This window comes from Bos indicus x Bos taurus, chromosome 14 (genome assembly GCF_003369695.1).
Source record: "Bos indicus x Bos taurus breed Angus x Brahman F1 hybrid chromosome 14, Bos_hybrid_MaternalHap_v2.0, whole genome shotgun sequence".
In the NCBI taxonomy this organism is placed as follows: domain Eukaryota; kingdom Metazoa; phylum Chordata; class Mammalia; order Artiodactyla; family Bovidae; genus Bos; species Bos indicus x Bos taurus.
The window spans coordinates 7,016,913-7,304,465 of NC_040089.1; the positions used below are offsets into that span (position 1 = coordinate 7,016,913).

General features: G+C 47.7%; 2 protein-coding genes and 1 long non-coding RNA gene across 5 annotated transcripts; 1 reads left to right on the forward strand and 2 right to left on the reverse strand.

Moving 5' to 3' along the window:
- Window positions 1-23,423: 23,423 nt before the first annotated feature.
- On the reverse strand, window positions 23,424-27,403 carry LOC113904085. The gene is made up of 2 exons (XM_027560782.1): window positions 26,791-27,403; window positions 23,424-26,000 (listed from the first exon to the last, which is right to left on the reverse strand). Exons 1-2 carry the CDS (start codon window positions 27,078-27,080, stop codon window positions 25,811-25,813), a joined length of 480 nt encoding a protein of 159 aa, XP_027416583.1. The 5' UTR covers window positions 27,081-27,403; the 3' UTR covers window positions 23,424-25,810.
- Window positions 25,809-187,411, forward strand: ZFAT (zinc finger and AT-hook domain containing). Of its 3 annotated transcripts, none has more exons than XM_027560778.1 (17): window positions 25,809-26,139; window positions 43,349-43,525; window positions 68,292-68,528; window positions 83,200-83,388; window positions 85,611-85,761; window positions 90,856-92,306; window positions 93,129-93,361; window positions 96,443-96,544; window positions 110,912-110,999; window positions 111,920-112,069; window positions 113,675-113,848; window positions 127,348-127,436; window positions 149,211-149,349; window positions 159,321-159,439; window positions 165,820-165,946; window positions 168,722-168,852; window positions 185,931-187,411. In XM_027560778.1, the coding sequence occupies exons 1-17, from the start codon at window positions 25,965-25,967 to the stop codon at window positions 186,168-186,170; spliced, it is 3,972 nt and encodes a 1,323-aa protein (XP_027416579.1). In that variant the 5' UTR covers window positions 25,809-25,964; the 3' UTR covers window positions 186,171-187,411. The 3 variants fall into 3 exon arrangements, with proteins under 3 accessions (XP_027416579.1, XP_027416580.1, XP_027416581.1); XM_027560779.1 differs by lacking the exons at window positions 96,443-96,544; window positions 185,931-187,411 and adding exons at window positions 174,095-174,233; window positions 174,334-175,388; XM_027560780.1 differs by lacking the exon at window positions 96,443-96,544.
- Window positions 144,546-159,369, reverse strand: LOC113904086. The gene is made up of 2 exons (XR_003514403.1): window positions 159,303-159,369; window positions 144,546-145,048 (listed from the first exon to the last, which is right to left on the reverse strand). It is a non-coding gene; the product is annotated as an uncharacterized LOC113904086 (long non-coding RNA).
- Window positions 187,412-287,553: the final 100,142 nt, after the last annotated feature.

The window sequence follows — 287,553 nt, forward strand, 5'->3', positions numbered from 1 at the left end:
TGAGCCACCAGGGCCTCGGCCAATAGCCAGCAAGAAAAAGGGAATCTCAGCCAAACAGTCATGAGTAAAGAATTCTGCCAACACCAGTGAGCTTAGCATAAGACCCCCAAGTCTCAGATGGGACCCTAACCCAGATGACACCTTGATTGTAACCTGGTGAAACCCTGACCTGAGAACCCACGGAACCCATGTCCAGACTTCTGACCCATGGAAGGTGTGAAATAACATGTGTACAGCTTTAATTTTGTCTAAACTTGTGGTAATATGTTTTGCAAGAACTACATGCAATAGAAAATGTGTGCAAGAGTGAGAAACCCATTTGGCCCATCCCTGTCATTTTCTCTTTAGAGCCTGCATTCTCTGTGGCAACACAATAAAAAACCAATGCCCTTCTTTTTTAAATTATTTTGGGCTGCGCTGGGTCTTCACTGCTGCTCAGGCTTTCTCGAGTTGCAGTGTGCTGGCTTCTCATTGCAGTGGCTCCTCCTGTAGCAGAGCACGGGTTCTAGGCTCATGGGTTTCAGGAGTTGTGGCACGCAGACTCGGTAGTGGCAGCTTGTGAGCTCCAGAGCTCAGCCTCAGTAGCTGTGGTGCACAGGCCCATTTGCTCTATGGCATGTGGGATCTTCCTGAACCAGGGATTGAATCCATGGCTCAGGTGGATTCGTCACTACTGAGCTGCCAGGGAAGCACCCCCGCCACCACCCCCCCAACCCCGAAACCAATGTCCTTCTCAGCTCAGAAGAGAAAGTCTGAATTCTGGCAGGCCCAGGTGGAGATGTATCTCCCCAGGTGCCTGATGAGTAGAAAAAAGCTGGTTGTAAGTTCTACTGTCTTCACCATCCTGGGGAGGCCAAGAAAGAGAAGCAGGCTCTGAGGTCCAGTCCCACATCCCTGCCTATGAGTCTAGATATGAAATCTTCTGGGCCTTATGCTAAGAAGAGCAATCCAGGCTGGATATGGCTTTAGAAAGCATCTGCCTAGGGATGGTAACCAGATTCCAGTAAATGTTTCCATCACCAGGAAGAGTGTGAATGGTGAGAACAGAAGATGTGGGCAAGAATCTTGGAAAACACCTCCATTTAAGAAGCAGACAGAAAACAGCAGACTGGCAAAGTTGACTGGGGTGGAGCCGTACGCCCGAGATGGGGAGGGTGTGATGTCACAAAGCCAAGGAACAGAGGAGAGGAAAGAGCAGAGTCACCAACCACGGCGGAGAGGCAAGGTCGATGCAGATCTGGGAAGGGCTTATTCACTTTCAGGTCGATGAGGTTGCTGGAGCTCTTGACCAGAGCAGTTGCAGAGGAGCCCTGGGGCAGGGGCCAGAAGGAAGTGATTTGAAGGGTTCACTGGTGGTAGAGTGGATGGGAGTCCACCCACCAGTGTAGGGGACATGAGTTCAATCCCTGGTCCGGGAAGATCCCACATGCCTCAGAGTCACTAAGCCAGTAAGCCCAGGCATCACGATGATTGAAGCCTGTGCTCCTAGAGCCCCCGCTCTGCAACAAGAGAAGCCAGCACCGCGAGAAGCCAGCGCACGGCTGGAGGAGAGCAGTCCCTGCTCTCCGCGACGAGAGAACACCTGTTCACAACTACGAAGACCCAGCACAACCAAACAAAAAAATTTTTCCAATTAAAAAAGTTCAAAAATAGGTAAAAATAAATAAAGCTTAAATTAGGGACTTCCCTGGCAGTCCAGTGGTTAAGAATCCACCTTCTAATGCCGAGGACAGAGGTTTGATACCCGGTCAGGGAACTAAGATCCCACATGCAATTAAGCCCAGTGAGACTGCAAGCAGCTGAGAGAAGCCTGAGAGTGTCACAACTGATACTAGATGCAACTATATCATAGCTAAAATGTAAAAATATGAAAAAAGCTGAAATTACATTTAAAGAAAATGCAATTTGGGGGACTTCCCTGGTGGTGCAGTGGCTCAGACTGTATGTTCCCGAGGCAGGGGGCCCATGTTCCATCCCTGGGCAGGGAACTAGATCCCACAGGCCACAGCTAAGACCTGGGGTAGCCAAATAAATTAATTAAAAAAAAAAAGAAATTAAAAAATACAATTCGGAGTAAAGATAGAGGATCATTCTTTCAAGAACTTTGTGTGGCATGGGAAGAGACAGGAGTAGGAGGCTGGTGAGAGATTATGTGTCGAGGGGAAAGAACTTGGTTTGAATTCTTTGGGGAAGGAGTTGATATGGATGGGGGAGACCTTCCACCATGAAGGACTTTTGTTCCCTAAGCCCAGGTCTTCTACAATATCTCCAAGCTTTTTGAGATGATAGGGGAGAATTTGGGATTGGTAAAGAAATAGGTAGGCTTTCCATTGTTTCTAGAGAGCCACATTTCTGTTCTTGTAAAGACTTGATTTGTAAGACAGTAGAGTTGCTTTTAATTCCTCAGGAAAAAAAAAAAATACCTGGGTGGCAACCTGAATGAAATCAAGGTGCTTACCCACTCATCCAACTACATTATGTGAAATTTGCTTCTTCGTATCAGAGAGGTCTTCAACTAAGAGGGAAATCAAAGGGAAAAAATCGAACGTATTTTTCTCTTATGTTTTTAGAAACTTCCTCGAGCACCTACCGTACGTACAGCCCTGACTCTGTTGGTGGCTGTGGTGAGGGAGCGGCAGAGAAAGGCTGTGCATCCAGTTTAATAATTTTCCAGCCTGTTCTCAGAAACATTTTCAAAGCTGTGCTCACCGGTTGGCTCTGGGAGATTAGGTGCTATCAGCCCTTGCCTCTGATGTCTGGTACTCAGTCTTCTAGACATTATGGGCTTCCCACATGGCTCAGTGGTAAAGAATCGCCTGTCAATGCAGGAGACACAGATTCAACCCCTGGGTCAGGAAGATCCCCTGGAGGAGGAAATGGCAACCCACTCCAGTATTTTGCCTGGAAAATCCCATGGACAGGGGAATCTGGCGGGCTACAGTCCACGGGGTTGCAGTCGGACGTGACCGAGCATGCACGCACACACACTTCTAGACATTGCTCCACTAATTGGCTCCTCCTGGAGCTGCTTGCTTGGCTGTGCCAAGGGTGATTACCAGGCTCGGCTGATGTGGCTCCCAGCCCTCCTGAGGGGCAGCATGTGAGCTGGAGCCCTTGGAAACCTGGGGGCCAGAGGGGGTCCTGCCAAAGGCCAGAGCACCCCATGGTTCCGGAAGCCTGAGGCTAAATTCCGTGTGAGGGGCCTTTGTGCTTTATTTCTTCTCTGGGTTGACCTATCCTGGGAAAGACTTGGGACAAAGCACCGTTGTTAGCTTGTAGACACAAGAAACAGAAACACCATGGTTAAGAAAGGAACCGGGCATTCTAAACTTGGGCTTCTCGATGAGCTGTAATAAAGGTTCATTTTGTTCAATTTCTTGATGCAGACTAAGGCTTACTCTCACTTCCTGTCATTGGACCCGTAACACATTGTTTGTGGACCTGCCCTGGATCAAAGACCGGGCTTTGGTCAATTTTTTCTTTTAATAAAGATGCTGAATCGGATGCCTTACTTGTGTCTCGAAATTAGGGGTGGTCAACTAGGCTTCCCTTCAGAGACCCAAGAGCTCAGGTCAGAGGTTTCATTCCAGAGACTCTGTCTCCCCCTTCTTCCAGGTGGGTTTCCCAAGAAACAGGTTCCCAGACAAGGATTTGAGTGCTGGGGAACTATTGGTAAGTGACCGTAGAAAGTATTGTTAGGTTATTGGACAGTGAGGGGCTTCCCTGGTGGTCCAGTGGTTAAGACTCTGCCTACTAATGTAGGGAACACGGGTTTGATCCCTGGTCCGGGAGGCTCCCACGTGCCATGAGGCAGCTAGGCCGGAGCATCAGAACTACTAATCCTGTGTTTTAGAGACTGTGCTCCTTAGCAAGAAACGCCACTGCAATGAGAAGCCATGCACAGCAAGGAAGAGCAGCCCTCTAGTTCCTCGCAATTAGAGAAAACCCTCGAGCAGCAACAAAGACCCATATATTTATTGTTTTTATACACTTGTTAATGATAATAAATCAATAATTTATTAATTTATAAATAAACTATAAAATAAATAAATAAAAGAAAAATATTTAAAAAAGGATATGTTGAAAAAGAGAGAGATTGGGAAAGTGAAATGATGCAAGGAAGGAGTCACTAACAGGCGACATGATAAACAAGTCATCAAGGAGGCTTGTTCTGGGGAAAGTTCTGAAATCAGGGGACACGCACCTCAAAGTTGGCCTGCTCAGGGCACAAGGTTTGGTGCTGATGCAACACTGCCTTGCATAGGTTGAGAGCTGCTGGGGAAGGTGATTATCCCTCCTCACTTCCTGCCCGCAGGCTCCAGTGGGCAGAGAGAGCCTCCAGGCATGGATATGCGGGAGCTGTGGCTGGAACAGCGGGACAAGGGCAGGGAGTCAGCAGCCTCTGCTACACGTGCAGCCTCTATCCTCAGTCCCATCACACCTGCATCTTTCTTTTGCTCAGTGCCCATCACATTGTATGTAGTTACCTATTTCCTTGTTTCTTTCTTAACATCTAGGACAAAGAGTCGGACACGACTGAGCGACTGAACTGAACTGACTGAGGACCTAGATTGTGAGCTCCCTTAAGGCAGAGGCTGTTGCCTGATCTCTGAACCTCATTGTAGGGTGTGGTCTCTAGTACCCAGAAGATGAAGAATGCATGACTCTGACCCTCAAGAACTCCAGGGTGGGAATGCTCTTATCCCCGTTTTACAACTGAAGAAACCCAGGCTCTGAGGGCTGTCTCCTGCACTAGATTATGTAAGTAACCAGTAGTGGACTCAGACCTCCCAGTTCCAAAATCAGATTCTTCTCCTCTAATTACAGCTATCTAGAAATTTTCATCTCCATTCCTTACCCCATCTGCACACACTGTTGACTTCCATCTGTACATACTTGATACCTTTTTTTGAAACTAGGCACGGCTTTCTTAACAGAAGAGAAGCTATTTTTGACCTAAGCCGTTTTGTGATGTAAGCCTGGCCACAAAGCTTGTGCTGGAATGGGTCTCAGTAATTAATGATCTGAAGGGAACAACAGAATGCAGGAACTAACCATTGTCACCGGGCCAGAGAAGTAACAATAGCAAAGATAAAGTATCAGTTGTGAAGACTCTCAGTCTGTCTCAGTAGTAAAGATCAGCCAGAATCGCTCAACCACCAGATCAACTGGAACCTAAGAGATGCTGATGTTGACTTTTTCTGACCCTCAAGAGTCCGGTCAACTAAAGCTCCGACTGTCAACCGCCCAAGCCCCTTTGCGAACATGCAGATACCCTTAGCTTAAAACTCCCCCGATGATTCAACTGTTTGGAGCTGCTGAATCGGGGGAGTTTTAAAGTCCCCTGTATTTTAGGTTCCCCTGTATTGTCCTTACTCGCTGCAAGTAGTAAACCATTCCTTATGCTATGCTTGGGCTCGGCTGTGTCTTTTAGCTCGACACCCAACAAGAAGTGAACCCAGTTTTGGGGTAACAAGAGTATTCTTTCAAAAAATTTTTAAAGTATTTATTTATTGCTGGCTGCTCTGGGTCTTCGTTGCTGCACACGGGGTTTCTCTAGTTGGAGAGAGTGGAGGCTGCTCTCTGGTTGCAGAGCTCGAGCTCTAGGCACACGGGCTTAGTTGCCCCGTGGCATCTGGAGCAGGAGTCTAAGCCGTGTCCCCTGCACTGCAGGGAGGACTCTTAACCACTGGATCACCAGGGAAGCCCAATGAGAGTATTCTTTGTTTTTCTTTTCTTTCTTGTTTTTTTCCTGGAAATTTTATTATGTGTTGTAAAACAATGACAATAAATATTTTATAAGATAATCAACATATTAATAAATCATCTTGTGACTCCTAAATTTTCCTATGTGAACCCATGTATCTTTTTTTCAGGGGGGGGAGGCCTGGGGTTTTATACTTTTTTGAACTTTTTCTTCTGTATTGGGGTATAGATCAGATCAGATCAGTCGCTCAGTCGTGTCTGATTCTTTGCGATCCCATGAATCGCAGCACACCAGGCCTCCCTGTCCATCACCAACTCCCAGAGTTCACTCAGACTCACATCCTTCGAGTCAGTATTGTGATAGTTTCAGGTAAGCAGTGAAGGGACTAAGCCATATATGTATATGTATGGCCATCAAGAATATTCTGATAGATACTTACAAGTTGCAAACTTGGCTGGGATCTATGGAGTTGTCCATCCTGAGGCTGTGCAGAATGGCCCTTGATGGACTTCACAATCTACAGGAAAGGGTGGTGCCTTCAGTTGTGGCTCCCTCAAGCCCACCGAGAACTATCACCAGAGTCATACCCACCCTGTGTCTCCTGAAGGGGTTACTGGTTTCAGCGACTCTTAGCAGGCTCAGCTGTGCCTGTCCCCTTGGCTGTTTTCCTCGAAGGGCTTCTGAGGCTTGCTTCTGAGCTTAGGCCCTGTGCCTGGTCCTACCACTGTGTCCATCCCTCTGCTGTCCTGCTGTTGCCAAGTTCAAGACTGCTCTGCTCACTGCACGACAGGCCAGGTAAGTCAGGAGACAAGGTGTTGAGGTGAAGAATGATGACTTTATCTGGAAAGTCGGCAGACTGAAAAGATGGCAGACTAATATCTCAAAATAACCATCTTATCAGGGTCTGGATGCCAGTTTCTTTTATAGAACGAAGGTGGTGAGGAAATCTATTAGTCTTTCAAGTTTCTCCTTGCAAGACTTAACTCCATAACTCTGCCCTGGCTTGGGGGTGGGAGTGTTTCTTCTTTCTTGAAGCCATTCCCAGGTGGACAGGGTCTGGATGTTTCCCTGAACAGAGGCACTTTGGTTTAACATTCAGGCAGAGGGTCAGGGTTCCCCCAGGCAGGCCATTCTGTATAGACAGTATCCTTTTAGTGAATACAAGCAACAGGAAGCAAGCATTAAAGTAAAAGGAACAGATCCAACATGGGGTCAGCTTTTGTTCTTCCCTGGAACCCTGCCACACTGGGCTTCTGCGAATTCCTCAACCAGTGTCTCAATGTCCCCACCCAGGGCTTTTGCACAGGCTGTTCCCTCTGTCTGGAATGCAATCCTCTTAAAAGTGAAAGTGTTCGCTGCTCAGTGGAGTCTGACTCTTTGCGACCCCATGAACTGTAGCCTGCCAGGTGCCTCTGTCCATGAAATTCTCCAGGCAAGATTACCAGAGTGGATTGTATTTCATTTCCTTCTCCAGGGGATCTTCCTGACCCAGGGATCAAACCCTGGTCTCCCGCATTGCAGGCAGTTTCTGTCCTGTTGCTTCTGCCTAATTCCTTCCCCTCTTCCTTGTCTTCCTCTCCCTCCTCCCCCTCACTCATCAGCTCAGGTATCTTCCTGAGGGAAGAACTCTTGCTCAGCCTCCCTGTCTCCCCCACCCCAAACACCCAAATGAGCTCCCGTACCCCTACCTGGAAATATTAATATATTACTTGCCTCTTAGCCATTATTCCAGGGTAAAAGCAGACACTCTTGGGCTTCCTTAGTGGTTTAGCGGTAAAGAGTCCGCTTTACACAGATTCCGTCTCTGGTCTGGGATGATCTCATGGGCTGTGGAGCAACTAAGCCCAGGCACCACAAATACTGAAGCCTGCGTGCCTAGAGCCCAGGCTCTGCAAGAGAAGCCACAGCAATGAGAGGCCTGAGCACCACAACTAGAGAGCAGTCCCCGCTCACTGAGACTAGAGAAAAACCCCGCGCAGCAACAAAGACCCTGCACAGCCATAAATAATTTTTTTTCTAAAATGGACCCGATTTATTGGCATCATTTGTGGGCAGGACAACTTCCTCTTTTAGGGTCTAAATTCCCTGAGAAGAAGGAACAGTGTCTGGGTTTCGCTCAGCACTTCATCTCCAGCAGAGCTGGTGCTCAGATATTTGAAATGCATGAATGGATTAATGATCAAATTAAAAGCTAATCCTCACCAGATCCTCCCAAGAGAACTATTATTAATCTCATTTTATAGATAAGGAGACAGAAACTCAGAAGGCTTGGGTTTGTCCAAGTCCAAATAGCTTTTCAGCATGACTGCTCAGCATTTGGATTGACAGCTGCCTGGTTTCAACACCTTGGGGACCTTGGGGAAGGAGGCTCGGTGGAGTCATCTAGGGAAATATGAGTTCTACCTGTTTATTTTCTTTGTCGATGCTCCTGAAATGATCCTATCTCTGTGTTGATGAGAAACTGAGATACAAGCAGCACTAGACAGGAGAAATGGAGACCGTGACAAACTGATGCTCAGCCTTGGACTGTCATGGGAATGAATGAAGTAGGGTGCCAGGCATTTATGCTAACAGTTCTCCCAAGAGACCTGAAGAGCAACTCAATGCAGAGTGATTTCCTTGCACAAAAATTGGTGAAAGTTTGGAGACTTCCCTGGAGGTCCAGTGGTTAAGCTTTCGCCTTCAAGTACAGGAGGTACTGGTCCCTGCATCCACCACCCATCACCTCTGGTGGATCAGCTGCCGCCTTCCCAGGCCCATTCTGACTGGAAACTAAAATGAACTAAACAGCCCCAGCCCTTCACTATTCCGCTCAGGTTTATCTCCACCTCCACCCCTGCCCGAGCTGCGCAGTCCCAACTTGCATACACAAAAACATGCCTGAAGGTAAGGGCTAAAAACCACCTGCCAGAAATGAGACTGTTTCCTTAACGATTCGTTACTTTGTAGACAAGATCTTTGACACTGCTTTGCCCCCAGAGTTTGTATCTGTTTAACTTTGTTTATCCCCAAGGACAGAACACAAAGAGCCCCAGCTTGAGTCTGAAGACTTGTCCCTATTTGTCTGCTTTTTTTTTTTTTTAAGTACTTATTTAATTGATTTATTTGACTGCACCAGGTCTTATTTGCAGGACGTGGGACCTAGTTCCCTGATCAGGGATCGAACCTGGGCTCTCTGCATCAGGAGCATGGAGTCTTAGCCACTCAACCACCGGATAAGTCCCAACAAAATGCCGCTTTTGACCCGCTTACTATGAGTGTCTCTGCTTTCAGTGCCTCATTCCACTGATCTTCATGGAATAAAAATTACAGAAAGATCAATAGAACTATTGATCAAATAGTTCTAAAGATCAATAGAACTATTTTTAAATTTAAGAAGTTCTAACAGCAAAACTTTTTTTTTGTCTTTTAAGTGATACCTTTTATTTAGTTGAGCTTCCCTCATAGCTCAGTTGGTAAAGAATCTGTCTACAATGCAGGAGACCACGGTTAGATTCCCGGGCCAGGAAGATCCACTGGAGAAAGGATAGGCTGGCTACCCACTCTAGTATTCTTGGGCTTCCTTTGTGGCTCAGCTGGTAAAGAATCTGCCTGCAATGTGGGAGACCTGGGTTCTATCGCTGGGTTGGGAAGACCCCTTGGAGAAGGGAAAGGCTACCCACTCCAGTATTCTGGCCTGGAGAATTCCATGGACTGTAAAGTTCATGGGGTCGCAAAGAGTCGGACATGACTGAGTGACTTTCACTGATAGTTAATTATTTTTTATTTTGTGGCCTTACTCCCCAGCATATGGGATCTTAGTTCCTTGACCAAGGGTCAAACCCAAGAGCCCTGCATTAGAAGAACAGAGCCTTAACCTCTGGACCATCAGGGAAGTCCCACAAGTATTGTCTTACAGGGGTACTCTTTGTGGGTACAACAGCTTGTGTTGGACGTTTCAAGGGACCTGGAGGCCAGCGAGGGCCAATCCAGCTCTTGGAGCGGTGGCAACGCCATCACTCTTAAATAATCACTTGAGTCCACCTGCAGCAAATTTCGTAGAACAAAGACGTCTACTCTGTTGAAATCGAGTTCAGATGGCAGACAGGGCAGCCTTGTCCTGCCCTGAAATGTTCATACGCAGTCCTTAAAACTTCTGATGTGTGAACGTGTCTGCTTTTGCACAAGAACAGCGGTCATGAGGGTCGTATATAACTCGTGAGAAAGGACCCATTAGTGCTGGAAAAAACATATAAGCAAAGGCACCTGCAGTAGGTGGCCAGGGTGTGGTCATTTTAAATTCTCAACCCACACCCCTCTTCTCTCCCTACCTGACCGGTTCCCATTTATTATGATTACTTTAAATTTGCTTGGCTATGCCACATGGCATGTGGATCCTGGTTCCCCCACCAGGGATTGAAACCACGCCCCTTGCATTGCAAGTGGAGTCTTTACCACTGGATTGCTAGGGAAGTCCTCTGTTCCCACTTTAATAACTGGGGCTCTGTGGGCATGGTCTTCTCTCAGCCCCATGACCCTGTTAATGAGCTTCAGTTCTAACATCTGGGGTCAACAGAGCCCTGGTCCTGGCTCCTCGGTCTGTGTCTCAACTGCCTGAGGCTCCAACTTCCAACTAAAACTGGAGGCTGGACCTTATCCATCTCTGCCCACCGCCTTGGAGCCAGTGCCCCACCTCCTGAATGGTTATAAAGTGCATGAATCAGGGACAGACTTAGAGTTGGCACTCAATATCATTTGCCATTTTTTTACTTTTTAAAAATTCTGACTCATGTTCTATTTTGCATGACCCTGAAACCAGTGAAAAACATGTTTCACCCTCTTGGGATCATGAGGTCAGCTTTAACGGTAATGGCATGACATGTCATAGTCATTCATATGCATTTAATCTCTATTTCAGGCCTCATGAGGGGTTTATTGATCTTATTTTAGAGCAAATGAACAAAGCCCCACACTCTCAGGTTGCTGTGATCCCTCAGTATTTCATGTGCAGATTAGGGCACCAGAAGAAACCCCTTAATAAGTAAAAAGATAATAAAATATGAAAAACACACAAACACAAAAAAGTCAATGAGAACTCCTGTGATAATGGTAACACTAAATAGTCAAGCGTTGTTAAAGATCACAACTTTGGGACTTGCCTGGTGGCCGAGTGGTTAAGATTTTCCCTTCCAATGCAGCGGGGTACAAGTTTGATCGCTGGCTGGGGAGCTAAGATTCCACATGCCTTGGGCCCAGAAAATCAAAGACACAAAGCAGAAGCAATATTGTAAAAATTCAAAAAGACTTTAAAAATGGTCCATATCAGGGCTTCCCTGCTGGCTCAGGGGTAAAGAATCTGCCTGCCAATGCAGGAGATGTGGGTTTGATCCCTGGGTCAGGAAGATCCCACATACTGCAGAGCAACTAAGCCTCTGTGGCCCAGCTATTGAGCTGGTGTTCTAGAGCCTGGGAGCCACAATTGCTGAAGCCCACCTGTGCCCTAAAGCCCTTGCTCTGCCAGAGAAGCCCGAGGACCACGACTAGAGAGGAGCCCCCAGTCGCCTCAGCTGGAGAAAAGCCTGTGCTCACAGTGAAGACCCTGCACAGCCAAAAACAAACAAACAAATAAATAAAACGTGATATATTAAATAAATGGCCCACATAAAAAAAAATTCTTTTAAAAAATGAAAAAAGATCACAATATTTGCTTTATTTTGAATTTTAGTAACTTAAGTATTTTAGTAAATTAAGTGTTTTAGTCTTCCCTGTAGTCCGAACAGTAAAGAATCTACCTGCAATGCAGGAGACCAGTGTTCGATCCCTGGGTTGGGAAGATACTCTGGAGAAGGAAATGGAAACCAACCCCAGTATTCTTGCCTGGAGAATCCGAGGGACAGAGGAGCCTGGGGGCTACAGGCCATCGGGTCGCAAAGAGTCAGACAAGACTGAGCGACTAACATTACTATTACCTATTTACTGGATTGGACACAGGATCAGCTACACCCTCTGTCCGTTCAGTGCTCATCTCAAAGCTGCTTCTCCCTCTGCTTATGCTCTTGGGAGAAAGCATAGGTTTTTTGGTTGTCCCTCCGGCAACGGGTCTCAGAAACACTTTAAGGCTCGGATAAAAGCCGGGGAGCCTTTCCCTAGGAAAAGGAATGCCCCTACTGATGGAATCTTGTGTATAATTTCAGGATGTTCATGTCCCTGAAGCATGGACAAAGACTGCTCTGAAATCTTTCTAGCACCAACATTGGAAGATGACAAAGAAGTTGATATATGGAGAAGCACAAATTGGAGAGCCGACCCTCATAAATCATAGAAGAGGAACAGGTGACAAGCACGCATGTACCACGTGGCTTCACTTCCACCAGCCCGTGCCAGCACGGGACAAGCGGCCGGTGTGGCTCACCCGCCCCCTGGCGAGCTGCTGACACAGTGGGAAGGACAAGGCTACAGCCAGGGAGGCAGGAGCAGGCTGAGCTGATCTGATAAGAGGATTAAGTTTCGGCACCCCTCCCACCAGCCCTAATGCCCTCAGACTAAGCAGCTGCCCCAGCTCGGCTCTTTCTTGGATGGAAAATGTCTCTCTCCTGGGGCAGTTGCTGCGTGCCCACTTCCAGAGCCACCAGCCATTCCCGAACACACGGTGTTCTGTACACTTTTGCCCAGGCTGTGCTCTCTGTGGGCGATGCCTCGCCCTCCCGTCAAGTACAGGCTTGCTCTTCGAGGCCGGCTCAGGTTTCACCTCTGAGCAGTTGCCCTGGTTCCAGCTATGGGCTCAGCAGCTCTGTCCTGAACTCTCCTGGCCCCACGCCCACCCCGCTCTCCCTGCGCTCACTACCCCGTCCATGTGCAACTCCTCCTGCAGTTATTCTTTCATATGATTATCTTCCTGATCAATAGGATGAGTATCCTGAGGACCAGGACCAGCTTCCTACACAGCCACTGGCACTGAACAGTTACTTATAAACATGTCTGGCTGGGACTTCCCTGGTGCTCCAGGGGTTAGGACTCTGAGCTTCCAGTCCCGAGTGCCGGGGTTCGATCCCTCATTGAGGAGCTGAGATCCTGCAAGCTGTGTGGCCAAAAAAAATTCTTATAAGTTTCTGGGATACTACCACTGATAAATAAATGGCCAACTTATGAAAAGAAAGTGACCAGGGGCTTCCCTGGTGACTCAGTAGTAAAGAATTCGCCTGCAAATGCAGGAGACCTGCATTTGACCCCTGATCTGGGAAGATCCCACATGGCACGGAGCAACTAAACCTGTGTGCCACAATAAGAGAAGCCCCTGCAATGAGAAGCTTGCACACCACAGCTAGAGGGTAGCCCCTCTTCTCTGCAACCAGAGAAAAAGCCTGGGCAGCAACAAAGACCCAGAACAGCCAAAAATAAAACTATGTATACAAAAAGAAAACAACCAACATGATACAGGATACATGCAGGAGACAGACACCCTGGAGAAGCATCAAGTTCATGAAAGTTTCTTTCCTAAAAGTAAAGACTACTAATCACAAAGGTGTATAAGAGCAGCCTGAAGCAGAAGGAGCCGAGTGATACATGAGCAGCTCAAAGCGGACACAGGCAGTGCAGCTGGCAGGCCAGAGGCTCAGAGCCTGGAGCCTGGACCCTTCCAGCATCTTTTCAGAAACCCTAAAGGGCCTCCTGGAGTAAGAAGGCCTTCTCCACGCTCTGCACCCTGTGAAAATTTTTGTGCAGGGATCTCGTTTTCCTAGTGCCTCTCACAGACCTTCTGTGTATCAGGCCTACAAGCTTTTGTTTTCTTTTAATTAAATCCCTGGGCCTTAACACTGAACTGAAAGGGTCTGGGAGGAGCGGTGTGGTAGGAGGACGAAGCTGATCCAGCACATGAGCAGACCTGAACAGACGGGAAGGGATGCTCCATCAGCAGGAAACGGTCCTCAGAACAAGTCACATCAGAAACGGGTGATGCAAAGATGAACCGCCAGTGATGAGACACACACGGCAACAGAGGGGTCTGATGGGGGAACTTCAGAGGGACAATCAAGAGCCGGAGCGCCAGGCTTCCCTGGTGGTCCAGTGGATGAGAATCTGTCTACCAATGCAGGAGACATGGGTTCTATCCCTGGCCCTGGAAGATTCCACATGCCTCAGAGCAACTAAGCCCATGCACCACAACCACTGAGCCTGGGAGTCTCAACTGCTGAAGCCGCTGCAGTAAGAAGCCTGCGCACCACAACTAGAGCGTCATCGCTGCTCACCGCAACTGGAGAAAATCCCTTGCAACAAAGAAGACCCAGTGCAGCCACAAACAAATAAGAGAGACGTAGCCCCACCTCCGCCTCTGAGCAATCCCCTCCAGCACTTCCGACACTGCCCTCTGCATCCTCAGTTCCCCTGGTCACTGGGCTAGTCCAGAGTCTGCACATATATTTACCTACAGAGCACTCTCTTAGAGTGCATCGTATACAGTTAAGCCCAACAGGTCCAGCAGATAAAGGAGAAGCGGCAGTGAGGGGCGCAGAGCCCTATCCCCCGCCCCAACTTTGTCTCCTCCCCAGACCTGATAGTGACAGCCCACCAGGCGCCCCCGTCCCTGGGATTCTCCAGGCAAGACTACTGGAGTGGGTTGCCGTTGCCTTCTCCTGTCCTAGTAGAGGGAGCCCCAAAGGAGAAGCTGTGCCTCTTCCATGGGATTGATTGTTGCTGGAGTCTGGCAGACCTAGGAATGCAGCAGGCTCTGTGTTCACAGACCAGGTTTTCCCAGGGAAGCCAGAAATCCAGATTTTTCCATGAATTCACCAAAGTTTTTTTTTTTTTTTAAATTAATAGACTATTTTCTAGAGCAGCTTTAGATTACAAAAAAAAAAAAAAGCATGGAAAGTACAGGGAGTTCACATATACTCTCTACCTGACACTCACTCCAGTTTCTCGACTTATTAACATCTTGCATTGGTGTGGTACATTGGTTGCAACTGATGAATCAATATTGATGCATTAAGTGTTATACATTCTATGAATCTAAAAACTTTTGTATTTATTTATTTTTGGATGCACTGAGTCTTCATTGATTTTTTTTTTTTTTTTTGGCGTGGACTTTCTCAGGTTTTCTTTAGTTTCAGCAAGCAGGGACTACTGTAGTTGTGGTGTCTGGACTTCTCATTGTGGTGGCTTCTCTTGCTGCAGAGCGTGGACTCAGTAGTTGTGGGACACGGCCCCAGTTGCCCCGCGGTATGTGGGATCTTCCCGGACCAGGGATAGAAGCCGACTCCCCTGCTTTGGCAGGCAGATTCTTATCCACTGCACCACAAGGGAAGTCCCAATTCTATGGGTTTTGACAAACGTACGGTGACATGTATCTGCCCACGCAGCATCAGACAGAATTTCTTCACCGCCCTCAAGCAGTGTTGGAGGCAGGGGTTCGGGGAGACGGGGCGAGTCATCTCAGAAGTGGAAGCCATGAGATAGAAATGGCTCCTGAAGGAAGGACGGCTTCCAGTTGCCAGTTTGGTTTCTGGTTTCAGGTTCAAGCTCGCTCAGCTTGAGAGGAGCCCCTCCAAGGTCAGCGTGCCTGCCTCCTCCAGTATCCACCTTGTTCTCATGCCTTCCTCTTTCTCCCTCACTCCCACGCACTCTGCTTGCTTCGAGAGAGAAAGCACGGTGAAAATGCCAGGGGAGATCTGGTCTATGTACTCCCTCCCGGCTGTGACTGTGGCCAGGGTTTGCCCAGAAGCAGCCAGCATAGCCATCCCCTAATAGGCCTGGCTGCCCACAGTCAAAACCAGTGATAACTGGATAATATTTCTTAACATAGGGCTTACAGTTTACTTTTATGCTCATACAATGCTCGTATAAGGAGAACCATGTTTGCATTTAAACCCGAGGAGCAGTTGAAGAACAGGGGGTCAGAAATCAGACAGTCCAGGGCTCAGATGACATTTCTGGTGCCTCTAACTAGCTAAATAAAAACCCTCTCTGGGCCCCAGTGTTCTCCACTTCAAAAATGAGCCCAATAATTCCTTCTCTGAGAGTTATTAGGAAGATTGAATATTATAGGTGGCTTGCACACAGAAGTGTTCAATCCTTGTCTGCTCTTTACTGGGAGCTGGAGACCTGGATTTCAGTTCCAGCTTTGTTATCATCCAACTTTGTGACCAGGGATTAGTCATAAATCAGATATACAAGCCAACAGTTGCCCTGCTCCTATTTATTTTTAAACTTTTTATTGAAAACCTTTTTTTTTTAAATTAAAAATTGAAGTACAGTTGCTGTATATTATGAATCACAGGTATACAATATAGTGAGTCACTATAAGTCACTATAAGCTTTTTAAAGCTTATACTCAATTTATAGTTAATTGTGAAATATTGGCTATATTCCCTGTGTTGTACAATATATCCTTGTGTGTGCTCAGTTGGTCAGTTGTGTCCAATTCTTTGCGATCCCACGGACAGAAGCCCACGATGCTCCTCTGTCCATGGAATTTTCCAAGCAAGAATTCTAGAGTGGGTTGCCATTTCCTCCTCCTGGATATCTTCCAGACCGAAGGATTGAACCTGTATCTCTAGTGTCTCCTGCATTCACAGGCACTTTCTTTACCACTGTGCCACATGGGAATCCTTGTAGCTCAGTTTATACCTAATAGTTTGTATCTCTTACTTCCCTACTTCTATTTTGCCCTTCTCTCTCCCCAGTGGTAACCACTAGTTTCTTCTCTATTTCTATGAGTTTGCTTATTTGTTATATTCACTAGTTTGTTGCATTTTTTAGATTCCACATGTAAGTGATATCATAAAGTATTTGTCTTTCTCTGACATATTTCACTTAGCATAATGCCCTCCAACTCAATCTACGTTGCTGCAAATGGCAAAACTTCATTTCTTTTTATGACTGAGTAGTATTCCATTGTGTGTATTTGTGTGTGTGTATACATACGTACATATATGTGTGTGTGTGTATTTATATACACACATACACAGATATATAAGTTCACTTCAGTCACTCAATCATGTCTGACTCTTTGCAATCCCATGGACTGCAGCACTCCAGGCTTCCCTATCCATCACCAACTCCCAGAGCTTGCTCAAACTCATGTCCATTGAGTTGGTGATGCCATCCAACTATCTCATCCTCTGTCATCCCCCTTTCCTCCTGTCTTCAATCTTTTCAAGCATCAGGGTCTTTTCTAATGAGTCAGTTCTTCACATCAGGTGGCTAAAGTATTGGAGTTTCAGCTCAGTATCAGTCCTTCCAATGAAAATATATATGTATGTATGTATGTGTGTATATATATATATATATATATATATATATATGCTCTTTACCATCTGAGCCATCAGGGATAGTTAAATACACATATACCACATCTTTATCCATTCATCTGTTGGTGGACACTTAGGTTGCTTCCATATCTTGGGTATTGTAAATAATGCTGCTATAACAATTGTGATGCATGCATCTTTTCTAGTCAGGGAGAAATCTTTTTTTTTAATTGAAAATATTTTTATGTACACGCAGAGAGTACACATCAGGGAGTTCCCTGGTGGTCTAGTGGTTGGGATTCAGCACTTTCACTGCCATGGGCCAGGTTTAATCCCTGGTTGGGGAACTGAGATCCCACGAGCCTCCCCAGCATAGCCAAAAATAAAGGCAGTACATGAACATTGCGCATAACTCTGCACATTGATGAATTTTGAAAAGCTGAAGACTCTACGTACTCAGAGCCCAGATGGGAAAAAGTATCCTGAGAGCCGCCTCATCCCCCCGTCCATAGGCTCTACCTGTAAGGGCACAGCTACCATCCTGACCTCCAACACCCTCCACAGTGGCTCTGCCTGTGCTTGGACCTCATAAAACTGGCATCACAAAGAACATGCTCTTGGGTCTGACCTATCTTGCCCAATACGATGTTTGTGAGATTCATCCATATTGTTGGATATGGCTGTGAATTGTCCATTTTTACTACTGTTTTGTAACATTGGCATTCTAGGGCTGGCGGCCCAAATTCAGCCTTCCATCTGGTTTCATAAAGTTTTTTTTTTAAAGCACAGCCATGCCGGTTCAGTTCTGTACATGTCTAGGGCTGCCTTCTACACTGTACAACAGCGACAAGAGCTGAGAAGACCATATGGTCCACAAAGCTGGAGATGCTATCTGCCTCTTTACCAAAAGGTTTTTGACTTCTATATAGTATTCCATCATGTGAATATACTGAAATTCATTTGCTCATTTTACTGTTAATGGGCAGTTTTGTAGTTTCCAAGTTGGGGCTCTTAAGAGTGATGTGCAAAGAACTTGTATGTCTTTTGGTGAAACAAGCAGGTGCATTTCTATTGTGTCTGTTCCTGGGGGTGAACGTGTTAGATTACAGGGCAGATGTAAGTTTATCCTTGTCAAAAGCCATCAACCAGTTTTCCAAAGTGGTTGTGCCATGACTTGTCCCACGAGCAGTATTTGAGAGCTCCAGCTGCTGCTCCATGTCCTGTCCCACTGGTATTCTCTGTCTTTAGCATTTTCCCCGCCTCTGTTTTGATTCTTCTCTTTATAAGTTATTTCTCAGTTTCATGGCTGGGCATTTACAGGGTTAAGAGCATTCACCACGTCTAGTGGCGACTGTTTCATCTTTGGACACTTTATTCTCTTTCTCCTTACTTTCTTGTTTTTGGCCATGCCATACAGCATGCAGGATCTTAGTTCCCCGACCAGAAATTGAACCCATACAACCACTGAATCACCAGGGAAGTCCCTACACTTTGTTTTCTTAAGAAGCTCTTCTTCATAGAGTCTCCTTTTGGATATTAAAAATCAACACTCATGTCCCCACTGAATGTAGTCTTCTCCAGAGAGGAACACTAAACATCTCCAGCTTCTTAAAAGTGGCATGTAACACATGGTTTGCATGCTTTCACAATCCTGGTTGCCTGGTGAACAATAGGCTTAGCATCTCTGGGCCTCAGTTTACCCATCTGAAAATAAGGAGGTTTGATGTAAAGATCTTTAAAGTCATTTTAACCCCAACATTCTGTGTTAAGTTGGGAGCCCTCACAGAGATGCCTACATGCGTGTCTGAACACGGAACTCCTGTCCCCAGATATTCCTGTTAATGTTTATCTGCTGACAGTAGAAAGTGGAGACATTTATTCATTCCATTTCTCTTCCTTCCGACAAATAGACGATAGTTTCTGAGAGCCAAGGATGTCCCAGGTGAGGCAGAAGGTGCTCAGGAAAGTAAGACTGATCTAGGTTTCTCCTGGTAGACACACAGCTTCAGCAGGAGGGCGAGGTGGACTGCGGACCTGGGGGACCCAGTATGGTCCACGGAATGCATTTTAAGACAGTAAGATGGTGGATTCATTTTGATATATGGCAAAACCAATACAATATTGTAAAGTTAAAAAAAACAAAAGACAGTAAGAGTCCTGGGAAATGTCGGCTCTGATGAACGTCACTCGAGGCTGGAAGGTGACTGGGGGGAGGGAGGTGCTGATGGTTATCTGAGTCTGCTCCCTGGAGGAGGTGGCCTGAGGCACTGCTCCCTCTAGAGACCAGGGAATGCTGGTTTCACCCTCACTCTTCTCAGGATTCATTTTGTTTGCAGCAAATGACTCCCAGGCCAGACTGCTCTTGGCTTCCTCCCTGACATCAGCGTCAGTGGTGTGTAAGGACCAAAGAACCAGTCAGCAAGCCTGGATGGCAGGCCCCTCTGATATTCAAATTTTGCAGAGACCAGCATAATTTAACTGACCCAAACAGTGCCAAAATGTGAAGGCAGGGTGGAGAAAATGAAAATACGAATCCCTAGGCTTTTGAGATATCAAATTCCATAGAGTCTCACAGGATCACTGCTTTGAATTTTTAAAAGAAAACCTAGCTGGTGTGTGTAAATTCATTTAAGGCCCACAATTTAAGCCCATGCAGTGGAGATAATCAGCCTTGTTTTCTGAACGGGGAAACTGAGACACTGTTTTAGAACTTGCCCAGGGCACCAGATTGTAAGGGTGAAGCCTAGTTGTCTTGCTTTACAGGCATTGCTCTTTATCACGATCCTTTAACAAGCACAGCGGCAGGGCTTCATGCTTGCAAGGAAACCTTCACTAGCAAGTCAGGACTAGAGGCTTGGCAGCTTGGCTAACTGGTGTTGGAGTGGTGAGTTGATGAAATCCCACTTAATCTAACTCTCCCCAGTTTTACTGATGGGCCCATGAATGGGGGTCTCAGGGTCACAGAGCTCAGTAGTGTCAATTATACCATCAATAATAGCGACATAAAAAAAAAAAAAATCACTCCACCAGGCCAAGGAAGTTCCTGGAGGGAAGCTGGGTGCTGTCACTGGGAGAAGGCGGACCAGGAGAATGAACATTCACCGCAGACTGGGGGTAATTCGCCCAAGGCCACACAGGCAACAAATGGCAGAATCAACCCCGAAATCAAATCCATCTTATGTCGAAACTCAAGGTTAAAAATACATCCCTTGTTTATACCAAATCCTGAATGACCAAATCTTCTCTTCTATTCAGCCAAGCACATGGTCGGCTGGTTCTTTAGAAAATAAATTACTGGGTACCCTTCTTTAAAAAGTAATTAATTTGCTTTTCTGGTCTTAGCATGTGGCTTGTGGGATCTTATTTCCCCAACCAGGTATGAAACCCTGGACCCCTGGCATTGGAAGCACAGAGTTCTAATCACTAGACTTCCAGGGAATTCCCCTGAGTACACGTTTATGACTTTTTCCCTGTGGGTTCATGATGGAATGAGTGGTCGTTGTTATTGTTGAGTCCCTTAGTCCTGTCGGAGGACTCTGTGACCCCATGGTCAGAGGAGCCCGACAGGGAAAATCCATGGGATTTTCCACAAAAGAATATTGGAGTGGGTTGTCATTTCCTTCTCCAGGAAGGAGTGGTAGATTATATTAATGGTTCCGTCTCTTCACTCTACCCTAAGGAGACACTCTTTGTCCTGGGAATTTCTCTTCTTTTACCAAAAAGGTGAGTACATTTTTCTTCTTGTTGATTCTGAGTTTGGTCATGTAACTTGCACTGGTCAGTGCGCTGGTAGAAGAGACTTGAAAAAGCACTTGACATTTCTACTTGCCCTTTTTGGTTCCTGCCATCCCATGAGCAGGGCATCCCTAGGCTACCTTGCTGTCCCAGAAGGAAGCTGGAAGCCACAGAAAGCAGAGACGCTGCAGTCCTTAGGTCAGCAGACTTCCCAGCCAACTTGCACACAAAGGTTCTCCCCAGTGTTCATCCCTTGATCCATCCTCCATCCCTCCAACCCTCTCCCTTCCTTCAATAACTGTTTACTGGGCCTCCGGGTTGGGTCTGGCACTCTTGTAGTGTCTGGCTGCTGCTAAGTCTCGTCAGTCATGTCCGACTCTGTGCAACCCCACAGATGGCAGCCCACCAGGCTCCTCTGTCCCTGGGATTCTCCAGGCAAGAACACTGGAGTGGGTTGCCATCGCCTTCTCTAGTCTCTGGCAGCCCTCCTGTTTTACCCTCCTTGCTGCTGGGATCCAAGGCCACTCCTCCCTTTTTAAAATTTAATTTTTTTTACATTGCCCAGTTACTACCCCTTGTGGTTGCTTTATAGAATATTTATTGCAGTTATAAATCTATTAACTTTTCCTCGGTAAACTATTTAAACACAGCTGATAAATTTAAAATTTTTTGAATCAAATTTCCTTAAACATTTATCCACTGAGTCAAATTGCCCTGTTTCACTATGAGTCTAACATAACTTCTGAATGTTTCAACCACCTTAACAACACAAAAGTTTTTACTGTAGCAATACTTAAACTTATTTGTAAAAATCAGAACTATTGATTGGACCAATGTGTTAGCTTACAGAAGATACATTTTGTAGTTCTCCAGGACTGCAAGATCAGATACAAGATAGAAAGATTATCTCCTTCCCAGGAACATGGAAATCACAGCCTCTGGGTAAATGATTGATGGATTCTTAGTGGGAACATTGAATCCTTCCAGGTGACTCACATAGCAGCAGGTATTTGCCGGTTGGGATGCCCTCCGACCAGGTTCAACGGCTAAGTCAACAGGACTCACAAGTAAGTTCTTGCAATCTCCATGTCCATTGAATTTTGAGTACATGATGTTTTGCCTCAGTTTACAATTAACTTGATTATGCCTCATTAGCATTCATTATAATCAGCAGGACCATAGCGCAGCTTAATCCATCAACCATTCTGCAAGGACATCTGGCTAATTCATTAACTCACAGCACCAATTATGAACACTCCTTCTACCCGGTTATTTTGGAGGCTGCTGGTCTTGACCTGCCCTTCCTGGTTTTGGTATAGTTCTTACTCTTTCTGGAAATCTTTGACTTATAGTAAAGTTATCTGTTCTTTTCAACTTACATAGATACACTGTTTCCCAAACAGATATACTGAACTTCAAGTAAGAAATAAGAGTCCCATATATGCCAAACTTACCTACTTACTAAAATGCTGTTTCTATACTTTCTTTGAGTTATAACTAGCTTTGCCATTACATATAATATTAACTTTTCCTTTTTGATCGCTAAGGACTCATGGCTTTTCACAGACTCAACTTGTTCTTGTAAATCAGCAACTGTAGACCTAGTTGCTCTTTGTTGTATCTAAGTTGTTACAACCTGACCTGGGGACCCTCTTTCCTCTTCACCTGATTCCCTTGTCCTTTCAGCAACAGCTCAGCACTTTTGGCAGCAGCCCGGTTTTCTGGCAATAGTAAGATGTCTCAGGCCATGGCAATTTCTTTTTGCTCCCAGACGTGAACTTGGGTTCTCTGAAGGAGCCCTGGCTACTGCTAACGAAAAATGCTATTAAGATCACTACGTGTGTGCTGAGGGTACATGATGTGTGTGCTGGTGATGAGACGGCACCCTATGGCCGCTGAAAAGAACGAACGAGAAAAGACGTTGCTTCCTAAGGTCATAATTATGTTCTCAAATTGCTCAAATCATTTGAATATTACATCTTTTTTATATACAATTTTAAATGGATTCTTCCCTACAACATGTCTATTCAGATTTTTAACACTTCACTCAGACTGTGATTACCTCAATCTCTGATTTTTAGCACTGTGCCTCCAGGTCCATTATTTTGTGGCCCCTCTTACGTATCCTTTATCAAAATTTGCATTCAAGAAAACATAAAATTATGTATACAAATTATTCTGGCTTCATGTAAATGCATGTTTGTCATATAGCTATTAGATATAATTATAAAACTATTGACACAAATGTATTCAATTATGTTAATTTATTATTGCATAATGAAATGTCATTACATGTAATACATTTCTGGCACAAATTCACTCCTGTGCCTGTCTTGAGAGGCTGAAGAGGCCACCAGACGGCAAGCTGGGAGGCTCACGCCCTCTAGGAACTGTCGCTGAAGCAGGATGCTATTATTTAGACAATTTAGAGCAATTTATATTTACTTCTATTAATGTGCCTTCACTAATTGAAGGCATTCTGGGACAGTACGCAAATGGAGAGTATAAAGATGTTTGCTGACTGAATACATGCCAGTCACTCAGCAGGGCCATGGGTGGACTCATCTCTCCATTTGCAAATCTGGTCCCGTAGAAAGGGACTGTCTCTTGGTCATTTCTGTATTGACTGTGGCCAGTAATGATAGGGGCTTAGTGATTCTTCTTTGAACAGAGAAGAAGGAAAATACCATGAGAATAACAGAGAAAATCATAGCTGTCCAAATCATTAATTCAGGAATATCATTCACAATCCACTATTTTTTTAAAAATTTGACTTTATTAATATTCTGAGGCAACTGGGTTTGAGACAAATTTTAAATTGCTTCATTTCCAAAATTCATTTTGGTCACAACATCCAGGAGTAACCCGTCGGTTAATCAATAACATTTAAATACTGTTGTTAGAAAGGCAACCCAGCACAAAACCAATACTGTCAGCAATCAGAACAACTCTAATTTCCTGACGGAAATTGATTCACAGCAAAATAGTGGTTATTGCAAATATTTATCCGTCTGAAAGGGAACACTCATCCGTGCAGCTTTTTGAGCAGTTCATTTGCAAATCAAAGACTGTGATGAGTTCCACTCAGCCATCTATCTTGAGACTTGGAAGCACTGTGGGAGGCGGTGGGTGTGTAGCAATAACCCCAGGATTGCCTTGAAGTGGCCCTTTTGGGGATGGGTGGGTAGTGTGGACATATCCCACATGCGATGTGGGGAAAGTACTGGGCATGGAGACCAGGTCTACACCTGGGTTGTCACTGACCTGCTGTATGAGGTCAGAAAGCCACCTAACCTCTCTGCACACTTTTCTCTTCTTGCAAAGAAGGATATTCTTATTTGTCCAATTTAGCCCTCCTATTGTTGTGAAAAGGAAGGGGTGGGGGGAGGGATACCTCTTAAGTTATATTTAATGGACTGGGTAAATTTGGGGTCTTATAATCTTGAGTCTCTATTTTCCAAGAACAGGGTTAAGGAGCAAGACAAGGTTTCCAATAAATCCAAGCATCATCCTCCAGCTCAATGCTCTGTGCTGCTGTTCAGTCGCCGTGTCGCAGCCAATGCTTCGCGACCCCATGGACTGCGGCACGCCAGGGAACTGTCGCTCACCATCTCCCAGAGTTGTGGGATGTTCGTGGGAGTTTTACTAACTATAAAACAAGTGCCAATGAGAACAAATGTGTTCACTGAGTAACAGTGCAGTAGGAGCTGGAAACAAAGATAAAACAATCTGCGTGGCTTCTGTGCTCAAGAAGTTCATAGTCTAGATGCGTTGGGAGGGGGCTGTGTAAACAGATAAATGCAGTGGGCTTGGGATGGTGCAGGCCCGAAGTGTGAGCAGGAGTGTGGGAACAGTCATGAGCTGAAAGAGAATTCCTTAAACTGAGCCGCAAAAGAGGGGAAGTTATTTCAGGAAAAGGCTTACAACAGGCAAAGATTAGTATTTCAGAAGAACCAGAAAAACAAATCAGTATTTCCCAAATTTTTCACTTCAAGTTCACTTTCACATTTATCTCTGTTACCACATAAAACCATTTTAAGTCGACTAATTTTAGAAAATGTAAACAAGTTGGATTTAAAAAGAAAACTTTACACGATTACTACCAAAAATTACATTATTTGCTATAAACAGAAGCAAACCTTTAAAATAAAAGCAACAGGAACTCATTAATTTAATAAATCACTGTCAAGCTGTTCCTAGTTTTGGTGGCCAAAGGGGAGACCAGGATGAAACCAGGATAAATTAATGTCAGACAGTTAATAAATCCTATGGAGAAAACAGAGTGACTTAGGAAGGTTCCTTTGGATGGGGTGGCCCGGCAGGGCCCGCTACAGTATGTCATTTGAGCAGATATCTGAAGAAAGTGGTAGACCGAAAAGGAAAAGGAGGTCATTACAACTCAAGCAGATGCTGTGGCTTGCAGAAAGAAGGCTGCGAGCCAGATTCACGGAGAGGGGTAAGTGATGGGGTGGCGGGCTCACAGCCAGCCGACACTTTCTGCAAGATAGTCTAGAGCGTGGAGAGGCAGGCGCTCGGTCGAGGGGGTTCCAGCTGCTGAATTCTATCTGTAAGACTAAATCTAAGCTGAAGCTCCAATCCTTTGGCCACCTGATGCGAAGAACTGACTCACTGGAAAAGACCCTGATGCTGGGAAAGACTGAAGGCAGGAGAAGAAGGGGACAAGAGAGGATGAGATGGTTTGGATGGCATCGCCGACTCGATGGACAGGAGTTTGCGTAAACTCCGGGAGTTGGTGATGGACAGGGAGGTCTGACGCGCTGCAGTGCAGAGTCGGACACGACTGAGCGACTGAACTGAACTGATTCCTAGCGGAAAGCATCTGCAAACAGTGCAACCTTGGATAGAGAGTGAGCGAGGCCGGCTGTGACCGCCCCGACTGACAATTTAGTAAATAAATGAAAGCCAAGAAAAGTCAAGTCGCTGAGAACTGGGACAAGAAAGCGGAAACTCTCCTTCTTCGTCCAGCCCGGTGCGGTCCAAGGATGGGGCTGGCAGGCAGACGCCGGCTCCGGGCAGAGCAGGGTAGACTCGCGCTTCTGCAGTCCTCACTCCCGGCCTCCCGTGAGCCCCTTTTCGGGAGAGGCTCAAAACGCGGAGCCGGCAAATCCGCGGAACCGGATGGCTAAGCCGGGATATGGAGTCGGCGCACGCGCAGTGGCCCGACCGAGCCCGGCCGCTCTCGCCGCTGGGGGGGAGGGTCATCCGAGCCTGACGTCCGCGACGCCGACGTCAGCGCCCCGGGAAGAGGAGGGCGAAGACTCCATCCGCCATGTTGGATGCCGCAGATTCGCCATAACCGCGCCGGCTCTTTTCTTAAAAAAATAAAAATAAAAAGCGAAGCATCAGTGGGGCGCCCCGCCTTCTCGGTCGGCGCGGGAGGGGGCCCGGAAGAGCCCGACGCTTTTTTTTCCCTCCGCGGCAGGGGCGTTGCCATGGAGACGCGGGCGGCAGGTGAGCCGGGCTGGGGGTTGGGGTGGGGATGGGGTGGGGGTGGGGCGCAGCGCGGCGCGCGGGAAGCCGTTGCGAGCTCGGAGTCGGGAAGGAGCGCGCGGGCCGCTGGGCGGCGGAGGGATCTACGGCCCCGGGCGGAGAGCGGACGTAGCGGCGTCCTTCGACGGCACGTTCGGTCGCTGGCAGTATCCCGCCGCCTCGGGTTTTTATTGAGAAAAAAAGTAACGAGGATGCTAGCGGAAGAACGAGCGAGGGAAGGCAGTGCGCGCGCGCGTGCGCGGAGCCGTTTCCAGGGCAACGGGTGGGGCTGGGGCGCGCGCCAGCGACCGAGCGCAGGCGTGCCGGCGGGCGGGATGTTCGAATCCCCGCGCCGCCGACTCTTTGGCCGCTCTGCCTCCTTCTTGCCTGCCCTCAGTTTCCTCCTCCGTGAATTGGGTAGCTCCTTCAGACCCACGTTCCTTAGGCAGGGTGTGTTGAAGGGACAAGGTTCCACCGAGCTGCTGAAGGAAACTTTCTTTGTGTCTTGAAGAGGGAACCATAAACGCCAGAGATTATTAGCATTCTGGCTGCCGGTAACCCTGTAACATCCTGTGATAAACTGTAATTTATCCTCTATCTGCCGTCTAGCCCTGCGGGCCCCTTGGTCCTCACCCGTTAAAGTTAAGCTGAAATGCCACCTCCTCCAGGCAGCCGTCCGTCTCTGGCTTCCGGGCGGGGGGAGGCAGCCTTTCTGCCCTTGGACGCAAGAGCAGGATGGATCTTCTGAACACCTGGCCCGAGCCCCTTGACGCTGAGCTTGGGGCTCCTTCCTGCGTGATTAACAAGAAGCGTCTGCACTGGGGCACTGACCTCGCGCTTCCTGCCTCTCTGTTTCTACCAACAGTTCTAATTTGTATGTCTTTTACTGACGAGGAACAAAAGTTCAGAGAGGTCAACTTCATACAGTTTGGAAATGGCAGAACTGAGGCTTTAAAAATCAACTTCCTCCAGCTTGGGATGAAATCCAGACTTCGGGGTGCCTGCCCGGCTTGTACTTCTGGCTCCTGGAAGCTCAAGTGCCTGGCCTCCAGTGGGTGCTGTAGGGTACCTTTATCGAAGGGAAGAGTGAATATCTGGCTGCACTGACCACCTCCTGCCCCTTCCAGACTGGTTCCCTAGCAGAGCCCAGTGACTTGAGGAATAATTGATATAAGTTTGGTGTCATATGGTGACTCGGACTGGAAAGAATCTGCCTACAGTGCGGGAGACCCGGGTTCGATTCCTGAGTCGGGAAGATCCCCTGGAGAAGGGAATGGCAACCCACTCCAGTATTCTTGCCTGGAAAATCCCATGGATGGAGGAGCCTGGTGGGCTACAGTCCATGGGGTCCCTAATAGTTGGACATGACTAAGCAATTAACACCGAGTGTCATAGGGCATACCATCAACAATGGCCCCTCCAACATCAACTGCTGAGTCTATAAGCATGTTGAAGCAGTTACACTGAGTGTCCCCCATACTGAGGGTTGCAGAAGGCATTTGAGCTTATGTATGGTATTTGGTGCCCAGACGCCAGGGGCACGTTTCATGGATTCTTCACTTGAAGCATCTCTATATGCCAGGCAGGGATGAGTAAAGAGCCCTTGGACCCTTGGTTCTGCCCTCATACTATTGTGTCAGATTCCGACAAGGAGAGCCAGTACAGTAAAGTGTGTGTGTGTGTGTGTGTGTGTGTGTGTGTGTGTGCGCGTGTGCGATGATGAAGCAGACCCAGATCCCCAGGAGCTGTGAACTATGCCTGGCATGCTTTCTGACAATAATGATGTTACCGAATCCAAAACCCGTACTGCTTGCCACACGATGGGTCAATAAATCGAGAGATGAATCACTGGGGCAAGGAACAGTGAGTTTATTTGGAAAGCCAGCAGCTGGAGAAGATGATGGACCAGTGTCCCAAAGCACAGTTGTACCTGAGTTAGAATTCAGGCTTCTTTTATAATAAAAGGGGAGAGGGGAAGTGGTTGGTTGGTACAAACTTCTCGGTGTCTGAATCCTTAGTTCTTGTACCTGCGCTCCTAGGTCTGGTTACAATGTTCCTATAAACCTCCAAGACAAACATTATTCTCTGTTCTGCAAGTTTTTATCTGTATGAATGGAAAAGTGTTGTACTTTAAAGGTCAGAGCCTTGAGAAGGGGCCATTCTGTATATTTCAGGCTGTAGGCAAGGGTTTCTTGACTGGTAGCAAAAACAATAGAATACAAAGGTTAAAGTAGAAGAAACAGATCAGATGTGGAGTCAGACTTGATCTTCCCTACTGAACTGTCTTTGTTTGGTGCTTCCCTTCTCCAAAGTATAGATACATGGCATGCACTGCCCACTTCTCTTCTGGAGTTTACCTAACAGTTTCTAAAAACAATCCTGGACATTGTTGTAGTTGCCTTGACTTTTCAGCTATAAGTGACACAGATCATGTTTTAGAATATATTGCTGTTAACTTGGCATCTCTAATTCCTGAAGAGAGTCTCCTGTTTCGCTTGGTTGTTGGGTTACGGCAGGAGAGTCAGTACAATAAGTGATAAGGTGGAGTCGTGTTTGGCCTCTAAGGTGCAGCTTCTAGGTGGTGAGCCTGCCGTGATGGTCACCACCTTGAACTGGAGATCTGCCTGCTACCACACTGCTCCCTTCTCAGTGCATTTACCTTGTAGAACAATGATTCCTGTGTTACCTTACAATTTACCCAACAACTTGTCAAAGACAGCTATCCTTCAGTAGAATTAAGTGTCTGCCTAAGGCAAGGGCAGTCAGGAATTAGATATATTAAAAAGACTCTCCCATAATTGCATTTCCTTTTATAGACAGTTTCGTGCAGGCTGCTTCTGCAAACCTCCCCTGCGAGAGGAGCCAGTTTAATTATGTAGAAGGGATTTAGCCTGGAGTTAAGTTTTCTTTTTGTTCTCAACTGTTTATCCTGTTAAACTTTCACTGTCTTTGCAGTTTCTCAAGGGCAGGTGTCAACTTTAAGGGCAGGAACAGCCTGGAGGGTGGAATGAACACGTGCTCTGGGGCCTGGGATCTGCTCTCACCAGATTCCTGCAGGAGATGTCCTGGGCCGGTGCCCTGGAGGCTGGTGGTCCTGCTCCTCATCCCTTTCACCCAGACCCAGTCTGTCTGCCCTGCAGCCTAATGCTTTGTCACCTGCTTGCTTCTTGAAAACATTTGTGATTGGAAAAGTGTGACAGATGTTGACTGATTTTTTTTTTAAAGAAAAAAAAATCTGAGAGTGAAGCAAATAGTCATATTAAAAACTTATTACAGGTTTGAAGTTACAGTCTTTTTTTTTTTTTTTAAGTGGAGTCACCTTAAAAAAATTTATTTTCCTTTGTTTGACTGTGTTGGGTCTTAGTTGTGGCATGCGCGATTTTCAACCTTCCCTGTGGCACGTGGGCTCTTAGTTGTGACATGTGAGATCTAGTTCCCTGACCAGAGCTCCGACTTGGGCCTCTGCTGGGAGCACAGCTTATAAGCAGATTATAGCGGCTTCCCCGATAGCTCAGTTGGTAAAGAATCCACCTGCAATGCAGGAGACCCCGGTTTGATTCCTGGGTTGGCAAGATCTGCTGGAGAAGGGATAGGCTACTCACTCCAGTATTCTTGGGCTTCCATTGTGGCTCAGCTGGTAAAGAATCCACCTGTAGTGTGTGAGACCTGGGTTCGAGCCCTGGGATGGGAAGATCCCCTGGAGAAGGGGAAGGCTACCCACTCCAGTATCCTGACCTGGAGAATTCCGTGGACTGGGTCACAAAGACTTGGACACGACTGAGTGACTTTCACAAGCAGATCATGCTTGGCATATTAATAGAAAAAAAAAAAATGGGGTTACAGACTTTTCTGCTTCTAAATCATGTAACAAATGGAGCTGCGAATTGCTTAACTCTGGAATCCAGCACCTTTGTGCCCCCTCTGGGTCAGGACCAAGGCAGGATGGAACGGTGGGCACCAGCTTCAGAGGCAGCTGCTGGCCTTGTTGGAGTGTAGGGGGTTGAGGGGACCAGATCAGTTATGGCATCTGGAGCCAAGGAACAGGGGGTTTTGGGAGTAGCATTCTGGAAAATGGGGGTCTTGGATGTCCTGGCAACTTGGAAGGGTTGGTAAGTCAGCCCCAGGACTCCCTGTAGGGCCCTGGCTGGCTTCCTTATTTCTGTTGAATGTTTTCTTCCCATCTCTGCCAGCAGGACTCTTCTTCAGGGGCCACCACCACTGCCTTGCCCTGTAGGGTCCACCCTCCCTCCCTCTCTCCTTCCCTCCCTTCTTTCTTCTAAGCGGCTTCCCTGGTTCACCCAGATGTTTGTGTGAAACTTTGTGCGGGGAAGCGAGAATGCAGAGTCAGATGTGACTCACCGACTCCTCTTGAGGGTCTCATGCAGTCCCAGGAGTGGAAAACGGATCCTTTGGGAGATGGTGCCAGACGTCATGATGGAACTAAGCCCCGAGAATTGAGGGTTTGAGGGGTGGGGTGCAGCTCCCCCTAGCCCAGCCACTTAGTCAACCTTGGTCCTTTTGTTGAAAAAATATGTGGGTACATTTCTGAGCCCTTAGGTCTATTCCATTGATCTGTTTATCCTCCATCCGCATCGCACTGTCTGAATTACTGTAGTTTTCTAGTCATTTTTGAGCTTATAAAGAATAAACAGGAGGGCGTTCTTTGGAGGGGCAGAAATGCAGGCAGGAGCGAGACCCGGTAACAGGCACTGTCGTGGTGCAGCGGTGGCCGTGGGAATGGGGGTTGGGGCAGGTTTAGAGACGTGAGGCAGAGGAAAGCCCCGTGGGACTAGGCGGATCGGGCTTTAACTTAGAGACCAGCTAGTCTTCGTCTGTGTTTGTTTTTAGGGGAAAGAGCAGTGATGAACCGAACTGGCACAGGGACACGAAACTTCGCAGGCTCCGTACACACGGCCAGGGTCCATCATTTCCAGGAGGGCCACACGGCCACACTTCCCCTCACTGGGCAGGAGTCAGGCTTGCACACACGGCCAGGGTCCATCATTTCCAGGAGGGCCACATGGCCACACTTCCCGTCACTCGGCAGGAGTCAGGCTCGCACACACGGCTAGGGCCCATCATTTCCAGGAGGGCCACACGGCCACACTTCCCGTCACTGGTCAGGAGTCAGAGGACCAGTGAAGTTGCGGGTTTGGGGGTCTGGGTTGGCCTGCGGCTGGCCCACCCTGAGCCGCCCCTTCTCCCCCAGCCCTGGATCTTGGGTGTTTCTCTAGGAAGCAGGAGCTGAGCCTTGGTTAACGATCTTCTCAGGGATTCTAAGGTGAACATTCTGGAAATGTTCTAGTCCTTCTGACAAAGGAAATGCAGCATTTCTGTTTACAAATAAATATGTTTGTTAGCCTCATTGATCTCTTTAGGCTTTTTTTTTTTCTCTTTAAGCTTTTAACTGTGAATTAAGTGATATTGATGGTTTTGGAGTTTATAATCTTTTAGAGGAGACAGAGGTTAAACAAACACACCACCAAATACATGATTACAAATTGGGGAAATTGCTTCAAAGTGGAGGGTGGTGGGGGAGTGGGCAAGAGAAAGTAACGGAGACCTAATTTGTATTGAAGGGGGTTTCAGAAAAGTCTCTCTGAGAAACTGAAGTTAAAGCTAAACCTAGGTTCTGGATTTTTTTTTTTTTTTTTTTAAAGTTTGGTGATCAGAAAGCAGCCCTCTCCACTTTGCAGAATTTCTTTTATGATTAAAAAATTTTTTTATATTGGACTGTTGTTGATTTACAATATTGTGTTAGTTTTAGGTATACAGCAAAGTGATTTAGTTGTACATGTCTATTCTCTTTTAACTTCTTTTTCCACTCAGGTTATTACAGAATACTGAGCAGAGTTCCCTGTGCTATACAGTAGGTCCTTGTTTGATTATCTGTTTTAAACATAGGGTGTGTACATGTCAATCCCAAACTCCCAATTTATTCCCTTTTCCCTTTAGTAACCATAAGGCGGTTCTCTAGGTGTGTAAGTCTGTTTTGTAAATAAGTTCATGTGTATTCCCCCCCCCCCCGCCCCCGCCTGCATCGCTATCATGTGATATTTGTCTTTTTCTGTCTGACTTACCTCACTTAGTGTGATCATCTTCAGAATTTCAGGCAGCTCAGAACTAGCTCACGGCCGGAGTTCTCCTTTGCCCTCTGTCGCCGCCTAGGGGTCATGTGTGGGAAAGGCCCTGCTGCAGGAGCTCAGGAGACACCTTTGTCTACCCAGGTGGCAGCTGCCAATGCAGATGTCAGGCACGACTGAGGGACTGGGGTGCTGGGCCTACAGGGGAGGAGACCCAGGGGCCACTGGGTAGCCTGATCAGATGCAGTGGGAGGGACTGGTCTTGCCAGGGTCACCCCGAGGCTGCACTAGCTGGAGCTGGATCAGGGAGAAGGACGGGCTGCCTGAACTTCAAAAGTTCCCTGCCTCGTAAACAGAGAGGTTGTAGTTGTTCAGTCGCCCAGTCGTGTCCGACTCTTTGTGACCCCATGGACTGTAGCACGCCAGGCTTCCCGATCCTTCACCAACTCCTGGAGTTTACTCAAACTCATGTCTATTGAGTTGGTGATGCCATCCAACCATCTCATCCTCTGTTGTCCCCTTCTCCTCCTGCCCTCAATCTTTCCCAGCATCAGGGTCTTTTCCAATGAGTCAGTTCTTCCCATCAGGTGGCCACAGTATTGGAGCTTCAGCTTCGGCATCAGTCCTTCCAATGAACATTCAGGGTTGATTTCCTTTAGGATAGACTGGTTGGATCTTCTTGCTGTCCAAGGGACTCTTAAGAGTCTTCTCCATCACCACAGTTTGAAGGCATCAGTTCTTTGGTGCTCAGCTTTCTTTATTGTCCAGCTCTCACATCCGTACATGACTACTGGAAAAACCATGGCTTTGACTAGATGGACCTTTGTTTGCAAAGTAATGTCTCTGCTTTTTAATATGCTTTTTGGTCATTGCTTTTCTTCTGAGGAGCAAGTGTCTTTTAATTTCATGGCTGCAGTCACCATATGCAGTGATTTTGGAGCCCAAGAAAATAAAGCCTGTGGCTGTTTCCATTGTGTCCCCATCTTTTTGCCATGAAGTGATGGGACAGGAGACAGTGAGGTAGCTGCTCAACTAATAAGGGGAGTGTAGGGCACTGGCGGGAAGACTGGACTCTATCTCTTCTAAAGCAGGAGTCTATGAATTTGGGCCACAAACAAAACCACAGTCACTTTAAATTGTTTTCATGAACAAAATAGAATTATTTACTTATGATTCTGGAGTTTGTATCTTACTCATTTTAAAATGTGCTTAGCATACATAGTATGTGGTACATCTTAGGCATTCATTAAATGTTGAATTGTGTGACTAAGTTGAAAATTTCTTTTTTCCCCAGTATAAAACTGAATGACCCAGGGATGTGGAGAGTACACCTGATGCTTACTTCCTGTGTTAGTTACCAGGAAGAAGGAACCAGATGATTCTGGTGGCCTGGAGCTGGGTGGCTGGTGGGGTTTGGAAAATTCGTTTCCTTGTGGCTCTTGCTTAAATTTAAAGGTCTGCTCTGGAATTTGAACAGACTTTAGACACATCTGAGTATTAGAAGGCAGTTCTTTCTTCTGGAATTAATTGTTGAGTTCAAAATGCTTTTTAACTGAGATCAATCACAGGCTTTCATGATAAGTAGAGCAGGTATTTCAGATTCGCCATTGAATTTGTGTGTTTCCCACAGTTCCTGTCGGGCTGTTATTTTATCTCCTTTGATTATGACCTCAGGAGCCCAGAGCAGACAGCCAGCTTCTAGATGATAATAAATGAAATGTCCCCGTCCTCAGCCTCTTTGTTTTTTTTTCACTGGAGGCTGGTTGCTTTACAATGTTGCTGGTTTCTGCTGTGCAGCAGCGTGACTCAGGCGTAAGCGTACATGCCCATGCCGCCGCTCCAGGCCACCCCAGAGCGCCGGTCCAGCTCCCTGTGCTCTGCAGCAGCTCCTGCCCGCCGGCGGTTCCACTCCTGCTGGGGTCTGTATCAGTGCTCCTTGGTCAGTTCATCCCGCCTCTCCTTCCCCTGCCACATCCGTAACTGCCTGTTTCTCAACAGCGTGGACAGGAGTTCTGGTCGACATGGTCTAAGCTTCCTAATTCCTTGTCTCCATTTTCCTAAGTCTGTGGGTCCCCAAAGATTTTGGGGTGCTGGAGGCCCTCTCCCGTCCCACTGGCTGCCAGGGAGTGGGCGCTGCAAACCACATTTGTCTAATCTGCAGTGAAAAAGCTGCCGGTGTCCTGGAGAGAACGTGAGACTAGATTTGTGTTCTAGTCCAGACTGTCACGTGCTTGTAAGTGGAAAATACACACCAGATTGTGAATATTTAGTACAGCAACCACAATAAAAAAAGAATGTTGAACTCTCTCATCCGTTTCTAATCTCATGGATTACAAGGGAAAGAATAATATTTGGATATACTGGGGTAACAAAGCGTAGTATTAGAATTAATTTTCCTTGTTTCATTTTAATGCGGCTGCTTGAAAAATTTGAAATCACACCAGTGGTCCTGTTTCTGTGGATGGCGCCGGCCTGGCCGGGGGCGTTGGGCCTCTTGAGCCCTGGTGGTCTAAATGGCAGCCCTCACAGAGCCGCACGTGAGTGTGTTTCTGCACGAGAGGCAGTGTCCGTGGGCAAGCGCTCACACCGGCCATCTGCACGTTGGGGAACGGTGTGTGTGCTGAGCCACGCCCCCTAGCGGGTGGCTGTGTGTGCAAGCCCGTTTCCCTGCCCGTCCCAGTCCTGGGCACCTGTGTCGCGTGGAGCAGCCCTGTGCCCAGTATTGCCTCCGCGCGATTGACCCCTGCCCCCACCGTCCTCGTGAGGTCAGCAGGGCGGCTGCAGTGGTCTCCGTGGGTTTCCAGCCACGGACGTGTGGGTTCGTCAAGGGAGAGGCCCCTCCAGACACGCAGAAGTAGCCACGGTGGGGTCTGAGCCCGAAGCCTCCGTCCCGAGGCCCAGTGCTGAAGCCAGCGCCAGGCGGCCCATCACCTTCCAAAGTTAAGACTGATGGTGCCCCTCCCACCACACACAAAGGAACCCAAATAAACTAAAACAACGAAACCCCCAGACCAGAAACTCAGAGGCCTGGTGGCGGCGGCCATGGGCATTGCTAAAACGGGAGAGCACTTTGCACATCTTGTTTATCCCGTGGAAATGACCCCGGCGATGTGGTGGTCAGCCTGGGAGTTCTGGGGCCACCTCGGTGACTTGCGTAAGGGAAGTGGTGATGTCAGGGGTCCCCGTGGGGGCTCCCACCTCCTTGGAGCCTCCCCCACATCTGCTGGGGCGGGCATAGCGCTGCCACTTAGAGAACTGGGTGATGGGGATGTGGTTCCTGTTTACATCAAATTATTTATGGTGCTTTCCCACGGAAAGGGCCCCAGGGCTGCTCTTCAGCTCTGATTATGGTAAATACGAGTAGACTCTATTGCCCAGGGCTCTCACTTTGAGAGTGCTTAAAAATAACTTAAAAAAAAATTATGCCAAGTTTCAACGTGGAAGAAATGCGTATGCATAAAATTATAATGCCACTGTTTGGCCCAGGCTTAATTATAGCTGATACTGAGCATTTCTCATTTTATTTCGTTAATCCAGTTTCAACAAAGGAACACCCAGGGGCTTTCTCCTTTGCATCTAATAGAAATGTTAACTTTGTGGGGCTATGGAAGTTGGCGTGCTCATCAGCATTTCATGAGCTGAATGGTAATAATACCACAAATGAGGGCATGCATTTATTGGAACTTCCGCCCACTGAGTTTCAGAGCTGGGGGCCGGGTATGTTGGAGGTGGAGGTGGCAGGCGGGAGGGCAGGTGCCTTTTGGGCCCCTCCGGGCGTGGGAGCAGCGGGCGCTGGCTGGGGCTGCTGGCACACCCTGGGTTCCGTCCAGGCGGCTCTGTCCGTCTGTCTGTAAATTAGCCTCTGGGTGAGGCTCAGAGAGCAGGTTCCGTTCTAAGCCATTCGAAGGCCACTTCTCACTGGGGCCTCGAGAGGCTCACAGACTTACGCAGACTCCTCCGCCACCATGGAGGCGGGGCGCGGGGGACCCAGGTCCTGACTCAGGTGGGCGCCCTTCCTGCTGCTTTGTTTGCAGCGGTGCCTCAGAAGGGTCGGTCAGCGAGCTGGGAGCGCCCTGCCGATCCAGCAGACGCCCAGCAGGTGTGGGCGTGGAGGCCCAGGAGGCCGGGTCCGCGTGCCTGGGCGCAGGGCTGCGGGGCGGGTTCACGGCCGGATCTGGGCTTCTCAGCCCACTGTGTGCTCACCGCTGTTGGTGACCTCGGAGTCCCCTCGAAGTGGGGAGAGCCGCCCCTCCCTCACTGGATTAATGTGAAAATGAAGTGGGTGGCGGACCAAGGATGGCATCTGGTGGAGTTAAGACTCAGGGAATGTTCACTGTATTTTCATGAGGGTCTGCCTGCCCCGTCTTGGGAGTGGCTTCATCCCAGGAATGGGGGTGTAGTGCTCAGACTGGTCACCAGAGGGTGCTGCTGGCGCGTGTATGATGTGCACTCTGGCCTGAAGGCCCGGGTTTACTCTGTGTGCTGGTAACCTTTTTTTTGCCAAGGAAAGCTGGTCCGCTGTATGTGGTGGTTCTCTGTTCCCTGCTTCATACCTGCTGCCAAGCTGTGTGGAGGCATGTTTATTAAATGTGTGTTCTGGTGGGTTGGTGGCCCTGCATCTGGCATTCTCATTTCCTGAAGGGAGTTGCTGTTGTAAATTGCATAAAATAAACACACAGAGAGTAAAGTTCCCTTTTTGGTGTAGCTCCTCTTAGTTGTGATTAATTGTTAGAAATATCTCTGTAGCCACAAAGCTGGGTATAGGGTGGGGCCCAAGGCTTCTTGTGTTCTTCACATGGTCCTACTGGTTCCGACCTGTGTTTCTACCTGATTTTTTTAAGTTCCTTATACGTGGACCGAGTAGTTTTGAAAACATATAGGCCTGAACTTGATCTGCCGGGGCAGGTTACAGCTGCTTCATCTGTAACATGGGAGAGTAATACCTTTGTGGCCAGCTCCTTAGGGCCGCTGTGTACAGCTGTGCAGGTTGCACACTGCACAAGAGCAGCATGTCTAAGGGCATCATCTCACGCCATGGATTTGTGTATTCATTATGACAGTTTTCTGCAAGTGGTAGTAAAGTATCTTGTTCTCACAAAATCAACATGTTATGACCACTTTCTGATAGGGGGAGCTAATGTCTTTAGGAAATGGCGCCCTTTTTCCTTTCTCACAGAGGTGCCTTGCAGGCTGGCAGCCACCCTGCTCGTCAGGGTGAGAGGTGACAGGGAATGTGGCCCTCAGGGAAGGTTTGCCGCTTCCCTTGAAAGCAGAGTTTGAAGTGCTGTCATGGAGGTGAGCCCAGAGGCAGGGCCCCTAGGCAAGTGTGTGTGTTGGGGGTGCCAAGTAGGGACACGGGGCCTTCCAGGGGAAGAGCAGGGGTTGTTGGGAGTCCAGCCTCCCAGGCTCTTAGCCCATGCTGCGTCTCCATCAGAACCTGGGAATGTCTCTGTGTTTCACTATTGAAAGACTCACATTTTAACATCTCTAACATCTGGAGATGTCTTACAGTTGATGTGATAAGACTCCTGCATGCCTTAATTTATTTGGTAGCATTTTAATCTTCTTTTAGTCATATTGTAAAGTATCCATGCATCTGAAGATAGATGCTGTCTAAGATTTGAGGAAATAGGATAATGAAACCCATTTCACGGGAGTGTCGTGCAGATTAGACACGCCTGGCCTGAGCCTTGCGTGCTGCCAGCTCATGGTGGGGGTGTGATTGATTTAAACTTCCGACTCTTCTCCTGCTTCCTCTTTGAATTCCTTTATTTTGGTTACAGCGAGTTCTCAGAAAGTGCGATGGTGATGATGATGTTATATTAAGCATATCCACAGCTCGTTAAAAGTTGTGCGAAACAGACTAAATGGAAGGAAAGTATTTTGATCAAGCCCGGGCCCCCTTTCCTGAAGATAAAGGGAAAGAGTATTTTCGATTGCAGTAAGCTGCACAGTGTGAGGGTTTACTCCCGCCTTGGGTGTAACAGCAGTCTGGCTGCGTGTTACTAAAGTGTTTCCACTCCTGTTGGGATGCTGCCAGCCTGTAAGAGTTTAATAACTTAAGGGCAAGTGAACAACAGGAAGACAAAACCTAACTCCAAAGGAATCTGCCATCCGACTTTTTTCATGAGGTCGGCAGTTTAATAGGATCTTAGCTTAGTCTGTTGAACTCTATTTAAAGTTGATCAATCCAAGTAAAAGACAGTTAAAAAGCAGAGGATGGCATACTAATCGAGGAGAGGAAGGAAGAGAGCTTTGTTTTTACACTATAGTTTTTAAATAGAGAAATCTCATAGTCTGGTAATGAGCATTCTGTCTCCTTATGGTCATCAATAAATATTTGGGCTATTTGTAGTCATCAGCTCACCTGACATTTATCGAGCACCTACTGTGTTCCTAGCGGCAGCCAGGCTGAGAGGAGGATGGCTAATGTTGGGTCTGGCGGGGCTCCGGCGGCAGGTGGTGTGGGGGGTGGTGTGGGGGGTCCTGGGGCCAATCCCCTTCTCCTCCCGGAGGTGGGCAGGGGCCTGGACTGAGCCCTGCTGCCCCCCGGGAGCTGCCTCACTCCAGCCCTGTGGGACGCAAAGACCTCTCAGATGTGGGGCCGCTGCTAATGCCGCTTCTGTTAGACAACATCCTTTGAGTTTATGCTCAGGGTCCCTGTCTGTGACACGCGATGTCCCCTCTCACTTCTCTGTGGGGAGCCCAGCACTGGGGGGTGGAGGGAGGGAAGAGGCCTCAGGGTGCTGGGAGCCCTGGGGGAACTTTGGGGACGTGTAAGTGGGGTGCCCCTGCCTCTTTCCCTCCCAGACTCACAGCAGAAGCTCCGTGCTCCGGGATGCTATCCTTCCCAGGGGCTGGTCAGCTGTTGTCTCTACCCCGCACGCTTCTGTGTTATCCGACTGTTCGACAGCTTCGCCCTGTGGCTCCTGTAATAATTAATAACAGTGATTTTAAACGGGGGCGCCGAGGGCCGGGAGACCTGGAACACCTGCATCCTGCTCTGCTCTTCCCATCCCAACAGGAGATGCCCTTACATAGGACAACAGCAAAATTCTCCTTGACCGTGGGCTGGGCTGGATGTGCTGGGAGCTGGCCGGAGCCCGAAACTTCAGCTCAAGGCTGGACTAACCTTCGCTGGTTTCCTCGGGGGCCCGAGATGTGGGGAGGGGTTCCTCAGGAGCAAGCCAGCTCCAGCCGCCTGATTCCAAAGGGGCTGCCTGATTGCAAAGGCGGGGGTGGGGGGCCCAGCCAGCCCACACCTGTGACCCATCAGCGCCCAGGGGCGCTCCCCAGGGTCCCAGCCACCCTCCCTGGACTGCAGGCCCGTCCAGGTCGTGGCCTTCCTCTGGGAGGAGTGGACAGAGGCACTCGCTTACTTGTCTCTGGTGCCCCAGGCAGGGTGAGCAAGTTCAGAGGTCACAGGCAGGACCCAGCTCTTCCTGGCTGGGAGTGTTTGCAAATCAGGGTTCAGAAATGAGGACTTGTTGATGTGGTTATTTTAAGATTTTCCATTTTAACAGTACAGAGTAGCTGGTTACAAACTGGCAAAAAAAATCACAGAAATTGAGTGCTCAAGCTCCAGACTTCTGTGACTTTCCTTGTGCTGAACACGCCGTTTCCCCTCCCGAGTCCTTTTGATAAGGATGAGTGCACAGTAATTGAACCTAAAAATGTAGCCAAATTATAGCATCTTCATCAGAATTAGATGACAACATAATTATGCTTGTATTTCAGGGTATAAGACCTTTTTTTTCCCTCTATGCGTCTACTATGAAAAAATGAGAAGAGCAGCTTTGTTGTTATTTGGGTAGATGAACAGTTCTTCATGTCCTGGGGCCGCAGCCCGATGTGCCCATTCCCCGTGTTTCCGCGTCTTGTCTGCGCTGTGGTTTGAGCATGTCCCTGCAGGGTGCACGGCCTCCTTCCGAGTCAGAGGCCTGGGGCATGTTACAGACGCCATTCCAGCGGGGACACCGCGGATGGGGCGGCACTCATGACAGCAGAGACGAGCTCATCCACCTGCACGGCTCTGGGGGCCGTGTGGTCCGGCCGGCTGTTGTGTAGCCGTGCTCCCATCAGTGCTGACCCGGGAGGCCGTGTGGTCCCGCCGACTGTTGTGTAGCTGTGCTCCCATCAGTGCTGACCCTGTTGTGTAGCCGTGTTCTCATCAGTGGTGACCCTGTTGTGTCACTGTCTTCCCATCAGTGCTGACCCCGGGAGGCCATGTGGTACATTGTAGAGCTTGGGGCTGCTGCTGCTGCTGCTGCTAAGTTGCTTCAGTCGTGTCCGACTCTGTACGACCCCATAGATGGCAGCCCACCAGGCTCCTCCGTCCCTGGGATTCTCTAGGCAAGAACACTGGAGTGGGTTGCCATTTCCTTCTCCAATGCATGAAAGTGAAAAGTGAAAGTGGAGTCTCTCAGTCATGTCTGACTCTTTGCGACTCCATGGACTGAAACCTACCAGGCTCCTCCGTCCATGGATTTTCCAGGCAAGAGTGCTGGAGTGGGGTGCCATCGCCTTCTCTAGGTCAAGCTGGGTGCCCCCTGAGGCCAGCCTTTCTGAGCCCCAGGCCTGCAACTGTAGCTGAGAGCTCAGGGAGCACGCAAGGTCATGTTGTGGGCGGGTCCTGGAGCCAGTCTGGAGCCCTTGGGCACCCGAGGGCCCTTCCCAGGTCCGCTTTCAAGATCCTTTCAGTGCCTCCTCTGGGAAGCCTTCCTAGCACTTTAGCCCAGGATCTCTGCCTTCCCTCTGCCCAGCGTGTCTGCTGTTTACAGCAGCGTCTCGGCTCAGACGTCCCTTGAACAGCTACCCCGGGCAGGCTGGAGGAGGCAGCCTTGGACAGGAGGCTGCCCTGCCTGAGCCACTCAGCGCTCATCACTTGTTGCCACAGCCTGAATGCTGTGTGTACCCGTCACCTTGCTTCTCAACCTTCCTGATTTTTAAACTCATGTAAACAGGAGATTCAAGAGACTCGGGTTCTGTCCCTGGGTCGGGAAGATCCCCTGGAGGAGGAAATGGCAACCCACTCCAGCATTCTTGCCTGGAGAATCCCACGGACAGAGGAGCCTGGTGGGCTGTAGTCCATGGGGATCGCAAACAGCTGGACATGACTGAGAACGCACACATAGACTCATTGTAGGAAATCCAGAAGTGACTATAAGAAAAGAGTCCAGCAGGCAGGATCCTTTCTGCCTGGCCATCTGTTCTTCCGTCCATCACCCGTAAATCTGTCTCTCCCTTAGGAACAAAGTCACGCACCTGTCGAGCTGTGGTGCATCCCACTCTGTAGAAGTGAATGTTCATCCTGAGCATTTTCTGTGTCGTCCAGGATTCTTCCCCCTTTGGTTCTCAGCGGCTTGTGGGACTGCTCTGGGGGACGTGTCCTGGCATGCCCGCTGTGGAGCACGCAGATGGTTTCTGGGACTTGTCATCCTGAATGACCTCTGTGTTGAGCATCTCTGCGCAGAGTCCTTGTTTGCATTTTGGACGATTATGAAGCCAGATATCAAGAAGTAGGACCACTGCTCAGAAGTCATGAGCGAGTGTCTTCGGGGCTCTTGGCCCCTTGGTTGGTGGCAGGCGTGTCTCTGTCAGCATTCAGGGCCCGGGTCCTGCAGGGGGGTGCCAGGCCAGCCGCCTGACGCCGCGGCTTCCCTGGCCTCAGCGCAGGTGTGGGCTGCCTCCCCACCTCTGTCTCCATTCCATGCTGCAGCCTCTCCTCTGTGACAGTCGTCCTGGGTCGGGTATCCTTGTCTCTGCCAGCATCCTGGGGACTCCAGACCCAGCACTGGACCCATGGTGGGCATTTGGGAAGTGTGCCGAATGACACAGATGGCCATGGCCAGGAGGCATCCCGGGCCGCCCAGGCCTTCGGGCTGTGGGGGATCCTGGGCAGTGGGTTAGTTAACAGGCGGTGCCATCGCTTGGTCACGTGCAGATGTACAAGTAGTCTTATCTGTGTGGTCTCCAGACAGTGCTTGGTGTGCCTGGGGACTAAGGGGCCCTCACAGGAGCCCTGTGGTCCCCCAAAGTGCTGCTGTTACCTGTCTTAGAATTCCCTTTTCTCCTGAAAGCATAGCAGGAATCAAGAGTAAGTCCAGGCTACTTGGGTAATAGTTGCAGTGAAAACTCTACGATGCGGTTGTTCTGGGCGGGTCTGTCTCCCCAGTGGGCTGGTGGCTCGTCTGTGGAGGACCCCACGCCCAGTTCATCTGAGTCCCGGATGCCTGACGTGGGGGCCACCCCGTGGCCACTGCTCCACAGACGCTGAAATGACCAAGAAAGCACTTGGTATGTGGTTTGGGGATTATGTTCCTCTCTGGAGTGATTTTCACTTCAGACTCGGTTGACTACAGGGAAAAGTGTTTTAGCTTTAACTTGGAGGCAGCTCAGCTCACGGTCTGCAGCCAGAGTTCATGTCAGCAGGCGGCAGAGTCCAGGCTTTGACCTGGGCAGGTTGCTTCTTCTCACAGCCTCAGTGTCCTCAGCTGTGGAATAGGGATGACAACCCCCTTTGCCTAAATCGTAGGGGTCATTGTGGGGTCAGCAAGACACTCAGTGAAAATGACATGGCCTCTTATGACGAAAGGCATCTATCACTGAAATCTCTTCTTGTTTTGGAAGCATTTCGGGTTCCTTAGGAACGAAGCATTTCTTGGAAAAAATAAAATATCGATTGGTGGTATTCACGAGAGACTTTCATTGATGAAGCAATGTTCTGCTTTGTTAAATTTCCATTTCGTGTGTTATTTGGTGAAGAATTCTCGTAGGTCATTACCCTGCCTGCTTATTGGTGGAAAAGCCCTTTCTTTGAAGGCAAGAGAGGGACTTGGTTTCTGGGACCCAGGCGCCTCCTGGGCACCACCCTCACTGTGGCAGCGCCGTGCCAGCCCACTGCCTCGTGAAATTCCAAAGAAAGAATTTTCTGGCAGCCGGGGCTGCATAAAGCAAGCAGTGAGCTGCCTGGCCAGACGCAGCCTGTGGGAGGCTGGCCATCGCTCAGATGAGCAGCCTTCAGTATTTTTTCTTTGGCAGTTGGACGCAACCACTGTTTTTTGTGAAGATGAAATGACATATTTTGCTTTTGTTTCTTTTCCTTACAGAAAACCCAGCCATCTTCATGTGTAAATGTTGTAACCTTTTCTCACCAAGTCAGTCGGAACTCCTCTCCCACGTTTCTGAGAAGCACGCAGAGGAAGGGGTTAATGCGGATGAAATCATCATTCCCCTCAGGCCTCTGAGTACCCCTGAGCCCACCAACCCAGGCAAACCCGGAGATGGTAAGGGGGCTGGGGTGCTGGGCGAGGGTGCCTGTAGGTGGCAGTGCTGCTTATTTGCTTTCAAATACTTTGCTTCTAGGGCTTCCCTGGTGGACTAGTGATAAAGAACCCGCCTGCCAATGCAGGAGACGAGGGTTTGATCCCTGGGTCGGGAAGATCCCCTGGAGAAGGAAATGGCAACCCACTCCAGTAGTCTTGCCTGGACAATGCCATGGACAGAGGAGCCTGGCGGGCTACCGTCCATGGGGTCGCAAAAGAGTTGTGCAGGCTGGAGTGACAACAGGAACAAGAACAACAGCTTTGATGCTGTTTCTGTCTGGCAGGTGTAGGGCCTCAGAGGAATCCAAGTTTCCAACCAGAAGCCACAATAATTTAGATCTTCTCAAATAGGATTGTGTCTCTGAATTCCCTGTACCCAGTGTTTATGGGTGCTTCTCCAGTGTCTGGTCGGTATATGGAGGGATGAATGAATGACTGAATGAAAGGAGTCAACACCATCCCAACAGGGCAAAAAGCACAAGCTTGTTGTCAGAGAAGTGTGGGTTTAACCCAGTTCCAGCACCAGCTCCTGTATTACCTGAAGCAGGTGATGTTTTCTCTGAGCCTCACCCTGCTCACCTGAAAAATTAAAACAGATCAGCCTGTTTCAAGGGGGGGCTGTGAGGATGAGGTCAGAGATAGGGCATAGCACCACGGGTGATGCCTGGTACAGGGAGGACAAAAGGGAACCATCACGATAACATACGTCATGAGTGAATAAGTATAGATAATCTTAGAAACATGTGGATGGCCCATGTGTACCTGGAGCAAGGATTCCCGTCGCAGAATCCTTCAGGTTCACAGTCCGTGTCGGACGTGAAATACACTGGTTTGCAGTGTCCAGACACCTCCCACTGAATGGCATCAGAGGCAGCAGGTGGCTGGATTGGAAGAACCGTCCAGGCACTGTAATTAGGTCCCTGCAGACAAAGAAAATGTATAGTATGGGAGGAACAGCTGCAGGCCAGAGTCAGAAAAAGCCCCCATAAAACTCTTTTTCCGTGACGAAAGAGGATGGCCAGTCCCCTGTGCCTAAGCTCAGTCTGTGGCAGTAGACTTCTCATCGCAGGATTCGTTAGTTACAGTAATAATCCAATTGCTCTTTCCTGGGAATATTCAGGCTGGCATCTCGGAACGGGCTGGCTTATTGATCATCCGTCTGACACCGTTAACAAGGAGAGACTCTAGACACAAAGTGTTTTGGTTAATGAGTCCCTCTGGCCATTCCCAGGGTGCTCAGAGAAGCTTGCCTGACAGAGGATTGAGTTGTCGGGAAGTTAGGAGAAGTTCTATTTAACTCTTAGTGGCATGAGGAGAAACTGAGAGAAGCCAGCGTCTGAAACTCCTAATGGCAAGTGAGGAGGGCCAGGAGGTGTCTGCGTCGCCGTCACTGATCTGGGTGGTGTGTCCGGGGCGTTCCTCCTCCCCTCCCGCCAGCCCGGGAGACAGGGCTGACCTCTACCCGCCAGAGGAAGCTGGAGTGAGGGGGCAGGTTACACATGATTGCTTTGGGGAGGAAGAGCATGGGGGTGGGGGAAGGTCTGTGTCAGACACTGAGCATCTGCCCCTTGACCTGATGAAAGGATGGGCAGACAATCCGAGTAGACCTAATGGCCATCAGGTATGTAAAAAAGTGCTCAACATCACTAATCACTGGGGAAATGCAAGTCAACACCACTGTGAGCTGTCGCCCACCTCCCAGTTGTGAGAATGGCTGTCATGAAAATGAAAAGAGGTAACAAGTGTCGATGAGGGTGTGGAGAACAGGGACCCCTCCTGCCCTATTGGTGGGAATGTGAATAGGCGCAGTCATTGTGGAAGGCAGTAGGGCAGGTCCTTAAACAACTAAAAATTGCACCACCACATGATCCGGCGATCCCACTGCTGGGCCTGTGTTCAAAGGAAACAAAGTCAGGATCTTAAAGAGATAGCCCCGTCCCATGCCCACTGCAGTGTTAAATCTCCGCTTATCTTTGGTTTCACTTCCCATGCTTTCTCTTACTCTTGGTCAACCGTAGTCTAGAAATCGTAAATGGGAAAATTCCAGAAATAAAAATCACATCAGTTTTAAATTGCACGCTCTTCTGAGTAGCGTGATGGGCTCTTTCCTTCCTGAGGCCCTCACCCGCTGACATGACATCATCCTGAGGTCCCCACCCACTGACATGACATCATCCTGAGGTCCCCACCCACTGACATGACATCATCCTGAGGTCCCCACCCACTGACATGACATCATCCTGAGGCCCCACCCACTGACATGAGATCATCTAGAGGTCCCCACCCACTGACATGACACCATTTGAGGGTCCCACCCACCAACGTGACATCATCCTGAGGTCCCCACCCACTGACAATGGCATCATCATGAGGCCCCACCTACCGACATGACATCATCTGATCCTGACATCCACCCAGGATCACCTGGAGCAGGTGACCCTCTCTCTGACACATGGTCAGAAGGTTATAGCAGCCTCACTCCATCACAGTGCCTACACCATTCACTTAGGCATTTCTCATCTCACATCATAAGAAGAAGGGTGAAGTGGGACTCCTAAGGCAGTCCAGTGGTTAAGACACCATGCTGCCACTGTTGGGGGCGCAGGTCCAATCCCTGGCTGGGGAACTAAGATCGTGTATCCTGCAAGCCAGGCGGTGTAGCCAAAAAGGAAAAAAAAGGAAGGGTGAATATAGTAAGATGATGGCAAGAGTGAATGTTGACATTCTAGGAATCAGCGAGCTCAAATGGACTGGAATGGGTGAATTTAACTCAGATGACCATTATATCTACTACTGCGGGCAGGAATCCCTCAGAAGAAATGAAGTAGCCATCATGGTCAACAAAAGAGCCCTTAATACAGTACTTGGATGCAATCTCAAAAACGACAGAATGATCTCTGTTCGTTTCCAAGGCAAACTATTCAATATCACAGTAATCCAAGTCTATGCCCCAACCAGTAACACTGAAGAAGCTGAAGTTGAATGGTTCTATGAAGACCTACAAGACCTTTTAGAACTAACATCCAAAAAAGATGTCCTTTTCATTATAGGGGACTGGAATGCAAAAGTAGGAGGTCAAGAAACACCTGGAGTAACAGGCAAATTTGGCCTTGGAATACGGAATAAAGTAGGGCAAAGACTAATAGAGTTTTGCCAAGAAAATGCATTGATCATAGCAAACACCCTCTTCCAACAACACAAGAGAATACTCTACACATGGACATCACCAGATGGTCAACACCAAAATCAGATTGATTAAGTTCTTTGCAGCCAAAGATGGAGAAGCTCTATACAGTCAGCAAAAACAAGACCGGGAGCTAACTGTGGCTCAGATCATGAACTCCTTATTACCAAATTCAGACTTAAATTGAAGAAAGTAGGGAAAACCACTAGACCATTCAGGTATGACCTAAATAAAATTCCTTGTGATTAAACAGTGGAAGTGAGAAATAGATTTCAGGGCCTAGATCTGATAGATAGAGTGCCTGATGAACTATGGAATGAGGTTTGTGACATTGTACAGGAGACAGGGATCAAGACCATCCCTATGGAAAAGAAATGCAAAAAAGCAAAATGGCTGTCTGGGGAGGCCTTACAAATAGCTGTGAAAAGAAGAGAAGCGAAAAGCAAAGGAGAAAAGAAAAGATATAAGCATCTGAATGCAGAGTTCCAAAGGATAGCAAGAAGAGATAAGAAAGCCTTCTTCAGCGATCAGTGCAAAGAAATAGAGGAAAACAACAGAATGGGAAAGACTAGAGATCTCTTCAAGAAAGTTAGAGATACTAAGGGAACATTTCATGCAAAGATGGGCTCGATAAAGGACAGAAATGGTATGGACCTAACAGAAGCAGAAGATATTAAGAAGAGATGGCAAGAATACACAGAAGAACTGTACAAAAAAGATCTTCACGACCCAGATAATCACGATGGTATGATCACTGACCTAGAGCCAGACATCCTGGAATGTGAAGTCAAGTGGGCCTTAGAAAGCATCACTACGAACAAAGCTAGTGGAGGTGATGGAATTCCAGTTGGGCTATTTCAAATCCTGAAAGATGAAGCTGTGAAAGTGCTACACTCAATATGCCAGCAAATTTGGAAAACTCAGCAGTGGCCACAGGACTGGAAAAGGTCAGTTTTCATTCCAATCCCAAAGAAAGGCAATGCCAAAGAATGCTCAAACTACCACACAATTGCACTCATCTTACATGCTAGTAAAGTAATGCTGAAAATTCTCCAAGCCAGGCTTCAGCAATACGTGAACCGTGAACTTCCAGATGTTCAAGCTGGTTTTAGAAAAGGCAGAGGAACCAGAGATTAAATTGCCAACATCCGCTGGATCATGGAAAAAGCAAGAGAGTTCCAGAAAAACATCTATTTCTGCTTTATTGACTATGCCAAAACCTTTGACTATGTGGATCACAATAAACTGTGGAACATTCTGAAAGAGATGGGAATACCAGAGCACCTGACCTGCCTCTTGAGAAATCTGTATGCAGGTCAGGAAGCAACAGTTAGAACTTTTTCCAAATAGGAAATGGAGTATGCCAAGGCTGTATATTGTCACCCTGCTTATTTAACTTATATGCAGAGTACATCATGAGAAATGCTGGACTGGAAGAAGCACAAGCTGGAATCAGGATTGCCGGGAGAAATATCAATAAGCTCAGATATGCAGATGACACCACCATTATGGCAGAAAGTGAAGAGGAACTCAAAAGCCTCTTGATGAAAGTGAAAGTGGAGAGTGAAAAAGTTGGCTTAAAGCTCAGCATTCAGAAAATGAAGATCATGGCATCCAGTCCCATCACTTCATGGGAAATAGATGGGGAAACAGTGGAAACAGTGGCAGACTTTATTTTTTTGCTTTCCAAAATCACTACAGATGGTGACTGCAGCCATGAAATTAGAAGATGCTTACTCCTTGGAAGGAAAGTTATGACCAACCTAGATAACATATTGAAAAGCAGAGACATTACTTTGCCAACAAAGGTCTGTCTAGTCAAGGCTATGGTTTTTCCTGTGGTCATGTATGGATGTGAGAGTTGGACTGTGAAGAAGGCTGAGCACCGAAGAATTGATGCTTTTAAACTGTGGTGTTGGAGAAGACTCTTGAGAGTCCCTTGGACTGCAAGGAGATCCAACCAGTCCATTCTGAAGATCAGCCCTGGGATTTCTTTGGAAGGACTGATGCTAAAGCTGAAACTCCAGTACTTTGGCCACCTCATGCGAAGAGTTAACTCATTGGAGAAGAGTCTGATGCTGGGAGGGATTGGGGGCAGGAGGAGAAGGGGACAACAGAGGATGAGATGGCTGGATGGCATCACTGACTCGATGGACCTGAGTCTCAGTGAACTCCGGGAGTTGGTGATGGACAGGGAGGCATGATGTGCTGCGATTCATGGGATCGCAAGGAGTTGGACACGACTGAGCGACTGAACTGAACTGAACTGAACTGAAGATGTTTTGAGAGAGACTACATTTACATTTATTATATTATTATAATTGCTCATCACCCTCAAGATGATGTCATGTCAGTGGGTGGGGACCTCAGGATGATGTCATGTCGGTGGGTGGGGGCCTCAGGAAGGAATTTTATTATTAGTTATTATTAGTCTCTCACTGTCTGATAAATTTAACTGTTTCTTTGATATGTATGTATAGGCGGAAACATAGTACTTACAGGGTTCACTACTTACAGGGTACTTACAGGGTTCAAACCACAGTTTGTGGTTTCCGGCTCCCACTGGGGCTCTTGGAAAGTGTCCCCTGTGGATAAGGAGAGACCCCTGTGTTCACAGTAGGCGAGGTACGAAAACAGCCTCAGTGTTCATCGGCAGATGACCGGATGCAGGAAATAAGATGCACACGTGGCCGTGCACACGCAGTCGGGACGATTATGCAGCTGTGGGAAAGGACGCCTTGCCATTTGCTGTGTGGATGAAAGTGGGGGACGGCGTGCTAAGTGAAACAAGCCAGGCACGGACAGATCCTGTACGACCTCACTTATCCGTGGAGTCGACAGCAGCCGCATCCATGGACCAGGCGGTAGCGCAGTGGTTGCCTGGGGGTGGGGGAGATGGGGGGCTGCTGGTCAAAGTGCACGAGCTTTCCTGTTGGATCTAGGGATCTGACAGCCAGCGCGGCGGGTCTAGCTGACAGCACTGAATTGTGCACTTGAGGTTTGCCGAGAGAGCAGATCTTAACTATTCTCGCCCGCATGCACAGAACGGTCTCTGGAAGGTGGTAGTTGTGTGCATGGGCTTGATGTGGTGAGCACATCACAGTGTATACGAATATTAAACCATCTCATACACCTTAAGAACCCACACTGTACAACCTAAATATATACAGTTTTTGTTTGACAGTGATGCCTCAATAAATCTGGGGGGGGGAAGAAATCTGCCTGATGTCAGGGCTCAAAGCTCAGCCCCCCGCCCTGTGCCCCCAGGTCTGGGAGTGAGCAAGGCTCCCTCATCCTGACCCGTCAGGAGCCCTGCCTTCACCACGGCCACCTCCCTGCTGAGCGGTTGAGGGGCCTCAGCTTCCCAAAGAGTGTAGCTTCACGGGCAGATGGAACCATGGCTTTAGTCAAGGACTTAAAATGTGTGTGTCCCTGCCTCAACGTCTATAAACTCAGAAAAACAGATAATCTCTTTTTGTAAAATTCCTGTGGCAGATGGTTGTCATACAGATTAACATGCAAAGAACTCAGAAAGGCTGTTAAGAAAGCTCTTCATTCTATTTTTATTCAACTTTGCTTATTAAGAGTTCTCCTCCTAGGGACTTCCCTGGCCGTCCAGTGGTTAAGATTCCTTGTTCCCAACATGGGGGACCCGGGTTCAATCTTTGGTCGGGGAACTAAGATCCCACATGCTGTGCAGCCACATTAAAAGGTTTTTCCTCCTCCTGAAATGAAATGTGAGTAAGAGATATATTAATTTGAATTTTTCATTTCATTTCTAAACAATAAAGGAATAAGTCATAATAAAGCAGGTGGGCTGAAGTCCATGGGGTCCCTAAGAGTCGGAGACGACTGAGCGACTTCACTTTCACCTTTCACTTTCATGCATTGGAGAAGGAAATGGCAACCCACTCCAGTGTTCTTGCCTGGAGAATCCCAGGGACGGGGGAGCCTGGTGGGCTGCCGTCTATGGGGTCGCACAGAGTCGGACACGACTGAAGCAACTTAGCAGCAGCAGCAGCAGCAGAATGCACATGGATATATACATGTCAGTGTTGGAAGGTACACGTGTTCTGACTTTTACACCTTCCCTCCTCACCAGTGTTTGTGAGAGGTGTCCCTATGGGCCGTCCTGAATGCCTCCCTCCTCCTGGGAATGCGTGCCCTGGCCCAGGTGGGGTGGGAGGCCCTCCTCGGGGCTCCTACAGCCCCCGGGCCCCCCCACGCCTCAGTCTTTCCTGTCCTGTGCTTGCAGGGCACATCGGAGAGGGGCCTTGGGCTGTCCCAGGTCCTGCGCGGGCCCTGACACGGCACTGATGGGAAGAAACAGTCGCCTGTGTTGTTGGTTATTTTCCTCCCAGCAGCCTTGCTGCCCCTCTGTCTCACGGAGCGTGTGTTCCGTTGCGCCTGTCACCCCTCATTCAGGAAGCCCTAGTGGCTAGCCTTCATCCAAACCTCTCCGACCTGGAAACCCTTCTGACCGGCACGAGCCCCCTTACATTCTCTGTGGCGTCGCGGGTGGCGTGAGGGCTGCGTTGGGGCCCGTTCCTCCTCCTCCTCTGGTACTTCAGGCCCCCAAGAGCCGTGAAGATTCTCTAGACCCCAGACCTTTCTCCTTAGAGCCGCACAGGAACCCATTCCCATAAAGCTCCCCTGCACTCCTGCAGGCACACCCCGGGGCTTTTCCTGGGCCCTGAACCCACCATGTGGGTAAAGCTGTCAAAGCAATCACGCCGTTATACTTTTATTTTCAATTAAAGAAGTAATAACACTTTGCTGGAAAAATGTTAAAACAATATACAGTGAGGAAGGTACATCTCCTTAACCATCCCTCCGAGATCCTAGAAATACTAAAACTGAATCCAGCCTCTGAACCCCGACATGGAACTAAATCTCAGGGACAGAGTTTTGGGTGGAGTAAGAAAGAGCAGCTTTATTGCATTGCCAGGCAAAGGGGACACAGCAGGCTAGTGCACTGAGCATTCAGTGTCTTGACCTTAAAGGGGTGTTGAATTCTGTAGCAGTGGTTCAAAAAGGACGTCAGCAGCTCGTGACATTCTTTTGACTGGTTGGTGGATGGCATCCATTGCCGAGGTCCAGCCCCGGCTGATGCAGGGTATTCGAAGGGGAGACGGCGTTGGCGACTATTTACATATTCATCAAAGATATAAAGAGTAATAGAATGAGGATAGCTCAGTAGGAAAATTCAGTGGAGAAAAGAGGCTGAGTAGCTTGGTTTACGCGGGAAATCAATATAACCTGTGATACCAGGTTAGCTCTGACCACGGAGGCCGCAGGCGCCCTCTCGAATAGCGGAAGGTACCCCACCTTAGACACCTTCTCGAGTGGGTTTTAGAAGCCCAGGCAAATAAATGGTCACAGAGGACCTCCACGCTCCAGATGGAGACTCAGCTGGAAATTGAGGAGAAAAATGACATGGGGAGACCAAGCTTTGGCAAGCAAGGCCCGTAGCTTTATTTTCAACAGGGGCTTTTATACCCTAAGTTACACATAGAAGATAATAGGGGATGCAGAGTCAGCAGTCTTTGATCCTTATCAAAAACCAGGGTTTCTTTCCTGCAAATTTATTGTATACAAATGGTTTAGGTGATTTACATCATCTTCTGGCCAGAAGGCCTATTAACATTTTATGATTCTTGACAAAGACTTATTTTCTCTAAGAGTAATTATTTTAAGGTTTGGCGCCATCTTCCGAAGATGTTAGATAAAATTGTATTCCTATAGGGCGGATGTGTAATGGGTTTACAACAAAGGAAAGAATTTATTACCTTAAGGGTCTAAAGTTGCTAACACCAAGGCCACTACTTATTTTTTCTACATACCAACTATATTAATTAATACACATTCAAGGATACAATACAGGGGATGTGAAAACTTGGCAACAAGCATTGGCTCATCAATGAAATACTTTACTAGTTTTATTCTGACAGTTTCTAACTCTCTGAGAGGCTCCAAGCTATTTGAATATCTTAAGCTTCCTGTGCCTCTCGAGGCTGGGAGACTGTAAACAATCGTATGCGTAGCTGTAGGAGTCCGGGTAAACTTGTCAAGCGAGTTAGAGAGCTATCTGAGGGGTTTGGATTTAAACACTCCTAATTGCCCAGGAAATTTATTAATTGGAGCTGTAAGTTAACTCTTTGACAGAGAGAGCGAGATGGTGGTGGGGGACAGCCCCCAGTAAAGTCAGAGGTGAGAGCACAAAGCAATAAAGTAGGCAGACTCTGGTTTTGGGGGTAGATGCTCGAGAATATCCAGGGGGACTCCTGAGGCTCGATCCTGCCTTTGCGTATGCCGAGCCTCCTTCCTCATGACCTTTGTCACGCGTGGAATGCCTCACCGGCTCCCGGCAGTCCATGTCATCATGCTTATGACTCCAGCCCGCCTGGGGTCCGCAGTGCTTGTGGGCAGCGTACCATTCACTCCTCTCACCTGGTAGGAATGTTAGTGTCTGCAAAACAGCTCAGAGACGCTGCTGTGGCGCTGTGCACCCCTTGAATGGGAGCCAGGAGCCTGCAGGAAGGCGGCACTGTCGCTTCTTTTGACTGTTCCTCCCTATTCTGTGCACCTCCTTCCTTCCCTGATTAGCAGATAGCTGTCTGAACCTGCCTGATGGAACTCAGGGAAGGTCATGGAACGAAGCCCATTTCCTATAATGAAGAAGAGAGGAAGACAGAAAGACGTTTGTGCCCAGAAGCCCCACAGGTCCTGCTCAGTTTCAGTATCACTGCTAACAATTAAGTGTGTTCCTAGACATTTCTATATGCATATGTAAGCAGATAAACTCTCTGTTGTCTTGTTATTTAGCAACACAACTGTCAGCACTGTATGAATAGCCTGCCACTTCACTACCAACACGTCTCCAAATTCTTTTTATTGTCTGTATTTCATTCTATGGGTAATTCTTAATTTATATAACCTTTTTTTTTTCCTGATGGTATTTATCTTCTCCCCAGCTTTGTGTCATTATAAACAAGGTCACAGATAAGGTTTACATAAAATCATCATTTTAAAGTATATAATTCAGTGGTTATTAGTATATTTACACTGTAATGCAACCATCACAGCCACCCAAGAAACCCTGTACCCATTAAGAAGTTGCTCCCATGGTTTGCCATTTCCTTCTCCAGGGGATCTTCCTGACCCAGAGATCAGACCCATATCTCCTGCTTTGACGGGTATATGCTCTACCACTGAGCAACCTAGGAAGCCCCACCAGGGGCTGGAGTAGGGGCCAATGGAGAATGACCATTAGTAAATACGGGTTTTCTTTGGTGATGATGAAAATATTCTAAAGCCAGACAGTGGTGGTAGTTGGACAACTCTGCAAATGTATAAAAATCACTGAATTGGACACTTTTAAATTTAAGGATGAATTTTATGGTAGGTGGTACCTACCAAATTTTATGGTATGAATTTTACATCTCTGTAAAGGTACTATTACCAAAAAAAAAGTCACTCTCAGTTTTCCTTTCTTCTATACCTTGGCAACCATTAATGAACTTTTTTTCTCTTTGGTTTTGCTTTTTTTATAATTTTATATGAATGGAGTCATATCATATGTAGTCGTTTGTGCCTGGCTTCTTTCATTGAGCATGTTTCCAGGTGGTAGTCTGTATCAGTACTTCATTTTTTTTTTTTTTAAATGGCTGAATAACCTTTCATTGTATGGATTGGCCACATTTTTTCAGCTCATTGATTTGTTGACAAACCCTTGGGTTATTTCTTCTTTCTGACGATCATGAGTCATGCTTCTGTAAACACTTTGTAGGAGCATTTGTGTAGACGGAGAAGTATTTGTGTAGAAGCATTTGTATAGATACAGATTTTTCTTAAGTCTGTACCTCAGAGTGAAATTGTTGGATAATAGGCTAGTTCTGTGTTTCACTTTTCGAGAAGAGGACTGCAAAACTGTTTTCCAACCAGATGAAGCCCTGGACCCATTCCTGTTGTCTGTTCCTGTTAATATATGAGGGGTTCGATTTCTCCGCAGCGTCCCCAGCACTTGTTAGTTTTCCTGTGTTTGATGCTAGCCATCCTTGTGGGTCTGGGCTACTATCACATGGTGGTTCTGATTTGCATTTTCTTGATAATTAATGATAGTGAGCACTTAGGTCTTTGGGGTATATGTTTCATTTCTGTATTCTATTTCATTGTTTCACTCCCGTCTTTGTAATTTCTGTTCTCCGCTTGCGTTGCATCTAGTTTGCTTCTAGTTTTTCAGTTGGCAGAGTAGGCTACTGATCTCCTTTCTTCTTTATTTAACATTTACAGCTTTAAATTGGCCTCTAAGCACTGCTTTTGCTGCATCTCATTAGTTTTGGTCTGTTGCGTTTCTCTGCTTTTCCATCTCAATGAATTTTCTAATTTCCCTTATGATTTCTTTTTTGACTCATTATTTATTTAGGAGTGCCATTTAATTTCCATTTACTTCTGAATTCCCCAAATTTCGTTCTGCTCTTTATTTCTTTTTCTTTTTCTAAAAAATTATTTATTTATTTATTTATTTAGGGCTGCCCTGGGTCTTCACTGCTGCACGCAGGGGCTGCTCTCTAGCTGCGGTACTCGGGCTTCTCAGTGTGGTGGCTTCTCTTATTGCAGAGCACAGGCTGTAGGGTGCACGGCCTTCCGTAGTTCCGGTGCATGGGCTTAGTTGTCCTGCGACATGTAGAATCTTCCCGGACCAGGGATCAAACCTGTGTCCCCTGCACTGGCAGGCAGACTCCCAACCACTGGACCACCAGGGAGGTCTTTTTCTGTATTTCTAATTTCAGTCCTTATAAACTTATTGAGAATTGACTTATGGCCAATCCTTGTGGTCTAACCTGGAGAATGTTCCTTGTGCGCTTGAGAAGAACTTGTATCCTGTTCTTGATGGGTAGGCATGTCGTATATGTATGTGTTAGGTTTCGTTGGTTTATAGTATCGTCATGTCTTCTATTTCCTTGCTGGTGCCCAGATTTTATAATTGAGGAACATGTGTTTCAGAGAGTAGAGGAGTTAAAACAGCATATTCAAGGTCATCTGGTTCAAGGGTCCCCAACCTCAGGGTCTGATGCCTGATGATCTGAGGTGAGGCTGATGTAATAGCAATAGAAATAAAGTGCATGATAAATGTAATGAGCTTGAATCATCCCCAGACCATTCCCCCTCTCCCCTCTGGACCCTAGTTTGTGGAAAAATTGTTTTCTGCAAAACCACTCCCTTGTGCCAAAAAGGTTGGGAACTGCTGCTCTATTAAGTTGGAGAGTGAGATCTGGGTACGCACGCTTGCATGTTTGTTGGGCTGCACCGCACAGACCTGCAAGCCCTGTACTCACCCAGCTTCCAGATCCAAGAAAGAGCCTAGAGTCAGCAATAGAGGCGTTGGTGGTTTAATGGATGGGGTTTACACGTCTGAAGCAGGGCCCTGGAGCGACACGTCCCTGTGTGTGGCGGACAGCGGGCAGGACTTGGGGGCAGTCTTCACTTCTGAGGGGAAGGGAGATGTCCAGTAGTAGGGCAGTTGATGTCGGTGGACTCATTAGTTGCTGCAGAAACTGGTAGAGGGGCACGCCCCTCACCGCTCCACTAAAAAGCTCTCATTAGCTGGGGTGGGTATAGATGAGGGTCACTCACATCAGGAGGGCGTAGATGAAGCCGCCCTCTTGGGCAGGGGATGGACAGAGAGCAAGGGAGCAGCCACCTGGAGAGGCCTGGCCATGCACTGCCCCACTCCGCACCCCGAGCGACCCTCACAGTCCTGGCAGTCCGTCTTCTGCGATATTCCTGGGGTCAGGTATGCTGGGGGCACTGCACCCAGACACCACAAACCCAGTGCAGGCAGCTGCAGCCAGGGCGTCGAGAGGAAGGCGTCTAGTATGCTAAGGACAGCCCTTTGTCATGGTGTGGGCAGATTCTGGAGCCGGGTGCTTACAAGGTCAATGGCTGCCACGCCCTGGCCGTTATAGGGAAAGTCCAGCCACCCCTGGTTGTCTCACACCCCCAGAGCCACCCCCTCGGGGAGGGGAGGCCCAGTTTTAATGGAAGCATTCTGGTGGCCTCGCCAGGAGTCAGCAGTCAGAGGACAGGCTGCCAGCCCGTGTTGTGTTGGGTGCCGTTAGAGGTGACCCCTTAGGTCTTTCCAAACAGAAAACAGTTAATCCCATTTCACTCCAGACAGCCCAGCCCGGGGAACTCACAGGCGGTCAGCCATATGGTGACCCTTACCAACGGGGTCCTTCTGACGTACTGGCCCGTGGGACAGGAAGGTGGAGGGTCTTTCCGCACCATGGCCATAGTCTCCACGTTGGCACAGTAGCTGGTTGACTCTTCATGGGAGCCCAGAGGAGGCGGATGGTTGTGTCTCACTGGAGACGCAGCAGTTAGACTCATTTCACAGGGAGGCGGGATGCTGCTCTGTCCTTAGACTTCCTCCCTCAGACTAGGGACGAAATGTAAGATACCCGATAAGTACAGCACAGGGGAGAGTGTGACCATTAAGCCAACACAAGCAGTGACCCCAGCTGAGGCAATACCACCTGTAACTTTTGAACCCACCTGCCAACACAGGAGACCTAAGAGACGCAGGTTTGATCCCTGGGTTGGGAAGATCCCTTGGAGGGGGAAGTGGTTACCCACTCTAGTATTCTTGACTGGAGAACCCCATGGACAGAGGAGCCTGGTGGGTTATGGTCCATAGTGTTGCAAAGAGTTGAATATGACTGAAGCGACTTAGCACACAGTTTGCAGTATAGTTCAGAAAACCCTGAAGTAATATAAGAACACATCTAAAACCCCGTATACAACGGCCACCAATTTTTACCTTGGATATCTGAACTATGCTGCTTCATTTTGGCTTTCAAATGCATTTCCCTTCCTCAGTGGCCAAAGTGAGTGTGCAGTATGTGTCTGAAAGGCCACAAAGCAGGCTGCTCTGGTCCGTGAAGACGAAGTTAAACCATATATACGCCAGAATGACTTCCTCATGCCTCAGTACATGCAAATTTTCCATTGTTTCCCCTTTTGATCGTAGATCTTCCAGTAGAAAGCACTGATGATCAAAAATATTTGTCCTGTGATGCTCGGGTGCTAGCTCCCACCCCTGGTTCAGATCAGGTCTCCTGGGTCTAGGCCTCCTTTATATTCACCTGGTCATTCATGCTGGGGAAAAGCTAACCAGGTGTCGCGAGCAGGCTCAGAGGCATGTTATTGGGGAGACACTTCTTTATAGGCTCTACGTCGTATCCTTATACCCAACTGTCACTGTGCATGTGCCTTTAGCAGCAGACTTGAAGCAGCAGTGTTACACGTCGTGAGCAGTCATACCCTGTGACAATTTCACTAGATAATTTTCTCTCCATCCCCAGGTGGCTCAGCGGTAAAGAATCCGCCTGCCAATGCAGGAGACGTGGCTTCGATCCCTGGGTCGGGAAGATCCCCTGGAGTAGGAAATGTCAGCCCACTCCAGCACTTCTGCCTGGGGAGTCCCATGGACAGAGAAGCCTGGGGGACTACAGTCCAGGGGGTCACAAAGAGTCGGACACGACTGAGCGACTAAACAAAACAGCATCATGGCAAAAGCACGGCTAACACAGTAACTTTCACAAATACAGACCTCAGCTAGCAAAATTAGAATTCAGTGTCCACTGAAATATAACACTGTTCTGTCTAAAATGATCCTCGTCTCCACCAAGCACAGCCAATTAAAACCAATCCATTTGCAAAATAAATCTGGTCAGTTGCCCACATAGGCTCCTCCAAACTGATTGAGGGGGGAACGAAATCCTCAAGAGTTCTTATTCCCAAGACATGGTTATTGCTAGAGTTTATCTAAAAGCTCTTTTTTTCTCTTTTACTTTTAGAGATCACAAAAGGCTAACATTCCAGAGAGTCCAGGTAGATAATTTTCATTTCGAAGGCACAATACCAGTCCCTCCTAGAAAGCTGCCTTGGGTGCTGTGTGCTCAGTCCATTTCCTCCTAGAAAGCTGCCTTGGGTGCTGTGTGCCCAGTCACATCAGCCCCTTTGCGACCAGGGATCAGGAAGTGAACCCACATCTCCTGCATTGGCAGGCAAATTCTTTACCACTGGGCCACCTGGGAAGCCCAGAATGCTGTTGATAGCTTAACCAACGACAAAAGGCTCACTGTGATACAAGAGCAGAACTGTGAAGAGGCCACTGTTCTCCAGAGCACTTGGCAGCCCCCATTCAGCAAGATCAACCTCCCTGGGATTTCCCTGTAACTTCGGAGTGCCGCACCCCCGCTCCCTGCCCCCCACCATGTTAACAGACAGGCCCCCAGACTTTCCATATCCCATCCTATATTTCCTGACATCTTGACATCTCAGTGCTCACAGGAGTCTCCTCAGTCTCCTGGCCACTCCGCTGATGGTTGGGCTGCACCTGCTTGACCCAAGCACAAGCGCAAGACCCAAGGAAGAGCCTGGTGTCAGCAACAGAGACATCGGTGGCTTAACGGATGGGGGGCTCACACACAGAAGCCGAGTCCTGGAGCAACACCCCACCATGTGCAGCGGACGGTGGGCCGGGCATGGGGGCGGCCTGTGCTCCCCAGGGGCAGGGGGTGTTGTCAGTAGCAGGGGAATCAGCGTCAGGTGGGCTCATTAGTTACCAGGGAAACCAGTTAGAGGCACGCCCCTCACCACCCCTTGGATGAGCTATCATTAGCTGAGGCCTGGGGCAAGTACTGGGCTGGCCCAGAAGTTCACTGTTACGGAAAAGCCCGGATGAACTTTTTGGCCAGCCCAATACAAACAAGGGTCACTCCTGTTGGGAGGGTGTAGACGCAGCAGCCTGGTTGGGCAGGGGATGGACAGGGAGCAGGGGAACAGCCATCCTGAGAGGCCTGACCGCGGTGTTCCTGTGGCGCTCGGGGCATAATCAGGTTCTTACCACTAAACTTCTTTTAGAAGTTATTTTCCTTCATTTACTAATTTACTTTTGACTTAAATTCTTCTTGCATACATTTTCTGTGTGTGTGTGTGTGTGTGTATGAGAGAGAGAGAGTATATACTGAAAAGTTAGTTGCCTGTGTAATTTAAAAAAGTATTTCTTAAGATTCTAATTAGATTTAGACTATTAACATGAGAACATTTCTTCAAAAGTCTTTAATTAAGAGCCCCGAGTCCTTCCTTCTCTCTTTGTCCAAGCCCATAAAATTTGAGACTTCCAGAATCTCAGTTTCCTCTCTAATGATTTTCATTCAGGTTTAACCTTCACAATTCATTTTAAGTTGAAAGATGCTGGAAACGGTTTAATTAAACCTCTAACTGTGTAGTAATTGATTTATGATTTTGGCCTCCCTTTATAACATGAAGCTTCCTAAGTCCTCTGGTTTATTTTATAGCCTTTTAATCTCTTTTGCTCATGTTGGAAGTGGTCTGCAAAAGAACTTTTCATTTTTTTCTCCCTTCTTCCTAATCAAATCTCTGGCTCTGCTCCAAGAAAAAAATTCCCTAATGGACCAAGTTTATTCTTCCTCTTCTGTGTTTGTATGAGTATATAAAAGAATGTGTGCGTGTGAATGTGTGGTTGTATCTGTGAGTGTGTGTGGCGGTGAGTGTGTGTGTGATGGGTGAGTGTGTGTGTGCGTGATGGGTGAGTGTGTGTATGATGGGTTGAGTGTGTATGTGTGATGGTTGACTATGTGTGTGATGGGTTGCATGTGTATGTGATGAGTATGTGTGTATGTGATGGATGAGTGTGGGTCTGATGGGAGTGTGTGTGTGTCATGGGTGAGTGTGTGTGATGAGATGTATGTATATGATGGATGGGTGTGTGTGATAGGTGAGTGTGGGTCTGATTGAAGTGTGTGAATGTGGGTCTGATGAGAGTGTATGTGTGATGGGTAGGTGTGTGTGAATTTGTGTGTGTGTGTGTGAGATGGGTGTGTGTGATGGGTGAGTGTGTGTGATGGGTGCCAGGTCTAATGGGAGTGCTGTGAGATGGGTGAGTGTGTGTGATGGGTGAGTGTGTATGTGATGGGTGGGTGCAGGTCTGAAGGGAGTGTGTGTGTAATGGGTGAGTGTGTGAGATGGGGGAATGTGTGTGATGGGTGAGTGTGTATGTGATGGGTAGGTGCAGGTCTGATGGGAGTGTGTGTGTGATGAGAGTGTGTGTGTGTGATGGGTGAGTACAGATCTAATGGGAGTGTTGTGAGATGAATGAGTGTGTGTGATGGGTGAGTGTGTATGTGATGGGTGGGTGCAGATCTGATGGGAGTGTGTGTAATGGGTGAGTGTATGTGATGAGTGTGTGTGTGTGAGATGGGTGAATGTGTATGTGATGGGTAGGTACAAGTCTGATGGGAGTGTGTGTAATGAGTGTGTGTGTGTGTGAGAGGTGGGTGAGTGTGTGTGATGGGTCAGTGTGTATGTGATGGGTGGGAGCAGGTCTGATGGGAGTGTGTGTATGATGGGAGTGTGTGTGTGTGATGGGTGAGTACGAGTCTGATGGGAGTGTGTGTATGACGGGTGAGTGTGTGTGATGGGTGAGTACAGGTCTGATGCGAGTGTTGTGAGATGGGTGAGTATGTGTGATGGGTGAGTGTGTATGATGGGTGGCAGCAGGTCTGATGGGAGTGTGTGTGTAATGGGTGAGTGTGTGTGTGTGAGATGGGTGAGTGTGTGTGATGGGTCAGTGTGTATGTGATGGATGGGAGCAGGTCTGATGGGAGTGTGTGTGTGATGGGTGAGTACAGGTCTGATGGGAGTGTGTGTGTGATGAGTGACTGTGTGTGTGATGGGTGAGTACAGGTCTGATGCGAGTGTTGTGAGATGGGTGAGTGTGTGAGATGGGTGAGTGTGTGTGATGGGTGAGTGTGTATGTGATGGGTGGGAGCAGGTCTGATGGGAGTGTGTGTGTGACGGGTGAGTGTGTGTGATGGGTGAGTACAGGTCTGATGCGAGTGTTGTGAGTTGGGTGAGTGTGTGTGTGCACGCTTGTTCATCCTGGTGGAGGTGGGGACGCTGGGCTTACCCTGGGAGGGATTTGCGTGGGTCTCCTGAGAGCTGGGTTCCGGTTCTCCCGTCACTCCCCCTTTCGAATGTTTAACAGGACCTCATCTCGCTTTCCTCTCTTCCTCCCCCCACCCCCATTTCTTGATCTGTCCCATAACTGCCTCTGCTGTATCCCTGGGCGCTGGCACCGTTCACTGTCTCTTTGCTGCTGCCTGGGCTCCTGGGGATTGCGCGTCAGAGAGGCTGACTGTCAGGCCTGGCAGAGTTAATGCTCCACAATTTTCCTAAATTCTTGAACTGGTGTGACTATAGATGGAGCTGCAGAGCAGGAGCTGGAGGCCTGGCTTTATCCTTGTTTTTAGGCAGAGCGGAATTTGTACTCCCTAGTTCTGTACTGGCCTTTTCGGTGTGTGAGATGTTTTAAAATGAAGAAATCGAGGAGAAAGTGCCTTAATGAACAAGAATGTGTGTACGTCGAGAAATCGCACGATCTCACAGTGGACAGGCTGGGAGGGTAATAGTGTCTTCAGAGACGGCCCAAGTCAGCATATTCATGATTGGAACCAGAGTAAGGAACCCTTGCCGTTTATCCTTCACTTCTTAAGTGCTCTGCTCGGCATTTTAATGGGTTGCTTTTTATTTAATAGTGACTTTTTACAAAATAGCGGTTTTGTGTTTATTTTTTGTGTTAGGCACTGAGTCTGGGGGGTCAGTTTCTTCCCTGGTGGTCTGGTGGCTAAGACTCCACACTCCCAATGCAGGGGGCCTTGGGTTCAATCCCTGGTCAGGGAACTAGATTCCGCATGCCGCAACTAAAGATTCCACGTGCTTCAGCTAAGACCTGGCACAGCCAAATAAATAAAATAAAGTCAAGTATTAAAATAAAAGGTATACAGTCTTTATTAAAAAGAGAGAGGAGCTGAGGCTGGTGGATTTGAACCAGGTTGGCTTAACTCCCGGCCACTGTTCTCAGCAGTGCGGGTCTTGGTTTCATTCCCGCGTCCAGAATGGACCCAAGGGCCATGTGGCTCAGCAGAAAAACCCGGGCTGGGAAGAAGGAACCCGTGTCCCAGCCTTGCCCAGTTCAGTGGCAAGTTCTGGAAAACGTGCCAAGTCCCTCGAAACTTTGGGTCCTTGATTTCTTCTCCCATTGAGAAGTTACATTTGCTGCATCTATCTCAAGGTTTTTATGAAGATAGAATGAGATAATAGCTGGGAAAGTACCTCACAGACTTGAGTGATGTACAAATAAAGGGCTTATGTTATTAGATTTTTGATAATGTCGAGATTTTTTTTCATAGTGCTCACGTTGTCTTTTGATTAAATTTAAACAATGCCAGCTGGTTCTCTCTGTCCCTGGCTAGTTCGGGCCTTGGATCTGCAAGGGTGATTTTCTGACCGTGAGGAAGTTATCCCCAGACTGGATCTGAGATGGACTCGAGGTGCACCATGGCTCACCTCTTCCTTTCTGCTGGAAACTTGGGACATAGGAAATGACTTGTTTTCTAACTGCTTCCTTTCCTGTTAGGAAATGACTTTGTTCAGTAGCTCAGTTGTATCCAACTCTTTTCAACCCCACGGACTGCAGCACACCAGGCTTCCCTGTCTGTTGCGGTCCTTTAATGGACTGGAACCTGGTGGTCCGGAGTCGACGATAAGAAAGTGAGAGAGAGAGAGAGGGAGAGAGAGGGAGGCAGAGAGAGCGCTTTGTCCGCGCGCCGCCGTCCGGCCCGGGACTCTGCCACTTAAATTTAAAAAAAAAAAAAAAAAAGAAAGTGAGAGAGAAAGAGAGAGAGAGAAAGAAAGACATGGGGACCCAAGCTCTGATAGAGCAAGGGTACTTTATTAGCAGAAGTGTAGACTTATATATCTTTAGTAAGATGATTACTCAGCTATTACACAGGATGAAATTTTATTGATAGCCACAATATGGATAGTCTAATACATACAAGGTCGCTGACACTGAAAAGAGTCACTGCATGTCTCATCTTATGACCTCAGTCCTGAGAACTGCATGCAGCTCTACTTGTTCTTGGAATAGGAACTGATAAGGAACAGAGAATCCTTGAGAGATAGAAAACAGCACGCAGGAATCCTCCTGTTAAATGCTCCCTGACACCCATCTCACTATCTCCTAGAGTTTGCTGAAACTCACATCCATTGAGTTGATTGTGGTCCCTAACCATCTCATACTCTGCCTTCCCCTTCTCCTCCTGCCTTCAGTCTTTCCCAGCATCAGGGTCTTTTCCAGTGAGTCAGTTCTTCGCATCAGGTGGGCAAAGTATTGGAGCTTCAACTTCAGCATCAGTCCTTCCAGTGAATATTCAGGGTTGATTTCCTTTAGAATGGGACTGTCATCCAAGGGACTCTCAAGAGTCTTCTCCAACACCACAGTTCAAAAGCATCAATTCTTCGGTGCTCAGCCTTCTTTATGGTCCAACGCTCACATCCGTTACATGACTACTGGAAAAACCATAGTTTTGACAACGTGCATTTCTTGTATGGAGTGTGCACTGTGCCTCCAGCACTGCCCCAGATCCTGTGGGACTTGAAGCTGAAAAGGCAGCTCACACCTCAGGGTGTGTGATCAATGGTGGGGGAAGGGAAGCACAGTCAGGAAACGGTGTGGGAGAGTTTGTACATGCGTGTGCCTCACACGGCAACTGGGGGATGAACCATCTCACAGAGGATGTACTGGGATTTGAACGGGGCCTGAAGTGTTAGGGTTTGCAACAGGATTTGGATTCTGATCAGGATGCAAGAGGGGGAGCAGTACAGGGAAGTAAAACGAGACAGGCGCCATCTCCACATATTTAGGGAGGCTTTGGACGTGGCCCCGAGTGAGTGGGTGGTGGGGGGAGAGAGGGAGCAAGCGTAGTGCTGTGTGTGTGTTTGCACACGCACTTGTGTGCATGTGCAGGGTTGAACTATGTGCTGAGGGGCCTGAAAAGCCACGTCTGAGAGTCATGGGGCAAACTGCTCAAGGACCATGGAAAGTTCTATCGCAAGGGGGCAGCAGTGAGACAAGGGATGGCGGGCAGCTGAGATGGTGGGCGGGGGTCTGGGTGCACCGCGAGGGGGTTTATCGGGCAGACATCTTTAGGACAAAGTCCACAGAGTTCGGTGGCACCTGAGTGCAGGGCTTCAGGGAGGAGGACGAGGAACTGACGCTTCCTCCGTTGAGATGCCATCACAGCGTGTGCTGGTAGAGGTGCCAGAGTCTTCCTTGCCCAGTTCCAGGATTCTCCACTGGAGAATTTGTACTACGTGGGTAGCTGATGGCAGCAGCTCGTTTTCGGTGCTTAAATTTTCCAAGTTCATTTATGAAAATTTCATTTTTAGCTGGCTAATTGGTCTTGAGGATCTGAATTATGGATGTGGTCAGATGTGAGATTCACTTTGTCACCATCATGTTAGAGGTTTCCCAAAGCTTTTGGGGTCGATTTTATGTTTACTCCTTGACAGCAGATTGCACCCTGCTAGTTGAGTTCATTCACCAAGATTTGCGGGGCGCCTGCTGGGTGGGACACCGGATCAGTGCTGGGGGATGCAGACCACTCTCGGGTCTGGTTGGCCGGGCTGCGGTACCACTGCACTGGGAGGGGGTGGCACCCATGGGTGGTGCGGCTGCAAGTGCTCTGCACAGCTCCATGGAGCAGACTCTGGGTATCCTGCAGCGATGAGTGCTGAACCTGAAGCTGAGACAGAGAAGCTCCCGCAAGGCTTCTACATCTGCTCAAGATTGCTGATGCCGGTGGTACAGTGGATAGGAATCTGCCTGCCATTGCAGGGGACACAGGTTCGATCCCTGATCTGGGAAGATCCCACATGGCATGGAACAAGTAAAGCCCATGAGCCATGAGCCCTGAGCCCGAGCTCCAGAGATGTGAGCTGCAGCTCCTGAAGCCAGCGTGCCTAGAGCCTGTGCTCTGCAACGAGAGAAGCCACCACCACGAGAGGCCTGTGCAGCCCAACACTGGCCTCAACCGGAGAAAACTGCAGCAATGAGGACCCAGCACAACCAGGAAACAGGGTTGCGGGCACCTTGCAAATCTGGGGTTCCCAGGGCCTCCCACACTTTTTCAGTTAGGTGCAAATTTGGGGGACCCAAAGGACTCCCTCAGGTTCACTAGTCTTCTAGAATGACTCACAGAACTCAGGAAAGCTCTGTACTTGGAAGGCAGTTCTAAACAAAAAGGGTGCAGGTCAGAGCAGGCCAAAGGCTGTGATGCCAGCATGCGGTTGGGGGCCCGGGGGTTCCAGACACGGGGCCTTCGGTCCTCCTGCACCCCCCATGGTGTCCTGGATGCCGCTGTCTTCTTGCAGCTACGTTACACAACAGGACTTAGGAGTGTTTCCAGCCAGGGACACTCACCCAAGTCCTTGGTGTCCAGAGTTTTTATGGAGTTTGATGATGCCCACCTGTGTGACTGGCCCCCCGTCTCCAGCTCCCCCAGGAGGTCAGACTGTGTTCAGAGGTCAGATCTGACCTCACCTGTCACAGAGCCCCAAAAACAAACCCCCGTGTAGACAGTCCCGCAGCCAAGCCCCCAGGTACACGGGCACTGCGGTCAGCCTGGGCCTTCCTGGGGCCTGGGGGCCACCCATGTGGCCAAGGGCAGAGGCCGGACCTCTGCACGGATGAAGCCCCCTCTCCACTGCACAGCTGCATCCTCAGGACACGTCAGAGGAGGACCTCTGTCTGCAGGGCAGGGCGTGGGGCAGTAAGCTGTCCTGTAACACATTTCCCGAGCTCGGCGGATGTGACATGCGGTGGGCGGTTTACAGCCTCTCCACTCATTCTGCTCCTCCAGCTATTAACTGCTGCTTCAGTGAGCTGCTGTTGTAAAGAATAATCAGGAGGAGAGTTTTAATGGCTCTGAAGTGAGCGGTTTGTCCTTACTTTGCACGTTTCTCTCTTCACCTCCCTCCCCAGCCTCCCGTACACAGTGGCTGGGCCTCCTGTCCCTACAGCTGTCATTCTCCTGCTAAGATCTCGGGGCCGACAGGGGAGCCTGTTCCCCAACAAGCCCAGCGAGATGGAGGCAAGCAGTGACGGTGTATCAGTTGGCTGCCCCGGCCATGGAAGGCTCTGGCTTGGAGCTCTAGGTCAAGGAGGACCTGCCTTGGCCCTGCAGCTCAGTGGAAACCCTGCTCCTGCAAGAGCTCCCCTGTCTCAGTCCCCCTCTCTTGAGTTCCTGGGGACCCCACGTCTGAGCAGGCGCCTCCATCAGAGCCCACATTGTCTCTCTGCACTTCCCCTGCAGAGCCTTCCTGCCCTCCTCTCCTGCCCCTGTGGCTTCTCTGTCTGATTTGGGAGCCCAGGTGACCCCCTTAAAGGGTCCTCACAGTGACAGCAGGGGGCACTGTGGGTGATGCTTTCTTGGGCACAACCACAGGGAGAGCAGGAGGGACCCTGAACACATCATAACTGCATAGATGACCCTTCCCCCAAGATGGTGCTAGAACCTAGGACCCTTCCTCTGCCCTGATGTTCAGGTGCAAAGACGGCTGGCTGCTGATATGCCATGCCTTAGCCAGACAGATGGCTCTCCAGCGATGGCAGGGCAGCCAGGCTGTGCCGGTCAGGGCACCCCTCAAATTGCATCACCTAAGACAGCACTCCACCTGCCTACAACGGCAGGAGGCCCCCTCAGCCCGTTCACCCGTCTTAATTCCCACCTTCCTTTGGAGATGAATGCCTTAAAAATGAATGCTAATTAAGAAGAGATAAGAGGTGAAAAATGATTTGAAACTTGCTCCAAAGCAGCTCTGATGATGACATTTAAATCCTCTGGCCTCCAGGAAACTTGAAAAATATTGTCTCTAGCCCTATAATCTTTGGCTTTAGATTGCAATTATTTTTGTCTCTTTTCCATCAGAACAATTTGGATCTAATAATCATGATGGCTTAAGTAGTCGGAATAGTTGTATAACTCATTAAGAGCGTGAAAAGCTAAGCAGCCTTTGAGAACCCTTTGCAGAGACAGTCCTTAGCAAGTTTCTGAGAACTAGTTTTCAGTGGAAATGGTGGTTTCTAAGGAGCCTGGTTTGTGAACTGGAGCTAACAGTCACAGCTTAAAACCCTCCCCACTTTATGGAAGAGGCACAGTGCACAGGTTCTGATAAATTAATATTTGTAAATCACATGATTACAGAATTGACTGTGTAATAGCGCAGAGATGTTAGCACTAAGTGATTGTCTGCAGCTGCTCATTTCTGGAACTCCTTCAAGCTTTCCTTTTTTTAATAAAATGTGGGAAGCAAAAGTGTTAGTTGCTCAGTCCTGTTCGACTCTTGGCGACCCCATGGACTGTAGCCGGGCCAGGCATCCCTGTCCATGGAATTCTCCAGGCAAGAATGCTGGGGTGGTGGGTAGCCATCCCCTTCTCCAGGGGATTTTCCCACGTTGGGGGTGGAACCTAGGCCTCCTGCACTGCAGGTGGATTCTGTACCATGTGAGCTCCCCGTGGAAACAGACATATTTCCACGCTTGGAAACCGAGCGCATGGCCCACCCTGTCGCCTTCTGTGACCCCACGGTGCCCTCTGGTTTCCTCCGCAGAGTTTTCAGTCATGAAGAGGAAGAGAGGCAGGCCCAAGGGGTCCACGAAGAAGCCCAGCCCCGAGGAGGAGCTGGCGGAGCGCAGTGCCCTGCCAGGCGTGGATGGCGTGCGGGCCCCCGAGGAAGGGAGCAGCCTGGAGTGCAGCAAGTGCTGCCGCAAGTTCTCCAACCCGCGCCAGCTCCGCAAGCACATCTGCATCATCGTGCTGAACCTGGGCGAGGCGGAGGGGGACGCAGGTAAGAGCGCACCCCAGCAGGGGGCGCCCACGGCTCGCACCCCCTCTTTTTAAACCAGCTGTCTCATTTGAAATTTTTTTTTTAAGATTTAAAAAATAATTTTATTTACTCCTTTATTTATGGCCGTGCTGGGTCTGCATTGCTGCACAGGCTTTTCTCTAGCTGTGGAGAGCAGGGGCCACTCTCTAGTTGGGGTACAGGGGGTGCTTCTCATTGCGGTGGGGGGCTTCTCTTGTTCCGGAGCCGTGTTGTCGGGCCCAGTGAGCAGAAAGGCTGAGGTTAGAATGCTTGAGCCCGTTTGAGTGACCTTGACGGCCTCCACTGTGGCTGGCGCTCTTGAAGAACATACAGGATACCAGGTGCTGCCTTCAGGTAAGAGCTTGGCAAGGCTTCGGCTCTAAAGCAGCTTCTAAGAGAGGCTGATGAGAGTGTGCGCGTGAGCGGTAAAGTCTTCCAGACACCTGTCTAGGAGGAGTGAAACAGCAAGGGCCTCTGCTGTGGGCTCTGTTGTCCTCGTTTGATTCTTGCAACCAGTTTCGAAGTTTTCAAAATATGTCTCAGAATGTAGAAAGTTCTTACTGTTTTGTGCCAGGCTAAGTACTTTACCCCTAGAGTAGGAAATGGCAACCCACTCCAGTATTCTTGCCTGGAGAATCTCATGGACAGAGGAGCCTGGCAGGCTGCTGTCCATGGAGTCGCAAAGAGTAGGACACTCCTGAGCGACTGAGCACATGCGCACATCACATGGGCTCTGGTTCAGGATGTGGGCTTTGGACTTTGGCTGCCTGGATTTGAATCGCAGCTCCAGTGCTTAGTAACTTTATTCTCCTTTAGTTTCCTCCTCTGTAAAATGGGAATAAAAACACCACTAGCTAATTTGGTTGCTTGGAGGATTCAGTGAGACAGGACTTTCTGCAGTGCTTAGAAGAGCACCTGCCGTTTCAAAGCTCCCCGTATGTGTTAGCGGTCACTGTCCTTCATAGCCCTGTGGACACAGTGCTGCTGCTGTCCTTCCTGTGTCACAGGCAAGAGCATTTAGACACTAAGAAGTGAAGCGGTTTATCCAGGGTCTTTTAGTTAGAAAGGGATCCTCCTGGCCTTTGAACCCAGACTGTCTGACTCTGAACCCCAGTTCTTCAGTCCTAGAAACACCTCCCAACAGTGAAGCAAGGCCCTTGGTTTATAAAATCCTAGCACGTTAATGCTGGGAAAGATTGAAGGCTTGAGGAGAAGGGGACAACAGAGGATGAGATATTTGGATGACATCACCAACTCGATGGACATGAGTTTGAGCAAGCTCCGGGAGTTGGTGATGGACAGGGAGGCCTGGTGTGCTGCAGTCCATGGGGTTGCAAAGAGTGAGCGACTGAACTGAACTAAATTGAGCACATTATTGAGGGAATGCACCACCTAATGGGTCCCCCAGGTGGCGCTAGGGGTAAAGAAGTCTGCCAAGGCATGAGACTTGGGTTTGATCCCTGGATCAGGAGGATCTCCTGGAGGAAGGCATGGCAACCCACTCTAGTATTCTTGCCTGGAGAATCCCGTGGATAGAGGAGCCTGGCGGGCTACAGTCCATGGGGTCCCAGAGAGTCGGAAACGACTGAAGCGACTTAGCATGCTCACACTCACCACCTAAGATTCATCAGACATTGAGTTGGTGGCCAAGGCTGATTGCCAACACCTGTGCCAGTTGTAGAACCCATAAAGTGCTCTTGCCTTTAAAGAACTGCTCTCAGGGTGACCACATGAACTCTTACTAGGCTGCAGGGGCTGTTGCAAATAACAGACAAGGATTCAGGCGAGATGAGGCAGTGGGGTGGCAGCCGTCCTAAGACAGAGTATGAGTGTCCGCCATGTGGGAAGTGGAGGCGGGGAGCCCTGTGGTTTTCGGGGAAGCAGTGTCTTGCTTCAGAGCCTCAGGTGCTTTGGCAGACACACAGAAATTCAGCAGTGAGATGGCCCGGGGAGGGAGGGGCAGGAGCTCACGGCACTGTACCTGCGGCGCCGGTCCCCAGCGCGCTTGTTCCTGCTGGACGTGGTTGTGGAGGGGCTCCCCATCCTGCCACCTCACCGAGCTGCCCCCCGTGGCCCTCTGAGTGTGTCTCACGCTCACACACATGCACCCCGCCCCCGCGTTTCCTGCACTGACCCTTGGTGGTCGTCACGGCATAGTCAGAGGGGCCAGCTCTAGCCCCTGTTGAGGATCTGTTCTGATTTGGAGCCTCCCCATGGCTGCCTTATCCTGTCAGCCCCCTCTGGGAGACCCCTGGGCTTTCTGCACAGCCGTGGTTAGAGATCGGGGAATTTCCCTCTTTGGTGACGCCGGACATTCCGGCTCCCTCCTCCCAGGCCTAGGATTAACTGAGAGGCTCAGTCCTGTCCATGGGGGTCCCCTCCTCCCTGCCCCCCAGGCTGTGCTGCCCCGGGGTTTCTTCCTGAGACCCACTCTGGTGTCTCCCCTACACAGCAGAGTGCAGGCTCTTCACCTGGGTGTTCACAGGTTTTGCAGAAAGTGTCTTTCCTGGAGCTCTGTGGCATCATTTTTCCATGTAATATGATAAGTTTCCCGTTGTTCGTGCCAACCGTGGTGCGTCTAATGAAAGTTAGGTTGTTTCCTTGTTTTTTTTTTTTTGCTGTTATAAATATTACTTGAATAAATATTCCCTTATGTACATGTGTGCATTTGTATATGTGTATATATGTGTATGTTATTTTTATAGGGTAAATTCCTGAAAGTGTATTACATTTCTGGGCCAGAAAGTGTATTACATTTTGCCAGTTTCCCTCCTAGAAAGCACAGGCCAGTTGAGGTTCCAAGTGTCCAAAAGTACCAATTGGGTGTTATCATTTGTTTCCTTTTTTAATACCTGTAATGATATAAAAAATACTAAGAAGAAAGTAAAAATAGTGCACAATTTCACTGCCTAGGTATAATTTCTATTACACTGTATATAAGAGTGAAGAGAGACCTACATTCTATGTATGTTCACATACATTTTTCAGTAATTGAGGTCATACATAATGTTCTGTGTTCTTTTTTCATGCAGTTAATGGAGCGGATAAATTTTTCATGTCAGGTATTTTTTCTTCAACACGCTGTTTGTAGCACTTTCTGTGTTGCAGACATTGTTCTCAGTGCTTGCACACTCTTCTCTCATTTCCTTCTCACAGCGGCACTGAGGACACTATTATCACGCCCACTTTATAGACAGGAAACTGAGGCAGAGCCGTCGGGAGTCTGCCAACATCACACAGCCCGTAAGGGCCGGAGCTGTACTCTGAACTCACACAGTCTGGCTGTAGGGTCTGTGCTTTTGATTGCGATGCTCTGCTTTCTGATGAAAGAGTCAGTAAATGGAGATTTTCGTTATTTTTAAAGGCCGCACAGCATTTCACTGTGTGTGTGAGCCTTAAGTTTTCCTTCATCGGTCTCCAGTTGATCGACATTGAATACTGTTTAAAATTTTTCTCCCTGATTAAAAAACAGAAAACAAAAAAAACTACTCAGGTGTATAATCTTGAGCCTACCATTTTATTCTATTATTATTATATTTTGTACTTGTGCCTTTGTTACCTTAGGTAAATATCTAGTAATGTAATTCCCAGACTAATAGAGCATCTTTTAGGTCACATATCATATGATTCCATGTATATTCAGAACAGATAAATCCATAGAGACAGAGGACAGTTGGTAATTACCAGGGGTCGGAGGAGAGGGGAGGATGGGGAGAAACTGTTTAATGAGTTTTATTTTGAATGATAGGAAAGATTTTGTATCTAGATAAAGGTGGTGGTTTCATAGCATTATGGATTCTGTAAATGCCACTGGGCTGTTTGTTCTGAAATGGTTAATCTTATGTGCTGTGAATTTTATCTGCCTGGTCACTAGTGGACGATGTTGTTGCAGATATTCAGGTTTTTGTCTTATGTGTAATTTGGGGCATTCCTTGCTCATGCTCTTTACTTACTACACTTTTGGATTGCCAGATACTCTGAAGATATTTTCCAGTTTTATCATTTGTCTTTTCATGTGCAGAATTGCTTTTTCTTTCCTTTTGCATTTTACTGAAGTTTTAAATATCAGCATTTGTCACTACTGTCAAATTTCATGCCCTTCTTATCGTAGCTTAGGACACTTATCTATATACCCCAAATAATAAAAAGCAACCTTCTATATATTCCTCTGTTATTTGTATGGTTTCATTCTTTATCTGTATTTTTGATCCCTCTGGAAATTGTGTTTTTGTGAAAGTTGTGAAGTAAGGCAGTCATACATATTTGATCAGTAAATATGGGCAAAGGAATGTTCTTCATTAAATGCAGTTTGCAGATAAACTGTTTCAAATCATAGGGTCCACAGAGAATAAGGGTCTGATTCCAAGTCAACCCTTGAAAAAGTAAAAAACTTCATATTTTGAAAACAATTAGTGGGATAACAGGGAGTTGCAAAGATGGTACAGAGAGGTCTCAGACCCTTTACCCTGCTCTCCCCCGTGGTGATGTTTTGCGGAGCTGTTGCGCGGTGTCAGGGTCAGGAACCCTGACAGTGAGATACTGTGTGCGTAGTTCATCACTCATCACCGTTCATCACACGTGTAGGGTTGTGTAGCCACCACAGCAGTCAGGAAGCAGGACTGCCCGTCACCATGAGGGCTCCCCGTGATCCACTTCACAGTCACCCTCCCCACAGCCACTGATCTCCGACCCAGTGATTTTGTCATGTCGAGAATGTTACATCAGCCAAGTCACACTATGTGTGATCTTTTAAGATTGGTTTAGAAACCCCCTTTTCAAACCTGTTTCATAACTTTATACTTGGGGAAGTTGACGTGCAGAGAGACGGTTCTCTGAGAGTCGCACAGCTGCCTGGAGGTGGGCTGGGCACCAGCCGTGACTCCCCGCTGCTCCCCTGCAGACGGCTCAGCTCTACCGTGTTCGCGCCTTAAAACCAGTCTTCTTTCTTCTTTGTGGATGTTGATTTTGTTCATTTCAATGTACCACTCTCAGCTTTTTCTCTAACCTCATGCGAAAGGCAAGTTCCACCCTGTGCAGTCCCCACCTTTATTTTCTATTCTGTAATTAATTAGGCAGTCTCTTCAGCAGCGGCAGACAGGCATCGTCCTTCCTAATATGATTATCAGCTTCCTCCAGTGCTAAGCTGCATAGAAAGTGGCCTCATAGTCCATTGATTTGAATGACCTAAGTGGACTCTAACAAATACCAAATGGAAAGGTGGAAGCTCCCGGTGTTTTTCCCTTTCTGGCCACTGCTGAAGCCTCTAAAATATGCAGAAATGACCTAACGCCCGGCCGCCTAGTGGCTGACATACCCATGGTGATTGCTCCACGTTCCTCAGTTTGCCAAACACAATATTACAATTTAGAAAATTCTTGCATAATTGTTTTAATACATGCTCGGTAAAGAGCAGTTTAGTGACATTTCAAACAGTTGACCTTGACTCTTTGGCTTGTTAAAGCAATTAGAAGAAAACAAAATAAGCTTTTTCCCTACACTGAACCATAGCAAGTTAAAATAACAATTTTGTTATGTATTCAACATTTATTTACTTCATTCTGCATCTGAATAGTAAAAGAAACCAGGCAAAGACATTTTTTTTTTTTGCCTAATGCCATTATGTGGAACAGCTGGTGTTTTTGGAAAATGTTTTACAGCCTACAGAAATCAATGTGTCAAGTTTATAAAAGTGACTTCTGAACCTTTCTAAGCTTGTTATTTCTGGGGTCATTTTATGCAAGGAGAGCTGCAAAAATTTGCTTTATACTTGTTAAATCCTCCCTAAAGAAGACAAGGCATTTATTCTAAGATCTTACCTAAGATACACCTGCAATCTTTGTGAGGATTTCACACAACAGTATTTCAGGTGTCTTCTACTATCTTTGTGTTAGCAAAAGTGCTGACTTGATCAGTAGCTGCGTAGGCTGAAAACTGCTTTTCAAGAGTCAGGTTTGGAAGTCTGCAGGTGGAAAGGCAGAGTGGTGTCAGTCCTCTGAGTGTGCCCTTTTCTCCATGGAAAGATGTGGAATGGAATGGTCTGTTTCCTCTTGCTGCTTTGCGAACCCTCGCTTCACCTCTGCTCATCAGGGAAACGCAGAGTGCAGCGGCCTCCGGCTGTACGTGGTCCGAGGCGTGCTTGGGAATGTGGGACTTGGGGACAGTTAGCGTCACCTTTCTGTGGCAGCCCTGCCCCCCCTACCTCCGCTTGCCCCACTTTGCTCCCATCTCTCCAGCTGCCCTGTGAGGTCGAGTTCTGCTGTTAAGCCCTTCAGTATGGCGGGTGCTGCTGGTGTGTTCCAGGTTACATCCTTCAACCAGCCTCCCCCATTGCAGTGGGCTCACAGATCCGGCTTTCCTTCTCATTCTGCTGCAGACCCCCAGGAGGCTCTGCTCACCCAGGGATCAGGCGGGGAGAACGGCCACTGCCCTGAGCGTGTCTGGTCACTGGGCGGTGGGGAGGAGGGCCCGAGGCTTACAGTTGGCCCAGAAGTGGCCTCTGTCATTCCTACCCACGCAGTTCATTGGCCAGAACTGGCCTCACGGTCCCACCGAACTTCAAGGGGTCGTGGAGTGCGACCCTCTCTGTGCCTGGGGTGGGCCAGGACTGGACATGTTGGGTGGCTGTCACTAGTGGCAACTGCATGACTCCTGCCATTTCTGTGGATTCGCCCACAGCTGTGGTCTGGGGACCGGCATGTGTCCTCCTTGCCCCAACCCTGTCCTGAGCTCAAAGCCTGCGTCTCGGTCTGGGGTCCCAGAGGCTCCATATAAATGTCCTCCCCCATCCCCGCACACAGCCTCTGTCCTGGTGACTGGCCACCCCATCCAGGTGTCTCATCCAGAAGTTTCTCCCTCACCTGTCATGTCCAGCCACTTGCTGGACTTTGCCCGCTAAATGTTACTTTGATTCTGCTCTGCATCTCCACTGCCATTCTTGTGGGTCAGGTAACTGTCACAGGCAGACCTCAGATACAGGCGAAAAGAATGGCAGCAGGAACCTGAGATGTGAGGACCAGGGTAGAAAGAAGAAAGAAGTGCCCACAGAGTCAGAAGCTGAGCGGGAGCCCGTGTGACGGCTGGACAGTCAGCAGCAACGAGCCTGGGGCCTCCACCATGTCACCTGACCTGCTCTGCACACTTCCCTCCTTCGCTGGCGCTGAATCTGAGTCCTTGGAGCTAGAATCTGAGTCCTCCTGGAGTCCTCCTCCTGCTCACCCCCAGCCTGCTGGCCGCCTCGGCCCTGTGCCCTGCTTCCCACAACTCTGGTGCCCGCGGTCTCCTTTCTGGCCGTCCTCCCTGCCCCTGGTCTGGCCTTCTCATCTCTCCTGTGGACTCTCTGCATGGTGGACTGGCCACTCCACTTCTGGACTTGCTTCCCATAAGCCCGCCTTTCACAGAATGACGTCACACGCAATGGTGACATGTACATGCCTGCTGAGCCTTCTCTCCCCCTTGTGGAGAGATCACCCCCTTATCATGGGACACTGTCTGCTTTCTAACCCCTACTTGTCCCATGGAGCCGTCTCTTCTCAAAAAAACTACCCTCCACCCTCTAAGGCAGCCCCCCCAGCTCCGTCTCATCCTTGAGACTGGCACGGTGCCCCAGTGCAGGCAGCCTTGGTAAGCTTTCCCTGAAGAAAATCAACTGCACGTGACCATTATCTCTGTAATAGCTTCTGAGACTTGGAATAAAATTCAGATACGTGATACCGGGCTCTGTCGTCAGAGTTGCCTAGGGAAGGAATGGAGTGTGAGATCCATAGCCTTGAGCCCCGGGAGCCCTGACAGGCCCTGCGTGAGCTGACTGGGTGTGGAGCAGGCTGCGAAGTCTGGCAGGCATTTGTTTACCTGCTTCCAGGATTCTAGAGGCAAGCGGGTCCAGAGCTTCCCATAGGTCTGTGGAATCCCAGGCCCAGGTCCGCGGGGCCCCGGTGGTGATGCCGCCTCGTCTTCCCCTGAGCACACCAGTGTCAGCTATCGTCAGGGCGCTGAGTGTCCACTCTCACCCCCATGCTGGGAGCCGGGGTGGGGCTGTCCCCTCCTCGTTAGATGAAGAAACAGGTTCTGCCAGATGGAGGAAGCTGCCTGAGGGCCAGCTCGTAATTACACGAACCCTGGTCCCTTTGATTTCCGAGCTCCAGTTTCTGTCACTGGCATCCACCCATCTTCCAATCGAGAGTCACCTGAATTAAACCCCAGGCCCTTTGGTCACTGAGTGTCCTGACGTGAGACCTGGACACGGAGCTGGCCCTGTGCGCCTATGCTGTCTGCCGCAGACTTGCGTGACTCTTGGGGAACCAGAGGGCACTGATGACCCTTTTTCATGGAGGGGAGTGGGGACCAGGAGAGAAGAGAAACTACCTAAATTCCCAAGCAGGACTTTCAGTTGGGACTTTTATTTTTAAATATTTTTGGCCATGCCATGTGGGATCTTAGTTCCCCAACCAGGGGTCGAACCCACGCCCCCTGCATTGGAAGCTCGGAATCTGAACCACTGGATCGCCAGGGAAGTCCTACGCTGGGACTCTGAGAGGAGGCCCTTCCTGTCCAGCGTCTTGGAGGCCGGCTGGGGGCTGGGCGGGAGGCAGCCCCGTTGCATCATGCTGTCAGCGGTTCTGGGGCTGCCTGCATCCCGCCTGGAGGGACGTGATGGGGTGGGGGGGGGGTGGAGGGCTGGAGCCGGTGACACAGCGGGCCTTTACTCCAAGTGACGGCTCTTCAGACGAGTGGCAGAGATGCGTTATGACCCTCGTCTTGAAAAGGAGTCTCTTTGACCATCACAGCCTGACTGCTGAGAAGTGCTGCAGGGAAGGGCCCGCGGCCCAGGGCCCAGCAGCCTTTAAAGCTGGACTCGCTGCCGCGACTGGTGCTTCCCAGCTGCCGAGGAGCCGGCTGGAGCTGAGGGCTCGGGAGGTCCCCGCGGAGGCCAGCTCTCTCCTCTGTTTCCCCCTTACGGGGCCTGTGCTGTGGCGGCTGGGCCCTAAGCCAGACTTTGGGGATCAAAGCGAGTAAGATGAGTCTGTTCCCTGGAGCAGCTGAGCCTGGGGGGACGAGGACCAAATAGATACAGGATGATGCGGGGGTCAGCCCGGTGCAGGGGGTGCACGGCGGGACCACACTGTGATGGGAACATCCTGGAGGGCTCCCTGGATACAGGGCCGTGAATGCCTCGTCCAGGGCTGCCGTGGGGTCAGGGGCGGGACAGCATTTCCCTCGTGATGGTTCCTGTGAAAGCCTGCAGGTGCTGAGGGATCGGGTGAGGAAGGCGGGCTGGTTCACTGCGGTGGGTGTGTGGCGAGAACAGGGTCAGGAGGAGGCGGGCTGCCAGGTGCTCTGCATGTGCTCACACGTCGTGGACCCCTCTGTGGGGACACGGTGCTCAGAGCCGGTGCTCACCTGGCCTCCCCTTGGATCCAGAGAGACAGGAAGACACAAGAAAGCCCGAGGGCAAGACGGAAGGCAAGAGGGATGCATATTCAGCAGATTTGATAGAATAATCATGGGCTAATAAGTTCCTTAAACTGCTGCATTAGCAGCCTGGAATGAATCGGTGGCAGAGTCCCAGAGTATAATCCCTTATCAGTCTGCTGTTCTGACAACTGTTCTGGGCTTTTTTTTTTTTATTAATGTGGCTGATAACACTTGACTCTTTGGGGAGTTCTGAGATTTAATTAGTTCTGGGGCAATTTGGAACAGGTACTTTAGAATATTAGCGCTGTTGTTAATTATAAATGAGTGCACATGAACTAATTTCTACAAATGTATGACTGCCCGTACCGTTAACTCTTCATCGGCCCACTACCAGGTCAGCTTGCCTTGCCTGGATGCTATTACGTGTCGGGGACCCTGAGAGGTTCCCAGAGGGAGTTAGAGGGTGAACACAGACACAGATCACCCCCCACCTGCTGAGAGTGTGGGGTTTGGCAAGTGGAGTAACATCCCTCCGAGAGAAGCTCCTCTAGGACAGGAGGGGGTGCTGAGTGAGGAGCAGGGGCATTCTGAGATCAAAGGAGCTTAGTTGAGAGCTTTGTATCAGATAAGCTTCATTTTCTTAGTAAAGTCAGACAGGCTCATCCAAGTTAAGGGAGGGGGTGTGTGTGTGTGTGTGTGTATGCACGCTTCTGTTCCACCCCAGCCCCTCGTGATCACCCACTTGTGCCCTCACCCACAAAAGGCCCACCTGCAGACCCTCACCCAGGTGGATAACACCTCCTTGGAACCCTACATCCTACCAAACTCACTGTGTGACCAGAACTAACTCATTCACTCTCCCCCAAACCTCCCTCCCTCCCAGCTGCTGGTGACTCCACTGGCCAAACCCTGTGGGAAGCCAGGAGCAGTGGAGCCCCCGTGGGACCCATTACAGGTTAGCCTCCAGGAGCTGGTGGAGGAAGATGAGGGTCGGCCTGGAGGGACAAGCGGGAACTTTGTGGAACATGGGGACCGTGGATTTTTTGCTCATTACCCTTCAGATGGGGCCCATGCCTGGTCTCTGCTCCTGAAGCTGCGCCGCCTCCGTCTGAAATCTGGACACCTCCCTGCATGCGAGGACCCTGGGCACTGTCATAAGAGTGGGGTCTCTGCACCATCCTGGGAACTGCTGGGAACTCCTGCTTCCATGCTGCGGCGTCAGCAGTTTTTAAACGCCATCTTCTCAAAAGGAGATGAAATATAAAGAATTAGGTCAATGTGCTGGGGTTGAAGAGCAATGATGCACAAATGTCAAGAAATTGAACGTTGTCTTTCCCGAACGTCAGCGACTCCATGGAACATGCTGGCTAGGAGTGCAGCCCTCCCTGCGCCTCTCCTGTTCACACAGACCCAACAGAACCTCCCGGAAGCTGTGGTCCCAGCCCAGCCCCGAGCCACACAAGTGTGTCTTCAGGCATGACGTCACCACCCGAGACGTGCCACCGGGGGAGCGACAGCATGACTCCCCACGTGACAGAGGGCTCTGCGACCTTCCCAGGCCTGAGCCTCACAACCACTCACTTTGTGGATTCGGATCCTGGGTTCAGAGAGTTCCGAGCTGGTCCAGCTGGAAGGCAGAGGCTGGAGTGTAGCTCATACACCCCACAACTCTACGCCGTGGCTCAGAGTGGTGACTGCGCTGCAGGTGGTATCAGACACTGTCCCTCCTACGTCCTCATCCACTCCTTTTAAAGCTGTTTCCAGGGCTCTTGGAGGCACCTGTGGCTGAGGATTGGAGGGCTGGGAGTACCGGTGGTGGTTGGCGGGGTGGCTGGTCTGGACCCCACCCACTGTAACCAGAGAAAGGGGAAAGAAGGAAAGAAAGAAAGAAAGAAACAGAAGTCGCTCAGTCGTGTCCGACTCTTTGTGACCCCATGGACTGTAGCCCACCAGGCTCCTCCGTCCATGGGATTTTCCAGGCAGGAGTACTGGAGTGGGGTGCCATTTCCTTCTCCAGGGGATCTTCCCTACCCAGGGATGGAACCCGGGTCTCCTGCATCGTAGACAGACGCTTTACCATCTGAGCCACCAGGGAAGACCCAATCTACTTTAACCAGAGAAGCCACGCCTTTTTATTAGGTATATTGAAATTGCTTAAAGAACTCACTCAGAATGTCCTGCTGCTAAAAAAAAAAAAAAAAAAAAATGTTGAAAAGCGCATCCTGGTGCAGCAAGGGTCATGACTGGATTCGTCGGTGACGCGGCGCGGTGTGAAGTTTGACAGAGGAGGGCACTTCACCCAAGCACCTTGTGTTCTGAAAAGCACCCTCGTTAGAGCCTTTTGACTGTGCTGGGTCTTCATTGCTGCAAGGGCTTTTCTCTAGTTGCAGCAAGTGGAGGCCACTCTCTGGTTGCAGTGCATGGACTTTTCATCACCGGGGCTTCTCTAGTGGCAGAGCACAGGCTCAGGAGTTGTGGCGCACGAGTTTAGTTGCTGTGAGGCACGTGGGGTCTTCGGGGATCAGGGATTGAACCCGTGTCTCCTGCCCTGGCAGGCGGATTCTTTACCACTGAGCCGCCAGGGAGGCCCAAGCAGTTCTCTTTAAAAAAAAAAGAAATCAGACTTGTTTATCTTCCAAATGCTTGTGCTCTTTCACTGGGCACAGGTACAATGAGAAATGTTTAAATTACCTTCTGATACATTATGTAATCGACTTACTATGTTTTAGCTGTATTGTCTGTCTTTTCCCACCAGCACATAAACTCCAGGAGGCAGGGGTCTCTTGTCTTGTGCCCTGCACTGTCCCAAATGCTTAGAACAGGGCCTGGCATTCTGCACGTATCTTTTTAATGACCTGTGGCCAGTAAAGAACAAATACATTCTGCAGTGCTGGGGTAATTTCCAAGTAAATATTTCTTTCTTTTGTGTGGAAATGATGTTTTGTTTGAAGATGGACCTTGAGAAAAATTGGAAATAGGAGAACAAAGGGGAAAAAAAAGCTTGCAAAGAGAATGTTTTATTAAGTACGAGAGGATCATTGTTGAACTTGGTGATAGAGAAATTCTGTTTCAGAAGAGCCGTACTTGACATGAGTACTTCATCAGATGGAGGAAAGGGTCATCACGAGCAAACAGGCAGAGGAACTGGAGAGGTGGGCGTGGAGTCAGGCCCAAGGTGGACCTGGCGTTTCTGCGCCACACGCAGGAGGCGTCCTACAGATACAAGTGAGCGTGGCCACAGAGCCTGCGGGTTAACTTGTCTCGGGTTCCAGCAGGGTCGGGTCTCCCTGACCCTCCACCCTCTTTCTCCTGCAGCTCCACTACCCTGTCGGAAGGGTCTCAGAATTGAGAGATGCAGGGCTTGTCTGATTGGACGCCCCACCCCGCCCGCTGCTGTGTGGTTCAGTTTTTCCCAGGGCATCACGATTGCTGTGTGAAGCCCCTCGAAACCCTCCTGAGAAATGCGTCTCTGAAGCCACCCTTCCCTCGTTGGGATGGCTTGGCTTGTGTGCGTGCTCAGTCACTTCAGTTGTGTCCCACCCTTTGTGACCCCATGGACTGTAGCCCGCCAGGCTCCTCTGTCCGTGGGGATTCTCCAGGCAAGAATACTGGAGTGTGTTGCCATGCCCTCGTCCGGGGGATCTTCCCGACCCAGGGATCGAACCCGGGTCTCCTGCGTCTGCTGCACCGTGGGTGGATTCTTTATCTACTGAGCCACCTGGGAGGCCTGGGTGGCTCCAACTGCTAGACGTTTCTTCCTCTGGCAAAGTCTGTTGCTGATCTCTACCCATCGGTCCATTGCTTCATGAGCAGAGCAGGTGTGTGTTGTAAAGTTAGGTCCTCAGGCTCAGTAAAAAGAAGACACAGCCCCAAGCTCCCAGAGGTCACAGCGTGGATGAGGCCTCTCGACAGATGACAGCAGAGCAGTGTGGGGAGTCCCCCTGTTGATACGTTGACACCGTGGCGTGTGTGTGTCCTGTGATCCGGCCCTGACTGGGGCTGGGGCTGTGCTGTGTCCCCACCGTCCCCCCAGCCAGCCTCACTCACTCACGCTCCTGTGTGGTCTCCACCGGCATTGGAGTTCACCCCCCACCCCGCTCATCAAAGGACGGCTCCCCGCGTCCTGTGGGCATTCGAGGCCCTGGATTTCACTCCCTCCCCTGGTTCTGTTCCTCCCTGCCGGCTTCTTCAAGTTTGCCCCACAGGGTACCCAGCTAAGCGTTCTTCCTCGTCTTCACGCCCCTTCCTTAGCACCGAGCCCACCACTGCTACCCACACCACCGTCTCCTGTGCCCTCCGCCCCCCACACCTCCTCCGCCCCTGTTCCTGCAGCCCCGACCACAGCTTCACAAATGCTTGCTGTTTACACTGGCTGAAGGGCTGCCCGCCCAGAGTGGCTTGTCTGACCCCTCGGGTAGAATCTTCTGTCCCTCCCCTCGGTCATCCGAGACCCCTTCTTGCTTCAGTGGGCGCGCAGCAGACTGCCCTGTCCGTCTCTCCCACCAGACGGCAGGGCTTTCGAGGGTGGGCTCTGGGTCTGTGCCCCGTCAGCCTTGGCGTCCACCACGCCTGGCACACGGAAGGCACCTAGAAACTGGATGCTGAGCATGTGAATGCCTTCTTCTTAGGCTGTCTAAAGAAGACCACCGTGTCTTCCCCGCAGTGTTGTTGGCTGATGACTCTGAGGTCCGGTGGGCTTCCTGAGAGCAAGGTGAGGGCCTGTGCCTGCTGTGTCCACAGCGGGCGCTCAGTGCCCACGTGGGGGCCTGTGCCGGGGGAACGGTGTTTACTGAGTCAAAGGCGAGACTGAGGAGGCGGAGTGACCCCGAAGTGACACAGTGTCCACTTCTCTGGGGACCAGCGTTCTTTTATAACTGCATTTCTTGGCTGCGCTGGGCCTTCATTGCTTGTGCCCTTTCTCTAGTTGTGGAGACCGGGGCTACTCTTCAGCTGCAGTGCGCGGCTTCTCACAGGTTCCAGGTGTGCAGGCTCAGGTATGGTGCACGGGCTTAGTTGCCCCGAGGCCTGTGGAATCTTCCCCGGCCAGGGATGGAACCTGTGCCTCCTGCACTGGGCAGGCAGATTCCTATCCACTGAACCCCCGGGAAGTCCAGGGACCAGTGTTTCTACCACACAGGTGTATCCCCTTTACTGTCAGCCCATAAAAAGGGTTCCGCGCGCTCCCCGACTCCATCACTGGTATAAAAAGGGTATTTTATACATCCTGGTATTTGCTTCTTAGGTAACGAATCTGACCTTGAACTGGAGAAGAAGTATAAGGAAGACGATCGAGAAAAGGCCCCAAAGAGGCCGCGGGCGCAGAGAGCGGAGAAAATCCAGAAGGTCTGCTCGGGAAAGGAGGCCCCGCAGATGTCTGGGGCCAAGAAGCCCATTATCAGCGTGGTGTTAACAGCACACGAGGCGATTCCAGGTGCGCATGGCGGCGGGAGGGGGTGGCAGGAACGTCTGGCGGGGGTTGTGATCACTGCGGCGCTCTCCGTGGAGTTACCTGGTGACCTGGGGCTGTGGCTGATCATCCGTGGCCCTGGGCCATGGTGGATCACCGTGTCCAGAGGTCAGGGTGCGAGGGCTGCTCCCACTGCCGCTGCCCACAGCCTGTGCGGCCGTGACCTGTGTTCGCATGTGAGCGGCTGCTAAAAGGAGCAGTGGGCCTGGATAGCGGTTCTTTCCTTGGGGCCCCCCAGGTCCCCCAAGACCCTCTCCGGGATGTCTTTGCTCCTTCTTCCTGCCCGGGCTGGAGTATAAGACTACTCACAGCAGAGGGTGCCAAAACCCTCCCCATAACTTCTTTGAAATTCTTTTTTTTTTTGCATTTTTTTAGTAGGTTCATTATTTATTTTATAATACTAGAGATTTCTATCTCCTTTTCTTTTCACATAAAATAGCCAGTGGATATATTACCCCCTTTTAAAAAGGCCTCTTCCAGGAAAAGATACCTTAGACAAAGAACAGTTTAGGATAGTAGATGCTAAAGTATAATAATGTTTCCGCCCCCGCCATGCGTTTGGGGTGACAGCTGTCAGATAAAATTTTAAAAAATCAAGTTTAGGATTTTGAGGTCAGCTAGAGCCTGGCATCGGAGAAGGCAATGGCACCCCACTCCAGTACTCTTGCCTGGAAAATCCCATGGATGGAGGAGCCTGGTAGGCTGCAGTCCATGGGGTCGCTGAGGATCGGACACGACTGAGCGACTTCACTTTCACTTTTCACTTTCATGCATTGGAGAGGGAAATGGCAACCCACTCCAGTCTTCTTGCCTGGAGAATCCCAGGGATGGCAGTGAGCTGCCGTCTGTGGCGTCACACAGAGTCGGACACGACTGAAACGACTTAGCAGCAGCAGCAGCAGCAGCAGCAGAGCCTGCAGTGCTGCAGTCCCTGGGGTCGCAAAGAGTAGGCCACAACTGAGCAACTGAACTGAACTGAGAGCCTTTTAAAGCATCTGTTCTCAATGCTAATGGTAACTGACTATGCAAAATGAAAACGCTAAATAAATACCTCTTTATATTATATACATAAAATATTTATATTTTATATCCCGTAACGTGTCACAGAAAACCCCGAACGAGCTTTTTGGCCAACCCAGTACTTCACTATAGGGTGAGGTGCTTAGTAGAGAAAAAAGCCACATAAGATTATGCGACATGAAGTGGTTTCACCGTCCTTTAGACAAGTGTTATTCGGGGAAATGAAAACCCCAGGAGAGAGGTTCCTGTGTTAGCCATCTTGAGAGAAAGTTTCTATAATGATTTCTTAAAAAAGGATGGTAGTGTTTGAGATTTCTGTAAGTGGAGGGTGAAAAATATAATGAATTTGCTTTACTATTCATGTGCACACACACTTCTATGAACCGTCTTTGATGGTTTCACATCGTAGACTTGAACAAGTAAAGGTGACCTCTGAGTTTTCCGCTTCAGACCGTTCACTTCACAGGGTGGACGCAGGGGCCCGGAGGGTGGGAGGCTGATGTCCTGTTTGGGACCTGACCCCGGACAGCAGAGATTACTGCCCACCGTTGAGTCCACTGCTGCTTTCTGTCTTGAAGCTGTTTGATGTTTACTCAGAGTTTAACACATGAGGAGCTGTATGAAATCTTGCAGGGAGGCATATATGTATATGTGTATCTGTCTTGTGTTTTGGTTTTTCAATAAAGAAAATAGAAAGTTGCACAGTCTCGTCCGACTCTTTGTGATCCCATGGACTGTAGCCTGCCTGGTTCCTGTGTCCATGGGATTCTGTAGACAAGAATACTGGAGTGGGTTGCCATTTCCTTCACCAGGAGATCTTCCCGACTCAGGGAGCGAACCCAGGTCTCCTGCACTGCAGGCAGATTCTTTACCAACTAAGCCACTAGGGAAGCCCTTTTAATAAAGAGATCAAGTGAACATGTATCTCACAAGAAGGTTTTGATAGATTATTGGATAACTCCCCCGAAACACACACACACACACACACACACCCCAACACACACACAAGTTAGATGTGTGAGCTGAAGGAGCACTAGCCCCTGCACGGGTGCCACGCAGTGAAGAAACACGCTTCCCAGGCTGTGCTCCCTGCACTGGGGTGGGGGTGGGAATCAGGGACCTCGAGGTGCCTCTTTCTTTCTCACCGACTTGTGCCTCTCTCTCAGGCGCTACCAAGATTGTTCCAGTGGAGGCCGGGCCCCCGGAAACAGGAGCCACAGACCCCGAGGCCACAGCAGCTGACCTGGCACCCCGGAGAGGGTACCAGGAGTACGCCATCCAGCAGACAGCCTACGAGCAGCCCATGAAGTCCAGCAGGTAAAGCACCTTCTGTTGTGTGTGACCCCAGCCCCCACCTCAGAGGGTGGGAGAGTAGAATGTGCACTTACCAGGACTCTGCTGGCTAAGCTATAGGTAAGGCGTTCTGGTTTCTTGACTTGAACCTAAGAACCAGCCCCTCCATGATGGCCTCGTGGTGTGCTGGCTGAGCCCAAGCAGCCTCTGTGGGATGCGAGGCAGACCAGCTGGCTTGGGAAACTCAGCGCCAGTTGGCTTAATGAAGGTGGAGCATTTTACTCAAGGCAAACGTATGCTTCACCTGAATAAAAAGTGGTGTGAACAAGGCCTTACTTAGTAAGCCTACTGGTTTTCATAGCTGCACAATTTATAATGGAAAAGGAGATCTTTATTTCCCCCTTAGTTTCGTAAGTAACACAAGCGTCCTGTAGAAACTTCTAGAGTCTTTATAACGCACAGCTGCTGTAACCATCTCGCCTCTTCTGGTTGAGGTTACCTCTACAGACAGCTTGGTTCACAGGCCACCATAATTTTTTCACAATGCTTCCCTGGTGGCTCAGAGGGTAAAGCATCTGCCTACAATGTGGGAGACCCGGGTTTGATCCCTGGGTTGGAAAGATCCCCTGGAGAAGGAAATGGCAACCCACTCCAGTACTCTTGCCTGGAAAATTCCATGGACCGAGAAACCTGGTGGGCTACAGTCCACGGGGTCACAAAGAGTCAGACGTGACTGAACGACTTCACTTCACTTACTTACTTACTTTTTTGTTACTTTTTTCCTAACACAAAACACCAAAGGCACTGTTATCAACCTATTTTTTTTTAAACTTACCATGTTTAACTTTTCCTTTTCAGAAAATAATGTTTTTAAAGTGCGTTTGCTGTTGTGTGGATTCTCTAGTTTACCAGAGTCAGTTTTTGCTTGGCAGGCAATGCTGTGCTCAAGGCTTTGGTCCCTCCTCCTTTCAGTACTTCTTCAGGACTTCTTCTGGGATGAATTGCTAGAATTGACATTGCTGTCTTTTTTTGAAAAAGATATTTATTTGACTGCAGCTGGTCTTAGTTGCTACATGTGGGATCTAGTTACCTGACCAGGGATCAAACCCCGGCCCCCTGCATTCTAAGATAACCACCTGAAGTCTTAGCCACTGGATCACTGGGAAGGTCCCTGAAATTGCTGTCTTAAAGGATATGAGTGTTAGGACTTTAACCTATGTTGAAAACTGCCCTCCAGACACACTGGGTGAACTGATGCCTGACCCCTACACCTTCCCTGTGGTCACAGTCTTGGCCATGGTACGTACCTGCTGACGTGGATCAGCAAACTCCCATCGCCCGAGCTCTGCACACATTTTCCAGGTTGAGAGGAAAGACAAAGAAGATGCCAGACAGGGGGTTCCCTGTTTCCTGAAAAGGGGAAAGAAGGCATTCTGGATGAGAGTGTGAGACTTAGTGCCAGTCCTGGGTTGGTTCTAGACCCTTCTGCGTGTGCTCAGTCGCTTCAGTTGTGTTTGACTCTCTGTGACCCCATGGCCTGTAGCACTCCTCTGTCTATGGGATTCTTCAGGCAAGAATACTGGTGAGGGTTGCCATGCGCTTCTCCAGGGGATTGTCCCAACCCAGGGATCAAACTGGCGTCTCCTGCATTGGCAGGCGGATTCGTGACCACTGAGCCTCCTGGGAAGCCCCTAGATCCTTCTACTGGACTTCAGTTCAACAGCTCAGACACCTGCTATGTTCCAGGCACTGTGGGGGTGGGGCGGGGAGGAAGATTAGGACAGACTGGAGGCTTCTGCTCTGCTGGGACTGGACACAAGTGATTTTGCCTCTGAGCCTCTCAGCACCATACATGAGACTGTCTAATAGAACCTGACTCAGTTTAGTGGTGGGATTAAATGATCACATCTTTGCAAAGTGGTCTTGTTAAATTATAACGTTGTGTTATCTGGGGTGTCTTATTAATTTCTAGCCTCAGTCCTCTCTTCTTGCAAATGTGAGCAACTGAATGTATCAGTGAAGTTGTAAAAATATGGACTCCTGTGGCAAAACTGAGATACAATTAATTTTGAAGACCACCCTTGTCTCAACACAGCTTGATTTGTAGACTCTTCATAATATTTCAAAAGTCTGTTGGGGAGAGTTTCAAAACTCCATGCTTATCTGGTTACAGGTAAATGTACTCAATATTTAATCAGTAGATGGAGGCTGTATTCCTGTTGTCAAGCATTCTATTAATATTTTATAATCTAAATTATAAAATAGTTATGAAAGAGGCTTTTTATATGATGAAAGTCAGGAAAACTGTAAGGAAAAAAAATCAGTCGTAACCTCACTCCCCTAAGATAACCACCGTTAATATTTTTAATGTATTTCCTTTCAGTCTTTTTTCAGCCCATATATTTTATAAAACTGAGTTTATAATATTTTATATGCAATTTTGTATCCTGCTTTTAATACTTACCCACATTATATTTACTTTCCTTTGTTACTCAAATTATTCGCAAACTGTGCCTTGTAGTGACATGCGGTAATATCATGAGGCTATCCTGTGACCCCTACTCAGCTCTCCACACTGTAGCCAGTGCACTTTTTATAAAAATGCCCATTTGGTTGTAGCTTTTAAGGCTTCACATTGTTGTTAGGAGAACTAAGCCTATAAGGCCATGTCTCCCTCTGGTTCTCTGTGCTCCAGCATCTGCTCCAGCCATCTGGGTCCTTTTAAAAATTTTTTTATTTATTTTTAATAGAAGGATAATTGCTTTAGAATATTGCTTTGGTTTCTGCCATACACCCACATAGGACTTCCCTGTAGCTCAAACGGTAAAGAAACTGCCTGAAATGTAGGAAACCTGGGTTCAATCCCTGGGTCAGGAAGATCCTCTGGAGAAGGGAATGGCAACCCACTCCAGTATTCTTGCTTGGAGAATCACACAGACAGAGAAGACTGGAGGGCTACAGTTCGTGGGGTGGCAGAGTTGGACACGACTGAGCGACTAACACTTACTTATACATCAACGTGAATTAGTCATAGGTATACATATGTCCCCTCCCTCTTGCACACCCCTCCCACCTCCCACACTTTCCCACCCCTCTAGGTTGTTACAGGGCCCTGGTTTGAGCTCCCTGAGTCATACAGCAAATTCCGCTGACCATCTGTTTTACATATAATAGTGGATACGCGTCCATGCCACTCTCTCTATTCCTCTCACCCTCTCCTTCCTCCCCACCACTTGTGTCTGAAAGTCTGTTCCTGGGTCTTTTTTTTTTTGAAGCTGCATCATGTGGCATTTGAGATCTTAGTTTCCCAGCCCGTGATGGAACCCTTGCCTCCTGCAGTGGACGCCCGGAGTCTTAACCACTGTACCTCCAGGATGCTTTGTTTCCCTGACCTCTCCCGACATCTTCCTCTTTCTGGATGCCACCCTTCCGCCTCCCATACCCGGACTTGGTTAATTCCTGTTTATACTTCAGCTGCCTGCTCAAATGTCCCATCTCAGGGCGGCCTGCCCTGTCCCCTGGACAGCTCGGTCCTCCTTGGCCTGGGCTCCCAGAGCATCCTGTCTTTCTCCACCACAGCAGGGAGCTGGTCCTGTTTGCTCATTTGTATGGTTATCAGACTGGCCAGTGCTTCCTCTAGAAGGTGGGCTCCGAGAGAGCGTGGCGCGTGTTTGTTTTTGTCCCCATTGTGTCCCCAGTGCCTGGGACACTTTTTCAAATGAATGAAAGAATGAGTGAAAAAAATGTGCAAATTAGTTCCCTATGTTGGAGCCTTCAAGCAGCTTTCCACTCCTAACTATTGTGAAAAATGGCACAGTGAGCACCTTCACTCGCATTTTGTATTCTTTCTGTTGATAGATTCCTAGCAGATAGAGTCCAGTGGATAATTGGATCAAGGGGTCTGATCTTTTAAAACTCTGCTTGAATGCTTGCAAGCAGTGTGTGAGAGTGCCTCTTGAACTGAATAAGGGGACATTTGGGGTGAGATAATGTGATAGGAATCACACGACATCACAGCTCAGCAAGTCAACCCACAGACGCAGGCTCACACTTGGGAGCCCAGCACGGGTGGCCTGGCCACTTCTTCTGACTCATCCCCCTTGGTGAGGGCCAGCACTGAGGGCCTGACCAGGCATCCGTGTAATAATCGAAAGAAATCAGAGCCAGAGATTCTCCTAAGACCATTTAGACCTTGCATTTAGAGAAGGAAATGCCCGTGATTTGTTTATTTAATTAACACTATGAACCCAGAGTTTCTTCCACTAAGTAAAATGATCACCTTCTGGATATCTCTGTCCTTTGAGAAATATCCAGATTTGCTTCCTTAAATTTGCCTTGGGTTTAGCATGCAGGCATAGTACCTACTTTCAGATCTGAATGTCTTATTTACAGCAGGAGACTGGTACCCTCTGGTGTTTACAGGCTGCAGTCTGTTTAAATATTTTCTGTTTAAAACATAGAGGAACCTGTGTTGGTCTAACATAGTCGTATGGTTAGTTCCATAAATAGACTTGACAGTTACAATGCCAGTTTTCTAAGTTGCTGCAGTCCTGTCCTACTCTTTGCGACCCTATATGTAGCCCGCCAGGCTCCTCTGTCCATGGGATTCTCCAGGCAAGAACACTGGAGGGGGTTGCCAGTGCCCTCCTCCAGGGGATCTTCCCAACCCAAGGATCAAACCTGTGTCACCTGCACTGGCAGACGGGTTCTTTACCACTGAGCCACCAGGGAAGCCATACAGTTAACCGTGGGTACAGCTTAATGGTGTCTGATTAACAGGACTAAATGATCGTTGGTATTTCTGAGGATCTGCCTGGAGAACCTGGGCAGAGTCCTGAGGCAGCAGTTTGGAGGAGAAAAAGCCTCACCCACCCCCTGGGCTCACCAGTCAACTCCTGTCCCTGGTACAAGGTGCAGCCCTTTGGTGACTATCATTTGTGGATTGCAGATCGTCCAGCCTTGCTTGTTGATGAATGAATGCCTCCCCCATCCTCAGCCACAGTGTCCACTAGCTCACCTTTAAGCCTTGGGTGTTTTGGCACCTAGAAGGAAGGTGGGTGGGAGGCATGGGGAAGGTGCAGGGTCTCCACCCATAACCGTGCTGCCCTCTGTTCCCAGGCTCGGGCCCACCCAGCTCAAGATCTTCACCTGTGAGTACTGCAACAAGGTCTTCAAGTTCAAGCACTCACTGCAGGCCCACCTGCGGATCCACACCAAGGAGAAGCCCTACAAGTGCTCCCAGTGCAGCTACGCCAGCGCCATCAAGGCCAACCTCAACGTGCACCTGCGCAAGCACACGGGCGAGAAGTTCGCGTGCGACTGCTGCTCCTTCACCTGCCTGAGCAAGGGCCACCTCAAGGTGCACGTGGAGCGCGTGCACAAGAAGATCAAGCAGCACTGCCGCTTCTGCAAGAAGAAGTACTCGGACGTCAAGAACCTCATCAAGCATATCCGCGACGCGCACGACCCGCAGGATAAGCCGGTGCAGGAGGCCCTGGATGAGCTGTGCCTGATGACGAGGGAGGGCAAACGGCAGCTGCTCTACGACTGCCACATCTGTGAGCGCAAGTTCAAGAACGAGCTGGACCGCGACCGTCACATGCTGGTCCACGGTGATAAGTGGCCCTTCGCCTGCGAGCTCTGTGGCCATGGCGCCACCAAGTACCAGGCGCTGGAGCTGCACGTCCGGAAGCACCCGTTCGTGTACGTGTGCGCCCTGTGCCCCAAGAAGTTCGTCAGCTCCATCCGCCTGCGTGCGCACATCAAGGAGGCTCACGGGGCCGCCCAGGAGACTCTCGTCTTCACCAGCTCCATCAACCAAAGCTTCTGCCTCCTGGAGCCCGGCGGGGACATCCAGCAGGAGGCCCTGGGTGGGCAGCTGCAACTGGCAGAAGAGGAGTTCGTGTTCCAGGGGGTAAACGTGCCCAAGGAGGCAGCCAGCCCCGGACAGGCACGGCCCGCAGTGGAGCCCAGGGCCCCTGCGGAGGTGCCCGCCTCGCCGGTGTGCTTGGCCGCTGCCCAGCCCAATGGCACCGCCCCGGCCCCTCCACCCAGTGAGCTGGCAGCCTCCGCCATGTCCCCGGACCTCCGTCCGCACGCGGGGCTTTCCAGTGAGTTCTTGATGAAGAGCGATCCCCCCACAGCTGAGGCTCCCGCTGCTACTCCCGAGAAGACCGGTGACACCCAGCAGGGAGGCGCTGCCCCAATTCAGGGCCAGGACGTGGCACCTCTGCTGTCCAAGGCCAAAGGCATTGAAGCAAACTCCGAGGCTCCGGGCGCCAAGAGCCCTCCAGCCGAGGGGCAGAAAGTGGCAGCCTTCTCATGCGATGGCCCAGATCCCAGCAGAGGCCTCAGGTCCAACCCAGCTCAGGCCTCAGACCCTCCCCCGGGAGCTGGTGGGAGGGAGGCGGCCCTGTGCCAGCCTGCCTCTTGCACGCCCGCCCCCGAGCACCGGGCCGGTCTCACTGCCTTCATGAAGATCCTGGACAGTTTGCAGAAGAGGCGGATGAACACCGGCCTGTGTGAGAGGATCCGGAAGGTGTACGGGGACCTGGAGTGTGAATACTGTGGTAAGGGGTGGGGCCGGGCACGAGGCTGGGGGCTGTCTTCCCCGCAGCCCATCCGGCCACCTGGCTGCGGGTCCACCTCCTGTTTGAGTTGAGCTCGTGTCTCTTTGCAAAGAACACCTTCTAAGTGAGCTCGCCGTCCTGGGTAGATAGCAATGGCGCCACCATGGTGCAGTAGCCTGTGAAGTCTGTGAAGGCAGCTAGGATGCTGGGACAGCCAAACCCGCTGGCTTGGCCAGGCCTGCGAGGCGGAGGTTTATCCTATGGCCCCCGCCTGAGCTTTAGCCAAGAGGTACCTTTCTTCTGTCGCATGAGAAGTTTAAAAGTCCAGCTTTAGTAAGTTGTGGCCGTTGCCTAGGTGGGCAGAGAGATGTTAACGGGAGTGACTGCAGCTCTTTGTAGGGAGACGCTGAGTGCATCCCTCGCAGCTCGCGGTGGAAGCCTGGCCTTGGGGTCTCCTGAGAGCGGGCAGGACCCATGGGAGATGGCCCAGGTGCCCGCGGAGCTTAGAGCCTGGTGATGTCACCCATGTGCGTAAACATACGTGGTACCATAACTGGTCCTCGGTAAGCGCTCCTTTACTCCTCCCAGCACTGATGTCATGCAGAAGGAGTAGCAGCACCCTTAATTTTTGCCACCTGCCACCTTTGAAAAGTCATTTCCAGACAGAGATGTGGTGCAAAGTGTGAAGGGTGACCCGGACAAGCACGAAAGGGAAAGGAAGATAGTTCTTAAAAAATAAAATAATACTAATACTAATTAAAAAAAAGATCAAATTCAGGATAAAAGAAACTTCCTTGTTCTCATGTGAAAATATTTTTTTAGGCAAACTTTTTTGGTACCAAGTGCATTTTGACATGCATGTCCGCACCCACACCCGGGAACATCTGTATTATTGCTCCCAGTGTCACTATTCTTCCATCACCAAAAACTGCCTTAAACGCCATGTAATTCAGAAACACAGTAACATCTTGCTGAAGTGTCCCACTGACGGCTGTGACTACTCGACTCCAGATAAATATAAGCTGCAGGCACATCTTAAAGTCCACACTGAGCTGGTAAGTAGCCCGCCCTAGTGGCAGCCCCATCTCCCCTGGGTGCTCCCCGCTTGCTCTCGGCGATGTGCACGGAGGTGCCCCTGCTCCTTCGGGAGCCCGGTGTGTGAGCATCCACCCCAGAGAACGGAGAGGCCCTTCTCACGACACAGGCCCTTCATGCTAACAGAGGCCTTCCTTCACCCCAGGGCTCTTCTCACAGGGAGAGCCTCGCGTCTGTTGGGAAGATGATCCCATTGAAAACATTGGCTTCCTCTGCAGATTTTTCAGCATCAGAGAAAGCCTATAGAAGAAAGATCTACAGAACAGAAATAAAGCAAAGGTTTCTTAAATCAGGGGTCCCCCTCCCCCCACGCCCCCAGGCCATGGACCTGTAGCAGTCCATGGCCTGTTAGGAACTGGGCTGCACAGCAGGAGGCGAGAGGCGGGCCAGGGAGCCAAGCTTCATCTGTGCTTCCAGCCGCTCCCCCTCGCTCACATGACCGCCTGAGCTCCACCTCCTGTCAGAGTAGCGGTGGCATAGTAAACATGATATGCTTGGACCATCCCGAGACCATCCCCTCCTCAGCTCCTGTCCGTGGAAACTTTGTTTTCCATGAAACCCATCCCTGGTCCCCAAATGGTTGGGGAACCGCTCTCTTAAATGACGGTTTAAAGGACCGTTAATAACAGGGCCAATAATACTAATAGCCACCACTAAAAACTGTTGAGAGGTTAAGTTAGATGATGCCTGCCGAGCGCTAGACACACTGTTTGAGTCATAGTAAGAGCGCAGTCAACATTGAAGATCACTGATGATATTATCGCGTTATTCCTTGGAGACCCTGCGAAAGAATGTCTGTAAAGCATTTTTTTTAAAGTGATATGTTAATTCAAGGTGCTGTTAAATAGTCTCATGGTGGTAAAAGTTGTCTGATTCTCCGGTGAGTGATCCTGTGACACAGTGAGTGAGTGTTTATTTTGCCATATGCTCCTCTACCCTGAGAGCGTGATTCGAGACTCTTCAAGTGGTAAAGGAGGCGCACCTGTCCTAGGCGTGCTTCTGCTCTGACCGCGTTCCTTTCTCTGCGCAGAACAAGGCTTCAGAAGCTTGATCTGACACCTCCATTTCCTGGCCTGAAATCACTAACACTCGGGAAGTGCATTACCAAGGGAAAGTCAGGGTGTTTTGGGTTTAGTGGGTATAAAGAGCACATGCTTTGAGGTTGGATAACTGGATTCAGATATTGTCTCCAGTAATCACACAGGCTGTATGACACTGGACAAATTGCTTGTCCTCTCTGAGACTCAGTAGCCTTCTGTGAAATATGTATTAAAAAGCATATTGACTTTTTATACACACAGTATATGCACAGACATACCCACACATGCATTATGCACACCCACTCACGTGTGCACACGTGTATCACACACACCTCTATATGCAAAATATACATGTACACATACGTATGTCTTTGTATCTGTACGTAGGTCTCTTGGATTATCGGGCCGTTAAATGGATCGCTCTGAATAAAGAACTTGGCTCAGTGCTTGTACAGGCACTTCCCTGTAGCTGCTTCCCTCCATCTCCTCCCTCCCATCAGTGATCAGGCAGCGTGACTCAGAGTCAAGGATGTATTGCCATCAAGGAAACATGGGGGCCTGGTCAAGGAAGTTAGTCAATGACATTTCTGAACCCATTGTTTTTTTAACAGCACTGGGCAAATGCTGTGAAAGGGAAACTTGAGAAAACCAAGTTTGGTTCTAGCATGTTAATGTTCAGACCCCATAGCCACCTCTGTGATCTTGGGCAAATTGCTTAGCATCACTGACCCTTAGTATTCTCCTCTGTAAAATGGAGGTATGGTACTTTCTTTGACTTCTCAGGATAGTGAAGATTAAGCTAGAAAATAAATGTGGAACACCCAGGTCAGTGTTTTTTCAGCCCCCAGGTCATGATCCATTAGAGGATTGTGAAGTTAGTTCAGTGGATTACAACTCAGTTCAGATCAATCATGTCCATCTCTTTGTGACCCCATGGACTGCAGCATGCCAGGCTTCTCTGTCCATCACCAACTCTGGAGCTTGTTCAAACTCATGTCCATTGTGTCGGTGATACCATCCAACCATCTCATCCTTTGTTGTCCCCTTCTCGGCCCGCCTTCAATCTTTCCCAGCATCAGGTCTTTTCAAATGAGTCAGTTCTTCGCACCAGGTGGCCAAAGTATTGGAGCTTCAGCTTCAGCATCAGTCCTTCCAATGAACATTCAGGATTCATTTCCTTTAGGATGGACTGGTTTGATCTTGCAGTCCAAGGGACTCTCAAGAGTCTTCTCCAACACCACAGTTCAAAAACATAAATTCTTTGGTGCTCAGCTTTCTTTATAGTCTGACTTTTATACCCATACATGATCACTGGAAAAACCATAGCTTTGACTAGACAGATCATTGTTGGCAAAGTAACATCTCTGCTTTTTAATATGCTGTCTAGGTTGGTCATAGCTTTTCTTCCAAGGAGTAAACGTCTTTTAATTTCATGGCTGCAGTCACCATCTGCAAGGATTTTGGAGCCCCCCAAAATGTCACTGTTTCCATTGTTTCCCCATCTATTTGCCATGAAGTGATGGGACTGGATGCCATGATCTTAGTTTTTTGAATGTAGTGTATTTTAAAAATGAAATAGAATGAAGTAGAATTTAATCAGCACTCTTTACCCATAACAAGGTAATAGGTATTGTTTTCTGAGACCTTTAGTTCCATGTTTCAGTGTGTTTATATGCCAGTGTGTGTGCACGTATGTTCTTCGTGGTAATGTCAAAAGGGTGACCTCCTTTGTAGGTCCCATTAGATGAGTTTGCAAGTCATTAACCCCGATGATGTAATTTATGACATTCTGAATCAGCAATACTCAGGGGTAATTGTTATGAATGATATTCCTGGCTCATACCTCCACCATAATTTGTGAGGGGGACCTGGGAACCTATTTTTAAATCAGGTTCATCCCGACACAGACATGTGAAGTAGCAGGAAGTCAAGCTTCCAGTGGATAGTCAGGATATATCAGTCTCTTCCCCTTTGTTCTTCCTGGCTTGTGTGCCTTCACAGGAGCCCTTGCAGGCACCCGATGTTCAGGGCACCATGACTGTTACAAGCCTTCACCTGGGAGGAGCGGACTCATTCTGGTCTTGCATCCTGACTCCTTCACTTGTAAGTGGTGTGGTCTCACTATCTAACGTCTCTGACCCCTTGTCTGTAAAAGTGGAGTGACAGTCCCGGCCTCCAGGGTTTCCGTGGGGACATTTGTGAGGGACCCAGCACAAGTCCAGGCGTGGGGGGAGGCAGTCTACACTAGTTCTTCCTTCTTGTTACTGGTGGTAGCAGGAGAAGCCGTAGTAACAGTGGTGGTGCTACTGCTTCCATCCAGGGCATAGTGGCCTTTCAGCAAACATTTAAAATCAGTGCCTGTCTTGGAGAAGTGCCTAGTCTGTACTTGTCCTTATTTATTATTATTTTTTAATATAAATTTATTTATTTTAATTGGAGGATAATTACTTTACAACATTGTATTGGTTTTGCCATACATTGACATGAATCCGCCATGGGTATACATGTGTTCCCCATCCTGAACCCCCCTCCCACCTCCCTCCCCATCCCATCCCTCTGGGTCATCCCAGTGCACCAGCCCCGAGCATCCTGTATCATGAATCGAACCTGGACTGGCGATTCATTCCACATATGATAATGTACATGTTTCAATGCCATTCTCCCAAATCATCCCACCCTTGCCCTTTCCCACAGAGTCCAAAAGACCGTCCTATACATCTATGTCTCTTTTGCTGTCTCGCATACAGGGTTATCGTTACCACCTTTCTAAATTCCATATATATGCGTTATTATACTGTATTGTTATTTTTATTTCTGACTTACTTCACTCTGTATAATAGGCTCCAGTTTCATTCACCTCATTAGAACTGATTCAAATGTATTGTTTTTAATGGCTGGGTAATACTCCATTGTGTATATGTACCACAGCTTTCTTATCCATTTGTCTGGTGATGGACATCTAGGTTGCTTCCGTGTCCTGGCTATTATAAACAGTGCTGTAATGAACATTGGGGTACACGTGTCTTTCAATTCTGGTTTCCTTGGTGTGTATGCCCAGCAGGGGGATTGCTGGGTCATATGGCAGTTCTATTTCCAGTTTTTTAAGGAATCTCCACACTGTTTTCCATAGTGGCTGTACTAGTTTGCATTCCCACCAATAGTGTAAGAGGGTTCCCTTTTCTCCCTCTCCAGCATTTATTGCTTGCAGACTTTTGGATAGCAGCCATTCTAACTGGCGTGAAATGGTACCTCATTGTGGTTTTGATTTGCATTTCTCTGGTAATGAGTGATGTTGAGCATCTTTTCATGTGTTTGTTAGCTATCTATATGTCTTCTTTGGAGAAATGTCTGTTTAGTTCTTTGGCCCATTTTTGGATTGGGTTGTTTATTTTTCTGGAATTGAGCTGCAGGAGTTGCTTGTATATTTTTGAGATTAATTCTTTGTCAGTTGCTTCATTTGCTATTATTTTCTCCCATTCTGAAGGCTGTCTTTTCACCTTGCTTATAGTTTCCTTTGTTGCGCAGAAGCTTTTAATTTTAATTAGGTCCCATTTGTTTATTTTTGCTTTTATTTCCAATGTTCTGGGAGGTGGGTCATGAGGATCCTGCTGTGATTTATGTCGGAGAGTGTTTTGCCTATGTTCTCCTCTAGTAGTTTTATAGTTTCTGGTCTTACATTTAGATTATTAATCCATTTTGAGTTTATTTTTGTGTATGGTGTTAGAAAGTGTTCTAGTTTCATTCTTTTACAAGTGGTTGGCCAGTTTTCGCAGCACCACTTGTTAAAGAGATTGTTTTTTCTCCATTGTATATTCTTGCCTCCTTTGTCAAAGAAAAGGTGTCCATAGGTGCATGGGTTTATCTCTGGGCTTTCTATTTTGTTCCATTGATCTATATTTCTGTCTTTGTGCCAGTACCATACTGTCTTGATGACTGTGGCTTTGTAGTAGAGCCTGAAGTCAGGCAGGTTGATTCCTCCAGTTCCATTCTTCTTTCTCAAGATTGCTTTGGCTATTCGAGTTTTTTTGTATTTCCATACAAATTGTGAAATTATTTGTTCTAGGTCTGTGAAAAATACTGTTGATAGCTTGATAGGGATTGCATTGAATCTATAGATTGCTTTGGGTAGTATACTCATTTTCACTATGTTGATTCTTCGGATCCATGAACATGGTATATTTCTCCATCTATTAGTGTCCTCTGATTTCTTTCACCAGTGTTTTATAGTTTTCTATATATAGGTCTTTTGTTTCTTTAGGTGGATATATTCCAAGTATTTTATTCTCTTCGTTGCAATGGTGAATGGAATTGTTTCCTTATTTTCTCATTATTAGTGTATAGGAATGCAAGGGATTTCTGTGTGTTGATTTTATATCCTGAAACTTTACTATATTCATTGATTAGCTCTGGTAATTTTCTGGTGGAGTCTTTAGGGTTTTCTATGTAGAGGATCATGTCATCTGCAAATAGTGAGAATTTTCCTTCTTTTCCAATTTGGATTCCTTTTATTTCTTTTTCTGCTCTAATTGCTGTGGCCAAAATTTCCAAAACTATGTTGAATAGTAGTGGTGAGAGTGGGCACCCTTGTCTTGCTCCTGACTTTAGGGGAAATGCTTTCAGTTTTTCACCATTGAGGATAATGTTTGCTGTGGGTTTGTCATATATAGCTTTTATTATGTTGAGGTATGTTCCTTCTGTTCCTGCCTTCTGGAGGGTTTTTATCATAAATGGATGTTGAATTTTGTCAAAGGCTTTCTCTGCATCTATTGAGATAATCATATGGCTTTTATTTTTCAATTTGTTTATGTGCTGCATTACATTGATTGATTTGTGGATATTGAAGAATCCTTGCATCCCTGGGATAAAGTCCATATGGTCATGATGTATGATCTTTTTAATGTGTTGTTGGATTCTGATTGCTAGAATTTTGTTAAGGATTTTTGCATCTATGTTCATCAGTGATATTGGCCTGTAGTTTTCTTTTTTTGTGGCATATTTGTCAGGTTTTGGTAGTAGGGTGATGGTGGCCTCATAGAATGAGTTTGGAAATTTACCTTCCTCTGCAACTTTCTGGAAGAGTTTGAGTAGGATAGGTGTTAGCTCTTCTCTGAATTTTTGGTAGAATTCAGCTGTGAAGCCATCTGGTCCTGGGCTTTTGTTTGCTGGAAGATTTCTGATCACAGTTTCAATTTCTGTGCTTGTGATGGGTCTGTTAAGATTTTCTATTTCTTTCTGATTCAGTTTTGGAAAGTTGTGCTTTTGTAAGAATTTGTCCATTTCTTCCAAGTTGTCCATTTTATTGGCATATTAATTGCTGATAGTAGTCTCTTGTGATCCTTTGTATTTCTGTGTTGTCTGTTGTGATCTCTCCATTTTCATTTCTAATTTTATTGATTTAATTTTTCTCCCTTTATTTCTTGATGAGTCTGGCTAATGGTTTGTCAATTTTATTTATCTTCTCAAAGAACCAGCTTTTGGCTTTGTTGATTTTTGCTATGGTCTCTTTTGTTTCTTTTGCATTTATTTCTGCCCTAATTTTTAAGATTTCTTTCCTTCTACTAACCCTGGGGTTCTTCATTTCTTCCTTTTCTAATTGCTTTAGGTGTAGAGTTAGGCTATTTATTTGACTTTTTTCTTGTTTCTTGAGGTATGCCTATATGCTATGAACTTTCCCCTTAGCACTGCTTTTACAGTATCCCACAGGTTTTGGGTTGTTGTGTTTTCATTTTCACTCATTTCTATGCATATTTTGATTTCTTTTTTGATTTCTTCTGTGATTTGTTGGTTATTCAGCAGCGTGTTTTTCAGCCTCCGTATGTTGGAATTTTTAATAGTTTTTCTCCTGTAATTGAGAAAATCTTACTGCATTGTGGTCAGAGAAGATGCCTGGAATGATTTGAAGTTTTTTGAATTTACCAAAGCTAGATTTATGGCCCAGGATGTGATCTATCCTGGAGAAGGTTCCGTGTGCGCTTGAGAAAAATGTGAAATGCATTGTTTTGGGGTGAAATGTCCTATAGATATCAATTAGGTCTAACTGGTCTATTGTATCATTTAAAGTTTATGTTTCCATGTTAATTTTCTGTTTAGTTGATCTATCCATAGGTATGAGTGGGGTATTAAAGTCTCCCACTATTATTGTGTTATTGTTAATTTCCCCTTTCATACTTGTTAGCATTTGTCTTCCATATTGCGGTGCTCCTATGTTGGGTGCATATATATTTATAATTGTTATATCTTCTTCTTAGATTGATCCTTTGATCATTATGTAGTGTCCTTCTTTGTCTCTTTTCACAGCCTTTGTTTTAAAGTCTATTTTATCTGATATGAGTATTGCTACTCCTGCTTTCTTTTGGTCTCTATTTGCATGGAATATCTTTTTCCAGCCCTTCACTTTCAGTCTGTATGTGTCTCTTGTTTCAGGGTGGGTCTCTTATAGACAACATATGTAGGGGTCTTGTTTTTGTGTCCATTCAGCCAGTCTTTGTCTTTTGGTTGGGGCATTCAACCCATTTACATTTAAGGTAATTATTAATAAGTATGGTCCGTTGCCATTTACTTTATTGTTTTGGGTTCAAGTTTATACACTCTTACTGTGTTTCCTGTCTAGAGAATATCCTTTAGCATTTGTTGGAGAGCTGGTTTGGTGGTGCTGAATTCTCTCAGCTTTTGCTTGTCTATAAAGCTTTTGATTTCTCCTTCATATTTGAATGAGATCCTTGCTAGGTACAGTAATCTGGGCTGTAGGTTATTTTCTTTGATCACTTTAAGTATGTCTTGCCATTCCCTTCTGGCCTGAAGAGTTTCTATTGAAAGATCAGGTGTTTTCCTTATGGGAATCCCCTTGTGTGTTATTTGTTGCTTTTCCCTTGTTGCTTTTAATATTTTCTCTTTGTGTTGATCTTTGTTAATTTGATTAATATGTGTCTTGGGGTGTTTCGTCTTGGGTTTATCCTGTTTGGGACTCTCTGGGTTTCTTGCACTTGGGTGATTATTTCCTTCCCCATTTTAGGCAAGTTTTCAACTATTATCTCCTCAAGTATTTTCTCATGGTCTTTCTTTTTGTCTTCTTCTTCTGGGACTCCTATGATTCGAATGTTGGGGCATTTAACATTGTCCCAGAGGTCTCTGAGATTGTCCTCATTTCTCTTAATTAATTTTTCTTTTTTCCTCTCTGTTTCATTTATTTCTACCATTCTATCTTCTACCTCACTTATCCTGTCTTCTGCCTCCGTTATTCTACTGTTCGTTCCCTCCAGAGTGTTTTTGATCTCATTTATTGTATTATTCATTATATATTGACTCTTTTTTATTTCTTTTAGGTCCTTGTTAAACCTGTCTTGCATCTTCTCAATCCTTGTCTCCAGGTTATTTATCTGTAACTCCATTTTTGTTTTCAAGATTTTGGATCATTTTCACTATAATTATTTGGAATTCTTTATCAGGTAGGTTCCCTATCTCTTCCTCTTTTGTTTGGTTTGGTGGGCATTTATCCTGTTCCTTTACCTGCTGGGTATTCCTCTGTCTCTTCATCTTGTTTATATTGCTGTGTTTGGGGTGGCCTTTCCATATTCTGGCAGTTTGTGGAGTTCTCTTTATTGTGGAGTTTCCTCACTGTGGGTGGGGTTGTACGGGTGGCTTGTCAAGGTTTCCTGTTTAGTGAAGCTTGTGTCGGTGTTCTGGTGGGTGGACCTGGATTTCTTCTCTCTGGAGTGCAATGAAGTGTCCAGTAATGAGTTATGAGATGTCAGTGGGTTTGGAGTGACTTTGGGCAGCCTGTATATTGAAGCTCAGGGCTGTGTTCCTGTGTTGCTGGAGAATTTGCGTGGTATGTCTTGCTCTGGAACTTGTTGGCCCTTGGGTGGTGCTTGGTTTCAGTGTAGGTATGGAGGCGTTTGATGAGCTCCTGTCGATTAATGTTCCCTGGAGTCAGGAGTTCTCTGGTGTTCTCAGGATTTGGACTTAAGCCTCCTGCCTCTGGTTTTCAGTATTATTTTTACAGTAGCCTCAAGACTTCTCCATCTATACAGCACCGATGATAAAACATCTAGGTTAAAGATGAAAAGTTTCTCCACAGTGAGGGACCCAGAGAGGTTCACAGAGTTACATGGAGAAGAGAAGAGGGAGGAGGGAGATAGAGGTGACCAGGAGGAGAAGAGAGGGAATCAAAAGGGGAGAGTGCAAGCTAGCCAGTAATCACTTCCTTATGTGCTCTCCACAGTCTGGACCACTCAGAGATGTTCATGGAGTTACACAGAGAAGAGAAGAGGGAGGAAGGTGACAGAGGTGGCCAGGAGGATAAAAGGGGGAATCCAAAGGAGAGAGACAGATCCAGACAGTAATCAGTTCCCTAAGTGTTCTCCACTGTCTGGAACACACAGAGATTCACAGAGTTGGGTAGAGAAGAGAAAGGGGAGGGAGGAGATGGAGGCAACCTGGTGGAGAAAAAGGAGAGTCCAAAGGGGGAGAGAGCATCAAGCCAGTAATCTTGCTCCCAAGTAAAAATGGGTACTGAAGATTGAGTTCTTAAAGGTACAAAATTGATAACAAATACCCAAAAGCAGAGATTAAAAATATAGAGTAGAGGCTGGATTCTCAAAAATACAATATTAAAGAAAAAAACAAAGTCACAAAAATTATAAAATATATACATATATAAAGTTTGCTTTAAAAAATAGGGTCTTTTTTTGCAAAGTAATAGTAAGTTATAAAAATGAAAATTAAAGGAGTAATAGAGGACTTAAAAATTAAAAAGTTTTTTTTTTTAATTTAAAAAATGATAATAGTAAAAATATATCTAGGACTTTCTCACGTGTTGTTGTGGACAGTGTGGGGTCAATTCATTTTCGGATAGTTCCTTGTTCCGACTTATATTTCTTAAGATCTATAGGCCTCTTCCTATGTAGTCAGTACTAACTACAGGGTTTTAATCTATTGCACCTGTCACTTCCAAGGCAGTTCCCTTTGGTTTAGCTTCTTCTGTTTGCTGGTCTCCTCAGTGTCTAATTTCCGCCCTGACACAAGGGGGCGGTGGTGGACACTTTTTTAGGCTCACTTGTTCAGTCGTGCTGTGGGGAGGGAGGGATGCTGCACACAAATAACACTGGCGTGGCTCCCAGTGTCTCAACCACACTGGGCCTCCCTGCCCACACTGCTCAGGCTCTAGGTTGCTCTGCCGGGAATTGTCTGAGTCCGGCCCTGGGTTGTATGCACTTCCCAGGTCTAAGACACTCAGGCTCAGGCACTCGGGTAGTCCTCAGAGGTGCAGACTCAGTTGGGCCTGCGTTTTTGTGCCCTTCCCAGGTCCGAGCAGCTCAGGTGACCAGGTGCTTGCCGAGCGCGGTTGCTGCGACTTATCGCCTCCCCCGTCCCTGCCGCTCGGTTTTCTGGGTGTACAATGGGTGCACCTTCTCAGGTGTGCCGTGTGTCTCTCCTGGGGAGCTGATCTCTGGCTGCGACCCTCCCGGTGGATGTCGCCCGTCCAGAATCCCGAGAAGTCTTGGTTAGCCACGAAGCCTGCTTGCAGTTTGGTAGATGATGCCTCTCTGGGGCCGCGATTGCCCTCTTCCGGCTTTGGCTGCTCTCGCCCGCCTGTCTCCAGAGGGGATGGGCGGGTCCGAAGCCGGCTAGCTCTGTTCAGTCCTTTGTTCTGTGAGCAGGCCTGGAGGTGTCTTAGGTTAGAGCTTTACATGGGGTAGCTATCCCACAGTCTGGTTTGCTATCCCAGGAGAGTTCGCTCAGATTGCCCTCAGGCCTTACTCTAAGCAATGCAGCCTGTGCCTCCCTGCCCAGCCCCGGCTTGCTAGTGGCGGATGCGGGCATCTTTGCTGCTTCTCTGCTGGAAGTTACCTTTGGGCACTTATCTGTGGGGTTTAATTATTTATTTTTCCTCCCGGTTATGTTGCCCTCTGAGGTTCCAAGGCTCGCCGCGAACTCGCCAGTGAGAGTGTTTCCTGGTGTTTGGAATCTTCTGTCTTTTTTAAGACTCCCTTCCTGGGACGGAGCTCTGTCCTTACCTCTTTTGTCTCTCTTTTTATCTTTTATATTTTTTCCTACTTCCTTTTGAAGACAATGGGCTGCTTTTCTGGGTGCCTGATGTCCTCTGCCAGCATTCAGATGTTGTTTTGTGGAATTTACTCAGAGTTCAAAGGTTCTTTTGATAAATTTGTGGGGGAGAAAGTGGTCTCCCTGTCCTATTCCTCCGCCATCTTAGGACCGCTCCCCCTGTACTTGTCTTTAAAGATACATATATAAAACTTCACCTGTTGCTTTCTGGAAGTAGACTAAAATAATATATTGCCAACAACGCACAGAGAAGTAGAGGGAGCTACTTTTTTTTTTTTTTGTGAAGTAGAGTAAAATGTTATTGAACTAAAGCAATTGCACACAAGTCTTTTTCCTTTCCAATGGCTGAGAGTGTATATGGTCTTTTAGTCTGTTATCACAGACCATCTGTTTCTGTGCCACCCTGTTTGGAGATTCGTCCACTAGGGACCTCAGACTGCAGAGTTTTCTGTGTATAAAGCAACTGCCGATAAGCAAGCCCGAGGACTGGAAGTGAGGGTCATGGCCTGACTAAGTGGACAGGAAGAGCCTGGAAATTGAAATCCAGGCTGGAACACGTTTCTGGCTCTTTCCTAACTTGTTAACTTAGCCACAATGTTGTGTCAGTTTTCTGGTCTTTGTCATACTTTCTCCATTTGTTTTTCAGTTGCTCGGTTGTATCTGATTCTTTGTGACCCCTTGGGCTATAGCACACCAGGCTTCCCTGTCCTTCAGTCTCTCCTGGAGTTTGCTCACACTCGTGTCTGTTGAGTCAGTGATGCCATCCAACCATCTCATCCTCTGTTGCTCCTGCCCTCAGTCTTTCCCAGCATCAGGATCTTTTCCAGTGAGACCACTCTTTGCATCAGGTGGCCAAAGTATTAGAACTTCAGCTTTAGCATCAGTCCTGCCAATGAATATTCAGGGTTGATTTCCTTTAGGATTGACTGGTGTAATCTTCTTGCTGTCCAGGGGACTCTCAAGAGTCTTCTCCAGCACCACAGTTCAAAAGCATGAATTCTTCGGTGTTCAGCCTTCTTTATGGTCCAACTGTCACATCCATACATACATACATGACTACTGAACATGGCTGTTTTCTCCTTGTCCCGTGATAGTTTGCGGCCTCTGTGTGCTCGCACCTCCCATGAGCCCTGTGAGGGCAGGGTCAGAGTCTCCCAGCTCTGTGCCCAGCACTATGCCTGAGCCAACACTGGCCCCAGAAGGGTAGAGGAAAGGTTGAGTCCGTTGAGGTCAGCATCTGCTAAAACCATGGGCTTTTTATTCCTGAGAAATTGTTCAGAGTGGAATCTCCCACTTTATTTTTTTTTATCTTGTTGTCAGATACTTTATAGATGTGCTTATGTGATAGGTAATACACTCGGTGGCCGAGTGAAAGGCAGGTTTGATATTTTCCACCCACCACTAGTTTCAGACTTGAGAATAGCCCATTTGCTTTGGGGGTCGAGGCGCAGGCCAGGGCGGGGTTCACTCATCTCTGTGAGCTGGGCTGGGAGCTTCACCCCCAGAGCTGCCCCCATAGCACCTGTCCCCTATCCCCGCACCACATGGCCACTGTCTCCCTTCTTTAAAAGAGCCCTGTAGTGCTTTGAAGGCATTTCCATCGGAGCAAACAAACTCTGGGGGCTGGGCTCTCATACTGTCATTACGGCGTGGAGCCCTCGCTCTCCTCTGCAAAGAACTCTTTTAACCACTCTTCTTTTCAAGTTTCCTGTGTCAGTTTGGGTTTTCATCTCTGGTTGGGAACTGAGGTTTTGAAAAAGAAATAAATGAGTCCTTAGAGTGCACCCTTCTCCCAGCACCTTTCCCACTGCCTACGTCCTTCTGACAGTCTTCAAAGGCATCAGGAAATGAGGGGCCCTGATAAGCTCTAAGATAAATTGCTTTCAGACTATCAGAGATTAAAAGGAAAAATCAAATAGCAAGGGCTCAGGGGAGATCACTGTAAACTCCTTCAAAGCCCTTCTGAATGCCTCCATCAGCTCTGATGATGCCCAAGCAGTAGTGGGTGGTGACAGCCCCCTGCAGAATGTGTGTGGCGTGTGCCCAGGGCGTCTTTCAGAAGGGCATGTGAGCATGAGTTCTTCTGCAAGCGCTAGGAGTGATGGTGTGACCTAGAAGGTCAAGGGCATTGGAGGGCAGTGACAAGCCTGGAGCCTGTGATGTAGCCTGGGCGGGAGTCCATGGCATTAGCTGAGCAGAAAGCTAGGACTGTTTGATGGGAGCTGCCTGGACCCCTTAGGCATCTGAGCATGGCAGGCCTTGCTTGGAACCCAGATGCTTGGTGGGAAGTGCATCCAGACTGGTTGTTCAGAAAGTCTTCCATTTCATTTTTGGTTTTGAATATCAAGTACATGTTTCTTGGGCTTCCCAGGTGGCCCCTGCCAGTGCAGGAAATGCAGGTTCAATCCTGGGTTTGGGAAGATTGCCTGGCAACCCACTCCAGTATTCTAGCCTTGGAAATTACGTGGACAGAGGAGCCTGGTGGGCTACAGGCCATGGGGTTGCAAAGAGTTGGAAACGACTTAGCGACTGAGCAAGAGAACAGCACGCTTTTCCTAAGTGTGCTTCAGGAACCCCAGCCTCAGGAGACACTCTGCAGTAGTAGCAATCCATAAAGGAATTTAGAGGAATGGTCACTCAGAGGCCCCTTTGGGGATTCCCAGTGTGCCTTAGCCCGTAAGAAGGTCTGTTAGCTGAGTCTGAGTTGCATCACCAGCAAAACAAAAACCACAGCAACAAAGTCTTTCAGATTTATTGGGCTCTCATTTTCACAGGCTAAGCTCTGTGCTCAGCACATAGTGTGTGTTTTCTTTTGATAAACCTTTTTAGAGCAGTTTGAAATGCATTGCAAAGCTAAACAGAAAGTAACAGATTTCCCCATATACCCCCTGTCCCCCCACATGCACAACTCCCCTCCTTTTGACACCCTGTATCTTAGTGCCTTTACTACAGTTGATGAACCTGCATTGACACATGGAGTAACACCCAGAGTCCGTAGTTTACGTTAAGACCTGGTCTGGGTGCTGCACATTTTTGGGGTTTGGACAAATGTGGAATGATGCGTATATCTCATGAGAGTATCATGCAGGGAAGTTTCACGCCCCTAAAACTCCTCCCTGCTCCTCCTCCTCACCCCTCTCTCCCTCTGCCCCCTGGCTACCACAGATCCCTTTACTGTCTCTATCATTCTACCATTTTCAGAATGTCTTCTAGTTGGAATCATGTAATATGTAGCCTTTTCACATTGGCCTTTTTTTTTTCTCGTCATTATGCATTTAAGTTTCTTATACCTCTTTTCAAGGCTTGAGCTCATTTTTTCTTAGAGCTGAATAACAGTCCGTTGTTGAGATGTACCACCATCTGTCCATTCGCATACCAGAGAACATCTTGGTTGCTTCTCAGTTTTGGCGGTTATGAATCAAGCTGCTTCATCCGTGTGTAGGTTTTTGTGTGGACGCGAGTTTTCAGCTCATTAGGGTAAAAAGCAAGGAGTGCAATCGTTGAATCTTATGGTAAGAGTGTTCTAGTTTTGAGAGAAACTGCCGAACTGTCTTCCGGAACGGCTGTCTCACTTTGCATCCCGTTCGGAATTAGCGAGAGTTCCCACGGCTCCACGTCCTCGCCGGCGCTTAGCGTTGTCCATGCTGTAGATTTGAACCATTCTGTAGGTGTGCAATGGTGTCTTGTTTTGAGTTGGATTTCTCTGATGACATAGGATATGGAACGTCTTTGCACATGCTTACTCGGCATTTGTATATCCTCTTGGTGGGGTGTCTGTTGAGGTCTTTGGCCTGTTTTACCAGATGTGTCCTTTGAAACTATTTTCTCTCAGTCTGTGGCTTGTTCTTTCATTCTCTGGACAGTGTCTTTCCCTGTCTATCAATTCTTTTTCTTTTTTCATGGGTAACGCCTTCAGCGTTGGCTCTGAAGTCATTGCCGCACTCCAGGCCATCCAGGGTTTCTTCTGTGTCTGCTAGGAATTTTATAGTTTCGCATTTTGCTTCTAAATCTGTGATCCAATGTGAGTTAATATTTGTGAAAAGGTGTCAAGTTTTTGTCCAGGTTCACTTTCTTCTTTTTGCACATGGCTGTCCCATTTCAGCATCATGCTGAGATAACTGTCTTTGATCCATTGTGTAGCATTTGCTTGTGTGTCAAAGATCAATTGACTGTATTTAAGAGAGTTTATTTCTGGACTCTGTTCTGTACCATTTGATCTATTTGACTTTCATTTCACCAATATCACACGCTCTTCGTCACTGCAGCTTTATAGTCTGTTTGGAGGTTGAGTAATGTCAGTCCTCCAACTTTGTTCTTATCCTCTACCATTTTGTGTAGGCCTCATATCTTTTGCATCTCCTTATAAACTTCATAATCAGTTTATCAATACCCAAAAAATACCTTGCTGAGATTTTGATTGAAATTACATTGAATCTATCCATCAGATTGGGAAGAACTGTGGTCCAGACAACATTGAATCTTCCTATCCTTGAACATGGAATCGCTCTCCATTTATTTAGTGCTTTGATTCCTTTCATCAGTTTTGAAGTTTTCCTCATATAGATCTTGTACATATTTTGTTAGATTTATTTATACCTATTCATTGTAAATAATGGTATGTATTTGTGCCATTTCATTTTTTGTGTGCTAATGTAAATAGTTCTGTGTTTTTAATTTCGAATTTCACTTGTTCATTGCTAGCATATAAAAAAGCAACTGACTTGTATATTAGACTTATACCTATAATTTGCCACAACTGCTTATTAGCTCCAGGAGTATCTTTGTGTATTCCTTCAGAATTTCTTCTTAGATGATCATGTCATCTGCAGACAAAGACAGCTTTAATTTCTTCTTTCTCAATCTCCGTATCTTTTATTTCCTTTTCTTGTCTTATTGCATTAGCTAAGATTTCAGGTATGATGTTAAAAAGCAGTGCTGGGAGGGGACATCCTTGCCGTGTTTCTAATCTTAGTGGGAAAGTTTCTGGTTTCTCACCATTAAGTATAATGTTAGCTATAGGTTGTTTGTGGATTTTCTTTATTGACTTGAGGAAGTTCCTCTCTATTCCTGGCTTATTGAAATTGCTTATCATGAGTAGGTATTTGATTTTGCCAAATGAATTTTCTGCTTCTATTGATGTTATCATGTGACTTTTATTTCCTAACCTGTTGATGTGATGGATTATATTAATTAATTTTAGAATGCTGAATCAAATGAGATAAATCTGTCTTGGTTGTGATTTATAGTTCTTTTAAAACATTTTGGGTTTTATGTGCTAATATTTTGTTGAGGATATTTGCATCTGTGTTCTCAAGAGATACTGGTTTGTCATTTTCTTTTCTTGGACTGGGCTTGGGTATTTTCTTTCTCCCATAAAGACATGGCATTCTCCCTCTTTCAGGTCTCCGTCCAAATTTCCCCTTCTCCTAAAAACACCAGTCATATTGGATAAGGGCCTGCAATCTCATCTTAACTAATTACATCTATAATGACCACATTTCCAAATAAGGTCACACTGAGATACTGCGGGTTAGGAGTTCAACATGTGAATTTGTAGGGGACAAAATTTGACACATAACGTCCACTCTCTGAAAAGTTTTTCTGTGAAATGGCATTAAAGTGACCATTAAAGTGAGAGGAAATGTGGATGAGCTGTACAGCGTACTCATTCACCAAAGCTCCTCCCTAACTGAGGATGTGGCTCCGCAGGCAGGCGGGTAATGGCAGTGCAGAGTGAGTGCCTTCCCTGCAGCCCGGACGGGACATGGCCTGGGAGTGGTCAGGGCCTGAGGTGGGCACCCGTATGCTCCAGTTCCAACACCAGCTCTTCCTCAGAGTCCTGGGGCTCGTCACCCTTGGCCTTGGTTTCTAAATCTGTAACAAGTAATAACGCGTGTCCTTCAAGAGTGGTTGTGAGTCTCAATAAAATAACTCACATGCACAAGCGTCTTGAGCACTGGAGGGAGAAATGCACGTCGGGTCCTGGAGATCATTGTACAGCATGGTGTCTGTAACCGACAGCACGTATGGTACACCTACAACCTGCTAGAGGGCAGACCTTATACTAAGTGTTCTTATCGCACACGTGATAATCTTGATAAAGGAGGGAACTTTGGGAGATGGAAATGTTAACGACCTTGATGGTCTTAGACCCTGAGGCTGAGCTCTGCTCTCCGCTGGCCCAGCCACATCCACAGGACTGTCGTTTCTAAGGCCAGTCCCTCCCTCCTGAAAGGGAGGCGAGGCCACTGCCCTGCTACCCTCGAGTCCCTGGGCCGTGCAGGGCCAGCCGTGGGCACTGGGAAAGGTGTCCGTGTGTCTCGCTTTGGTGTTGGTGGTGGTATTTTTCCACAGACCCTGAGTTTAAATGAGACAGTCCATTGATTATGCTCTCTTTCTGTTAAGGACAAAAGGAGTTATTCTTGTCCTGTGTGTGAAAAGTCTTTTTCAGAAGATCGGTTGATAAAGTCACATATCAAGACCAACCATCCCGGTAAGGTTATGCATCTCAGAGTGGGAGACCGATTTTAAAAATGCTTATGTTTATTTTAAGATACACCGTTGTATAGCAGCTATGTTAAATGAAACTAAAAGAGGGATGAAGATATGAGTCCATTCAAGGGGAGGAGTTATCTTTACTTAAAACTCAGGTGTTTATATAACGATTTACTTTATTTTATCATTTTATCTAGTTTTCAAAGGCATCTGGCCCCAGTCTTGTGGCTCTCCTCCCCTTTTTAAAACTGTGCTGCCTTCCCAGGTGGCGCTAGTGGTAAAGAACCTGCCTGCCAATGCAGGAGACTTAAGAGACATAAGAGATATTCGATCCCTGGGTCAGGAAGATCCCCTGGAGAAGGAAATGGCAACCCACCCCAGTATTCTTGCCTGGAGAATCCCATGGACAGAGGAGCCTGGCGGGCCACAGTCCATCGGTTCGCAAAAGAGTCAGACGTGACTGAGCGACTCAACAACAGCAACAGCCAGTTGACACAAGACTTTCTTTGTTGCAGTTGGGTTGTTTGAAAGAAGTTGTCATGTCGCCTGAGTTCCTTGTGTTCCACAGGACACCCCTACCCCAGGACACTGATTCGCTGGGGAAGCCCAGTCTTTTCCCCATATTTCCCATATTCTGCTTTTGTCCGACTATTGCCTTGTCATACTGCTCTCTACCGCTCACATTTTGTGTCAACAGGAGTCTAGGTCTGAGAGACTTGCTTAGATTCTGGTATAAAATAGCTTTTTAGGCAAAATTTCTCTCCCATGACCCCACAAGGCACAACTTAACTTGCTGCCTCAGAGCTGCCAGGATTGACTAGGGTGGGGGGTGTCCAGGCTGTGTCACAAGGCCCACTTACCTCTCACTGGAACCACAGTTCTTTGGCTGCTTCTGGTTGTCATCTGCTTTTCTTCTAGAGGTTTCCATGAGCACCATCTCCGAGGTTCTCGGGAGGAGGGTCCAGCTGAAAGGGCTCATTGGCAAGAGAGCCATGAAGTGCCCATACTGTGATTTCTATTTCATGAAGAATGGCTCAGACCTTCAGCGTCACATCTGGGCTCATGAAGGTGCGTGTCCCTCCATCAGAACAGAGCTCGTGTGTGGTTTTAGAGCTGCCTGTGGGAGTTCTTGGGGCTTCCCTGGTGGCTCAGTTGGTAAAGAATCCGCCTGCAGTGTGGGAGACCCGGGTTTGATCCTTGGGTTGGGAAGATTCCCCTGGAGAAGGAAATGGTAATCCACTCCAATATTCTTGCCTGGGAAATCTCATGGACAGAGGAGCATGGTGGGCTACAGTCCCATGGGGTCACAAAGAGTTGGACACCGTTAAGTAGTGACTAACACTTTCACTTGGGGTTCTTTAGGAGGAAGCCATGTTCACACCCCCTGCAGCTAGAGTTCTGTTTACCTACTGCAAAAATGTGTCTGTCAGCCAGCTGAGACCAGTGATTTCAGCTGTGCATGGCTCAGTTGCAGTGAGCAGAGATGTGCAGTCTTCATGGCCTGCTGGGAGCTATAGTTGAGCAAGTCACCACAATTTCTGTGCGGAAAGTGAGCTTCAGGAGAGCAGGGACCAATGCGCCAGCCTGGTCGTGGCGGTGACCCTGGTGGTCTCCCTGATGCCCTGTGTGTGGGGGCGTTGAGGAGGTGCTGGGGTGCTGGACGAAGGAATGCCCTGAGGACATCAGACTCTCTGATTCCCACGGGCAGGGGAGAGCTGGGTGGGGACCGAGCAAGGGAGAAGGGAGGCAGCCCCTGCCTCAGGGTGCTCGCCTGTGCAGAGAGGCGTGGGCCGCGCACGGGCACTCGGGGCAGCTGATGGTCGGGGTGCCATCAGAGACAGTGGGGCTGTGCTTCTCCCCCTGGGAGGGCACGTGGCCTTCCCAGCAAAGAGGCTTGGAGCCCTGAGGCTGGGGGCTGGCCGTCCTGTGAGTTGGGAACCCACAGTGCTGCAGTCAGGAAAGCAGGACAGCTCCCCAGGGGGACGGATGAAGTATTTTCTACAATCTGTGATCAAATGAACGGTTCAGTAAAGAGGGCAGGACACGGCAGAAGGAGCTGAGACCAAAGCCAAGGTTGGGAGATACTTTTTCGTGGGCCCTGGCCAATAGTTGGGGAATGGAGGAGGACTAGCCCAATGGTAAGGATGCCTCGGCAGTGGAGCCGTCAGCCCTGCAGCAGCGACGAGCGTCGTAAAGCTCCGCTTGCCTTATGAGCTGAAACACACTCTCACGTGTGGGCCTGCACGCCCGGGCCTGGCGACTTTTGCCAAGGCCCTCGGTTAACGCTTGTCAGTGTAACTCAGTTCAGTGGAATGAACGGCCGCTGCTGCCCGTGCTTAGCGTCTGTGCCCTTGGAGATCACAGACCGTGGGGAGGGGCTGTAAGGCACTCACTGTCATGTGTGGTGGACGGTACAGCAGTCATGACAGGGGATTCGGGGGCACCGATTAGGAGGCGAGGAGGAGTTCTGCTGCAGGCAGAGGTGGAAGGGCATTGTGGTTGGAAGGAATAGCGTGGGTCGGAGAGAGGCCTGGGGGAGCGTTCGCCGTGTGCACTGCTTTATTCACAGTGGACAAGGGGAGGTGTGTGTGTAGACATGTATGTGTATGCATTCCTTCAGATACACACACACACGTATACATCTGTTTATCTCTGTTTTTCCTCCTCTGACAGGTGTGAAGCCCTTCAAGTGTTCCTTGTGTGAGTACGCAACTCGTAGCAAGAGCAACCTCAAGGCTCACATGAATCGTCACAGCACTGAGAAGACCCACCTGTGTGACATGTGTGGCAAGAAGTTCAAGTCCAAAGGGACGCTGAAAAGCCACAAGCTCCTTCACACCGCCGACGGTGAGTGAGTGACTCCACAGCGAGCTTTTCCCCCTAGGACTGTGGTTTGAGGCGGACCTCCCAAGTCCACCTACGCCATGGTTGTGTGTGGAGCAGGGAGGAGCCAGGGTCTGGAATTTCTCTTCTGAAGGAGGGCAGAGTGACCTCGCCTGCTTCCTCAGTGCCCCGGGCTCTGTGCTGACCCCACCTGTGCTTGCTGGACACTTACTGCACGTGTGTGTGTGTGTGTGTGTAAGCACGTGCATGCATTTGTGGGGGGTGGGCGTGGAGGGGACTCTGCCCCAGGGAATAAGGCATCCTCAGAAGACCTTGATCTGGAAGTTTCAGTCCTGTTCAACCCTCTCTCCGCACCCAAGCCTGATGACCTTGAGGAGCTGCCCTGACTATACCTGGTGTGTGTCCCAGTCACCAGGAAAGTCATCTGGCAAGGAGCCAGAGAGACAGAGAAAGGCAGAATTGCACAGTTGTTTTAGGAAGACATGCAGCTATATGGTAAAAGAGCTATCACATTTAAAATTCTCCTTTAAACCGCAGTCTTATGAGGGTCTTCTCAATATTCCATGTAATGAGATTAATAAACTATACCAACGAAATGTTATTTTAACACAATTACATACAAAAATCGGAGTCTGCTGTAAAAACTGAAGTGGTTTCAACAGAGATTTTTATTTCAGTGCACAGAGGAGGATCCTGCCGGTCTGCTCTGCCTTTAATTTGAGGTGGTTCTGGGGTCTGTCGTGTGTACTGCCAGTGAGCCCGAGGGGCTCAGGGAGAAGCTGAGGGCTTAGCCCGGGATCCGTCGGGACTTAGGATCAGGTTTGCCTTGGGCTGCACCAAAGCCAGAGCCCTGCTGTTCATTCAGACTTAAGCAGTGTGCTGTAAATTAATAAATCCGTAATCAAAATAATTAAAAATACAATGACAGTAAAGCCATCGTATCCTGAGTAATGGAAGCATTAAGTCGTGTAATTATTCATGAATTCTCACACCTCCGCCAGCAATAAGCCTCTCTGATGTTTCTTGACAGGGTAAGCATATTATTCCCTGAAGTCCCAGTGATGCCCCAGTTACGAGACTCAGCTTCCCCCAGAGCCAGGGAGGTCTGGCGTGTCCCTGGGCCATTGGGGTGGGATCTGGAGGGCCAGGAGGGGCACCGTGGCCTCCTCCTGGCCCCGAGCTCTGGGCTCGGCCCTGAAGGGCGTTGAGACAATGGCACTCACATCTGATTGGGCATCGTGGACAGGCTGTCGGTCTTGGGGGCATGAGATCAGCGTGAGCACCCATGTCCCAGCCAGCATCCTCGGGACACTCAGCCCGTCCCTCCTGTCTCCCCGCCCGCTTCCCCGAGTTCGTCGGCAAGGGGGAGAATTTAGATGGACAGAGATGTTTTTCTCATTTAGTTGTTGTTTCTTTGGGTAAGCTGCTGCTGCTGCTGCTAAGTCACTTCAGTCGTATCCGACTTTATGTGACCCCATAGACGGCAGCCCACCAGGCTCCCCTGTCCCTGGGATTCTCCAGGCAAGAACATTGGAGTGGGTTGCCATTTCCTTCTCCAATGCATGAAAGTGAAAAGTGAAAGTGAAGTCACTCAGTTATGTCCGACTCTCAGCGACCCCATGGACTGCAGCCTTCCAGGCTCCTCCATCCATGGGATTTTCCAGGCAGGAGTACTGGAGTAGGGTGCCATTGCCTTGTCCGTTGGGTAAGCTAGGGAGCCTCATGAGCTGTTTGGCAACTTCTGAAACAGGCTTTGAATCCTCGGAGAAGTGTGCTCATATAGGGCCTGGCTACCTTGATGAGGCTCCCAGCCTGTAGCCGTAGGGTTCCCGCTTTACTCAGAGCCACGAGTGCCTTTAGAGCTGGCCTGAAATGATTCGGTTTTCAGTGCAGTTGCAGCAGTGATAATTCCTTAGATTGCTCCACAGAGAAGCTACGTTGGAGCAGACAGCTGGAGAGGCATCAGTCTTGCCCGCTTCCACCTGGTACAGTGACCTGGGTCCACTGACCTCTCTGCGCCTTGGTTTCCTCCTAGGGAAGTGGGGATAGTTGTGCCTCCCTGTCTACTGGATGTGAGGGTGAGCTGCAGGCGATGCCCTGCTCCTTGCCCAGGCCTTCTTGTAGCCCCTTGACTCAGTCTCCTTCCTGGTGCCTCCTCAGCTCCGATCTCCATGCTGAGGACTCTTCTGTCCGCAGCTGCCCCCTCAGCGGTCCTGTCTGCTGCATGGCCTTACACACAATTTTTGCTGCACTGGGTCTGTTCCTGTTCAAGCACTTTCTCTAATTGTACCGACTGGGAGCTACTCTCCAGTTCCAACTCACAGGCTCTCGAGCTGGGGCTCAAGGGTTGTGGAGCTCAGGCTTAGTTGCTCCTTGACAGTTGGGATCTTCCTGGACCAGGGATCAAACCCATGTCCCTTGCACTGGCAGGCGGGTTCTTATCCATTGTACCAGCAGGGAAGTCCTTGGGTATCTTTTAATTAAGTAAAAAGGAACTGAGTAATTATCTTTTCCTTTACCTGCTTATGGATCTTAATTTTTCACGTGTATTGGCTTCTTTAAACTGATCAAGCCTTATTTATTCATTCCTATTTCCCAAAGGAGCTCATTACTGTGCCTTAGAAGTGATAGGCTGGAATGGGTGACAGTTTTAGTTAAAAAGATTTGCCAGTCGACATGTACAAAGAGAGATATTGATCTATAAAGGGCCCGATTAAACCCTTTGCATGTATGCCAACAGGTACAAGGATTTAATGCAGAAATCGTGCTGGTAACACATCTCCTCACTTTTGACTTTAAAGAGTGTCTAGACACATGTTGCGTGGTCTAGAGGTTTGAACATGATTCTGCCCACCCAGAACAGATGGGAAAGGTTCAGTGGTGTAGTGCCTTTGTGTTATGTAATCAAACAGGAATTCTCTAATCATGAAATGAAAAGCTCTTTGAAGTTCAGTGCTAATTCCTTTGGGTCCCCTTCTTCCCCCAATCCAACCTTCCCTCTTACACTGGAGATGAAGAAGTTTCCTGGTAAAATTTGCAAGGAGGAATTACCCAAGCTTCAAACACTCTCGTGTGTGTAGTAATTGGACAAGTGGAGAGTTGAATATGGAAATGAGGTCTGAGCGGAGGATGTACCGCTTTTCCCCTTGCTTCTTCAATTTATAATAAGAGATCCCATGGCTCCACATTGAAATATTCTAGGAGATTTAAGTCCGGAGTTTTTTCAAGGTCCTGTTTCCTCTGAAAAACACAATCATTCTAGGGTAAAGTACCCCTACTTATCTGTGTCCTCTTTACTTCAAAGAACATGCATTCTAGAACCAAGAAGTTAAAAGAATATGGTACTTGAGCAGCCATTTGGGTAATCTTAGCAAGTCCACTGACGAGGCTTCGGTGAGCCTGGTCTCTCCGAAGCGTCCTTCTCCTGCTCTTCCTGCCTTCCTGCTGGAGAGAAGGTCAAGGGTCATGGGTGGGAGTGGGGCAACAACAGGAACACAGTGGGTTTTTTCTGTGACTTATCTTCACGGGCTGGGTCCTGGTGATGGGCAGGAGAGGGGAGGGCTGACTCCAGGATCCAGGACACCCACTTCTCTGGGCACCCTGCCCGGGGCCACCTGAAGCTCTTTTTCTGAGGTTTTTATGAACCATAAGAGTAACTGAACTCATACTCTAAAATGAACACACAGGTTTAACTGTTGAGTTAGGCTTGGTTACCTACAGTCTCACCTGGTCAGAGGAGTCTCAGCTGCAAATACCTGGCACAGTGTCTCGAATTTAATCCAGGTCTGGTGCCACGTCCTTCCCTGGTCTTTTATAGCGCTCTGCCTTCTGTTTCTCTCCCTGATGCTGATCCATTCCTCCTGGTATCAGAACCGATGTACTAATTACAGAGAATCATCCGTCCCTCGCTACGATTGCTTCAAGTTCAGCTGCTAAAGTGCAGAGACTTCTTAAATAGTCTTTTTATTGCTGTAGCTATTTCTGTTCTGAGTTGCCATTGCACAAATTACTGCAGATGCCAGAACTGGGAAGATGCGTTTCGCTTTGCAAAATGCCTGCTGCATGATGCCTGCCTGCGATGCCTCCCGCAGGGTGCATTTCTCACTGGAGGCAGCCGACCCGTGAGTGCCAGGCTGTGTGGAGAGGCAGTGCAGCAGAGTGGGTGAGACCTTGGGTCCCTGGGGCAGTCCTGGGAAGGAACCACTTCCTGCCTGCGTGCCCTTGAGCAGGTGCCTCGTCATCCCTGTTTGTAACTTGGTGTCGATGACGATTCCTACGAGTGCGGGTGCGTTCATTTCCCGCGGCTGCCGTAACAGACCGCCACACATGTAGTGGCTTCAAACAACAGGTTTACTATGTGACAGCTTTGGAGGTCAGAAGTCTTAAAATTGAGGGGTAAGCAGGACTGCCTTTCTTCTGGAGACCCCCTGGGAGAAACTGTTCCTTTAAGCTCTCTGGCCTCTAGAGGCTGCCTGCATCCTTTGGTTTGTGAGCCCCTCCTTCATGTCAGCCAGCACATAGCTCTCACTCCCTCTCTCCCTGTGCTTCTGTCGTCAAGTCTCCTCTCTGAGTCTGACTCCCCCCACCGATAAGGACACTTGCAGTTTCATTGGTCCCACCTGTATAATCCAGGATCATCCCCTAACTCAAGATTTTTAACTTGATCCCATCTACAAAATCCCTTCTGTGTATAAGGTGACTTAACAGTGCAGGAGATGCAGGTTTGATCCCTGGGTCGGGAAGATCCACTGGAGGAGGGCATGGCAATCCACTCCAGTATTCTTGCCTGGGAAATCCCATGGACAGAGGAGCATGGCTGGCTACAGTCCACCGGGTCGCAAAAGTGTCAGACAGAGCTTAGTAACTAAGCAGCACTTTTGGGGGAAGGGCACGATTGCCTTAGCACAGTGGGGTTGTGGGGAGATTAACTGGGCCCCCATACACTGAGTGTGTCTGCTCATTCTCAGCACTGGGCGTGTGTGCCTGCGCTCTTAGTGATCAGTATTCCCATGTACCCCACCACCTCAGCACAGGGTGGGCTTCAGCACAGGGTGCACCTCGACACAGGGGGCACCTTGATGCAGGTGCAAATAGATGTTGGTGGTGATTAATCTGGATCACCTGTATCATTTAGGAAAGATCAAATTCCTTTCTCTCAAATATTCCTTCACTAGGAAGGGACAGCGCAATAGTTAATATTTGAAGAGTATCAGTTTTGAAAAGGGTAAATGCAGTTTTCTGAAAAATTTGCTTATGCAAAATACCACCTTTTTCAGTAAGACTGGATAAACAGTCATAGAAAGGCATTTTCGCTTTTATGCCTCCTGGTATTTTTACAGTTTATACAGATTTTTTTTTCCTCTAAGTATTTTAGTGCTTCTTCAAGTTTAAGGTACACACGAAGCTTGATTTGGCAGGAATTGCTTAACTTAGCAGATATTTCAAACATGCTGCCTTAAAGCGTGTTTTCCATCTCTGTTTTGTGTTCTGATGGAATCCAAATGCCAGAAGACAAGGGGACAGTTTTATTTTCTTCTGACAGTTTAAGGTTTTTCTGCCATTCCATTCGTCCCTGGTTTTATATAGAGCTCTATTTAAAGTGACTAAGCAGCTGGAGCCATCCTCGGGGAATCTCATCAAGCCAGATGAGGGTGTAGTAGGAAACAAAGGAAGACAGCAGGTGTGTGTTTCTTTTCCTTTTTTTTAAAGAATTTTTTTCCCGTTTTATTGAAATACAGTTCACATATAATGTTGTATTAGCTTAAGGTGTACAACATAATGGTTTGATATATATATATATTATGAAATGACTGCCACAGTAAGTTTATTTAACATCCATCACCTAGTTATTTGGGGGCAGTGTATGGTTTTCTTTTTTCCCTCTCATTGTTACAACTGACATTGTGGGGAACTTTTTCTTGCATATAAACCTGTCCTTCTTTCGAATTAATTTCCTAGGACGTATTTCCAGGAGCAGGAGGGCTGTTCCACTTTGGTTGTTTTAATCATGCACCACACTTCCAGCTTTCTTTTCAAAAAATGACATCAGAAACTTAGCAGTGTTCCCGCTGAACTCTTTCGTTTTTAGCATCGCATCTTATTAAACATCTTCAGTTTCTTAGTTCAGTGGATATCAAATATTATCATTTCATTATACTTTTTAGTGTTTTGATGACTCATGATATCAATCAGGTGAATTAGAAGCGGGGTCCCCAACCCCTGGGCTGGGGACTGGTACCTCCTGTCAGATCATTAGATTAGAAATTAAGTTAGAAATAAAGTGCACGATGGATGTAGTGTGCTTGAATCATCCCAAAACCCCCCCATCCCCAATCTGTGGAAAATCTGTCTTCCACGGAATCAGTCCCTGGTGCCAAAAAGGTTGGGGACTGCTGAATCAGAGGATTTGATGGATTAAATCAGTAACGTGCATGAGGAATCTGTAACGTTGACTGGTTCCTGGCACTGTGTGTAAACTTCTTTGCGGTCACTGAACTTCTTTTGATTAATTAAATTGGATTTGTTCCTTTCTTGAGTGCGTTGTTTTTTCATGCCCTTTCTTCTGTGTTTGCTTTGAGAAGTTTTGGTGTTTTTTATTCTCGTACTCATGGATTCATTCAACAGCTGTATTTGCTGGGCCTCTTTTGGTTGCTGTTGACAGAAGCTCACTTGAGGTCACTGAAACAGAAAAGGGACATTTATTGTATCCTGCAGAGACTGTCCCTTGGACTGCAAGGAGATGAAACCAGTCCATCCTAAAGGAAATCAGTCCTGAATATTCATTGGAAGGACTGATGCTGAAGATGACGCTCCAATAGTTTGGCTACCTGATGTGAAGAACTGACTCATAGAAAAGACCTTGATGCTGGAAAAGATTGAAGGCAGGAGGAGAAGGGAATGACAGAGGATGAGATGGTTGGATGGCATCACCGACTGGATGGACATGAGTTTGAGTAAACTCTGGGAGTTGGTGATGGACAGGGAGGCCTGGTGTGCTATAGTCCTGGGGTCACAGAGAGTTGGACATGACTGAGCAACTGAACTGAACTGCAGAGACTTAGACGTGTGTGTGTGTGTGTGTGTGTTTTAAGATTTTTTTTTTTTTTTGATGTGGGCCATTTCTATAGTCTTTATTGAATTTATTACAGTACTGCTTCTTCTGTTTTATGGTTTGGTTTTGGGGCACATGGGGTCTTAGCTCCCTGGCTGGGGGTCAACCCTGCACCCCTGCATTGGAAGGCAAAGTCCTAGCTGCTGGCCCATGGGGAAGTCCTGGGGCCCTGGTGTTTGGGTTTCTCCTCCTCAGGACTGTTGTTGCCGCCTCTTCCTGTGTCTGGGCCCCGTCACCCTTCAGTCTTAGCTTGCTAGTCGCTTCCCCACAGAGGCCTTCCCTGATGGCCCGGCCCCACGGCCCGGCCCCACCCTGGCCCCCTCCTCCCCCACCCTGCCTTGCTGTGCGCTCCCTCCCCCGCCTACTGTGACCGGTCGTGGTCCCTTATCTTCTGGTGCACGCCGTCCGTGAGCCCCAGAGGGGCACGGGCTCCCCTCATCTCCCGTCTGTGCTCCGGGCGCACGCCTGGCCTCGCACCGTGCCCCCTCCCCCCGCCATGGCCCCTCAGGGAGAGCTCGTGGGGTGGAGGTCTTCATCCCTCAACCTTCGCTCCTCTCGGCCTCCTTGTCCTGATGCTGTCTCTCTGTCTCCCTTTCCAGTTGGTTTGTTCACTTGTTTCATCCACAGAGTGGACGTCTAATGACTGACATCTCCTGAGTTACATGCTTCAGATCCCCACAGTTCAGGTTCCTAGCTCCATTGGGTCACTGTCCACTGTGGTCCCATCATCTGCAGCTGCGGGTGGGGGGCATGGCGGGCGGAGGGAAGGGGGTGTGGGGATGGAGAGTGGGGGAGGGGCGGGGGGGATGGCGGGCGGGGGGAGGGGGAGGGCACGTGGCTGAGCAGCCTCCTGCTGGGACGCTCCTGTCACCAGCACTGCCAGCACAAGGGCATAGGATGCAGCGTCCACTCTCCTGTTCCCAAAGTCCAGCCACCTTGCGAGGGCACCACAGGGACCAGGGACCAGCCAGAGACGACTCCATGAGCCACCGCCCCACCCCCCAGGTAATTAGGCATTTTGGATACAGCAACAGGGAATGCCAGCAGCAACCAGAGAGAAAACACAGATTCCCCCACCGTCATGACGCTGAGTGAGAAACAAGACAAATCCATAAGACTGGGGTGCGGGGCTGAGGGGGGCAGTATTTTACAGCTGCGTTATGAAGATACCTCAAATACTGAGAAATGCAAATATGAATATGAGGTGGTTTAATTTCAATGTGAAAATGTCACAAAATGAGGGATGTCAAAAAAGAGGAATCTTTTCTTTTTCCTCTCCAATGTAGGTCACATTGTGTTCATTTTTTTTTTTAACTTTTTATTTTACATTGGAGTATAAAGCCTTTGACTATGTGGATCACAATAAACTGTGGAACATTCTGAAAGAGATGGGAATACCAGACCACCTGACCTGCCTCTTGAGAAACCTATATGCAGGTCAGGAATCAACAGTTAGAACTGGACATGGAACAACAGACTGGTTCCAAATAGGAAAAGGAGTACGTCAAGGCTGTATATTGTTACCCTGCTTATTTAACTTATATTCAGAGTACATCATGAGAAACGCTGGGCTGGAAGAAGCACAAGCTGGAATCAAGATTGCCGGGAGAAATATCAATAACCTCAGATATGTAGATGACACCACCCTTATGGCAGAAAGTGAAGAGGAACTAAAAAGCCTCTTGATGAAAGAGGAGAGTGAAAAAGTTGGCTTAAAGCTCAACATTCAGAAAATGAAGATCATGGTATCTGGTCCCATCACTTCATGGGAAATAGATGGGGAAACAGTGGAAACAGTGTCAGACTTTATTTTTTGGGGCTCCAAAAAAACTGCAGATGGTGACTTCAGCCATGAAATTAAAAGACAATTACTCCTTGGAAGAAAAGTTATGACCAACCTAGATAGCATATTCAAAAGCAGAGACATTACTTTGCCAACAAAGGTCCGTCTAGTCAAGGCTATGGTTTTTCCAGTGGTCATGTATGGATGTGAGAGCTGGACTGTGAAGAAAGCTGAGCACCGAAGAATTGATGCTTTTGAACTGTGGTGTTGGAGAAGACTCTTGAGAGTCCCTTGGACTGCAAGGAGATCCAACTAGTCCATTCTAGGGGAGATCAGCCCTGGGTGTTCTTTGGAAGGAATGATGCTAAAGCTGAAACTCCAGTACTTTGGCCACCTCAGGCGAAGAGTTGACTCATTGGAAAAGACTCTGATGCTGGGAGGGATTGAGGGCAGGAGGAGAAGGGGATGACAGAGGATGAGATGGCTGGATGGCATCACTGACTCGATGGACGTGAGTCTGAGTGAACTCCGGGTATTGGTGATGGACAGGGAGACCTGGCGTGCTGCAATTCATGGGGTCACAAGAGTCGGCCACCACTGAGCGACTGAACTGAACTGAACTGATAGCTGATTAACAGTGTTACGTTAGTTTCCAGTGTACAGTAGAGTGACTCAGTTATACATATACACGTATCTATCCTTTTTCAAATTCTTTCACCATTTAGGTTATTATATAAGACTGAGCAGAGTTCCCTGTGCTATACAGTAGGTCCTTGTTGGTTATCCATTTTAAATATAGCCGTGTCTACGTGGATTCTTACGTAGCTGTGATCCAGGGCTTTGGGGTGCACATCTAGGCTCTACTACCAGCTACTTCACAACCTGACAAGTTGCTCAGCTTCTTGTTCCTGGTTCCTCTTTTGTAAGAGGGATGTCCTACCTGTGTCCCGGGCTCTGGGGGGCTGGTTGAGATCAGACAGATCAAGTCCTGGCACAGCTGTTGACAGCCAGCAGCTCAGTACTCAGAGCTTGCCAGGCATGTTGTGTGAAAAATGAATGAAGTTTTTTTTAAAAAAGCCCCACCTCCTTTTTCCTTTGTCATCATTTCTTTGTCTTCCCGGGCTGCTCTGGGACTCACACTGACACAGCCATTTGCTGTGCGTCGCCCAGCCCTTTGAGGTCACACTAACCTCAAGTAAATTCTGTGTTTCTAGCCGGCTCTCCCTGTGATACCCAGGAGTATCTCAATGGAAAGCAATTTGATAGTCTCAAATCATTGTTTTTTTGCGTTTGGTCATGTGTCTATGTTGCATTATTTTAATTAGGCAGCAAAAGATTCTGTCCAGTGCTCTCCCAGGCCTGTTTGGTGGGGGCGTCAGCGGTTGCTGGAAACATTTGTCATATTTATTGCCCGAACTCTGTGCCTTGTAAGGGATGCTCTTAGGAGCTGCCTTCTCTCCTTGTCTCTTGCTGAGTCGTGGGAATATATCCATAAAAGGCTGACTCTGGCTCTCCAACGAGGTGATTCCATTTATTCATTTCAGGCACTAATCATTTTTAGCACTTTGTCTCTTACTCTTTGGTCCAGATGTATTAGTAATGAGTGAAAATATTTATCAATGTGGAGAGTGGTTTTATCAGCTTTCCTCCCCACACTGTGCCAGTGGGGAACCCAGACACCGTTCTGCTCAGGCTGCCTGGCACAATAATGATTTTCTGGGTGAGTCACACGCCAGCAGGGAAGTATGATTGTCTGAGTTTAGATAGGAGATGTACAGCAATAGATGGCCTTCTGTTGAAAAAAGATGATACTGTGTTCAAGAAAAGGTGTTAATTGCTCTCTTGTTGTTATTATTCAGTTGGTAAGTTATACCAACTCTTTGCCACTCCTTGGACTGTAGCACGCCAGGTTTTCTTGTCTTTTCACCATCTCCTGCAGTTTGCTCAAACTCATGTCTATAGAGGTGGTGATGCCATCCAACCATCTCATCCTCTGTTGTCCCCTTCTCCTCATGCCTTCATTCTTTCCCAGCATCAGAGTCTTTTCTCTTCCCATCAGGTGGCCAAAGTATTGGAGCTTCAGCTTCAGCATCAGTCATTCCCGTGAATACTCAGGGGTGGTTCCCTTTAGGATTGATGGGCCTCTGTCAGCACAATGTTATCTCTGCTTTTTAATATGCTGTCTAGGTTTGTCATAGCTTTTCTTCTAAGGAAATTGCTCTCCAATTATGACTGATTTGCCTTAAGCATGAAAAGGTTTTCCTCAAGCTTTGGACTTGCAGAATTAGTAGAATCTAGAGCTTGGGGGTCATTCACCTGGAATGACAGGTGTAGTTGCCGTATTTCGGTTATTTCTGTATTTCTGTATTGCTGTTAACTGTTTTTCTGTATTTCTGTTAACTGTTTCCCTTTTGCTGCTCCTATTGAAAGTATTATTCATGTGAGTTGTCCAGAATTTCCTTTTTGTTTCTTGCCCAGCTCAGTTTGGTAAAATGCACAGGCTAGTTTCAGTGTGTGCCACGCATTCAGGCACTAGGAGTGCCAGAATGAGTAAGACACGGTTCCTGCCTGTAGGTGGCTGATGGCAGGTGGCGACGATGCCACAGAGCCGGGGCATTGACAGAGTGTGTGGAATGCTGGCTCCTCGCCTGCTTGTGCCAGAGGTGTTGATCAGTTTGAGTTTTGTGTTAAAGTGAAGAATGACCAGATGCCAGGAGACAGTGCATCCCAGGCATGTAAAGTGTTAGCAGAGGCTCAGGGGTCTTAGACGGCAAAGGCAAAACAGGAGGTCAGAGAGAGGAGTCAGGAGGGGAGAGTCACTTCTGGTTCTGGGAACCTTCTGTGCCCCAGCCCTGGAACCTCAGCTTTGACCTGTTGTTGGAGTCATTGGAGGGCTCGGCAGGAAGGTCTGTGGGCGTTTCTGTGTTAGATCAGAATGGAGGATGGGGCTTCAGGATGGATGGATGGATGGTGGAGGCGGGGAGAGGGTGGGTGATGGATGCGGGGGTTACCTGAAGACAAGGAAACTGGTTCCGAAGGCTTTTACCACTGTCCGGAAAGCAAATGATTGGGGTCTAAAACCAGTATGGAGGTTTTAGAAACAAAGGGAAATAGAAACATATTAGGAGTTGAAATCAGGTGCTAAAAAAATGAGGGGAGTGCAGCTGGGGTCGTGGTGACGTTGAGGCAGGCTGCCAGGTCTCTAACTTGGGTGATGAGGTGAGTGATCCCCTACAAAGGTCGGAAGTGGAACCCATTTCATGGGTGAGACAGTGAGTCTGGATTAGAACAAGTGTGAGTGTAAGGTTTTGATATCAAAGTTTTACAAAAGAAGGAGAACGGGAGTGTGGCTGGGGGACTCGGACTGCAATGTGTAAAGGGTGGAGATGGAAGACAGTGTCTCCAGTATGCAGAGAGGGAACAGAGAGGCACGGAGGGACAGGGGGAGCATGGAGTCAGAGGCGCAGAGGGCTCCCTGAGCACGGCCCAGCGCAGAGCCACGTGCAGCGGAACCTGTGGAAAATAAGGGCTGAAATCTGCCTTCGGCTTGGTTGGTTGGCATCGTTGGTCACTGGTCACCTTGGTGAGACAGGTTTTAGGGTGAGCTGGTGCCATCTCCAGAGGGTGGGTTCAAGAGCGAGTAGGAAGGGAGCATGGAGGCTGTGGTGGGACAGCTTTTTCAGCCAGCTTGTCGTGAAAGGAGAGGTGGGCGCGTCGCCAGAAGGGGCTGGTGTTCCTGTGGTACCATGTTCAGTGACCGTGGTGCTTGTCCCTGAGTAAAGCTCAGCGGCCGTTAGGAGTTCATGACGAGCGATGCTGCCATGAGAAGTAGGTCACCTTTATATTTGGTTGCATGTTGCTGTTTTTGCAAGTTGTTTTATTTTTCCTCATCGGGAGGTGAAAAATGTAGCCTGTCTCATGTATCTGTCGATTTAATACATGGGCTTGTTTATCACACTGCTGAATGTTTACAAATTTCTGAAACGTTAATCCTCTGTAAAGGCTGGTATGTCACATTTCTCTGTCGTTTTCTCTCTCTCGAAATCTGCCTTTTATCTCCCCCTCAAATCTGCCTTTTACCTGCATTGTTGCTTAGTCGCTCAGTTGTGTCTGACTCTTTGTGACCCCCATGGAGTGTAGCCCACCAGGCTCCTCTGTCCATGGAATTTTCCCAGCAAGAATCCTGGAGTGGGTTGCCGTTTCCTTCTCCAGAGGACCTGCCTGACCCAGGGATCGATCCTGCATTTCCTGTGTCTCCTGCATGAGCAGGCAGATTCTTTACCACTGAGCCACCTGGGAAGTTCCCTGCCGGAGTTGGGAATTCCCAAACACAGATCTCTTCTCTGGCTGAAGGGCATTCTGCAGCTCCTCCCAGCTCTCGGGCTGGGATCCCGGCTCCTAGGGAGACCCTGCGGCCCCTGGTGTCTGACCCCCACTTCTCCCCCCGCCGAGGCCGAGCCTGCTGCCTCGTGTTTCCCTGCCGGTTCCCCCTGAAGTCCTGGGCCCCACCCGCCGATGGCCCGGGGTGTCCCAGGGCCTTCATTCCCACCCCAGGCACACGCAGGGGCTGTAGCCTGAGCCCGCTCACCTCCTTCTCCTTCTCTTCAGGCAAGCAGTTCAAGTGCACGGTGTGTGACTACACGGCTGCCCAGAAGCCACAGCTGCTACGGCACATGGAACAGCATGCCTCCTTCAAGGTAAGGGCGCCCGGCCGGCGGAGCGGACCTCCGGGTCGGAAGTGCGCCGCTTCTCAAAATGAAGACAGGGAGAGCCTCCTTCCCCTCCCCTTCCGGGCTGAGCCAGCCCGCTCCTCGTGCAAGTGTGGCACTTCTCTGTACTTCGGGAACCAAGTCCTGGAAGAGCGTTGCGAGGATGCAGACTGGAGAAGAGGCTTACTCTTGCTGCAGTAAGATGTATAGAACAGGCTTTTGGACTTGTGGGATTAGGAGAGGGTGGCATGATTTGAGAGAATAGCGTTGAAACTTATACATTGCCATATGTAAAGTAGGTAGCCAGTGTGAGTTTGATGCATGACGCAGGGCGTCCAGAGCCAGTGCTCTGTGACAGCCTGGAGGGACCGTCACAATATTGGAATTATCCTCCATTTAAAATGAATAAATAGATTTAAAAATGTGTGTATCTTAGAAAAACCTGGCGTGATTTAGAGCAAAGAGTATTTTTTTAAGGACAAGTGTGTGCACTGTCAGATCCTGGATTGCCCTGATGTAGCAGGTGTGATGATGCTGGGCTGGCAGGCGCTGGTGAGAGAGTTGGAGACACCCTCACATGCCTGGCATGGCACCAGCCTGCAGCAGGGACTCTGGAGACCCTGGCTCTCCTGATCTCTGCTTATTCTCGTAGTACCTCCAGTTGACGTTTCTTCCACGTAGATGGTAATTCCCCGGGACCACGGCTTATGGTGGTTACTGGCAGCAAGAGCTCTGGTCCCGTGAATTTGTTTCATAAAAAGTACTGCTCAGCACTTGGCAACTTGACCCTTAAAATCAGTGCTGCTATTGCTGGCATGCACATTTGGAGACGGGAACACTATGCTCTGAGATGTTTGTTGAAATCATGTCCACCTCTAAGTCCCGGTAGAATGTGAAAGGGACTGTGGACGGCCACACTTGGAGGTTGCATTTATTGAGCATCTCCTGTGAGCCCGCGTTGTGCCAGCAACTTCACCCACCTCACTCTGATTCCACACAGTAGGCGTCATTGCCCAGATTTGACATCTGAACAGCCTGCATCTTTGACAAGTGACCCCCGTGAGTCTTGACTCGATGCCCAGATCCACAGACTTCAGTCGCTGTCATAATCTCGGCCAGCCTGTGTCAATACCCCTTCCAAGGTGACACTCCCTGTCGACAAGCTTATCTGATGCTCAGAACAGCCTTGGGGTGAAGTCACAGGAAGCCCATGATCCCTCCTCTTGTCGTTAAGAAGCCAGGTGGCTTGGGGTGGGAACTGTCCAGGAGGTGAGAGAGCCGGAACTGGGGCTTGGCCTCGGGGTCCCAGGCCTGGGCATCCCTCACCAAATCTCAGCCCTTCGCTGTTGGCAGAGAGGGGCCAGTTGGGGCATCTGAGGCTGCCATGCCTGTCGATTCTGTAGCTGCTTTAGCATCTGTATTGAACACGGGTTTCTTAGGTGGGACCCACATGTCACCCAGCGGGAGTGTGAAACGTCTCAATCGGGATGTTCTGTGTTTGCATACATTGTATGTAGTGAAAGCTCAGGGCTTTATGTCCATTCCACATCTCTTAGACGTGTTTCTTTGAGGAAGGACTCCGGATTTCCCTAGACTGGTGCAGTGACAGGACTAGAGTATGCACGTCAGGGCGACTTTCACTCCACAGATGAGAGATGTGGACCCAGGGAGGCTGATTTCTGGCCTTGCTGTTCCAGAGTCGGAGCTAGACTTCTAATCTGTTCCTCGGTCTCAGTGTGGAGCATCTTCCCTTCCTAACCAGACATAGCTGAAAGGTTCTCTGCCTTGAAATCCTTGTGGATTTGCTCCTCAGAGTTTTACATCTCTGGTTTGTGTGCAGAAGAAGTGCATTTGGGGATGGTTTAATTGCAGGCGTGTGTGGTCTCCATCACACAGCTGCGCTGGGGGGCTTTGGGAGCCCCACTAAGCTGGAGCCCAAGTCATGGCCAGTTTCCCTTGGGCTCCCTGTGGATAAGGCGTAACCCCCAGCTGAGTGGTGCCCCTGCTGGGGATGAGGTTCAGTCTGAGTGAGAACCAGTGAGTCAGTCCTGGGCTCCTCCCTTCCTTCAGGTCTGGGTGCTCTTCTTGTAAACACGTGTGTAAATCATGCTTCTCAATTGCCTGGGGCCAGCGAGCCAAAATGAAGCTGATGCCTGCCAGCTGCCCTCATCCCAACAGTAACTGTCCTTTTCCTTTCCTCTCGGCCCATTAGTTTTCCATTATGTTGTTACAGATTACCTCCACCTTCGTAACTTTAACAGCACAAGTTCATTGTCTTAGGGTCTCCTTGGTTCAGAATCCCAGCATGGGCCACCCTGGGCCAGTGTCTGCGTGATGTGCTCTTCCTTCCTTGCTCTCTGGCTCCTGCAGGCTGCCCGAAGGCTCGTGGCCCCTTCGCCTGTCTTCAGAGCCAGTGGCCATCCTCATCCTTGTCCTCCTCTGATTCTCTCCTGCCCCCTCTTCCAGCTCTGTGGACCCTTGTGACTGCAGTGCGTGCACTTAGATAACCCCGGACAGTATTATCTTAGAGTCAGAGGATCAGTAACCTTGGTTCTATCGGAGTCTTCATTCCTTTTTGCCTTATACATGAGGTTCCAGAGATTAGGACATGGCTGTCTTTGTGCTTAGTCACTCAGTTGTGTCCGACTCTTTGGGACCCCATGGACCGTAGCTTGCCAGGCTCCTCTGTCCATGGCATTCTCCAGGCAAGAATACTGGAGTGGGTAGCCATCCCCTTCTCCAGAGGATCTTCCCAACCCAGGGATGGAACCCGGGTCTCCTGCCTAGCAAGCAGTCATCTTCAGGGAGGGTGTTATTCTGCCCCTGAATTCCCCTCCTATTTTTCCTTCCTCTCACATCTACTCTGTGGTAGAAAAATTTTCATGCATGCCAATAAAACATAGCATGCATCTCCTGCTTTCCCTTTTCCTACCCTCAGTTAGCGTGATGAAGAACTCAAGCCTTGGTGTTTTCCCATCCCAGGATGAGACTTCCAGTCTTGGGGCAGCATTGCTCATCCGTTGCAGTGGGCTTGCTAGAGGAAACCAGTTTGCCTCTCTAGACCTGGATGTGTGACTTTCAATATATAATTTCTATCAGGAAACACGGTAATAAGGGCAGACTCCTGTATCACCTTTTAAAATTACATGATATAATTTATGTATTTTTTAATAATGAAATGAAAATATGTTCACTAAATAAGATTTGGAAAATGCTTTCTGCTCCTTTTCCCTGGAGGAATCTTTGGTGATATTTTTAGACACAATCGAGGTCACACCGTAAATGAGTATTTTATTTTTTTGATGGGGATTAGCATGTTGGCTTTATCGGTGATAAAGCTCTATTAGAGAACGTGGCTTAGACAAGTGGCCAGATGGTTTGCTAAGAATACCCCACTCCTGAGTTTGAGTAATCTCAACAGCTAAAGGCTAGACTGGGGCACCTACATGCTTTAGGCATTGTACATATTGCCTTGCCTTTTTAATGGAAAAACTTTTTTTTATTTTTGGCCGCATTGGTTCTTCGTGGGCCTTCTCTAGTTGTGGTATGGGAGCTTCTCACTGGGGTAGCTTCTCTTGTTGTGGAGACAGGCTCGGTAGCTCGGGCTGCGTAGTTGTGGCGCATGGGCTTAGTAGCCCTGCAGGATGTGGAGTCTTAATGGAGCATCAGGGATCGAACCCGTGTTCCCTTTCTTGGCAGGTGGATTCCTAAGCACTGTACCATCGGTCCAGTATTGCCTTTTTTTTTTTTTTAATTGTCATTTCATAGGCCTTTCCTCATTACATGAAAATTCACTTATTAACTACTTTTAATGGCTGCGTAAGGATGAGACTCATAGTTTTAATTAACCATTCCCTTCATAACTGCACAGTTTGGTCATTCCCAGTTCTTGCTGTTTTAAGTAGCCCTATAGTGGTCATCATCCCCAAAGCATTTCTGGTTCAGTTCAGTCGCTCAGTCATGTCCGACTCTTTGCGACCCATGAACTGCAGCACGCCAGGCCTCCCTGTCCATCACCAACTCCCGGAGTTCACTCAAACTCATGCCCATTGAGTCAGTGATGCCATCCAGCCATCTCATCCTCTGTCTTCCCCTTCTCCTCCTGCCTTCAATCTTTCCCAGCATCAAGGTCTTTTCCAATGAGTCAGTTCTTCGCATCAGGTGGCTAAAGTATTGGAGTTTCAGCTTCAGCAACAATCCTTCCAATGAATATTCAGGACTGATTTCCTTTAGGATGGACTGGTTGGATCTCTTTACAGTCCAAGGGCCTCTCAAGAGTCTTCTCCAACACCACAGTTCAAAAGCATCAATTCTTTGGCACTCAGCTTTCTTTATAGTCCAACTCTCACATCCATACATGACTACTGGAAAAACCATAGCCTTGACTAGATGGACCTTTGTTGGCAAACTAATGTCTCTGCTTTTCCATGTCACCCTAAATTGCATGGACTGTGAAACACCGGGTGAAGCCTGCCAGACCACTGAGGATCCACACACAGTGAAGGTGCTGTGTGTGCTTCTTGAAGCTGTAAGTAAAGTGCACTCCCTAGGGTGGAGCTGACACCTAACCTTAAAGATATGCCAGGGAAGATGCTCGGGCAAGGGGAACCAGTGCCGAGCGGGGAGTCTCTGAACAGTCACAGGCTTGTTCTCGCGTCCCGGCAGCTCTCTGCTTCTTACACGTAAACAAGCCACACACTGTGCTGTAGGCAGCGTGATCAACAGGCACACTCATTTGTGGGGTTTTCTCCGTTAGGCTCAGAGGAACCCGTGACTCTGCCGATAGAAATGTCCTCAGTCATAGGGCTGGTGGACACCATGCCAGTGTCCCTGCATTTTATTTTTTTTTTTATTTTTTATTTTTTTTTATTTTTTTTTAAAATTTTATTTTATTTTTAAACTTTACATAATTGTATTAGTTTTGACAAATATCAAAATGAATCCACCACAGGTATACATGTGTTCCCCATCCTGTCCCTGCATTTTAATAGAAAAGAGTAACTTTACTTAAAGACATTTTTAAATAATTTTGGTCTGATCATAGTTTCAACTTATGTTTGCAAATCACTCATTCTAAGTATTTTCCGGGCGTTAGGTTTTCCTTGTATGTACTTTTAAGACGGTGGTGTTATTTTACTATTGTTGTTGTTTATGGCCTTGGAGTTAGGCAGACAAGGATCAAAATCTGGATGCCACTGCTTACTAACTAGGTTACCTTCTGGGATTCTGATCCTTCGCCTTTTTGGGCCACTGTCTCCTTATTTGGAAATTGTGAATGAACAATGATACCATTATTTCAAGGGCTGGTTTAAGAAGGAGGGGTTGATTTGAGGGAGCAGATTAGAAGGAAAGTGCCCCCAGAGCTTGGGGCAGACTCAGACCATTAGCCCTGTGCAGGCCACCCTGAGGGAAGAGGTGCTGGGAGGACCTCAGACTTGCTGTCTTAGTAACAAGATCTCGGGTGGAGCAGCTCTGGCCTCGGCCACCTTTCCCATCAGACTAGTTCTTCTCTTTCAGTAAGCCTGGAGGCCAGCCCAGCATCCTCGACTCCACTGCAGCCCCGTGTGCCTCTGACGCAGGCACTCCACAAGTCCAAGCTGCCAGCCACTGTGCTGGGTTTCGAACTGTGAAGGAAAGGTCCTGTCTGGGTGTGCATATAAAGTGCGCTCCTGTGCCTGGCGTAGAGCTGGTCTTGTTAGTGCCTGTGTGTGTGTATCCGCATGCCTGTACACAGCCCTCTGACACTCACTGCTCTTTGACGGCAGTACTCAGTCCATTTGCATTTAACGTAAGTTTTGACGCGTCTCACTGGGTAGTTAACGTTGATGTTCTCCGTCATGTCCGTTCTTCGATGCTCTCGTCTTCTCTTCTGGCTTCTTTTGGGTGAATTAGTCATTTTCCAGTATTCCATTTTATCTCGTCTATTGACTTTTTCCTCTGAGAGTAGAAATTTTCTTTTTCAGGTAAACTTTTTAGGACAGATGTAGAATTACAGAAAAATTGTTACAGTAATACAGAGAGTTTCCATATTCCACATACCCAGTTTCTCCTATTGTTAGCATCTGACGTTTATATAATACATTTGCTGCATGAGCTGCATGTCATTATTAGCTAAAGTCCATATTTTATTCAGATTTCCCTAGATTCTACCTGATGTCCTTTTTCTGTTCCAGGAGCCTATTAGGATACTGTATTACGTTTAGTCATATAAACTAAACTAGTCATATAAACTAGCCTACGTCTAGGCTGCTTTTGGACAGGACAGTGTCTCAGACTTTCCCCAGTTTTTTGATGGCCTTGGCAGTTTTGAGGAGTACTAGTCAGACACGACTGAAGCGACTTAGCAGCAGCAGCAGCAGCAGTGAATAGTATTCAGTCGTGTCTGACTCTTTGCATTCCCATGGGCTATTCAGTCCGTGGAATTCTCCAGGCCAGAATACTGGAGTGGGTAGCCTTTCCCTTCTCCCAGGGATTTCTCAACTCAGAGATCAAACCCAGGTCTCCTGCATTGCTGGCAGATTCTTTACCAGCTGAGCCACAAGGGAAGCCCAAGAATACTGGAGGGTAGCCTATCCCTTCTCCAACAGATCTTCCCGACACAGGAATCGAACTGGGGTCTCCTGTATTGCAGGCGGATTCTTTACCAGTTGAGCTACCAGGGAAGCCCCTTAGAGTACTGGTGAGGTATTTTATAGCATATTCCTCAGCTAAGATTTGTTTACTTTTTAGATATAGCTTTTTTGTAAATTTAGTTTTTGTTGTTTTTTTCTTTTTTAGTCACTGCTGTAGACATTACACTATGCATATTCTAACATATTCTACACTATGTATTCTAACACGTTCTAACTAACTGCAGATAAGCTATTTCATAAACAATGGAAAAACTATGAATCATAATTCATATTACTCCCCTTCTACCCTTTGGGTTCTTATTGTCACATATATCATTTCCCTTTGTGTTCTAAACTCCTCAATGTAGTAGTATTTTTTTCTTTAAAGAGCATTTAAAAATACATATGAAAAATAGTCTTAAAAATTTCTTTTTCGCTTACTTACTTAGCCTTTCTGGTGTTCTTTATCTTTTCCTGCAAGCCTAGCTTCCATGTGATAAATTCTCCTTCAATTTGGAGAACTTCTTTTAGCATTTGTTATATGCTGGTTTGCTGGAGTTTAATTACTTTAGCTTGTGTCTGTTTGGAAATTCTTTGTCTTCATTTCTAGAGGACTATGTTGATGACTGTAGATTTCTAGGGGACGTCACTCGGTGTTGTTCCATTACATTTTGTCTTTCATTATTTTTGAGCCATATCATTTCCTCTTATATACAATGGCTTTTCCCCCCTCTGACTGATTTAAGATTTTCTCTTTGTTTTTTCATTGTATTAATGTCATTAAGCTTAGGTGTGGTTTCCTAGTGTTTACCTTCCTGACATTTTAAATCTGTTGGTTGATATCATGTGTGAGGTTTTGGTCATTCTCAGCCGTGATCTCTTTAAATACTGCTTCTGCCTCATTTGTCTTCTCTTTTTTCCCTGTAGGGCTGTAACCTCCTGTATTGAACTGTTTGATTCTCATAGCATTCAGATGATTTCTCTCTTTCTCTCTCTAATTCTTTGTTCTCTTTGTGTTTCAGTTTATGTGATTGTATTAATCTTTAAGTTTACTTATTCTTTCTCTGATATGTCAGTTCTACTGTTTAGATGTTCAAATGAATTATTCATTTCCGGGTTTCTTTGATTTATAGCATTTACATTTAGTTCTTTTTCCTCTGCTAAAAGGTACATATCATTTGTTCACACATGTTTTCCTTTAGAGTCTTGAACATTTTTATCATCATTATTTAAATATTTCTGTCTAGTAATTTCAATATCTGAGCAATCTGTGCCTTGGTTTCTATTGACTTTTTTCCTTGAATTGAGTTACATTTTCTTCTTTGCACATCTCATAATATTTACTTGGATGCTTGATGTTACGTGTGGAAGAACAGTAGAGACTGATGGCTGTGGAAAAGTAGATCCCTCTCTGCATCAGGCCATTGCAGTGGGGACCACACAGAGGATAGCAGGCCTGATGCTGTCCTTTCAAAGGTGTGATTGCGAGCGTGGCCCTTGGTTGGTGCGTGGTTGCTGGGATGGTGCTGTGTCCCTGTGGCTTTCTGCTCCCTGGGCAGCTCTTTCCCATCTCTGCCCAGCCTTAGAAGAGCATGCAGTGCACCTGCTGAAGGCTCCATGCATTGGATGAGGGTGGTGGGCTTCCTCTCCCCTGTCCTGTGTCAGCCCTGGAGTCCTTGCTGCCTTTTCTGTGCACCCAACATGTGCCAGGGCAGGGGTTGGGGTGAAGCCAGGCCTGCGTCTGACGCCAGGCTCACGAGTCTGGGGAGAGCCATCTGTGTGTAAGAGGCAAGTACATTATCTGCTGCGAGACAGTTATGCGCTAAGCTCTGTGGGAACCCAGAAGAGCAGCTAACTGTTCCAACTCTGTCATTTTTTAGAAGCTATGTTGTAATTGAGTTAATAGAGTATTATGTTATCATGTAAAACCTATAGCTATTGAAACCTATAGCAACCGAAAAGTTATAGTTGACTGATGTCCACAAATCAAAGGGAATTAGTGTAATCCCTTGTTGTATTTCTGACAATGAACTTGGTCCCAGAGGCGTTCGTTCACAATGTGTCCATGGGAGGCTGAGTCAAGGTATACATATAGAAGATACCAGACAGCTGAGCTCATGGGATGGGTAAGGGGCTTAGATGCTAAACTGAGCAGAGGGGCTATTTGGACGAAGTCAGCCAGGATGTGGTTGTGTAACTAAATCACTCCCAGCTTCCAGTCTAAGCTTGGTAAACAAGGGAGTGCAAGTACAGAAATGATCTCAAGGAAGCAGAGTGTTGAGAACCTCACATTCGTGAACAATTCAAGTTGATCCTCAGTCTGAGACCCTCAGTATCCCCAGCACGCTGAGTCACCCTCAGTCTGAGATCCTCAGTATCCCCCAGCACGCTGAGTCACCCTCAGTCTGAGATCCTCAGTATCCCCAGCACGCTGAGTCACCCTCAGTCTGAGACCCTCAGTATCCCCCAGCACGCTGAGTCACCCTCAGTCTGAGACCCTCAGTACCCCCCAGCACGCTGAGTCACCCTCAGTCTGAGACCCTCAGTATCCCCCAGCACGCTGAGTCACCCTCAGTCTGAGATCCTCAGTATCCCCCAGCACGCTGAGTCACCCTCAGTCTGAGACCCTCAGTACCCCCCAGCACGCTGAGTCACCCTCAGTCTGAGATCCTCAGTATCCCCAGCACGCTGAGTCACCCTCAGTCTGAGATCCTCAGTATCCCCCAGCACGCTGAGTCACCCTCAGTCTGAGATCCTCAGTATCCCCCAGCACGCTGAGTCACCCTCAGTCTGAGATCCTCAGTATCCCCAGCACGCTGAGTCACCCTCAGTCTGAGACCCTCAGTACCCCCCAGCACGCTGAGTCACCCTCAGTCTGAGATCCTCAGTATCCCCCAGCACGCTGAGTCACCCTCAGTCTGAGATCCTCAGTATCCCCAGCACGCTGAGTCACCCTCAGTCTGAGACCCTCAGTACCCCCCAGCACGCTGAGTCACCCTCAGTCTGAGACCCTCAGTATCCCCCAGCACGCTGAGTCACCCTCAGTCTGAGATCCTCAGTATCCCCCAGCACGCTGAGTCACCCTCAGTCTGAGACCCTCAGTACCCCCCAGCACGCTGAGTCACCCTCAGTCTGAGATCCTCAGTATCCCCCAGCACGCTGAGTCACCCTCAGTCTGAGATCCTCAGTATCCCCCAGCACGCTGAGTCACCCTCAGTCTGAGATCCTCAGTATCCCCCAGCACGCTGAGTCACCCTCAGTCTGAGATCCTCAGTATCCCCAGCACGCTGAGTCACCCTCAGTCTGAGACCCTCAGTACCCCCCAGCACGCTGAGTCACCCTCAGTCTGAGATCCTCAGTATCCCCCAGCACGCTGAGTCACCCTCAGTCTGAGATCCTCAGTATCCCCAGCACGCTGAGTCACCCTCAGTCTGAGACCCTCAGTACCCCCCAGCACGCTGAGTCACCCTCAGTCTGAGACCCTCAGTATCCCCAGCACGCTGAGTCACCCTCAGTCTGAGATCCTCAGTATCCCCCAGCACGCTGAGTCACCCTCAGTCTGAGATCCTCAGTATCCCCAGCACGCTGAGTCACCCTCAGTCTGAGATCCTCAGTATCCCCCAGCACGCTGAGTCACCCTCAGTCTGAGATCCTCAGTATCCCCAGCACGCTGAGTCACCCTCAGTCTGAGATCCTCAGTATCCCCCAGCACGCTGAATCACCCTCAGTCTGAGACCCTCAGTATCCCCCAGCACGCTGAGTCACCCTCAGTCTGAGATCCTCAGTATCCCCAGCACGCTGAGTCACCCTCAGTCTGAGATCCTCAGTATCCCCAGCACGCTGAGTCACCCTCAGTCTGAGATCCTCAGTATCCCCCAGCACGCTGAGTCACCCTCAGTCTGAGATCCTCAGTATCCCCAGCACGCTGAGTCACCCTCAGTCTGAGATCCTCAGTATCCCCAGCACGCTGAGTCACCCTCAGTCTGAGACCCTCAGTACCCCCCAGCACGCTGAGTCACCCTCAGTCTGAGATCCTCAGTATCCCCCAGCACGCTGAGTCACCCTCAGTCTGAGATCCTCAGTATCCCCCAGCACGCTGAGTCACCCTCAGTCTGAGATCCTCAGTATCCCCAGCACGCTGAGTCACCCTCAGTCTGAGATCCTCAGTATCCCCAGCACGCTGAGTCACCCTCAGTCTGAGACCCTCAGTACCCCCCAGCACGCTGAGTCACCCTCAGTCTGAGATCCTCAGTATCCCCAGCACGCTGAGTCACCCTCAGTCTGAGATCCTCAGTATCCCCAGCACGCTGAGTCACCCTCAGTCTGAGATCCTCAGTATCCCCCAGCACGCTGAGTCACCCTCAGTCTGAGATCCTCAGTATCCCCCAGCACGCTGAGTCACCCTCAGTCTGAGATCCTCAGTATCCCCAGCACGCTGAGTCACCCTCAGTCTGAGATCCTCAGTATCCCCCAGCACGCTGAGTCACCCTCAGTCTGAGATCCTCAGTATCCCCAGCACGCTGAGTCACCCTCAGTCTGAGATCCTCAGTATCCCCAGCACGCTGAGTCACCCTCAGTCTGAGATCCTCAGTATCCCCAGCACGCTGAGTCACCCTCAGTCTGAGATCCTCAGTATCCCCAGCACGCTGAGTCACCCTCAGTCTGAGATCCTCAGTATCCCCCAGCACGCTGAATCACCCTCAGTCTGAGACCCTCAGTATCCCCCAGCACGCTGAGTCACCCTCAGTCTGAGACCCTCAGTACCCCCCAGCACGCTGAGTCACCCTCAGTCTGAGACCCTCAGTATCCCCCAGCACGCTGAGTCACCCTCAGTCTGAGATCCTCAGTATCCCCCAGCACGCTGAGTCACCCTCAGTCTGAGACCCTCAGTACCCCCCAGCACGCTGAGTCACCCTCAGTCTGAGATCCTCAGTATCCCCCAGCACGCTGAGTCACCCTCAGTCTGAGATCCTCAGTATCCCCCAGCACGCTGAGTCACCCTCAGTCTGAGATCCTCAGTATCCCCAGCACGCTGAGTCACCCTCAGTCTGAGATCCTCAGTATCCCCAGCACGCTGAGTCACCCTCAGTCTGAGACCCTCAGTACCCCCCAGCACGCTGAGTCACCCTCAGTCTGAGATCCTCAGTATCCCCCAGCACGCTGAGTCACCCTCAGTCTGAGATCCTCAGTATCCCCCAGCACGCTGAGTCACCCTCAGTCTGAGATCCTCAGTATCCCCCAGCACGCTGAGTCACCCTCAGTCTGAGATCCTCAGTATCCCCAGCACGCTGAGTCACCCTCAGTCTGAGATCCTCAGTATCCCCCAGCACGCTGAGTCACCCTCAGTCTGAGATCCTCAGTATCCCCAGCACGCTGAGTCACCCTCAGTCTGAGATCCTCAGTATCCCCAGCACGCTGAGTCACCCTCAGTCTGAGATCCTCAGTATCCCCAGCACGCTGAGTCACCCTCAGTCTGAGATCCTCAGTATCCCCAGCACGCTGAGTCACCCTCAGTCTGAGATCCTCAGTATCCCCCAGCACGCTGAATCACCCTCAGTCTGAGACCCTCAGTATCCCCCAGCACGCTGAGTCACCCTCAGTCTGAGACCCTCAGTACCCCCCAGCACGCTGAGTCACCCTCAGTCTGAGACCCTCAGTATCCCCCAGCACGCTGAGTCACCCTCAGTCTGAGATCCTCAGTATCCCCCAGCACGCTGAGTCACCCTCAGTCTGAGACCCTCAGTACCCCCCAGCACGCTGAGTCACCCTCAGTCTGAGATCCTCAGTATCCCCCAGCACGCTGAGTCACCCTCAGTCTGAGATCCTCAGTATCCCCCAGCACGCTGAGTCACCCTCAGTCTGAGATCCTCAGTATCCCCAGCACGCTGAGTCACCCTCAGTCTGAGATCCTCAGTATCCCCAGCACGCTGAGTCACCCTCAGTCTGAGACCCTCAGTACCCCCCAGCACGCTGAGTCACCCTCAGTCTGAGATCCTCAGTATCCCCCAGCACGCTGAGTCACCCTCAGTCTGAGATCCTCAGTATCCCCCAGCACGCTGAGTCACCCTCAGTCTGAGATCCTCAGTATCCCCCAGCACGCTGAGTCACCCTCAGTCTGAGATCCTCAGTATCCCCAGCACGCTGAGTCACCCTCAGTCTGAGATCCTCAGTATCCCCAGCACGCTGAGTCACCCTCAGTCTGAGATCCTCAGTATCCCCAGCACGCTGAGTCACCCTCAGTCTGAGATCCTCAGTATCCCCAGCACGCTGAGTCACCCTCAGTCTGAGATCCTCAGTATCCCCAGCACGCTGAGTCACCCTCAGTCTGAGATCCTCAGTATCCCCCAGCACGCTGAGTCACCCTCAGTCTGAGATCCTCAGTATCCCCCAGCACGCTGAGTCACCCTCAGTCTGAGATCCTCAGTATCCCCAGCACGCTGAGTCACCCTCAGTCTGAGATCCTCAGTATCCCAGCACGCTGAGTCACCCTCAGTCTGAGACCCTCAGTACCCCCAGCACGCTGAGTCACCCTCAGTCTGAGATCCTCAGTATCCCCCAGCACGCTGAGTCACCCTCAGTCTGAGATCCTCAGTATCCCCCAGCACGCTGAGTCACCCTCAGTCTGAGATCCTCAGTATCCCCCAGCACGCTGAGTCACCCTCAGTCTGAGATCCTCAGTATCCCCAGCACGCTGAGTCACCCTCAGTCTGAGATCCTCAGTATCCCCAGCACGCTGAGTCACCCTCAGTCTGAGATCCTCAGTATCCCCAGCACGCTGAGTCACCCTCAGTCTGAGATCCTCAGTATCCCCAGCACGCTGAGTCACCCTCAGTCTGAGATCCTCAGTATCCCCAGCACGCTGAGTCACCCTCAGTCTGAGATCCTCAGTATCCCCAGCACGCTGAGTCACCTGGTGTTGCTTGTAGCAAGCATCGTGGCTTTATTTCTGCTATGACATCTGTTACCCAGGAGATGGTTTCGTGCTTCCACCAGGAACTCCGGCCACAGGGAGGTCATGGCCCCGTGGCTAATACTCCATGCTCCCAATGCAGGTGGCCTGGGTTCGACCCCTGGTCGGGAAACTAGACTCCGCATGGTGCAACTAAGGCGTGGTGCCGCCAGATAAATAAATATAAAAAAATAAGCTTCCACCACAGTGTTGAATGTTTAAGTATCTTGTGTCAGAATAAAAAAGACAGATGCACTGATCCCTTTTATAATAGCCATCTGCTGGGCATTACAACAGGTGTGTCAGTATTTACTTTATTTTGCCTTCAAAGATGCTATGATGTAGGTATTAATCTTCCCGTTTTACAGATGAGGAAACAGGCCCAGAGCCCTGTTAAGTAATATACTCAAATAACAGTTGGTGAGTAGTGGAGCTGGGATGTTGAGCTGTATCTTCGTAGACAAAGCTACCCTCGTCCCCCACCCTCTACTTTCTTCACTCTCAAGCCAAGTGGAGGGGCATTTTGACACCCTTGACCTCTTTACCCCTCACTGCTTTGATTGTGTAAGCCTGCAGTTAGATGTTTATCCATCAAAACTCAAACAAAATCTTTATGTAAAATGCTGACTGAGTGTAAACTTAGCAGCCGTAGCACTTCCCAAGTTCAGTGGAAATTACTGAACCATGGTACAAAGAGAGTAAGAAGTCAAGTGGAGGGTTGTTGTTAGTAGTGTTTATTTTGCTTTTCAGTTCTTAATTTCCACAAAAGCAAAGAATCTGAGATTGTTTCCCTTTTTTCCTTTAAGTGTGTGTGTATGTGTGTGGAGGAGGAAGGGTCATGGTGGGGAGCAGAGGGTCAGAGGGGGCCATTTATTTGCTTTGAACTGAAACATCTCTGCTCAAAACCTGTTACACCATCTTCAGCTTCCTTGTATTTTAGATTTTTAAAAACACTTTGGGGGGGATAAAAAAAGGAAATTGGATTGTTTTATGTTAAATTAAAATCCTGTCTGTCTAATAGTATGCAGTATATTCTCGGGAAATATGGCATTTTGACAGCATAAGTGATTACCAAAAAAAATCAATAATTGGACAACGCTGAAGAGTCTTCTAAGCTCTTGCATGGAAAGCAATTAGTATGGATTGATTTACTGTTATTTATTGTGATGAGATAATTGCCTCAATGTAAAGCCATTTTGGACCTTGTGGTACCCCATGGCTTTAAAACATTTATTCTTTTAAATTGTTTAATTTGTCTCAGGCCTGATTTTACAGCAGAGGTGGCTTTGTGCTTGGTGAATTATGTGAAGACCTGGCTTTTTTCTCTCTGGATCCTTGGTCCCAGGCTTGATTTTGTTTCCCTGTTGTGGTTGGCCCAGGAATGAAGTCCCAGCCTTGTGCTCTCAGGATCACAGTTCTCAGAAGACAGGGCCAAAAAAAAAAAAAAAAAAAAAATCACAGTTCTCTTCTCTTCTGTGTAGATGGGCAGCTTTGACCGAGGGCTCAGGCTGCAGAGCATGGTGTGGCTGGTGGGACAAGGACAAGGGGGTGGTGGCTCTCGTTCATATCGGCAGCATCCCTTCAAAGGCTTTGGCACAAACCTCTTTATTTTTTTTTTTAATGAAAAAAGTGTTTTTGGCTGTAGCATATGAGATGTAGTTCCCCCACCAGGGATTGAACCCTCCTGCAGTGGAAGCACAGAGTCTTAACCGCTGCCGTGCGTGCGTGCTAAGTTGCTTCAGTCATGTCTGACTCTTTGCAACCCTATGGACTGTGGCCCACCAGGCTGCAGTCCTCTGTCCACGGCATTCTCCAGGCAAGAAGACTGGAGTGGGTTGCTGTGCCCTCCTCCGGGGATCTTCCGACCCAGAGATCGAACCCACATCTCTTACGTCTCCTGCACTGGCAGGCGGGTTCTTTACCACTAGTGCCACCTGGGAAGCCCAACCTCTGGAGTGTCGGAATTTCGGGCACAAAGCTCTTTAAGGGTTGACCATCAGGAACATGAGTCCATGGATGTCCACTTGTCCCCAGCCCTCCTTGGGATGCAGGTCCTTTCCTTTCTGGAGTGTATCTCTTTGCTTCGGCCTCTGTGTCCCTTTTTCCCTTGTCTGTCTCCTGTGGCCGTCTGTGCATCCTTAGGCTCTCCGTGTGTGTGTCGGGTTGGGGGTTAGTGTACCAGTCCCTGCGCTTGGTTCTGCATGTGTGTAGTTCACATCTGTCTCTGAACTCAGGCTGAGGAGGAGGCAAGGAAGCCAGGATTCTGGATACAAATGCTCTCTAGGAATGTCCCTTCTTAGCATCACCACACTTCTTACGATTTACAGTCTTGGTCCTTTTCCCCATGACTATGCATGCTTTTCTTTTTGAGCAGCTCACTCCCCAGACTGGTGCAGACATACTCTTTGGCGATTGACCTGGCCAGCGTGTGTTTCTCTTGCTGGGTGAGGGGCCTGCACGTGGCTCTGCTGAAAGGGAGCAGGCTGTGGGGACGTGCTCTGAAAATTTGTGAAGCGTTACAGTCTCCTAGTTCGGGACCTCATCCTGAACATCTGCCAAGGGCCAGGCTTTTAATTTTTTCCATGATGTCTGATGGTACCTGGCAGATGGTGTGGTTCCTTGTTTATGTTAGAATGTTTCGTCTGTGAGGCACTTTGTTCTAGATTTTGTTCTAGACTCAGCACGGAGGCAACACTTAATTATCATTTGTGGAGTGAGCAAATGAGTAAATGAATCGATTCTATAGAACTGCCGTGACAAAGGCTGATCATGGAAGCCATCCAGGTGGAGGCGCGCTTCTGGGCTCCTAGCCAGGCTTGTAGCCACAAGTAGGCATGGAGTTCAGCGGCCCGTCCTTGCTGGGCCCTCCCTGCTCTTCACTCTGCCCTCAGTTCCCTGCGTGGCCTTGAACCCTCAGTACTTCCTTCCCTCGTAGCAGTGAGGGGCGGTGAGGTTAAAGTGAGAAAAAGCGCATGTAACCAAGCATGCTCCCAAGGTCCTGGGGTCTCTAGATTGACCCAGCGCTGTTGACCCCCAGCCGTGAGCCGGACGTGGCATGAGTCAGAAGGCCCCACGTGGCCCGGCAGGAGCTGTTCTCAGCAAAGCGCAGATTTAATGTCTAGAAGCGTGGTGTTGTTTCACGGCAGGCACAGTAAGCCCCGCTTCATCATTGTGTTTCTTTCAGAAGTGTCTCAGTGGAGATTCCCATCAGAGGGAATGTGTGCAATCTTTTTCTGGTGCGTTCCTTGGAAACCGGTGGAAATATAGGCATGGGGGACTTCGGTGTGGCAGTGTTGCCTACCGTCTGACCCTCAGTTTTGGAGGTGGCGGGCAGCTCCACGGGCCATGCAGATGGGGGGCTGTGCAGTGAAAGGTCCCCATGGTGGGGGGCGCGGGGATAGCGAGGGTAGGGAAGCAAAGTGAGCAGTTTGTTTTACCAGAACTTTCCAGGCTGGAAATACTCCTATGAAAACAGCACTATCTTACTGGTTCTGTAACTGGAAACAGAAAGTCATTTGCAAAACTGAAGATACATAATAATAGGGAAAGCTGCAGAAATCATCTGTTTAATCCATCCCCCAGGGGAGATTGTTGCCAATGAGGGGCTTGTCTGCACGCCTTGCGGTCCACGCGTGAGTGGCTGAGGGCCCCCAGCCCAGCCCAGCCCAGCTTCATGCTCCTCAGCCTGACTTGGTGCTGGCTTGCATTTTAGAAAATTGGTGTCCCCTTCAGACATTCATGGAAAAAAAATCTCATCTTCCCTCCGGGTTTCTTTGCTGCAGATTTGCTGCTGTAAATCTTAAAGGTGTCCTACAACCCAAGCCCCAGGGCAGCACTTGCATAATCCAGGACCTCTCTCCACCGTGTAACTTGACTCAGGTTTGGTGATGCTACTGTGATAGTTCATATTTCCTCCGGACCTGTCACCAGGTCTTTTAGAGGGAGCTCCCAACTGCAGTCTACTTTTCGGACGTTTTCAGACATGACGAAGGGCAGGTGTGTGAGAACCTTGGTCTAGTGTCGGCATAATTTCCATGACACTGGTGAAAGAAAATAAAGGTAAAAATTGCTTTATCTGTCAGGGTATAAATGCCATTGCTGCTTTGCTGTTATTAATATTAATCATGCCGCTCATTGGGTGCTATGCCATTTAAGGCATTTTATCTAAGTTACGTGTAATCATCAAAACCCTTGTGAAGAGAGTTTTTTTGGCCATATATTATCCCATTTGGTCACCCATTTCTTTTTTACTTCTCTTGTTGTGAGATAGAATGTATATCCAGAATGTCAGATATACATACGAGTATGTGAGGGCATGAATAATTGTGATGTGAACACTCATGTCCCACTGCCCAGAGATGGACCGTTGCCTGTCCTCAGACCTCCTTCATGGGCCCACCCCCTTCTCTACCCGAGTTGTGACTGTTAACCTGAAAATTACTTTCTGGTTTTCTTAGTGGTTCTACCATTGGCGTATACATCCCTACGCAGACTAATGTAGCAACACTGTATGCTTTTCAACTTTATATTATCCATATATCTGGATATGGATATGTATCTATTTATGGATTTACATGTATATGGATTTATATATATATAAGGGCTTCCCTGGTGGCTCAGACGGTAAAGAATCCACCTGCAATGCAGGAGACCAGGGTTCGATTCCTGGGTTGAGAGGATCCCCCGGAGGAGGGCACGGCAACCCACTCCGGTATTCTTGCCTGGAGAATCCATGGACAGAGGAGCCGGGTGGGCTACAGTCCATGGGATCGCAGAGTGGGACACGACTAAGTGACTGAGCACACAAACATACATATGTAAATCCTCATCTAGATATATATCTATATCTAGATATATGGATTTATATGTGGAATTTATTTTATTCTTTGTTCTGAACTTGGCTTCTTTACTGAATGGTGTGTTGGTGAGACTGCATGTCATCCTCCTCCATCCATTTTTTTCTTCTTTTAAACACTAATTATTTATGTATTTGGCTGCACTGGGGTCTTAGCTGTGGCATGCAGTATCTGACCAGGAATCACACCCAGGCTCCCTGCACTGGGGGCTCGGCACTTAGCCACTAGACCACCAGGGAAGTCCCCGTCCGTGCTCCCCAGTGTGAAATAGCATGTGCTGGGCAGCCCTCGCGGGAGTGTTCATCCGCTCAGTTCACCCCCGCAGTTGTCGGGGAGCGGCGGGGCTCTCTCTTTTGTGTCATCGTCACCAGCTCTGCTGCTCTGCGCTGTCTGTGCACGTGTCCTGGTGTGCCCGTCCACGAGAGCCTCCGGGGTGGATGCCCCTGGCGAGTGCTTGGCAGGGCCGTAGGCATGTCTTCAGCTTTACAAGGTGAAGCCCAACCACTCTCCACGGTGGTTGTGCCAGGTTATGCCAGCAGCAGGGGTGCCCGGCCCAGATCCTCTGCTGCTCTGTGTCGGGGCGGGAGGTGGGACGGGGGAACGTGCAGGATGGCCAGCCTGCTGGGCTGGCCTCTCCGTGTGGCTTTATTTTCATTTTCATGATGGTTAATGGAATTGGGCCCCTTTCCATAAATTTTTCTGGCCATTTGGATTTATTTCTCTTTCCCCTTTTTTTTTTTTTTTTTTAATACTGTTCAAATATTTCCCCATTTTTTCTATTGAGTGGTTTTGCTTTCTTGTTTATTTTCAGGAATCCTCCATGTATCTGGGGTGGGGATCACTTTTTGGGTTACATATTATGAATACAGTCTCTCATGCTGTGGCTTCCCCACCCCACCCCCCCACATAATGTCTTTTAAAGTTGATACATTTAATGCCATTTTAAGAAACATTTCATCCAGAGTTTTAATTTTAGTTGTGGTTTTTCTATTCCACTCTCTCATTTTAGACCTCTAGATCTCATTTTCACCATGGCAGCAGCTGGATGCGTGGTTCCTTTCTTCCAGTCTTGTTCCTTTCAAATAATCCTCCCTCCATTCATTTCCAGAGTGAAAACTCTTCTGAAGTTAGCACGTCACCCCCTGCCTGATACCCACCGGAAACCCCATCCCGAGTCAGTTTCCTAACGCAGCGCGTCCCCCTGTGACCTGGCTGCCTTCCACCCTCTTCCCAGCCCCACCCACCCCGGCCTGGTCCCAGCCCTCCAGGAATAGCCTGTATTCCTCCTGGCTTACCTTGGCAGTCCTTGTTTGTCCAAGTTGACGGTTAGACGTGGGCTGCCTTATGTCTGGGAAATGCACGCAAACTAACCATGCCCTTCCAGGGAAGACAGGTGGGAAGTCAGATCATCTGGTTGCAGGCTGGACCAGGGGCCCAAAATCCAGCGCAGACAAATGGTAGGGCAGGGAGATTGTGAAGCTTTGGGCAAATTCCCTAACCCTTCTGCATTTCAGTATTTTTTATCTGTGAAATGGGAATAGCAGTTGTACCTACTGCAGGAGGTTGTTGTGAGATTTGCAGGAATTAATCCATGCAAGACTTAGAACTCTCTGGCATATGGTAGCTGTCAGTAAAGGCGAGCTAAAACAGTCATAAATTCTGTCCGGTCACGCTACTTCACAAATGCACTGTAACACCATGTTGTAGGCATGACGGCAGCTTCCTGCCTTGTTTTTGATCCACTTTCTTTTCTGTCGTTTAGTCTCACATGCACTACAGGGCTGCAGCCTGCATATATTTTCCTCATAACTCTTAGCTGGATGCTGGCCTGAAAGATCTCAATAAATAACTTTCCTTTGAGATGTAGCGTCATTTGCTATCTGCAAGTATCTGACTTAGGAAACAAGTGTTGTGATTTAGTTTGCCTAGATAGCATTTAATCTTTGCAGTTGATATTTAAGTCCAAAGACTCGTGTGCATTCAGGGAATCAGAAGTCTCTCATTTGTCACCATGTCCCCAGGTGAGAACAAGGTCTGACTCATAGCAGGATGTCAGTAAATACAATATATGCTTCATAAGTGGAGTCCCAAGAGGTGCCCTGTTCATGATGCAGTCAGACCCTATGCCTGGCAGTGGTTATGGGGCATTACCTAGGCTCCACTTGACCTCTGTCTCCTGCCCTGCAGTGACTACCCCAGCAGAAGTCCTTGCTGAAATGTGGCAACATCCCACAAGTTCAAGCTTGTTCTGCATGAAAAGCCCAGATGCGGCTCAGCCATAACATTTAGGGAGAGAGGGTCCCAAGAAGATGTTAGGTAGTGATTAAATTCCTGTAAAAGGTAATGATGGTACCAGGGAATGGAATAGATGGAAAGGTTTGTCCCCCTAAACCTCAGAGCCGTTCAGTAGTGCAGGGGGCCAGGGGGCTGACCTCCATGCCTGTAACAAAGGCTGAGATCACAGACATCAGAGACGAAAGAAGGCTGTCTCATCGCGGAGGGAGGTTTGGTCACAGCCAGTCTTTGAAAGCGTCCCTTCTGGCTTTAAGAGTTGAAGATTTTGTAGAAATCAGTAGCTCAGAAACTTGGGTTCTCTTTTGGACTCACCTGTGCATTTTTTGACCTATCTACTCAAACGATTTGGGAGTTATTTTCATTAGCATTTCCACCAAGGAACAGGCGTGGGGAAGTACATGGAGTTGAAACTCTTATGAGGCAGTTTATCTGCTTTGCTCTAAGAAGGATGGAATTGACTCTTGAGCCTGAATTAGGTTCGTAGGACCATTTCTCATTTTAATTGCCCCTTCGTGCCTCTGTGCCCACTGACCACCCAGCACTGGCAGGAGAGCATTTTTTGGGTTTTTTTTTTTTAATTTCTGTGCAGATGCTAATGTTCCAAAACTAATTTCATAGAACTCACTTATATTGAGATAGGCAAGTACGTCAGAATTAATGGTAAGGGGAGCTACTTGAATAGCATTCACTTGAAAAAAAAAAAAGTGATAGATTCCTGTGTTGGATTTTTTGTGATTTTCTTCTTGAACAAGAAATATAAACTCTGGGGTGACAACAGAGGAAGATATGAAAGCAGCCTTGTTTAGCAGAGTCGCCTCCTGCTCTGGGGACTTCTGCCCAGTCACTCGGGGGGTTCCCTGCAGAGGCAGGACTCAGCCACCCCAGGTTTGTGTCTTTTCCTGGAGCATTTCCCGAGGGATGGTCTGCTCCTCGCAGGCCTTGGGAGTCGTGGAGGAGGAGTGGGGTATGTGTGTGCGGGGCCTCTTCCTTCCCGTGGAGGCTGATGACACAGGGGCTGGCCTGGCCCTAACCCTCCTCCTTGTCCCCCCAGCCTTTCCGCTGCGCCCACTGCCATTACTCATGCAACATCTCGGGCTCCCTGAAGCGGCACTACAACCGGAAGCACCCCAACGAGGAGTACAGCAACGTGGGCACCGGGGAGCTGGCGGCCGACGCGCTCATCCAGCAAGGTAGGCGAGCGGCTGTGCCCCTGTGCCTGGCCAGGCCCCCTGGGGCAGCTCTGCGACCTCCCTCAGCACGACCCGCACATTCCTGGTCATCACTGTTCGCTTCCTCCTCCTCCCTGTGAGTTGTCAGTGTTACTTGCGTCTAGGACCATATTACAGCAACCTTAATGGAAACCTTAGGGCTTCCCCAGTGGCTCAGATGGTAAAGAATCTGCCTGCATTGTGGGAGACCTGGTTTCAATCCCTGGGTCAGGAAGATCCCTTGGAGAAGGGAATGGCAACCCACTCCAATATTCTTGTCTGGAGAATTCCATGGACAGAGGAGCCTGGCGGGCTATAGTCCACGGGATCTCAGAGTCAGACACAACTGAGCAGCTAACACTTTCACTTTTGATGAAAATCTTAAACAAAAAAAGTGATCACTTATCCACACATTTTACCGACCCTTCCCATAACATTCATTTATCGGTACAGTCATCCCTCAGTATCGGCAGGGGATCAGTTCCAGGACCCTCATGGGTCCCACAGTCTGAGGATGCTCAAGTCACTTGTGTAAAATGGCAGAGAACAGTTGGTGTCTGCATTTTCAGCCCACATAGGATGTGGAACCTGGGGGTTCAAAGGGTCAACTGTATGGCCATCTGTCCTTAGTCCATGCACACATTTGAACAAATGAAAGTTCATGGCTAACTTTCTTTACTTAACGTTGATTAACACACACAGTTTGTTTTCCTTTTTTACACTGTCTTCCTACTTTAACTTCTAAGGGCCTTTTGCAATACAGCATGAAGCGGGAGCACCCCACTTTATTTATTTTAAATATTTATTTACTTTGCCTTTTTGGCTGCGTTGCGTCTCAGTTGTAGCACACAGGCTCAGTAGTTGGGCACACGGGCTTAGCTGCCCCGAGTCATGTACGATCTTAGTACAATCAGGGATAGAACCCCTGTCCCCTGCATTGGAAGGTAGAGTCTTAACCACCAGACCACCAGGAAAGTCCCACCCTACTATATTTAACCATGCTCCTGTTGTTGAACATTCTAGGGTTTCTAGATTTTTCTCTTCTTGCAATTATGAATAGCACTATATTAAGCACATTATGGGTGGGGTTCTTTATCCAAAAATATTTGAGTACTCAAATTACATATTCCTCCTGAAAAGAAGAAACGATTTAGAACATTTAAACTAAAGAGATTGAGTGAAAACTCGAGTATCTGAAAAGTTTGGGGGTTTTTCAATACATGGTCACATTTCCATTTGCAAGGGTTTAGCTCACATGCTGTTGCTACCTAGAAACGCTGTTGTATTTTCATCTGTGCTCCGGTAATTCAGCTGAAAAGTGATTGCAGAGTGTAGTGTGTCAGTGGTTGCTCTTCTCTGGATCCTGTGACTCTTTGAAGCTGAAGACCATTTTAGAAACCTATCCCCTCCCCGCTTCCCTGGCCCTGGTGCGTGAAGCTCCACTTGCTGTAACCACCATGAATGGCGTCCTAATGTGAAACAAATGAATTGACTGTATCCTTCAGCACTTCCGGTGACAGGGCTGACGTCTGGAAATAGACGAGCAGCAGAAAACTCTCGGATAATTTTAAGTCATCCAACTGGGATAATGGGAGCATGTGCCTGGTGTTGGTATTAAAGGCAGTTTCTAGGAGTTGGAGGGCAGGCCAGTGCGTTGCCATTTGGGCCGGTTACCTACCCTCCATTGGCGGCCCCGAACCTCACGGGGAGCTCACAGCCACCATCACACAGGATTGCGGGAGGATGAAACGAGAACACTTGAGTGTCGGGCACTCAGTACATTTGCATTCCTTTCTTTTGTATTTTTTTTTTCTAAAACTATGCTAAGGCTTCTAGAGCTGGTGTATCATTTTTGAGGACCCCGCTGTCCAGGAATCACAGAAGAGAGGGTGGATTGCCTTCAGAAGTTCAGTTGTCACTCAGTCATGTCTGACTCTTTTTGACCCCATGGACTGCAGCATGCCAGGCTTCTCTGTCCATCACCAGCTCCCAGAGCTTACTCAAACTCATGTCCATCCAGTCGGTGATGCCATCCAACCATCTCATCCTCTGTCCTCCCCTTTTCCTGGGTTGCCTTTGAGTCACAATAAATAATTGGAGTACAGGGCTAGTGACTCATTTCAACATCCTTCACACTCTTAGGCTGGATGGCGGGAAATAGACATTTACTTGGTCATGGGAACAGGTGTGGGGATCTGATTGATGCCTCTGTCATAGTTCCCTGCTTCCAGACTTTCATCACTACCTTGCACAAAACGTGCTGAGGTCAAGTTGCTTCATGCCCTACAATTTCTTCATGCCCTAAGTTAACTTTCTAACTTGCTCTATAAGCAGTTGGCATTCCCTGACAGGGTCTGGGTTTTCTAATTTTGAAGGGCTATTTTTGGCCTTCATGTGTGTGTTTATGTATTTTTGCTGTGCCCCCATCAAGAGACTCTCCTGGAAGGAAGCAACGGAATGTGTTTTGGCTCATAGGAGACACCGTGCCTCTGTGTCTTGGCAGGAGAACTGTCTCTGAAATCCGAGAGCTGGTTGAGGATTAGTGCAGCTCAGAGCCCTCAAGAGCACACAGCTCTCGCTGACCTTAGGTCTGAGGGAGAGAAGGAGAGAGGAAGAAGATGGGGCTGAATAAAAAGAATCATAATGCTGAGTTGTTTGGGATCACTCACTGGGACTTTTCTCATTTTCTTTTGATTAATTTCATGTAATTCTCCCCATCCTTGTTTGGTTTTATTTTCCTCTTCTACCAACCCCTTAAAAATTATCTTCCTGGGACTTTATAATTTCTTGTTTTGAGATAGAGGAATAGGTCTTAAAATGACATAATAAAAAAACCACATATATATCTATGACCAATTCATATTGATGTATGGAAGAAACATATCGTAAAGTAATTATCCTCCGAATAAATAAATTAAAAAGTATTTCTAAAATTAAAAAATCATACATGTAGTTTTCTCAAAATGATGTTGCAGTCTCCTGAAACCAAGTGCAGGACTCCTTGTCCGTCCGCTGTGTTGAAACAGTGACACATGGGAGCCGTCGATGGCTGAGAAGGATGGTTCTGCCCCAGGCTCAGGGGTTTGGGGAGGGGGTCCGAGCACTTTTGTAGAGGAGGCGGGGAGAGGACCTAAAAGGCTGAGGTTTCCGCTCCCGGGCAGGTTTCTCAGGGAAGGGACTGTGGTGTTTTTCCTGCAGTTTGGGTCCTTTTCCGTGAACCCTGGAGTGGAGGCTGCTGGGGTGTCCGCCTGTCGTGTTCTGGAAATGTTCACCAGCTGGCTTTCCTGGGGCAGGGGACGGGGTGCTGATACGTAGCGTTTTCCAGTTTCTGTGCTGCGAATATTTCCACTGGGGCCAATTTCAAGCTTTCCATGTGACATCGCTGAGTTGGGCAGGGATGTGCCCAGCCAGCTACTGAGCTGGTTCCCTCTGGCTCCAGCACACGTCTGGTCCCGGGGGCGCAGGCTGCGTGCCAGCCGTGTGCCACCCACGTGCCAGCCATGCCTCAGCCGGAGGCACTTGGACTCCAGTGCTTTTCTGGCAGTTAGACTTGTACTGAATGCTGTATAAATGCTTTATCCGCTGCTTGTGTTTTATCTACTTCTGATATTTTGAAAGCAGATCAATCTCTTGTTTATTCCTCTCTGTCAGTCACTTGTTCATTAATATGGATATGAGGTGTTTTCCCACAAAATATACATTTTCTTGTTGTATCACTTCAGTGGGCCTGCCCCTTTCCTCCTCTGAAAAAGCCTGATGAAGCCAGCTCAGGAGCTGGTTCACTAAAACTAGAGGTTGTGAGAGGCATCAGATGCTTGGTGCTTAGCGTCACAAGCTCTCAGCTTGTTCCCGGAGCTCATGGCCTGGCAACGATGGGCTGGTCCTTTTCCAGGGACCTCATGGCCCTCCTTCAAGTCGCCCCAGGATACTGGCACAAGTCTAGGGTCGGGTGCACAGCCCTGGAGCCCGCTGTGATCCCTGTGGCCCCGGGACCAGTTACTCAGCTTCTCCGAGCATCAGTTTGCAAAGATGAGATCTTATTCTCAAAGATCCCAGACCGTGCCTGATGTCACAGTGCCTGATAAATGGCTCACATTCCCTGTCGTGTTTATTCCATCGCCTTCTTCACAGTGTATCTTAAGCTCATCGTGTTCCCCATGCTGTGCGAGGCACTGGGATGTGGTGGCATTTGTAGTCATTCTGGGTTGGGGATGAAGCCTGGGCAGCTCTTCCGTGTTCTGATCATCTAACAGAAAGTATGTGCTCCTTTAACAGGCCCCACGTTGCTATAGGAGAGAAGTTCACTGCTTCTCTCAGGTGGTGAACCTTATCTCAGGTCACTCATTTAAGGAGTCATTGAGCAGGGGCGTAGATAAATGAGATAAGAAAAGATATGAGGAAGAGGGCCAGAGAAGGCTTAGTTTGTGGCATCTGCTGAAATCTTTGTGTTGTTTTGAACAGTTATATTAAGATTGTAAACACGTATATCCATACCTTTGATGTACATTCATGTCTTAGTTTTTTCACACCAGATTTGGGGAAAATAGTATAGAAAAAAATCCAGAAACTGTCAGCCAACCCAGGGGTCGAACCCAGGTCTCCTGCATTGCAGGCGGATTCTTTACCAGCTGAGCCACAAGGAAAGCCCAAGAATACTGGAGTGGGTAGCCTATCGCTTCTCCAGGGGATCTTCCCAACCCAGGAATCAAACTGGAGTCTCCTGCATTGCAGGTGGATTCTTTACCAACTGAGCTATCAGGGAAACCCTTCCACACTAGATTCGGGAAAATTGTATAGAAAAAAATCCAGAAACTGTCAGCCAACCTAGAGTCCTTTATTTGAATTTTGAACATTTTTATTCTGAAATTGTTTTTATTAGGGCCCAGATCCCATACATTAGTGGAAGATGCTTCCAGTGACGTGATGCTGTGCTGTTGGTTGTTATTTTCCATGTTACCTTATCTCTCATGAGGTTGGCATCATCTTTCCCATTTTAAAATGAGGAGGTACAGAGAGGAGAAAGGACTGGACATCAGCCACACAGTGAACAGGTGATCAGGCCAGACCCGGGTCCTGATTCAGAATGTGGCTTCTCACCACGGATGGGCTACATCCCCTGACGTGAGTCTCAACTGTGCACTTGTTGAGGAGGAAGGAAGGAAGAAGAGGAGGAAGAGGGGGAGGTGTGGTCCTGTTGGGGACTGGTTTGCATTTGCTGGTGGCCACACAAGGTCTCACAAGGACGTGTTGAAAGGTTACACATGCGGGAGCTGTCTGCTTTCTCCTGCTTCTTTGCCTCCAGGTCTGACTGCTAACCTGACCAAGGCTGACTCTAGGGCCTCTCTTTCTCTTTCCAGCCCTTCCCCAGTTGTCCAGAGGATCTCAGATCACCAAGATTTTGAGAAGTGTGTGGGAGGACCAGAAGGGATGAGGGAGACCTTGATTAAGCTCTGACTCGGCCTGACCCAGGGTCAAAGGCACTTTGTTTTCCCTCTGCAGTGTTTCCCCGAGTCCGATTTCGTGTTTCACATGTCAATAAAATAAAAGTTCTCTGTGTCCACTTTCCGTTGATAATTAAGCTGCCTTTGGTCCAGTTACCCTTGAACGTCTGTGTTAGTTTCTTATTGCTGCTGTAACAAGTGACCACATGGTTGGTGGTAGTTTAAAACAGCACAGATTTATTATTTTGCCATTCTGAAGGTAAGGAGTCCAAGCTGGTCTCACTGGCTCAAGTCAGGTTTGCTGACAAGTCTGTATTCCTTCTGGAATCTCAATCAGGATGTTTTCTCTTTCCAGCTCCTGGAGGCTGTCTGCAGTCCTTGGCTCTGCCCCCTCCTCCATCTCCAAAGCTGGCAGTCTCTTTGTTAGGTGACGGCACTGGGGTCTGCTGTCCTGCCCACTCTTAGAAGGATCCTTGTGATAACATTAGGCCCGTCCAGATGGTGCAGGATAATAGCCCCATCTCCAGCCCCTTACCTGATCCTTTCTGCCACCTGAGGTTTTATTTTCACATGTTCCAGGGTTTAGGATGTGAATATCTCTGGGGAGCCTGTTATTCTGCTGAGCCCACACTGTCTTTTTTTTTTTTTTCTGCTTTTTATTTTGTACTGGAGTATAGCAGATGACACCACCCTTATGGCAGAACATGAAGAGGAACTAAAAAGCCTCTTGATGAAAGTGAAAGTGGAGAGTGAAAAAGTTGGCTTAAAGCTCAACACTCAGAAAACAAAGATCATGGCATCCGGTCCCATCACTTCATGGGAAATAGATGGGGAAACAGTGGAAACAGTGTCAGACTTTATTTTGGGGGGCTCCAAAATCACTGCAGATGGTGACTGCAGCCATGAAATTAAAAGACGCTTACTCCTTGGAAGAAAAGTTATGACCAACCTAGATAGCATATTGAAAAGCAGAGACATTACTTTGCCGACAAAGGTCTGTCTAGTCAAGGCTATGTTTTTTCCTGTGGTCATGTATGGATGTGAGAGTTGGACTGTGAAGAAGGCTGAGCGCCAAAGAATTGATGCTTTTGAACTGTGGTGTTGGAGAAGACTCTTGAGAGTCCCTTGGACTGCAAGGAGATCCAACCAGTCCATTCTGAAGGAGATCAGTCCTGGGATTTCTTTGAAAGGAATGATGCTAAAGCTGAAACTCCAGTACTTTGGCCACCTCATGCGAAGAGTTGACTCATTGGAAAAGACCCTGAAGCTGGGAGGGATTGGGGGCAGGAGGAGAAGGGGATGACAGAGGATGAGATGGCTGGATGGCATCACTGACTCAATGGACGTGAGTCTGAGTGAACTCCGGGAGTTGGTGATGGACAGGGAGGCCTGGTGTGCTGCAGTTCATGGGGTGGCAAAGAGTCGGACACAACTGAGCGACTGATCTGAACTGAACTGAACTGATAGCTGATTAACAGTGTTGTGGTAGTTTCAGGTGAACAGCGAAGGGACTCGGCCATACATATATGTGTATCTATTCTCTCCTAATCTCCCCTCGCATCCAGGCTGCCACGTGACACTGAGCAGAGAGTTCCCTGTGCTATATAACAGGTCCCTATTGGTTATCCATTTTAAATACAGCAGTGTGTCCATGACCATGCCAGACTCCCTAGTGGTCCCTCCCCTTGGCAACCATAAGTTTGTTTTCTAAGTCTATGAGTCTCTTTCTGTTTTGTAAGTTCATTTGCATCATTTCCTTTTAGATTCCACATATCAGGGATGTCATAAGATATTTCTCCTCCTCTGACTTAATACACCGCCTTTTATAAGGATATAAGCTTTAGCATTTTTGCCTTCATAGGAAAAACAAAAAACCAAGACCCAAGAATTCAAGGAAGTGGTTCTGAGTCATGTGAGCCAAGTGACAAATGCAGATCTCCTGACTGTCCAACCAAGTATCCATGCCATTCTGGGAGTTATATTATTGAAAATGAAATTGAATTTTCAATAACGTCAGCCGCTGCAAAGGAGTGAAAATAGTTTACTTGAAATTCCTCTGGAATAGATTGAATTTCGAAAAGAACAAAAGATGCCATGATGGAGTTTCCGAATTGCTCCTGAAATTCTGTCCTTTGGCTTGGTTCGTCTTTCCTTATGAGGAAGATTGCAACTTGCAGGGAGGGGGGGTTGTGGTTTTTATGGGGTGCACTTAATATCAGGGCTGCAAGGAAACTCACTAGGTCTCCCCGTGACCTTTGCCAAGTGTTGCCTAAGCATTTAATGAATTGAAATGGAAATTAATTTTTCTCGGCTTTGATGTCAATTACCTGGCATAGTTACACCTTCCGTCTAGATTACACATTTCCATTTGTTGTTCTTTAATTAAAGCCACCGTGATAAAGGTGGGAGTTTTAATTAGTGTGGGGGCATTCTCATATTAATTTTAATTTAAGCATGATATCAGGATGTTTTTTCTCCCTAAATTAGTTTCCATTAAAGAACAGCCCAGAAGGAATCCTTAATTTCATTTTAAAGCCTAAATTTAACCTTCGGTAGTTTGTTTGTGTTCATTGCCACAGATTAAGTCTTTATAGAAGCAACGTCAGCTTAACCCAGAGACAAGGTAGTGGTTCTCCTGCCTTGGAGGGTTTTAAAAGATGATTGTAAGAAAATGCATCATTTTAGATGATGAACAAGCAATAACAAAGAAGAACTAAGTTTAATTATCCTCCAGGCAAGAAAGAACAAGCTCATTTGATTTTGCCTAAAAAAGTGCAGTGTGTTTGAGTTTCGGAAAAACAACTGTCTGAGCTGCCTTTTCTGTAGAATGTTCTAGAAGTTCAGGATTTGGTAACTGTTGCCGGTCTCTGTGGGCTTCCCAGGTGACGTTAGTGGTAAAGAACCTGCCTGCCAAGGCAGAAGACAAAAGAGACACAGGTTTGTTTTGACCCCTGGGTTTGGGAAGATCCCCTGGAGGAGGACACGGCAATATTCTTGCATGGAGGATCCCATGGACAGAGGAGCCTGGCAGGCTGTGGTCCATAGTGTCACAAAGAGTTGGACACAGCAGAGCAGCTGAGCACTCGCACGCATGCACGGTCTGTGCTGGCTCTGCCCGCTGTCTCTGTTGTACCTGCTGTGCTGCTCTGTGCTCGCCCAGCGTGGAAAGGCCAAGGTTCAAGGGATTGTGCCGTCAGCCACCTGGGTTAGCTTCCATTCCCACTAATTCCTGTTCTGGCTATGAAGGGAAGCCGGTGGAGGGGCTTACACCTATGAGAGATGTGATTTCAGCTGAGTTTTTAAGACCAGCCGTTGTGCTGGGTGGAGAGCAGACCCACTGTGGCTGTGGGAGACCAGTTAGAGGCCTTCTGTTCCCATCTCACTGCCCTGGCCCCTCGGGTGCAGGCCTGATGCTGCTAGCGCTTGGCCCGACTCTGGCCTGCTCAACGTCCGGTAGATTAGAGGCCTGATGTGGGGCTTCTCTGGTGCTTCAGATGATAAAGAACCCATGTGCCAACGGAGGAAATGCGGGTTCGATCCCTGCATTGGGAAGATCCCCTGGAGGAGGAAATGGCAACCACTCCAGTATTCTTGCCTGGAGAATCCCATGGACGGAGGAGCCTGATCGGCTACAGTCCATGGGGTTGCAAAGAGTTGGATGCACCTGAGCAGAACACACAGCACTGCTGGGGCTGCAGCTGGCCTCCCGGGGGACGAGTCTGCTTCTGAAAGCACTCCTGCTCAGTCGCTTCCCTGTACTAACACTTAGGTTAAACTGACACCGCATTCATTGTAAACCAACTGTGCTTCAGATGAACAAACAAACAAATGATTTTTGTCCAGCTCCAAATTTAGTTACTGCTTCTGATAAAATTTTAGATAGTCTTTGTATGACTCTCAGTTTTTTCTTTTTAATTCTAGAGTTTTATATTCTCTTAATTAAAACATGCAGGTACTTCCTGGAGCATTTGTCAAATTTAATCAGTTAAATAAATAGTGACATTTCAGGATGTGACCCGCTTTTTCATTTGTCCTTTACGGGGATATTCAAGTGGGGATTTATATCCCTGGCTTCACTTCTGACATGAAGGAGGCTGAGCATCTGGCCCTCTGTCTTAGTGTTTTGGGACAAAAGAGATTGAGAAGCGCAACCGTTGTCCTTCAGTTACTTTTCGCTTCTAAATTATTTGTTATTTTCAAATAAAAATGTGAAAAAATGATTTAAGCCACTGTATCCACTCAGCCAAAGGAATATTACTCATCTTGACTCTCTGTCACCTAAAATATTAAATGTGTATTAGATTCTCTGCAAATTCTGATTCAATAAATGAAAAGACATGCATTAAGTTTTAAAATCTCTGCCCGGAAAAACATATTGAACTGCTGCTATTCTGTTTACTAGTAGAGTAAGCTTGGATTGAAAGTAAATACTGGAGATGAACGCATCTCTTAGGTTTGAGGCATGTGGACGGAAGGCTGTGAGCGCGTTCTTACCTGTGTCTGTGCTTCCAGGCGGTTTGAAGTGTCCAGTGTGCAGCTTCGTCTATGGCACCAAATGGGAGTTCAACAGGCACCTGAAGAACAAGCATGGCCTGAAGTTGGTGGAGAGCGAAGGAGACCCCAAGTGGGAGGTACTTTTGAAAGCTTGGTCTTGATCGTGACTTTCCTCAGCACAGACAACAAACCAGGCAAGCCCGGTGCCGTTCCTTGGAGCAATGGGTTTTCTGGTGGGAAACTTGGACGTCTTTTCGAACCCCGTCTCCTGTCTGATGGGGGTGTACTGGATGAGGTCCAGGCCACGCATGTGACTTCTTACGCTGAGTTGTGTTGCGCCTGGTTTGTGAATGAATGTCTGCATTGGGCTCACTGATACCTTTACTTCTGTTATCTTGAATCCAGAGTTTCAGAAACTGCATCTGGAAGAACAATGCTTGACAGTATATATTGTTAGTCCCCACCCCGAGAACAGAGAAGGGCCCCGCCTGCTGATTTTAGATCCTCGTCTCCCTCAGCTGAAGGCAGGCGCTCCTACCTGTCACCTTTGTTTCCAGTCAGATGTTGGAGCCAGTTTCCTGGCTGGATTCTATAAAAGCCAGTAGCTGTATTTTGTAAGCCAGTAGCTATTTCTCTTTTCAGGTACCAGGGGTCACTGCCAAATTGCGGTTTACCTGAGGCGGAGTTTCTCAAACTCAGTGCTGCTGAGATTATGATCTGGACAGTTCTTTGTTGCAGAGGGCTACGCTCCACATTTTAGAGTGTTTAGGAGCGTCGTTGACCTCTGCCCATGAGGATCCACCAGCACAGCCAGTTGTGAAAACCAGACAGAAAGCACAGACACTGCCAGGTTCCCCAGGAGTCACAATGGCCCTCAGTTGAGGACCACTTCTGAGGAGTTTCTGTCATATCAGAGTATCCAGTGGGTTTACTGCAGTTAAGAGTAAGGGCTCAGAAACAAATCCAATGACAATGTGGGGGTTGTTTCAGAAAGCAAGGGAAGGGTTGTCCAGTGGGAGGGAATGTGTTAATCTGTTAACATAACCCATCATAGTATCAGAACTAGGGAGAAAACTGAAAGGATCATCTTCATGGATGGAGAAAAGGCATTTGACAAAATTCCACATCCACTGATTAAAAACAGTCAATAAAGCAGAATTTGATGCGTACATCTTTAAGACAAAAAACAAAATATATGTGTTTCAGATCAAGAGCCAACATCTTGAGTTTCTTATTAGATTTGGGAACAAGATGAGGATGCCCTAGGGGCTCCGGTCTTTTAACATCATGGGAGGCCTCAGCTGGCATGTTGGACAAGGTAGAGTAAATAGAGATGTAAGAATCAGAAAAGAAATGAAATATCTCTGTAGATACAGGATTATGTTTTTGAAAATCTAAGAATGAATGAAAATCTACTACACATGATAAGCAGCAGATTAAAACATCAATATACAATAATCAATGGCTTTTATAGAGAGAGAACCTAGAACAAAATAGCAGAGATTTAAATGTGAAAAAAGAGATATTTTACAAATACCAGAAGAAAACATAAGTGAATCTATTTGTAAATTGAGAATGTGGAGAACTTCCTAACTATAACTCAAAATCCAGATTTAATTAGGAAAATGATTGAAAACAAATTAACCACATGAAAAACATTTTAAAAATCTTATGTAAAAGAACTCATAGAGGGGCAAATGACACACAAAAAAAGTATTTTCAGTCATATCATAGAAAAAAGGTGAATATCTTAATGTTGTAAAAGGCTTCTTCTAGCAATACTGGTGAAAAAGATCAATAGCCCAAAATGCAAGAGATAAGAAAGGTTCAAAGAAAAAGAAATGCAAATGACCTTGGCTGTCTGAAAGCGTGATCAGCCTCACATGTAATAAATGTAATTAAAACTAGACAGAGATAGAATTTCTTACCTATTCAACTGGCAAGAATCCACCAGTTTGACATCATCTCTGCTGGAGAGGCTGAGTAAATAGGCATTCTCATACATTGCTGGTGGGAGTGTAAAACAGTGTGACCTTTATGAAGGGGAATCTAGCAATATCTACTGAAATTACATATGTGCTTCTTTTTCCATTAACTAAACAATCCCACCATTAGAAAACTGTCCCAAGGTTATACTGACAAAAATGAGGGAAGGTGTCTACACAAGGCTGTTTATTACAACTCTGTTAATGTAGTATGTGAAGAGAGACTGTGTGTGCATATACACCAATAGATTGATGCAGAAATAACTCCAAATATATGTGTATACATGGTTAGTATACATGCATGTAGACTTCCCTGGTGGCTCAGATGGTAAAGCTTCTGCCTATAATGTGGAAGACCTGGATTCGATCCCTGGGTCAAGAAGATCCTCTGGAGAAGGAAATGGCAACCCACTCCAGTATTCGTGCCTGAAAAATCCCATGGCCAGAGGAGCCTGGTGGGCTATAGTCCATAGGGTTGCAGAGTCGGACACAACTGAGTGACTAAACTTTAAACTTTATACATGCATGTATTTCTTAGCTTTTTGTGCTAAGAGGACCTAGAAACAGTGACCCCAACTGGCAATGAGCACACCTAGTCTCCAGGTCTTGGTTTCTAACAGGATTCTCCAAGAAGAGGAACCAGGGTCCCTTGGAAAAAGTGGTTGACTTCAGGGCAGAGGCAGAAATTACGGAAGGTGATCCTGGAGCATTTTGCAGTGCTGGAAAGTAACACCAGTGTGCTGCACAAAAGTAAGAGAAGTGTGTCAAAATGGCACAGGAGACAACCCGGAGAGTTCCTAGCCGTTCTTTCTCCAGGGCTTCTTCCCAACCCAGGAATCAAACCCAGGTCTCCCGCATTGCAGGCAGATTCTTTACCAGCTGAGCCACTAGGGAAGCCCAAGAATACTGGAGTGGGTAGCCTATCGCTTCTCCAGGGGATCTTCCTGACCCAGGAATTGAACTGGGGTCTGCTGCATTGCAGGCAGTTTCTTTACCAGCTGAATGACCAGGAAATCCCCTAGAGAGTTCCTAATGGCCCCAAACTGGAACAATTTGAGTAACAAAGTAAATCATGATAGTATTGGACTAAAAAAATCACTCAAAGCATAGAGTAAATATCTCTGCATCCATACTGATAAATGATTGAATAAATAGTAGAGAAAGAACAGTTCTTACTACAGAATAATTCTGATCAATAGATCTAGAAAGTGGGGGAAATAGAAAATTACCATTAGAACACCACAGTAATAATTACAGTAGCCAAGGTCCATTGATGAATGCCGGAATTAGTCAACAGAAGTTTTGAGGAGAAATAGAGTATTGATGTAACCTCAAAATATCTCCCCCTAAATAATCATGAATTTACAGGGAAAAGTAGTAACATCACAGTTCAGACACCTGGCCAACACCACCTTAGCCACCCGACCGAGGTCAGAATTCTCGGTAGTGAGACAGAGTGACATCATGTACCGCACCCCGCCCCCCCGCCCCCGGCGTGATGCAATCAGAAGGGCCGTCATCACACCATTTGGATTCATGTGATGGTTTATTGTGATTAGGTAGGGGCCGAGGATTGTTGGAAGATTATTGATGGCCCTTCTGATTTTATATAACAATAAAAACAAAACTGAACTTTAAAAAAGCAAGCCCTGAAAATTAAGAGTAGAATGAAATCAAGGATCTAAACTATATGTCAAAGCGATGGCAGAACTACATAGAGAAGAAATATTTTAAGAGATTTTAAGATAGAAATTGGATTGTTCCTCCCCAGTGGAATAGAACCTAAGGGTGAAAGGAACTGGCAAAAAAAATACTGTTCTCAGTTATTCCACCAGCAGCGGTTGGTATTGTTACTCTAAGGCTTTTGTTAGTATTTGCAGAGTGGAGTGAAGCACATCAAATGTGTTTAAATCCATGAGTTTATAATAATCCTGGGAGAAAACTCCTTAGTTACCTGTGCAGAGTAATAGTGAATCAACTCTATTTTGATAAATAAAATTGTTACTTTGGTAAGGCTCAGAGTCTAACAATTATTCTACCTCATCGAAACAAACCGTATCTCAGAATAACCGAATGTTGGAGGAGAGAGATTTCTTTGTGTAGAAGTATTCCAGCCAACAAGTGAAGGTTTTCATGACTTCTGTTTTACAACCCTCCACTGGCATCGTGGGTCTAGCCATGACCGTCAGTCTCCTGCCAACACAGCAAAAACAGGAACGCTCAGTCACGGAGTGTCTCCTGATGGAGGTACACGGTGTTACCGTGGGGTCCTCCTGCCTCCTGATCGCCTGATTTAAGCTTCCACGTCTGACTGTCAGTGAACACACTCAGTGGTTCCCTGGTGGTGCAGACAGCAGAATCCAGGCTGTTGGAAACTCTGACGGCAAGCGACCACTTTTCACAATGAAACCATAAGCAGAGGAGAAAGAGTGGAAGGAGAGCCTATAAATGCAAGTGTTATGAGACTTTTATCAGGCAGTTCTAATACATGGATTTCAATAACTTAAGTACGACTTGTGGGATTAAGTTGTGAAAAAATGAGTTGGGGAAATTAGAATAGCACTTAGGGATGTGAAGTCATTCAGGAATCACTGTTAAGTGTTCTGAGTGTGATGGCGGTGCTGTAGTTCTGGTTTGAAAGAGTTTTATCTTTCAGAGGTGCATTCTGAAATATTTAAATCGATGTGACGTCTGCATTTGCTTCAAAATCAAAGGGCCGTTGTGTGGAGCGTGGAGGGGGCATCAGCAAAAGCGGACTGGCCGTGAGGTGGTGACTGCTGAAGTGGTGCTGTGAGCATGGAGGCTCGCTTCTCCGTCTTGTGTGTGTGTGACATTTTCTATAAGAAAATTTAAGGAATGTGGACTTCAAAAGACTTCCTTGCAATTTCCTGGCTCTTCCTGTAAACAGTTTGACCTTGAGCCATTGCTTGTCGAACCTCTGTGACCGCTGTGTTCTAATGTCTATGGTGAGGCTCCTGCCACTCAAGAGGTCAAAAGGATTGAGAGACAGGATGTATGAAATGCCAGGGTTACTGTCTAGTCCCCAGCAGGTCCTCTGTGCGGCGGCGATGGTGTCAGCAACATCACCATCTATGGAAATCCTCTGGTACTTCAAGTCCATACTTGCAGGGCTTTGCTCTCTGTTAACAAATAGACATGGAATGCTGGTTCCTGATGTAAACAGCATCTCTTCTGGCCAGCTGGTGCTTCTGTTCGTGCAGTCATGCCCCTCTCCTCTGAAGACCTGGCTTCTTACAGATCTTGACACCTTCAGCAGAGCTGTGACTCTACAAATACAGTTGACACAAAGTCACCTACTAGACTCCAGAAGTACGACAGTTGAGCAGCCAAGACGCTGGCCAAGGGTGGTCCCCGAGTGATGACAGGCTGCCTGTACTAGCCATCACGCTGTTGCCAGGCTCCCTGGAGTGCCCTGCAAAGCACTGCCTTCCCACAGATGGTTATTACAGAGAGTACCCCAAAGCCAGGGAGCCATGCCACGCCCTTCCTGTTCATCACAGGCTGAGATCCATTTCGTGTTGGCCACAATGTTGCCTAATGGTACTTATAAGGAAGCATGCTTCTTTTTGTTCATTTATGCGTTCATCAGATACTCATTGGGTGTCTACTAAATGTCAGGCTGGAAATGAACTAAATGAACTTGACCACTTGGCTGTAAAAGAATAATCACATTCTATTCTGAGCCTTTGTGAATAGCTGATAAGTGCTTACAGAGTATGATAACTTTGGCTCCTATAAATTCTGTGTAAAATCTCCTTTTCGTTCTTCTTTATTGGTGACATTCATGCTTGCCTGCCTTCCAGTGCTAGGAAGAGATGATTATGAATATCTAGTTCGTGTGAAATGTCCACCTCTCCTCTCCTTATCGGTGTGAGATTTCTGTAAATGTCCCTTTAGCTTCTTCTTCTCTCATGGGGTCCTGATTCTGCACAGGTGTATCTTCTCTGGCCAGTTGGATTTGTCATACCCATCCTGTAAAAATAAAATGAGCCGCAGACTGCACGAGTAGCTGAGATCTCCTGAGATCTTGCTGTGTGCCGGGACCCATGCTCTAAGCTGGCCAGAGGTTGTGGTGACTGGTCCTCTCCTCCCGTCTACCGCCACCACGCTGTGCCTCCCTCTTGGCCTCATGGCGGGAGGCCCCAGGCACAGGGGATCAGAGCAGTGTTGGTGGCAGTGGGAGGGGCAGAGCACACATGAGGGTCTCTCTGTGCGTGTCTCATCACTCATTGTGAACAACATCCTCTATTCCCTGCGGCAAGAACGTGTCACCAGAGGCTTTCCTCCAAAGCTGGTTTTAAAGCCTCGGCACTTGGCACAGAGAAGTTTCCTCTTTGGGAGATGGGTTTTTATCGGAGCACTGGTTTCTCAGGGGTGCCAGGCAAATGAGCTGCTGCAGACACATTGCTGGTGTGTGTTTGTTTTGTTTGAATCCATTATCCCGGGGCTTATGGGGACCTTCTAGGGGCTCTTCTAGGCAGTCCCATCAGTGATTCTGTGTTTTTGTTTAGCCAGCAACAGAAGCTCCCGAGGAGCCTTCCACCCAGTACCTGCACATCGCAGAAGCTGAAGAGGACGTTCAGGGCACACAGGCTGCCGTGGCCGCCCTTCAGGACCTGAGATACACCTCAGAGAGTGGTGAGAGCGCCCCCCGCCTCCCTGACACCTTAGAGCTGGTCTTTGGCAGGCTGAATGAATGAATGAACTTGTGAATGAGTGATGTCCGTCACTCGATCTCCTTCAGCTGCATTGTGCCCTCAGGAGCGCTCTAGCTCTCTGACAACTAGAGATCTCTTACAGAGTCTTCTAGAACAGAGCTGCAGGTGAAGTGGTGCCTCCAAACGGTGTTGCCGGATGTCCACGCATATCGTCACGTCTCTCCCTTCCAAGTGCTAACCAGGCCCACCCTGCTTAGCTTCTGAGATCAGACGAGATTGGGCCCGTTCATGGTGGTATGGCCGTAGACTCATCACGTCTCTGAGCAGCGTGTGGGAAGACGGGTCTTATAGTCCTCACTTCACAAGAGGCAGGAGACTTCCTCCTTGTAAATGGTTGGCTGAGGCTCACCCACTTCTTGGGTGTTGGAGCTGGTCTTGGAATCCAGGTCTCCTAACTTTTTGTTGGAGTGCCATCCCTGTTCGAGGCTCCCTCAGAGTCATCTGTTCTGGGGGGTTTGTTCCAGGGTCTACAGGAGGCAGACGGGGGGCGTGGCTGAGACCGGGGGCAGTCTGCTGGCCTTCCTAACGGCCCCTTATGGACCTGTGGGCCCAGGACTGTCTGCTGTCCAGTTCTTCTGAAAAGCCCCAAGTCAGGATCTTCATGTCAGATGTCATCAATGTCAAATGTTAGATCAATTCAAAAAACAAACCACTGTGCCAGCCTAGTGGCAACTGGGGAATTGGGCTGAGAACACTTTTTCTTAATGCTCTTTAAAAAACAGGAACAGAAGACAAGTTAATATAAGGTGCCTCAGTGCTCTGTGTATGGCGGGACAGGATCAGGCAGGCGGGATTAGAGGAAGCGCACGGTGAAGTCAGACGGTGACAGAAGATGGGAACTCACCATTTCACCCAGCTCTTAGTCCCTAAGCCCCAGGTGGTAAGAAGGATGCACAGAATGTCCTGTGAGCCGCTGTCTTTGGGGAAGATCCTAGGCCGGCGCCGTGCACACTGCCCAGTGAGCTGGGGTGACCCGGGAGAAACCCCGCAGCCTGTGAGAGCGGCAGGCCCTGCGAATGGGGCGTCCGGGCCCCACCATCAGCGCGGTTCCCAGAGCTGACGCTGTGTCTGCTCGTGTTTCCTTCCCGCACATGCAGTGACTTCATCGAGTGCTCACGCTGGGCTGGGCCAGCTGGAGTCCCCCACGCACACACTCCCTCGCTCCCACACTCCCTCTCTCTTTTGACAGGTTCTCTGTGTCCCCTCCTGACTGTTAGGAAACGATGCAGCTCAGCAGCTGGGCCTCCATTCTGGGTCCTGGCCTCCCTGCACTGCGTCTCCAGCCACCTCAGAGCTGTGCCCGCCTGGGCCAGACTCTGCATGTCTCAGCACGAACTGAATCTGCTCCTCCCCCGCCCAGCACTTTTCTTAGCAACGGCATCTTCATCCTCAGGGTTCAGGCTGTGTGTCACCTCCCGGGAGCCCACCGGACTGTCCTGCGGAGCTCCCTAGTCGCCCCCCTCATATGAAACTGACCAGGGGCTGGAAACAGTGGCTTACCGTCTGTCCCGGTCGCCTGTGAGCCCCGGAAGGAGAAGCGGGGAGGCAGCAGTAGGTCTTTGTCTGAGTTCCTACTGGGAACCGTGTTCCTGGCTGACACTTGGGACTTGATAAATGGTCATTAACAAAGGAAATGGATGAAGAATTAAAAGCTTACTTCCATGCATTTTTTTAAGGGTCAATGTTTTGTTTAGTGTTTGGCTGTTTAGAATGGTTGGCTTCAAGGCGCGCCCTCCCCCCCTCCTCCAGGAGTGTGTGTGTGTGTCTGTTTGTGTGTGAGGTGTGTGCAGGGGACGCTAGGCCTGTGCATGGTGAGCAGGTGCCCACGTCATTGCTTCAGTCATAGGCCATGTCCTACCCTCCGTGTAGAACACAATGAATGCCCTTCTCTCATCTCTTAATGATTCACGTTGGAACGAGGCCCGCAGAAAGCTATCCAGGAGGATGTAGACATTGGAGGAGACTTCGTACTATTATGCTAACCTGGAGACCAGGCAGTAATTTCCCTCCTGGTGAATTAACGATCGGGGTCAGAGTGGCGTGTTCAGGAGAGTCACAGATGGCCAAGCATATGGTGAAAGCAGGCAGAGTGTGCTCAGTAGCTGTCCTGATGATGTCGATTCCAGGCTTCTGAGATGAGTAAAAGAAAACCCTGATTTAGAAGTCTAAAGACCACCAACTTGACGACTGGGACGTCCTCGCGTGTCCTGCCCGTATCCTGTGTAACTTACCTGGCTCATGCTCACTGGCGCCTCCCACCGTGCTGCAGGGAAACCAGCTCTGCGGTGTGCTTCCCAGGAGTTCTGTTCTGAGAGGCAGCCCTGTGTCCACAAGTTTGCATTCAGAACATCCAGGCTTGAGCCCTGCCCTGTGACGTAGCTGATCCGATGGCCCAAGGCGGGTCTCTTCGATTTTTTGTGGTGAAGTGATTAATTTATAAAGTGGGGATATACCACCACAGTGTCATCTCCTCACAGGTTGTGTGGAGTTTGGAGATGTTCTTACAGGGAGTGTGTTGTGAGCTGTGATGTACCACACACTTTGTTTCTGTGGTCACAGTGAGTGCTTACTGAGAACGCGTGCATCCTTGGAGAAGGCACCACCCAACCATGGCCTCTAGGAAGGCTGCTTCTGCATTCAGTGACCTTCACCGCCCTTGGACTTAACCATCTCCTGTTTGCTTCTTCCTGCTCAGGTGACCGACTTGACCCCACGGCTGTCAACATCCTCCAGCAGATCATCGAGCTGGGTACCGAGACCCACGATGCCACGGCTGTTGCCTCGGTGGTCGCCATGGCACCGGGGACTGTGACCGTCGTGAAGCAGGTAGGACCCGCCCCTTGTCCTTAAATACCGTCTCCCCACACTGCCACACAGCCTCTGCCCCCTGCCCACTTTGGTTTTCAGGGCTGTGACCTACCCGAGGGGGAATTTGGAGTGAAACTGACCTGGGTCTCATACATTCTCTTACTCTTTTTTTTTTTAAGTTATTTATTCTTTCATTTTTGGCTGTGCTGGGTCTTCTTGCAGTGGCGTGCTTTCTCTAGTTGCAGCGAATGGGAGCTACTCTCTCTCGTTTCGGTGTGAGGGCTTCTCACTGAGACGGAGTCTTTTGTTGTGGAGCACGGGCTCTAGAGCACACAGGCTCAGTAGATGCAACTCGCGGGCTTAGTTGCCCTGCGGCACGTGGGATCTTCCCGGACCAGGGGTTGAACCCGTGTCCCCAGCACTGGCAAGCTGATCCTTAACCCCCTGGACCACCAGGGAAGTCCTGTTTTCTTCCTCTTATTACGGGGTTGATTGTATCTGCAAGAGCTCCATATGTTAGGGCCAAGATACTGAGGTAGGTGCATCACCCCTTCCAGAATGAAGTTCTGGAAACTTCATTCCTTTCCTTTCAATGAAAGGAATCCCCAAGTGACACGAGTGTGATGTGGACCCATCTGGACACATCTGTGGTCAAAAGCAGCCTCGGGGCCTAAGACACGATGTCAGTGGAGCAAGGGGCCATAGGGACCGCCAGAGGAGCCAGGAGGGCTTCCAGGGCCTGGCCTTTTAAATACTGAACATCACCTGATGCAGTCAGCACAGAGGATGGCTGAACTAAACGGATGGGAGAGGATGGCCACCGTGTGAGTAGAGGTTACTCCACTTATTGATGGTTGTTACACTGTTTGGCTTGTTTCCTCTCCTGCTAACCTCAGAGGAGACTTCACCATCTGTTAGGATGTGGTGTGCGTCATGATCAGGTCAGCCTGTTTGTCTGTCCATACCTCTCTCTCTACTGCCTCTGGCTTCACTGTACAAGACTTGTAAGCTGGCTTAGGCAAATGCTTAAGAAAACCAACACAGCAAGCACGTCGGAACCAGGGCAGACCCACGGTGTGGTTTAAAATCAAAGTTCAAGTTCGTGGAGAAAGTTGAATGGCAGACTGTAGCATTTTACACGTTATCCATTGTTTTAGCGATTCACTCAGGAAGTGTTTAGTAAGTGCCTGCAGTGTTCTCATTGCTAGCTCTCCAGGAGAGAGCCGACGTTTGCCATCAAAGTGGTTACTCCGGTGGGAAAAAGATCAATAAGACAGAGAGATTGTCACACGGTGAACAAGGGCAGTGGAGAAAAGTAAAATCAGAAAGGGGGAGGGCCGGGGGCTGAGGGAGCGGGGGTGGGGGAGCGGCTGAAGGAGCCGGGGAGGGATGGGGGCTGAGGGAGTGGGGCTGGGGGCTGTTTCATGAAGGTCTCCCGAGACCTGGGAGAGGTAGGCTTCACTAGAACAATCCAAGTTCTGCTGTACACGTGGTACCAAGTTTGATAACAACAAGAAGGAAGCATGAAACAGTTAACAGTAGAAGAAGTAAGGTTTTCTTGGCAAATAACAAATAATTTCTTAATGCAGCTCTCTTCTCCCTGAGCGATGTGTTGTTTGTGACTTGCCTTCGATGACTTGGTGGACTTCCCAGTGCTGCCCCCCTGACTGCCCCCCCGGCCCGCCTCTCCCCCCGCCCACCCCCCGCCCACAACCCCCTCGCCGCCCAGGGCCAGGCCACAGCACAAACAGGGAGTTCAGGCTATGGAGCTCCCAGCAGAATTAGTGCATGTGGCTTCAGCTCTGGATTTCCGGCTCCTCAGACAAGACTTAGTGCGTCTAGATGGTCGTTTGAATACTCCACGTGTTTGTACTCCTCCGTTAGCATGCTGTCTCTCAGTGAGACCCCGGGCAGAGGTCAGACAGGACAGCAGGAGTCTGATGTTTCAGGCTGCAGGGGCCGCATGTTCTGCATCGTTGGGAGCAGATTCATAACGCCTCTAGGCCAAATGCTCTCTCAGCTTTTCTTTGTATTTGTTAGATTGCAGTCCTCAGTATGTCTGGTAATCTCTTCTGAAACTCTTCGTCTGTATTGTGGCATGTGACATCCCTAGCTAGACCTGGCCACTTCGGGAAGGGCATCAGGGGACCTTTGGCTGTTGTGGGCATGCCAGATCCTTTGGAGAACTGCAGGGAGGCGCCACCGCTGTGACTCACGACTTCCTTCTAGGAACAGGATGGATTTGCTGCTCCCTGGAGACATGATTTATTGCGCGTCACAGGCGGAGTGGTGATACGCGAGGTTGCGGATGGAGGAAATAGCTTAGCTGTGTTCCGAGGCATTAGGGTGACAGCATGACGAGGGATAAGGCCGATAAGCCTCCGCTGTAGCCCTGTAAAGAGGGATAATGTGTTCGCAGTGGTGGAAAACAGGATGTGAGTCCTGTCTGCCTGGCTGGCACCTGGCACGTCAAGGGCTAACTGGGGGTGTCCCTGGTGGCCCAGACGGTAAAGAATCTGCCTGCAATGCAGGAGACCTGGATTCACTCCCTGGGTGGGGAAGATCCCCTGGAGAAGGGAATGGCTACCCACTCCAGTATTGTGGCCTGGAGAATTCCGTAGACAGAGGAGCCTGGTGGGGATGTGAGTCCTGTTCGCCTGGCTGGCACCTGGAGCTCTAAGGCTGTTGATAAATGATGGATGGGAGAATGGATGGATGGACAGATGGGCAGGGAGGCCTCAGACTGCCCCTGCAATGCCTACAGGAATGCTAAAGGAATGACCTCTCTATTCAATTGTCTTATTTAAGCTTAAATATAGCTGTTTTTAAAAATTTATTTGGCCACGCCAGTTCCTTATTTGCATTAACGCAGGATCTTTAGTTGCAGCTTGCAGGCAGGATCTAGTTTCTTGACCAGGGATCAAACCCGGGCCCCCTGCATTGGGTGTATGGTGTCTTAGCCACTGGACCACTGGGGATGTCCCAATATAGCTGTTTTTATTACAAAAATCAGTTTCTTTTTAACTAAATTCTGGTTTAGGATTTTCCAGTAGAGAAATCATATCTGTTTACCGAGTGTGCTTAGGCCACTCAGATGTGGACTCTGGGGCACCTGCTGGGAATCCGTGATGTTCCCTTCACCCTGGATTTAGGACTGACTGATTTGATCTCCTTGCTGTCTAAGGTACTCTTAACAATGGTCCATATAATCAAAGCTTTGCTTTTCCCAGAGTCATGTATAGATGTGAGAGTTGGACCATAAAGAAGGCTGAGCACTGAAGAATTGATGCTTTCAAACTGTGGTGCTAGAGAAGACTCTTGAGAGTCCCTTGGACAGCAAGTCAATCCGAAAGGAAATCAACCCTGAATATTCATTGGAAGGACTGATGCTGAAGCTGAAGCTTTAATACTTTGGCCACCCAATGGGAAGTACCAACTCACTGGAAAAAAACCCTGATGCTGGGAAAGATTGACAGCAGGAGGAGGAGGAGGCGACAGAGGATGAGATGGTTGGATGGCATCACCTACTCAATGGACACGCGTTTGAGCAAGCTCCAGGAGATAGTGAGGGATAGGAAGCCTGGCGTGCTGCAGTCCATGGGGTCACAGTATCTTATGGCGTCGTGATAATCCAGTGTCTTCTGAGATAATTCGAGTGCTGTCTGCTGCGGAGGTTACCCCTAAACAGTAGGCGGCAGAGCTGGGCACCCCTTGGCCCAATCGAGCTGACACACAGTGTTAACCTTCACACGTGTTCACGTGGCACGTTTCAAAGTATGAGGACCCCTTTGTTAACCCAGGCTACTGTTTACTGAGATACTCCATTGTCATAGAGACGACTTTGAGTCACAGACTTCAGGGCGAGGTGGCAGCCTTGAGACACCTTTGTTTCTAATCACAGGGACATTTCCCCTCAAGGTTCCAGAACGAGAGCCACCTTGCAGGGCCTTGAAAGAGTCATGGTTGAGGAGGGGCCGCCCTGAGGGGTCCTCCACTTTCATCCCCAGCTCAAGAGCGAGCAGGTGGTTCTCCTTGTTCCTCCCCTGTGGAGTGAGGGCTCAGCAGCGACTGTGGTTTGCAGACTGTCTGTGGACAGGCCTGTGTCTGTCCCCGCGCCTGCGTCTCTGCAGCGCTTCCTAGAATTGCCACTCTTCTGCTTTTGTTTCCCCCTACGTGCTGGAGGCTAAGACTGCCCCAGACCTGCAGGCACTCACCCATTTCCCCATGTAGACCCTCAGCCTGGCATAGCCCAGAATGATGCTGCCGCCATCCTGTTCAAAATTCCAAGTGGTCTTCCCACTTGCTTTTACTTCTGATTAAAAACATAGGCAAAAATCAAACCTCAAAGCAGAAGTTCCAGCTTTGTCAAAAGCACCCCACCTCTCGAGGGTGCTTTTCGGCACCCCCTGTCACCTCCGGGCAGGTCCCCTGTGGTGGCTGGCGCTGGAAGCCGAGGTCAGTACGTGCCAGCCTGGAGGAGCGGAACCCGCCCAGCCTCCCTTGCGGGCTCAGCAGGCAGCCCGAGAGGCAGTTTCCGCAGCAGGTCTCGCTGGAAGGGGTACGTTGGTTGGCAGCCAACACTGGAACTGCTGTCTGTTATTTGTGGTTCGTTATTTCAGTGAGGAAGTGCTGTCCGCTCCTGTGGCCAGCCGTGTATATCAGTTGCCTGTTTTCAGGGAAAGTAGGGTCCAGCCTGTCCTGTTTTTCGTGTAAGGCCCTGAGTCACGTGGTCCCCGGAACCTCTTTCATGCTGTCCGTCAGTATGGGAGCATCTGGTGGGGAGAAGCCACTCTTCAGAGAGGACTCCTCAAGTGCGGCCTCTGAGAGGACGGCCTTGCTGCTGTGGTCCGTCCTCCAGGGGAGCCCAGGATGGGCCTCCTGACCCGCTGGGGGCAGATGTTGAGCATCCTCATAAGATTTGTGGCAAAATAATGGGGGGAGGGACCTGGAAGGTGATTTGTGTGAGGGAACAAAAGCTATTTTCATTACTACTTAAAAACAATCACTCCATCCCCTGAATTTGATCTCTTAACTCTCATCGAGAGACCTGACGGAAGAATCACGTCTGCACAAGATGCTCTTGTAAACTGTGGAAATCACAGGCGATACTGGCCGCCTGCATTGCAGTAAAGGGGGACTGAGTTGAGGTCTCCCCCTCGTCCTGCCCGCAGACACGGCTGGGTGGAGACACCCTGTTCTCTTACTTCTTTAAGCTCCAATAATCTGGGAATTAATGAGTGTCCTTTCCTCATTCCTGCAGAGGCTCTGTTGGACTCACACCATACACAGACCTCTCCTCGACTCCCCCGAACGCATGGAAATAACAGGAGAGCCACCCCTTCTTTTCTCTCCATTCAGATCTCTCCGCAGAACCTGCTCTGTCTTCAGATCACTTGCGTGTGAGTGCGGGAGACGTCATAATCGCAGATTTTTATTCTTTTCCTCATCGCCAAACCCTGGCACCTTCAGTTGACTATCTGTTCTATTTCCCCGATACAGTGGCTTCACCACCGCTGCGGTTCATCCAAGGATTCTGTCCTGGAACAGGGAGACTGTATATAGTGTGGGAAGAGCTGATGGCAGCTGCAGCCTCGCCCCTCTGGGAGTACTGCTAGCGTCTCTGTGTGTCTTCGTCGTGTGATGGGGATGCCCACACCCTCCCACACACACTGACTCTGCGGGGTGATGGCAGTCGAGATGGATTCGTGCCTTGGGAAGGCCCCTGTCGGGAAGCCGCCTGCCTTTCGTGGATGGTCAGATTCGATGTAGACTGCAGGACTGAGGCATCAGCGTCCCCTGTGCTTGCTGACCCTTGGATGATCTCATTCTGGGTTCTCTGTTAGCGGTAGAAGCGATGCCTGCCATCCAAATAGACATCTACCTTTTATCTTCTGATTCCCAGTTCTTCTGATTGGTGTATAAATGGGGACGTCTCACTGACTACTTTCTCTGTTTCTCCCTCTTCTCATGGCCCTTCCCATGAGAGTCAGTTCTCACCTGCATGTTTTGATTGGTGAAGTCTGGCTCCTACCTAAAGAACTTTGTGGCAGAATTTATTTGATCCTGGGGCTCTGCCAACTTGAATTACATCAAGCGTCTAATTACACAGACAGGTAGCCTCTTCAAATATTTGCCCACTTCACATTCCTTGTGGAGTGCCTGCTGCTGAGCTGGGTGGTGACCTTCAGCATATAGATCCAGACGGTTCGCTCAGGGGCTTGGCTGTGGGTTACCCTCCCGGTCACCCCATGCCAGCTGCTGTCCTTGCTGAGCCTGCCTTAGTTCTCCCTTGGCCATTTCAATCTTTGTCTTTGTCTCAAATACAACTTTCCCTCAAGTGATTTCTACTTCTGGTATGATGTCTGAGGCTGATATGCACATGTGCTTCCTTTCACGGCTCTTTTGCGACTTGCTAAGCCCTCCTGTTCCGTGGCAGTGACTGAAAATTCCATCTCTTTGTGAAATTTTAAAAGTAAAAGTAAGTTCCATTGTATATCCATGATCATATGGGAAATTGTCTGAAAAAAACAGAATAAAAGTTTTTCTCTACTCCATCCTGACACTCTTTTTCACGTAAGACGTTGTTAGCTGACCTGAAGGTGTCCGTCATTGAACCCTGCTTCTTTTACCCTTTTCCCTAAGACCTGATTTCCCCTTGTGCCTCAGAAGCTGCAGCTCGGTTGGTGCAGTTTGCAGAATCCCACTTTATTTGAGTGTTAATACTCTTGTGTTTGAGGCTTCCCTGATGGCTCAGTGGTAAAGAACCCCCCTGACGATGCAGGAGATGCGGGTATGATCCCTGGGTCGGAGAGATCCCCTGGAGAAGAAAACAGTGACCCACTCCTGTATTCTTGCCTGGGAAATCCCACGGACAGAGGAGCGTGGTGAGCTATGGGCCGTGGGGTTGGGTCACAATGAGTCGACCATGACTTAGCAACTTAACAACAACCCAACTCTCGTGTTTATTACTGTTTGCTCGGGTGCCCGTTTCCTGATCCGTGTCCTTGGCCAGGGTAGCTGGGTTTTAGCTGCCTCCTCCCGTCCCTGTAGCGTCCCCTTGCTGGCTGAGATCTCTAGGTCTGCTGCAGGTTTGGGGCAAAGGCAGGGCTCTAGATGGGAGGAACCAGAGCTGCAATCCCCATCTGAAGGGGGTCTGTTCCAGCCTCAGGCTCAGCCCAGGGCAGTGCAGCTGCAGGCTGGTTCTTGCTCGTCATTCCCACATGGGCAGGAGCGCCCATCTTAGCCCAGGAGCTCCCCCTGCCTCCTGTCCATCTAGTAAATGCAGCTCTCCACTCCTGCTCCTGGGAGTCTGTCTTCCCTCCTCGGCCTCTCTCACCCCCACATCTGATCCATCAGCAAGTCCTTCCCTGCTGTGGGCACTCCCTTCATAAGGTACCTTGAATATTTCCTCTGTCCCCAGGCTGCTGCCCCCATCAAGCCCTGACTACGCAGAATGTGGTCCCAGGGCCAGCAGCATCAGCATCAGGGAGATTGTTAGAAATGCAGACTGTCTGGGCCCCCTCAGACCTGCCGAATCAGACTCCACATTGCACCGTCGTCCCCTCCTTGGGCTGCTCGTGAGTGTCGTGGAGCCCAGGGAGCTCCGCCCTCAGCTGTCAGCTTCCCTTCCTGGTCACAGACCTGGCTCTTCACCAGGCTGAGTACTTTGTCTTCTGTGGCCCTAAATTCAAGTTTTCTGACAGAGTGATCTTTTCAAAATGTGAATCAGAGCCCGGCATCCCTGGGGGACCAGACTCCGGACGCCGAGCTGGGTGGGCTGGGGTGCCCGTGCTGGGGCAGCCTTGATTTCCAGTTGCTGTGGATGCCTTGCCCAGGGAGCCTCAAGCCCTGAAGACAGAGCCCCTCCCTGAATGAGCAGTGCACAGGGGGACTCCTGAGAAGCCCATTTTAGGGGTCATCCCAGGCCAGGTCACAGTGGGTGGAGAAGGACGCAGCCAGTAGTGCAGTAAGCAGCTGAAAGGGAGCCAGACTGGCTGCACTTGACCCTTAATAGTGTGTGGCCTGGGGCAAAGCCCTTCTCCTTTCGGAAATTCTGTTGTTTCATCTGTAAAGTGGGAAAATAATAGAACCTACCCTGTGGGGCTGATGTGCGGGTTATGTATAATTATGCAAATGAAGCAGCTGTCGGGGTGCCTGGCTCTGGTTGAGTCTAATCTTAGCTCCTGTCATAGGAGTGACATAGCTCCTTAACTCTAATCTGAGCTCCTATAAGTCAGCCATAACTCTTTTTGCTTCCGGAAGCTTCTGTGCAGCAGGCAGGTTCCGATGCAGCTGTCCAGGCCCCGTGCTCAGCAGTACGAGTCCCAGCGTGGATGAAATGCCTCCTGCTATGTAGGAGAGTCTGTTGCCTGGTCCAGGTAGATGGTTGCATCGTGTTCACGGCTAGAGACAATGTGACCCTATCTGTCCCACGTGCCGTGGTTGTGACATTCAGGGTCACCCCCCCTGGAGAATGGAGAAGGGAATGGCAACCCACTCCAGTGTTCTTGCCTGGAGAATCCCATGGATAGAGGAGCCTGGCAGGCTGCAGTCCATGGGGTTGCAAAGAGTCAGACACGATTGAGCGATGAACACTCACACATCCCTGGAAAGGCCCTGGAGGAGGCTGATACGGAAAATCTGGTGCCAAGCAGCATCATGGGACCTCCTGCCCAAAGTAGCAGGGAGTTGGGTGGGGGGCTCTGAGCCAGAAGGGGCGCCTGACTTCAGCACAGAGCAGGAGAGACCCCAGGTGGGCGATCTCCCTACTCAGAGAAGTACAGGAAGGAAAGGAGTTGTGGCCAGATGAGCAGGAGGCAGTGTCCACGTGGGGTTCCCACCCAGGGTCTAGGGCTGCTCATGTCAGCGCACATGGTGGACATCAACCTCGGAGTTGCACTGGCCTCAGAGTAAGACCCTCACAGTCCCTGACTCTTCTTAGACCTACTTTGTTACCAACGAACTACCTGGGTGAGTTTGAAGAGTGATTGAAGTGGTTTATGTTTTGTTGTCATTAACCGTCTTTAAACAGGATACTCTGACAAACCTAGACATCATATTAGACCAGCGGAGGCATCACTTGCTGGTAGAGATTCATCTTGTCAAAGCTATGGTTTCTCCAGAAGTCATGTACAGATATGAGAGTTGGACCATAAAGAAGACCAAGTGCCAAACAGTTGATGGCTTTCTAATTGTGGTGCTAGAGGAGACATTTGAGAGTCCCTTGGATTGCAAGATGAAATCAGTTAATCCTAAAGGAAATCAACCCTTCATATTTATTGGAAGGACTGATGTTGAAGCGGAAGCTCCAATACTTTGGCTACCTGATGCCAAGAGCCAACTTACTGGAAAAGACCCTGATGCTGAGAAAGATTGAAGACAGGAGGAGAAGGGGGCAACACAGGATGAGATGGTTGGATGGCATCACCCATACAATGGACATGAGTTTGAGCAAACTCCGGGAGATAGCGAAGGACAGGGAAGCCTGGTGTGCTGTAGTCCATGGGGTCTCAGAGTCAGACACAACTTAGCGACTGAACAACAACAAACAGAACTCGGATGTGCTCCGTCGCTGGGAGTTTAGTCTGTCTCCCTTGGGCAGGGGTGGCGGCTCTGAAGGTCCTGGGGGGAACAGGGTGTGCACTTCCAGCTCCATGTTCTTGTCCCCAGGGTCTCCTGGAGGCTGCCCATCACCTGTGTAAAAGGACACGGAGAAAAACTTCTAGAGGAAATAGATTGTTGGCTCTCACGGAGCAGAGTCTCCATCGCTGAGGCGAGAAGCCAGTGCCACCTCCCTGGCGCAGCACGGAGAGGGGCCCTGGGGATGGCAGAGGGAGGGGAGGAGTCCATCGGGCCCAGGTCTCCATGGAGCGCCCACCCATCAGGTCCGGGGACTGGTGAACATCAGGTGGGCAGAGGTCTTTTGTCCTGAGCCACACGCAGAGGGAAATGCCCCCCAAATGCAGTGGAGGGGGCTTTAGTGAGCACAGTATTGGAACCCCTGACTGACCCAAGAGTGGTCCACCTTTGGACGGGCTTCCAGGCAGGGGGAGGGAGGCTTCCAGGAGAAGCACATTCCCCCCGCCACTCCCCTCCACCAGGGGCCGGGTGCCTGCCAGCGATGCAGAGCCCAGGCATGCGTGGCATTGAGTGGAAATTAACGTATGTGTGCTGACAGGTCGCCAAAGGGCAGGATCCTGCACAGCAAACTTGTCTAAATATCAGAAGATACTCAGAGGCGGTTAGAAGCCACTGCCTGCCCCCTCCTTCCCTGTCGCTGGGAAGATGCTCTGTTTGGGTTCCATTTAAAAACATCTCCTGCGGCAAACATTAGGCTCATTCACATCAGGCCTGCTGGAAGGTCCGTGCTGCATGCACATTGTCCGGAGGAGGGTGTGCTAATCAAGACCCAGGGGGTGGGGCGGGGGGGTGTGCGGGGAGAGGTGGCAGTGGTGGGGACGCTGCCCCGGAGGGGCCGACCTACCAGCAATCGTGAGCACTTCATGCCGCTTCACTCTCCCTGTGCTAGGCACTGGGTCCCCGCTGTTTCTTAATTCTCGAGTGAGGCCATGCCACCCTTCCCACTGTACCACTGTTCACAGCAGGATTCTGTTTTCCTGAGCCACCTGGTTTCCTGAGATCACACCAGTCTGCACTCAGATGCCTGAGAAACACAATGGGTCCTGGCCACGCACTCCCTTTTTGCTGCCCGGGCCTCTGCCTCTAACCCGGCTGCCTGCCCAGTCTGTCTGGCCAACGTGCAAGCCTTCCCACGCTCATCCTGTGACAAGCTCGAGGTCTCTCTTCCCGTTTCCGGGCAAAGAGACCCACCCGTTCCCCTCAGGCCAGTCCCCACCTGGCCCCTGACCAAGAGCACTCTGTGCAGGGGGCTCCCCAGTGCCCTGGTGTCTCAGCGCCAGGGGGCCCAGTGTCGCCAGATGGAGCCCTCAGCGTCTCCGAGAGCAAGGATGCATTAGCGGGGACTGTTTTTATCGGGCGGTCAGTCTTTACAGCCCGGACTTTGCACTGTTATGGGGTGTGTGTTTTCAGAAAAGAAGAAAGTTTCTGCTGTCTCATTGCAGCCAAGAGCAAAATACGGTGGAGGGGAGGGACGTCTCATGAATGCGGGCATGCGTCACAGGCCTCCTCCCTTCCCGGGGTGATCCGTGCCCTTTTTTTAAAGGCTTTAAATTTTCTTTGATCTCTGGAATGGTTTCTCCCTGTCTGTGAATATCTTTTGCTATCTTTTGATATTTCCACAAATTTCTTGCACATAGTATTCACCTCCTCTTTTTTTTTTTTTTTTTTGGTCCCCTAGATGTGTATATATTTTTAGAGTTGGGAATTTATGATGCTTTTTTATAAACCACATTTGTTCATACCTTTTCTTTCCTCTGTAAATTCAGGATCATATTTACCATTTCCCTTTGGTTCTGATTCAGGCAGCGCCACACCTAACCTAGGGTTGTTACAGTAAACATGCTTGCTTATTAACCTTGGAAAATGGGTCTGCAGTCTCCTATTGAGAATGCTGGAGGAAGCTCTTGCTTGGCTATAATTTAAGCAGTGAGTGAAACCCTAATTGCTGCAAAAAATAAGACAGCTTCCCTAGAGCTTCAACACACCCAGGGGAGCATTTCACCTAAAGGAACTGACCTCAAGGTTCTTTTTCATTGTTTTCTGGTTTGTAGTGTTTGGATTTTTGTCTGCAGCCCTCTAATTCTCACTGTACCCTAGAGTCTGAGAATTTCTGCAGTGCAAGGGACCTGAGAGGATGTTTGCATTCTTTCGATTCCTGGAAACCCTCCAGTGTTCAAGACCGGGGTCATCTCCTGCAGGAAACCACTGCTGACCACCACCTGCTCCCCACCCACCCAGCTCCACCCCACCCTAGGGGTCCAGGAGAAGTGTCCTCTCCAACCCCTCCACTGAACTGGCAACCATTTTGTGTCTAGAAAGTGGGGGACCCACGGTTCTGTCTCCAGCCTTTAGCAGAGTGTCTGACAGTTAACTCTCAGTGAGAGTGTTTGAAATACAGGGGGCTGCGTGTATGACAGATAAGAGCCAGACACTTGTCCAATGGCTTATTCAGTAAACGGTTCAGTATTCAGAGGTGTCCAGACAGAGCTCACTGCTCTGTCTGTCTTGCAGAGCAGGTGCTAATGGAACTCGTCCCTGTTGCAGCCAAGGCCGCACCTTTGCTGCCCTGCAGCCCATTGCAGGCACCCGCCCTTCAGATCTGCTCCTGATTTTAAAACTTGTTTTCATCCCTCTTCTGGTTTCTCAGTCTCCCTGGGCCCGGGTAACCTTTGTCTGCCCACCCACTGGCCACCATCATCAGGCGATGCTCCGAGGGGCCTGAGTGCATGTGGGGATCCTGGCGAGCAGCATTTTATGCTGCAAGGTCCCTTCAGAACCAGACCTCGTCTTCCTGAGGAAATCAGCCTCCACCCGGTAGCTGCATCCGCCTCCTGCAGGGTCCGCTGCATTCACTCTGCACGGTGACTCCCATTCCTGCTGCTTCAGGGGACACGTGGCCTTGGGACCTCTTTCATCTTCTTGGGGCACAGGCTGAGGGGGCATGTGGCCTTGGGACCTCTTCCGTTGTCATCTTCTCTTGGGGTGCAGGCCAAGTGCCTGATGGACTGCTCTGGAGAGGTCAGCTTTTCCACAGCTGTCCACGTGCCCGCCCTGTGCCCAGCACAGCGCTGATGACTGTCCTGTGCATCTGAGGGAGAATGTTTTCTCAGCCAAGATACCTTGTGGCGTTTGAAAGAAGCAATTCTGCATATTCCTTTTTCCTTTTTCTTTTTCCTCTCTTACTTTTTGCTTCATTTCCCCCAATTATTAAAGGACTATGTTATTTGAAAAAAAAAAAAAATTAGGTAACAGAACAAAGACAAGAAGGGCCCTTGGTTGCAAAGCATGTAAACGACCGTGGAGAATGCAGATCCCCCTCGAATGCAGTCGTGGGGCCAGACGCTGACTGTTCATGAGGCCCTGGCCAGACCCTTCCTCATGCCACGCCACATAGTAGGTGCTGGAATCAAGTAGCCAAAACACGGCCCGGGTCCCTGCCTTCTCGAAGCTCCTGATGAAGAATAGATAGATGAGCAGGTGACGTGGTCTCCAGGGGCGACAGTGCACTGAAGGAACAAGGGCAGGAGATGCGGGGGTGTGTCTGAGGCCGCTGCTTCTGCTGGGGGTGGGAGTTGTCTGGGAAGCCCTGTTGGACACGGTGACACTGAGGCAGGAGCTTGAGTGAGAGAGGGGCTCCAAGCAGGGCAGTCACGTTTCGGGGAGGGCCCAGGCGGCTGGCAGGGTACTGGGCACAGGGCAGCGGCTCCAGGCACACAGGCTCCAGCTGGGCAGGGACACCCGTGGGGACACGCAGTACGGCACGTAGGGTTGCGTGCTGCCCTCTTTTCATTTATTTGCCCAAAAGCCCTTTTGTCACTTATGGCCGAGTTTGTATGGCAGGTGGGGGTGCTAAGCATCTGGGTCTTAGAGACGGGACCCCCTCCATATCTTTCAGAGGCAGGGCAGAGGTGTGGACTGGGGTGCAGGCCAACCCCATTCATTTCCCAGATGCCCCTTAGCTGCTGTATCTCTGTGGGGAGGGTGGGGTCTTGGCGGAAAACTCCAGGAGAGAAGAGCCCTGCGGAGCGCTGGGCTCTGTTCGTGATCTGCTGTAGACAGCTCTAGTGGTGAAGACCCCGCCTGCCAGTGCAGGAGACATAAGAGACCCTGGTTCGATCCCTGGGTCAGGAAGATCCCCTGGAGGAGGGCATGGCAAGCCACTCCAGTATTCTTGCCTGGAGTGGGCTACAGTCTATAGGGTTGCAAAGAGTCGGACACAACTGAAGCGACTTAGCATACCACACACATAGGGAAGAAAACTAGATTCTGGAACACTCAAGGTGGGCAGAGCTGCAGAACTCAGAGCCTGATTTAGTGAATAATTTGCACACTCCTGTGGGTTAAGGTTTTCCATTAAGCTCTCTGTGCTGCTAATAATTTAGCTGGAAGATGTGTTAGATACAGCACTTGGGGAAAATGGAGTACCTATCTTGGGGGATAATGACACCGTGAAGGCAGATTATTTCTACCGTGGAGAACAATTGTAAGCCTGTGCTAATAGATTAAACTGCTAGAGCGATCATTCTGAACAAAGAAAATGGTCGAGAGCTATACAGTCAGCCCTAAACTGATTAGGACGGGTAGAGAGTCATAATTTAACCCTACTGATCAATGACACATCATTTCTTTAGTCGCTGCCACACAGCACCAGCCAGGGAAGGTCCCCGGACTTGAGGTCACCTGGATTAACATCCAGATCTGAGCTACCTTCCAGCCCACTGACCTTACATGAGTCACTGGGCACTAGAGGTTTCCCTGAGATGCCCAGGCCACAAGACGCCGTGTGCAAGTGATGGGCCTGGGGTGAGGAGAGTGTCCACTGGGTGCCACGGGGGCAGAGAAGGAAGTCTGTGGTTGGCAGAAACATAAAACATAGAAGCAGAGTGTGAGTCCTGGCAGAGGTGGTGTGCCCGAGGGTGGGGGAGGGGCTCAGCACCCGCTCTGTGATGTAGCCCTCCATGCCCCCCAGTTCCCGTTTCCACAGCCTCACGCGAAGCTGGGCATTTGCACACTCAAGCTCATGAGAACGTGAACTCGGGCCAGTACCAGCCGGCGACCGAACCCTGGGTTACTCTTTGAATGCCCCTCCCGTGACACGTGTGCCGGCCAGGAGGGTCACCCTTCACAGGATTTCCATGGCTGCACATTCACTTTCGTGTCCATCACTCTTCCTGGTGAAGTAAGCCCAGAGGATTACATTTGGAAATTTCATTTTGCTCTCAGAATTGGCAGTGCGTGAACCGAACTGGTGATCCTATCTGGAAGGTGGGGACCCTGCCCAGTGAGTTTGGTGACTGGCGGGGCGGTGAGCACATACCTGCTCTTCGCTGCCTCCCCTCTGCCCGCCATGCCTTCTCCCACCATCTGTAGACACCACCGCCTTCCATGAAGTGGCCCCAGCCCTCATGGGACAGAGTTATTTTCCCTTGTTTCAAGCCCGGAGGCCTCATCTTGGTCTCTGCCCTTCTTCCTGCCCCTGGGTCATCCTGGGCCGGCTCCCAGGACCCCGCCCTGCCATCCTGGGAACAGGCACTGCAGGCTCTGTTCATCCGAGGCCTGGGCCCGGAGGGACCTCCTTGTCTGCGCAGCGGGGTCAGCCCCAATCAGCATTCAGGTGTTAGAGTTGTTCAGAAGGACAGTGAAGTCCACTGTTGGTGACTTCGTCCTTGTTCCGGGCTTCACCTCTGATGGCAGTCGCTGTATATGAATCATGCTGTCACACCAGGAGTGCGTCTCAAAGCTCGTGTATTGGTGGATCTCGCCCATTTTATCATGATTGTTGGCATCTGTTTACCTGAACTCGATGGGCTTGATTTGCCCGCGTGAGGTCCTGGGACCCCAGCGTAAATCCTGCGTGCCCCCCAACTCCTTACTTTGATGTGGAATTGACCGGTAGTTCAGAGAAAAGCATTTGTCCAGTATTCCCTCCTCCCTTTCCCACCCGTCTGTCAGGTTCCCTCTTTCAAAGTGAAGTAAATCAATATTTACTTCTAAAGTCTTGGTTCACAGTACATTTCCCCATTTCATGAAATTGAAACAAACAGTAAAAGAAGGGGTGATGAAAGGCCTCCATCTACTGTAGAAAGACAGCTCAGGCCAAATGTGCTAATACTTCCCACTCAGGGTATCTCTCTAGCTTCTGGAAAGTTCTGTGCAAGTTGGAGGTTCCTTCCAATCAGTAACTGTGTGACGCCCACCCCAGATGGGCCTCCTCCATTTTTGTCTCTGAATTAAACCTGACCACGCTCCCCCCAACACAGCCCTTCCTGCTAGCAGGGAATGGCTCAGGCCCAGGGCCGAGGGAGGCCCCTGGAAGCCTGAACGTGGGTCCCAGAGATGGTGTGGGTCGTGTTTACAGGGGGTGGGCAGGGAGGAAAGTGTAAGCCAGGCTTCAGCCAGAGGGGAGTCCGAAAGTATTTCATGAGTGGAAGCTCTCAGAGGCCACCTGAGCAAGCCCACTGCTCCGGATCTCTCCTGGGGGTCCTGGGAGTCCTTGCTCCTTCTGTCCCCGCTCTGCCTGAAGCCCACCCCCATGCCTCCCCTGGAGGCTGCCCTGGCGCTCTGTCAGAGCACCGCCCTGTCCTGTGTCTGCCCCCCTACACTGGCTTTCCCCCATGTGCTCCCCGAGCATCCATCACTCACTGGCACCCAGCGGAGCACCCTTCCACAGACACTGGCTGCTTGCCCTGGGCCCACACCTGCCCCGCCCGCCTGTATCTGGGGAGAGCTGTGCCATGGTAGTGACAGCCTGGCCCTCAGAGAGCTCAGTCCACTGGGACTCTGATGAAACGAGGACGGTCTTGTTGAATGAATGAATGAGTGAGTAACTGACATGCCTCAGTACCGTAGGGAAACATTGTTAGTACCTGAATGAGGGCCTGGAAGGCATGGCAATATTAAGCACCCGCTCTGCTTACAAAAGCGTCTTCAGTTCTCCGAGCCGTTCTCTGAAGTGGGCATTCTAATCTCTGTTTCACAGATGAGACAGCGAGGGTCATGGGGGAAAGTGGCCTTTCCAGGCTCACAGCCCGCAGCGAGGGAGGTGCTGTGTACGCCCCACCAAGTGCAGGACAGAGAGGCTCTTCCTGCCTCGCCTTCACAGCCCCTGGGCAAGGCCAGCCACCCTGACGTCTGCTCTGTGTCCGAGGCGGTCATTCCCCAGCTCGGCAAGTCCGGGCCCGTCACTTTCCTCCTCGGCTGGTTTTCTGTCAGTCACTTTTGCAACTCTTAGGGTCTCAACACTTTCTAATTTTTGCCTATGTTATCTGTATGATTTCTCTTCTCAAGATCAATAGCAGTTGTAAAACAGACCAGAACAGAGTCAGGGCATTAGCACCAGCTGGAGTTTGGCCTTGTCTGGAATCGGCCTGCTCCGTAGCCAGTCGATGGGATTCCTCTGGTCCCGGCTGGACTGGAATTGGGGCCTGCCTTGTGACCTCTCTCCCTCCCTCCCGCAGGTCACAGACGAGGAGCCCAGCTCCAACCACACGGTGATGATCCAGGAGACCCTCCAGCAGGCCTCCGTCGAGCTGGCCGAGCAGCATCACCTGGTGGTGTCGTCCGACGACGTGGAGGGCATCGAGACGGTCACCGTCTACACTCAGGGCGGGGAGGCCTCAGAGTTCATTGTCTACGTGCAGGAGGCCGTGCAGCCAGTGGAGGAGCAGGCCTCGGGGCCGCCCGCCCCCGAGCTCTAGGGACTCGGGGTGTGCCACAGAGCCATGAGGCAGGGCTGCACCCGGGAAGGCCCCAGACCGGTGCTCCGCATGCGCTCGTGTCTGCCCTCCCGGCTCCAGTGGCCACGCGGGGCCCTCCTGGTCCTCCTCTGGGTGGGTAAGGCCATCGGTTGGCATCACCAGCAATACGGGAGCCCCCCTCTCCCCTCCCTGCAGCACAGACACACACACACCCTCCCCCACTTCACCCGCTTCCAGGAGGACTTTCGCATCAACTTCCCCAAACAGGGCCCTCCCTGGGCAGCCCCTTTGCGTCAAGATTCAAACAGAGACCACCCCTCCCCACCCCAGTCCTCATCAGCACCTTCTCTGAATCATGGCCCCAACGCCTGTCCCCCGACCCCGTGTAGGTTCCCCGTCTTTATCTGGGACTGCCCTGCAGCCCGGTGACCGAAAGACAGCCGCCAGAGGAGGTGACCTTAGCGTTTCTGAATCACTTAGCAGAGAAAAGAGGGGAGGGATGGGCCTGCAGAGTCCCGCCCTCCTGGAGCCTCCGAAGCACTTACTATCATGTGACGTGAGCGTGATTTGATGACCCAGTCCCATCCCAGGTGGAGGGGTCTCAGCTTCCTCTCTTAGAATTCTTTTGCTTTTCCAATAAATGCACTTTTTCCTATTTGCCACCTGCTCTAAGGAGGTGGGGTGGATAGAATCAAAGCATTCCTCTACCAGAGTCCTTCTCCTCCTTTAGGTTGGCGGATTTATGTCTGCCCCCCGCCACCTCCCACCCCCTCTGAGACCCCAGGCCCCAGAACTCGATGGTGACGTCGTTCTCCCTCTAAAGCGTGAGCCTTGTTTCGGGGTCACTATGAGAGGCCAGTAGTCTTCCCTTCCACTTCCTGGCACCTCACTTTGGTTTGCTGCAGCCTAGAGGAGGCAGCAGCCGCTCCCCGCTTCAGGAGGGGCAGTAAACCCACCGTCAGGCCTTCCCGACGCTCCTAAGTCTGACCTTTTCATCCAGGGGCTCTTGGTAAAGCCCACACCTTTTGCGCCTCTGCTGTGTGACAGCTTTGTGGGGGTGTCAAGGCAAGTACCGCCACCCCCCATCCAGCCCTGGGGTCTCCTGATGGCGTCACTCACTGTCCAGCTCACTGAGGTCAAGATTTTTTTTTTTTTTTTTATCAAATGAAGTTTTATTTAATTTATAGTGATTCTAACCAATTATTTGAATAAACCATCCTTTTGAGGTGTAAATTGCCAAACTGTTCTTCATGGCTTTAGACTTTCACATTTCTAAACAATGAAATAATGGAAATAATGACATAGGAGGACTCACAAAACTGTTCACACGAAACAAAGTCCTTGACGCTATTTGGGTACTAAAAACAGCCAAAGGTTTCCGTTCAGTAACAAAGAAAAAAGCTTGAGAATCGTTTTTAATCCTACAACGGCTGGTTCTCTTTTGTGGCCAAGGAGGACATTATTGACCCATTTTCAGTGAAGAATGGGCCCTCCCTGGGGGATCAGTGGTAAAGAATCCACCTACAAATGCAGAAGATGAAGGTTTGATCCCTGGGTCGGGAAGATCCCTGGAAGAAGGAAATGGCAACCACTCCAGTATTCTTGCCTGGAAAATCCCGCAGTCCGTGGGGTCGAGAGTTGGACAGGACTTAGCGGCTAAACACCACCACCACTAAAGAATGAGCTTTGAGTCATTCTCTAGTAAGGATGGTGAGCTTTTACCAATCTTGGTAGAAGTGAATGGTACAACCAAATAATGGATTTTTTCCCCTCAATATTTAGAAGCCTGTGTGTTTGTTTGTTTCTTGCTGTATGATTGACCTACAACACTATGTTAATTCTAGGTACATGGCATAGTCATTGGATGTTTTTATACATTACAAAATGATCACCACAGTTAGTCTAGTATGCTAGACGCGTCATACACGTGACGATAAGACTCAGAGGCAGTGAGATTCACCGAGAGAATACATGAGGTGCTTGGCACAGTGTCGAGCAGAGAAATGCCCAGGAAGGAGGCTGTGACCTCCCAGTGTGGCCGTGGATGCACAGCGGCATTAGTTGCTCTGAGTTTTGAGGGTTTTTTTAAATTTCCTGTTATCTTAGATTGTTGACCCCAAGGAATTCTCCAGGCCAGAATACTGGAGTGGGTAGCCTTTCCCTTCTCCAGGGGATCTTCTCAACCCAGGGATCGAAGCCAGGTCTCTTGCATTGCAGGCAGATTCTTTACCAGCTGAGCCACCAGAGAAGCCTGAGTTTTGAGTTGTCTGAGGAGATGGTGACTTATTTTATAACCATATCTACAGGGCCAATTTAGCAAATTCGTTTTTCTTGTAGTAAGTATTTAAAATACATGATCTGTTGTCACTGATGATGTTCCCTGTATCCTTTGGTTCCATCCTTCAAGGCTGAAAAGACTGTTTGATTCCAACTCCATCACCCCGCCTCACCCCTTTTAAAATTTCAGAATGAACTGTCCATCTCACCCGTAGATGAAGTCCAGGTCCATGCCCATCTCCCCCCAGTGGCAACAGTTTTAGGTCGTAGCAGAAGGTCTTTGGGAATCAATTAAGTGGAGTATTACTTTGGAAGAGGAAAAATAACAAAAAACAAAAGCAGAAACGTGTTCTGAAGGGAGGACTTAATTCACCATACATCACAAAATTTTCTAAGTAAATTATTTTCCAGTCAACTTGGCCCTTCTCTTAGCCGTGACGGGGAAATGTTTGGGTTTGATTTTAAAAATTCTAATCTATCACTACTGTCACTATTCCTGCTGCAATTTAAGGCTTTGGTGGTTTGTGGTGGATAACAGTTGTTACACTTCCTGCAGGCTAAGAAGGCAGTGACGGCTCGGTGTACTAAACTATCACGAAACAGACGAAGGAAGGAAGGTCAGTGTCGACAGAAGGCAAGTCAGGTTGGAGTCATCTGCGGCGTTTTCGCACCGCCCCTCTCCTTGGTCCTTCCACATTGCACCTCTTTTAGGGCCACCCATCCCAGAACCAGGCCAGTGGGTGATGGGAGCCGCCCCGCCCTCAGGGGGGCCCTCGGGTGACAGTCCAGGAGAAACTGACGAGGGAATCAGCAGTGGCAGAACCGCCTGTGGTGAGTTCTTAGGTCACATACATCCCTCCCAGCTACCTGAAGGAAATGAGCCTCGAAAGAAGCTTCTGGAGGGCGGGATGCTCACTGTGCCTCCTTGGTCACAACAGATTGACTGTAATCATCAGTAGATTCGGCCCAGGATGCGGGGTCTCTGCAAACCTATCACCTGGCAGCCTGTGAAGTGTGGATACACCTTTAAACCTTGGCTATGTCTGAGGTCAGACTCCTGGGTTGAAGCTGGGGGTTCACCACTTACAAGCTGGTCCATCACACATTCTCTCTGAGCCTCAGTTTTTCCATCTCTAAAATGGAGATCACAGGAGCACCTTCCTCACTAAGTCATTGTGAGGCTTAGAAAAGGTGATGCCTGTTCATCTCCTAATGCAGCACAAGCTTCCGAGCTGGGTTAATTATTACCATCCCCACAATTATTGGAGCTTCCCTTGTGGCTCAGCTGGTAAAGAATCCGCCTACAATGTGGGAGACCTGGGTTTGATCCCTGGGTTGGGAAGATCCCCCGGAGAAGGGAAAGGCTACCCACTCCAATATTCTGGCCTGGGGAATTCCATGGACCATACAGTCCATGGGGTCACAAAGAGCTGGACACGACTGAACAGCTTTCACTTTCCACGATTATTGTCATCGTCTTCTCTCATAACCGTGTTGAATGTGTGAATGAATGATCGAGTGGCTGGAGGGTGGGTTACCACCAGAAGAGCCCCAGAGCCTGGGAGAGGCCACAGCTGACTCCCTGGTTTATGATAATCAGAAAGGACAGAGCAGGGCTTCCCTGGTGGCTCAGTGCTAAAAGAATCAGCCTGCCAATGCAGGAGATACAAGCTTGATTCCTGGGTCAGAAAAATCCCTGGAGAAGGAAATGGCAATCCATTCCAGTACTCTTGCCTGGAAAACCCCATGGGCAAAGAAGCCTGGTGGGCTACAGTCCATGGGGTCATAAAGAGACGACTGAGCACGCACACACACGCACACACACACACACACACACACGAGCTTCATGGGTGCTAAGCTAAGAGCCTTGATCCAATTTAGCCGCCTTGGTTTTCAGAATAAAATACACAAGACACTGAAGTCAGGTCTGGCCAGCATCACACAGTCAGGCGTCTGCATACCCAAAGTTTAGTGGAGCAGGAGGTCAGAAGATGCTCAACAAATACTTCTTGACTGTTACTTTTCTCCCCAGTAATCGTATGAGGGGAAAGAGGCCAGGAGGACGTTGCCCTGGCTGCTGGTGGCCCGTGGGGATTTGAACGCAGGCACGACCAGCTCCAAAGCCCTTTGTATCCAGCCCTCTTCCACCCTCGTGTAGTCTGCGTGCATGTCACTTGGGCCAAAGCCTGTGGAATCTCTTTGTAACCTGCAAGCTCCAGTCAGAGGGGAGTGAAAACTGAGCCAGAGCAGGTTTTTAACTCAGAGAGGTGGGGCTGTGGGATCAACACCAGCAGGGGGAGCCAGGAGCTTCCTGGATGACAAGCCCCTGAGCCGGGCTGGGTGCCCGGCAGGTACACAGTGGGTTCAGAGGATCAGGACAGCCCCCAGAGAGCAGAAGGGGGTCATGACTTTCTCTGCTGCTGTCTCCAGTTCACCTGGAAGCCTGGGGCAGAGGGAAGAAAAAGACTTGGGACTTGCGGGAACCTGTGTCTGTGCGTGGGCTCTGCTAGCTGGGTGCCATGGGACACAACCCTTTCTATTTCTGAACCCCAGTATCTTCATCTGAAAAGCGGGATACTGAAGTTGTGTTGGTCACTCTTCTGTGGCTGGACGTGAGGTTTGGTACCTGCTTAGCAGGGCTTCTCACAGAGAAGGTGATGGCACCCCACTCCAGTACTCTTGCCTGGAAAATCCCATGGACAGAGGAGCCTGGTAGGCTGCAGTCCATGGGGTCGCTAAGAGTCAGACACGACTGAGCGACTTCACTTTCACTTTTCACTTTCATGCATTGGAGAAGGAAATGGCAACCCACTCCAGTGTTCTTGCCTGGAGAATCCCAGGGACGGGGGAGCCTGGTGGGCTGCCGTCTATGGGGTCGCACAGAGTCGGACATGACTGAAGCGACTTAACAGCAGCAGCAGCAGTAACGGGGCTTCCCAGGTGGTGCTAGTGGTGAAGAGCCATCTGCCAATGCAGGAGATGTAAGAACTCCGGCCTGAATTCAGTGCCTGGGTCAGGAAGATCCTCTGGAGGAGGACACGGCAACCCACTCCATTATCCTTGCCTGGAGAGTTCCATGGACAGAGGAGCCTGGAGGGCTACAGTCCGTGGGGTCACAAAGAGTCGGACATGACTGAAGCAACTTGGCAAGCATGCCCTCACCTGCTCAGTGCCTCACCCAACTCGGAGCGGGTACTGCATCATTCCAGCCTCCGCATCACCTTAGCCCAGCCCGACAGGATGCATGGAGCTCTGCGTAGGGAGCCAGGAGCCCTGGGCCTTTCTCCATCTCTGAGCGGCCTCGGAGGTCTCTTCCACTGTCTGAGCATCCATTCCCTACCACCGGGCACAGGGTTGGGGCTGGAGGACCGCTGAGGACATCGCCCCATGTGGAGGAGCTGGTGCCAGGGGGATGTGGAGCAAGGCTCTGTCCTTGGCTCACAGCTCCGTGGTCTCTGGGGTCCCTCAGCCCCCCTGAGGTTCTGTGAGCTCCTCTGCATGGGGATGTTCTCACCCACCCGTGGGGTCAGCGAGAGAGTTCCCTGTGGCAGCGTTCTAAAAGCTGACCTCTGGTTTCCTTGGCATGCAGCCTGCACCCCATGTACTGTAGCTATTATTACTCTGATTTCTCAGGGAAGGTATTTTGATTCCTCCAGCCCTTGGAGGCTTCTTGATGAGATCACAGACTCTCACCTGGGGTTTAATATTTTAGGCCTTGTGGGCCACCTAGTCTCTGTGGCAAACTGTTCACCTCTGCCCATGACATCCGAAAGCAGCCGTAGATGGTATGGTAACTGTGTACAAATGTGTGTGTTCCAATAAAGCTTTATTGGCAAAAATAGGTGGCGGGGCCAGATGGGCCCCACAGGCTTCTGTTAACTGACCCCTGTCCTAGGTGCCTGGGTCGATGGGGCCAGATTCTTAGGAACTGCAAAGGCATTTGTCTCAGTGTTGATTTCCAGCAACCAAACACTTTTGCACTCGAATTTAACTTTGATGGGCACCATGCCATTTTAAAGAGGAATAAACTGGAGTCGCTGGTTGAAGATTCCAGCCCTTCATGGAGTGGACGGAGGGGAGATGGAGGGGATGGGTTTGTCATGATCTGAGTCTGCCACTCGTTCTTGTGACCCTGAGGATACCCCTCTTCTCCCTGGGCCTCGATTTCCTGCTCTGTTATTGGGTAGGGGGTGGGGGTGGAATGGGGAATGGGATGGGGGTGGGAGACGGGGTGTGGAGTTGGGGGGCATCTGAGTCATTGTGTTGGCTGCTTTCTGTTCTGATAGTGAAGCAACTCTAGAGGCTCCTGATTCTTTTACTGCTGCTCCGAGGAAAATGAGACATTCTTGTAAGAGGGAAGATCCTTTAATTAAATTGCTGGGAAATTAGAAGGATTGAGTGATTGAGAACAGAGGGTGATGCTGAGGTCAAGGCGCTCTCTGCGGATTAATTAAGACGCTGCTCTGCTCCCCGCTGTCTAAGACAGCAGACCCTGGAGCCTGGACCCCGAGGAACACTGAGCAGACCCTTCAATGGGGGGACTCTTGCTCTGCCCAGAGGCCACTCCCCCTTGGCACCCCCTTCCCTCCTCCCACTCCCTGCTGCCTTCCTGCTACTAACAGGGATGGGCCCAGGGTGAGCCCATCTTAATTAAGTTGGATGATCTTCCTTGGGCTTACAAAATCAATGAATGCTTTTTGCCTCAGCCAGGGTTTTAGGTTCAGTTTGATCTGGCCGTGCCTCCCAGAGAAGCTGGGAAAATGTCCTCCCTAAATACAGGTTCTCTGTTGTTAATCCCGTGCTACATTGATCTGACCCGGTCCCCCAACTTCTAACTGATCCACCCCACCCCCAGCCTGTATCAGACAGGGATGTGAATTTTGACCCGGACTTCAGATTCCTGTTGAACCAGAAGTGTGTTCTTTGTTGGGCTTCCCTGGTGGCTTAGCAGTAAAGAATTCGCCTGCCAGTGCAGGAGACGTGGGTTCAATCCCTGGTCCAGGAAGATCCCCTGGAGGAGAAAATGACAACCCACTCCAGTATGTTGCCTCTAGAATCCCAAAGACAGAGAAGCCTGGTGGGCTACAGTCCACGGAGTCACAAAGAGTCGGTAATAACTTAGTGAGTAAACAACAAGGGTTCTTTGTGGCCCAGCGTTGTCCCCACCCTCCGAGGCCTTTCTCATCCTGCTGGCTTTTCCTGCCTCTGGTCTCCTGATGGCGCCTGGCCCGTGTCACTGCCAGCACCCCGTCAGGTCAGCACGGAGAGCCTGCGTCTTTTCCTCCCTTGGACGTGCACTTGGCCTCTGCAGCCAAGACACACCGTCAGCTTCCCTGGGTGTGGAGGGAAATAGTCTGCTTAGTGCTTCCCCATGGAGTCGCACACGTGCACTCCAATTTTGTGTGTTTGTTACTTTTGTGCAAGCCCTGGAGACCCACGTTTGCACCACCACACCACACACCCACCTCATATCACATACATCACACAGATACACACACACACACACACACACACACACACACCCTATCTCCGAAGCCCCCACCCACACGACACAGCAAGGGAAGCCCTGCTTCTTCCCCAAGGAACGTCTCCTCACATCCGCTGTCTTGTTAATTGACTCTGGCCGCAGGCCTGTTTGACATCTTCCCCTGTGCCTAGGCACCAAATGAAGATAGATTCCAGGAAGCTTTGAAAATGTCTGTGGTGCAGAAGCCTCGGATTCACAGGCTTTGAAGATTAGAACGAACTTTAATTCTCCTGTCCCTACCCTGGCTCTTGAATTATTTTAAAAATATTTCTCTGAAAATGCTCTGCACCCTGTGATTTTAAAGCAGGTCAAGGCCCTCATGAGAGCTGTCACTCACTCAGCTTGGAGTGCTCACCGGAGAACCACCCACAGTTCCCTGGCCCCGCCTCACTGGTCCTGATAACAGCCCTAACACAGTGGCCGAGGTGTTCTTATGACCCCATTTTAAAGAAGAGAAAGAAGAGGCTGAGGATTGGCCCCAGATGAGAGGAGTCTGTGGGGCCAAGGATATGAATCCAGGCCTCCTGGTCCCAGACTCCATGTTCGTAAACCTCGTGCAATAATGCCTCCTATAAATGGCAGGGAATTTGGAAAAGTACAGAAAAGGACAGAGAAGAAAATACAGATTCTAGAGAACAAAACTGTTTATCTTTTATGGATTTATTTTCAATGTATCTATGTAAGCATAAACATATATTTTGTTTTATAAAAAAGTTTATAGAATCTATATTATTCCCATAAAATCACTGCTTTTCAAAGACTTAAAACCAAGGGAGGACTCGGGGAAGGAATGGCAGAAGGTGCTTTGTGACTCAGTGAAAGAGTTGAGCCAGGAGAGGCTCACAGCCTTGTCCCAGGACCAAGGGAGAGGAAGTCATAATTCTCTTAAGGGAGAAGAGAAGTGGCCCAGAGTCGTGGGGCCCAGGTGTGAGCCTCGCTCGCTGCCTGCCAGCTCTTGGGGCCAAGACCCTGCAGGGTTAACCCCACCCATGCTAGTTTGAGATGCCGAGACACCCGTCTGTGAACTGGGGACTCAGCAGAGGCCAGTCATGAAGAATGGCCTACGGTCCTCAGGGAAGGGCCTGGCCAAGCCATGTGCACAGTAGACCCTTAGCACGGGAAGGCCCATTTGGTCATCTTGTCCACCTAGCCCTGGGGACAAGCAGAAGCAGCAACACCCAGGGCAGAGCTCGTCTGGTGCCCGGGGCCTCCCGGGAGTGAGCTGTGGGCAGCAGACCGCACCTCCTCCAGGTGTAGTGGACGGCATAGGTTCTGTCGGGAGGAGAGGCGTCTATTTGCCCCACATCCAGCCCATCAGCCCACTCATTACTCTCCCTGTAGAAGTGTTACTGAGTCAAGCTCGCTCTGGTTTAGAGAATGAACTTACGGTTGCAGAGGCGGCAGGAGCGGGGTGTGGGGAGTGGGTGGGAAGAGGGAAGGGATAGTTAGGGAGTTTGGGATGGACACGTATGGACATGTACCCACTGCTCTATTTGAAATGGATAACCAACAAGAACCTACTGTGCAGCACAAGGAACTCTGCTCAATGTTCTGTGGCTGCCTAGATGGGAGGGAAGTTTAGGGGAGAGTGGATACATGAATGTATGGCTGAGTCCCTTTGCTACTTACCTGAAATTGTCACAACATTGTTAATTGGCTATATCCCAGTACAAAATACAAAATAAAAAAAAAAAGATTGTTCTGCTCACCAAACGACGACCAATAGGTTGGAGTGCATGTGTGAGACTCCATGGGGAACACACTCAGTAGACAAGTAGAAAGACCAGTGTATCGGGCAAGGAAAGCCAACAGGTGGTCAAGATGGTAGATTACGGTCTCTGAATAACAATCTTATTGGGGTCTGTATGCCAGTTTCTTTTACAGAACAGAGAGGGGAGGAAGTAAAGTAAAAAGGCCATTGATCTTGCAAATATCTCCTGGAATGGCCTTGGGGAGGGGATGTGTTAACTTTCAGGTGGAGGGGCAGGGCTCCCCGGGGCAGGCTCTTACGAATAGACAGTGTCCTTTTAGTGAACAAAGCAACAGAACAACTGGAAGCAAAGGTTAAAGGAACAGGTTTTTCCCTGTAAGAGAACCACCCAGAGGCTGTCCCCAGGCACCATTCCCAGCTACCTGCTGGGTCTCAGCGCCACCTGGCCTGGTCCTGCTCCCCACTGGCTCACCTCCTTTTCCTGCTGTTGCTCTTCATGGTCGTTTTCAGCCCAGCTGCCAGAGGGGCCCGTGAAGATACGATTAGGGTGCACAATTCCTTCTGGTCTACCACGGCCCCTCCATCCGTGGGGCCGAGTCCCTGCTCAGGCCATGACCTCCCGGCACCTCCTCCTCCTTCCAGCCTCCCAGCTCCCTGCTGCCCCTCCTGTGACCCCACCAGGCTTGTTTGCCTGACGTTCAGTAAACCAAACACAGAGACACCAGGGTTTGCAACAGAGAAAAGGTGTATTCTTGAGGCGGCCAAGCCAGGAGATTCAAGAACAAATCTCAAACCCGTTTCCCTGAAGGTGAGGGGCTGGGATATTTAGGGATAATGAAGAAGGGTGGTCTGAGGCTTGGGGAGCTTGGAGGAGGGAGACTGGAGGTGAGGAAATGTCTTCATTCTGCGCCAGTGCAGCTAAGCTACGTCCTTCTTGGTGGGACACGTGGTCAGAAAATGGCAGTGTGAGCATTGCTTTCTTTTAACCATTTTTTAAAATGTGTGTTGGTTTCAGGGGAAGAATTGAAGACTCTTGTATCAGAGATAGCATCCATAAAGGGAGTGAAGGGGTCTTGTGATGCATTTGTCACCCTCCCCCAACTCAGTGCTAACATCTGTACCTGCATCTCTGTCGGCATCCACATCTCTATGTTGTGATTATTGCCCCTCTCCTCCCCTCACACTAGAACCCAAGCTCCAGGGGCTGCACTTTGCTCTCTGCTTCACCTCCCCAGTGCCTGGTGCACAGTGCCTGGCATATTGTAAGGGTTCCATAGTTATTGAATAAAAACATGAATACCCTCAGGAGGTAAATGGGGAAAGAAAAGCAGCACCAAGAAATGATGGTGTGAAGTGTGGGGTCCGGTGAGTGGTGCTCGCCGTCTCTGGGTCTCCAGATTCCCAGGGCGTCTGCAGTGACCCTGCTTTATGGTCTTGGTTTGATTTATTGTGGGCTGCATTGACCTGTAAGCCCCCCTGACACGGGGTGAGATGAGAGGGGCTGCGGCTGCACCCGCTGGGGGTGGGCGGCTGAGTCACAGCTGCCCTCCCCACCACGGGGACTGCGTGGTCACCACCATGAAAGCATGTGGGGCCACTTTGAGGAGTGGAGCGGAGAAGGGACGGGAGGCGTCCTGAAGCTCTTCTCAGGCAAGAATGGAAACGGCTGTCTGGGGATGTGCCAGGACAAACTGCACCAAAAATTAGGGTTGGGGGGGCAGGAGGAGGGAAATAACACAGACTTCATCACCCCCTTTGAAACCTGCCCAGTGGCCTGAAGACATTGCAAAAGCTGGTCCCAGGGCTGGATGTCCAGGCCCACATGGGGTCATCTGCTGCTCTGGGGCAGAGGCCAGTGGGAGTTAAGCTGCCACCCGGGGACCTGTCCAGCTGGCCTGCATCCTCCGAGGGGCAGGGGTGAGGCTGAGGACATGGGGAGGAGGATAAATCAACACATTGTAGCCCGTGTGATTTGGGGTGGTTGGAAGGAAACGCTTGATGCAGGATGTCAGCATTTGTCACGGGCGTGTCAGGCACGGCATGATACAGCAGGCCGGCGCTTCTGGTCCCAGGCAGAGAGAGGGACGGCGGTCCCCCAAAGGGGTCGGTGGCAGGGAGCAGGTGCTGACGGCTGGGGGAGGGCGCTGATGACAGCGCCGACTCTCGTCATCTTGCTGCGGCATGAATTATTAATGGTCGGCTATAACACACACAGAGCTGAGAATCAATTTGCCACCATTCAGCTCCTGGACTGTTCTGTGCTCTGATGATGAAAGTGCCTTTTGATCAGGAGACAGGAGTGGCCCCGAGATGCCTGCCCTTGCACCTTAACATTTGCCAAAGACGACCTGAGCCCAGCCTGGGTGGGCTCTTCTCCTTCCTTGGTGCTCTCCTGTCAGTAGTTGGCCCTCTCCCCACCTTCTTTGATTTTCCTCTTTTTTTTTTTCCCAGCCGTTCTCTCTGCCTAACAGAAGGGCTTTGCCCCCTCCCCACGTGACCTTGGCTGCCTTGGGGCTGACTCCTTCCAAAGTCTGAGTCCCAGCACCTGTACCTACTGTTTCGGTACCAGGAACTGGATTTCCAACTTTAGTCTCTCTTGATGCATCATCAGGGAATGAGAAAAAAGAAAAAGAGTGTCTCTTCCAGCACAGGCATCAAGAAGCGTAGGGAGCTGCAGACTGTTTTGGAGGTAGGGGTGCTCCGTGGGTAAAGGGAGTGCAGGTACCCTCATCTCTGAAAAACAGCTGTCCTGTGGAGGATGCTGGCATAGGGGTGGTTCACCCCAAACCAATTCATTTGGGACCAATCAGTGGAAAGCCATTTTGCCAAATAAGCAGGTAGCCTGATAACAAACGCCTAAGGATACAAACCAAAATTAAAAATACCACTTTCTAAATAAAGATTGATTATAGGAAAACTGAAGGGAACGATCCTTTTCAAAAATTATAAAAGGGGGATAAAAAATAATAGGACATCTAAATAGAAGGAAAAAGACCCTACGCGGGGACAGATTTTAGGTGAAATGATCATTTGGTAGGGCAACAACGTGTGCTTTCCCCAGGAGCTTTCCCTGGGCTCATAGAACATAAACCTGATCCACCAAGCAGAGTGTGTCTTGATGCTTGCTGCCTCTCAGGCTTCAGAGGACTCAGCCCAGAGGCGGCCCGGACGTGGGAATCCGAGGACAGCGTCCGCGGGCTGTGAGGCTGGGCTGCGTGGCCTCCACACGGGCGGCCTGGGCGGTGTTTGCTGTAGCCCAGGAAGCCTGGCAGCCTGGATCGCTCGCCTGGAGTAGGGATGGACCGCGTGCTTCAACGCAGCTGGTGTCTGTCTACTTTCTGTCCCCTCCCCCACCTCTGAGTGGCCTCCTGCCCTCTCACCTCTCACCTGGGTGCCCACCCAGCCCTAACATCCTTCCTCCAGGCCCGACCCCTCCCATCCGGTCTCCAGTGTTGCCCCAGAGCACCCTGCAAACAGAGTCATCTCACCTCCCTGCTCAAGTCCATTCCCTGGCTTCCCAGGAGGTTTTCAGTCAAATGTGAACTTCATCCACTGGCCTGCGGGGTCCTCTCTTACCTCTTTCCCACTTGCTCACCAGTCTCCTGCCACTTTATTTATTTTTTAAAAAATTTTTATTGGAGTGTAGTTGCCTTACAATGTTGTGTCAGTTTCTGCTATGTAGCAAAGTGGATCAGCTCTGTGTCTCCATATGCCCCCTATTTTGTGGATTTCCTTCACATTTAGATCACCGCAGAGCAAGGAGTAGAGCTCCCTATGCATGTAGTAGGTTCTCACTAGTTATCTGTTTTGTACACAGCAGTGTATGTATGTCAATCCCAATCTCCCAGTTCATCCCACCCCCATCTCCCTTCCCTGCTTAGTGTCTACTTTGGCCTCCTTTCTGTTTCTGGAACATTCCAAGCTTTCCCATGTCTCTGTAATTCTCTTTGTCCGGAACAACCTTCCTCCTCTTCCTCTTTGCAAGCCTACCTCATTCTCAGTCTTTGGGGCTCAGCTCATGTGCCCTCCTCAGAGAGGCCTGCCCTGCCCGTCCCATCTGAATAGCCTCTGCCCTCAGCCCAGGTCATACCATTCACATCAGTCCGTCCCCTTTCCTCACAGCACAGATCGCACCTGATGTCATCTCAGTCGTTGACCACCTGTGTCCCCCACCGTCAGGTGGGCTCCAGAGAGCAGGGACTAGGTCTAGTCCACCTCTGTGTCCATCCACAGCCCCTGGCCCCAGAGCGGCACAACAAACTTTCAGTTGACGTTTGATGAATGAATGAGTGAGTGAATCCTTCAGCACCTAGCAAGGTGAGGCAGAGCGCTGCCCTGGTGGCTCAGATGGGAAAGGATCTGCCTGCAGTGCAGGAGACCTGGGTTCAGTCCCTTTTGGGGAGATCCCCTGGAGAAAGGATTGACCACCCACTCCAGTGTTCATGCCTGGAGAATCCCACGGACAGAGGAGCCTGGTGGGCTCAAAGAGTCGGAGACGACTGAGCAGCTAACACACAAGGTGAGGCAGACTGCACTCCCATTGCTGAGCTGAGGTTAGACCAGGGACGGGGCACCTTGGCTCTGTCTACATACCTGCCCAGAGCCAGACCCAGGGATATGGCATGAGCTTCCTCAAACCTCTCCCACAGAAGTCCTCAGCACATTAGCGCTCTTAGTAGAAAAAGAAAAGGTATTTATGTGCAAAGCCACTTATCTCTGTAGCTCCTCGAGATAAATCCTTTAATTTACGGGTGAGCTGACACCCTCCAAGAGCCAGAATCAATGTGCGTCACCGTAAATCCAAGCCAGGCGTCTGCACTGACTCACCCCTGCCGGCGGAGGCCTTTGCTTCTGCACTGGGCCTGGCTGGTGCGCAGATGGTTGGCGCAGAGCCTGGGGGAGGGCTCCTCGAAGCCTCCTGGGGGACGCCTGACCCTGTGTCCCCGGCTGTGGTCCTCCCCCACCAGATGCCATCGTGGCTCCAGGGCCACGCCACTAAGTCCTTCCTGTTTTTTGGGCGGCCTTCCCCTCCTCCCAGCCAGCTCAGGTGCTCCCTGCCCTTGGAAGTCTTGCCGGGCACATCCACTTGGAATTCACTTCCTTTTGTGTTGCCCTGGGGGTGTGCCTGGGCAGTGGCACTTTGCCAACCAACTTCTAATGATAACAAGGCGTGCGCTTTCCTCTTCTACAAGATGGGAGCGCTGGGATCAGGGCCTCCTCCCTCCCCGCTTTCCTACCCACTGGCCCGGGGCCCAGACTGTATCTCATTAGTTCACTGAGCATCTGCTGTGTGCACTCACTGTGCTTTGGGTCCAGGGCAAATAAGGCACAGCCCCAGGCTGGGGGCGCTCACAGTCTAACCAGGAAGCACATGGGAGATTAGACATCACAGTGCAGGAGAAGCAGGGAAACACAGGGCAGGCGTCTGCGTCGGGTGGAGAGGTTGGGGCCCCGAGGAGGGTCTGGCTGTGCTGAGATCTGACAGTGGGAAGGAGTAGCCCACTGAGCAAGGCAGGGAGACCACCCCAGGTGCCACTTGGTGCCTTTGCTTGGCAGGTGCAGAGAGTCACGCAGGCGCCCTATGAAGATGGAAATGCGGGAGGGATGGGTGAGGATGAGGAACACAGGGAGTCTCTCTGACCCTCTGGCCCAAGGTGACTGGGTAACAACTGCATTGGCCATGACTTTGTTGCTTGTAGGAATCAGGGCTACACCATCTTCCAATACACCCATGAAAGAATTCAACATCACCGCAAAACACCACACCCAGCACCTTCAGGGTTTTATACATACCAGTTTGTGGCAGCATCAGTTCAGTCCTGGAGCCCTGGCATAATTCTTACTAGAAGCCCCTCCCACTCTCACAAGTACTCCGTTTTGCATGATAACTTACGTGATCATATGTTCTTGTTATTGCTGTTTAGTTACTAAGTCATGTCTGATTCCTTGAATCCCTATGAACTGTAGCCCACCAGGCTCCTCTGTCCATGGGATTTCCCAGCAAGAATACTGGAGTGGATTGCCATTTTATCCTCCAGGGGATCTTCCCAGACCAGGGATCGAACCTGTGTCTCCTGCATTGGCAGGCAGATTCTTTACTGCTAAGCCACCAGAGAAGCCCATGTGGTTATATATTGATATTTTAATACACTGGGACATTTTCCTTATGAGAATATGTCTTCTAGTCTTAGAAATATTCCCTGCTAGAATATTTCTAGGCTCCAAACTGCAACGTTCCTTTATTGCCTCTTGCAACTTTTTTCCCTTAAAATCTGTGAACTCAGACATTCCTAAAGGTGTTAGAATTGTGGCAACTTGTTATGGGAGGGAGATGATTTCCCAGCCTGGTTCTGAGCAAAAGCATTCCATCCTCCCAGGTCCTTTGACCTTCGGACTCTCAGGACTGGCCCATAGACATTTCTTGCAGCCCCCGTGTGGACTACAGTCAATAAGCCATTGATTAGAACCATGTTACAGCTGTTCAGTTCAGCCCCTGAGATCCCAACATTTGTTCTTCAATTTAATTCAGTAACATTGATCGAGCAAACACTAGATGATTTCCAACTTTGAGGTTTTTTTGCTAATTTGAATTTAAGCTGTCACGATAGGAAGAGCTGTGGTTCTGTGAACTCGTTGTATTACACATCTTTTGCTGAAAGTTTGCTTCTAGTAATCATGGAGTCATTTGTACTGGGCCAGCACTCCTAGAAACAACAACAGTACACTCTGGACAGAATATTTTTTAAAAGCACTATGCAGAGGCCCTTTTGTTGTTCATTCCGTAAGTCATGACCCCATGGACTGCAGCATGCCAGGTTCCTGTCCTTCACTATCTCCTGGAGTTTATTCAAATTCACATCCATTGAATCAGTGATGCTGTCTAAGCATTTCATCCTGTCTCCCCCTTCTCCTGCCCTTAATCTTTCCCAGCATCAGGGTCTTTTCCAATGAGTTGGGTCTTCACATCAGGTGGCCAAAGTATTGAAGCTTTAGTTTTAGCATCTGTCCTTCCAATGAATATTCAGAGTTGATTTCCTTTAGGATTGACTGGTTGGATCGTCTTACAGTCCAAGAGACTCTCAAGAGTCTTCTTCAGCACCACAATGTGAAGGCCCTGTGACAAAAAAAAGGTAGCAATGATTCCTAAAGAAGGAATCATCTCTGACTGAATTTCCCACTTTGCAGCTTTGCACCTGAGAGCAGGTAACGTAAACACTCCCACTATCATGGATTTCAAGCTGCTGATAGGATGCCATTGAACTCCGAGTCGGGAAGAGACGCTTAGAAGCATCACTAACAGATTTTCCACCAGACACTAGATGCAAATTATCTTAAGAGCATAGATATGGTGAACCGTAGCCACATAATTAACAAGTGGTGAAGTTTTATAATTTTTTATCTTTGCTGTTAATATCATTATGTTTGTATAATTTAATTTTCCATGAAGGCTAGATTTAACAATCAACTTGCAAACTTCCTGAAAATTTAGTCATTGGCTCTTGCAAGCCCATGTGAGCTGGCTCTGGTGTACCACTGTGGCTTCTTTCCTTTTTCTCCCTGCTATTAGGAATTCTAAGGACAATGAATTTATAGGATAAATTTACCAGTTTTCCTCATAGTTGTATACCTAGTACTTGGCATGACACCTGGCCCAGAAAACGCCCTCAGTAATGTTTGTAGAACAGATAAAGTCTTGGGCTTTTTCTTTTTAGAACCTGTGATTCTAACGGGCGAGCCTCTGCGGCCACTACTACTACGCGGGAAAAGGCAATGGAGGTAGAAGTCAAGGCTGCCTGAAATTGGCCCCCAGCTCTGCCACCGACTAGCTGTGTGACTTTCCACAAGTTAGTCACCTTCCTGTGCTTCTATTTCCCTTTTGTAAAAGAGGCAAAATAGCAGTAGTTCCCTCATAGGGGTTGATCATGACACATGAACAAGTGAGTATTTCAAGTGCTGGGAACTGGTGGCTAGCAGATCCTATGTGGGTATTCGCCGTCATTAATAGCTGTATCATTTACTGGGCATCTGTTGTGTGCCGGATACTCTGCTGGGGGCTTTCCATGCTTTCTTTGTACTGTTTTTGTCTGGGGGGCCGTGCCGGGTCTTTGTTGCTGTGCCACGGCTTTTCTAGTTGCAGCGTCCAGCCTAGGTTGCGTTGAAGCATATGGGCTCAGACCCACCTACCTTATATTAGAAGGAGAATTCTTAACCACTGGACCATGAGGAAAGTCCTTCTCTGTAGTTTCTTAAGACAAGATGAGGTAATTGAGGTCCAGGATGACTTCTTGACGTCATTAATGGGGAGCTGCAAACAGGACCCCGGCTGTTGGCCCCAAAGTGCAGGCTCACCTGTGAGGTCAGGAATCCGTGAGCCTTGATTACTGTGTTCCCTGCACATCATTCAAAATTACTGTTATTGCTCTGGACGCTTTACTTACATTTATCAACTTGTTTCCAGAGTCCTTTGTTTTGCTTTCTTTAGGGTTTCGGGTGTGCGTGCGTGCACACGCATGTGTGTATGTGACATTTAAGTGGAATTTAAAAATGTTGACATTTCATCAATGCTCAACTGTCTCCCAGTTTCAGTGCTCACATTCCTTACTTTTTCCTTTCTCCTTTTTTCTCCTCCTTCTTCTCAGGCCCGCCCCCAACCTGTGGGGCACTTGTCCTTCAGGTGCCCAGCTTTAGTCACTCTGCCCTGGAGTTCCCTAAGACTGTGCAAGCTGTGCTGTATCACCACTGTTTATAGGTCTGTCTCCTCCATAGACTGGTGATAATAATAAAAACAACGCAGTTATTACTGTGAATAGCTGACATTGTTTGGGTGCCTTCTACAGGTTAGGCCCTGGGCTAGTTGCTGTACATAGAATCTCATTTAATCTTCATAGCAACCCTGCCTGAGATGCGATTATCCTCCCCAACTTTACAGCTGAGGAAAATGAAAGCCAGGAAGGTTGAAGACATTGTCAAAGGTCGCACAGCAAGGGCGTGGTGGGGAAGGAGTCGAATGAGCTCTGATTCACAAACATACATTATCTAGCAATTGCATGTATAATTGTACAGAGCTCTTGGACAACCCTAGTAGATGGATACAGTTGCATGGACAATTACTGCTGCCTTATTTCATAGGTGGAGCCCAGTGATTTGTTTAAATTTACCAAAGAGCATATAGGGAAGTTGGAATCTGAACCCAGGTATGTCTGCACCAGACACTCAAGAATCTTCAGAGCTTCAGCTCAGAGATAGTCTGCTCTTCCGGAGAGTGCCTCCGCCTCTGAAAGCTGGGCGGGCTACCCGGGGAGAGGGGAGGCACCTTACACAAATACCCCAATTAACACGAGGACGCATCATTTTTGTCAGTGTTAAAGGTCTTTGAGCCGTTCATTCACTGAGCTGAATTGGAGTGAAGAAATCAATGTGATTTCAGTCTGTTTGGTTCCTGTCTGTCTGGATCTGTCTCTATAATTCCCCAGGATCTCCTTGGCTGTGCAGTGCAGCACCTTTTGCGTTATAGACCTGTCTAGGTAGGGCGGTATTTTCGATAACTTGAAAAGTCACTTTGAACACATGGTCCCCAGCAGATGGTTTTATTGTTCAGTCGCTAAGTGGTGTCCAGCTCTTTGGCAACCCCGTGGACAGTAGCCCAGCAGTCTCCTCTGTCCATAGGATTTCCTAGGCAAGACTAGTGGAGTGGGTTACCGTTTTCTTCTCCAGGGGATCTTCCCAGATCAGGGATTGAACCTGTGTCTCCTGCATTAGCAGGCGGCTTCTTTACTGCTGAGCCACCAGGGAAGCTCCACTAACGGATGGGCAGGGGACTGTTGTGGCTTGAGGTCCTACAAATTGTCTGACACGTTGCATATGGAATCAGCTTTCCATCCCTCAAGGTTTAGGCAAGCTTGTCTCCAACCTCCCGCCAAATGCATGAACTTTGGAAATCTGGGAGTCTATGACTTCTGGTAGTGGGGGCTTCCTCACATGGGTGATGAGCCTAATAATTCCCGTTTCCCTAATTTTGTAAGTTAGAACATGGTGATCCAATGAGGAAACTGTTTTGAAATCTGCATTCCGGAAGCAACGTCCTCTTCAGCCCTTATGCACTGATGTTCCTTAGGTACCCAATCGTTTTCACTAATTACACAGAAGGTTTTTCAAAGTCTTCTGAATGACATCCCCGAGGTAGTAAAATCATACATTCTGTTGTAAATCAACTCGAGGAGCATTCACTGAACGTGTGGTGTGTCCCAGACACACTTGTGTGATCCGTGTTCCTTAAGACAAAATTTAGTGAACGGCCCGCGGAGCATTAAGTGGGGATTCAATGTAAAGAAATTGAATTGTTAGCTGTGTGTATCTGTTAATCCTGTACTCTTAATCTCCCCCCCATTTCGGTAACCATAAGTTTGTTTTCTATTTCTGTGACTCTGTTTCTCTTTTAGATTCATCTGTGTTATTTTTTCGATTCCACATTCAAACGATATTGTATAGTATTTGTCCTTGTCTGACTTAATTCACTAAATTCGATAATCTCCAGGTCCGTCCACGTTGCTGCAAATCTTATCCCTGTTTTACAGACAAGGAAACTGAGGCTCAGAGAGGCTGAACACCTTGCCATCATCCCTCACTTAGAAACCAAGCTGGGACTGCAGCCCAGCTTTTTCCAACCCTGGGCCCGTGGCTCGTCCTATGTCACACCCACTGGTTTAGCCAAATAACTTTGGCCTCTTCACGGGACACTGAAGTTGTCTCAATGCAAAATGCGTGTGCTTGCACGGAGCACCGAGAGCGACTGCCTGGACCTCAGGGTGTGGAATCTTGTGCCCAGGTCTGTGTTATCACCTCCCAGATGCACCTCAGACCCAGGACAGACCACAGAGACCTGCTCTGTTCGCTCATTCTGATTGGAAGACACAGATAATGGGATCCTGCTTGACTCCCCTTTTATTAAAATGCTAAGACCAGGACCTGTTCCTGATGCTCCTACGGTCCCAGCCCACCATCTGAGTGCACACTCTCTTGACAAGACCAAGAGACATTTAAATCTTGCCTTTGAAAGTTTACCTGCAGGCTTGGAGGAATCCATTTTTTGTTTGTCTTTTGATTAACTTATTCATTAATTCATTTGACACATATGTCTTGGGGCCCTGTACTTGTGATGGTGGAGACAGAGATGGAGCAAGCATTTGTTGTTAGTATTTTGTCACTAAGTTGTGTCTGACTCTTTTAGGACCCGCAGGGACTGTAGCCCATCAGGCTCCTCTGTCCATGGGATTTTCCAGGCAAGAATACTAGAGTGGGTTGTCATTTCCTTCTCCAGGGGATCTTCCCAGCTGCAAATCTCCACCGTTGGCAAGAGGATTCTTAGCCACTGAGCCACCAGGGATGCCTGAAGCAAGCCTTACTATTGTGTCCTTTTCCTGGTCAGGTTTACAAGTCCTCGGACAGAGGATGATCCTATGCCATACCAACTGCCCATTCACTAGGGTCCCTTTAACTCTCCGTGGGCCTTGAAAATGACTGTTCCATGCTGGAGCCATCCTAACCACTGGTACAATTTCCCCTGGCATGGTCCTGCCACCCCCTGCCCTCTCCCAACTCTCCATGTACACAGGAAAGGTCCCAGCATACCTCAGGCTCTGGTCACTTTGCTCAAGACAGAACCCAAGGTCAGAGGACATCTTCGAGATGGAGAGGGGGGGAACTCAGTCCTTTGCCTGTATATCAGAGCCCTTTGTGTTAAGCACAAAAAAAGGACACGTGGGTGAAATTCTGGGTTGATCGTGTGTCCCTAAATAGCTGCTATAATAGCATTGTACTGTGATTATTGAAAGCTTGAGTTAGCAATTGATTTCGGGCTGAGAGATCAATGGAAAAAGAGATTGCAATGCAGGATTACGAAGAAGCAATCCGTGACTCCTCGCTCAAGCTGGCCTCTACCACAGCCTTGTCACCTTATTGTAATTGTCCATCTGCTTGTCTGTCTGTCAGTGTGAAATCCTGGAGGTTAGAGGCCATGGCTTACTCCTCATGAACAGCAGCTGGCTTAGGGTAGGTGCTTGATCGATGCTCACAGCAGGCCCTAGTTTATGATGAAGAAACAGAGGCATAGAGCAGTTATATTACTTGGCCATAACCGAATAGGGTGATAGGATGGGGATCTGAACCCAAGTCACGGTCACTGCAGAGTCTCCATCTGGAAGAGTTAGAGAGAGTCCATGCATGCACGTGGGGCTTCAGCTGTGTCACTGTGCTCTCATCAGCTCCAAGGACCAGCTTTGCTCCATGGTCTGGGTCACCCTGGTGCCCTCTGCTATTGGAGTTATTTATTCTCTGTTCTGGCCTGATGCTACTAGGCGTCATCACCCCAACACATGACTATGGACAAGATCCTTACAAGCTCTGCCTCAGTCCTCATGTATTTCCATTTCTCTGACCACTGATTTTCTTTGTGTGTGTGCCCAACTGCTCAGTCATGTCCAACTCTTTGCTGACACAAGTAGCCTGCCGGGCTCCTCTGTCCGTGGGATTTTTTTTCCAGGCAAGAATACTGGAGTGGGTTGCCAGTTTTCTTCTCCAGGGGATCTTCCTGACCCAGGGATTGAACCTGTGTCTCTTGCATCATCTCCATTGGCAGGATTCTTTACTACTGAGCCACCTGGGAAACCCTAATAAGAAATCTGTTATGGTTTTCTGCTCATTACCAGGTCTTAGAGGGAAGAACAGAAGCATGAAGGCATGGATGTGGGGTAGTTGACTTGCTTCCTTCATAAGTTCAGTAACTTGTTTTTGTATGCAACCCACTATAATTCAAATTCAAGTTTAAGGAGGTAAATATTTTTGAGTATTTTGAGGAAATTCCCCAAGATCTCATAGCCAGGGCTTGGATAAGATGGCTCTTGAAGCCAGCAGTCTCTTGCTTTGGAGTTGGGAGTCTTAATACCAGGCTTTCCTCTTTCTCAAAGTTTCTAGAGAAAGAAGAGAGCACAAACCCTAAGGAATACAAATCACCTTGGCATTAAATATCTCAACAATGGGGTCAAGGAGACAGTGAAGAAATAATTTCAAAATATTATGAAAAAAAGAACTTATAGTGTGGAATTAGCTAAACTATATTTAAAAAGGTTAGATACATTGCATGAAGAAATACATATAGTAAGGGGAGAAACAATCTTGGTTGCAATCCATTAATCTTTTAAAATACTGTCTCTGCTAAATGTTGGGAGAACTGAGTCTCTGACAACCATTTTTTTCCCCCTGAAAGCCTAATTGACTTCTTGGGAAGAAGGACAGAAAATATATAGTAGTTGAGTTGGGCTTGAACTTTTACCCTCTCTGATAAACCAGGGCCAGGGACCCAAGAGCAAGGCTATCAATAATGTTAGGTAAACCCAGACACTCCCTTTCTGCATAGGTTGGTGGATGGAGACAAATTTGAGGGAAGGAACACAGATACATTAATTTTATGATGCAATTTCCAGGCTGTAAAATGGACAGAGTGGATGCTCTAGAAAGCCCCAGAGATAATTATAAAGTCAATGATTGAGTTTCATTTCCACTTAGCATAAATACATTTTAACTGGACGTGTGCTGATCAACCTTGGTATCACGCTCTGCAACACCAGTGTTTGCATTAAAAGGCTGTCATTAAAAAGTCATCCAAGGGCAAGTTCCCTTATTCTAATGTCCCCCAAAGGCCCACCATCATAGATGGTAACATGCCATTTAAAAATCAGATGGAATTGCTTACTAGGGTCCTTAATTTTTATGGATAAGAAAACAGACTCAGAGGACATGAACATGAATGATTTTTTCCCCATAGTCATCCCAATAGAAAAGGACAGTCAACACCGGGACACACATGTACTCCGTTATTCCCTGTGTACTCACTGAGTGTCTATTTGTCAGACACTTTCCTGGGTCCTGGTGTACAGCAATGAACAAGAGAGACATGGTCTCTGTCATCAAAGAGTTTACATTCTAGAAAGGAAAGAGTGACTCAAGGTGCAAACCGACAAATCCTCAAAATAATTAAGATGATTAAAGATATAAAGCCAACTAAAGAGGGAGATAGATGGTAGAAGGGTCAGACTACTTTAGACCAGAGACAGGATAGACTTTTTGAAAAGATGCTATTTGAGATGAGATTTAGTCATTTGAAAATGTGGTTTGAGGGGAAAAAAGGAAGCCGACAGGTTCCAGCTTGGTTAAGTTACAATGGAAAGAAAGCAAATGTTCGTAAAACAGTGAGGGGACAAGATGAAGTGAGAGAGATGCGCTTGGGATGGATTGCTGTAAAATATTTGGATTTTTACTCTGGAGGCAATGGAAGCTAAATAATGTCATAATCTGATTTACATTTTCCAGAAAGATCACTCTTGGTTGCTGTGTGGAGACTAAACTATAAAGGGGCAACAGAGGAGGCTTCAGGCGTAAAGTAGAGGGCAGTTTGGCCAGTAGCAAAGACCCTGTTTCTGGCTAATCCCTGAAATTCTCCTCAATCCAACTACCCCATGATGGAATGAGATTCCAGTCAGGTCGTTTTCCCTCCACTGCCCTGGGTTTCAACCATCTTTCACGGTACTGGAAGAAATGTACAAAGCCAAACATGTTGATTTTAATGTTTATTCAAACAAAGAAAATGTTACTCTTGGTCTTGCTAAGAGCTAGGCATTCTGCCGAGAGTGGAGATAAAGAGATGAGAGACTTGGTCCCTGCTGCTGAATGTGGTCAGGGAGACACTCATGTTAACAGTCAGAAAACTATGTGCACAGAAGGAGGATCTGCAACATGGCAGGAGGCTGGTGTCCTGGAACAGCCAGCTGCACTGGCATGGAACCTCAGTGGGAGACATAAGACCTGTGTTTGAGTCTGGGAAGTGCTTTTATTATTTTTTTTTAATGTTTATTTACTTATTTAATGTTTTTGACCGCAATGGGTTTTTGTTGCTATATGCAAGCTTTTTCTAGTTGCAGTGATTGGGAGCTGCCCTTCATTGTGGTGTGTGGGCTTCTCTGCTACAAGACAGCATGGGTTCTAGGTGCCCCGGCTCAGTTGCTCTGCTCTGAGTTTGACCTGGAGTCAAACCTGTGTTGCCTGCCTTGGCAGTCAGGATTTTCAAAACCACTGCACCACCAGGGAAGTCCCATGAGAGGTGCAGTTGAGCTGAGTCTTGCATGATAGATACAAGTGTACCGACCAAGGAGGGAAGGGGTCTTTAAGCACAAGGATCAACATTTGCTATTCAGGTAGATAATAGGCAGAAAGGAGAGTTTAACTAATTTGCAGTCATTCCGTTTGGCTGGAGTGCAATGTGAGGATGTCCAGAGGGAGTGTCAGGAAAGGTAGTGTAAAGAGTTCAACTGTGCGGTAGGTGAGAGTCCAGTCTTCCTTCATCTGAAAGACTGCTGTGAATCCCTGTGTACCATCTAGGTGTCTTTCAGGGATGCCTTAGTTAGGACTCTTAGTTTTCAGAAAAGAGACTCACTTAGACTAGATTAACCAAATGGGAATATTTGTCTTTAAGTTTTAGGGATACTTGATGGATTCCCAAGGGAGGAAAGGATATAGCTAGGCCTCTGGTATGAGCTTGTAGAACTATAAGAAATCTGAAAGATTTTCTATCTTTCATCTTTGCTTCTTTCTGTGTATTTATTTGGGGCTTCCCTGGTGGCTCAGAGGGTAAAGTGTCTGCCTGCAATGCAGGAGACCTGGGTTTGATCCTTGGGCCAGGAAGATCCCCTGGAGAAGGAAATGGCAACCCAGTCCAGTACTCTTGCCTGGAAAATCCCATGGACAGAGAAGCCTGGTAGATTACAGTCCATGGGATCGCAAAGAGTGGGACATGACTGAGGGCATATTTATTTGAGTAATTCTCACTGCAGTCTGAATTACTTGCTTCTCAGTCCTCAAGACCACAAAAAATTTCTAGTTTTTGTCTCCTTTGTTCAAGACACAGAGTGAAACAAAAATAGCAGATTAAGATCCAAATTCCCAGGAAAGGAATTATCATTAAAGGAATTATCATTAGCCTATTTAGAGTAAAGTATTCAGTACAATAATTTGCTTCCAGGAAGGTCAGGCCAGGTGGTAAAACATGGCTTCTGGGATCCAGCCTTGTATTCATGTGGCTCATGAGATAATTTGTATAAAATTTTCAGCAATATGCTTGGCATGTGGAAATTGTCCTAAGGATGCTCATTTGAATGAGTTAGGAGGTGTGGGCAGGGGTCAGTACAGAAAGTTGTGTTTAAGGCTATTTCTCTTTGATGGTGTCAAATGATGCAAAGCCTACTGTCTGGCACAGAATAGGGGATCAATAGGCGGTATATGCTGCTATAATTGTGCCAAGTTGCTTGGATTATGTTTTTGCCCTCTTTACTATCCTGTTAGTTTCTGAGCTACTGAAACTTTCATTCTAACCTGCATTCTCAGGACCTCGGACAGCTCCAGAGATACAGAATTGTAAATGTTGTCAGTCAGAGGTTAGAGTTTCCAACCCAAGTGAATTGCCATGTTCTCCCACTTCCTTTGTCCCCCCTAAGCTTGGACTTACTTGAGTCTTAGAGTCAGGACCACTCAAGCCTGAGTCCACTGTGCTCCTGAACGCCTTCTTTATCCTTCCTCTCAGCAATCATGTTAACAACATCCCAGCATGCCTTGCAGTGTCTGAATTATCTCATTGCAGAAACACAGTTGCCAACTAGCACATTTGCTGCTTTAATTAGACTAGTTTTGACAAGCTCCAAAACTTTGTTTTTGATTGTTATCTTTGGGATGATTTAAAGCACCATAAAGTTGTGTAATTGTTGTGGGCAGGTCACATATCCACCAACATCCATCTGGTTCTTCAGAAAACTAACTATCCCAAGCTTGGAACAGAGCATGAAAAGCAGATAATAAAAAAAGATGTTGCCATAGGTTAATGCTTTTTCTCATGTTGAACACTTTTTTTTCCCCCCTTAGGTCTTGTGTTTCTGGCAATATAGCTAAGTCACCATTTTGACCTTCTGTTCATCTTTGACAAATAAAAAGTAATTAGCATGCTAGTATTTTGGGGTTTTTGCTTTCAGTGAAGGTGAATATGTTTGCATGGTGCCTGAGAGTTTACCAAGAAAAATTCATGTAAATTATCTCATTTAACATAAGCCTAGGAAGCAAGGTGCAGTGGTTATTATTGGTGGCATTTTACAGATAAGAAACCTAGGTGAAAGGTATAGAAGAAGATAACCCCAGTTTAATGAAATGAGTATTTGCTGAATTTCCACTGTATTGCCATGGACACTGAGATGATACCAAATATATACAAAATATTACTTGGGGCTTCTCTTGTGTATCCCTTTTTCTTGCAACCGTGCATTCCCTCTCTGCCCTCGTGTTTATTGATTTTTTTTTTTTTTACTATTTATTTATATTTATTTATTTGGCTTTGCTGGGTCTTAGTTGTAGCATGCAAGATGTTTGCTGCTGCATCTGGGATCTTTGTTGGGGCATGTGGGATCTAGTTCCCAGATCAGGGATTGAACCCAGGCAACCTGCACTGGGGTCTCAGGAGTCTCAGCTCCTGGACCACCAGGGAAATCCCTTTATTGAGTTTCAATCACTGGTTAGTCTATATCTATAGAGCATCTCCTTGTATTTCTTAATATTGAGACAACCTGGAGGTTTCAGCTCCCAGGAGGCAAAGTCTGGGATCTGTAAGGTTGGTTCTCCTCTTAGATATCTGTAAATTTATAATTTCATGGTTGTTGGGCTCCATTTCTACCAAGAGCACTGAAAAGAGCCCTATTCTCTCTGTAATTTCTCTTTCCCCAGAATTATTTGATGTAGCCTTTAGGATCTACTCTTCCTTACTTGTATAGATGAATAAAAAACATCATCTACCTGGGAATGTTCATTGTGGACTATTTAACAAAAGAGAAATAAGCTTAAGGGGTTGGTGAAGGCTTAGGCCACCCTGACTACTACATTGACCGTGGGTGAGCTGCTTCTCTCAGCTTCTGGATCATCCAAAGCCAACCACATAGTCTTGAATAATAAATGGTTGCTTGTGACAATTATCTAAAATCTGCTCAGGACTCTTCTCTTTTAATGAATCTCTATTTACCGCATTCTCTCCTTTCCTATTTCTTTTACAAGGCCTTTACTCCTCAATTTCCCTTCTTGGAACTAACCTCTGAAATTCATTCTCCTGGGAAATATTCCAGTGAGTACAGATACATTGGGATCATTATTTTCCTTCTTTGCTATCAAGTGTAAAACTTTGTCATCCTTCTCCATCCCAAGCACTCAGCACAGCACTGATTCACATGGTCCCCCAGCTGAGTCTTCTGAGTTCCAGCAAGAGCACCACAGGAAGGAAACGGGACTCCCTTCAAGTTTGTGGTTTATGACCAGTCATGACATTATGCTTCCCAGGTAACGCTAGTGGTAAAGAACTCATCTGCTAAGGCAGGAGACATAAGAGACGTGGTTTCAATCCCTGGGTCGAAGATCCCTTAGAGATCTCCTGGAGAGGGAATGGCAACCCAGTACAGTGTTCCTGCCTAGAGAATCCCATGGACAGAGGAGCCTGGAGGGTTACTTCATTGCAAAAGCATTAACCTATGACAACAGTCTATAGAGCTTCAGAGTGTGGACACGACTGAAGCAACAGCATGCACAGGACACTGGACAGGGGGGCGTATTTCAAGTAAAACAGAGGAGATGAAAATTAAGTACTTCCCCCTTGGCCTCCCCCCTTTCTTGTCTGTCCAATGCTCCTGCTACACCCACTGCCTCTGGGCTCGTCCTCATGGAGTCCCTGTGCAATGTCTCACCTTTTCCTCACCGCCACCTGTGACCTGTTCATGCCTCAGCATCTCCATGAAATGACAACTCTTCTGCATGGTGCGGTGTGGCCTTTCCTTGCTCTGTGTGGTCAGAACATTGACAAGTATTGCTTGATCGATGTTTTGGGTCTAGATCCCTGGAAACCATGTCTGAAAAGTTCTCCTGAAGGCAATTGATTGAGGGGTTGCTCAAAAGTGTGTGTGTGCTCAGTTGCTCAGCCGTGTCCGACTCTTTGTAACCCCATGGACTGTAGCCTGCCAGGCTCCTTTGTCTATGGGATTTTTCAAGCAAAAGTACTGGAATGGGTTGCTATTTCCTCCTCTAGGGGATCTTTCCAACCTCAAAAGACGGACCCACAAGGTAGCAAGGTCAGCACGATGGGTCAATGAAAGGAGTGAGACAAAGAAAACTGGGTTTCATGAACTCATAGAAACAGAGACTACAATGGCAGTACGGGGTCCCAGGTGGGGGGAAGCGTACATGTTGGTCAGAGTTATAAGATGAACAGGTTCTGGGAATCTAAGGTATATAACATGGTGGTTATAGTTATAATACTGTGTTATATACTGGAAAGTTGCAAGAGAGCAGATCTTGAATAATCTCACCACAAAAAAGGAATGGTAATTATGTGACATAATGGAGGTGTTAGGTAACCCTACAGTGGTAAGCATTTTGCAACATATAGGTGTATCAAATCAACATTTTGTATACCTTAAACTTATACAATGTTACATGTCAATTACACCTCAGTAAGGATTGGGGGAAAAAACCAAACTAGGCAATCAGAGAAAGCCTGGCCTCAGCCTGGTCCCAGGGAGCCCAGGAGGGTGAATTGCACACAATAGTTGTCTTGCCCAAAGGAAAGGTGGCTTAGATCAAATTAGACGTTGTCTAGATGCTCCTCCCTGCTGTGGGGCAGGTGTAACCTCTAGGCAGATCTAACCTCTAGACAGCAGAGAGATGTGCTGTCATGGGTAAGCCAAGGGTAAACCTTCAGAGGAGGTGCAGAACTGAGCCCTGAGCGGCCAACCCCGCCAAGTGCAGATGAATACGCCCACTCGGTAACAGATCTGGGCAGGACACCCACATCATCTGCTATAAATAATCAATGAGGTCTCTGTTAATTTTATCAAACATCTGATGGATCTGTGTTACATCCCAGGAACTATTCTAGGCAGTTTGGAATCATAGATGATGGAGTCGTGCTTGTATGGAAATTTCCTGAAGGCAGACTGGCAAAGGCACACAGAGTGAGACAGGACCCAGGCTCTACAACTGGAGACCCTGGAGAGCTTGTTTATATGAACAAGACAGAACTGGCATTATTGACACTGGGGACCAGAGAGGGCTGGCACGTGCATGCCTGCTCAGTCGTGTCTGACTCTGCAACTCTGTGAACTGTAGCCCGCCAGACTCCTCTGTCCATGGGATTCTCCAGGCAAGAATACTGGAGTGGGTTGCCATTTTCCTCCTCCAGGGGATCTTCCCGATGCAGGGATCGAACCCTTGCCTCCTACATCTTCTGTGGGTTCTTTACCACTGCACCACCTGGAAAGCCCCATATCAGCAAAAGGTAAAGTGAAGCCATCAAAGCTTTTGAATTACTATTCCCTAGCTCCTCTGTTAAGTCTGAGCAAGGACAGGCTTGTTGCTGAGCTGGTTGAGGATTAACCTAAATGGTTCCAGTTGGGGAGAGGTGCTGTTCAGGGCACAGAGAGTGCAGTGATTATATCAGACAGGATGTTAATCAAAGCACTTTATGGATAAGAGGAAAATTTAGTGGCCTTTGCAGAAGCCAGGAGTGGATCTCACCTGAGTCAGGAAGGATTGGGGCCCAATGGGTATGCACTCACCTCCTCATGCTCCATCACTCGGCTCTGTCTCCCTCTGTGTTCTCCTTATTCTTATACAGCTTCTATCCCTGTACCGGCTTCCAGAAACTCCAGATTACATTCTAGCAAGTTCTCAATCCCAGAGATGAGAGAGAGACCGGTTCTCAGTAGTTCCAGCAAACTTTACAGGATTGACTTCACTGGGTAGATTTTGTTGAAGGAGGTCATGGAGAAGGTGTGACCACCGGTTGACCTGAGAACCAGACCTGGAGAGTTGGAGGCTCCTCACCCCTCCCCTGCCCTTGGACTGTATGCTTTGCCCACTGTTCTCACGGCCTTGAGAGACCATCTGGATGGTATATGTGGCTGAACACTGTTAAGGCCTCTCTGTACATCTTTAAGAATCCCGTGGGTGGGTGCAGACATCTACTCATTTTGCAGCCCGAGACAGTTCTGGTCTTAAGTCAGTCCCCTTGCTTATTAAACCTACCACCAGTGACCTAGACCATCTGCCTCTTGCCTCAGCCTTTTTGCCCTACAGGTACTGGGGGCTCATTTGTGAACTAACAGGATTTGAGTCATGTGAACCAAACATAAATAATCACCATGGTGAGGGATGGAGCTTACTGATTCCTCTGGCTGGTAGACTGCACCCCACCCCACACATTGAACCTGTTCAGGTCAACCCTGAGTGAACCACATGGTCTGAGAGGGGTAAGGGGAAAGGAAAACTTCTTTCAAATGAGAGGAAAGGTTTTTTCATTAGAAGAGATATGCAAAGAAGGCGGCATCATCAGATAAGTTTCACTGCAACTCTCTTCCCCCAGATTTTCACTTTCCTGTCTTGGACCAAACGCACAGCCAACTACAGAGCCTTGAGCTCATTGCCACTGGCAAGCTCAGAACAAGGCGGATTTGACGAGTCATATTTAATGCTGGGCTTGTAAAGAAGGTCCTCATTTTCATCTGACAGTTTTTATGATGGAAGTCAAGCTCACTAGTTTATAATTGACAGGAATTTTATTCATTTTGGAGAAGTTACAGCAGCTGGTGGCCTGCAGTTTGCAATCTATACAGACATTTCTGTTAACCTTGCAGAGCCGGAGAACTCAGCGTCCGCATTTTGTTACCGGTCTTGTCAATTTCTAGACAGGTGACTTCACCCCAATCTCTTCGGGCAGTTTCTCTCCTTAAATTCAAGATTTATTTCCCTGGACAAGGCCAGTGCCAGAGGCTTGAATATTATTGTTTGCTGACTTGTGTAACTTCTGGGAAAATGATTTTCTTGCTGTGATGTGAAATTGACTTTTCGTCTTTGGTGACCAACCACTCCAGCTCACCTTCCCTGGTTTGGAGGGGCACAGATCTATTGAGGGCATATATGTGAGCTTTGAGAATCAGATTGCTTGCTTGTGAAGAACTGGAGAGTAATGATTATCTCTGAGATGGCTTTGAAAGAAGTGTTCTAAAAGACATTCCTAATACTTTATCATCAAAAAAAAAAACAATAGTTGCAGTTTAAAGACTTTAGGTTTTTGACGCACAGTACTGGGGGTGGGATCTCCTTTCTGCTCCTAAATATTTCATTGTTTCTCTGTAATAGCACCCTACAAACCCTCCTAGAAATATCTCTGTGTGGTACTTTCTATTCTATACCATGGACCTGATTGCACTCACTCATTTAGCTATGAATTCAGTGGGCATCTTAATTTTAAGCTTGGGTAAAAGTCACATAGGGCTTCCCTGGTGGCTCAGCAGTTAAGAATCTGCTTGTAAGGTAGGAGACGTGGGAAGACGCGGATTCAGTCCCTGGGTCAGGAAGATCCCCTGGAGGAGGAAATGGCAACCCACTCCAGTATTCTTGCTGGAGAATCCCATGGACAGAGGAGCCTGGCGGGCTACAGTCCGTGGGGTTGCAAAAGAATAAGACAGGAGTGGGTGACTAAGCAACAACAAAAGTCACGTGGCTGGTGGAATGGTTTGGGGTGGTGTCTTGGGCTTGGAGTGAAGTGGGGGTCAGGATACAGAGCCTGGGGAGAGAAGGATTGGAAGCCAAGCATGCAGGATGTCTGTGGTGAGAAGGATGGACAGATCTCCTTCCTGTCCTGCAAGGATAGTTTTAAAGCTTCTAAAAAATGAAGTGACACCCGTGAACCCAGGCTGATATTTCATGCATGTGAGTCAATCGTCTGGGATAAGGTTGGAGGAAGTTGGCAGCCCGAGTACCTGCTCTGCAACCCCCTTGGCTAAATTTATTTTCTGTCTCCATAGAAATCTTCAATTTTTATACTTTTTAGCCTAGTGGTAGTAAATTCAGCATCAAGAAGAACATTTATTTGCAGGCGTGCCTGGGTTCGCTGACTTTGCAAGATGGGAAAAAAATAATGGGATGCTGTCGCTCTGTTTCTATTTGCCACGCTGTTATTTTTATTTCCAAATGTGAATGTAGACCCCACCTTGTCACCCTTTGTCCCCTCATTTTTGTGCATTTCCCACTTTTCCTTCTTGGGGCTCCCTCCTCTGAGTTTAGCCAGGCTCCCTAGGCCATATGCATAATATGCATTTCACATCCTCTCAATCTGTTAAGGTATTTTTCGTGTGCATTTTACAGCAGATCCTGATTGTAAATTGGTTGTAGAAACTTCATTGGCTTCCTGTCTGTGACATTCCTGATGGATGGTCCCTATTTATACCGAGCAGGATGGCATGTGCAGAGTTACACAGCTCCATGCCATGCTTAATGGATTGGAAGGAGGGAGGCAGCAGCCCCACTGAGAAGAGAATCATCTGCTTCCTTTGTGTTCAGGAGTCAGAAAAGGCCAGGGATGGAGCTCAGGCTGTGAGAGGCCCAGGAGGCTGAGTCAAGTCCTGGCACTTCCGTAAAATGGGTTCCGCGAGAGCTCAGCCCTGGAAAGGACCCCAGGCGATAAATGCAGGGTGAAGGGCATGGCCGCTGGGGTGCGTCGGCAGACGTGGACCCCCGCCCTGGTCATTTGCTGGTATGTATGTGTTACTGTCCTCCTATCAAAGGACGGGGGTGTCCTGTTTGGGGGGGACGTTTTGTGATTTTGGCAGGACAGCCCACCTCTCCACCTTTGTCCAACTGGGAGAGAAATCTTGGAAAAATAAAAGAATGTTGGACCTATGCCTTAAAAAAAAATTAATTTATTTTAATTGGAGGCTAATTACTTTACAATATTGTAGTGGTTTTTGCCATACATTGACATAAATCAGCCACAGGTGTACATGTGTTCCCCATCCTGAACCCCCCTCCCATCTCCCTCCCCATCCCATCCCTCAGGGTCATCCCAGTGCACCGGCCCTGAGCACCCTGTCTCATGCATTGAACCTGGACTGGTGATCCGTTTCACATATGATAATATACATGTTTCAATACCATTCTCTCAAATCCCACCCTCACCTTCTTCCACAGAGTCCAAAAGTCTGTTTTTTACATCTTTGTCTCTTTCATTGTCTTGCACATAGGGTCATCATTACCATCTTTCTAAATTCCATGCTGCTGCTGCTAAGTCGCTTCAGTCATGTCTGACTCTGTGCGACCCCATAGACGTCAACCCACCAGGTTCCCCCATCCCTGGGATTCTCCAGGCAAGAACACTGGAGTGGGTTGCCAGTTCCTTCCCCAATGCGTGAAAGTGAAAAGTGAGAGTGAAGTCGCACAGTCATGTCTGACTCTTTGTGACCCCGTGGACTGCAGCCTACCAGGCTCCTCCGTCCCTGGGATTTTCTAGGCAAGAGTACTGGAGTGGGGTGCCATTGCCTTCTCCGTTCTAAATTCCATATATATGCATTCCTATACTGTATTGGTGTTTTTCTTTTTGGCTTACTTTACTGTGTATAATAGGCTCCAGTTTCATCCACCTCATTAGAACTGATTGAAATGTATTCTTTTTAATGGCTGAGTAATACTCCATTGTGTATATGTACCACTGCTTTCTTATCCATTTGTCTGCTGATGGACATCTAGGTTGCTTCCATGTCCTGGCTATTATAAACAGTGCTGTGATGAACGCTGGGGTACACCTGTCTCTTTCAATTCTGGTTTCCTCAGTGTGTATGCTCACCAGGGGGATTGTTGGGACCCATGCCTTTTGTTGTCAAATTGATGGCCTAGGATTGGGGGCAGGAGTGAAAATTTTCTTTCTTTTGTTAAAGATCAAAACTATGTTAGTGAGAGGAAGGCAAAACTCTGTTGTAACCTGGTGAGAGTTTCATCAGGAAGTTCATTTTTTTGTTTGAGGGATTTCTGGTTTATTTAGGATAAGTGACGTATCTGATATGAATCCTTCTGTAGCAATCAAGACAAGACAAGACACTCGAATGGCTTAAGAACACAGGGGACAATATTGTAAAGTAATTAGCCTCCAATTAAAATAAATTAATTAATTAAAAAAAAAAAGAACAAAGGGGATTCCCTGGCTTGCAGAAGAGAAAACTCTAGGAGGACTCAGATTAAAGTGTGGCTTGATTCAGAGACCTGAACCGTCAGTGGAGCCCAGCTTTCCTCTCACTGTCTCTCAGGCCCCCTTTCTCTCCACTCAGCAGGTTCTTTCCTCATGGCCCCCTTTCCTCCCCCAGTTCTCCTCATTGAGAAAGAAAGGAATTCTCTTCATCTGTCACTGTGGGGCAGGAGGAGATTTTGGCTCCTCCAAGGAAAGAGTAGGGTGGACTTTCCTGAGTTCCCTTAGTTTGTGATTCTTGTTCAGTCGTCAAGTCTCTTTGCGACCGCATGGACTGCAGCACACCAGGCTTCTCTGTGCCTCACTGCCTCCTGGAGTTTTGAGTCGGTGTTGCCGGCCAACCATCTCATCCTCTGTTACCCTCTTCTCCTCCTGCCCTCACTCTTTCCCAGCATCAGGGTCTTTTCTAACGAGCTGGCTTTCAGATCAGGTGGCCAGAGTATTGAGCTTCAGCTTCTGCATCAGTCCTTCCAGTGAGTAATCAGGGTTGATTTCCTTTAAGATTGACTGGTTGGATCTCCTTGCTGTCTTTAGGAGGACATAAACTATATACAGCAAAAGAAAAAAAGACTGTCACGCAACCTTCAGGAGATCTAGCACTCTGTGGGTCAAGCACAACTGATCATAGAGAAACAACTCAACAGAACCAGTGTTGGCTCCATAAGCTCATGGGCTGAGGTCTGTCTTGTCTCTGAGCAATAGGCAAGTCCTTAAATTTCATGTTCTGTTCTTAAAATAATCACAATCTTGACATCCCTAAATGGCTTTCTGTGTATCAAACTGGCCTTTCTGTTGCTATCCTTCTAATGATGACTGGGAGCCGTCTCTCGGGGGTGGAAGGGGTGGATGGGCTGCATGCCAGTGGCTGTGTGACGGAGGAAGATCCCAGGCCTCTGTTGACTCAGTGGCAGTTGGCGGTGGGTGTGCAGGGAGGAGGTGCTACCTTTCCTGCCCTTCTCCTGCTTTAGCCGGGGAAGCAGAGATGATCCTACATCTCCAATCCTAGTTTTCTTTTTTGTTTTGTTGTTGTTTTCTCTCTTTATTTTTTATTTTTTAAATTATGAATGCATGATACCACATTTACAGGAGATTATCGAAGATTCAGAACAAAGTTACATGTAGTTCTACTATATTTTTTAAAGTAGATAAATTTAGTTTTAGTTGGAGTTTAAACTCTCAAGCTCTTGAAAATTAATAGAATGAATATAAAAAAGAAGGATTTAATAGACCTAAAAAGCACCATGAACCAATTCAACATAATTAAGATTTGTACAATTTTCACACAACAGTAGGATACAAATTCTATTTAAGTTTCCATAGATTTATAAACTAGGAGACACTGGAACAGATCCAGGGACATAAAACAAGGTGTAAAATTTTCATGGTCTAAAGGTATTGAAATCTTGGAGAGTCTGTTCTTTTATCACTGGAATTATGCTAGAAATCAATATCAAAATGTATTTGAAAATAACCCACATATTTTCAAGTGCAATGTGACATTTGCCAAGAGAAATCTTTGACTCTGAAAGCCTCAATAAAGTTAGAAGACTGAGGAAACAGAGGGTGTCCAATCCTAGTTTTATTCAACCCAGGTGTCAGGGGGAACCACCACGTCTACAGATGGCTGAGTTCCTAGAGTCTCTTCTCCTGGACCAGTCTCCTCCCCAGCCTCCTCACTCATCAGACCATGCTTCCTCTATCTCCTCCTTCTCTGGGGGTCGGTTTGATTCCAGTCCTACACTGTGAGTGGGGAGACTCACCGCTCCATCACAAGGCCTTGATTTACAATGGTGGGGCATGAAAGTTGATCCAGTGCTCTTTGGTATCCCTCATTTTCATATAAGTTTTATATCAACGTATAATATACATACAGAAAAGTACACAAACCATGTGCATGAAAGTGAAAGTGAATGTGAAGTCGCTCAGTCGTGTCCGACTCTTTGCGACCTCATGGACTGTAGCCTACCAGGCTCCTCTGTCCATGGGATTTTCCAGGCAAGAGTACTGGAGTGGATTGCCATTTCCTTCTCCAGGGGATCTTCCCAATCCAGGGATTGAACCCAGGTCTCCTGCATTGTAGACAGACGCTTTACCATATGAGCCAGCAGGGAAGTCCTAACCATGTGCATAGCTTGGTGAATTTTCACAAATGAAACTTTTACTGGTGCCCCAAAGTTACCCGTTGTCCCCATTCATTGTCAAATATCTTTGCTGATTTTTGACTTTATGCAAAGGAAACCATTTGTCATCTCCTCTCTTGTGTTTATCTTCCTTGGCTCAATATATTTGTGAGCTACATCTATGTTTTTGCATGTAGCAATGGTTGATTTTCATCAGTGCACCATTTACTACTACAAGGCTATGTCACAATTTGTGTTTTCCTGGTGGCTTAGTGGTAAAGAATCTACCTGCCAAGGCAGGAAGTACAGGAGATATGGGTTTGATCCTCGGGTTGGGAAGATCCTCTGGAGGAGGACATGACAACCCACTCTAGTATTCTTGCCTGGGAAATCCCATGGACAGAGGAGCCTGGAGGGCTACAGTACATGGGGTCACAAAAGAGTCAGATATGACTTAGCGACTCAACAACAGCAAAATATCACCATTTATTTGGCTGTTGTTGGATATTTTTGTCCAGTGTTGGGCTACTGTGAATTATGTTGCTTTGAACATGTTCTATGACATGTCTTTTGATGCATGGATGTGTTTATTTTTGTTGGATACATACCTCAGTATGGAATTTTTAGGTCTTAGGGTGCACATTTGCTTTGGTAAGTACTCCCAAGCAGTTTTCCAGAGTGATTGTAATATTACAATATTACATAAGTGTCATAATGTAAACCCAGGTCAGCAGCCATGTGAGAGTTTCGGCTGCTCTACATACTCATTATTTTAAAAAAAGCTCTTCTGATATGTGTGTAGCTGTGTCTTACTGTGACTTTAATTTTGCATTTCTTTGTGACTGAAGGTGTGGAGGAGCCTTTCGTGTGTTTATTGTTTGATATTCTCTCTGTGAAGCACTTATTCACTTCTCTTAACCATATTTTATTGGGTTACCTGTTTTTTTCTTATTGATTTGGAGGAGTGTTCAGGAATCTTGGCTACGAGCCCTTTGTTGGGTACATGTACTGCAAATATCTTATTCAATGGTGCCTTTGATTTTTTTAAAGTTTTAAATCTTAAAAATGTTCAGTTTATTCATCTTTTAACCATCTTAGTGGTTACGTCTTTGTGTATGTGTGTTTTGTTTAAGAAGCTTTTCTTCCTCCAAGGACATATTTATATTTTCCTGTATTATCAGCTAGTTTATTATCTTTCACATTTAGATCTAAAATTCATCTGGAATTGATTTTTGTTTATGGTGTGAGGTAAGGATATTATTGTATGCATATAAAGAAATATTTATACATCTATGATTTGCATTGTTATCTGTAGAAAGTAAACATTTGAAAAGATCCATAATTTACAGTGCGAATTAAAACTGATGAGTCAATAAACAAAGTGTAGTACATCCAGAAGTGGAATGTTACTCTGCAGTGAAAAAGAATGAAGTGCTGATACATGCTGTACCATGGGTAAACCTTGAAAACACTATGCTAAGTGAAAGAAGCTAGTGACAGAAGATCACATATTCTATGATCCCATTAATATAAGCGCCCAGAAAAGGCAAATGCATAGATAGACCCTCACTGACACGTACGTTTCCCGTGATATTTGTTAACAGGAAGTAGTGGCATTTAAAATGATATATATATATTAATATTATGATTTTATTTTTTATTTAAAGAAAAATATCTTTTGCAGGTGTTTTAAAAATGGAGTGTTGCTACGTAAGCTGAGTCAAGTCATCTATATTAATATGTCTTTCTCATTCTTCTCAAAGTTTAGACACTTTTAAGACATCAGTCATGGGCTAAAATGTGTCTAAACTTTGAGAACAAAGAGGAAGACATATTGATATAGATGAACTTACTGCAGTGCAGGAGATGTGGGTTCTCTCACTAGACTGGGAATATCCCTTGGAGGAGGAAATGGCCACCCTCTCTAGTATTCTGTCTTGGAAAATTCCATGGACAGCGGAGGTTGGTGGGCTATAATCCATAGGGTTGCAAAGAGTTAGACACGACTGAGTGACTGAGCACACTCAGACATCAGTCATTCTGCATGTACTTCACTATTAAATGATATGCACTGATTTTCATGGATTCTGCGTTATTATGGTGATGATGACCTGGAGTTAGAGAGACTTGATATGCTGGGCAAAGATGACATTTGTGTTTTAGATCAGCCTAAGCTCTGGAGCTACACTGGGAGATGCCAATAGCCTTGCTCTCAAGACATTGGTCATCATTCTGCGTCAATAAAGTTGCTTAAGGTTTTATGATTCAGGTTTTTGTCTGTGTTATATTACACCACACCACAAAGACCACAGCCTATAAAAAGATGACAATCAGATATCAGTTGTATATCTGTATACATATTGAACCTGTTCCTGTGTGTATGTGTGTGTATATAAAACGTATGTTTCACTTCCGTCTCTATATTTCTGGTATTGTCTAGGTTATTCATCTGAGAAGGCAATGGCACCCCACTCCAGTACTCTTGCCTGGAAAATCCCATGGACAGAGGAGCCTAGTAGGCTGCAGTCCATGGGGTTGCGAAGAGTCGGACACGACTGAGTGACTTCACTTTCACTCCTCACTTTCCTGCATTGGAGAAGGAAATGGCAACCCACTCCAGTGTTCTTGCCTGGAGAATCCCAGGGACGGGGAGCCTGGCGGGCTGCCGTCTATGGGGTTGCACAGAGTCGGACACAACTGAAGCGACTTAGCAGCAGCAGCAGCAGGAGCAGGTTATTCACAATCTGCTTGAATAATTTTATAATTGGAGAAATGGACAATTTTCATTTTGGAGGAAAAGCAGTTATTTATAGTATCGATTCTGCAGGAATCAATATAGGATGAGACAAGAGGACGTTATATCTAATGTACACATTATTTTTTTGTTTTAAAGCACTTTTCTATGCTTTTATTTTTTTGGATACTTATGGGGTAGGCATGGAAGAAATCATTATCACATTTTATGAATGGAGAGAGTGAGGCAGAGAGAGTCAGTATCTTATCGACCTGCCCGCCAAAGTACATGACTTAAGAGACACGGGTTTGATCCCTGAGTCTGGAAGAATGAAATGGCAACTCAGTATTCTTGCCTGGAGAATCCCATGGACATAGGATCCTGGAGAGCTATGGTCCATAGGGTTGCAAGGAGTCAGACACGACCAATGCGACTCCACACACACACACACACACACACGGAGGAAGAGAAGAGCTGCCAGGTTAAGGGCAGTTCTGGGAAGGGGTCTGATGGTGGGGATGGTGCAGGTGGGAGCTGTGATAAGAGGAGAGACTTGGAAAAGGGAGTCGATAAGGCAGGCTTCTGACAGCATTGCCAGAGACTAGCCCTAGCTGGCTCCTTTCTTTTCGGTTGACCTACATTTGTAATTTTTACAGGATTTTCACCAATGTAAAAATTTTACGGGATTTTTACTAATGTAAAATTTTTAGTAAAATTAGTAAAAATTTTTACTAATGTAATTAACCATAATTAATAATGTAATTTACTAAAGTAATTTTACTAATTACTAGTGTAATTAGTAATGTTTACTAATTATGTGGTCTTTGGAAATTCACAGTACTTCCTGAGCTTCAGTTTCTTCACCTGTAAATTGGAAAAGATGCTTCACGTGCTGTCACGAAGATCAAGTGGAATAATGAACAACCAAATGCTCTCTACATGAAAGGATCGTGCCTTTGTATGATTTTATTTATTTATTTTTAAAATTTAGTTATTTATTAGTTATTAGTTATTATTAGTTATTTCTTTGGCTGCCTTGGACATTAGTTCGCTGCGTGCTAACTTTGATTTGTGGCATGTGGGATCTAGTTCCCTGACTAGGGATCGAACGCTGACGGCCTGCTTTGGGAGCTCGGACTCTTAGCCACTGGACCGCCAGGGAAGTCCCTACAGGATTTTAATATGCAGCCAGTCACATGACCTCTCTTTTCATCATTACTTGAGTTTTTGTTTTATATTTTGTGGTTTATTTCGTTTAATACCCTCTGGGTTCTCCCATTTCTCACATGGGAAAAGATGGTCAGGCTCAGCCGTGATCCAGAGAGCTGGGTTTTGTGGTTTTGAGCTGTTTCTTTTATATCGGGTGACCTTCCTTACAATTTTGTCACTTTCAAAAAAAAGAAATGAAAACACCAAGCAGTCCTCTCCACCTGAACACTGGCGCTTCTCCAGGGCTCCTGTCTCCTTTGGTGGAAATGAGCTTTCTGAGTGTTGGACCAAGATTTCCCCGGGGACTCCCAGGGCTACTTGAGCTGAATGATGCTTATGACCCTGAAGCTGTTAAGCAGCATTTGGGTGGGGACTGGCTCGCAGCCAGGCTCGGACGGTAGAAGGTATTTATCCTCAGTCCTTTCTACCTCCCTTACTGTGCCCTCCCTGAACTCCGAGAGTATTCTTGTCATTGTAACTGTCACCCGCCTCTGAATGTCATCATCCTCTGGGAACCCAGGATCCTGGGGTTCAAGAAACCCCCAGAAATACCTGAGCTGAGTTTTAGGGGGATGTTTCCCAAAGTGAATTCTATAGCACATGGTTCTGTGATATGCTCCCTGGTAGAGTGGTCCTCTTGTTGTATTAGTTGCTCAGTCGTGTCTGACTCTTCAAGACTCCATGGAATTCTCCAGGCAAGCACACTGGAGTGGGTAGCCATTCCCTTCTCCAGGGAATCTTCCCAAACCAGGGACTGAACCTAGGTCTCTGGCATTGCAGGTGGATTCTTTACAGTCTGAGGAACCAGAGAAGGTCCTAGAGTCAAATTCTGTAGACTCTGCTTATGATGGTCTCTTTTGGAAATTCTTAATGCATAGCTTTTCAAGGGCTCTGAGAATTCCTGCTTTTTATCCTGATTATCCTGATGCCTTTCTTTTTGAAATATTCAGTTCAGTTCAGTTCAGTCACTCAACTGTGTCCTGGTCTTTGCAGCTCTATTGAGTGCAGCATGCTAGGCTTCCCTGTCCATCACCGACTCCAGGAGCCTGCTCAAACTCATGTCCATTGAATCGGTGATGCCATCCAACCATCTCATCCTCTGTCATCCCCTTCTTCTCCCATCGTCAATCTTTCCCAGCATCAAGGTATTTTCAGATGAGTCAGTTCTTCCCATCAGGTGGCCAAAATATTGGAGCGTCAGCTTCAGCATCAGTCCTTCCAATGAATATTCAAGACTGATTTCCTTTAGGATTGACTGGTTTGATTTCCTTGCAGTCTAAGGGATTCTCAAGAATCTTCTCCAACACCACAGTTCAAAAGGACCAATTTTTCAGTGCTCAGCTTTCCTTATGATTCAAGTCTCACATCTATATCTATATTCAAGTCTCACATCTGACAACAGGAAAAACTGCAGCTTTGACTAGACAGACCTTTGTTGGCAAATTAATGTCTCTGCTTTTTAGTATGCTTTCTAGGTTGGTCATAGCTTTTCTTCCAAGGAGCAAGCATCTTTTAGTTTCATGGCTGCAGTCACCATCTGCAGTGATTTTGGAGCCCAAGAAAATAGTCTGTCGCTGTTTCCATTGTTTCCCCATCTATTTGCCATGAAGTGATGGGACCAGATGCCATGATCATTTTTTGAATGTTGAGTTTTAAGCCGGCTTTTTCACTCTTTTCTTTCACTTTCAACAAGAGGCTCCTCAGTTTCTCTTCACTTTCTACCATAAGGGTGGTGTCATATGCATATCTGAGCTTATTGATATTTTTCCCGGCAATCTTGATTCCAGTTTGTGCTTCATCCAGCCCAGCATTTCCCATGATGTACTCTGCATAGAAGTTAAATAAGCAGGATGACAATATACAGCCTTGACATACTCTTTCCCAACTTGGAACAAGTCCATTGTTCCATGTCTGATTCTAACTGTTGATTCTTGGTCTACATACATATTTCTCAGGAGGCAGTTAATGTGGTCTGGTGTTCCCATCTCTTTCAGAATGTTCCACAGTTTATTGTGATCCACACAGTCAAAGGCTTTGGAGTAGTCAATGAAGCAGAAGTAGATGTTTTTCTGGAACTCTCTTGCTGTTTAGATGATACAATAGATGTTGGCAATTTGATTTCTGGTTCCTCTGCCTTTTCAAAATCCAGCTTGAACATCTGGAAGTTCACGGTTCATGTATTGCTGAAGCCTGGCTTGGAGAATTTTAAGCATCACTTTACTAGTGTGAGATGAGTGCAACTGTGTGGTAGTTTGAGCATTCTTTGGCATTGCCTTTCTTTGGGATTGGAATGAAAACTGACCTTTTCCAGTCCTGTGGCCACTGCTGAGTTTTCCAAATTTGCTGGGATATTGAGTGCAGCATTTTCACAGCATCATCTTTTAGGACATGAAATAGCTCAGCTGGAATTCCATTACTTCCACTAAGTTTGTTATTAGTGACTAAGGCCCACTTGACTTTGCACTCCAGGATGTCTGGCTCTAGGTAAGTGATCATACCGTCATGGTTATCTGGATTATTAAGATCTTTTTAATAGTTCTCCCATGTATTTTGGCCACCTCTTCTCAATATCTTCTGCTTCTGTTAGGTCCATACCATTTCTGTCCTTTATTGAGCCCATCTTTGCATGAAATGTTCCCTTGGTGTCTCTAATTTTCTTGAAGAGATCTCTAGTCTTTCCCATTCTATTGTTTTCCTCTATGTCTTTGCATTGATCACTTAGGAAGGCTTTCTTTTCTCTCCTTGCTATTCTTGGAAATCTGCCTTCAGATAGGTATAGCTTTCCTTTTCTCCTTTGCATTTCACTTCTCTTCTTTTCACAGCTATTTGTAAGGCCTCCTCAGACAGCCATTTTGCCTTTTTGCATTTCTTTTTCTTGGGGATGGTCTTGATCCCTGCCTCCTGTACAGTGTCATGAGACTCTGTCCATAGTTCTTCAGGCACTTTGTCTATCAGATCTAATCCCTTAAATCTATTTGTCACCTCCACTGTATAATCTTAAGGGATTTGATTTAGGTCATATCTGAATGGTCTAGTGGTTTTCCCTACTTTCTTCAATTTAAGTCTGAATTTTGCAATGAGGAGTTCATGATCTGAGCCACAGTCAGCTCCCAGTCTTGTTTTTGCTGACTGTGTAGAGCTTCTCCATCTTTGGCTGCAAAGAATATAATCATTCTGATTTTGGTATTGACTATCTGGTGATGTCCATGTGTAGAGTCATCTGTTGTGTTGCTGGAAGAGGGAATTTGCTATAATCAGTGCATTCAAAATACTATGACTGCTTGTTGTACCCCATGTCCGAGGTAAGGAGTGGTGGCTGGGCTTTGCTGGAGCAGCTGTGAAGAGATACCTCACGTCCAAGGTAAGAGAAACCCAAGTAAGATAGTAGGCATTGAGAGAGGGCATCAGAGGGCAGACAGACTGAAACCACAATCACAGACAGCTAGCCAATCTGATCACATGGACCACAGCCTTGTCTAACTCAATGAAATTAAGCCATGCCATGTGGGGCCACCCAAGATGGACGGGTCATGGTGAAGAGGTCTGACAGTCCACTGGAGAAGGGAATGGCAAACCACTTCAGTATTCTTGCCTTGACAACCCCATGAACAGTATGAAAAGGCAAAAAGATAGGACACTGAAAGATGAGCTCCCCAGGTCGGTAGGTACCCAATATGCTACTGGAGATCAGCCGAGAAATAACTTCAGAAAGAATGAAGGGATGGAGCCAAAGCAAAAACAATACCCAGTTGTGAATGGGACTGGTGACAGAAGCAAGGTTCAATGCTCTGTAAAGAGCAACATGGCATAGGAACCTGGAAGGTTAGATCCATGAATCAAGGCAAATTGGAAGTGGTCAAACAGGGGATGACAGAGTGAACCTTGACACTCCAGGAATCAGCAAACTAAAATGGACTGGAATGGGTGAATTTAACTCAGATGACCATTATATCTACTACTGTGGGCAGGAATCCCTTAGAAGAAATGGAGTAGCCATCATAGACAACAAAAGAGTCCAAAATGCAGTACTTGGATGCAATCTCAAAAACGACAGAATGATCTCTGTTCGTTTCCAAGGCAAACCATTCAATATCACAGTAATCCAAGTCTATGCTCCGACAAGTAATGCTGAAGAAGCTGAAGTTGAACAGTCCTTTGAAGACCTACAAGACCTTCTAGAACTAACACCCAAAAAATATGTCCTTTTCATTGTAGGGGACTGGAATGCAAAAGTAGGAAGTCAAGAAACACCTAGAGTAACAGGCAGATTTGGCCTTGGAGTACAGAATGAAGCAGGGCAAAGGCTAATAGAGTTCTGCCCAGAGAATGCACTGGTCATAGCAAACACCCTCTTCCAACAACACAAGAGAAGCCTTTACACATGGACATCACCAGATGGTTGACACCAAAATCAGATTGATTATATTCTTTGCAGCCAAAGATGGAGAGGCTCTATACAGTCAGCAAAAACAAGACCGGGAGCTGATTGTGGCTCAGATCATGAACTCCTTATTGCCAAATTCAGACTGAAATTGAAGAAAGTGGAGAAAACCACTAGACCATTCAAGTATGACCTAAATCAAATCCCTTATGATTATACAGTGGAGGTGACAAATAGATTTAAGGGATTAGATCTGATAGACAAAATGCCTGATGAACTATGGACAGAGGTTCGTGATATTGTACAGGAGACAGGGATCAAGACCATCCAAAGAAAAACAAATGCAAAAAGGCGAAATGGCTGTCTGGGGAGGCCTTACAAATAGCTGTGAAAAGAAGAGAAGTGAAAAGCAAAGGAGAAAAGGAAAGATATACCCAGTTGAATGCAGAATTCCAAAGAATAGCAAGGAGAGATAAGAAAGCCTTCCTAAGTGATCAATGCAAAGACATAGAGGAAAACAACAGAATGGGAAAGACTAGAGATCTCTTCAAGAAAATTAGAGATACCAAGGGAACATGTCATGCAAAGATGGGCTCGATAAAGGACAGAAATGGTATGGACCTAACAGAAGCAGAAGACACTGAGAAGAGGTGGCAAGAATACACAGAAGAACTGTACAAAAAATATCTTCACGACCCAGATAATCATGATGGTATGATCACTCACCTAGAGCCAGACGTCCTGGACTGTGAAGGCAAGTGGGCCTTAGGAAGCATCACTACGAACAAAGCTAGTGGAGGTGATGAAATTCCAGTTGAGCTATTTCAAATCCTAAAAGATGATGCTGTGAAAGTGCTGCACTCAATATCCCAGCAAATTTGGAAAACTCGGCAGTGGCCACAGGACTGGAAAAGGTCAGTTTTCATTCCAATCCCAAAGAAAGGCAATGCCAAAGAATGCTCAAACTACCGCACAGTTGCACTCATCTCACACTAGTAAAGTGATGCTTAAAATTCTCCAAGCCAGGCTTCAGTAATATGTGAACCGTGAACTTTCAGATGTTCAAGCTGGATTTCAAAAAGGCAGAGGAACCAGAGATCAAATTGCCAACATCTGCTGGATCATGGAAAAAGCAAGAGAGTTCCAGAAAAACATCTATTTCTGCTTTATTGACTATGCCAAAGCCTTTGACTGTGTGGATCACAATAAACTGTGGAACATTCTGAAAGAGATGGGAATACCAGACCACCTGATCTGCCTCTTGAGAAATTTGTATGCAAGTCAGGAAGCAACAGTTAGAACTGGACGTGGAACAACAGACTGGTTCCAAATAGGGAAAGGAGTTCGTCAAAGCTGTATATTGTCACCCTGCTTATTTAACTTATATGCAGAGTACATCATGGGAAATGCTGGGCTGGAAGAAGCACAAACTGGAATCAAGATTGTCAGGAGAAATATCAATAAGCTCAGATATGCAGATGACACCACCCTTATGGCAGAAAGTGAAGAAGAACTAAGGATCCTCTTGATGAAAGTGAAAAAGGAGAGTGAAAAAGTTGGCTTAAAGCTCAACATTCAGAAAACTAAGATCATGGCACCCAGTCCCATCTCTTCATGGCAAATAGATGGGGAAACAGTGGAAACAGTGGCTGACTTTATTTTTCTGGGCTCCAAAATCACTGCAGATGGTGATTGCAGCCATGAAATGAAGAGACACTTACTCCTTGGAAGGAAAGTTATGACCAACCTAGACAGCATATTAGAAAGCAGAGACATTACTTTGCCAACAAAGGTCTGTCTAGTCAAAGCTATGGTTTTTCCAGTGGTCACGTATGGATGTGAGAGTTGGAGTATAAAGAAAGCTGAGTGCAGAAGAATTGATACTTTTGAACTCTGGAGTTCAACAGTTGTGTTGGAGAAGACTCTTGAGAGTCCCTTGGACTGAAAGGAGATCCAACCAGTCCATCCTAAAGGAGATCAATCCTGGGTGTTCATTGGAAGGAATGATGTTGAAGCCGAAACTCCAATACTTTCGCCAGTTGATGCAAAGAACTGACTCATTTGATGCTGGGAAGATTGAGGGTAGGAGGAGAAGGGGACAAAAGAAGATGAGATGGTTGGATGGCATCACCAACTCAATGGACATAGGTCTGGGTGGACTCCGGGAGTTGGTGTTGGACAGGGAGGCCTGGTGTGCTGTGGTTCATGGGGTCACAGAGTTGGACAGGACTGAGTGACTGAATTGTATTTGAATAGTTGTAGGAAGGCGAGTCTGATACCAGTTGGGCCATCATACCTGGAAGTTCAGAGGTAATAATTTAAGTACCTGTTTTGCCACCGTATGCCATGTATCGCATTTTCAAATGGTAATGGCATTTCTTTTGCTTTCAAACTTAAGCTCAGAAAGAAAATCTCAAGTTCCCATCTCTAACCATTTGTTTGATTCTAAATTCCATATCAGCAAGAATTAATGCAAGAGATAGAAATCAGCTTAAATATTTTAAGCAGAAATGCATTTGGTGTAAGGATTTCAGTGCTAACAAAATCATTGGAAGGTATTACTGCCAAAGCAGCATAGAATAGATTAACGAGGGGTGCTTCTATTTTTGAGGCTGTCAAGGAAGCTTTTCTAGATTAAAAGAGTCCTACTATCATATCTAATGCTTATTGGAAGATAGAGAGTTGGACAATAGACTCTGAAATGCTACTGCAGAAAATCTTTGAATTTCCATAGCCTTTCTTACCAGCAAAAGCAGCTTGAGAAAAGGAAGATAGATTGGCTCAGCTTGTTTACTCCTTTCAAATCCCACTCAAAAGCATCTAATTGGTGGAATCTCATTTGTTTCCAGAACTTGGTTTCAAGGGAGTCTGTGAAATGTGGATTTTGGCTTTCTAGTCTCCCCTAGAAGGATGTAGGGAAGGAGTTTGAGCCAGTCCAGAATATCCCATACATACTTTTCTCTCTGTTTAGGATTGCCTCTTCATCCTTTGGATTTCCCAGGTGGCACAGTGGTAAAGAATCTACCTACCAGTGCCAGAAATGCAGGAGACTCTGGTTTGATCCCTGGGTCAGGAAGATCCCCTGGAGGAGGAAATGGTCACTTGCTCCAGCATTTTTGCCTGGGAAATCCCATGGACAGAAGAGCCTGGTGGGCTACATGGGGTTGCAGAGAGTCAGACATGACCAAGCAACTGAGCACATACTTCATCCTTTAAGATGGATGCTAAGTACTACCTCCTTCTTCAAGTTCATTTGTTAATCTCCTGTTGTGTAGCTCGTATATCCATTGCAATGTTTTTCAAAATGGTTTTATAATTTCTTTCTCTTTTTCCCTCTAGACAGAAAAAAAAAAAACCCAAACCAAAACAAAACTCAGGAGTGAGGGTCACCTGTAAGTCACTGACTGAGGGTTAGGAACTGGCTTTTTCATTCTTTATTATTATTACTTTATGGCTGCACCTTGCAGCTTCTGAGATCTTATTTCCCCAACCAGGGATCAAACTCTTTCCCTCAGCAGTGAAAGTTCTAGACTGCCAGGGAGTTCCCTGGCTTATCCATTCTTAACACTAATGTCTAGTCCAGTGGCTGGCATATTATGCTGGGTGCATGCTTACTGACTGATTTAACATGTTCTAATAAAAGAATAATGGCCATTCCACACTTTCAGGTCACATGGCATAGGAAGATAGACCTGTGGGGACAATGACCTTGATCAGAGGCTAATATCTCTCTCACCTTATATTCATATTCTTTCTATGTGAGCCACTGGTGAAGATTGAAACTCCCCCCACACATCTGGCTCTTCTGGAACCAGGAAAAGAGACAAATGATGCTTTGACTTAATCCTGCAAGATTTAAAGAAAGTAATTCATCACGATGGTTTGTGTCTGCGACTGTAATCTTGAATCCAGTGGGACCAATCTGGGCCCTGGATCCAGGTTTTCAGAAGGGATATAATCAGTCACTTGCCACCTGAATACTTCTGGTCTATGAACTGGAAAAGAGCACGCTCCCTGGAGGGTGATACATGCAGACACCAGGCAAATGGCTTCCCTTGCAGTGGCTGGAATGGATGATCTGCCTCTTGTAGGCAAACTCCTGTCCCCAGAGGAGCTTTTCCCACTCCCTGGTCCCTCATTAGATGCAGCCCATTAGTAGCACTGACCCAAATTCTGCCTCCTGGAGTTTGGCAATGGGGTTTGAGCTTGTTTCCGGCTTAGCCCAGCTCGTTGGGATTTTGCTGGTCCTGCATGTGATGGGGAAGCTTGTGTTTATGTGTGCACTTTGCAAGTCCAGCATCCTCTATCCATTCTACTTCTGCCTGCCACAGAATCTTAGCACTGAGACTCTGGAGGGTAGGAGGGTTGGGTGGGGTGGGAGGGTTAGGGTAGGAGGGTTGGGTGGGGTGCTAGAGAATAGACTCCTGCCCAGCTGCTCTTCTGATGTCATCCATCGGCAGTCACATCATCGCTCAGCCAGGACAGCACAGCTGCCTAACCTGCCTGCAGTTGATCTGACATATAAGAGCAGTTATTTGTCACTAAGGCTTTTTGGGTTGCTTTTTTTGCAGCATCATTGTGGTAACAGATAACTGCTGCTCCAACAATCCTCCCATTAATAATGCTCATTTACTGGGACTTCCCTGGTGGTTCAGAAGTTAAGACTTTGCCTTCCAATGCATGGGGTACTGGTTCCCTAGTTGGGAAGCTAAGATCCCACATGCCCCATGGCCAAAAAACCAGAACATGAAACAGAAGCAATATTGTAACAGATTCAATAAAGACTTTAAAAATGGTTCCCATCAAAAAAAAAAAAAAAAAAAAACCTTAAAAAAAGAAATTAACACCACGTTGTAAATCAACTATACTTCAATAAGAAAAAAATAATATTGATTGAGCAAATTTTTATTGAGCACTTCCTTCATGCTGGGTACTTCCCAGGTCCTCCGGTCAGTGATGGGGGCCCTGGGTTATGAAAAGCTGTGCTCGTGTACTTAGATGTTACTACTTCCCACTCTAAAGGATGTGTTAGGATTCAGGTTTATTTATAATCATGCTTTTGTTTTTGTGTGTTACGGTGTAGAGGAGAGGGGATTTGGTGCAAATCTGTCCCTGAAAGAATGCTCAGTTCTGGGGTCCAAGTCTAAATGAAATCCCTGGACCCAGACTATTTAGGCTCTGAATCAGGCTACTGCCCACCATACTGTCCCCATCCCAGCTCAGGAGGTGTGGATTGGGTGAGCTATGTTTGTTTCTAACAGCAACTGAAACCATGTGAGCAAATATATGAAGAAATATGGTTAAATTCCAAATATGCAGTACAGAGATGTTCTGTAGGAGTTTAGGAAAAGGAATGATTAATAGGCAATAATTCTTAGGAAAAGTCTTCATGAAAAAGATAGGGCTTAACTTCATTGGTAATCTTGATGATCTTCATTATATTTACATTTTATAGTGATTTATAGATTACATTGGATGGCATCACAGACTCAATGACTCATCACAGACTTGAGTTTGAGCAAACTCTGGACAGGGAAGCCTGGTGTGCTGCAGTCCATGGGGTTGCGGAGAGTAGGACATGACTTAGCAACTGAACAACAATAATAGCTTACTTTATCTTAAGGTTATTAATACTGCTACTGCTTCTGTAATTGCTTGGATTTCTACCATGTACTAGGCATCATAAACAATTTGTATACAAATTTTTCTAATTTGATACTCACAAAAACTCTTGCAATCATAGGCAAGTAATCTTTGTATTTCCAATTATGGATGATGACACTAAAGCTGAGAAAGGTTAAGTGACTTACCCAAGGTCATACAGAGAACAAGAGCAGAATCAAGATCCAGTCCAAGTCTGCCTATTTCCACACCATGGCACTGGGCTGCTTCTAGAAGTATTTTCTTGGTCCTTGATATCATATCAAGGACCTGTGAGAAAGACAATTGATATATAATTTTTCATCCTCATTTTATAAGTCAAAAAGCCAGGTTTCAGGAAAGCTACAAGTTTTCCCCAAGGCCAATTAACTAGTTGGTAGCACGGACCATTCAATCTGATTTTCTGAATATACTTCATTTTGGTTCAGTTTTTAAGATTGAAGGGGCTAGAATATGAACTCAGTAATTCCTTTCAGCCCCTTTGGGTGATACAGGGGGAGGAGGAGAGACTCCCGAAGGGGAGCCGTTGTTTGATCGTGATTTCATCGCTTGAATCTGAGTGTGGAGATGGCTGGCCCAATATTTTCAATCATCTGTATCAAAACAAAGCTGAGCAGCCCTTTCTTGCTGCCGTGGGTGAGTGAAGCAAATGGCAGGAAGAACAGTTTTGTGCTCTGGGGCTTCGACTTTGGAGAGAACGCATCCGGGCTCCGCCCTGCTGCTGCGGGGCGTTCAGAAGCTCAAGGCTGGGCTCTGGGCTTCTTTCCCACGCTCCTCATGTGGCCTGCTCCCTCCAGTCTGTTCCTCCGTCAGGTGCAATCGGCACCTTCCAACATCTTGATCTCTTCCGCTGCCTGAGATGTGAACCAGGACACGCACCTCCACACATGGTGCAATTAAATCTGGATAGACCCTTAACACGTGACTGGACAGCTGAGATTGGGAAAGCTGACTTTTCTCTTAAAGGACAGAACCTGAGTTTCCCTTTCTTGTCTAAAAAGATATTTTTTCTTGGATTCTAAAAGTAAAAGGAATTTTGTAGGTTATGTACTCCAAGATCCTTACAGTGGTTACTTCTTTCATTTATGTTGTTTTTAATTTACTTATTCAGCAAATATGTATATACATATACACACACACATAATATTTATAATATGTAAGTATAGATAGATAGAGAAAGAGTCACTGTCACCTGGCAGATACAATGCCAGGCACAGGGCTGGCATGATGGACAAAATAGGTGAGGCTTAATTTATACCCGTAGCCTCAGTGGTAAAGAATCTGCCTGGGATGCAGGAGATGCAGGGAACACGGGTTCAGCCCTTGCGTTGGGAAGATCCCCTGGGGAAGGAAAAGGCAACCCACTCCAATATTCTTGTGTAGAAAATTCCATGGACAGAGGGGCCTGGCGGGCTACAGTCCATGGGGTCGCAAAGAGTCCAAATACAACTGAGCACAAACACATGTGGTCAATTTAGTGAGAGAAATACGTGTTAAATGAATTAGCAAATAATTTCTTACTTTAGTATAATAAATCTATAAAAAGAAAAATATAAACACCTAACAGGGCTGTGAGACTGAAGCTGGAAGACCTCCCCTGAGCAGGTGAGTGTTCTCCAAGTTGAGATGAGAAGGCCGGGTAGGAGGCTGGAGGACAAGGGAGCTGGGGGAGGAAGGAGACAACTCAGCTGAAGGGATCCAGTTGTGTGAAGGGTATAAGGTGGAGAGAGGTGGAGTTTTCCACATTAAAGAGACGTAAGCGGACCAGTGTGGCCAGAGTGTGGTGAGGAGGGGACGGGGGAAAGGCGGAAGGTCAGACTGGACCCTGGGGGCCTGGACATCCATCTCCTGGCTCTGCCCTAAGTAGCTGGGTTCCTGTCTGGTCCCTCTCCGAGCACTGCAGAAGCAAACATGTTGAATGATATCTGGAGAACAGATCATGAGAACAAACGCTCACCCTCGTCATTAAAAAGCAAAGTGAAATCTGTTATGGACTGTATCCCCAGGTTCATATGTTGATGTATTAACTCCTGGTACCTCAGAATTTGACTATATTTGGTAATAGGATCTTTAAATAGATAATTAAGTTAAAATGAGACTGTTAGTGTGAGCCCTAATCCGATGACTGGTGCCCTTATAAGAAGTGGAACTTGAGACATGGACATACTTGGAGGGAAGACACTGTGAAGATAAGAGTGAAGACAGCCTATCTATCAGCCAAGGGGAGAGGGCTCAGAAGAAACCAAACCTCCTGACATCTTGATCTTAGACTTCAAGCTTCCAGAATTGGGAGAAAATACATGACTGTTGTTTATGGCACCCAGTCTGTGGTACTTTGTTATGACAGCCCTGGCAAACAAATATACTTTGCAGATATGATTAAAGTTAAGGATCTTGAGATGGAATGATTATCCTGAATTATTCATGCGGGTGCACATGGGTTCCTAAAAACAGAGAACCTCTCCCAGCTGTGGTCAGAGACAGACGTGGTGGCAGGAGGATCAGAGAGATTCGACATTGCTGGCTTTGAAGATGGTGGCAGGGCACAAGCTGAGGAATTCAGCAGGCCTGGCAAAGGGATAAAAAGCCAAGAAATGTGCTCTCCCCTAGAGGCTTCAGAAAGAAACAAGCCATGATTTTAGCACCTTGATTTTAGCCTAGTGAGATCCATGTGGAACTTCTGACCTACTTATGGAATTGTAAGATAATAAATTTGTGTTGTTTGGAGTCAAAAAAAAAAACAAAAAAAACAAAGTGAAAGTGAAGTCGCTCAGTCGTGTCTGACTCTTTGCAACCCTATGGACCATAATCTACAAGGCTCCTCTGTCCATGGGGTTTTCCAGGCAAGAGTTCTGGAGTGGGTTGCCATTTCCTTCTCCAGGGGATCTTCCCCACCCAGGGATAGAACCCGGGTCTCCTGAACTGCAGGCAGACTCTACCGTCTGAGCTATCAGGGGAGCCCACAGCTAGAGAAGAGCCTATCAAAGCAAAGCATAGACCTAGCATAGCCATAAATAAATAAAATATTTTAAAAAATCTCCCACATTTCAGGCAGACGCTTTACCGTCTGAGCCACCAGGGAAGCTCATTAAAGAGCAAAATCCCCCTCAAATAAAATCTCCCAGTTCCTGCAGCTGCTTTTCTTGGCTCCTGGGGGCTCTGGCTGGTGCTCAGGAGAGAAGTCGCTGCATCTGGGCCGGCGCCCCCAACTCCTTGCCCGACCCCACCCAGCCCCCGACCTGGGCGATGCACGTGGACAGCTGGAGGCCTGTGCTTTCATCCCATTCTGCTCCATTTCACCCTGAAATGCATTCCCTCCGCCCCTGAAGTGCTGCGATCCTGCTCGGGCTGTTGAGAGATGCTCAGAGAGGGAGTGGAAGGAGGTGGAAGAGCCCACAGTACGTGGGATTCCCACGGAATTTTCTCCCCGTTTTGAGATCTTGCATTTTCCCCACTTTTCCAGGGATGACATGCTGTAGGTGTTAAGAGTACAGGTCGTTTACACTGGATGCAGGGTACAAGTCCTGACTTTGACGTGTGATTGCCGTGTAACCTTGCAGGGCGCTCACCCTCTCTGAGCCTGGTTTTCTGATCTGTAATATGGGGGACACTGCTTTTATCATCTGGTTGTCATCAAGGTTAAAATATTGAATTTATACAAAGTCTGTAGAACAGAGGCTGACACGTGGGAAGCACATTATTTTTTAACAATGTATTATAGAATCTTATAAGGATTTTCTGTACAGGAACCACATGGTTAACTCTGCACATGAGAAAGATTCCTGCTGAAAAGGAGACAGAGAAGATGCTGAGCGGGGCTTGAAATCCAGAGCATGGACTCTACGCCCCGGGCTCCGTGTCCTGGGCGGGGTGGAGGCCACGCTCGCTTTCAGTGGGAAGTCAGGGTTAATTTAGCTAAAAATAAATGGGCTGGACTTGAATTTCTTCATTCTTCGAGTCCATTTGGCAGGACCCTTGAGAGCTGGACCCGAGCACTTCCGGGAGCCCGAGACCAGCGCTTGACAGAGAAAGAGGCAGAAACGGGCTTATCTCGGGGCTGGACCGCCTCCTGTGCGCTGACGTGACTCCTCCCCTCACACTGATGCTCAGCCAGGGTCGGGAGGATTAGAGACGATACGTTCGGCCCATCATCAGCGCGCCCCGTGTCCAGAAATGCAGGGGTGGGGCTGTTCCCAATCAGCCCTGAGGACCCCTTTACCTTCCTCACAATGGCTATTTCAAAACCTCCTCAAGGGTCTTCTGGTGTTAAGACCCCATCTCCCACCTGTGCTTTAAGAAATGTCTGCGTCCACTTCAAAGGCATCCGTAGGAGGCATGAACAAGTCTTTTCCTGGAGCCTGAGCAGTGAAGTTAAGGAGGGCCTGCCAGATCCCGGGTGACGGACACACCCTTGTGTTTTTCTTTTTTAAATAAATCTATTTCTATTTGTGATGTGTGGTTTCCTCTGAAGAATGAGATCAAGGACTGAGACCCTTTTTGCATCAGTCCAGGAGCAGTCTCAGAGAAGGCAATGGCACCCCACACCAGTACTCTTGCCTGGAAAATCCCATGGACGGAGGAGCCTGGTAGGCTGCAGTCCATGGGGTTGCTAAGGGTCGGACACGACTGAGCGACTTCACTTTCATTTTCACTTTTCACTTTCATGCATGGGAGAAGGAAATGCCAACCCACTCCAGTGTCCTTGCCTGGAGAATCCCAGGGACGGCGGAGCCTGGTGGGCTGCCATCTATGGGGTTGTACAGAGTTGGACACGACTGAAGCGACTTAGCAGCAGCAGCAGCAGCAGCAGGAGCAATCTACTAGAGGCCACAACCTCCAGTTCTAAAAATTTGTCTGTGCTGTGCTTAGTCACACAGGTGTGTCTGACTTTTTTCGACCCCGTGGACTGTACCCCACCAGGCTCCTCTCTCCATGGGGATTCTCTAGGCAAGAATACTGGAGTGGTTACCATGCCCTCCAGGGGATCTTCCCAACCCAGGGGTTGAACCCAGGTCTCCCACATTGCAGGTGGATTCTTTACCATCTGAGCCACCAGGGAAGCCCCCCAAATTGGCACTTGACCCCAAAACAGTCAGTCAGTTCATTATAACCTCCTGGAAACCCCACCTTGTTCGAGGTGACTGGTGATATGATGGGCCATTCCAGGGAAAGTCTGCCTTGTTTCTAAACCCACTAGGACTAAGAAGCTATTTCTTTCTCTAGTGCTAATGTAGCAGGGAAGATACTGGACTGAAGCTACCAGAGGTGACTCTGAAGGAAAATTTTGCCTAGGAATAAAGTCAATATGGAGGAAACAGAGGTGAGAAATGGAGACAGGTGTATTGGAGAAGACTCTTGAGAGTCCCTTGGACTGCAAGGAGATCCAACCAGTCCATCCTAAAGGAAATCAATCCTGAATATTCATTGGAAGGACTGATGTTGAAGCTGAAACTCCAGTACTCTGGCCATTTGATGCAAAGAGCTGACTCACTGGAAAAGACCCTGATGCTGGGAAAGATTGAAGGCAGGAGGAGAAGGGGACGACAGAGGATGAGATGGTTGGATGGCATCACAGGCTCAATGGACATGAGTCTGAGTAAACTCTGGGAGTTGGTGATGGACAGGGAGGCCTGGCGTGCTGCAGTCCATGGGGTCGCAAAGAGTTGGACATGACTGAGAGACTGAACTAAACTGAACTGAGTGCAGACTGAGCAAGATCCTTGATGGCTGCCCATGCATTTGGCCCTAGGGCTACCATGTTGTATTAACCATATCTGCAACTCTCCGTGGGTCAGGCTCTATTAGGCTGTCACTCCAGCCTTATGATGCTTGCACTCACCTGGCATGTGAGGGTCACACACAGCACCTGGACTCTGTTGTTCTAAATCCCACATCCCCATTGCTATCACTGAGCCCAGTTCCGTAATGGCATCTCCCATTCAGCCCTGCCTCACCAAGCTTCTCAGTGACGATGGTGTCCATTCACTAGCACGTTTCTTGGGGAAATAGCTGATCCTCTGGCTCTTCCCATGGAAGGGAGTTCTCCAGGGGGATTTACAGCTTTCCATAGCCTATCCGCTTGAGCACGTCTGCTTTTTTTAGCTGTTTAATCCCTTCTTCCACTGTCTCCCAAAGAAATCTAGTGCATCTGTCTCATGTATTGGGAGACATCTTTTCTTTTCACGTTTCCAGGAGTCATCAGCAGCATCTTTTAGGGCCTGACCTCATGTCACTCCTATGTCACAAGAGAGCTTCAGAATCAATACACTCACTTGTATCCAGCTTTAGGTTCTGACTCCTTGGAACATAAAGAAGGCTGAGCACTGAAGAATTGATGCTTTTGAAATGTGGTATTGGAGAAGATGCTTGAGAATCCCTTGGACTGCAAGGAGATCAAACCAGTCAATCCTAAAGGAAATCAACCCCGAATATTCATTGGAAGGACTGATGCTGAATCTCCAATACTTTGGCCATCTGATGTGAAGAGTTGACTCGTTGGAAAAGACCCTGATGCTGGGAAAGATTAAAGGCAAAAGGAGAAGGGGGCAGCAGAGGATGGGATGGTTAGGTAGCATCACCAACTCAATGAACATGAATTTGAGCAAACTCCAGGAGATAGAGGGCAGAGGACCCTGGCGGGCTGCAGTCCACAGGGTGTCAAAGAGTTTGGGACACGACTTAGTGACTGAACAATGAACCATATCCAGCACCCACAGAATGCAGGCCCACGTAGACTCCCCTGGCTCTCGCTGGAAAAGAGCATACTGACAAGGTTAAGTTGCTCTTGGAGTCTGGTTCTTTTTGGTCCCTTATCGGGTGAGTTTTGTAGTGACTTTGCCTTAACTTAAATATATCGACCTACTGGCCCGGAGGAAAGATGGGGCCAGATCCTGAAGGGGCTGACTGCTTCCTCGGAGGCAGGAGGACCTCGCATTGCCCTAGCTCTAAACAGGGAGTGAGGGGAAGCTGGGGCTTCCCACGTGGCGCTAGTGGTAAAGAAACTGTGTGCCAGTGCAGGAGACATAAGAAACCCCAGGTTTGATCCCTAGGTTGGGAAGATCCCCTGGAGGAGGGCATGGCAGCCCACTCCAGTATTCTTGCCTGGAGAATCCCCATGGACAGAGAAGCCTGGTAGGCTACAGTCCATGGGGTTGCGGAGTCAGACACGACTGAAGCGACTGAGCACACATGCACGCATCCAGATATTGTCCTTCTGTGCATCGGCGGCTCACTGCTTGGCAGTCAAGCCTCCTGTCCTCGGTCCCTGTCACAGCAGACCTTGCTTGGTTGCAAGCACAACCATATTTAGAACTTGACCACTCTCTGTACTTGACCCTGGGCCGTGGCGCTCAGCTCTCTCTGTGCTTTTACTCCGGGAGAGGAGTGCCTGTTTATATGCTACTGAGGAAGCCTTCTGGCTTTCACGTTACCTTTTAATTGGTGTTTAATTACTCTCAGCTGTTCATTATTTTTTTTCCCCAGTGCATCCATCAAAATGTAGTAACAGCACTCGATTCTCCTGTCCTTACAGTCACTGTTACCCTCATATTTCTCAAATGTCTGATACATCACACTAATTAATGTAAATTCTTCCTTCAGAATCCTGTCCCAGTTCAAAATTACTGAAAGTTGTATAATTGCATTGCTGCCATGCCAGAGGCTATGTGTCACCTCCCACCAGTGATGGAGCCTCATTGCCAACTGGGCGGAGGGTGTCTAGCTCCAAATTCCCATATTAGTATCTGCTTTCTTAGACTACTGCAAGCACCAAATATTACAAGTTGGGTTTCCTGGGACCTAGACACTGAGTTGGAGGTTAGCATGCAGGAGTTTTTCTGGGGAATACTCTTGGGACCAACAGGAAGGGAAAGGGATGAAAGGAATGGTCAGTGGGAGAATTTGAGCTGTGAATTGGTCCCTGTGGAGCTTGGCCAACCCCATGGAGAGCTCAGAGGCCTAAATGGCTTTTTAAATTGTCCTGAATCAAGGCAAGCACCTTGGCCTTTGTACCCTGAGTGTGGACTATTCAGTGATGTCGCTCACCTGGGAAAATCAGGCCAGATATTGGGTGGAGGTCACTCTTCTTCAGCCGAAACAATCCTGATGTGGGTATTTAAAGCTACATTTAAGATAATTAAAGTTAAATTAGAAATTCCATTCCTCAGTTGCACTTGCCACATTTCAAGTGCTCAACAGTCAGATGTATCTTGTGGTTTCCATGTTGAACCCCACAGAGAGAGGACATTTGCACTGTATGGACAGTTCTGTTGGACAAGCCTGGTTATCAAAAATATGTTTGAGGGGGCTTTACTGGTGGCTCAGGGGTAAAGAATGCGCTTCCCAATGCAGGAGACACAGGTTTGAGCCCTGGGTTTGGAAGATCCCACATGCCATGGAGCAACTAAGCCCATGCGCCACAGTGATTGAGCCTGTGCTCTGGAGCCTGGGAGCCCCAACTATTGAAGTCTGCACGCCAAAGAGCCTATCCTCTGCAGCTACAGAAGCCACCACGATAAGAAGCCCAAGCACGGCGACCAGAGAGTAGCCCTGGTTCACCACAACTAGAGAAAAGTCCGTGCAGCCAAGAGACCCAGCACAGCCGAAGATAAAAGGTAAATAAATAAGTTTATAAAAAAGATTTGAGTATTTGTGAAAAGTGTTCTGTTTCATGTTTGCCATCTCTCATGGATTCATCCTTTAGGGATTCCCACTGAAAACCCGTGTTGTTTAACCAAGGAAATGTCTCTCCTCAGTCCTGATCTCCAGGCTTTGCTCCTCCAGCTCACAAGCCTCTTGGAGGCTCTAGGTTCAAAGCAGAGGGGGGAAAAGTGGCATGAAATACTTTTAGCTTACATTGCTGTGCTTTCCTTTTCTTTGGATGCTTGGTCCTGATGCTCTCAAGGACCGAGTAATTTTCCAATATTTTAAATAGGTTTTTTTTTTTGGAAAAATTTATTCTGATTGTGCTTTATTCTTGGCAGGAGTGTTGATCTGTAAAGAACTAGCTTGTTGTTGCCTGAATTTGCTAGCTCTTGCCTGCTTTTTGAATGTGTGTCCCGTTTGGCTACCATGACACCCTTCACTTCTTTTCTCCCACCTTGCTCGGTTCCATCTCTGTCTCCTTTGTTGGCTTCCATTACTTGCAGTTCTTGGCCCTCTCTTTTTTTTTTAATTGGAGTATAATTGCTTTACAATGTTGTTTTAGTTTCTTCTGTCTAAAAACATAAACCAGCTATCAGTTCAGTTCAGTTCAGTCGCTCAGTCGTGTCCGACTCTTTGCGACCCCATGAATTGCAGCACGCCAGGCCTCCCTGTCCATCACCAACTCCCGAAGTTCACTCAGACTCACGTCCATTGAGTCAGTGATGCCATCCAGCCATCTCATCCTCTGTCGTTCCCTTCTCCTCCTGCCCCTAATCCCTCCCAGCATCAGAGTCTTTTCCAATAAGTCAACTCTTCGCATGAGGTGGCCAAAGTACTGGAGTTTCAGCTTTAGCATCATTCCTTCCAAAGAAATCCCAGGACTGATCTCCTTCAGAATGGACTGGTTGGATCTCCTTGCAGTCCAAGGGACTCTCAAGAGTCTTCTCCAACACCACAGTTCAAAAGCATCAATTCTTCGGTGCTCAGTTTTCTTCACAGTCCAACTCTCACATCCGTACATGACTACTGGAAAAACCATAGCCTTATGTATGCATATATCCTCTCCCTCTTGGGCCTCTCTCCTGCCACAACCCCATCCTTTACGTCATCACAGAACACCAAGCTGAGCTCCCTGCGCTTTACAGCAGCTTCCCATGAGCCATTTCTTTTACATATGGTTGTATATATACATCAGTGCTAGGCATATATATGTCTATTGTCCCACCCTCTCCTTCCCACCCTGTGTTCACTTTTTATCCTTTAAATTCTCTCAAGTTAAAAATCACGTAATCCCAGGAGTTTACCACCTGTCTTATGAAAGGCCCCCCAGCGTCTGTATTTTGACCACACCAAGTCAGGTCCTGCTGTGTGTTCCCATGGCATCCCATAATCTCCCCATGACAACATTCACCATGTATTAGTTACGAATAAGCAGTAAGAGACTTGGCACTACAGCACAGAATTTCGGATTAGAGCTGTTTAAAGTAGGTCAGGATTTAACTAGGGACTCAGTCATGACTGGTGCTACTGAGATTCAAGAAACTCTTGACAGGAGGGTTGGAACTTCGTGGGGCTGACCCTCTGAGAGTTCTGGATTATTTATAAAACACATTTGAGCAATGACTGAAGTGGTTCTGCAGTGAAGTGCAATGTCTTCAGCAAGGAAACGTTATTACTTGTAATCCCACATGCACCAGCTGTGAGAGGCTATTTATACTCTCAGTTTTCTGCCTGCCTCTGTACTACTTATGGCCTGGTTGATTTCCTTACTCCTGGGGATCTCATGAGGACAAGCTTAGAAATCTTGCCTTGGCAGAATGTGACTCAAGTGCTTTGTGAAAGTTTAAGGTTGGGCTCAGTTAATAATTGTCTGTATAGTCAAAGCTATGATCTTTCCAGTAGTCATGTGCAGATGTGAGAGTTGGACCATAAAGAAGGCTGAGCATCAGAGAGTTGATGCTTTCAAATGGTGGTCCTGGAGAAGATTCTTGAGAGTCCCTTGACAGCAAGAAGATCAAATCAGTCAATCCTAAAGGAAATCAACGCTGAATATTCATTGGAAGGACTGATGCTGAAGCTCTAATACTTTGGCCACTTGATGTGTAGAGCTGATTCATTGGGAAAAAAACCTGATGCTGGGAAAGATCTAGGGAAGGAGGAGAAGGGTGAGACAGAGGATGAGATGGTTGGATGGCATATAGCATCATCAGCTCAATGGACATGAGTTTGAGCAAACTCTAGGAGGTAGTCAAGGACAGGGAAGACTGGCATTCTGCAGTCCTGGAAGTCTGGCATGCTGGGGTCACAAAGAGTTGGACATGACTTATTGACTGAACAACAAGAACAGTAATTGTCTGAAAGGCATTGTGGAGTTCTGGAAAGAGAAGTGGATTAAGAGGCAAGAGGTCTTGGCTGTGTCACTGAAAGCCCAGGTGAGCTTGTTCTTGTTTTCCATGTTTGTATCATTAACTGACTTCTCAACTCCTTATCCAGCAGACTAAGCCAGTGTAAGGTAGAGAGGAAAGGTATGGCCTTTGCAAAATCCAGCATCTTATTCACTAGTGAAAGGGTGGAGGCCTGCTTTCTTGGTGGGAGAGTCTGAAAAGTCACAGTGCAGAGGAAGGGGTAGATGGAGGGAGACTTAGACCTTTTTTTACAGTCCATCAAGGAGGGCAGGGGATGTATGGTCAGATGAGAAGGTTACATTTGAGTGTATGTAAGGAGTGATGGAGGAGCTACACCTGCAAAGCTGAGGCAGTATCATGCATAACATCTCTGATAAATAAGAGAAGATAGAGGTGGGTGGGTGGGTGGGTGGGGTAGGAATAGAGGGAGTAGAGAGGGTAGAAGTAAGTGAAGAGGTCACAGAAGTGGGACTTTCTAAGAGAAGACCTTGTAGGACACAGAAGAGATCTGGGTTGAGATGAGCAGCCATGGACGGCTTTGCACAGAAGTGTAAGGTGATTGGGGGCTTCCCTGGTGGCTCAGTGGTAAAGAATCTGCCTGCCAATGCAGGAGACATGGGTTTGACCCCTAGGTCGGGAAGATCCCCTGGAGGAAGGCATGGCAACCCACTCTAGTATTCTTGCCTGGAGAATTCCATGGACAGAGAAGCCTGGTGGGTTATAGTCCACGGGGTTGCAAAGAGTTGGACACGACTAAAGCGACTGAGCATGCAGGCATGCATAAGATGACTGGAAGAGAAAAGTGAAAATGTTAGTTGGAAGTCTGCTAGTCTTCTGTGTCCATGGAATTCTCCAGGCAAGAATACAGGAGTGAATTGCTGTTTCCTCCTCCAGGAAAGATAATTGGACTTCCTTTTAATTCACTCTGTCCACTGAATTAACAGCAAATTTTAAGGCAGCCAGGGTAAAGCAGGGAGATGTGTGTTAAAAGACTGTTGTGATTGCCCAAGATGGTAGCTGGCTCTTGACATGGTGGTAATATTGACAAGTGGTGGGTCTCTGGATATACATTGAAAAGATAGCAGCATCTGCCAACAGTGGATGTGGGGACAAAAAAACGTTCAGGAGAGGCCAAAGCCTTTTTGTCTGGAACAAGTGGAGGAAGCAGGGAGTCTTAACTGCTGGGCTGCCAGAGAAGTGCCCGGAAGGAGGTTTAGAGTGCCCTTTTGGGTTGACCGTTTCTTAAGTAACTTAAGTATACCTTCCAGGTACATTTTGCGATGGCCTTCTCTGGGCCCCATCAGCACTTTTATCTAGTTCAATTGACTGTAAGTAATAAGGATTTATTCCTGGACTCTGAATGGTCTGTCCTTGATCTATCCTTACGCCAGTACCATGCCGTCTTTATAACTAGCTTTATAGCAAGTTTCCAGAATGGGAAGGGAAAGTTCTCCAACTTTGGTCTTTGTCAAAATTTCTTTGGTTGTTCTGGTGTTTTTTGTTGTTGTTGTTGCTTTCTTCTGGTGTTTTTTGTTGTTGTTGTTGCTTTCTTCTGGTGTTTTGTTGTTGTTGTTTTGACTCCTGATTGGTCAGGATCATCCTGGAAGTCCAGCAGCAGTATCCACACTACAGTGACCATGGTTCTGAATGCCAACCAATCTCTAAATACTCCTCTTTGGGAAAGCCTCTGTGACTCTTTGCGACCCTGTGTACTATAAAATCCATGGAATTCTCCAGGCCAGAATACTGGAGTGGATAGCCTATCCCTTCTCCAGGGGATCTTCCCAACCCCTGGAGAAGATCCCAGAGGTTCTTCTCTGGGATCCCCTGATCTTGGAGAGAAGACGTGGGGTGAAGACTTGGGCATTGTCTCCTGCATTGCAGGTGTATTCTTTACCAGCTGGGCTACAAGGGAAGCTCAAGAATACTGGAATGGGTAGCCTATCCCTTCTCCAGGGGATCTTCCCAACCCAGGGATCGAACCCAGGTCTCCCACATTGCAGGTGGATTCTTTACCAGCTGAGCCACAGGGGAAGCCCAAGAATACTGGAGTAGGTAGCCTATCCCTTCTCCAGTGGATCTTCCCAACCCAGGAATCGAACCAGGATCAGGATCCTGCATTGCAGGCAGATTCTTTACCAACTGAGCTATCAGGGAAGCCCTCTGATCTCTAATGCCTTCAAAAATAATGCTCTTTGCTTTGTTCAGAGAGTCTGTGATTTGCAAGTATAGCTTTCTTCTGCCTAGAAAGGAATAAACCCAGCATCTTTGTCCCAGCTACTGTGAGTGACAGTCTCTTCCTTCACAACTGGAGGCACTCTGATGGTGGTGGTTTTGATCTTGGGTGGCCTCAGCCTGAAATAGCTTGAAATGGGGCTTGGGTTTCCAGGCAGAGATTGAGCCTGGGTCCTGGCGGTGAGAGCACCAGATCCTAGCCACTAGACCAGTGGTTAGAGACAAGGACTTTGGCTCCTCAGCTTTGCAGAAAGGAATTTCCACAAAGATGAAAAGTAGCGAAGCAAGTCAAGTATTTATTGGGAGGAAAAAGAGTACAGTCTGTGTTAATAGACACACACTCAAAGAGAGACACAGACAAGACATGCACAGACTCAAAGAGAGAGTTTTGTTGAGTCTCACTCCCATGGCAGTTTGAATTACTTTTATGGGGCATCTCTTCCAGGTTTCCTTTGGCCAGTCATTTTTACCTGCCTGGTTCACAATCCGTATTTGGTGTATATCAGGATCCTTCCCAGGTGGTGCAAATGGTAAAGAACCTGCCTGCCAATGCAGGAGACCTGAGAGACATGGGTTCGATCCCTGGGTCAGAAGATCCCCTGGAGGAGAGCATGGCAACCCACTCCAGTATTCTTGCCTGGAGAATCCCATGGACAGAGGAGCCTGGTGGGCTACAGAACACAGGGTCATGAAGAGTCAGATACACCTGATGCACACCCATCTCTTTCCAAGATGGATTCTACCAAGAAGACCTGTGAGTACAGCATCCCTTGACATCACTTCCCTTTTGACCTCCAAGGAGGCTTTCTACGCATGTGTGGTTGGGGAGATCTCCTGACTTTTGCGTGTGTGCTAAGTCACTTCAGTTGTGTCCGACTCTTGACCACCTGTGAACTGTAGCCCTCCAGGCTCCTCTGTCCATGGGATTCCCCAGGCAAGAATACTGGAGTGAGCTGCCATTTCCTGCTCCATGGGGTCTCCTGACTTGGAGGATGAGAAATATGTGGTCTGCACAGGGCCCAGCCTCCTCCTTTTAGTTGTCCTGCTATTCTTGTCTTGGAGTTTCAGTCCTCAGGGAGTGAATCCCATATCACTTTCCCCTGTGGGGGGTCCATGTACCTCCTGCCTCAGTTTGAACCTTCCTTTAATTGATGTACTCCTTGAGTCACTTTTGTTCCAACCTAATTATCCTCCACCTTCTCTGGGGAAGTGAGTCATCTCAACAGTGATCTGAGCTCGAAAGGGTTTTATTGAGGTTTCCTTGCTGAATTTACTATGCAATCCTTGGATCTGTGAGATCCAAGAAATAAAAATTCTTGTTTAGGAGGTAAAGCTTTTTTTTCGTATTCTTCCACTATTGCTTTTATTTTTCCCTTGCTTTATATACGTTCACTTTTCATTTTTCTATTTATACATCATCTTGGCCTGTGTGTTTTTGCATTGTCCTTAATTGTCTGGTATATGCTGAATGGTACAAGGACGTGCTTCATAAGTTACAGATGAAGGCATAAGCTCATTAACCCTGTGGTCCATTCTAGCCCTGCTGATTAATGGTTATGAAGCTGAATCCAGTCTTTGTACCCTGACACCGAATTAAATCTTTGAGACAGAGTTTTGGGTGAAATAGAAAAGAATAGCTTTATTCCTTTGCCAGGCAAAGGTGGCCACAGCAGGCAAATGCCTTCAGAGCTGTGTGTCCCAACCTGGGGGGTTTGTGAGGAGTTTTATAGTCCAAGGGGGCGAGGTTGCTGATAAGGGTTGGGTGTGTGCAGCGCCCACTTTCCTTCAATTCAGAGGTCCTCTGTCATCAGGTGATGATGAACAAACTGTGACCTTTTCTGCAAGGAGCATTGCTTCTTATCAAACAGTTACCATTTCCCGTTTGGTGGGGCTTTTAGTTCTGCATACGCGTGCTCAGTTGTGTCTGACTCTTTGTGACCCCACAGACTGTAGCCTGCCAGGCTCTTTTTGTCCACGAGATTTTTCAGGCAAGAATACTGGAGTGGGTTGCCATCTCCTCCTCCAGTGAATCTTCCCGATCCAGGGATCGAACTCCCATCTCCTGCACTGCAAGTGGGTTCTTTACCAGGAGCGCCACCTGGGATGCAGATACCAATACACGTGATACACATGTGCATATATGACGTCTTTTCATAATTAAGTAAACGAGATTTGGGGGATATCATTATAAAAATTAGACAGGTGAATGAGACCAGGGATTGAACTGGCATCTCGTTCGTCTCCTGCATTGCAGGCAGATTCTTTACCCGTTGAGCCATCAGGATGAAATGGATCTTGCTGCATCTTTTTAGACCTAGACTGATTTGTTGCTGAGGGAGTAGAGAGCATCTGGGGGTTGCCTAGAAAACTTGCTGAAAACGTGTCACAGGGTGCCCCTTTCTGTGAAGATGTCCGTCCCCTTATCACTTTGCAGGTGGTTGCAGGGGCCCTGGCTGCTGGAAAGGGGTCATTCTGCCCTGAAAGCTTCCCTCTGAATGATGTGTCACAAGCCATCTCTCCCCCCTGAGCCCTGACTTCACGGCTTCAAAATGCAGCCCCCCACTGTGCCCTGCCCTTGAATATACTCTCCTGGCTCTTGTTATGGAGAATGGGAGTCATCTGCTAGCATCAGAAAAGAGAATTCAGTCAGTGGAGCTTGATAATAAATGCCTAGGTTACTTCTGCTGAACTCTATTAGAGGCTGCATCCGTCCTGCTGTGCTGGGAGCACTTGGCGGGGCCAGACCGTGAATGTCTCTCTGGCCTAATGCCTCTCCAGGATGTGTGTGTGTGTGTGCCTACTTGCCACCTCACTGTTATATGAAGACGTCCCCTTAGACAAGGTAGTAGAATCAGCAGGTGACACTTGGGGATGGGGCCTCAGTTTCTAGGCAGAATTCAAATAGTTAGTGGGAAGTTGCTGTATAGCACAGGGAGCTCAGCTTGGTGCTCCGTGTTGACCTAGAGGGTCACAGGGATGGGTGGAGGGTGGGAGGTTCAAGAAGGAGGGGATATGTGTATACACACGGCAGACTCAGGCCGTTGTACAGCAGAAACTAACACACCATTGTGAAGTCATTATACTTCGGTAAAAAGTAAACTGTTGTGTACATCGTCTTGAAAAGTAAAGTTCTTTTTATCAAGTCTTAGGAAAGCAATATAATAGAGTGGTGAAGAGCAAGGATGGTGAAGTCAGACTGGGTGTGAATTCTAGTGTCATCCTTTACTGGCTGAATGATTTGGGGTAACCACTTAATCTCTGTAAGTCTCAAAGCCCGCTTTTGTGAAATGGTAGTGTTGACTTACAATGATGTGGTGAGAGCCTCGTAAGCTGGTGAAGTCCTTGCTTAGCCCAGTGCCCAACACACCCAAAGCACTCAGTAAGCGTTGGTTCTTCCTGTTATTGTTGATGATGAGCCCTCCCACACTCTGCCCTGCAGGATAGATGGACAGCACAACTCCAGGGGACGCCATCGCATTGAACCCAATGTCGTCAATAAGGATAGTGCTGTGGAGTTGTGCAAGAGGCCGCTGGTTCCTGCTCACCGCCAGCCCAGCTTTTTCACTCTGATGCATTCTCGGGAATGTGCTCCAGAATCGTGTGGAGTCCCCACAGTGCCCTGGGTTTGCAAATCTGCCTCCATTCAGAGCCTTGTCTCAGCCATAGCCCTGCTCTCTGCTGCCCCTGCTGGTCTTTTATGCCACCTGCACTGGGCACCTTCCTGATTAATTAGCTGGGACTGCACTGGTGATCTTGCCAATTCAGTCTCCGGAGTCAGGGCCCTAAGCGAAAAGCGTAGGAACCCAAAGGACGTGAAGAAAAGGTTTCTCTAATTCTGTAGCAAACGTGACATTTATATGTCACTTTGATCTGACCAATTATAGCTTCATACTGGAACCTCTAAGTGACAGAGTAGACAGTGCCTTTCAATTTTCCACGTGGAAGACAAGAGATTCTAGCTTCAGAAAATAGTTTCTTATATTGACCTATATATGCCAAAGACATGAAGTCCAAGTTGTCTCATTGATGGGATCTAAGAATGCCACGAGGGACATAGTGTTGCGAGGGTTCTTTTTCCTTTTAGCTTTTTAAAATTAAACTTTTTATTTTATATTGGAGTGTAGCTGATGAACACTGTTGTGATAGCTTCAGGTGGACAGCCAAAGGACTCAGCCATGCATACACATGTCTCCATTCTCCCGGAGTCTCCCCTCCCATCCAGGTTCTTAAGAAGGCATGTGTCTATCTGCTCCTCCAGGTCATCAACAGTCGTTCCCGAACCAAAGCAGATGAGCAAAAATTGGGGTTTGGAACCACAGGATGCTGGATTCCCTACAGAATTGGCTTTTTCTGTGTGTGCTTTGGTTTGATGTCATCAGTATGTGGGGTTTGGGGAAAATGATGACCAGGCACAGATCACTTGCCACTGGGTCCACTGGAAGCGTATGATGAGGAGGCCCTTCATCACCACGTGGGCTCATCTTTCTGAGGATCTGGGAGGACATGCCTCTGTGTCTCAGTGCCAAGTATGAATGGCCCTCAGTCTTGATTGCTTTTACCTGATGATAAGCTTATCATGGACTTCTGTGGACCAGGAACTAGGCTACACCATGTGTGTATGACAGTAAGTACAGACAGACTTTGTCCTCCATGAAGCCTTTGGTCTATGAGAATACAGACACTAAATAGTTAATTACAGATATCGTAACAAATAAAGAATATCACATTTTGACTCGGCTTCCAGGAAATTCAAAGCTAAATTTAGAGTGAGTGTGTAAGTCATTAGTGACTGCATATTTAGCTATAATCATGGTTCCATTTCATATTGCCATTCTGTTTTTGCTTCTTTTTATTTTTCAATTAAGCTGTCTTAAATTTTTCCTGGAACAAAGCAAGTTAGGTATTTAAAAGTGAATGCATACACAGAAACTCAGTGAAAGCCATTCATTGAGAGAGGTTCAAGTTTTGCCTGATTTTTGTCCCTTTGGATGGATAAATGAGGATAGGATACACTATTTCTTCTGCTGAAAGGCAGATGGTGTGAATCTTATGCTTCAGCCAGTGCTGTTGGGTAGTGGCTGGATACTACTCTGGGAGAGAGAGCATGTCTGTCCTGTTATCACTAATCACTCAGAACCAAGTACATGCTTGGTCTCTATTAGCTGCTCCATCAATACTGTATTTGTTGAATATTTAGTGCAGCAAGAGTGTTATGTAGGGCATTATAATTTAAAAAGTACCTTCTTATCTGTCTCTGCTTTGATTCTATCAGTAGCCCCTGTGAGGTCTGTATTGGTGTAAGGCTAGCTGCTGTATCATAGGGACCCCCAAACATATAGTGGCTTAGATACAATAGAAGCTTATTTCTTGATTGTAAGTATCAGTGCCATGTGGACGCTCCTGGCTGGTAGTTGGCTTTGTCATGTGGAGACTTAAGACCCAGACTCTACCATCCCCTAGGGCCTCAAGATCATCTGCATCAAGCTTGTGGGAAACTAAGAGTGTGAAGACACTTCCTTTAAGCTCTGATCCGGGCATGAACACGCTGCTTCTGCTCCTGCTCTTTTGGTGAGAATTAGTCTCATGATTACACATACATGTGAGGAGAGGCTGGAAAATGAGGGGACAAAATGAACAGTTGCTTTCCAGCAATAGCTCTGCACTGCAGAAGAGTAGGTAAATTATAGTGCATAAGGAATGTCTGAGTAAGTCTAGAAATCCCCAGACAGGGAGGTGGTTTCCTTATCTTATACCAAAGTGAGAACTAGCAGGGGTTTTATTCTGACACTATACACAACAAGTCAAGGCCAGAATACATAGAGTTGTCTTGTCCCTAGTCACGGAGATCACACCCTATTGTTTATGCAAAAGTCTAAAGAAAATTGATGAGGCTTCCGAGGTGGCTCAGCAGTAAAGCATCTCCCTGTAATGCAGGAGAATGTGCATTATTGAATGTGGGTTCAATTCCTGGGTCAGGAAGAGCCCCTGAGAAGGAAATGGCAACCCACTCCAGTGTTCTTGCCTGGGAAATCCCCATGGACAGAGGAGCCTGGTGGGCTACATTCCATGGAGTCGCAGAGAGTCAGGCATGACTGAGCGACTATACAGCAAAAAAAAAAAAAAAACAAAAAAAAAACAGTGTTGTGGCCTAAAAACGCACGTTCAACTCATTTTTCTGTTTAAGGCAGAATTCCTGGATGTTTTGATTCTCTTCACCTTGGTGTAGAAGATGAAACACCCAATTCAGCTTTCAAGACCATATGTGTGTGTGTGTGCTAAGTCGCTTCAGTCGTGTCTGACTCTGCGACCCCATAGACTGTAGCCCACCAGGCTCCTCTGTCCATGGGATTCTCCAGGCAAGAATACTGAGTGGGTTGCCATTTCCTCCTCCAGGCAAGACTATATGCTGCTGCTGCCTCTGCTAAGTCGCTTCAGTCGTGTCCGACTTTGTGCGACCCCATAGATGGCAGCCCACCAGGCTCCCCCGTCCCTGGGATTCTCCAGGCAAGAACACTGGAGTGGGTTGCCATTTCCTTCTCCAATGCATGAAAGTGAAAAGTGAAAGTGAAGTCGCTCAGTCGTGTCCGACTCTTAGCTACCCCATGGACTGCAGCCTGGCTCCTCTGTCCATGGGATTTTCCAGGCAAGAGTATTGGAGTGGGGTGCCATCGCCTTCTCCAGGCAAGACTATATGATCCACCCCTAAATACTGGTCAAGCTTTAGTTCTCATTGAGTCCATTCATGCATCTGAATGCATCAGGTACTTTTCTGCTGTTTTTCTCTATGGATTTCCTCTGCTTGAATTGCCTGCGTCTTCCTCCCCTTCTTCATCTATTGAAATCCTGCACACACATCACTGTCCATCCCAAATGCTACCTTTCCCAAGAAGGCTACTCTGACTTTCCGAGTCAGAAAATCGTTTCCTCTCCTTGTTACTCGCCTAGGACTTTGCATAGTGTTCTACTGCTCTGTTACCACTCATAGGATGTGAACGTCATGGGGTCTTATTAGATGGCCCTTCATACACACTATCTGCTTCCCATTTAGGCTGATTGCGCTGGGCTTTGCTCCATTTGAGATGGTCCAGCTCTGCTCTGTCCTTGTTGGGGCATAGATTGATCAGGTCTCACTGATGGATGGATGGATCTAGTGGATCAGCTGCTTGTCTACATGGACCTTTCCTTCCCATTCATGAGAGGATTTGATGTGATTGTGGGTGAGTGCAGACCCTGTTCTAGCTCGGTGCTCCTGGAACTTTATTGTGCTTACGAATCACAGGGTGATTTGTTAAAATGCAGACTCTGATATAGGAGACTCCCGGGTGGGACCCACGATCATGCATTTCTAACAAGCTCCCAGGTGATGCCCAGGACATGTTGTGTTGACAGAATCTTATGTTTTGTCAAGACTTTGCTTCAAAATAATTCAAAAGCTACTCTTTGAATGTGACCCAATCTTTTACTTTTGTGACCATTTGAAATCCCACTTGCATTATTAGAGATGTACACATCTGGTTAAAAAGAGGAAAATTCAGCCCAGCTGGTTTTGCCCTGCTTATCCGTCTGCAGGGCTCACATAGTAGACTGGCAACAATAACAGTGGTTGTAATAATGGGCAGGGTTGACTAATTACTTGTTCCGTAGCTGGCACATTACATATGTTTACTCGCACAGTCCCAACAGCAACCCTCTTGGTTACGAATCCCATTTTCCATAATGGGGAATTGAAGCTTGAGAAAGTTTCTAAGGAACATATAGTAAGTGTCAGAGCTGGGATTTAAATCCATCCATGTCGAATTTCAAAGAACTGAGGGCTTACAACTACTCTCTCCTACCCTGGTCATTCCATCTTTTCTGCAGATGTTTGATTTATTTCGTTTCAAACGGTCTCTCCCTCACGCGCACAAGCGTACACACACACAGTGTCACACACACTCATGTGCCCCACCCCCACAACACACACAGTCTCAGACAGGTGCTTGCATGCTCTCTCCAGATGCCTGGTGTCAAGGTGGAATAAATATCTGGATAAATAATTCTTCTTTGCCAGATGCCATGCATCTTTCCCTCCCTCCCTGGATGTTTTGATTACAAACTGTGATCCTCTTGGATGGCTCCCTGCAGAGTTTATAGACCTTCCTCACCTTCTCTCATCAAGATTCAGAAACCCATTGGTCATGTTATCCGGAGTTAATTGCCTCATGGCGTGTTTTGCTCCTGCTTGAACATCTCCAAGCATTAAATCACTCCTGGAGTTCCTATTTCATCAGGGATGTTTTCTACCTGGGTTGGTGTCATTCAACATTAAATCATCTCTCCTCTGGAGTAAAGGTTAGTTTTCTCACAATTTAATTTATAGTCCCAAGTAGAAAAGAAGAAAGCACCATGGGGGCTTGCACTACTTGCCTTGCTAATAATCTTCAGGCAGTTATGATTTTAAATTAAGATGCTGATGACAATAAAAATTAAACAAAATAATGTGAGTATTAATAATAAAGTGAAAGTCGCTCAGTCATGTCCGACTCTTTGGAATTCTACAGGCCAGAATACTGGAGTGGGTAGCCCTTCCCTTCCCCAGGAGATCTTCCCAACCCAAGGATCGATCCCAAGTCTCCCACATTGCAGGCGGATTCTTTACCAGCTGAGCCACAGGGGAAGCCCAAGAATACTGGAGTGGGTAACCTATCCCTTCTCCAGCGAATCTTCCTGACCCAGGAATTGAGCCGGGGTCTCCTGCACTGCAGGCAGATTCTTTAATAATAAAAACCACAGTAAACTCCTTACACTTTGGTGTATATAGTAATCATTGACAATGCTCTGTTTTATTAATTGTCTAGAGAATTTACTAGATTGTCTAGTAAATTAGAATTTACTAATTGTCCAGAGAAGTTACTAGACAGATATTAAACAGAAAGATGCACAGATGCGAATCTTGAAGCGCTTCAACCTTTAGGTTAGCCTGTTCGGTCTCCACGCCAGATGTGATAAAGCACCACGTTTGGAGGTGACTCATTGCAGAAGCCTGGGTCTGAATTCAAGGTCTATCACTGACTGGCAGGGACAGCTTGGGGATGACATTGTATCTCCCTAAACTCAACTTTCTCATCTCTAAAGGGGGGAAACTGCATAAAATAGATGTAAGATAGAAATACAAAATATACAGAACACAGTGGCAATAAAAAATGGCAGCCAGTCTGATGGGCAGGTGTCAATCAGACACTCCATCCTCTGCAGCGGATAAGGTGTAACATCGCTTCTCCACTAAACTTAACTCCAACATGTGGGGGAATTTCAGCCTCCCCACAGCGTCTGCTCTGTAGGGTTTCCATGGTTAATACTGTCTCGGGGTGAGTATCTGAATGATTATCTGTCCTTGCAAACCACAGTCTTTGAAATGAGATGTTTGAGTCCTACAGAATTGTTGTCAGTTATCCTTCCTGGGGCCGGGTGAGCATTAGTGAACGTGTGAGCCTGGGAGCGGCCGCATTTAGCACACACGCTCCTCCTTCAGGGACCCTCGTCTGCTTCTGAGCGTCGTCTTGTTCTCTGATCACTCTCTCTGCTCCTGATGAATCATTCTACTTGCTTGTTTCCTCAATGTGCCCAGCCATTTGGTGCCCCATGCAGTTGTTCACACCTGGCAAGCCTGTCTCTCTCTCCCCAGCCCTCTCTGCCATCTGAAGCTCTGCTCAGCTCCTGACACTCAAATCTGGTATCTTCTCTGTGAAGTTCCTCCTTAGATCTTTCTTTCTAAATGACCCCATTTCCCTTTTGTCATTTCCTTTGCTCTTGGAGGAAATAGCTTAGATACTGAAATTACTGTAGTATCTGGATAATATGCATTGACACAGACTGGAGGATCTACAGTATACAGCTAGGTAGGAGGAAATTTATTGATATGAGGGCATTCTCCTGTGATTCAAGATTTAATGTCCTGGCAAAGACACCTTGGAGCCAATTCTAATCTGTTGGGATGACTTCCTGAGTCTTGGAAACAGTGCTGCCTTAATGAGATGGAGATGTCGTAGCAGAAAAATGAGGAGCAAGTCTGAAGGCTCAGAGAGATGGGAAGAATAGACTGGATTTATTATGTGAAACCAGAGTATACTACTTGATTATGTTCCCTGGGAGGGTAGGCAGGAAGCGCCTTGGGTTTAGCCAATAGAGATACACTGCTGGTGGATGGGGCATGGATTCTGAAAAGCTGTATGGCATTTATGAGCCAGGTTTGACAGCAGAAGGTGCCCTTAAGATGGACACGATGAGGTCTAACTAGTAGGAGCCAGGTGTCCACGCTTAACTCCCAGAATCAGGAAGACATCATTACTACTGTATAAGGGGACAGCAAGGCCAGAGGGACCACCAGATGACGTGGACTTACAGGATCGATAGCACGGTTCAGTAGATCACAGTGATCTATCATTCAGAGATAAGCAGGTGGCCAACGAAGGTGTAGCTTGACTTGTGTAACTGGAAGATAATCCAGAGCTGGTGAAGAGAGGGCTGAAGCTGGCCATTCCCAGGTGGCATCAGTGGTAAAGAATCCTACTGCCAATGCAGAAGATGCAAGAGCTGCAGATTCGATCCCTGGGTTGGGAAGATCCCTTGGAGGAGGAAATGGCAACCCACTCCAGTATTCTTGTCCATAATTCCACAGACAGAGGAGCCTGGTGGACTACAGTCCATGGGGTCTCAAAGAGTCAGACACAACCGAACAACTGGGTACATACATAGTGCATGTAACAATGATGTCGCGTGACTCGTATAAATGGAAGAAAATCAGGAGCTGGTGGAGACAGGGCTGAGCTAGCCATCACCACGGACAACTTGTGCTCTGTCACCCAGTTTCTAGATCTGAGGCTGTGCTCAAACACAGAATCCCATGTTTAAACTGAGTCCCCTCATGGAAGAGATCTGCAAAACAGCAGCAAGCAAACACGGTAACAACACCTCCAGAAGATCCCCCCAAACTTGTGACCATTGGCTGAAGGAACCATCTTCTGCGGGAAGGGTTCAGCATCATCTTTTCAGTTCCTTGCCGTCACTGACCAAGGGGGAGGAACACTTGGGCCTGGTTAGCGTATGGGTCAGCACAGTAGATGAATGTGTGAGCTGTACTGCAGCCCCACCCTTGGGATCCCTGAATGACAGGGACAATGGAAGGGTGCAGAGCAGTGGCCAAACACCTGGTCGTTTAGGTTGGGTGGAGGGAAGGGAGAGCTAAGCTAGGAAGTATAATATGCTCCGACTCAGGGCCAGTGCTCAGGACTGGACGGAAACCTGGGGAAGAGACTGGTGGCTGGACTTCAGTATGGTCAAGGTGCGAGGGTCTTTAATGCCCACCTGAGGGTGTCCACAACAGAGAAGGAACTTCGGAACATCAGGGTGGATGGAAAGACTTTCCCAGCAAAGCCAGTGTTCATCAGCTGCTCCAGTTCACTCATCACCATATAATACAGCACATTTTATTTACTATCTGTCTTGTATATAGGAGACAGGCTTCCCAGGTGGCTCACTGGCAAAGAATCTGCCTGGGTCAGGAATATCCATCTCTGGGTTAGGAAGATCCCCTGGAGTAGGAAATGGCAACCCACTTCAGTATTCTTGCCTAGAAAATTCCATGGACAGAGGAGCCTGGCAGGCTACAGTCCACGAGGTCGAAAAGTCAGACATGACTTAGGGACTAAAACAGCAACAGTATATAGGAAATGCGGGTCAGACGTTAATGTTTGTTTTGTTCTCCACTGTAATCCTAACCACCTAGAACGGGCCTGGGCACATGGCAGGTGTCAATAACGTTCAATAAATATTTGCCCAAGGACTGAATATATTGTGTATGAATCACTTTTGACACAGCTGATTTTTTTCTGATAAGAATTCTGTTCTTTCCCTTGTACAGCTTAGAAATGGCCGCTCTTGTCCTCATCACTGTCTGATCACTTAAAGGAACATAGGAAATGGGTCTGAGATTTTTTTTTTCTTATAATAGCTTCCTAGAAGTACACTTATCAGAAAATGAATTCTTTTAAAGCTTAAGCTTTATTTTACTAAATTTATTTCGAAAATGGCTATGTGCTCACCTTGCTATTAGGATTTTTAAGAACTTGTTACATACTGCTGAGGTGCTTCCATACGGATCCGACTGCCACCAGAATTTCTAATTCATCACTTCTTCCCCTGGCAGCACTAATTTGCAAGTATTTTCCAGTTGGATAGGTGGAAAAATGCCCCCATATTTTGTTATTATTCATAAAATTGAACATTCATTAGCTATTTGATTTTCTTCTGTCTGTTAATATTATTTATTCATTTTCTAATTAAGGATTCATCCATTTTAATGAACTCGTTACATAAAAATGTTAAACACTAGTGTGAAGAAGTTATTGGGTGCATTTTGTTGGGTTTCATTGCTGTCTTTTGCATTTTGTAGGTGTTTTCTTTTCTGCAGGTGTTTGTTTATATTGTAAGGTAGCACACTCTGGTGTTCTAATTTGTGGCTTTCTTCTGCTGTTTTTATGCTGAGAAGGTCTATCCTCTTCTGTAGAGCAGTAAATACTCTATGTTTGTGCCCAGCTTCTTTATACATACAGATCATTAATCTTCACAGGATTTATTTTGCCGTATAGTGGTGAGAATCTAAATTTGATGTATTTTTTAAGCAAAAGCCGTTTTCTACACTATGTCCTGAATAATCTATTCCTCTCTATTTATTTGCTGTTCTTCCCTTATCATATATTAATTCTTATTTATATGAAGTTCTGTTTCTGATCTATGTGTTCCATTTCACTGAAACTGTTGTCTAACTCAGAGTCAGTTATATGCTAATCGACTTTAAAATGATGGCTTTATTGAGATATAATTCACGTGGCATAAAATTCAACCTTTAAAAATGTATAATGCAGTGGTTTTGTTGTGCAGCTGTCACCACTGTCTAGTTTGGGAGCACGTTTATCACTCCCCAAGAGAAACCCTGTACTCACTCGCAGCTCCGCCTCAGTCTCCCCCTCCCTCCAGCCCCTGGAACCACTGTGGTTCCACTTTCTCTATAGGTTTGCCTTTTCTGGACATCGTCTATAAATTAAGTCATATATTACAGCATGTGTCTTTTTGTGTCTGGTTTACTTCCCATAATATCACGTTTCAAAGTTCATCCATACTGTGGCATGTATCGGTGTCCATTCCTTTTCACGACGCACTAATAATCCTTTGTGGATATACCACTTTTGCTTATCATGTGGGTTGTTTCCATCTTTTGGCTGTTATGAATACTGCTGCTCTGCCATTAGTGAAAAGGTTTTTGTGTAGACACATGTTTTCTTCTCTCTTTCATATATAACTAGGAATAAAATTGCTGGTTAACAATATACATGGATTCTTGAGGAACTGCCAAAGCCTTTTCCCAAGTGGCTGAACCATTTTACATTTCCATCAGCAATGTATGAGGGCTAGTTGAAAATCTTCTATTCTTCTATGCAGCATTTTTAACTTTTAAACATATTTATGTATGCATTTGGCTGCTTCTGGTCTGAGGTGCGGCACACGGGATCTTTGTTGCGTCAGGCGGGGTCTTTGCCTGCGGCGCACGGATTCTCTAGTTGTGACGCTCGGGCGTGGTAGTTGCCGCATGCAGGCTTAGCTGCTCCGTGGCGTGTAGGATCTTAGCTCCCTGACCAGGGACTGAACCTACGTCCCCCGCATCTCAAGGCAGATTCTTAACTACTGGGCCACCAGGGAAGTCCCTATGTAGCATGTTTTTTAATTTTAAGTTTTCCTGAAATTAATTTTCTAATTCCTTAATATTTATTTTAATGTATTATTATGTTCTTGCTATTTTTCAAATGAAAGTGTTTTCTTAGCTTACTATTTAAAATAAAGTGTTCAAAATTATGATTTTACCTGTGTCTCATTTTTAATACGTTACAATTTCTCTCATCCCTTCTAACAAGATGGTGTCTCACTTTTAATATTTAAAACACTTGTAATTATCTTTTATTTTCTGTGTTTTATATTCAAGAGGTGGTAGTAGTGGTGTACGAAGTTGTTAAATGATTTAAAAAAAATGATTAACTGGAAAAAAAGGGTCTATAAAGCATTTAGAACAGTAAGGACAGACACACAGTAGGGACGTCTTCAATGACATGACAGACTTTTTTTTTTTTTGAAATTCAATTTATTGGTATTTATCTGTTTATTTTTAACTTAAATTTTTTTTATTTTGCATTTTTTGATAGAGATTTTTAAAATACACTTTATTTTTAAAAATTTTTATTGGCATATAGTTGATTTAAAACACTGTGAGTTTCTACTACACAGAAAAGTGATTCAGTTATACACATGCCTCCACTGTTTTTAGATTCTTTCCCATGTAGGTCATTACAGAGAACAGTAGACTCTATTTTTCTCTTTCCCCCACACCTCTGTCCCTGGCATTCCTCTTTCGTTCTTCCAGATTCTTTGTGAATAAAGACAACCTGAAATTTGTAGTTTCTGTTGATCTTGTAATTAATAAGGTGCAAAGCCGTATCTCCGTGTGTTCCCCGCGTTCTTGTTCCCTGGAACGCAGAGCGCCTTACGTCTCTAGGCTCTAGAGGCTTTTCTTCTTCCGCTCCCCCTGCTGCCCCTCCTCTGCCTCCATGTCCACCGTTGTTATTGCTTCTTCCTTTGTTTTTCCTTCTAGAATTAGCACTACTCATGCTTAAGAACTTTTTCTTACGTATCAAACTTCCATTATGTTCATTTTATTCCTTTTCCTGTCTATTCTGAGACGAAATCTATAGCTTGTTCTCTCCATTGTTTTTCTAGCAGTGTTATTTCTATTTTACCCCCTTGTAATATTGATTTTAACTATTCTTGTATTTTTAGCCTTAGCAGTATTTCCTGCTAGGAGTCACTGACCTTTTCATCTTTTGTTGAAAGATGAAACATCTAGTGTTCCTCTTTATGCTTCCTTGTTTTTCTTTTTAAAGAGTGTTGTCTTTTGCGTATTATTGATGAAACCAAGCAAATGTCTTTCAGTTAGCTTTTATTACATTAAAAAAATAAACACCACAGAACTTGATGACTTACAACAAAATGTTGAATATTTCTCACTCTTCTGCAGGTTAGTTGGGTGATTTTTCTGCTCCGGCTGGCTTGGCTGGGTATGGATGTCTGTGATTACCTCACTCAGCTATCTGGCAGTTGGCAGGCAGGCTGGTATAGAAGGCATTGACTGAGACACGTGCTCTTCCGTCCTCCGGTTGGTAGCCCAGGCCCCTGCACGCGGCAGCCCCAAGGTTCCTCCGAGCAGTGGGGGAAGACCAGCATGAAGGCACAAATAACTTTTAAGTCTTGGTTTGCATCATATTTGCTAAGGTCTCAGTCAAAGTGAAGTCCCAGACTAGCCCAGAGTTTCACACGGAAGAGCACTACCAAAGGGCTAGGAGTGAGGGTACAGCCCAGCATGTGGTCACGTTTACACACTCCACGGATTTAGTGTTTTCTTTAATTTCTTATAGTAAGTTACCTTTACAGACTTGCATTGTTGTTATTGTTTAGTTGCTATATCGTGTCTGACTCTTTTGTGACCCAGGAACTGTAGCCCACCAGTCTCCTCTGTCCATGGGATTCTCCAGGCAAGAATACTGGAGTGGGTTTCCATTTCCTTCTCCAGGGGATCTTCCCGACCGAGGAATCGAACTCCTGTCTCCTGCATTGTGGGTGGATCCTTACCGCTGAGCCAACAGGGGGACCAAGGATATTGTATTACAAATACCCTGGTTGATTCTGACGTAGGTGGGACATATCAGAGCACAGCGTGGGAGATGCCAGGGCACAGGAAGCTCAGGGACCTGGAATCAGACGGCCGGGTCCCAGTCTGGGCTCTGTCACTTACTAGTTACCCACGAGTGCTCAGTCTCTTCAGTCCTATCCAACTCTTTGTGACCCCGTGGGCTGGGGGCCCACCAGGCTCCTCTGTCCATGGGATTCTCCAGGCAAGAATACTGGTGTGGGTTGTCATGCTCTCCTCCAGGGGATCTTCCCCACCCAGGGATGGAACCCCAGTCTCTGGTGTCTCCTGCATTGGCAAGTAGGTTCTTTACCACTAGCGTCCCCTGGGAATCCCATCTACTAGTTACAGAACCCATTATATAATTGGCTTCTGATATCTAATATGTGCCCAAGAAATATTTATTGGGTCAGTGAGCCGACATCTATCTCCTTATCTTTAATATCAAGATTAAGAATCCAAACACCTGTCATAAATGCTCTGAGTGTTAAATTAAGTAGGGCATAAAATGTACCTGGACATATATTGTGGCTCAAAACAGGTAACATCTCTGAGGCAAGTGGATTTCATAGGTATTCTATTGTGTTTGGAGCAGTAAACGTTAGAGGCTTTCTGCCGTTAATCAGAGTCAAAGAAGCTGTCGTTAGCTCTTTTCCTTTTGAGGTGGTCAAAGGTGGCCTTTGTTACACAGACACATCAGTAGTGTTTATTATAGCCTTGATCCACAATGAGACATCACAATTAAGCCTTGAAACCACCCTCTGCAAAATAACATAAGTTGTTCACCGTGAAAATTATTCTTGGTAAAGATGAGTGTGGAGATTACATCATACTGCTCCCACTGTGGGTTCTATTTATTACTTTTAGGGCAGGGTTTTTATGTCTCTGGAAAAATGTCATATATTTAATAAACTAAGATTTATAGAATAACTGATAAGGTAATAAAAAGACTTCCACTATTAACAGTCACATACCTTCTGGAAATATGAGCAAATTCCTGTTGGCTATGTTTGTTAGCTGCCCAGTCATGTCTGACTCGTTGCCGCCCCATGGACTGTAGCCCACCAGATTCCTCTGTCCATGGGATTTCCCAGGCAAGAACACTGGAGTGGGCTGCCATTTCCTTCGCCCTTCCCGGCCCAGGGATCAAACCCTGGCCTCCCGCATTGCAGGCAGATTCATAATTTAAGATAAAATTTTTACAACCGGCAATTAGAAAATACACAAAAGCATAAGTAAAGTATATCACCTTGAGCTTTTCAGAATGAGGATATTCTAAAAACGTACACATATTTAAGAGTGTTGATGCAAAAAGTCTCTATTGGAGGCTCTCGGTGTTGTGGAAAAACAGATTCATATACGAAGAGTCTGCTTTATTTGTGAGTATCCATTCCTTCTTTATTCATGATCCAGACTTTCCTGTTTAGACGTAATCATCTGACAGGAGATTCGGAAGCGAATTTATAGATCGCAGAACCCAACAAACGCCTCTGTTGCCCAGCCACTGCTCCTGGCAGACACTGCTAATCCAATTCATGTCTCTTTCCAGTTGAGTCTGTTTCGTCATGAAAATCTCAACACAGGACTCCTGGAAACTATCATGGATTAATTAAAGTTGGAATGTAAAAGAAGATGTTTGGCTCACCCTTATTTAGATTAGAGTAGGTTACCAGTCAGTCCTAATGGAAATCGACCCTGAATATTCAGTGGAAGGACTGATGCTGAAGATCCAATACGTTGGCCACCTGATGTGAAGAGCCCACTCATTGGAAAAGACCCTGATGCTGGGAAAGATTGAGGGTGGGAGGAGAAGGGGGCGACAGAGGAGGAGATGGTTGGATGGCATCACCAACTCAATGGACATGAATTTGAACAAACTCTGGCAGATAGAGAAGGACAGAGAACCCTGGCGTGCTGCAGTTCATGGGGTCACAAGAATAGGATGTGGCTTAGTGACTGAACAAAAACAAGGCGCAGGTTTTAATGGCAGAACTGGATTTCAGTTCTAGGTCTTGATCTTGCCACTGTGGGCAGCTCTCCTAAGCACATGGACATTGAAGAGCATGGACCAGTGACAAGAAACTGACCAGGAAGAATCCTTTCACTGCATCCCCATCATTGGCTCTTTATCCATTCTGCCATTGACTTCTAGCAATTCACTTCATATTCCTGGGCCAGTAAAGATTCATGCCCATGAAGTTAGGGATAGTTATGTATCTCCAAGTGCTTATATGAGCATCAAAGGAGGTAATAGATGTCACTGCATCTTTCAGATTTTAAGCATAGATGAGTTTCCACTGTTACAACAAAATACAGCTTCCTAGAATCTAAAAAGGGAGCTGCTTTCTCCCAGGTATCTGAGGAATCATCCTTTTCAGAGCCAAGTTTTTCTTTTAAATATTTCAGATGGATGTTTTCCTGTGATGAGTTGCATCTGATCGTTTAAGCATAATAGAATAAACATAATTTGATCTTCTGGATGACTCACTGGCATTATGAAAATTACCTTTTCTAAGACAGTTCCCAGGGACTTACTGAGGCATGCTGGAATGTGGGTCTCTCCACGGACTAGCTTTGAGTGCCTGTGGCTTTTGTGACTTCTTGTGTCCTCTCTTAATGGATTTTTTCCGCATTCTATTCCTAACTGGCATTTCTCTTCCTTCCCATCAGTCTCTAGGAATGTCTCTCCTTAGTTACTTTTTTTTACCTTGCTATGGATCATCTAAAGAGATAATCAAGTTTCTGTACAAATTACATCGTAGTCAGTGATACCAACATTGACATTTTTGGGGTGCCCACCATGTCATGTCTCTTTTTCAATGAGACAGGTCAAAATCCTCAAGTCATCCTGACTTCATTCTTTATCTCGCACTACATGATCAATTCTTTCGGCTCTACTCTTAAAATACACCCAGAATCTGACCTCTTCTAACCACTCCCACAATGGCTCCCTGGTCCAAGCCATCACCACCCCTGGCCTTGCTGCCTACCTGGCCTCCATCCTTCTGGGCCTGCTCCCTTCAGTCTGTTCTCAACACAGCAGCCAGGGATCAATAAGATATAAGTGGGTTCCCATTACCCCCTGCTCCAGTGCCCATAGCATCCCCCCTTTCACTGAGAGCACAAGTCAAGGACATCAGCATGGACTTGGACTTGGATGGTCTGCCCTCGTTCCCTCTCTCTCCTCCTCTCCTTGGTCCACTGAGCATCAGCCTTATTTGATTCTCTTTTGTACTTCACACTTACTCAGCTCATTCAAGTCTCGGGGTATTTGCCCCTGCTGTGCCCTCTGGAGGACTATGCCCCAGGTCTCCACATGGCTCTCTCTCTTGTTCTTTAGGACTATGTTCAGAGTCCTGCCTTGACTAGCCCAGTTTAACTCTTAGTTCCCCTGAATACTCCCTGTCAACCTTTCTTGCAGTATTTTTCTCCATAGCATCTACCATCTCGCATGCAATATTTTAATCATTTGTGTTGTTCTTTGCCTCTCTTCCTTTACTGTGGTTGTCGTTCGGTTGCTCAGTTATGTCTCCTTGCAACCCCATCGACTACAGCTTGCCAGGCTTCCCTGTCCTTCACTATCTCTTGGAGTTTGTTCAAATTCATGTCCATTGAGTCAGTGATGCTATCTCACCATCTCATCCTCTGCTGCCCCCTTCTTCTTTTGCCTTCAATCTTTCCCAGCATCAGGTTCTTTTCCAGTGAGGAGGCTCTTTGTGGTCAGGTGGCCAAAGTATTGGAGCTTCAGCTTCAGTCCTTCCAATAAATATTCAGCGTTGATTTCCTTTATTAGAACCTTGGTTTTTTTTTTTTTTTTTTGATATATTCTTGTGTGCTTAGAACAATGCTTCACACACTTTAGGCACTTCAGAAGTGTTTGTTGAATCTTCAAACAAATGAATGAGTGGATGCATGTTATGAACACCCGAAGAAGGAAGTGATGCATTGGACATACGTGAAAGAGACAGGGCTGGGATTTGGAGCTGATGCCTGTAAACTTTAAGCTATGTTTGAATGTTATCCAGAAGAATAATAAGTAGACTCTAAGTAGGGTTTGGTTTCCTCCCAGGAGTAAAATGAGTAAGCAATGACAGAGTAGTTAGTTAGTTCTTTGTTTCCTGTACAAAAGCAGATTTTGTTTCCCTTCTGATTTGTTAGGTGTGATTGTCAGATACAGTTGTTGTTTATACATCATTGATGCAATGCAACCAACCAGTCCTTTCTCAGCAAATAGTCCCTGAGTGCCTCTAGGAGCCAGGCTGGTATTTAGGCAGTGGCTGCCCTCCTGTTGATCACGGCCTCACCGGGAGAGCATGGGGGCCTGGGAGAATGTGTGGATGTGGCCCTCTGTCCTGCCTGGAAAACTTGTGGGAGGGTCTGAGAGTTGGGGAGCCTTGGTCAATTCTGAAGAATTCCAGCAAATCTAGACCCTGAAGGTTGCTTCATGACAATGGAGTAACATAGAAACCCTGGCATTTCTGGCTCTGAGGGCCTACAGGAGGGTGAGCAGAGCTTGCAGAAAGCAAGCCTGGACCATGTCTGGGGATGTCTTGGTTATTGTTATTTTCTTTTATTGGTGAGTAACAGCAAGCCATCTTTTTGAAAAATATAAAGACAATTATTTGTTTTAGTAAAGTTTTTTTGTTTGTTTTACAAAGACCTTCCATATAAGAAGCTTAGTAAGGATCAACTCTAGTATTACAGTCTGCAAGATGCCCTCTCTTAGGCTAAGGGATGTTTCTCTCCTTTGGTGTCCCAACACTGTCTGCTCAAAATTGCCAGAAAACTGTCTCTGTCCCCTGTGCTGTGAGCCCCTAGGAGCTGGTATAGAGTCTTACGCATCCATTTAACTCAAGCAGTGTCTCAATGGGGCTTCCCAGGAGGCAATGTGGTAAAGAACCTGCCTGACAGTGCAGAAGACACAAGAGATGCAGATTTAATCCTTGGGTTGGGAAGGTCCCCTGGAGGAGGGCATGACAACCCACTCCAGTATTCTTGCTTGGAGAATCTCATGAACAGAGGAGCCGGGTGGGCTACAGTCCATGGGGTGGCAAAGAGTTGGACATGACTGAAGTGACTTAGCATTCATGCACAGTGTCTCAATGACCTAAACATTTTTTGAAAGAAGTGTTCTGAGCTCATGGAGAAATAGTCCGAGCACATGTCGTGGGCATTCTGATTTGACAATGCTGTTGTATTGTTGTAGCCACGCATTCCGGGAAACAAACTCACTCAGAAGAAAAATGCAGATAGTGGAGTGCAGTTTATTACACCGGTGGGGCCAAGGCAGAGTTTCCTTTTAGCCAAGGACTCTGACCAGTTTTTCTGAAAACCTTATATATCCTAAGTGTATGTGCACAAACCTGCCTCCCCAAATTCCCTGAAACTTGTCTGAACAAAGGAAAAAGAAAGATCAATCAAAGTTAACTAGTGATTCATATGCCTTAAGCCTAGGTAGTTAGCAGTCGACAATTATCAATAGGCCTGTGGTCATACCCCAATAAGCATAATAGAATGTATGATTCTATTCAGTTACACAGATAATTAGGGTATTCTTTTAGGCAATGGAGAGTCTAGGTATGAGCCCTGGGGCTCTTCTTTCCGTGGGCCTGGTTTTCCAGTTGGTATGTCGTTTCCATAGATACTGGGCATATAGCTCAAAATCCACAGTCTGGCCCAAGACGGAGTCCTGCTTTCAAGATGGAGCCTGTTCTGTCTGTTTCCTCCTTCAGCATATCTTTTCAGGAGCCAAATCAAGTGAGGAGCACTGGTATGTCCACAAGGACCAGGAGTGTTAGCATGATAATCATTTCAGATTAGCTTGGTGAAGGTGTGATGTGGCTTCTCAAGGGACATACATGCTGCCCAAGTAGCTTTTCTCCAGTTGGTGATCCCACGAGGTTCAGCAATTTCTGTAAAGCCAGACCTGTCTCCCTGCAAATGACTGCTGTTTGGAGTTCCCGGAGATAAAAGCTGGGCTCTTTCCCCAACTGAATAGAGGACTGAAAACACTACGGGCTGCTCTCCTCTCCCCACCCTCCCCTGGGAAGGCCCAGCCTTCTATGGTGGCATCTGAGGTGGGAAGAAGTGTCCCATCTTAGTTCCTGAGGGTCCCCTTTGGGGAGGGTCTTCTCAGGTGGGTGGGCCTTCCGTGTCCTACAGGAAGGGTCACATAATTGACCTGAAGACTCAGAGGTGACTGCTGCCAAGGAAAGTATTTGCGTGCTGAGTTCCAGAGTGAAGGGACTTGCCACGTTGCTGCTCTTGGAAACTGCAAACCACTCGGGGCAGCTCATTCATTTGTTTATCCATGGTTGATTAATTGTCTCATTCATTCAACATGTACTTGTTAAATATGGTAAGCGCTGGATCTTTTCTTAGCCAGCCCTGTGACTTTAGCAATAAATGGAGCCTACTGTTCACACTCCAAAGGCCTTCCTTCCTCCCTTCCTCCTTCCTTCCTTCCTGTGTTAATTAATTCACCCATTCATCTTGTGGCTAAGGGCATGATCTTTGGGGCTAGATGGCCTGTATTTGAATCTCAGCCCTATCACGTTTTAGCTGTATGACCTTGGCAAATCATTTAACTTTTGTGTGTTTAACCCACAAACTGGAGATCAGAACAGTACCCAACAAAGAGAGATCTTATGAGGTGTGCCTGCCACATATTAATACTAAGTTCTGTTTCATTCAAAATGCTCAACGAAATCTGTTGTGTGCCAATTCTATATTAAACATAGAGGACACAGTGGAAAATGCTACAGATGTGGGCCCTATTTTCATGAAGATTTTAGTTTAGTGAGGGAGACAGACATCATCCAAATAACTATGGATCACATATATAGATATATGATTGTGTGCATGCGTGTGAGCTAAATCACTTTAGTCCAGCTCTTTGCAACCCCATGGATTGTAGCCCACCAGACTCCTCTGTCCATGGGATTCTCCAGGCAAGAATACTGGAGTGGGTTGCCATGTCCTCCTCCAGGGGATCTTGCCTACCCAGGAAGTGAACCCAGTCTCTCATGCCTTCTGCATTGGCAGGCGGGTTCTTCCCCACTAGCGCCACCTGGTAAGTGCAGATGTGTGATTACACGTGGAGTAAGGACCATCAAAGAACAGCACAAGGTGCTGTGCAGGCAGAAGTCTTCCCTGAAGAACTGTCTTCACTGTATCCTCAGAGGATAGACAAGATCATAACATTAGAAGACACTTGGGAAATACCCCTGGAAAGAACACAAATTCTTTTGAGCTGAGGTCTAAAGAAGAATAAGAATTAAATACACGCAGAGAAATGTACTTCCCTCGCAGCTCAGTTGGTAAAGAATCTGCCTGCTATGCAGGAGACCTGGGTTCGATTCCTGGGTGGGGAAGATCCCCTGGAGGAGGAAATGGCAACCCACTCCAGTATTGTTGCCTGGAGAATCCCATGGATAGAGGAACCTGGCCGGCTGTAATCCATGGGGTCGCAAAGAGTTGGACACAACTGAGCCACTAAACCACCACCACCAGAGAAATGGTAGGGAAGAAAATTCTAGGGGGAAAACCCAGCATGTGTAAAGACTCCAGGTGGAAGGGAATGTGATTCATTCCTGGTAGAAAAGAGCACGGAGATCGGAGTGCAGGGGAGACAGACAGTGGGACCGCATGATGCTGGAGAGGGAGGCTGGGATCAGAGCGGTGGCAGCCGTGGTCAAACCTTTGATGTTTCTTCTGAGAGCAATGGAAAACCTATTTAAGCAAGAGAATAACAGAATCAGGTCTGTATTTTTAAAACGTCACCCAGTAGGAGAGTGGAAGGGGCCAGAATAGATGGGGTGGGGCTGTTCAGAGAGGTAGCCCTTGGCTCTGGTTATGCTGAGGAAACATTTATCCCCAAGTGTCAGTGGCTTCCATCAGCAAAGCTTTATTTCTTGCTCACACTGCATATTGGCTGTGGATAGGTTTGGCTCTTTCTAAGTGTCTTCTTCCTTTCGGGATCCATCGCGATGACAGAGATTTTTATGTGGGCTATGTGGTTCTCATGGCAGAGGGGAAAAACGCCATCACTGACTGCAGCCCGGTTCTGAAAGCTTCTGCTCAGAAGTGATCTACTCTCAGTTCTGATCCCACAAGTGGGGGCTGCTGGTCAGCAGAAGAGTGATGGAAGAATGTTCCAGACCATGGGGGCTGGGGGAAGAGGGAGGAGAGCACAAGTGAAGTCTTAAGTTGTGTGTGAAGATAAAGAATTGAATATGATTACCAGCAGGGAAGGATGGGGGGAAGCATAGTTAGGGAGTTTGGGACTGACATGCACACACTGAATAACCAACAAAGACCTACTGTACAGCACAGAGAACCCTGTTCAATATTATGTAGCAACCTAAATGGGAAACAAATCTGAAAAATACACATATAACTGAGTACATGTATTGTTATAACTGAATCAGTTTGCTGTACATGTGAAACCAAGACAGTATTGTTGATAAACTGTACTCCAGTATAAAGTAAAAAGTTAAAAAAGAGAGTATTTTCATCCATAAAAGATCTTACAGGAGCTACAGGAGAAATATACAAGGTATCAAAATATAAGGTTAAAATTTCAGACAGGAAACTGGAGGATCACATCCATTGTCATAATATGCATGAGAGAGTCCCAGAGGCCACACCAGTGTCCTGACACGCTTGCAGGTGGGATGCATACAGCTCATGGAAACATGCGTGGCTGGTTTGCTCTGCGGCTGAAGATTCAGTGCAAGGAGGCTGGAGGTAACAGCAGACAGGCACATGCGCTGAACACATGTGTGGACGCTGGGCTGCCTTTCCCGGGCTTCGTGTGGGTGGGCTCATTCTCATGAGTCTGACGGGGCCACTATTGTTATTGTTCCCATTTTACAGCTGGGGAAACTGAGGCACAGGCAGACTAAAGGAACCTGGCCAAGGTCTCAAAACTTGCTGCTGGTGGAGACAGCCACTGCACCCAATGGCTTGGCTGCAGACTCCGGGTTCTTCACCACAGGTGCCAAGTGTATCTGCTGGCTTCCCAGAGGCCACCTGGTACAGTAAAGAGCACAGACCTCAGTGTCAGACCCACTGCGGCTGGGTCATGACGCTGCTGTCTCCCAGCACTCTGCCATTTGCAGAGGGACTTCACCTTGTTGAACCCACATCCTCATTTCTAAGGGTTAATGACTACCCAGTAAGGTAGTTGGGTGAGTGAAAGAAGCAATACGCACAGAGCATCAGGCCTAGGAGGATATTAAATAAATATTAGCTGGAGTGAAATGAGGGGTCATAGCATCGTGCTTTTGCTTCAACTCCACGTAGAAATTATGAACTGTGAGAATTTCTATTTTTTAAGTAGGACTGTTAAGCCCATTAATGGCCCATGAAATGATATTTTCCTATGGCAACTACCGTATTTAAGTGGCATTAAGTGAAAGCTTCTTGGGTAATTATAGAAAGGACCCTAATTATCAAGAACTATGCTAAAGAAACAGTCCAGAGTAGCAGGGGGTGGGATGAATCATGCACGGGAAACGAAAGAGCAAAGTGGTTAGTGGTGATAACCACTGTCCTCCTGGGGAGAATATAGAGGTGATATTTATTTCAATTATCCTTCCTAAGACATATTGTGAACAGACTAATTTTATCGTTGCAAGGAATTCTTAAAAAGCAAAGAAAACATAGAATGAGGTCATCCTCAGAGAACATTTTTTTTTTTAGACACACAGAGTCCACACACTGATGGAGTCCTTATTTTGCCTAACTAATTACTGGACAAATCTCCATCACAGGGATGCTGAGGGTCAAGCCTGCTGTCAATGTCCTAATAAGGATGGTTTTCCCTGAAAGTCCTACAAGGATGTGCTGCGTGGAGTAGAGGAAGCTGTACTTGGCCACCTCACTCCCAAGGGTTCCAACCCGAAGGAAAGTGGTGGCCTCGGGCTTCATCTGAGCCAGTGTCTCAATCCAAGAGGATTGGGTCTGATGGGACAAGCAAGGGGAGATGGTCCAGATTGACGGGTGATGATGAAGGCCAGGAGGTACAGAGGATGGCAATTTCAGAGAAGTGAAAGATCCCTCAGTGAGACCCAGGGCTTGGGGAGCAGGATAGGGGCTCACAGAGGAGGAGGCTGGCTATCTGTGTGTGTGTGTGTGTGTTAGTCACTCAGTCATGTCCAACTGTTTGTGCCCCCATGGACTGTGACCCACCAGCCTCCTCTGTCCATGGGCTTCTCCAGGCAAGAATACTGGAGTGGGCTGCCATTCCCTTCTCCACTGGGTCTGGGTGGTATAATACAGATAAAACGATATTTGATGTATGTCCCAGGCTCCTGGCATAGGGCTCCTTAAACCTTTAGAATTTCCCAAATGATAGGTGAGTCTTTTGTTCATAATGAATCCTTTTGATCATACCTGAGTTCAGGCTAATAAGGCAACTCTTGTAAATAAATAAAGATAAAAAATAAATAAATAAATAAATAAAGCTACTAGGTGGCTTTAAAGTTGCAGTAGATTGTCAGAAAAAAAGTCAAAAGTGCCAGGAGAGGAGTAGCCTCCTGTCTACATCCTCTGGTCAGGGGAGAAGCAGTCCTTTCCACATCCTCGCTGTGCTGGGTCCTCTGCCCCTTACCACCTCTGTCCTGGAGTTTCCTCCTGAGCCAGAAAATGCTGCTGGGAATGGGGGTGTGGTGAGCAAGGGGGAAAATACCCCCCTAGACTACCCTCACCTACCACAGGCTTGAGCCTGGGGTGCGGGGAGAGTGTCAGGGAGGACTGGACAGGCTGTGGTCGTGACACTGGGTGGGTTTACATTGTAAAAACAGAGCTGTTGCTATGACAGAGTGTGTGAAGGACGTTGGACGGTCTGACAGACCACAGGGCCAGACAGCAAATTAACAGAACGTGGAGGAGGGGAAGCATCATTGTTTGCTGGCAACATGTCCTCCCAGCCTGTCCAGTACAATGGATGCTTATAGGGAATTTCCAGTGGTTCAATGGTTAGGTCTCTGCACTCTGTTCAATCCCTGGGAACTAAGATCCTGCAAACCAAGTGGCATGGCCAAAAAACAGAGAGATGCTTATAAAAAGCAAAAAGAAACTGTAATGTTGCAGAGACAGCTAGAGTCTTCCTCGGCTAGGCAGGCTGACTTAGTCTGTGATTGCTCTGGCCCCTTCATACGTGTTGTGCAGAGCTGTATCTGAGATAGTGTATGGTTTTATATATATATAATTCTCCCCCCTTTTTGTCTCACTTTCACTGATTTATCTCTAAAACATATATAACAATGTGAACATGTATAAAATATATATAATATAAAGTATACATATAGAATATATGTACATTATATATAATATACAGATTGTTAAAATATAACATATTAAAATATAATATATATATTATAATGATTAATTATAATCTACCTAATCTAGATTAATAATCTATATGATATTATAGTATAGACTATTAAAATATAAAATGATATATAACAATTATAATCTACCTAATTTGGGTTAATTAACATCTATATGTTTTACAATATGCAGATTATTAAAATATAACATTTTTATTGAAGGATGGGTATTTATTTAAATGATAGTATCTTACAGTAGTCTTTACATTCTGGAATTTGCCTTTCTCACCTATCAGCATATCTAGAAAAATCTTTATTTATCATTTCATATCAATCATCTCAATCCTTTCTATCTTATGCATGGTGGTCAACAGTTTACTTGTTCCATGCGTGTTTTTTGCAAACAGATCTCTTCTTGATGGACATTTAGAGATTCCAGATGTTTGCTCTCACAAATAGTGCTGCCGATATTCTACAGGCTGTTTCTTCTGCCTGAAATGAATTCCCCACGCTCTTCTCCTTGGTCCAGTTCTTTTACCTCCCTGGTGTCAAATCCACCATCCTTCCTTTGCTTGACTGTTTTGACCTCCTGGGCTGACATACTATGTGATGTTTACACCTAATATGTGATGACTGCCGTAATAAGGCAGCTTCACAATGCTGTATTGTGTATGTAAAGGTTGCTCAAAGAGTAGATCTCCACAGTTCTTATCCTGAGGGAAAAAAAAAAAAACTGTACCTGAGTGCCACGTTTTTAGATCCTGCGTGATCTGGTTCCCACTTCTCTCTCTGTCCTCAGCCCGCCCCCACGCTCCATGAACCGGATGATTATGGGAACGTGCCGGGCTCTTTCACCCTCTCCTGTGTTGTCACAGGCTACCTCTGTCACTCGCCTGGTTGGCTCACACCCATTCTTTGGGCTTCAGTGACTCTTCCTCTGAGAAGTTTTCCCTGATCTCTCAATACTCTGATGGGTGCCCTCCTTACATGTTGCTCTCTCTCTCTTTTTTTTTGGCCACGTGGCTTGCAGGATCTTACTTCCCTTACCAGGGATTGAACCCCAGGCCCTCAGCAGTGAAACTGCACAGAACTAACCACTGGACCACCAGGGAAGTCCCCCTCTTTACATGTTTCCACAGCATCTTCTCTCTCCTGTCCTGCGGTCCCCACACTGGATGGCAAGTGTCTTCTCAAGTGCCTTCCTCTTTGACTCAGCTGTGAGCTCTCTAAGGCATGATGCTTTGTGCCTGGTTGCACCTCCAGTGCTCAGCACAGTGACACTAACACAGTTGGTGCTGAATATTCACTTGTGAAATGACAGTGAATGAAAGCACTCAGGGTTTCTATCTTCAGGCCAGGAGTCACAGGGATTACTTCTGAACCTTCCTGATTTACAGGCAGGAGCTTGACAAAGCTGGCCTTTCATTGCTCCTCAAAGACTGGGCTGCTCCAAACAATCAGTCTCTTATTCCAAAAATCTCCAATGGGGCAAAGACCGAGAGATGAGTCTTCAGTCCACAGATTCTCTTTAGATAAACCTTGAGGAGTCATTGTTACTCATTTCCAATGAAAAATAATCAAGATTTCATGATGTGAGAATTGTCATAAAGATAGAGTCTAGTGGAGGAGCTCTAGGCAGGGGACACCAGCTAATGAGCCGTCCCTTCCCCAAGCCTGCCTGCCTCCATCTCTACCTGAGTGCTTCCAGGTTGAGCAGACCCTGCACTTTTGATTCTCCCAGTTTTTATAGACACAATAAGGTATGGCTTTAAATTTACTTTCTACCACAGAAGCTAATTTAATATTTGGAGAGAACCAGAGCCAAGGCCAGCCCTGGATGGATGTTATTTATATGATCATAAAAAAGAAAGATCCAGCTCCCGATGTTACTAAATTGTCGTTGGGAAAGGAGCTGAGAGGGCACTGAGATGAGCCTCTGCCGTGGTGGGGATCAAATGAAATTGTCTCCAAGTCATCTCAGCTCATGGGACCTGGGAGGCTGCAGGCCAAGAGTGGCCCCTCTGCCTGCCCATGGAGCGTCTACGTGACCTGGCTTCCTCCGTGGGGGCGGAAGCAGCTTTGCTCCTTTGAGGCTGTCTCTCTGTAGACAGTGTGGGCTAGGAATAGCTTCTTTTTATTGTTATGGTCGAGCTGTATCACACTCCCTAGGAGCAGGCACAGTAATTGCGTTATGGCTGCTGTACTGTCTGTCTTTGCCTGAGGGAGGGGGAGCGAATCTGCTTTTCTTAATTGTTATGTGCGGGGTATTCTCTCCTACCTGAGCTGCCATCTCCCTGCCTTGGCTGCAGAAGACAGGGGGCTGTGGATTCTTATGCTGCTCCTTGAGTGATGAGAAGTCTGGGAGCAGGAAGACAAATGCACTCGGGAGGGAAGATCACTGCGAAAATTCCTGTCCAGCTCAGAGCCCGTCCTTGCAGCTTCATCCGGGGTGATGAGGTGCAGCCAACTCTCACCCTTCAGGAGTCGTGTTTTAGAGAGTCGCTAGCAAATACTGAACCATTCCTCCAACAGGACATTCAGGGTTAATTTCCTGGGAGCCTCTGGTCACAATGTTGTTGTCAACTAATTAGTCTGTAAGCTTGTTTCGACTTCACAGGTGGCACCAGTGGTAAAGAACCCGCTTGCCAATTTAGGAGATGTGGATTCGACCCCTGGGTAGGGAAGATCCCCTGGAGGAGGAAATGGCAACTCACTCCAGTATTCTTGTCTGGAGAATCCCATAGACAGAGGAGACTTGTGGGCTACAAGTCCATAGGGTAGCAGAGTCGGACACGACAGAAGAGACTTAGCACTAGCAAGCTTATTTTATGTGTTTCTGTTTAAAGAGACTTTAAGAAAATAATTTAATTTATTTATTTGTTTTATTTTTCCTCTGGGCTGGATCTTCAGTGCTGCTCAGGCTTTCTTTAGTGGCCAGGAGTGGAGGCTACCCTCAAGTTGAGTGGGATCTTGCTGGGCCAGGGATGGAACCTGTGTCTTTGGCATTGGCAGGCGGATGCTTTACCACTGAGCCAACGGGAAAGCCCCTAAAGACTATGTAATACACAGTTTTGACTCACTAACATCGGATTTGTAGCCACCAGGATTCATGTTTGGGCAAAGCTTATTTTACATATAAGGCGTATCACAGCCTTTTGGTGCTTAGGAACATCAGACAGCACTTCGGGACTGTGCTGGGGGAGCATCTTAAACAGCAGAATCACCTCCAAAGAGCCCCCAAATATGAACAACGTGGCACGCAGTAGGCTGCAGGAGAAAGTTGAAATGAGACAAAGCATCACCTGCCCCCAGCTTAGCTGGTGACATGTCCGTTGAGTGACTCAAATGCCTGTCCACAAAGGACCCCCAAAGCCCCACACATATTGTTTTTGAGGTTACAAATACAGTTTAAGTGAACAGGTGAATTCGCAAATCCAGAGTCTGTGAGTAATGAGGAGTGACCATAATTGGAGGCACGACTCAGATTTCTCTTGTGCATTCCTGCCTCACCTCTGCACCCGCTCCTGGCCCCAGAGGATGCCAGGCCCCCTTCCCTGGGCCCCTAGCCCCCTGGCTCTGGTTTTCGGCCTGAATTCTGCTTTATTATTCCCAAGGGCAAGCAAGACCTCCAGGGTTGGAACCCAATTGAATGAGCACGTCTCCTTGCCTAGTTCACGTGTCTAGAATATGTTGGTTCGTGGAGGACCTTGGCCTTGCCTCGGCCAGTCTTCCCTGAGGCCTGGAGTGGCGGCCTGAAGCGAGGCTGAACATGTGAGACTAAGCAGCCCGCTGTGGGTTTCACTGACCAGTGGAGCCCTTCTCATACCACCCAGCGGTCACGGAGTGAGCACAGGTCTGCACGGCACCATGGCGAAAAGACATGGCCCTGCCCTCAGGGTGTCCACAGCCTAAAGCCGAGGCCAATGGATGGTTAAAATGAAGTGAATGAAGTGGTACCTGCTGCCATCAGCCAGGACACTCTGCAGTCTGCATCCTTTTCATCCAGGTCCCTTTGCGGATCTCTCCCCCAGACACTTCCGGTAGCACAAATCACTCTGTTGTTGCTGTCTTAAAACATGCTTTTTTCTTCCCATTTTTCTTCTTTGCCTCTTGGCGCCTTCACAACTGCCTAACCCTGAATGAATCCCTGCCCTGGTTCCCGTCAGCTCCTGTGTCTGGTGAACCCACTTCCTGTCTACACTGCTTCCACCACTCTGTGTGACAGCAATAACGTTGCACTCTGCTCGCCGCAGACCAGCTAGAGAAAGACATTTAAAATGCAGATGAGTCCAGATCCATAATCAATAGAACGTTATACGGAAAATTCTAAAGGCTGACATCTCAACAAACAAAGAGACTATTGATGTTTTACTGCTTCAGTCAAATACTTAGACCCTTTAATGGATCCTAAATGTTTCACATGGCACTACTGTGACCTCTTTAAAATGTGTCATTCTTTTTAATAAGGGCATTTCTGTAAGTATCATTAGTTTCTGTAAATCCTTTTATAATGTGACTGAGTTAAAAAGAACATGAATACTTCTTTCAAAATAAACTGTAATGCACTAATATGCCTTATATTTTATTGTAATCTACATTTTTATAAGATTGCAAAGATCTTTTTCAGTCTGTTTATATCTAATATAAAGAATGCCATTTTTTTAGGCACTTCATGTGTTTTCACACTGAATTCTTACAACCTCAAGAGGCTTATGGGTGAGTCAATAGAGGATCAGAGAGGTTAAGTACCAAGCACAAAATTACCCAGCTGCTTGAAGTTGGAATCCACATCCACACAGCTCTCAGAAAAAAAGTGTCAGGGTTCCTCTGGGAATGATGACTTGAACTTGAGAGCACTCGAGTTCCACAAAGCTGCCCTTTATTTCATGGGAATGAGGTTCAACCTCAAAGTTTTGCGTGATTTGCTAGCATTGTATTGGGCTTCCCAGGTGGCTCAGTGGTAGACTCTGAGTGCTAATGCCTGAGACACAAAAGACACGGGTTCAATCACTGAGTTGGGAAGATCCCTTGGAGGAGGAAAATGGCAACCCACTCCAGTATTCTTACCTGGAAAATTCCAGGGACGAGAGGAATCTGGTGGGCTACAGTCCACAGGGTCGCAAAGAATAGGACACGACTGAGCACATACACAGCGTTCACTGTGTCATTCGGCAGTTCATTGGAGACACAGAATCAGTAGGATACACACACAACTCATATTTATAGGCACATACAGGTATAGAAACACACCCACATATAGATAAATAGTGTTCAATATGTATATTTGTACATCATATATATAGTGTATATGTGTATATAGGTTATATGTGTATATATATAGTGTGTGTGTATATATATATATATATATATATATATATATATATATATGTGGCTGTCTATCTATCTATAAATTTATTACAAAGAATTGGCTTATGTGATTGGCTGGCTAAGAGAGTCCAAAAATCTGTAAGGCAGGAAGTCAGAATGGGAATATTATCTTCAGGCTGAAACCCTCAGGCATGGTCTGCAGTTCTCATCCACAGGCAGCAGCTCTTCTTGCCTGGGGAAACCTCAGCCTCCCTTCAGGCCTTCCTTCCCACTGGTTTGGTCATCCCCTCCCTCCCTCCCTGACGCAATTTATCCAGGACAAACTCCCTTACTTCAAGGCAGCTGTTTAGGGGTTTTGATGACATCTGTGCAATACTCACGCTGAAACAAGGGTTCGCGTTTGGCTGGGTAACTGGGACCCAGCCAACCTGATACACACAAAGCCCTCCCAGTGGTGGCTCTTCCTGGAGCAAAGATAAGTGAGCTGTACTGGCAGGGGGCTTTGCTTTTGAAGTGTGTAACTTTGGCTGTAGGGGCCACTGCCTTGCCTCTGGCTCCAATCTAACCCAGTGGTATTCTGCCAGGGGTGACTTTGTCTCCTCCCAGGGGTGTCTGGCAATGCCTGGAACATTTGTGGTTGTCACAGCTGGGGTGATGTTACTGTTGTCTCCATGAGTCCAGGGATGCTGCTTAATTGCACAGGCCAGCTGCTTAAAACAGAGATTGGCCAGCTTCAAATGCCAATAGCGTCTGGGCTGAGTAACCTGCTCTAACCAAGGGAGTCTGTGAAATTCAAGGGCCTCCTTTGTGGACTGCACTGAAAATGCACAGATCTAACCAATCCTTACAGACCGAGGATGATTAAAATTGCTTTTTAAAATTTTATTGGTGTAGATAATTTAAAAAAATTTTAATTGGAGAATAATTGCTTTACAGTGCTGTGTTGGTTTCTGCTGTACAGGAACTTGAATCAGCCATAAATACAGCCCCTCCCTGCTGAGCCTCTCTCCCACCCACCCTCTAGGTGGTCACAGAGCACCAGGCGGAGCTCCCTGTGCTGTATAGCAGCTTCTCACTAGCTAGCTGCTTTACACAGGATGGTGTGTATATGTCAGTTACCCTCTCAGTTCATTTCACCCTCCCCTTCTCCCACTGTGTCCACAGTCCATTCTCTACATCTGCATCTCTGCTCCTACCCAGCAAATAGGCTCATCAGAAGCATTTTCCTAGATTCCACATACATGCTATAATGTATAATATTTGTTTTTTCTCTTTCTGACTTACTTCACTCAGTATAACAGGCTCTAGGTTCATGTGCCTCAATTCAACTGACTCAGATCCATTCTTTTTTATTCCCTTGTATTATTCCATTGTGTATATGTACCACCTCTTCTGTATCCATTCATCTCTCGATGAACATCTAGGTTCCATGTGGTGACTACTGTAAGTAGCGCTGCAATGAATGTTGAGGTACATGTGTCTTTTTGAATTATGGTTTTCTCAGGGTATACGCCCAGGAGTGGGATTGCTGGACTATACGGCAGTCCTGTTTTTAGTTTTTAAAGGAGTCTGCATACTCTCCTGCGTAGTGTGCACATGTGTCTGTATCAATTTACCTTCCTACCAACTGTGCCAGAGGGTTCCCTCTCCTTCACACCCTCTCCAGTGTTGTTTGTAGATTTTCTGATAATGGCGGTTCTGACCGGTGTGAGGTGATAACTCATTGAGGTTTTGATGTGCATTTTACAGATGAGGAAATAAAAGCCCAGACCTCTTTACTGGCCACAGCTTTGGTACTCCTAAGTGGAGAGGCCAGGATTTGAACCTGAGTTTCTCTGAACCCCAAGCCTGCTCTTTTCTCTACCACTTACTCTGATGGCTGTTGCCCTGTTGATTTTCTCCTGCATCTGGGGCCTCTGACCTATGGTCCTGCCTTTTGCAGGCTGCCTCGAAGTCATAGTTCATGTCTTAGGGATGATGTCAGAGGTGGGATGAAACATACCAGGGAGGGCGTTTATCACAAAGGTTAAGAGCCTCTCACGTGAGGCAGAGGGTCCTGGGTGTGGTTCCTATTCTGAGGCTGGACCAGTTGGTCAATCTCACTGAAAGGCCATTCTTCAACACAAAACCATTTTGAACAATTGGTTCCAAAAAGGGAGCCATTTGGAATTCCTTCTGCCAGATGTAAACAAGAATATGCATGGAAGACCTTTAATACAGGGTACAAGTAAGTTCTGATAAAAGGGGTAACTTTTGAGCATCTCTCTGACGGGAGAAGGAAATGGCAAGAATCCCATGGACAGAGGAGCCTGGTGGGCTGCTGTCCATAGGGTTGCACAGAGTTGGACGTGACTGAAGCGACTTAGCATGTATGTATGCATCGGAGAAGGAAATGGCAACCCATTCCAGTGTTCTTGCCTGGAGAATCCCAGGGACAGGGGAGTCTGGTGGGCTGCTGTCTATGGGGTCGCACAGAGTCGGACACGACTGAAGCGACTTAGTAGCGCCGGCAAGCTAGTCTGACACTCACTTTCCAAGAAGGATTCAACAGCTTAGGTTTTGCCATTTTCAAATCTCTCTGCAGCTTTGGCCAAGGGTAAATAAACCCTGGGGTTACCTGCCACCAGCCCTCTGCGATCTCTCAGCCCTGTGAGCCCTGGTCAGCAAAACTCCTACACAAAATTACGGCTCAGCATTTCAAAAATTTAGGCAATGTGATATTTCTGCTCTTTTGGCAAGGGTAGGGTTGTGAAAAATATGTTAATACCTTAAGCAATTTCTTCGAATTTTTTTTTTGGAATAAGGCAGGAAGGAAAAAAAAAACAAAATCACGGATACACACACACACATATATACAAATTAAAATAAACTTTTCATCACAGAAAATGTTGCTGCTAACTGCTGATAAGAAATAGCATCTTAAAATTGTCTGACATTTCTTTTGTCAGAGATGCCTTTCAAATAGTCTTTGGGCAAAATTCCCTTTATCTCGTTAGCATTAGAAGTAGAACATTTAGCTTATACGGTTGCTTTCAGGTTACCAAATAGTCTGCCTCTCATCTCATTTGAGTCTAACAATGGAGTAGATTAGGATAATTTGTGGGCATCTGTGTGTCAAGTCTGTGTGCGGCCTGAGGAGGTCCTAGTTCTGCTGTGGTCCAGAGCCGAGCTGCCTCAGTGATGATCAGTACAGTGAGGTGTGTGTTCTAAAAGGGCACCCCAAAGAGGGGTCTGAGATCAGGCTCAAATGTGTGGCCCTGGGATCTGGGGAGTCGAAGATGTTTGAGCTGAATCCTGAATAAATGTGATTTGTGAAACAGAGAATGCAATGGAGGGTGAGAAGGAAAGTGCTTTAAGCACAGGCAACAGCTCCGACGCTAGTGTGAGGGCTGTACCCGCCCCACCAGCTTAGGGTGGCTACGGGAGGTGCCCGGTGAGGCAGGAGGTGAGAGCCAGGTGGTTGGCCAAAGCCCGCTTGGGTAGGTCCTTGTAAGCCCTGCTGAGGGATTTTTAGTTTTTCTGAAGGCAGTGGAAAGGCAGTGAGCGTTTTCTGCAGAGGCATGACGGAGGGGGTGGCTGTGAAGGGGATCATCTGGGGTGATGGAAGGGACGTTGGAGGGGACAGAAGACCCTGTAGATGTGTCGGGTCTCCACGCTGCATGCACTTCTGTTTGCGTTCTGTCCCTCTGCACTTCCAGCCACTGGCAGCCTTCTTTTCTTCCCACCTCTAAGATCCCTGTTTGCTCTGCAGAAATACAGGTTATTTTCCTTCCTCACCGAAGTCGCTAAAGGGCCTCTGAATTGAGAAGCACCACTCCCGCGCCCACCCTGAAGGTGGGATGTTTTTCTACTGCAGAGAGAAACTGCTGAAGTGTCACACACAGCCTGAAAAAGCAAAGCCTGATGGCTCCCGAGGAGATGCTGAGAGGTGCCTTTGTTCACGTTTCTTTCTTCTGCTCTGAATGTGGCAGAAACTCAAAGTGACCCTGGACTCCTCAGAATCCCAGGCTCGTGGCCCCACACAGTCTTTCTAGACGGACCCTGTACCCTCACATCTGCAGGTTCCCGTGCCCAGGGCCCTCTGATGCCACAGAACCAGAAGTGGTCCACTCATGGCCGTGGCAGTGGGGCTCTCCGTCTACTTTGCATGTCGGCGAGGACCTCACAGAAGGAGAGAAGGAGGCATCTCCCGACCAGAAGTCTGTGTGTGTGTGTGTGTGTGTGTGTGTGTGTGTGTGCGCGCGTATGCACACACACAGGTGGCCGTGCACACATCTTTCCAGGTGTGACTGTGTGTCTGTGAAGCAGTGTGCAGAGTGGATGGAGCAGAGACTGGCATCAGACTCCCTGGGTTTGCATCCTGGCTCTGCCCCTGGAAAGTGAAAGTGAAGTCGCTCAGTCGTGTCCGACTCTTTGCGACCCCATGGACTGTAGCCTATCAGGCTCCTCCGTCCATGGGATTTTCCAGGCAAGAGTGCTGGAGTGGATTGCCATTTCCTTCTCCAGGGGATCTTCCTGACCCAGGAATCGAACCCAGGTCTCCCACATTGCAGGCAGACGCTTTACCATCTGAGCCACCAGGGAAGCCCTGATGACCCAGGGAAGGGGCTCTGCCCCTTACTTGGTGTTCGTATTGCAGTGAGTTAGTTATTTAGCCTCACCATTCCTCAGTTTTCTCATCTGTGAAATAGGGATAACAATCACACCAAGACCATGAGGTTCATAGGTATGTCGTGCGTGCCTGCACTTGATAAGAGCCTGCCCTTCCACCCCTGTGTGCTCATATAGCCTGTGCCCTTTCTGGTCATGCCCGTGGATGTGCACATCTGTACAAGAACTTGTTCTCTAGAGTCAGAGATGTGGTTTTGAATCCTAGTTTTTCTGCGGACTACTTGGGTGACTTTGG

Bases quoted from the DNA above. Each gene is read 5' to 3' on its own strand.
- LOC113904085 (XM_027560782.1), bottom strand. From the start codon at position 27,080: ATGAAGTTGACCTCTCTGAACTTTTGTTCCTCGTCAGTAAAAGACATA. The intron at 26,001-26,790 runs GTGAGGACCAAG...TATTTTTTTAAG, and splicing joins TTTCAGCTTAACTTTAACGG to AAAAGAGCCGGCGCGGTTAT.
- ZFAT (XM_027560778.1), top strand. From the start codon at position 25,965: ATGCCGCAGATTCGCCATAACCGCGCCGGCTCTTTTCTTAAAAAAATA. The intron at 92,307-93,128 runs GTAAGGGGTGGG...ATATTTTTTTAG, and splicing joins CCTGGAGTGTGAATACTGTG to GCAAACTTTTTTGGTACCAA. The intron at 93,362-96,442 runs GTAAGTAGCCCG...GTGCCTTCACAG, and splicing joins TTAAAGTCCACACTGAGCTG to GAGCCCTTGCAGGCACCCGA.